This window comes from Cinclus cinclus, chromosome 11, assembly GCF_963662255.1.
Source record: "Cinclus cinclus chromosome 11, bCinCin1.1, whole genome shotgun sequence".
Taxonomy (NCBI): Eukaryota; Metazoa; Chordata; class Aves; order Passeriformes; family Cinclidae; genus Cinclus; species Cinclus cinclus.
In genome coordinates, this window is record NC_085056.1 from 15,826,530 (window position 1) to 16,082,033 (window position 255,504).

Genomic DNA, 255,504 nt, shown 5'->3' on the forward strand with positions numbered 1-255,504 from the left:
CCTTCCTGACAGCTTTAGACCCAAAATGTGGAAGTTGCCGAGTTTTTTAACTACAGGTGTTTAGCATCGGAAACCGTGCCAGAAAGAAACGCCTTTTCGGAGAGTCCACAATTTTTGGAGCGCATCGTGGTGCCAGGCTCGGCCCTGGCTATGGGAATATTGCGGGATCGGGCTGAGAAAAACCGCAGTGGAGCGGCAGGGGCAGCGCCTGGGACTGGCTGAGTCTCAGCTGCCCCCACCCGGCCATCCCGAGCGGCTCCGGGACACACCTGGGCTGTGACATTCCCCACGGGCACAGCCCTGTGTGCTCCTGGGTCACACTCCTGCCCTGTGTCACACACACACACCCATACACACACAAACACCCATACACACCCATACATACCCATACACACACACACACACACGTACACACCCATACATACACACCCCCATACCCATACATGCACACACCCGTACATACACATCCATACACCCATACATACGCACCCATACATACACACACGCATACACACCCATACCCATACATACACACACACATACACACACACACACCCATACATACACACCCATACACCCATACCCATACGTACACACCCCCATACACGCACACACCCATACATACACACACACCCATACACCCACACCCATACACACCCATACACACCCATACACACACACCCACCCATACACACACACCCATACATACACACCCAGTCCTGTGCCATTCCCCTTGTTCCCCTGGCCCTGTGTCACACACACACAGACACAGCACACATACACGTACATATAAACATACGTGTGCCCCTGGCCCTGCGTCACATCCAAACACTTCTGTGCTGTGGCCCGTGTCACACCCACACACTCACCCTGTGTCACACCCACACACTCACCCCGTGTCACACACACACACACTCACCCTGTCACACACACACACTCACCCCGTGTCACACACACACACCCTGTCACACACACACACACTCACCCCGTGTCACCCACACACACTTACCACGTGTCACACACACACACTCACCCTGTCACACAGACACACTCACCCCCTGTCACCCACACACACTCACCCCCTGTCACACACACACATTCACCCCCTGTCACACCCACACACACTCACCCCAGTCACCCACACACACTCACCCCGTGTCACACACACACATTCATCCCCTGTCACCCACACACACTCACCCCCTGTCACACCCACACACACTCACCCCAGTCACCCACACACACTCACCCCCTGTCACACCCACACACACACACACACACACACACTCACCCTGTCACACAGACACACTCACCCCCTGTCACCCACACACACTCCCGCGCCGCCCCCCGTGTCCCCGGCCCTGCCGCCCCACACGCAGAGTCGCTCCCGTCTCCATGGCAACAGGAGGCGGCAGCGCCCCCCGCCGGTCACCTGATCCGGGCCGCGGGTCACGTGATACGGGCTCCATCGTCGCCATCTTGAAGCGGCGGCCGGAGGTGAGGATAACCGGGCTTTTTCTCCATTATCGCCGGCGAACAGCCGGCCGGAACGGCCCGGGGCCGGCGGGGACCGGCCCGGGCGGCGGCGGGCGGCCGGGTGCCTTGCAGGGCGTCAGGCGCGGCGGCGGCGGGCCGGCCCCGGGGCGACGCGCCGCAGCCCATGTGCGGAGCCACGGGCGGCAGCGGCTCCCGGCGGAGCCTTCCCGGGCCCGGGGCTGCCTCCGTTCCCTCCCCGCCTTCCCTTCCCGCTCCTCACCGCCTGGCCACCCCGGCGGGCCGGCTCCTCGCTGCTCTCGGCTGCCGGAGCCGCGCCGGCACCTGCGGGCACGGCTCGGGGCTGGGGCCGGCCCGAGGGAGGGCGGCCGGCCGGGGAGTTTCCCTGCCCTCGGGGGCCGTGATGCCATCGCACCGATCTCCGAGTCCGGTCGTGCGGAGCGTGGTTGGCTTTTCGTGCCCTGGAGGCGTTTCGCCCTGCCTCGCCGCGCTGGTCCGGCGGGTGGTGGACGCGGCCGGAATGGGCAGCTCGGAGGCGATCTCCTCGGGGCTGCATCTAACCCAGACACGATATTTTAATTACTGTGCAGGTGGTTTGGGCACCGCTCTCCGGCACGTGGGGCTCCTGGGGATGGTCCTGTGCAAGGACAGGAGCTGAACTCGATGATCCTTGTGGGTCCCTTCCAACTTATTCTGTGATAATTTGTGTACAGATCTTATCATCCTTCTGATTTACCTAAAAACCAAAGTCTGCCACAGAAAACATTAAACTCTAAGCTGAGAGTGACGTAACACCTATATACCATAGTTGTGTATCTGGTAAGGGAGATCATCTCCAAGCATCCCAAATAAATACAGGTGAAGGTGCTCTCTGTTTGCCTTTTTGACACAGAAACAGTATATGGCAGCATATTTCTTTTATTGTCTTTTGTCAAGGATTTCTCCTCTTAGTTGCTATGCTGCTTTCAGGTAAAATTTTTATCTGTTAAGCAGTACTTGCAAAGTTTTAAAAGTACCAAGGGTAATTTAAGGCAGCACCAGTTTTCCTTAACTCGTTTTCAAATCGAAAATATTTCAATTAATATTCAGATATGTCTTTGAATGTTCCATTAAATCTCTTTTCAGAAAAAGCCATTAGGGTAAAAAGCAGGTTTGTTCACTTTTCATAACGGTTTCAAAAGAGTTGGAAACAAACAGCAAAGTGTTCTTATGTAACTGAATTAGGGTGGTTTTCAAATAATAATTTTCCACCTGAAGTATTTAACATGAGGTGCAGATGATACTGCAAAGCTAACATTGCATATAATGATAGCTCTGATGATAACCTGAATTGGAAGCTGAATGGCAGATGAGGATAATTTGAGTAGTTCTGCCCAGAATTTTTCTGTAGTGAAAAACAGGCACCACAGACCCTGTTCTCCTGTGTCTGTGCATTATAATGCTGTACACTAAATCCATAAGTAGAAATGAGTTGATTTCATGGGGTTTTAGGACCAGTTCTGGAAATTCTTTTTTGGCCTCTGTGTCTTTCTTGCAAAAAAGAAAAAAAAAGTCCACATGAATTAACTATGTATAATTTTTAAGGATGACTGATAAATATTTCTCATCCTTTCATGTTTTATGCCTAGTATATAAAAACTTGGTATAAAATAAATGTGTGTACATGTATTGGCACTAGAATAGGTTATTTCTAGGCATTTTTTCTGAAGTAAATTTAACTGTAAGACCTTTTGTCCAGCTCCTTCAACCCCAACCCACAGCTCTGCTCACATCACAAGGTCTGTTTTTATGTAAATTGGCTTCTAATCTGACCTGCAACACTATCACATTATTGCCTGTGGTTTATGGTTTGATATTTTTAAAGGAGGGGTAATTGGAAATAGTTACTGCCTGTAGCCTTCCCTCAAAACAGAAAAGAATTGCTCTTTATAACTTTAGTACCACTTGATTTTCCCTTCAATTAAGAAATAGTAGAAACAGCTACAATTAGTAAGTTTTCTAGAGAACGGCTTCTATAATGATAAGTATGATTTGACATTTGAATGGTCTTTAAAATAGTCACAGTGAAATGACTGATGCAAGTAAATGCCAGGATCACTTTCTTCTAACATTTCAAGGAAAAAATTGCTTGTTGTTATAAATTAGATTGTTGGAAATTTTCATTTGCTTTAGGAGCATCAATTCATCAAAGTACATTAGGAATATATTTTCATATCATACCGTGCTTTTAAACATCAGTGTGCCAGTTACTGTCAATTGATATTTTAATGTTTAGCATTCAGATGTGTAGTGCTTGTAAAAGTAAAGAGAATAGCTGTAACACTGTTCCTTAACTTACACATGAAAATAACACTTCTAGAACCTTACACTTGTCTTGCCCTTGTACAGCTTGGAGGCACCTGATGGAGACTCTCTTGGAATTCTTCTCTCCAGCTGTGTTGAATAGCATCCACAGTATCCACTAAATGTCCCTAATATGTTTGGCTATTCCTGTAGCCATTCTGAAAATTTTTATTAGGTTAGTGGAATTGGGTTTCTGTGTTGGGTAGAGAGAAGAATGTAAGTCGTACTGGGCTATATTTTCATCATTGTGCAGGTATAAATCTTTATTTTTTATAACCTCCATTCTCTTAGGTATTATGGAAGAAGGAAGCAGCATTGCAGTATTGATGCCAAATATCGGGGAGCAGGAGGCTGTGCTGATTTCTGAAACAGTCATTGGCCCAACGCTGCAGAGCAGCGAAGACCAGAGAAAATGTAAAACTGACCCCCTGATCCACGTTATCCAGAAGCTGAGCAAAATAGTTGAAAGTGAGAAGTCACAAAGATGCCTTTTAATCGGGAAGAAACGTTCCCATGCCGATGCTTCTGCGCAGTCCTTGGACACAGATGAGCTTTGTGAAATCCCAGCTAAAGCAATCGAGCTCTCGGTCATTGCTACTAAAAAGGCTGAAGAGTTACAAGCAGATTATTTTGTGACTGACTGTCTTCCACAAAACAAAAAAAAGGTGACATGCTACCAGTGTGGTCTCTGTAAGTTTCTATCGCCTTCACTCTTAATTCTACAAGAACATATAAAACAACATGGGCAGAAAAATGAAGTGATATTGATGTGCTCAGAATGTCATTTTGCTTCCAAAAGCCAAGAAGAACTTGAATCCCATTTCCAAAATCACCACGAGAATAGTGGTAAAAACAGCATCCAGACAAAAGTGCAGCAGTGTGTCAGTGTCACAAGTTCATTTCTACAAGGGCCAGTGGAAGGAAGCATCAAATCAGGGGCTGATCAGACAGCAAATCTGGAATGTAAGGATACAACTCAGTCTGCTCCTGTGCCTGAAATGGGTAGGAGGAAATGGTACACCTATGAGCAGTATGGCATGTACAGGTGTTTAATTTGCAGGTACACCTGTGGTCAGCAGAGGATGTTGAAAACACACGCTTGGAAACATGCCGGGGAGGTTGATTGCTCCTACCCCATCTTTGAGGAAGAAAACGAAACCACCAGCTTGTCAGAGACAGTTGTAACTCACACACCTCATTGTGTGGATACAGTTGTCCTTTCTTTGGAAAACAATGGACTTGATATCCATAGTGAGCCTTCTCTTCAGCTTCAGATTTGCAATTCTGAGCAACTGCCATGTAAATCGCCCATAGGAGCAAATGTAAAAGAGGAAGAGATAGTAAGTGAATCCGTGGTGCATTCTCCCACTGCAGAGGTTGTAGAGGAGACTGTATCAGACACAGAACCAGACAATTTGATAACTGACAGCCTGCTGTCATCAGCACAGAAAATCATCAGTTGTAGTCCAAATAAAAAGGGTCACATTAATGTCATAGTAGAGCGTTTGCCAGGTGCTGAAGAAAGTGTTTTACAAAAGCCATTCTTAATGAACACTGACATTGAAACAGAAAAAAAATTGATCTCAGAGGAGTCCTCTGTTACCTGTGAAGTACCTGATGAAGTTTATCATTCAGATGCAATTCAAGAAGTAATAATAGAATGGAATAATACCGAGAAGAAAGATAACGAATTAAGCGCTAATAAAAATGTAACAGCTGATGAAAATGTGCCTCCTGCACGAAGGAGGACAAATTCAGAGTCTTTGCGACTGCACTCCTTAGCAGCAGAAGCTCTCGTTACAATGCCAATTAGAGCTGCAGAACTGACACGGTCCAGCCTCAGGGCTCTGGCTGGAGAGGATGCTGTGGACGCAGGAGCGGGACAGGGCACTCATGGCCCATGCACAGCTCATTCTAAAGCGGTGTCCTCACTTAAGGATCCCTCTGAGGAGTTCAGTGGCTTAAACCAAAGCGAACGTGCAATAGTTGAAATAAAGAAAGAGAGACCAGAGTTATCAGAAGCGCCAATTAAAATGGGCATCAGTATGTCACTGCTCACTGTCATTGAAAAACTGAAGGAGAGGACAGACCAGAACGCTTCTGACGATGACATCCTGAAAGAGTTACAGGACAACGCCCAGTGCCAAAACGCCGGCGACGCGGCCGTGGCTGGCAGTAACCTGGTGGAGTTCCTGCCCAGCGCCGAGCGGCCGTACCGCTGCCGGCTCTGCCACTACAGCAGCGGCAACAAGGGCTACATCAAGCAGCACCTGCGGGTGCACCGCCAGCGCCAGCCCTACCAGTGCCCCATCTGCGAGCACGTCGCCGGGGACAGCAAGGGCCTGGAGAGCCACATGATCAACCACTGCAAAGCTCGCATGTACCAGTGCAAGCAGTGCCAGGAGTCCTTCCACTACAAGGTAAAGCCCTTCCCGTGCCTGTCTAGAATCGCTGAATAACCTGGTTTGCTGCTTTTTTAATAACTGGTGATCCCTCTTTCTAACTTAACTGGGTCTGACATCCTGGCTTCGTTGTAATTACCATTAGGGATTATTGCCAGCAGCACGTGCTGAATATACGCTTCAGCTGTAATTCTTCTGCTCTGCACACTGAAATAACCTTGCTTCCTCGTATAACTTTTTTTCCTGAGAATTATCTCATGGACATAATAATATCGTGTTGTTTTTCTGCCCAAACATAGCAACTGCAGGAAGAAAGGGAAGCATCAAAGATCTTAATAGCTGAAACTTTAAAAGAATGCTCAAACATGCCTTCCTGTTGTGAGCGTGGCATTTGGGGATAACATGAGACACATTGAAGCAGATGATTTTTTTTTCCTTTTTTCCACTGTTATGTTGCTCTGGATGTTCTGTAGAACGTAGATTTGAAAGATTACATACCAGAGTAGAATAGTACACTTCTGCTGTTTTCCTAATTGCTATATTAAGCATTAGTGAGTGAGTTCCTATGTACTCAGCTCAGTACTCAGGAATACAGAGCAGATTGCATCAGTATCCAGCTGTACAGCTGAACCTGTTGGAAGCAGCGGTCATGCAAATTTTCCCATATTTATTGCCATTTAGTCCTAATTTGAAAAAATACACAGGTAGGGTAGCAAAAGGCTCTCTCTTCTTTCTCCCCAAGCAAATAGAGACAGGACTGGTGTGTTCTTAAGTCGGTAGGCAATATGAAAACTGAGTTAATTTTCACACAAGCCTCTAATCTCATGCTTTTGGAGTATAACAATTTTGGAGGAAGAACTGTGGCCACTTGTCTGTGGGAATGGGGAAAGAAGGAAATCTATTTTCTAAATAAACACAAATCACAGAATCTCAGTCACTCTCATCAGTCCTTTATGTTACTAATTCATGATATTTACTTGTTTTGTTTGTAGTAAAATTACCTAAGGGGTAATCTGTATATATGTTAACATACATTTCATATCAGTTACCATTAAAGCTTGAGTAACAATGTCACAGATGATTGCAATATTCCAAGTGTTCACTGTATGTATGAACATTAGGAACTGTTTTTTTCAGAGCCAGCTGCGAAATCATGAAAGAGAACAACACAGTCTTCCAGATCTCTTCTCTACAGCTACAGCTAACAAACTAATAGTTTCCAATGAAGCAGATGATAGAGAAGGTACTGTTTATATTTACACTTGAAATTACAAAAAGCCACTCATAATATTACTTGTTTGCTGTGTTTGTGTAACTGGTTTTAAGATCTCTTGTGCTGAAATGTTTTCATCCCTGTTCATAACCTTAAATATATGCTCTTTCCAGAGGGCAAAATTTACCACAGTCAGTCTTGAAGTGGCGTTTATTGTTAGGTGATACATTTTTAGCTCCAGTAATTAAACCCTGCATTTCTTCTTGTGAAAAACAACTGATATGCAATATTATTTTGGTCTTCTAAGAAGACATTTGTTCCTTTCCTTTCCTTTCCTTTCCTTTCCTTTCCTTTCCTTTCCTTTCCTTTCCTTTCCTTTCCTTTCCTTTCCTTTCCTTTCCTTTCCTTTCCTTTCCTTTCCTTTCCTTTCCTTTCCTTTCCTTTCCTTTCCTTTCCTTTCCTTTCCTTTCCTTTCCTTTCCTTTCCTTTCCTTATCCTTTCCTTTCCTTCCTTTCCTTCTTTCCTTTCCTTTCCTTCCTTTCCTTTCCTTTCCTTTCCTTTCCTTTCCTTTCCCACCTATAGTGTTTTCCAAATGACCTAAACAATAGAAAGCCTTTTTTTTTAAGTCACCATGGTGATGTAGTTTGCTGTCAGCATATGCATACAATGCCCATTCCTTCTGAGTTTAGTTTCTGTTTAATTAAGGTAATGTCCAAAATGAGTATCTGTAAGAGTTGCCAGGGTAACAATAGGTATCATGTTCATAGAGATATAGAATGGTTTGGGTTGGAAGGGACTTAAAAGCTCCTCTCTTTCCAAGCCCTGCCATGGGCAGGGCCAGCTCCCACCAGACCAGGTTGCTTAGAGCCTCGTGTTTAACTGTGTATCTGCTTCTAATTTAATAGTGTTTGTTTGCAAAACATAAACAGCAACAAAAGAACAAAACAAAAACAAACCCAGCAAACTCTTAATGCATTAAGGGAATCAAATAGGAGGAAAAAAAAACCCAAATTCTGAAGTTTAGGGAGAAAATGTGGCTTTAAAATGCCTTGTGTGCCCTGGAGACCCACTGTGTATCACTGCAGTGTGAATGAGTCCTCTTCTCTGGTGAGTTATAGCTACTGAAAATATTTACAGCATTTTTATTTTGAAGGCAACACTGTAATTATTAGCATTTTTCAATTTTAGAGCATTATGGAGAAATGCTAGTAATTAGATAGTCTCTGAACAACTGTGAGTTGAAGTATTTCCATTTTGTGCACAAAGCTCTTTTCTGTCCTAACTGTACTCATTTGTTTAGACAGCAAAACGTGCACTCTAATAGTACTTAGGTTGCAGTGGAAATTTCTGTGTTCTACTCTTTCCTCTACTGCTCAGTGAATGCACAAGTTGTTGAAATGGATGCAATTTCTTGTGAAAAAAGGCACTGACCAGCACGAGCCAGTGTGGATGGGCAATGGTTTGACCAAAACAACTTGGTACATGTCAGAACAGAATGAGTTCCCAACTTTGCCTTCTGGTCTCTTAGCTCACACTGCCTCATTTTCCGGCTTTCAGTATACAAGTTAAAAGTTAATTACCTTATCAACCTCAGGTAGAATGACCCTTCCAAGCTCCTTTTTGCTCTCATCAATGCAGAAGGCATTTAAATTCAGGAAATTGATCTGTAGTGCTCAGTACGTCCCCAGGACCTAAGCCTGAGAGAGCCATTCAAAGCCAGGGGGAGCCAGGGAGGGTCTGCTGGGAGTGGGAATGTTTCCTATTACATAATGGGGTTTTTTTGCAGAAGTAATAGTACAAACGTTTGAATGGAAGTGATGGGAAATAAAACTCTGTTTGTTTAGCAAGTTAAAAATATCTATAAGCTTGGGCTATTATTTCTGACAGTATTTTGTTTGCTGTAAACCAGTATTCCTAGAGCTGTTGTGATACAGGAATAACTCCCTTGCAATGACTGAAACATGTCAGGTTTGGAGAAATAATGTACCTTTTGAGCTCAAGTCCTGGTAACGTGACTGGTAATGTGAAAATCAATAGTCCTGTCTTCTTTTGAAATTAGTATGTTTAATGAGGTTGTTTTAGTTTATATCCTGATCTTGTAAATTAACTTCCATGAAAGGAAAGACCCTGTTCAAGAAATCTGCCTGCTTTCAGTTAGTTTAGAGGTGTTTTTATAAATATGTTTTTCTCATTATTATCTTATAGAAGTATTCCAGCCATGCACTTTAATTGACTCTTTACCCCACATGAAATTTAGTAGTGTGGCTTGAATGAAAACAGTTCTCCTTTTAAACTTTTATTAACTCGTACTGTGGAATGCTTAAATTATTTCAGAACCAATTTATAATCAAATTGCAGCACCACTGCAGTACAGCAATCTCTTGTCAAACAGATGTCATCCCTATAAAGCGACACAAAACAAAGAAGTTTATGGCATAGCATCTGTTAATGTGAAAGATGCCTGAGCTGGAACAGTTTCATTTCTTGTTTATGAAATAGTTAGTCCTAAAAGTCTCTTTATTCACCATGGTTGTACAATAAATTAAAAGGAGCATTATGACACTGGATATGATCAGATTGTAAATGTCTAATAATGAAGGAATAGGGTAATAAGCAGCATTACAGGAGCACCTGTTACTGCTGCTGCAACAAAGATCTGTCATTTCCATATTCACTTGTAGGAGACCTAATACTCTCCATCCAGAAAGCAAAACAGGCCCCAAACCCACAAGAAATAAGCCAGTGGAGGGGGTGAGGGACACAAGTGATATTTTGTAACAGCAAGAGATGATGTGATGTATTATAATTTATGTGCATTTTGTGGAAGAAATAAATATAAAGTAGTGATTGGTATAAATAATTGCTCCTAAGTGTGTGCTGCTGGGTGTGAGTCTCTTAGAACTATGCTGTAGCTAATATGTTTGCATAATGCTTTAAAAATCTCATTAGCTACAGTTGGTTTTAAACTGCCTGCCCACTGAAATACCAAATTCATAACAGAAAATACATTTGGAAGCAATTTATTCTAAAGCTGCAGAATTTCAGATGGAAAACCCCTTCAAGCAGAGCATAGCCCCTGCTCTCCCATAGATCTGCAGCCCAGTGAGTGTCCTTGATCCACTTGAGGTCTCCTACATGAATGTGTTTTCATAAAAGAATAATGCAGAAATATAAATTCCAAAATCTTCAAGTAAATAATTAGTATTGTTTTGATAATTTTCACGTTAAAGGAAAAACAAAACTAATAAATTTTACTCTGTGAGCATATTGTAGGAAAAATTCCAGTATCTTTTGCTTTAAGGTTGACTTGCAAAGAGTGCCTGTTGTATATTACTTCCACATTATTTCTTATAAGACTGCTAAAGAGTGAGCACTGTGTCATTTTTAAAAAATGAAATACAGGAAATATATTTTTGGTTATCTTGGTGCACACAGAAATATTCCAATTTTATTTCCCTGTCTTTGTATTCAGACTGCCATTTTATTTTATATGCTGTACTATGTATTCTTCACAATAACCCTCTGAGGTTGTCAGTTTTACCTGATGAATTTGCATCTTGAACCAAATGTGCTAAATTTTGGAGTGAAAGTTCAATTAGTTGCAATTTTCCTTTACTGCTGAAGTTAGCTGTGTGACTGTATTCATCAGAATAATACATCTAGAACCCTTTTTGGCATAATTCAGTGCCTTCCTGTGGGAAAAGAAAAGTCTCCTTAAAAGAGTTTTGCCATCACAACTCTTAATTGTTTTGATAATGAGAAAATTAAGTCTAAAAAAAAGTGCATGAGGTACAGCATGATAGGCTGGAATGGGAAAATTACGTGCAAAATTACCTGAAAAAATGCCATCCCTGATTCCAAATGTTAATATCTTAATATCTGAAGCCATTACTCAGTGTGGGAGCAGGAACAGGACTGTTAAAGTGTACACACTTACATCTCAAAAATACTCCAACTGTGCACTCGTGTGCACACGTTTTCCTGTGGTTAAGGAGTCATTAGCCTTTGTCTCTGCAACCATTAATTTTTCAAGTGTCTTTTTCATTCTGGAAGGAAAAAATTACTTTTGTTACAATTGCTTTTTAGTAATTTGGGTAAGTTCCAGATTATTTATTAAGACATCTGGTCAATATCTATTTTTTTATCCTCTCATATCTTTCAGAAAACATGAGTGCATGTTGGATGATAAAGAGGATTTAGAGGCTTCGGGAGGTCTTTTGCTTTCCTTCTCTGTGTTTGCCAGTTTGAAACTCATCCATTCTCAGTCCCTGTCTTTTCCTTTGATTTGATGCATTCTGCAAAGCAGTGAAAGTGCTGGGTTCAGCAGTCCCACATTTTATCACCTTTTGCTGTAACAGGATCTCCCAACTGCAGGGAGAAGGGAGGCGCTCACAGAGAGAAAAAGAATGTGTTTTCCTAAAATTCTAATAACTCCTGTAAATGGCAGGACAAATGCAGAACAATATGGTAAAATAAACCATACCTTTCTTAGCTCTATATCTGTTTAGTACTTTAAAAATATTAAATGTTTATGGACATTCAAAACTAGTACTTTAAAATGTTAATTCACGTTTCTTAACTCAGTTGTGATGAAATGATAATCTGAGAATTCCTTACAGCGCTGAGTGCAGCTCTCTAAAATAATGGATTTGGTTTCAGTAGGAAGCAAGTCTTCAGTTCAGAAGCTGTTCAGGTGTGATGTCTGTGACTACACAAGCACCACGTACGTGGGTGTCCGGAACCACCGCCGCATCCATAACTCGGATAAGCCATACAGGTGAGAGCCTGGGCCTGCCTGGCCCTGCCAGGGTCACTCAGCTGCTCATGCAGCTGGGAAAGGTGCTGGTGGAGAGCTGCAATCACATTATTGTACTGCAAATTACTGAAAGAGCCACACTTGCTGGCTGATTCAAACTATGTCATTAAGATTTGCTAATTTTTCCAGAATGCATCTTTTGCTGTGGCAGTCTGCTGCTTGTTTTCAGTTCAAAGAATTCACGTGTGGAGAGGAAGATAATTCTGTTATAATACTGGACTTTAGCCAACAGTAATAATATATTTCTCAAAACCCTTGCACACCTAACTTCATTTTGGATTTGCTTTATTGCAAAATGTTCTCCATTGTCATATTACTGCTTTTACGTTAGCTGCTACAGAGTATGGAAAAATTCTGCCCTTGTCTCCAAGTGCTTCATCTTTTTCACTGGTTTCTAACAATAGTAACATACTCACTTAGAATCATATTTTATAAGTCTTCTACAAGGGCTTCATATGGATTTATATAGGACCTTGGGTATCTAAAATCACATGTAATACTATAGCTGAGGTCCCCAGTGAAAAAATTGAATCCTGCATTTTCCTACTGGTTGCTGCATAAATTCCCCCCAGTTGAATCTGTGCTCACACAGTGTGGATCTCTGTCCCTCTCTAGTGGCTAGAAAATAGATCCGAGTCAATAGAGTTTTTGAGCTGATCTTTAATGTAAACTTCTATTTTTAATGAAAATTCTGGAAATTGAACACCTTGAAATGCTGAGCTAAGCAGGGACTTTCTCTTTTGGATAAACAGACCTTGAAAACATGTTGTATTTTGATGTGTGCATTATTATGATATCCCTTAACACTGGCAAAAATTCACAAGATGTTTACTCAGAGAGCAAGTGTGGAATACAAATAGATTGTTTTCTCCTCAGAACCTTTGCTATTACCATTATTTATTACTTACTGAGGTTGGAGCAGCAGATACTGTAGAGTGTCTTGTACATGGTAGTTTTCAAATTGGTGTTAGCAGGCTGTTTTGATTTAGGAGCCCTTGGAAATTTTCCATTGGTGGTACAGACTGCTGCATACTAAATACAAACCGACCCATCTGCCTTGCTTCTCTTATTATTTTTTCATAAACCCCTTAGACAAATCTGAAAAGCTGGCAGGATACTTAAGCCACAGTCTGAAAACCATAATGATCCAGTATTTATGGTATTTCTCATTCTGAAACATGAATTCCTCAAGCCTTCCATAGTATCAATCAGCAGCCTACTATACTGCTGCCATTTTGAGAGCTGTAAACATATTTTATTATTTGTTTGACAAAACTTGCTGGAAACTAAGCTGTAGAGCCTTAAATGATATGTTTTTTGTAGATTTGGTATGTTCTGGATTTTAATACTGCACAATTAAATCCTTTTAAAAATATAGCGAGTATTCTCAGGCTAAGTATCCTGCAGTCTCAAACTGTTTCACACTATAGAGCAAATTTTATATCTGGACATTTTACCATAAAAAAAAAAAAAGACATAAGAGATTTAGCTGAGCTTGATGGTTTCTGTTTTAATATGGTAGATACAGGAAGGTTGTGTGGTAGTATATTGATATTTATTAATAGCAAGGAATTTGTGTAATACTTTGGGATCTAAATCCATGGATCTGAATTTAGATCCAGATTGCTTTATTTGTTTTATACAAAGATATTGTGACAGAAGTAAAAAAAAATAAAAATTTGAATGGCATGATGTGACGTGCTTAGGACACCTAAATCTGAATATGTTAAGCTTGTCACTGACTTCTTTTTCAGCAGTAAAGCCCTGAAACTTGGTGTTTTATTACTGGTTTGGCTTTTACAATGTCATGAGAACATTGCTGGTGCATTTAGTAGAGCACATATTCTCCCCTGCAGCTCTTAGGGTCCCACTGTGCCTTTGGAAGGGCTGCACCCAGCCACCTGCATCCTCACCTTGCTTGCACTTAGTGAGGGTTACCCACAAGAGGAGAGGGGCACGAGAGAGATTGGAGGAAAAAACATCATCTGTAATGCCTAGTGATGCTTGCTGAAAGGTGGAGGCTTTTTTGGGCTGCAGAAGATTCTCGCTGCCCAACAGCAGGTTAACATTGTAACTTGGAGTTCTGTACATATTGTTAGTCCTCAGCTGTTGTCTTTCTAGGCACCTTTGCATTCTCATAGCTGTTGGGGTTTGGAACAGTGTCAGCAGTGAATTGTCAGATTAGTTCACTTGTTGTTGTCTCTTCAGATGTTGCGTGTGTGACTTCGCCACCACAAATATGAATAGCTTGAAGTGCCACATGAGGCAGCACCCCCAGGAGCATCAGGCAGTGCAGCTCTTGGAACAGTACAAGTATGTAACGGGGCTCATGTGGCAAAAAGCTCTGACAGTGGGGGTTTTCTTACATTAAAGCAGTGCTCAGATTCTGTTGCCTTCCCTCCTAGAGTCATTCTTTGCTCCAGAGACTTGTTTGGGTTTTTTTGATGGATCTGCCGTGGCATTCCCAGGCGATGCTTCTGCTGGCTGATTAAACACATCCGTGACTTCCTTCTGGGACAGTGTTCAGTGTTCTGTGTTTTGCTTTTCAGAATGTGGTGGTTGCACACAAACTGCCTATTGCAAGTAGTTTCTGGGCCATGGTAATTACCTAAGCATGCCTGGAATTGTTTAGGAGATTGTACGAGCCAAAACCATGCCGTGGCACTTCTAACATTGAACATGAACTGGTAAATTCCAGTATCCAGGAACGTTCCCTGGCTTTGTTTAACATCCCAGTCTAGGCACAGCCTTTGCATGCACACGTCAGTTGGAATCCAGGTTGGCATCACCTAGTTAAGGTTTAGTATGAATAGTCATTAAGTGGTGAGTGTCCCTTATAGTCTGTCCCTAAATACGGGTGTTTTATAGATACATGAGAAAGTTGGCACAAATATGTGTAATTGTCTACTACTAATTTACAACAAAAAACAGGAGTTGGGAAGGGAAAGGAAAGAAAATCGGGAATATTCTGAATATTTCTTAGTGGAAGATTTTAAGGGCAATATAAAAAATCCAAATAAAGCACATTGACACTGAGGTTTCTTCTCAAGAAAAGCTGCTTCTACAGCTTAAAAGTACTTCCACTGCATTTTCCCCCAAAATGTTCATAGAAGCATTAAGTTCTATTTGCTCAGCTGTCATACTTCCCACGGTACTGCTGAGTGCTCTTGGTATTACCACAGGTTACTGGAAACCTCTACACTTTGGTCCCTCATCCCCAAGGAATTAGTCTATCCACAGCTGCAAGAGAATTGTTCCCCAGTATATCAATGCAGAATATACCTGAACAGTGAAGTTTAATAATTCAGCACAAATCAAGCAGTAGGACAGGTCATGCTATGGAATTGAAAGGCTTCTACTACTCAACTCAGTGGTAAATAATTTTGTTTCTCTGAGAAAGTGTTGCATATCCTGTAACTATACTGTATGTATATAATCATTAACTGTAGTGCAGCATGCTAAAAGCTGTTGGAGTTTCTGTGTCTGATTTGAACTGGAAGCTAAACTAGTCAACAGTATTTGGCTGAAAACATGCTGTTCTCTGCAAAGTAAATTTTATTAGTAAATCACCCGAGTAAATTAATGACTTCAAAAAATGAGAGTATTTTGAAGGGGCTAAAAATGGGCACTGGGCTGTGGCTTCATTGATTGTGTTCCCAAACCACTGACCAAGCAGTATTAGTGGCACAGATAATCATATGTATGGTGAGACTAGTGGGCACATTAAATGAAATTAAGATTTATTTGTTGATCTTTGTGTTTTACAAAAAAAAAATTATTTTGGCCTAATTTTATCAATAAATTAACTATAAAGTTTGCCTTTTATCTAATGATGTATTTTGTAACAGCCTTGTTAGAGATACTAAGATTCCCAATCTGAGAATCACTCACTTACCTTTTAAAGCATCCATTTTCTTTGTAAAGCTCCAGATTAGAAGGAAAAGAGACAAATAGGGTCCTCCATTCCAAATCAGTAGAGAAAAGTGAGCTAGAAGGACACACCTGTTGTTCCCTAGCAGGACAGAACTACCTTGCTCCACAAGCAAGGCAATGTACCATGCCTTTCACCTAACTTGGGGGATTTTTTTTGTTCTCTGCAATCTTCTGCTGAGCAGAAATAGTTTCCTGTGTATGATTATTTGCAGGGCATTTAAGGACTATACCCTACTGTCATTATGAAAACTCATAAAACCTTACTGAATTGTAGTGTATAATGTGGTTTTATATAGGCTTTCCTGTGTTTCCAGGTTACATTTCTGAAAAGGTCTTCAAAATTTACAAAAACTGACTTGCATTTTAACAGACTCGTCATAGTAACACACTGGGATCACATTGCTTGAGCAGAGATGCATTCCTAGTTATAATTTATAGTTATAATAGCACAAGGTCACCTTCGATTGATTCTGATTTTTTCCGTGGGATTTGGGGAACTGAAGCCTTCTAAAGTAGCAGGCAGCTGAGCGAAGTAGCATTTTTTTTTTAATCCAAAAGACAGAAAGACAGATCCTGCTCTGAAGTGATGTCATGCAGCATCACTCATCTCCTTCATGCTGAGGTGTGTAATTTATCATCTTAAAAAACACATAGAAAAACCTCCTCTGATGAATATTCATGCAGGAAAAGGGTTATACAGGATTTGATCAGTCTTGGGTTATTTCTGTCCATAAATATACACTACATCTCCCTGTAAATAAGATTTATTATTCAAGGTTTTGTTCTTTACTGCATAAGATGGTGTTTTACAGGGAAATAGATAATTTAGTCTTGTGGTACTGGAGCTGATGGAAAACTCAATGGAGAAAATGATCACCTGTCTGAATCCTGATCTGGGAATATTTTCAGAATCTGGCACTGCCCTCAGCAACCTGCTGGTCCTGCTTGAGGGGCTGGATTGGACTATGTGACCTCAAGAGGTCTCTTCCAACTTCAACAACTCTGTGATCCTTAATAAATTATATTATACTATAAACTATATATACTTGCTATACCACAAAAGACTTATTTACTTCATTTGACATGATTAGTGCTAATTACACAGTTCCTGCTTGGCTCAGAGCAATGGCAGAGAGAGCTCACTACCTCCCTGCCAGGTGCCATGTTTCAGCACTCAGCAGAAATACTGCATTTCTGCAGTGTTTAGACAGTTTTATCAGGCCAAATAGATAAGATCTCATTTCTGTTGTTTAGAAAATCAAAAAAATTAGATTAAAAAGTTCTCAGACCCTAAAAATAGTCTTACATTTCAGGATGAAACTTTGTAAACTAACATGACCCAGTTACAAAACTGAAAAGGGGGACCTAGAATAAGGTTCACATGGATTTGTCTGCTTACTCATCCTTTTGGAAGAATTAAACCATTAGTGAACTAATAAAATTTAACTTTTAAATGTTTCTCTTTTACCTTCTCCCTTTTCCCCCCAGATGTTCTCTCTGTGGATATGTATGTAGCCATCCTCCATCCTTGAAGTCCCATATGTGGAAACATGCAAGTGACCAAAATTATAACTATGAACAAGTGAACAAGGCTATTAATGATGCCATTTCACAAAGCAGTAGGTATGTCTGATTTACTGTCAAGCCCTATTATCTCTCAAAAGACCCAAGCCTGACCCAAAATAAAGTTCCTATCAAAAAGCAACAGCTGTATATTTTAATATTGGTTTTGGTTTTTATTGTTATTTCAGGTTTCAAGGACAGCTCACTGACAAAACCTTATTAGAAGGCACAGATGAAAGTACAGTACCTATACTAGGAAGTTCAGACAACTTGGTGTCTTTTACGGAGTCAATTAACCAGACTACAAATGAAATTTCAGGTTCTGATGAAAATGAAAAACCTAGCTTGATGAATACCTCATGCAGTTTAGAAAAGAACTCCACTCTACCCCATCTTGGCACAGAATACTGTGTTCTTCTCTTCTGCTGCTGCATTTGTGGTTTTGAGTCTACCAACAAAGAAAATCTGCTGGATCATATGAAAGAACACGAGGGTGAAATCATAAACATCATTCTAAACAAGGACCACAGCACGGCTCAGAATACAAACTAGGTGCAGCAGTAAGTTAAGAGAGGATTTCCTAGAGTGAGTATTTTCTTTCTTTGCTAATTTTTGCCTGACAAACTTGCTAAAGAGAAGAATTGCAAGCAAAACTTGATTTCCCATCCTGAGTTCTTGTTTCAGTAGGAGTACAGTGTTTTAACCAGGGACTGATGAATCATTTAAGAGATAAATATAAGGTGTGGAGAATAGATCAATCCATTTTAGCCTGTTACTTCTTTATATGGTGCCAAGAATGTAGGATTGTTGTTTTTTTTTCCTTTTCCTGTCAGGTACTAGTCAGTAATAATGCATTAGAATAGTAGTTTGAAACCCAAAGGTGTGAAAGCTTTGAATCACTTGAAAAGCTTTTTTTTCTTCCTCCCTCTTTGTTGTTTTCCAAGTAATTCAGCAAAGAAGGTTTTTACCCTGGTTTTTGAAAGATGATCTGGGAACAGATCAGATAAAACTGTTACAATATGATGTGGTGAGCCCCTTGGCTGCCTTCTGGAAGGTGGGGAGAGGGGAGGTGGGCCTGGCCGTGTGTGTGTGCTGTATGCACACACACGAGTTCCATTTTTCCCAGTCTATTTTTAAGGCTTTACCAACTCCCAAGTCATTTTCCAACAAAGACTGCCATCCTTTCCATCGATTTAGAGCAGCAGGGGGTGAAGGCTCTAGAAGCATTTTGTTAATAACTATTTGTTTGATTGGACCCTAACTACAAAACTGCTATCTTTTCAACTCATAGTGTGTAACAGATTATTTTTTTATAACAATAACCTGTTGTTTCTTCATGGTTTTCTTGACACATTCAGACAAATTATTTTAAAAAAGAAAAGCTTATAATGTCACTTTCCATTTTGGTCATTACTTTGCAGTATGGATGAGCAATGCTTTTAATGAGAACAAGATATCAACAATAATTGCCACAAAGTGATGTAGATTAAATCTGTGTAGATTCCAAAAGATGTAGGTGAGCACAAATAGGGATTTTCAGGAACGCCTACGTGCTTTGGCAATCTTTGAAATGCCACTGGCTGGCCAAATTTCCCACTTGTCTGTCAGAGCTGTAACTGTAGAAATAATGAGCTGAAAGATAATATTCCTGTAGAAAATCATATTTTAAAAAAGAAATGGCAAACAATGTCTTAAGCCAAAACTGTATCCAGTCACTTCCTGAATAAATTTTACTTGTGCCTATAGTATGGTTTGATAAAGGGTATAAGAGATTACTTTATTGTCCAAAAAACACGTAGAAATCTCACCCTTTGAAAACCTTCAGCTTCTAAAATTACAATGTGTGGGGTTTTTTGTTTGTTGTTTCTACAGTTACAGCAGTTGGCAGTAGAAGATACTCATCTGTATATCACTGTGGAATATTATTATACTGGCTAGTTACCTGGCAACTCTGTTGAGGTCATTGATTAATTTGGCTACTTAATTTTTTTGAAAGATTCATTAAGTGTAGTATCAGTTCCAAAGAAGCCCTTTGGCAGCCAGATTTAAACTTCCTAGTTCAGGCATGTATTCTTGCTTTTAATGAGTGGCAGATGCACAGCAGCTTGCCTAGTGCTGATACAGGCGTGCAGTGACCTGATTTTTAGTAGTCAATACTTTAAAAGTTCCTTACTCTTAGGAAAACAGTGGTTTCTGGTTCCTTTATTTACACCCTTCTAGCAGCAGAAATCAGCTGCTGCTGTAAATGTGAGAGGCTGGCACATGGAGTGTCTCTATTGTGCTAGCACTGCCTGGAAGTGGCAATAAAAGAAAGTCACAGATTCATGAAGCAGCACAAAATGTAGAAGCCATGGTAAAAGCATCAAGACTTCAAGTATATTTGATATTTGTTTTCAAGAGATTTCCTGAATTTTACTTCTTTTGGATTAAATAGGTATTATTTTGCTTACAAATTATATAGCAGAAGGTACACATTTGACTTGAAGAATTGGTCAGGATATAAGGTCAAAGCATTTTTGTGTTGAATTTTTGAGATAATTTAAATACATATGTGAAGTTAATTATACATTATACATTATTTTCAGTTAATAGTTATTTTTCATATTCCTACAGATGGATTTTACGTTTGAAAAACACATTATTTATTTACATGATCCCAAATTCCAGTGGAGATAATGAACTTTTAATGGGATATTCGTGTTGTCTTACTGACACTGCTATTTTACCTTCAGTACAGAATTAATGTGAAAATACTACATCATCTGGAATACAGCTCAGCTTTCTCACTCAGAAATCCCCTTTGTTAGAAGAATTAAAGGACAGTGAGATCCCTAGTAATGCTAAACTACTAGTCAGTATTCACAGAAACAATATTTACCACATTCTTATTTTTGTGTAATTATGTTAAAAGTTGCTCAGCTAGTGAAAGATAAAAATGGAGAAACTTGCATTCATAAGCTAAAAAGGAGAAGGCAGTGAACCAAAATTTCAAAAGCCAATAACCTTGAATCAGCATGAACAGCTCTGGTGTGTGTGGAAGCCACTCTCGCAGCATTCTGTCAGTGCACCAGGAATCAGTGTCACAGGATTCCTAAGCAGGATGTGTCTGTTCACACTTGATTTTGCCATCTTGTTGCTTTGTTCTTTTTGACCATGTGTTCCTGTAAAACAGAAGCTATTGCCTCTAAAAATCATTATATCAGTCCTGACAAATGCCAACAAAGAATCCTCTCCCATATGCACAGAGATTTACTTTTACTTTTTTTAGCTGTCTCCATGCTGCTTGCAATTAGTTACCCACTCACAGTTCCCAGGGGGCTCTGTCAGAAGTCCTGCATGTGAAATAATTATAGACTTAGTTTTTCTGAAAGCAAATTATTTCTCAGGGTATCTGCTTTCAAAAGTGTATGGCTGGCTTGGTTGCATGTTTTGTAAGGGGTTTTAAGCACATTTGAAAGTCACTAACACTGCAAGTTTCCCCTTTCTTTAAGCTTTTAAACTATTTTTGTCTGTTCAGTCACAGCACTGCCAGGTGATCAGCTATTCACGAGCTGTTTCTTTAATTTAGATTTTATTCTATGATACAAAATGTAACTTGCAGCTTTGTTTGCAATGCCTGTACTTCTACTAAAGAGCAAACTTCATTCATACTTGGCTGTACTGAAAAATGGGTGCATATTTCATCTTCCCAATTTATGCTTGACCTGGAAAAATAGTGGGATTCAGTCAGAGTTACTGTATTTTCCTCTTTCATAAGCACTTATTTAATCATTTGAAGAAATGTACAGTTGGTGCTCAAAGTAACATTTGTTAAGATATATTTAATAGAAATTTACATTTGCATTTGATATTCATTGACATGAATACATGTATTTTTTTAAGAAAAGGTATTGTAACACTATGGCACTGCTTTTGTAGCCAAAGCATAAAAAAATTTAGAAAACTGACATGTAAAGACTGCAGTTATTTCAGTTAATTCTGATACTGTATCTTATTAAATAGGATGAGTTTTGTTTTATGAAGTTATCCAGCACATTAAGCTGCATGCCTTAAGCTCTCTCTAGGATTGTGTTCCTGATAGGTGACTCTTTGGAAGGATGAAGCAAAGTCTGTAGTACTACTTTTAACTACCTTCTGGAATACTGTACAATGGTAGAATAATTTATTTTGCTTTACAGGAGTTTGTCACGTATTGACTTTAATATTGTATTTTGGTAATAAACTTTTTTTTTGTTAAACACTTTAGTCACTTTTATTTGGCCTCTTATGAACTATGAATATGGAAAATCCAAACACTGAACCTGTTTAGAGAGAGGGAAATCTGTTTGTGATTGAAAAAGTATTTTAAATACTTTACTGCCATTTCTTACTCTTGTTGTATGAAATTATTAGTGTTAGTTGTTACTAGTTTAAATACTGCTGATACAAGTTTTATCAAAGTAACTGTGGTGAAGAAATGCGAAACTATTAAGTCAAAATATTTGTAAGCCTGCAGGCAGTCAGTGTGGCACCATGCTGAGGGAAAGAACTGCAAATTCAAAATTCATAATGAAACTGGTAGGATTTTTTTCCATAATTTAAATGAGTGAAAGCTTTAAACAGCTTTTTTCAGGTGATTGTCTTTTGCTTTTCCATCACATAAGCTAAAACATATATTGAAACCTATTTTTAAATATACAGAATATTTTTGGCCTTGCTGGAGCTTTTCTTCCAATTTTTTTTCCCTAGCTTTTCTCAGGAAAAAATAAAGTCAGTTGGTGTTGCTGGGGAGAAAAGAGAGTATGGCCAGGATACCCACTGCTGGTATCAGCATGGTTTTACAGTTACATAAACAAGAAATCTTTTGCCATTTTCTTGTTATTATTAGGGCCCTGTGCCAAATATGTTGAAATAAAAGCTGGAACTACAAATGGGTTTAGCTCCAACACTGCAGAACGCTGTGCCATGCAGCTTTTTCACATTTCCTCCAATGCAAAACCTGGGAAAAAAAGCTCTTTGTAGTAGGATGTGGCATCCAGACATTATCCTGTTGACTGGGCTGAAACACCTTCCTCCCTTCAGCTGAACAAAGCACAAGAGGCTCACCAGAAGTTCCTTCCCCATAAAGGACGGGGTGCTGCGTGATCCCCAACAGGCTGGGACGGGGCAGCACCACGGGTCCCGTGATGATTCCAACACCCTGGGACTCGGGAGAGCCCTGCCACATAGCAGTGCCATTCACCCACTCTGTCCTAGATCTCTGGCAAGTATTTAGGGTTGGAATTGCTGCAGAAAGCTGATGTAGCGCAGGCAGCTTTTGTTCTGCATCCCTTCGAGGCATGCTTGGAGAGGAGCTGTCACACAGAGCCACTCGGGAAGGGAGGCACCATTAGAACTAACCTAAGATTAGCTAGGTAATGAAATTCACTGTTGGTAAAACCAAGATTTTTTACCCAGCAGGACCCTGAAGAGCTTTAAAAGCTGAGAAAAGTGAGAACCCAGAAATTTGATATGTTTGTCACCTACCAAAAGGCTGCTGAACAGCAACTCAAGACATTGCAGGTTTAGACTTAAAATCTACTGGGGCAGAACTTGAGTCCTCCTGCTTTTCTAGCTCATGGTAGCTCTTTTTACAGTACTGAATGGGACAATCCAAAAGAAAACAGAGGTAAATTGAATTTAAAGCTTCTTCCAACCATTTCCTGTACACAATGGTCTCTAGATGTTTGGCACTTGCTGGGATTATGGGTAACTTGGTACTACCACGAACACTCCACTACTTTGATCTAGTTGGAACAGAATGAGCTAACAGAATATTGTCAAATATCACTTTTTGTTATTTTGGAAAGTAAGAAGCCAACATTGCAAAAGTATTATAACAGTACAGTAATGATATAATCATCAGTATTACTGATTGCAAGCTACAGTTTGGTGACTTTTAATTTACATTTTATAATACAATTTTCAGGTGTTAATATCCATCTGGAAGCTCTTTAGTTCTTCTGTATTCTCATAACTTGATACATTAAATTTTTATCAACAGACATGTTGCCTAAATAATAAATTGTTTCAGTGAGAATATGTTAAGTAATAACTCCAATTTTTTCCTAGTGCTGTACTTAAAAGTTATTGCAACAGGAAATGACTTGTTAAAATATACAGAATTAAGGATTTTTTTTATTTCCCCTACTATCTAATCTGCAATTTGAAACTTGAACAGCAAGTGTTAGTATTTCAGAAGGAAGGTGATAGCTGAGCATTTAGATACATTACCAATGTGTAAGGCTGTGTAGCACATTTATATTATGGAAACTTTTTACTTCCAGTAACACTATTCTGCAGTGTAGGTTGTGTTAGTACTTCAGGAATGTCAGTCCTGTGCAATCATTCCCCACAAAAGGGAAAACTTCAGCTGAGCACAGTGACTTATCACACACAAATCCATTACAGCCATGCACGCTGACATAAAACACAGGAGAGTTAAGACAACTCCCCCCTTCTCAGGGATTTCTAAAGCTCTTCACTGATAATGTTTTCTAAACCATTTCTGTAACTGCTTGTTCTTGTAGAATTTAGTTTGCATTGGTCTCTTCACAAGTAGTGGATAAGCAGAACTTTTATTCCAGGAAATATCTTCCACAGCATCCCCTTTCTTGGAAATGTAAGCACATTATCACCTTTACACAAAACCTACGCACACTCAAGGTGTTTATCTACACTGTAGAATTTCTTGTATGTATACAATGTGTTCATTTCAACAAACACATCCATGATGTGGCAGTGATCAAAGGAAGGTAAATCTAATGCCCATGGTAAGGCCTGTATTCATTTAGTTTTCATTTTTAGTTTAAGCACTCCCCACAAATGTATGACCTGCCTTATTGCTCAAAAAAAACAAACCTAAAACCCAAAGAAGTATGGCTGTAAATTGATTTACAGTAGAAATGTTTAACTACTTTGAGGGCTTGATCAGAGGAAGTAAGATTAATTCTGTTGCTTCTAAAAAATACTTAAAAAACAAAATAAGCATGCAGAGCAGATACTGAAAAATTTCCTGATTTCTAGTGTCAATGCTTTCAAAGGTCAGAATGACCAGGATGATTACAACATAGGTTTCTTCCTGTCTTTGAGCACACTTTCTATGAATTTCTATGAATATTGCTCTTCCTGCTCCAAATACTAAGTTTTTCAATGAACCAAGGTCGTGGAATTAGAGAGGTAAAAAAAAAAAAGTAAAGCATTGCTCCACTATAAAATCATAATGGAGAATCAACTATATATTGTCCTGAAGAAGTGAACCCTCTCCCCAACAATTCCACAGAATTTGTATGGATTATTGGGAAATCAGCCTTCTGTGATAGGTGCTGCAGTTGGTTTGTTGGTTATGGCTTCATGGGACATGGTTTGTTTTTTTTTCTACAATTACTAAAGACAGTGCAAATAAAACATACAATAAAGAGTTAGTGCAGGGCTAGGTTGTACCCATTAACTAGAACAAAGTCTAGTTTTGCCGTTATCTTCCAGCTACAAAAGGTCTTTTCTCCCTTTAAACGTTTATGGTACAGTTAAGCAAGAAATACAGTGGAGCTTGTAAGGCGTTGAGCAGAACTCGCACCTCCAATTTCAATTTTAAAATCGCACATACACGGGACATATATGGCACATCTCGCAAATATCGGAGGGGCGGCCGTGAGACATACATTAAAAAACCACTACAAATAAATTCTGGGGCACTATTTTAGCAAAGCCTCCTCCCCGCCGGGACAGCGCGACCCTCGGTGGGGAGCGGGCCCCGCTGCCGGGCCGCAGGGCCCCTTTCCCGGCACGGCATGCACGGGACGCACTGGATGCACGGCTCGAACCCCTCGCAGTTCCTCGCCGTGCCGGATTTCCGCCGCAGGCCCGCCCCGCCGAGCTCGAAGCAGCCATGGAGAGGCGGCCGGGGCGGGGGGCCGGGCCTGTGACGGGCGGCTGTGCCCGCCCCGGCTCTCGGTCTCCGCCCGGCAGGGCCGAGCACCCTGCGCCGCGCCCGCCCCTTCCCCTTCCCTTTCCCTTCCTTGTCCCTGTCCCTGTCCCTGTCCGCGGCGGGGCCCGGGCCGCTCCCCAGCACGGACCGCAGGTACCGGGGCGCGGGGCCGGGAAGGCGGGCGGGGGGAGCCGCGGCGAGGCCGCGCAGGCCGCGGGGAGCCCCGGGCCCTGCCCTGCCCCGGCCCGGACCCGGGCCCTGCCCAGTCCTGCCCCGGCCCTGCCCTGGCACTGCCCCGGCCCAGCCCTGCCCTGGCACTGCCCCTGGCACTGCCCCGTCCCTGGGCCCTGCCCTGTCCCTGGCACTGCCCCGGCCCAGCCCTGCCCCGGCTCTCCGCGGCTGCGGGGCCCGGTGCGACCTGCCCGCCCCGGCGCGTGAGGGGCGCTGGCACCGCGCTCGGAGAGCGGAGTTTGGATGAGCATCTTGCCTTTGTTAATTCATTGTCAGGTGTGCTGCAGACCGGCTCTTCCGAAGCGTGAGCTCGCGTAGCTCCCCGTGTGCTTTTGCCAGGTGTGTGAGGAGGAGGCGAAGCTGATCGGCTGCAGAAGCTTTAACCAAAGTTGTGCGGCTGAGGCTGCTCCCCGCAGCGCTGCCAGCAGCAGCCGGTTCCAGCGGCGGAGCGCAGGGAGCAGCTGTTGGGCTGGGATGGAGCTGGGATGGAGCTGGGATGGAGCTGGGATGGAGATGTGTGCCTCGGGGTGGGATGGCACCGACTGCCAGGTGCAGAATGCAGCAGTGCTGTGCTCAGGGAACCCAGAGCACCGGGCAGCTGACAGGGCAACGAGTGGCTGAGCTTCTCGTCTTGTGATGTTCACAAATTCTGTGCTGTGTAAAACATCGAGTATTCTTTTAATGCTCTCTCTGCTTATTTATAACACAAGTGTTCTCTGGCATCATTTTTGCATCTTTTGACTCCCTTTTTTGGGGTTTTTCTGAAAGCCAGGATTTAAATTACTGGCTTCATATTTTAGGCACACAACTAAAATGTACTGAAAAGACTAATTTTTCTTTGAAGAGCTTTGATTTCTTAAAAAAGGGGAGCTAAGTGTGTGTTTTGACTCAAGGGCTGCAAAAGTGAGGGCAGTCAAAATAATGAATCATTCTGAAACCTTGTTTAAGAGTATATAAAATGGTGAACGTTAATGTTTATAATTCTAAGATAACGTTTTCTGTACTTTCATTTGCTGACTGGTACAGATTTAAAGAAAAACCTTGCATTTTGATAAGATAGACTTTATGTACAGTAACGTTACAGAAGTCAAAGTCTGTGATGTCAGTTAAGATGTGGTTTTATTTTCACGTATTTCATACAGTATCAAGTGACTGTTGTGTAGGAAGATGCATTGCTTGTGTGTGTCCATTTAGGAGTCAGGCTGAAGAATAATGAATTAAAGTGACTGACATCATGACAACCATAAGACAGAGGAGGGTTGGAAAAGGCACAGAAGCAGCTGAAGATCAGCCTTCAGAGGAGACAAATGTGAAGCCTGATGGGAAAATTCCACCTGGTGGGTAATGGAAAACAAAGTGACACTATGGCTTTTTAGTAGTGTTTGGGTTTTGTTCTGTCCTAAGCACAACTCAGAACTAGGTATGTGCCAAATGCATTTCCATACTTGAGTATCAGCAGAATTAAATGGATAAGACAGAGGGTCTCATGCAGATTGTTGCATGTCAGTCTTATCTCTGATTTAAAATCCTAATTTGAATTGGTGAGAACATTTTTTTCAGTTTATTATTATTGGTGACACACTCTCAGGTTGTATGTTGCCATCCAAAGTTCTCTAAAGAATCCCAGTCCAAATCATTGATAACAAAAGGATTTAGGGACAACTGATGAAATGTACTTAAAAATAGGCAGGTTGCATATAAAATCTGAATTTAGCTTTGAACTTTTGCTTTTTAATTTATAGGACACTGGTTAGGTAAATTTAAAAGAGAGTTATTAAGTGTCTTAATTCCAGGATCTGTTTAAGTAATGAAATTCTGACAACATTTTGTGAGGAATTACAGCTCTAGAGTTCACAAAGTTCCTTTTTTTGGGGAGGATTTTTAGATTAATTTATTTTAAGGGATATTTTGGTCTAAATTCTAAATGTTTCTCTGCATTTGGGCAGATGAAAGTTTCATTGTTGTTTCTGCACAAACACACTTGGGCTATATATGAAAAGGGCAAGTGGTCATAGTTCTCCTGCAGCCCAGCCCTCAGTTCCATGGAATCACATAGTTGGAACCCTTAAGGAGATGTCACACAGAGTCTAAAATAGCCATTTCAAAGATGCAATTCCAGATCACTAATCCATATTGAATGTTACATTAACACTGCAAATACAAAAGCCCCAACAAACTCAAGCTGCAGGAATGTCAGTGCCCAGTGGAGGCCTGCAGGTACCCAGAACACATCCTTTCTTTGCCATCATCCCATCCCTGACCTTGCTCCGGTGTCAGCAGGAGCCCATCTGCACTTCAGAGCATGACACCATCATCAAAGGCTGCTTGGGCTGCTGTTCAGTTTCTTTGTGGGTATTTAGTGAGGCTTCTGAACTTTTGCTGTTGTTTTTTACAAAACCTGAGCAACCTCCCCCAGAAAGGCAGCTCTTTTTAAGAGTTGTGAAGGAGATGTGAATTGCTTGCTTTGTCGTCTGTCATCATGTATTGCTTGAATTTAAAAAGTTGTGGAAGATTCCAATTCAGGTTTACAAATCAGTTATGTCATTGAGACAAACTTGTATAGGATCATGGTGTTCTTAAATCTAAAGTATAGTAATTAAAGTGTGTTTATTTCATTTTGTATGTAAATAAAATATTCTGATTTTCCTAGATAAGAACATAAAAACCACATCCCCATAAAGGTGTGTTAAAACCAGGTGTCCTGTTACCTGCAGAATGTAAACTGCACTAGCATAGGCAATGGATAAATGGATTTCCAAAATCCCTATAGGTTCAATAATATGTTTCACAATTACAGACTGAAATATTTTTCTTCCAAGATCCTCCAGGTGGTAAGCTGTGGAACATACTGTCAATAACTGTTGGTGGAATTGTTGCCATCTCTCTTGGACTTCTTACTTCTGTTTATGTGGCTACACTACATGAAAATGACCTGTGGTTTTCCAATATCAAGGTAACAATCATTTTCCTAGTTTCTTCAGTAGTTTTGTGGAGTATTAATATGAGCATTAGTTGAAGTTTCATTTTTTTTGTGTATTTGTCTTGTAACCCACTCAACACCAGAATATTTAATTTTTAAAAATTCAATTTTAAAGAAGCTGTGCTTCCCTTCCCACCATACTTCATCAGTTCTATAAATACCTGTCCCCAATTTTTTCTCTAAAAATATTGCTAGAGAGCTCCTGTCTGAGTTGTAGCTATGGTTCTTCCAAAAACTGATCTTTATCTTCGATAGAATTTCAACATTTTACTGTATGGTTTTCTGTAATAATCTTACTTTTATCCAAAATTAAAATAAAAACAGTTGAAAGAAACAATATGTAGAATCCTGGCACGCAGTTCTTGAATGGTATTTACACTGTAATATTGTAACACAGTTTAGGGATAGTCTCTTGGTATTCAATACTGATTTTATGTAATGTCATCCTAAATGTGGAAACCTCAAAAAGTATTTCTGCCATTTGCTAATGTAAACCCAACCATTCCCAAGACCCAGGACTGACTAGTTTTTTCAGAGAATCACTGCAGAGAAAATAATGCAGCTGTACCCACAGCTAAATTTAACTAGAGAAGAGAGCAGGTGAGTCATTTCCCTTTCAAATGCCTCAAATCCATTCTGCTAGGTCTGTGTATTGTGTTGTTCAAAGAGTACATATATTTAACTGGAGTACTTGCATTGCAATATGTCTTTTCTATGCTGCAAACTTTTTGTGGCCCAGAAACATTTGTATTCCCCTAATACAAATAATTTTCATTTACTACACCAGTTGTTGTTGTATTGTACATATAATTCTGTGTTGTGCCCACCCTTATCTTCCCTTGGTCATACAGAGAGATTGTACACAATGTATTGAAGGTACACCTTGGGTTTGCCTTTTCCTTCCAAAAGCAAGTAGTGAATAATTTCAAGATGTTGTGTATTTTGAAGTACAAGCAGGCATGGACTCGTTGTAATGCATGAACATAATGGATACTTCTGTTTTAATCTGTCAGACTGACCCAGAGGAGCACAGAGTTCACTGAAACAAGCAGTTCTGTAGTTGTAATTAAGTTGTCCCCTCCATGGGTGAAACAGTTGTTTTATTTGATAGTTATTGTTTTCCTTTTAAGTACACTAGAGTGCCACTAGATATCAAAACTGAAATAATCTCCTCTAGGTTTTTGTAGTCCTGATTCTGTTGTTTCTGTAGCTGTTATTTCATCCCGTGAAGGTGATGGATAGCTGGTAACACTGCAACAAGAGCAATTTCAGCCAATTTGATGGAAAGATTCTAAAAAACATTAAGTTTATCTACCAGCAGGGTAAAGGAGAAAGAACTGCAGACGTACTCTGGTCTCACAGTGTCCTGTTTTCAGTGGGATGTGATCTCCACCAGAGCATGCATGTGGCTACAGTGCTCATTTTAAACAAAATACTGCTTTAGGAGTGGTATGGGAAGGGAAGATGGCCTATGACGAGTCTGAAATTTCCTGCAAAGCTGAGGCAGGAAGGCTCATCCCAATGCCTGTAAAACAATCCACAGATGTCTCTGTGCCTGTGTGTAGGAGTGTGATCTCTCCAGGGGCATGTACATGTTTTCCAGCACTTCTGATTTGGCTGATCTTTTCATTACAGCACATACTATATACTAAAAAAGACAAGACCCTCAAAAATTACAGGGAAAATAAGTGGAAATTTTGCTTTGTTCTCTAACATTTTACAGTTTGACCAAAGCATATACTTTTGCAAGTATTAACTGAACTTTCCAAAAGTTAGAAAAGAGTAAGTTTTATTTTAGTTCATACCCCTGCCCAGATTCTCAGAAGGGAGAACTGTAGTCTAATCCTTGCCCCACAACTATTGCATGCCTTACTTAGTGAAATGCAGAGGTGATCTCATTTCATTATATTTTCATTAAACATAACATAGAATAAAAGGATGCATTACAAATGCACATCCAATGTTTTATTAACCCCCATGCCATTATTAAACATCACCACTGCTCTGCAACATAGAAAAGAAAAATTCTAAATTGGTTCTGTTTCCATACATTTTAAACTGCAAATTTCAGTCACCCTGAAATGGCTGTAAATGGGGTACATTGGAGGATTTATGTTGCTGAAATCTGATACTAAAATTATATAAGTGTATTATTCCCCTGAAGTTTATTCTTTTCATCCAATAAGATACAGTTAGTCAGCTGATATGAATTCATGCCCAGAAGGGTCTTTGTGGCAGCTTAATTAATACAGAGATGTAATGGGAGACCTGTTTTGTTATCTTTTCTTTTCTAAGAATATACTCTTCTATTTGAAGGTCTGCAGTGTTTTTCTGATACTTTTGCATCAGGCAGATGTTTGTACCTGCACCTTTTAGGTGTAAAAGGTGGAATTTTGTTCTGAAGACCCTACTGATGCATGAACACCGCAACTGCATATTTAAAATTTATGCAGTCATAGTCAGCCCCAAAAACTGGAAGTAAAAAAGTTTATTATGCAAAGTCATGATTCCTAACTCCTAAATAATTGGAGTCAGGGCTTGCACACACACTTGCAGTGATTGCCTTTCTGTAATTTCAATTGCAGTTCACCGAAAGCCAGTTCAGTTTTGGGTGTCTTCCAGCAATGGTTCACCCAAGTAGAAAAACTGTCTGGTCGTTGTGAAACTGTTTTGCTGTATTTTGAATATGGCTTTCAACAGTGCATTGATTTCAGCTGCTGCTCTGTGTGTGAGTCTTGTTCTTGTTTGCTGGTAAATGTGTCTGCTATTATCAATTAGCCATGGTCACAGGAGAAAGATGTACAATTGTTTTCTTACCACAAAAACTGAAAAAGGACATATTGAAGAGTGGTTTATGCAATGAAGGAGGCACACAATTGCTCCGTTTTTGTTTTTGGCTGTTTGGGTTTTTTTTTATTTCAAGACTTTCTGAAAGAATGACCAAAAAAAAAAAAAAAAAAACAAAACAAACAGAAAAGATTCAGCACACATAGTCAGAAGCTGTGTTTGTATCCCCTTCCAGCAGGGATCAAAGGTTATAATCACTTATCTTGATGAAATAATTTTGAAGAAAAAAAATTTAATCCCTTCTCATATACATTAAACCAACAAACATTTCTCTTTGTGATGGTGGAAGTCAAAACAGATTTCTTATCCAAAAATCCTTTCTCAGTTTTCTGTAAATGTTCTGGCATAACACATCTGAAATGGCTTGTCTATTTTCAGTGATTTTCAGTAGCAGTTTAGTGGCTGCCCCTCCAGTGTGACATCTTTTGGGAACAGAATCTGCTATGCAAATCACAAAATGGGGGGCCTCCTCTCCTGTCAGCCCTTGCATTGCTTGTTCAGCTGCAAATTCTGAAGGAACTTTGAACAGGAATGAGTCAAGGCCATGCAGCAAATTATTACTGTAAGAAAAACACATAAACTTCAGAGCATCCTTGTCCTTCACCCCTTCTGAGTAAGAATTTAGATGCTGTTATTGATTTTTCCTTCAATAAAATTGTTGCTTGCAGGAAGTCAGGAATGAAAATACAAGATTATAAGTCTTTAGAATCTTTAGAATGAAAATATAAAATTGTAAGAATTTAGGATCTGTGTGAGGATTTAGGAACTGTTAAGTGCTCATATTTTCCCATTTTACATTTTGAATACATACCAAAGATTATTGCCCAGAGAAGCTGTGGCTGCCCCTGGATCCCTGGATGTGTCCAAGGCCAGGTTGGACATTGGGGCTTGGAGCACCCTGGGACAGTGCAGGGGGTGGCACTGGTTGGGCTTTAAGGTCCCTGGCAGCCCCAAACATTCAGTGATTCTATGAAGAAAAGCAGGTAATGAGAACTGTACAGTGTGGATGCTGTGGCATGAAGGGAAGGAGGGCATCCAGGACTTTGGCAGTACTTTTCCACAGAAGTGCCTGTCGAGGTGTTAGGGGTGATCAGATCTGATCTGGAACACACCACTCAAACAGATGGGTATGAGGTTAACCAGCCAGGAGAGCTGTCCAAGGATTAAATACCTTTACTGAAGGTTTGTTCTCAACTGGGCTCATTGAACAGAACATTGAACAGCTGTGTGTGCTGAGTTTCCATTTGTGCACTTGAGAAAATTTTCAAATCCTCATGGTCTTAAATTGAAAAACTAATAAATAGTTTCAATTACACAAATTTTGTTTTAGCTGTCTCAAAACAAGAAAAGTAATTGAAGCTTTATTTATGCTTATTTTTAGAAAAACTCAACTCAGACTTTGGCTTCTTGCTCAGCATTCTGAAGGACTTGCTTAAGGAGTTTGAGCAATCATAAGCTCTACAATTTTGCACTGCCCTTCAGAGAAAGTCCTTTGTATTTGGTTGTGAATACTTAATACTATTAGGATACAATTGCATTGTAAATTGAAATAAGCAGCTCTCTGTGTCCCAGAGGACAGTGTTCTTTATTTTTCCCTTGGAACAGTGATAACTTCTTTGTTACAACCTCACAAAGTGAATATACAGACAGATAGGCATGTGCTCTTACAGTGTTTACCCATAAGTCTGTATGTTTTTATTGACATGGAATGCTAGGAAAAGTATAAATTGCTGTAGAACTGGAGAAGTATTTTGAATGAATAGAACAGATGTTATCTTAGCATGAAACAGATGTAAAACTCACTAGTGTTTGTCTCATAAAGTATAGCATTTGGTTGAATACAGCTGGTGCCAGGATTGCAAATTAATCATGTTTGAATGCATTTTTGCTAATTAGATCCCCCTCTGTGACTCCTCTCTCCCCTTTAATAAATTCCAAATGTTAGCATTCCTTTTTTTTTTTTTTCCATTTATGAGCATTTAAGAGTCAGCCACTTTTTGGTATTAGAAAACTTTTCAGTAGTGATGAATTTGAGACTTGAGCTTGTTCAAAATCCAGCATTCTAATTTTACTAAGTATGTGATGATGATTTATATGTCACAGGGCAGCTGGAGAGTGTTACTGTGAACTTAGATGGAATCACTTGTGGTTTTATCTATTGACTTTTCTCAGACCAGAACTAATATTGGTTTGTCAACGATTGGCTTCAATAAAACACATGCTCTAAGATAAGAACCTGTACTGGGCAGTAAAGCAGAGAAGCTTTATGTTAGCTCTGAAATAGAATTGATTCTTCTCTCTCCAGCATGAGAGTTGGGACTGTAGAAGAGGGTTGAAAGTCTTGGGGTTCTGTGCAAGATCTCATTAACAAGAACGGCATTCATAAAAGGATCTGAAAAATTATTTTTAAAAAATAAATATATAGAATATAAAAATTAATATTCTGTTATACTTTTATTTCATTCATTTGTACAGAATGAATTCATAAGGTCATTTTTATAAACCACACAAATTTTTAGTGACTTGCATATACCACATGCAGAGTTATCACTGGATTTTCAAATCTCAGTATAAACTTTTTCTAATTGGATAGAGATGTTTTCCAGCTTACTGCTTAGGAGATATGTTTGCTGGGATGTTGTTATGCAAACTGCTAAAAAGATCACTAATAATAGAGCAGTTCTGACTGTTAGTTCTCATCAAATTGGTTGTTCATGCCATCTTTGTTTTAATGTGGTTGCCCAAAGCTGTGGTTTTGTTAAATTTCATTAGGTCTTCACTACTAGGGAGGTAACAAAAGGAGGTGTATTTCAAAGCAGAGAGCTTTCAGATCTTACTAGACTCCACCTGCTGCAGTATCAGCCAAGAAAAAGGCATAGTTTGAAATGTACCTGGTTTGAAGTGTACCCCGTTTAAGTAATTCAAACATTATTAATTAGAAATAAGAAGTTCACCTAGCTCTATAGCCAAGTAAAGAGTCACTTTTCCCTTCACCTGTAATTTAAGAGAGTGATGACAGCTGGCTTCCTGCAAGAAGCAGTGTTGAACAAGTGGGCAGCAGCATCCCCTGCCAGCTGAAATATCCCTGGCATTATGGTGCAGCCCCCACATAGCACACTGAATTAATTGAACCTTGAGCTGGCAAAGCCATGGAACACAATGGGATAACTACATCTGGGAGAAAAGGTTAAATGCACAAAGCAAGGATATGCAGCTTTACAGTCCAGCTGTGGGCCACTGTGCCAACCTAAGCTTGTCATATTACAAAAAATAGTGAAATGCACAAAATGTTTCCAAGCAGCATATCAGAATCACAAAAAGCATGTACACTTCCCCAGTTGAGTCACTTCCACCCCAGCCTTTGCCTCACCCTAATCCGTCCGTGTATGTTTACCTTTAGTTGAACTAAGTTGATAAGAATATGAAACCCAAAGACTGAAGCCTCTCTGGAGGTCACTTTCTCTGGTGCAGCTGGAATTGGAGTTGAAGGCAGCTTTGGATGATGGTGAAAAGCAAATGCAAAGTGAGTTTACTGTTGAACTTCACTTGCAGGAAGTCGAAAGAGAAATTTCATTCAGAACTGAGTGTGGACTTTATTATTCCTACTACAAACAGATGATTCAGGCTGCTTCTATACAGCAAGGTATTGTAAACTGTAAAGTAAGTTTTGCAGCTGACTGTAGGTTTGGTTGGGTTTTTTTTTTCCAAATATAATTGAGAACAAGGCATACCATAACTATGAAAGATAGTATAACAATTGTGTTGGAGACAGATTTATTCTTTTCTATGCCAGGGAGCCACTAAGTTATGGACATAATAAATCTCACAGTGATGCTTTGATTTCTATGCCACACCTTCACATGCTGATGAAGGCAATCACTTTGAGGGACAACTTTCATATCTGTTAAGGTTTCAGCTTGCTGGTTTATTCAGTTTATTACTTACATTTTTTATTCTTCACTTGTTTAATTTGAGCTATAAGCTATTTCTGGGAAGGGGCAATGTTTTTTGCTGTGTTCCTGGACAATAAATGACAAAAGGAGCAGCTTCCAAGGAAGTCATATACAGTGATGGGCCTTTCTCAGACAGTATCATGTTTTCTAGATATTTAACTGTTGCTCCCTAGCAATTTTGCTTATACTACACATTTTTCAATATTAACTTCACCTATGATTAAAGTAGTGCCAAGAACAGTTTTCAGGATCCAGAATGTACCACAGATTCTATGCTGGGGATGGAAGTATAAAAATAAATGTTTTATACACTACTAAATATATAGTACTTGAATTAGCACTGTGAGTCACAGTTGAAGCAGGGAAGCTGAAGACCTCAGAAGGTCATGTTGATTCAGAGGTAATATGTTCTGAATCGTTGACTCAAAGTTTGCAGTTTCTGATGAGAGATCCTAAAATACCTTTGAAAAAGTTATTCACTGTTCAAATGAAGATGGAGGGGGAAAATGACAATCTCCTGTTTCAATTTCTCTTTATCATTAAGGTTTACATGGTTTAGTATATGACAATAAAACTGAATCTGTGAGGACAATTAACATACTTGAAAGAATGAATGTTTACCAGGAGGTGTTTCTCAGCATTCTGTATAGGATTCTTCCAATTCAGGTAGGCATTTATTTATGGCTTTAGACTGTAAGTGCATTATGAAGATTGCGCAGTGAATCATAGCTCCCCTTTGTAGATATTTTCTAATTAGAAATATTCCCGATACCTTCTTAATTTGTAAAAGCAAAACTTAATTAATACTAAGTATAATCCCCCCCAGTGAGTGTCTGAATGTCAACATCAGTATTCTTGTGTTTTACAGCAATACCTAGAGCCTGTTTATTTTTATATCTACACTTTGTTTGGACTTCAGGCAGTTTATGTCATTGCTCTGTATGTAACAAGCTGGCTTCTTAGTGGAACATGGCTTTCAGGGTTGTTGGCAGCTTGCTGGTATATTACAAACAGGTAAGTGTGATTAAACATTCAGTCTTTCTAAAATTCTACCTAGTTTCAGAGGTAAGGCATTAAAGCTTTAATTGCATGGTTAATTGGACAAAACGTGAAACTGTAAGGCCTCTCTCCAGTTAGCCAGAAAATGGAAAAAATATTTAAATAATAAAAATAATTAGAAAATAATCAGAAATTAGCTGATGTATCAGACTGGGTTTTTAAAGGTTCAGGAAGTTTGAGTAGAAAATTCTGTCTTAAATTGGTTTCTGAAAGTGGACTACATCTTGTGTGTCTGGAGCTCCAGGTGATGTACCCTGTCTTCTCCAGCCTAGGGTCTCTCAGATGTTAAAGACATCTGTATGGAAGCCCTTCAGGCGTCTCCTCACTGCCCCACACCTGCCTCCAGGGGTTCCTTCCACAACCTCAGCTCATCTGAAGTTCAGCTTCTCTCTCCCCTTATTCTTGCAGCCATCTCCTGCACTAAGCCTCAGAGAAAAACATGGTAATTGAGCTGTTCTAGTGCTTTATCACTTGACTTTGGAGATAAAAACCTAAGAACTGGCTTTATGCCACAATTAAGCTGCTAGCATGAAGCTAAGACTGGTGACATTGGCTGTTATCTGTAAATTACTCAAGAAAAGAAAAGTCCAGTCTTGGTTCTACCAGAAATGTTTCATTGCTAATGAGCAGCTCTAAAGGAATTTATCTGCAAGTACATCCACTGCTTAATAATTACAGGTGTACGGAGGCGAGATTCTTTCTCCAAATATAAAAGTAATTAAAAGCCACATGCAGTGTACAGTATTTCACACGTTTCTTTCATGAGCTCATCTATTCCATTTACAGAATATTTGGAGCAAATTTGTCTTTCTAATAATTGGTGAACGACGAGAGCTTGTTTCCTTCATGCAATATAATACATGCATGGAGTGGATTTGGATAAAGACTTTCTGTCCAGATGAATTGCATCTGAGGCTACTGAGTAATTGCATTTAGATACATTCTTCCTCCAGCTAAGCATGTATCAGATATGTTGCTTACTTGGCTTTTTAGCAAATATTTTCTCTACACCAAGAGAGAATTATTCTTCAACTTTTAAATCAGGTTTAGCAAATGACCTTTGTGAAATTCTTCCATCACATACTTCTTATGTTCAAAAGCATCAAAAAATGACCCGAAGCTCATAAGCAATTAAACTGTGTTCAAACTCAAGTCATTGGGATCACAGTGAAAATTACATTCTGTTTACATTCTTGTATGTGCATTTGAAAACCAAAAAAATGAAGTAAAATGACCTGTGATGTGGAAATTCACAAGCTGGGTTTTGGGAGTGCATTTAGTTCGGGGTGTATTTGTCATTTCTAAATTACCCAAGCTGTGTTTCATAAGTAAGATGTAATCCATAGTATATTTTTTTTACAGTTAGTGAAGCTGAAGTACATCATTTGAGATGCAGAAACAATGGATAACTTGCAGAGCCTTCATAGTGATTTATTTTCAGAGCCAGGTGTGTTGAAGGAACTGGAGTGTAGAGCCTCCATTTTTAAAAATAAGAAGTTAAAATAGCACAAAGATGCCTGTCGTTGCAAGCTGTCTGTCATCAAGTGTTTGCTTGATTTTAAATTTGTGCACCTCTCTGTTTTGTACAGAGTGGATACTACAAGGGTAGAATTCACCATTCCTTTAAGGGAGAACTGGGCACTGCCATTCTTTGCTGTTCAGATAGCAGCCATCACATACCTTCTCAGAACTCATTTACAGCCTGCTCAAGAAGTGAGTATTTCTAACAGGTATGACACATAAACTTGTCCTGATCTCCAAGAATTAAAGCAAATGGGTAATTCAGTTTCTTTGACCAACAGTTCTTAAGTTACTACTCCTCATTTTGATCAAGTAACTGCTGTTTATACAGTCTAATATGTATTGCATTTTAATCTGGGGTTTGAAACTGAGATCTCACTGTTTTCTTGCAAATGGTATTACAGTGATAAAACACAGGCATAAGTCAAGAATTTGTACTCTAATAAAATGTTTGTTATCCTCCAAGCTATTATTGCAGTTAGAAAAGTCAGTGTTTTTTAAGTGGTTTTACAGTAAAATTAGATTAAGGTGGGCTTTGGTTGGGTTCGTTGGGGTTTCTTTTTGCTTGATTTTTTTGTGTTTTATCAAAGGAAATTATAAAGTAAAATGCAACTTTCTTCCCTCCTTCCAGAGGCTCACACTCATGGCTGTATTCATGGCAACGTTTCTCTTTAGCCTGACTTGGCAATTTAACCAGTTTATGATGCTGATACAAGCATTGGCATTATTCACACTGGACTGCTTGGACATGCTTCCCACAGCAAAGGTAACTTTCTCTTTGGAAGTAATCTACTTTTGTTGCTTTGCCTTCACAAAGCAAACAGTTTTGAAGATGTTTTCCTAACCAGTGGCCTGGATGCCTAGAGTAATACAGATGGTGCAGTGTGCCTTTGTGCTTTGAAGTAATCACTGAGTATGTACCCTGCAAGTGTAAAAGTGAATAATGAAAACAATCACATTTCTGATTTTTGTTCACTTTCCCGTAGTTCATCTCTATTTAATTTTGTCTACTTTTATTTAGACACTATTTGACACTTCCAAGCACCATCCTAACAGTTGATTTGATACCACAGCTTTAGCATGGCCTCTCGAAGCTGCCAGAAGAAAAAAGTACTACAGGAAATCTTTGTAAGCTGAAGTCAAAGCAGTGTATGAATTTTGTCTCAAGCACTGTGCATCCTCGTTTGCCAGTCAGGGCCAAGCTCTGTACAGAGGAGGAGGATGCAGAACACCAGGTTGCTGTGGGGAAGCAGCTGTGTTGCCTGCACTGACATTCACCACAAAATAACAGTATTGCCCCTCCTGTGTTGCTGAGCTGGATAAGCCAGAAAATAAAACAACTCTCACTAAGAAGGTCAGGGATCGTTGACAGTCAATCTTACAAAACAGAGATGTACTTAGAAGATGAAAATGCTGGCTTTGACTTTAATGTTGCTGTGAAATTCTACCAAGATCATTTTAGGCATGATGCAAGCTTGCTCTGGTTGAAAAAGGTTATAACTTTTGGAAAGGTTATAGGAGATGAAGAGTAATTAATGTAAATTCATTTTAAATTTGAAACAGACTTGAACCTTACTGATTGTATTAATTTAACTGAAAATTAGTATGATGCCTGCATATCAAGATAAATGTGGCTTACTTAGGTTTCTGAACTCTTCATTATATCTGCAGCTGCAAGCTGAAGTCAACATTTAATGTGACTGGTCAGCTACCTTTAAAGTCAGCAAATGACCAGCTTCATCCTGAGTGATTCCAAAACAGACTCATCACACCACTGTGTCTGTACTCATTTGCAAAAAAGCACTACTTAGAACTGTTGGAGTTTATTGGGCTCTTTGATACTGATTTACACCACTGCTGTAACACAAGACTGAACTTGGGATCTTTATGTGAGGTAAAATGTATATTTTGGTACCACTGTGTCAGAAAATCAGCTGGGGTTTACTGTTTACATTGAGCTGAACACTGATAATAGTTCAGCATAACCCAAAAGGGATTATACTGAACTATTACTGAAAAGTTTGAGAAGGTAGGTGATGTTTGGTTGCTGATCTGCACTGAGCCATAGCTCTTCAGGCATAAAGACATCACAGAGGCTACAGAAAGACTTCTTGGACTAAAGAAAATAAAGACATCTTCCAAATATAAGTAATAAATACTTTCCTCACACTGCAGTTACTTATCTGCTTGATCATAAGATCAAGCTTCTTTAAGTATAAAATGGGAAAAAATATTAACCTAAGTAGTTCAGGACATAAATATAAAAAGGATATAGTAATGGCTTTAAATGTAATGATTTACTGCAAGATGATATGTTCTTTGCAGAAATAATTGATACTGAAAAGCAGCTATGACTGTAAAGTTTTGTAGACATAAAAATCTCATTATTGTTACAGGTTACATGGCTCTATATAATTCAGATTTCTGGATTATTGCTGGTCTGTGTCCTACAGTTCTTCAATTCTATGATTCTTGGATCATTACTTATAAGTTTTAATGTTTCTGTCTTAATAGCAAGAACAATCCAGGTAGGTACCAAAATATTTCTGTAGTACTAAATAGAGAGTATATATAAATATATATGTGTTTGTGTGTGTGAATGAGTAATTTAGGTGCATTATAATTTGCATTTGCTAATATTAATTAGAGGAATTACTATAGCATATAGCAACTCAAACATTGCCTGATCAAATAATTAATTCCATTACACTAACTGCAGCTTAACCAAGCACATCAGACATCATAATTCCATGATTGCTATTAACATTAATGATTGTGCAAGCTGCAGTTTGGATCCTGAAAAAGAAATTGCATAAATGGACTTTACACCTGTTTCAGCAGGACTTGGCTTGAATTTATGGTTCTGCCTCCAGCAAAATAATCTGTAACGACTAGGACAATCAGGCTCATGTCATGTTCAGCTTCCTGAAGTCCATTGTTTCTCTCAAAGATTAGGGTTTTTTACTGTAGTTACAGTTCTTTTTTTTCTGATTCTGGCATTGGTGACAGCCTCTGACCACAATAATGGAGTTTACATTCCATTAGGAATAATAGAATAAATAAATAGGAGGCCATTCCTATTGTCTGCACCTATTCCCAGTTGCCTGGGAGCAGCTCATCTGGATCTGGAGCTTTTTACTGGAAGATTGCTCAAAATCCTATCAGCTGGCAGAGACAGAAGATAGCTTTGCCATGTGTAGGTGGAAGGTGTAATGAGTGGGTATTTCAAAAGGCACACAATATTGTGGAAATCAGGGAATAATCTGTAAGTACAAGAGGACTGCTGCCAAAACTGCCAGATCAAAGCTTTTATGACATTGTCCCTTCAGTTTTGTGCAAGAAGTATATCTTTATTCTGGGTACTTGGTTCTATATCCATTTTTGCTTACATGACTCCTATGCAAATTTGGTGCTGCTCAGGACTAGCACATCTGCTGTTTCAAATAGCTTGTGATGCTCTTGTTCCAAATACATTAAAAAAAAAAAGGGACTAAAATACTAATATTTTCTTCTTTGTAGAAAAACCTAAAAAGGGGTGGCTTGCTTAATAGGCTTGGGAAACTTATCCTCCATGTTCTACTAGTCTTGTGCTTGACTCTCCTAATAAATAAATTAATTAAGGTAGGCAAATAATTTTTAATATCAAAAATTACACATTGTATTATTTTAAAAGCTATTTGTTGACCATCTACAGGAATGTCATCAAATAAAAACTGCAGTGAGATTACTCTGCATCTCAGAAACTGCATTTTATAAATTAAAGAACATTTTGCTAATCTTTGATATATAAACTTGAAAACTTCATAAATTAACACCAAATAATGGGTGTTAACCTGAAGCTCACCTGTAATTGTATATCAGTTGTAGATCTGTACTGTGGAGCATTTGCAAAGTTTTTCACTGAATTTTCTTTCCAAAGAATGGAGTTAAAACTGAATGCTTCTTTGATTGTAAAGCACCCATCTTAGTAAGCCTGTGTTGCTTTACAGTTACATTTAAATGATGAAAAAAGCTGTTCACTGTGTGACATTTTTGATATTTAAAATATAATTTCCTTTCTATTTCTCCACTTTGTAGAAAATTCTTAATCTTGAGTCAGATGAGCATATATTCAAATTTCTGAAAGCAAAATTTGGATTTGGAGCAACAAGGTATGATTTAGCTGCAGTTTTACTTTTTTGTTTGACTTCTTTAATTGAAGCTTCAGGTTGTTCTTATTTCAAATGTGTGCAATAAATCACAGAGTTTTACCTCATGTTTATGTCATACTTGCCCTAAGAACAATCTGCACAACTCTGACTTTATAATTTCTTGAGGAAAAAAGAAATTTTGATCCTTTTTTGTCATCGAGTTATGAAATATGTGATGGACAGAGGTGTTTATTTTTTTTTAGAGATTTTGATGCTAACCTGTATCTTTGTGAAGAAGCCTTTGGTTTACTACCTTTAAATACTTTTTCAAGACTCTCCAGTACATTACTTTTCTACATCTATGGATTTGTTCTCTTCCTCCTGACAGTAGCAGCTGTAATTGTTGCCTTTCGGAACCTCAGGTAAATACAGTTTTAAGAGAATTCACATTCTTGCCAATTTTCTTCAGCTGGCTGAGGAACAGACAGGTGAACACAGCAGCAAATACAGGATTGCTTTGCACAGCTACTGAGGAGTGAGATGTATAACAGAGAAATCAAGCAGAATAAGTAACTTCTATTGACACTAAAAATGTAAACAAAGAAGCATCCTTCCCTAGATTCAGTTGAGCTCTTTGCTGTTGAAGTTTTGCAGTATGTATAATGCTGGTTGAGTTTTTTGGGATGAAGGAAAGCAGGGGTAGGATGTCTTTGTCTAAAACAATGTTAGTTTCTTTAGTTCATCCTATTTTCCCTGTGCAAAGCATTCCAAAGCACAGATTTCCCAGGTGTTATCTTCAAACTGCCCAGAAATGAGCTGGAATAGTCTGTGCTGAACCTTGTGATCTGTGTGAAGGAGCAGGAGCTGTAACTGTGCATCACTGCTGGCAGTTCCTAGAGCTAATCTGTGGGATTCTGAGGTGCCTACAGAACACAGAAGAAAATCAGAGCTCCTGTTCAGAAAAAAAAAAAAAAAGGTTCATTATAGAGGTCTTAGTTTTACATATACACTTGGGCAGAAGGTAGAAGGGATCATATAAAACTTGATAAAGCAAAAATTCAAGGAGTGTCACCTGACTGGTGTCACTATGATAGATTTTAGGGAGGACTGGATAAAAAGGAGAGAGAGCAAGAGAGAGTATTCAAGACATTCCAAAACTATGTTACGATAATTACATATTACAGTAGTAATTGTCACATGTCAGTCATCTGTAAATAATTTTGGTACTATTCAACCAGCCTCTTTAAAAACTTACTGCATCAGTCAGTTTTAAAAATAAATATTCTGCAACTTTTATATTCTGCGATCTTAAATGTAATCCCAAACACATCCCTAATTTTTAATGCATTTATCTATTTATCTCACTTAAACACCTGTCCTGAAAAAAAAATACCACACACACTGAAGCAGCTTCTTTTTTGTTTTTTGAAGGGCCCTCCACATAAATTCACAAGGCTAGACACCTCAAGCAATTACCACTCCTTTCAGGCTCATGTTCCCTAACTCTGCTTCCAGTCTGTGGCTTTAGTAACATCCAGACAGACCAGCACAACCCCACAAATCACAGTTAAATTCTTCAGTCTCATCAAGAGCCCCTCATGAACATTGCTGCTTCAAACAAGAACCCAAGCTTGCCTTGCTGTAAACAATTCTATCTCATTCTAATCCAGCTCATTTCAACCCATTGCATTTCCAGAAATCTGCACATGTAAAGAAAAATCTGATGCTGCACCAAGTTGGTGGCATCAGGCTAAATTATATCATAGATATAATAGAAGATTGTGGACTCACAGCAATGGTTGTTGTTTCTGGCCTCAGAAAGATTTGGTGGTTTTTAAAATGCAGATAATTATATGAAGTATGTTACAGAACTTAATATAACACTGTTTTTTTCTTCAATTAGTGGTTCAAATCAAGTCCAGTTAAAGGAAAAAATGGGAGAATACACAGTGACACTGAAGCCTGATGCTGCCTATAGCTTAGTTCACACAGTTCTTTTTGGATGTCTGGCATTAAGCACAATGAGGTATTTTTTTTTTTTTATTCTACTAAGGGCTAGTTTAGATGATTGAGTATATTTTTATAAGAGTGTAAAATATGTTGACCAGAAACTGATGGGATCATGAACCTTCTTTTTCTCCCCGGTGTGTTTCTAGTTGTAGACCGAGGCATTTCCCAGAATTCTGCCATAAAGAATGGAAGTTTGGGAACAGAGATGTTCTCAAGAGTGCATAGCAAAGTGCAGTGTCAGTCCTGTACTCAGTTATTGCAGAGGCCTGAAAGTCCAAGGAAACTGTGTTCAGAATTTCCCTAGACATTAGCTGCTCTCAGAAGCAGCTTTGCAGAGCTCCAGAGGATCATGAAAAGCTTGTGTTCTTCCAGGATGAAGTACCTCTGGACATCCCACATGTGTGTATTTGCATCCTTTGGCCTGTGCAGTACAGAGGTTTGGAAACTCATCCTCAAGTGTCTCCATCTCTACACATCCCACAGGGTGAGCACTGTACCCACAGTATTTCATCCACTGGGTTTTGGACTGTATCCAAACCGAGTCAAGGCTCAGGGCTGAATATTGTTCGTAGTTCTCTCAAACCAGGTATCTTTGCTGTAAGTTTGTATACATTTAGTAAGTGAAATGGATTTTCTGGTGGTTTCTATATTAAACAATTCCATTGGAATACACTAGATGGCAATATAGATGTGGCTATGAAAAATAACCACAATTTTACTAAAATAATCTCCATATTAAGAAATCATCAGCAGTCTGAGAAGACCTTTGCAGTCAAATTATATTGAATAACAGTGTTTTCCACCTTGTAGAATATAGATTTAAAGGTATAAATCCATCTTCTGTGATGGGTCTGTAATTAGGGTTTTGCTTGAAAATAAAATCAGGGTAAAATTCAATCTCTTAAATTCCACTGCATGTTAAATATTTCAGATATCAATACATTAAAAATTAAGTCTTATTAAATATACCCTCAAAATAACCATTTTTTTTTTCAATTTCTCATAGACACAGGTGCTTAAGTATTCTGTACCAATAATTACATTACTGTACATTTCATTTAAGGTAAGAAATTTTTTTCTCAATGTTTTAGCATTTTTAATTGCATGAAATTTTTCCTTTCTCCGAGGAGAGTGTTGTCTTATTATTAACTACACGTGAGAATTGTAACTGAATTTTAAAAATGAGGATAGCTATGCCTATTAAATTGTCTTGGAAGGATCACTTGGGCTTATTTGATCCAAAGTAGTTGTTCATAGAACAAATGGTTACCTGGTTGTATGTGTAAGCAGCAGGTTTTATTTAAATGCATAATTTTATGGAAATGGGAGTTACCTCTTTTGGTTTTAACTAAGTTGTGGATAATATGCAGATTGTCACACTGTGTAATGATTTATTGTAGGAGCAGAAATAATCATAATCTCTACTGCTGTGCCTCATCTGATACATTTTAAAGTACAGAATTATTAAATGGTCAAGTACCAGATTTGTCTTCTGTCTGTCCCAGAAACAGAATATTATTATTGTCAAACACTTAAATGTAAATGCATAAAACATACCTAAATCAGTAACATGTACAAGATTATCAGTCTGTCGTAGCAGTGAGATTTAGAACACTGATTCAATGGGCAAACCATCCTTTTAATCTGTAGTCACAAAGACAAAAGATTCAGAGTCTGCTTTGACTGTTTGTCTGTTGTTCTTGCAATAACTAGTGTGAGGTGAAAATACATCTGTTAAATAATTTCCTTCAGAAAAGCACAAGATTAATTTCATTGATACAGTTCAAAAGGCAGTAGTGAAGCAGTTAAGAAAGCTGCTAAAGTAGTTCACTCCAGTGTTGTGTTCCCCCCTCTAAAACTGAAACAAAAAGTAAAAAAATACTGTTTTCCACTTAAATTATCTTATTGTTCTGTTAGAGGACATTTTTTGTCCACTGATGATGTGACTGTTAGGAAGTCATTTACCATTTTCGTCATCTCTGAATATGACAGAAACAATGCCATTTCTTTTGACATGGAGGATACCAAGAGCATGACATTCTGATAGTCTAATGTGACAGATCACTAGGAATAATTTTCCTCCCAGTCTTCATGAGCAGATGTAAAGTTCCTAAATCCTGTCAGATTCAATTCTGAAGTCAACAGAAACCACAGATTTCATGGGCTTTAGAGCACTCATTAGTGCTCAGTCTGCCTGAAAAGCATCATTTTCATGTTCCTTCTAAACAGAGGAAATATTTTTATTGACTTTAAATATTTTTCAGATTTCTCAGTAGGAATGAGAAATTAATCACCTCTCCGTGTTTTTTTGTCCTGAGTCAATTCTTGCAGTTGAGCTACCAGAAAAGTGAATCTCTCTGTGGGTCTTTTCTGCAAAGCTGAAAGAGTTGATGAGAAACCTGAGGGAATCACAGAATGTTCTGAGCTGGAAGTGGCCCACAAGACTCTTGTACCAGGTGCCCTGGCAGTGGTCAGACAAGAATTCTTACCAGAGAGATCCAGAAAGTACCCATTGCTTCTGTGAGAATGTAGTTTTATATTCTCTCTCTGAAATTGTATAAACAGACAGTGGAAGGAGAATTTTGGAACAGAGACTTACTTATCTTTCTCTTTTCCAGACAAGAATTTATCTGTTCAGTCAGTGACTGCTCAGATTGCAGGGGCAGTGTCTCTGTACACCACAAAGTTAACTGGCTGTCAAGGATGGCTTTCTTGAATTTGTAGGAGAGCAGTTTGCTGTTTCATTATCTCTTACATTTGTCAGAAGAACTGTTCTTCAGTGCAGTTCCTCAAAATAGGACTTTCATGGGATTATTAACTTAATCCTGAATAAGCTAATGAAAGCCTCTTTTGAGGCATGTGGTTACTACAGCCCCAAATACATCACTTGAACAATAATTTATTGAGATGCAGATGCAGCTACAATGCTAGCTTTCTTTCAGGATTCAGGTACAGGATGTTTTGAGACCTGTAAGACATCTGTATTCCTGTTTACATGTGTTCTTCATTATTGCAGTGAAAACATCTTTCAGATAAAGTGAAAATGCTGAAGTATTTCCATGCCTGCTTTAGCTGTGTTGCAGATAACACAACACAACACATGCATAAAGCAGTACCAGATAGAATCTGTGTTTTGCTTCTTACACTTTGTAGTTAGATTTCACCTTTATCTGTGTTCACTGTATTTTAACTTCAGGCTAATGCTGATCAATTTGCATGTCAATAGTTCCTGAATAAATTGTTGGTATTTAAGGTGAGCTCCTGAGCATTCTAATTCCAAGGATTGCCAAATAATCTTGATTTCTCTCTAACAGTAAACTCTATCCCTATTATTTCTCCAGCTGCATTTTTTTCTTCATTATGGCCAAGTCGTTTTGCTCCAAACATGGACATTGATTACTGCATATATTGCAACATATTCCCATGATCTGAGCAGTCTTTGGCTGTACTGAACAGCTTCTGTTCAGGGCTAACTTAAGCCACTTGACAACTGGTTTCTTCTCCTGAAGACTCAGACCCCAGAGACAAGCACAGTTAGAAGTCAGAAACCTCTTTCACATTTCCCTCCCTCTTCTGAGCAGTTTGTTACATCCCTGATGTGCTCCATCTGTTCTTTTTCTCATCTCCTGGTGTCACCAGACTTTTTCTCAATCTGACATATACTTGGTTTACAAGATAAACTTCTGTCAGTGTTACTGGTCCATATTCTCATGTGCTTTAATTTTATTTGTCATTCTCTTGTATTTGGTGCTCCTGAAGTGTCTTCATTTCCTCTTGGTTCTACTAATGAAATGTAGCACTACCTGGAAATGTTTCAATTCAGTAATAGCAAGCCCCATGACCAAAAAATTTCCTCCAGTGAAAACTGCTTGTACTCACTCAAAACTTGCAGTATTGTGACATAAAAAACCCTTTACAGAGTGAATGCCATGGAATAGCCCCAGCAGTGAGCAGGGAACTGTGCCACTGGTTCCTTAGGAGGTTACAGGGCAGGGTGCACTGACTGAAAAGCAAAGCAGAGCCTATTCCTTCTATTTCCACCCCAAAGGACTCCAAGCTCTGAGAATGTGTAGCTATCCAGGGCAGCTTAGTAATAAAGAGAGGAAATTTTGATTTGTTATGAGACTCCACAATTTCCTTTTCACAACAGCTGAATCTACTGATCTCTCTGGGAGAGCTTCTGAAGAGCAGAAATACTGCGGTACTTCCAAAAGCTTCCCCAGGGTTGTGATGCTGCCATGGCTCCACCTGGGAGATGCCAGGAGTACTTGAACAAGTGTTTGGAGCAAGCAGTTGCACTAGTGAGAATCTTAACTGGCCCAATCGTAGCTCCTGCCCCCAGTCCTGCTGTGTAATTACACTTTTAGTGAAGGAATGCCTGTGTTTGCTAAGGGGCTCAGCAGCACCATTCAAATTCCTTCTGAACTCTTGGATGAGCATTATATAAATCAGATTATTAATGGCTTTTTAGATTATCAGGTGGGTTTTATTAGACTTTCCTGTAGCATTTCAATTTTCAAACCAGCAGCCCTTATTATGTAAAGATAGCAGGTTTGGAGTAAGTTTCACCAAACATTCTCTGTAGTAAAGACTGATGCACAGCAATCTGTCATTAGCATTGTCATTATCTTCCTCAATTACCCCCTTCTGCCCTGGAATATACACTGGCTTAAACAATAAACCCTTAAATAAATCACTATTCCCTTTGCTTTTTGGACGCGAGGGCTAAGCTTCTCAGAATCAGTTTCAATCCTTTTTTCTGTCCTCCAGATTTGATTTATGTATTCTTTGTCTGTAGTAAATTTTGAAATGCTTTCCGTCGGTGGTCTATTGGTTGTTGTCATTTTGTCACATTTTTATTTTTGCCTTGACTGGCTCTCTTTTAATTCAGACTTCTGAAGTACCATTAATAGCATCTGCAGCACATCGAATAATCTTTACTTCTGATACAGATTTCCAATATTTTTTAATTTAGGTTTGTATTTCCTGTCCAAACTTAATGTTAATTCCTGGGGCCTTTCCTTCTCTTGTCATCATTGACAATGGGCAGTTCTGGTCCTGCTGGTCATCTAGCAGGAGCTGCAGATCACAGACTCTGACACTGTGTGTACATCCAGCAGTGACAGCCACCTCTCCTTCCTAGGAAGGGATAGGTACACTTGTGCCCTGCAATTTACCTGTGAGCTGGACTAGATTATTTGCCAGCCAATAGGAAGTAATACATGTCAGCATCCAGAACTTGTTCCATTCATTCTGTCTTCAGGTTGTTCTGTTTTGTTTCCATTTTAGTTCTGGCCAGGAATAATGGATGAACTATCAGAGCTGAGAGAATTCTATGACCCAGACACTGTGGAGCTGATGAACTGGATTAAGTAAGAGGATTTTTTCTCTATTTCAGTTAAATGCTATTTGTGTAGATCTAATGTTCTTAGTTATAATGTTCTCCTTATTTGTCACAGCTCAGCAGTGAACTCTGGTGACCCATGAGGATAGTTAGGGTGAGTGGGTTATCAGGAGGTTGGGTATGAGCAGCTGTGGAGTGCTGCTCCATGCTGGGGTTCAGTATCACTGCTGTGTTCCATGTGCATCAGGGAACCAGCTGATCCCTTTGCTCCCATAAGGACACAGTTTTCCCAGTCAAAAGAGGTAAATTTGGAGGTTTCAAGCTTCTCTCATCATATTATAACTACTTCTTTACATTAACAGACCTCCGTAATGAAATAATTTCATTTCTCCCCCCCCCCCCCCCCCCCCGCCTAATGTCCTTCTCAGCTCTATAATGTTAAAAAGATTGGATGTAGTGCTGAAAAAATTGTAATTTGCAGTCTGTTTGTTGAACTTTAAAACAATCTAGGTTGTTTCTGCTTGTTAGAATTAATCCCAACATGCGTTCCAAACTGCAAGCAAAATATTTTTAATGGAACTTGCTAAGCACAGGTGTAGTCTTTCAGGAGTATGAGTTAATCATTCCAACCCCACCTCATCACTTCTGCTTTCTCACAGAGCATAGGTTGGTATTTTTTAGGTGGAAACAGTTTGGAATACTGCATGTAGAAGATGCTGAGAAAAAAGGCTAGGTAGGATGTTCTCTGGAGGGCTGTGAACTGAAAGAGGATGCTCTCTATTAACATAGAGTAACCACTAAAAACTTTCAGGTTAAGTTTCTGAAAGGGAGATTCCTGGGATTTGTATTTATTTGCAACTCCAGCAATGATTTTGAAAAAAGAAAGTTCATTTCATGTTATGGAGGAAAACATTCTGAAAGTAAATCTGAATACACACATTAATTATTGAACACTCTGAAGTATTTCCTTGGAGTATTTCCTTCATATGCAATGAACTTCAGTGAAACCAGTCACCCAGCCTATGTTCTCCCCATAGCAACATATTTATACTCCATAATGTAGTATTTCTTTAATCCATAAACTAGAAGAAGTAATTTAGGAGTAAAATATATTACAAGCCTTCACTGACTTATTTTGAAAGCAGGCCATGATTTTTTCCATCATTTAGAATCTTTGCAGCCTTATTGACATGTTTCTGTGACTAATGTTTACCAGCCAGTTCCATTTAGCACTACTGTTTTATTAAAAGATGGTAAATGTCTGATAGTTCAGGTCTCTTGTGTGCAATATTATAGAGTTATATATAGATTTATACATAAAATATGCATGTGGAGTTATTCCCAGCCATGAACTGGATTTGACTGGCTCCAATGAGAATAATTTTTCATGTGTTCTTAGTGCTGAGAATGCTAAACTGGTGCTTGTCATCTTTTCATTCCAAGTCATGACAGAGTTCTTTTTTACTTAGAATTTATTCTATTTAGAAATATTATTCCTGTGAAGAAGAGTTAATTATCTATGTTTTAAATACCAGTCAACAAAATTTATGGTAAGTTTCTCAAAGTGGGACAGATTTTCTTAAGTTTGATGTGTAAGAGAACACTTTTGCTATACTAACACTTGATAGTTGTGCTGTAGTTAATGACCTGTCAAGGCTGGTGTCAGGAACTAATCATTCATGATTAAAACTCAGTCTGAAAAGCTCTAATTTGTCATGTATAGCAGTGAATTAGGAATAACTCGTCTGTCTTGCAATCTCTCCACAACAAGAAAACCCTTCTGTCCACTTAGCTCTAAATGCATATTAACTTGTCCAAATATCCAGTCTGAATAATGGCCAGCTATTAGTCTGTTCCCTGTGAAGTGTCTGCAGATGCATTTCTTATTCTTCCCCTCACTAAAATTGCCATAGCATTTTCAGGAAGTTCTACTGGTTTGTATCTGTACAATTGCAGAGCACAATTTTTTACATAATGATCTTGCATATCCCACTCTCCTGCTTTTTTCCTACCCACCATGTCATTTTCTTAGCTTTTTTTTGCAACAAAAAAAAGTCAAGAACCCAATGCTCCAAGGATAGTTCACAGCTCTTTTCCCAGCTGGGAGGTACATTAAAAATCTTAGTTTTGGTCTTTCTCCCTAAGACAACAGGAACAACATGCTCATTTGTGAGATGGGGAAGAATATCAGTAGAATGAGCAAATCAATAGCGTGAACTTTCCTACTCTGTTTACTCCTGGTAAGTGTTAAAGAAGCAATGTCTTCTGCCTTTAAAGGGGAAAATCTGTCTACAGTTGTGGAATATTTCAATAACAGTTTCCAAAACTCACAGAAAAAGTTCTTAGAAATCTTGGCCAACAGCCAAAATAATGGAAAAGTTAACTGAGACTGAGATTCAGCAGAGCATTGTTGGATGTCAACTGTACCTGAACCAGGTGTGGGGACAAGCAGGCAAATTTGTATATATTTAGTGGAAACCCCACAAATTTCCAAAAAGCTCCTAAGGTTATGCAAATGAAACACCCATCGTGTTTCAATGGTGGTTCTTTCCTTTAGTAATTTATACTAAATTATATTAATGGCTATATTTTAATTTCAAGCAAGCTTTAAACTCTATTACTTAACATTCCTGATTTTTCAAGCGTAATCAGACTGAAATCAACACATGTTCCAGACTTTAAAGGCAATATTACACTTAAAAAAATTCTTGTTCGTAAATTCTTGGGCTTTTGTTGGACAGACATGTGAGTAAATCACAGGCATGAACTTGAGAGTGCCTGAGAAGTAGGTTTATACCACCTGTGTAGGTGCACTCCTTTATGTGAGCATAATCTGCATGCATAAAAGTGAAGCTGGGACTCACAAAAATGCATTTGTTGCTCGCTCTTTGTGGCTGTCGTTTTCCATTTTTGCAATTTTCAGTCTTTGCAAACCAGAGGGAAAAAAAAGAACCATGACAGTGTGACTGAATATGCTTTACTGCCTGTCATCTGCAGCTAAATCTGTGATATTTTAATATTGCATTCTGCAAATAAAAATATTTTCTTTTAAAGAAAAAGAAAACTCTATCATGGCATATTCCTCAGAATCTTCTTTTCTCAGATCCTTTCTCTTTGTTGATTCATACCATACTCAGGCACTAGTAAAGGAATACTCTGGGACTTCTCACATTTTATGCCTTTGAAAGCCAACTACAGGGTTCAACTCTGGAAGACTTCTGCTAGAAATAGCTACTTTATTTCTAATGATGTAACCTGTAATTTCAATGGCACTTTCTTCCTCAGTGCTTCCTAAAACCAGCTCACAATAATTCTTTAGCACTTTAAGAGAAAGAATTACTACCACTTTCAGAGTCTGTGCAAGTACTTCCTGTAAAACCCTTTTATTTTTTAATGAGTTATTCTTCAGTATTTATATAATTCTCTAAATTCTGAAGTGTAAAGTAAAGAAAAGGTTCCTACACTGTAATATAGTACTTAGTTTACCCATTAGCTCAGCTGTAATTAACTTGTTGAAAGCTTGGAGCTTCAAAAATAAATGAGATTATTTGTTCAAAATGCCATCAGGTCTAGTTGGAATGGCATTTAAATTATATAATGTAAATCAGTTTGACCTGTAAGTCCTTGTCATTATTTAGTGACATTTCCTAGAGAATAAATTGTTTGCAGGTTGGGCAGTGTGGTATGGAGCTTGGCAGAGAGCTATAAAAACAAATTATCCTTTCATTTTATACATCATTTGCTCAGACAGTTGTAAAAATTGCTTGGTTTTTGTGTAATAGAGAAGTGTCATTCAGGGGTTTGCAGCACAGGAGGTGCCCTGGCTGCAGAGCCCTGCAGGTAGTGCCTGGCTCAGGCAGGGCATGGGCAGGAGCATCCCTGGGATGCAGGAACCATCCTGGCCCTGGGAATGTTCCTCGGTGCTCCTGTGTCCCCAGAACTCAGCAGTGGTGCCCTCAAGAGCTCTTGGGGAGGGAATTGGAGAGGGCAGACACTGCCTGGGGCTCTGTGTCACCTCCCAGTGTCGCCTCCCAGCTCTCTGCCCAGGGCACTGAGATCCAGCACTTGTGATCTTGGCACTACCAGTATAGCACAGGCAAAGAGGGCTCCCACTGGTCTGGGGACATCTGAGCTGCCCAGTAAAACATGGACAGTGATGGGTCTGACGGAGTGGCATTTCCTGGGACTTCAAACCTGTAAATCTCAGGGAAACATCTGCCTTTACCTGGAACACCAGATTTTAAACTCCACCCCAGCCCAAAGCACTTGTTTGAAAAGCAAGTGACGGTCACTAGATGGTCTTCAAGGGATAGGGAGGGCAGGAAGTGCTGGCAAAACTCTTTCTAATCTGGTAAAGAATGCAACTCAGCTGTATTTCACACCTTCTGGGCAGGACTGAGTGCTTTTGGAAAGGAGAGTAATGGAACCCTGAATCTTCATGATCCATTTCCTCGGGGCAGATTCACTGGGGGCTGCAGCTCCAATCTCTGCTCCCTGTGACCAGAGCAGGGTTAGGACGGAGATCAGGGAAAGGTTCTGCTCCCCCAGAGGGTGCTGGCACTGCCCAGGCTCCCCAGGAATGGTCCCAGCCCCGAGGCTGGCAGAGCTCCAGGAGCGTTTGGGCAGCGCTGCCGGGGATCACAGGGGGATTGCTGGGGGTCTGCAGGGACAGGGCTGGGCTGGGTGATCCTGATGGGTCCCTTAGAGCTCAGTGTACTCTCTGAGTCTACCTTTTTGACAGGCATTTTTACCAGCAGGTTGTTGATAAAGGCCACTATCACCCTTTAGCTTTCTTTTCAAATCAAAGAGCTTGCAGGCTGGTTTGGCTTTTTTGTTTGTTTGCTTTTTTTCTTGTGGTTTTGCCTTTGGTACTTGTTGGGAGGGGCTGTGTGAGTAGGTTTAAGAAAGTTTGAGTCTGCTGCAGAGCCCATTATAATGCAAATCTGCAATCAGAAGAGCAGGGTTGCCTTGGTAAGGCCAGTCGGATTTTAAAATTTGAACGAATCTTGAACAAGCACTGAAACCTACTTGTCACATTACAAGTTGTCTGGACCAGGCATAAACACAGAAACATGCTGAATATGCTTTAAGAATCATCACTTTTATTTGGGTGTCTAAAGTCACCCCAGTCCCTCTGTGAGTCCAGCCCATGTCCTTTGCAGCTTAGTCCTACAGACTTGTGTTTCCCACAGCTCCAGGGATGAGTCCTGGCTGACAGCCTGTCAGGGCCATCCCATTTGCATAGTATTAAATTCTAACAGCAATTAATTTCTTTTAATGTAACATGTACTTCAGGACACTTGTGGCTTTGAATATTTTAAATAATAAATAATTTCTTAAGAGATTAAATATTTTCAGACTTTAGAATTAAACTGGTTTATAAAGTGCTGAAGGACTAGTCTATCAGTGAAGTTAAACTGGCCTATTAAAAATACTGTCTCTGGCTTCCTAGATGAGATTAATGTACCAGTGCAAGATTTTTTAGGAAGGGCTTGTAATTATTGATTCATTTGCTAAGCATAATCTCTTGAAAGGCGATAATAAAATTTAATACTTGTCTCTCAACATTTTCAAGCTGATCATGGAGCTTAAAGGTGACTGTAGCTGCAGTTTCCAAAGGCTCCCTGAAGTGCACCCCAAAGTGTCACAGTTACTGGAGTACTTCAGTGCGTGCATGTGGGATGTTAGGCACCTATTCACATTCTAATTTCATTTTAGTTGATTTAATTTGTGCTGCTTTCTGCTGGTTTAGTCTTCACAGACCTTTCCATGGTTACATGGCTACTAAGCACTAGAAAACACTTCAGCATACTAGGCCAGTTTCAATTAGCCTGATTATAGGAGTGTCCACTGCCTGGCATTTTTACTCTTTCTTTTTGCTCTGCCCTTCTGTTGCATCTTTGCAAATATTTTAGATTGTAAACTTGTTGAGAAGAAGGTGAGCAAAGATAATTTTTTCATTATTGATATTTGAGTGATCCTGAGATACCAGGACTGCTCTTTGGAATTGCAAAGGTTACAGTAACAATAAGTGACAGCATTTTTCTGGCATCTTCTGCATCCCCCCTGCCCCAGCTTTTTGCAACTGAGGTGTCTTTTTTCATAGTTTCTCTTCCACAGTTGTCAGAATAGGAAGATTAATGCCTCATGGAACAAAGTTTTCGTTCCAAGTGAATGGTGAATGCCAGGACAGGAACAGAAGGCTTTTCCATTCAGCTTAAATAATTAATTTTTTTATAAAGTACTTTATATATATTAGATGCAAAATTAAGTCACAATAAATGTCTTGAAATATTAAAAGACTTAGAATATAGAAACCTATAAATATCCAGAGGCTTTATGAACCTGAGAAATAGATGAAATATAGAAATAGTTTGAAATTGTCAGGATCATGTTTTCCTTAAGATTTCCTCATAGTGCTTAGTAAATTTTTTATTTGCAGTTGAGTATTATAATTTATCCACTTGGCATTTGAAGAAAACAGTTGCTTGAACAGTTTGCTCCCTGAATAGAGGAGAAGCAGAAAAATACTTTTGCCAGTCTTTTTTTTCCTTCTGATCTGTCACAAGCATTGCAAAAATACCCCTGCAGAGGCTTCCTCAGACTTATCAACGTTTGTTTAGGTCAAACACTCCAAACACAGCAGTGTTTGCTGGGAGCATGCAGCTGTTGGCAGGAGTCAAGCTGTGCACTGGACGGACCTTAACCAACCATCCCCATTATGAGGATAAGAATCTGAGAGAGAGAACAAAGCAGGTAAGAGATTTCTGATTTTTTAAAGTAATCCTTGCCTGTGTCACCGACTGCACTCGAGAAAACCGTAATGTCCTAATGGCACACTGCAAAAGGCATCTCGTGCTTTACTCATGGAGTAACTCGCTGTGAGGCACGGGCCCAGGATTTAACTGCTTGGGGATCTCCTGATTCACTTCTGGGCAGCTGCTGAGTGTCCGAGCAGCTCTGTGCCTGGGTACCAGCTAGTCCCTAGGACACTAGTTTGGCTGTTGTGGCATCAGTACATCCTGGTGCCCACTTGGGCTGTTAAACCCACGTGGAACATTCCCCGATACTCCCTTCAGTTCCCAGGGCAGCACACAGCATTAGATACAGATACCACCCTGAGAAAGTGCACACGGAGCTGGGTAGTCTGTTTTCAGCTCCCCTTTTCTGGACTTGAGACATTCTCAAAGCCTGACTGCACCACCCAGCGTTGTGTAGCCAGCAGCATCCTCACCATAACGCGCACCTCCACGTGACTACTGAATAAAGCATTTCTAGATTGTTTGTTTCTATAATACTTAATTCACGTGGCTTCTCAGTCTCAGGTCTTTGTTCGGCTCAAGATAGAGGAGTCATGACAGAGCCAACAAAGCAGTAGTGAGCGGTGATGCGGTGTGTGTTGGAGCTCAGTTTCCCTGTTGTCCAGATTTACCAGATCTATGCCAAGCGATCTCCCAGTGACGTGCACGGAATCCTGCGCTCCTTCGGCACGGACTACGTGATCCTGGAGGACAGCATTTGCTATGAGAGGAGGCACAGCAGGGGCTGCCGCCTGCGCGACCTGCTCGATGTAGCCAATGGCCACGTGAGTGTTACAGACGAGATCAAGGGACAAAACACGTTTTGCTTGACTTCACTCTGGAAACCCAGTTACTGAGACCTGAGGTAGTCCAGCTTATTTGCACTGTGGGAAGGAAAACCTTCTGGAGCTGTTAGACATTCTCAAAATGGCCAAACTAACACTGCTTGCTTTTAAGGGTATTTGAGAAGAAAAAAGGGGGAATTTCAGCCTGAGCAGGATAAGTAATCACTTCCTGACAAGCTCCGGGTTAGGAGCACACAAGCAGAGTTCCCTCCCTCAATTCCCTCAGGCGCAGCGTGGTTCTGTTACCACTCTGTGTCAGGGGAGCTCTCGGGCATTTCGGGGGCTGAGGAGGAGCCAGAGCAGGCTGCAGGAGCCCAGGCAGATACAGACCTCTGACAAAGCAGCTTTATCATTTAGAGACCAGACTCTGAGTCTTACTGGTTTAAAGCTGTTTTTCTTCCTCCCACTTGTTTCATACTGTCAGCAAACCTGGCCAGCCTGACCCAGTGAACGTATTGCAGAGGTTTTCATGAATTTATTATTGTCTGTAACTGTGAACTGGCTAAAGAAATTTCATGCATCTCTTCCATTTCATTGCAGATCATGGATGGCTTGGGAGAGAATGAACCTGATTTGAAACCTTCACTGTATCCTCGCTTCTGTGAGGAAATAAAAAAAACCCTTCCTTCTTACACCGTGTATTTCACCAGGGTGTTTCAAAACAAAACATTCCATGTTTACAAACTTGCCAAGCATAAATAATATTTCCAACCGTGACTTCAGTATTTCACTGCTAGGACCCACATTAGGAAATTCAGATGAAGTTTACAAACAGGTTACAATTTGTAAGACATTTTACACCAATGGTTTCTTGTTTAATTACTGTGATGCTTTTTTTTTAGATTTTTTTTTAAATTTTGATAACATTATTGACATTGCCAAAATATTCATAAATAAATGCTATCAGGGACCATTTCAGTTATAAATTCTGACCCTTGGAATATTAGATTATAATTGTTTTGCAGTTGCAACTGATTGGAAGACAAAGGCAAAAGCATGTGGGAGCACTGCTGAGTGCCAGCCTGTGAATCTGCTCAGCAGTTCAGATTTTCCCCTTAAATGGTAGAAATTCAGTGAAAGCAGCCCATGCTGCTCCTGCCCTGAGTAAGCATTGTCTTTGTGAATCCTAAAATTAGTCACAAAATGAAGTTTTGTCTTACAGTCTGATCCTTTTTGACAGAACCATGTGCTCTTTCAGTGCCTCTTTTTTGAATTCTTTGGGAATGTATGCGGATATGAGTTTCCAGTCTTGTGAGTGTGATTGCAGAATCAGTGAGTGCAGATTAAGCAAACAGTTTTGAAGAAAAAACTTTAATCTTCCTTCGGTCCAGCATTTTTAGTGATCAGAAACAAACTGGTTTGTAACATTTAGTGTTTAACGATGGAGTGTTAGGTATTTCTAGTGAGAAAAAAGGCTGGAGCATGCTTGATACGTGTTGCATGTTTGTATCCTTGTAAAATGCTCAGAATAAACAGAAATCCAAATTTCTCAGTTTGGATTGTCACAACACTTCCTGTATATACTTTCTGAAGTACAGGGGATCCTTTTTCTCCTTGTGTGACTCCCACTAGGATAGCAAAATTGGACAAAAGGAAAACTCATCTCTAAATCATCAGGAAACCAGTATTTCAAATACATTCAGATAGTAGAGCCTTGTTTTGTATTATTTCAGACACAAAGCTCTATATTTTAGCACAAAATCATTGTGTCCTTGTTCTTTAGCCTAAAACAGAGACTACCAATATTTTAAAATTACATGGAAGATTAAGTGAAGGCAGACCTCAATGCTGAGAATTCCGTGATTTGTTTGTACCCTTTGTCTTTTTACCAGCCTGAACTTTGTGATTTGTATCAGATTTCTAAATGTTATGAAGGTACCACATCGCCTTTCCTGTGTTTTTAGCACTGCTTTGGTTTTAGATTTAAATCAGAAATCAAATTTGGAAGCCTCACAGTATTCTCCTTCTTGAATGAGACATCCACTAGGCTCATTTGTTTCTTAATTTGTTTCTTAATTCTTAAATTGTAATAATCAAGTGCCTCTAGGCCCAGGTTGAATTAACATTTGAACACCTATAAGAGTGTTTGTGGCCTGTGCAAATAACTCAGTTATAGTAATTACCACTGCAATTAATTTCTAATGATGAGAAACTTAAAGTGCTACAGATAGCAAACTCCACATTTAATTTAATCAAGATGTGTAATGAGATTAGCTGTCACAACTGAGCTGGGCTCCAATTCCAAATGATTTAAGTGTTTTCCCTTTCAGTTGTACCAAGGTAAATTACTGAAGAGATGGAGATGGTTATGTCACATGCTCAAACAATTTTATATTCAGTAAATAGTCATTAAACAATGTTCAACATCCTTCTGCCTTTCTCTCTGGCACAGAAGGCTGTGCTGTAGCCAGGCTGTGTTAAATCACATGCTGACAGGAGCTGGGTTGTTTCACTGAGCAGCTGAAACTCCTGAGTAATTCCTAGCCTGTATCCTTTAATGAGGTTGAAGACCACTGCAGTTTAACATAATACAATAATAAAGCACTTTAATCAGTATTAAAACTTTAATTAGGCCTGTAATGATGCATGGTGGTTCTTGCTGCAAGCCTGGGTCAGTGAATCCCCCAATGAGTGCCTTCAGTAATTGAAAACAAGCACACAAAAGGTAAAATATGTCGGGGCTCTATGGCTTCTAGAAGGCAATAGGATCTTTCTGGAAAGGTGCACTAACTTTCCTTGGGTGGAGGGGAGGGATTCCCAGGCCCAGTCATAGCCTGTTGTCTTCAGAAGTTACTTGTAGGCAACAGCTGAGAATAAGAAATCCTGACTGGAACAGTAATTATTTTTAAACAGACTTGTTTCAAAAATGCAGTCTCTAGTATGGCCGAAGGAGAAATTTAACCTTTTCACAGAAACTACCAAGTGCAAACTGGTTTGTTTGGGTTGTTTTAGATAGGAAGATGTGTTACGAGAGATTATCAGAAAGGTTTAACACGAAGGGATATTCCAGGGGCTGTAGTGCAGCACTGGGACACCAGCCTGCTCGAACAGTAAATCCCAGAGCAGCTCCCAGCTCCGAGGGAGCAGCTGCTCCCTGCCCCTTTGGACAACAGGGGAGGGGCTGGGGGGGAAGGGCTGCACCTCCCGTTCCTGAGGTGCCAACTCCCTGATCCCAGCAGTGGGAATGGCAGCGACAGGGCTCCTCCTGTGGGCTCCTTGGTGGCCACAAGGACTTTGTGCTGCAGGTAATCAGTGGGATTGTGGTAAAAATTACCTTTTTTAGATTGCAGAGACTAAACGCTATCAAGGAGCCAGGACTTTTTTAGGACAGAAAAGCCTTTGAGATCCACACTTGTATTTTCATTTCTTGTTTTCAGTGTTCTGCTGGTGGGATCTAACATAGTTATTTTATAATATGTTGTTGTAAAGAGATGTAATGACTATTGTATACTAAATAAATTGTGTAATTTGAAAGTCATGTTTTTTGCTTGATTTTATGTTGGCATGGGTTGAGAAAGACCTGGTTTGGGAACCAGCTTTGCTTCAGTCTGATGGAGGAAAGCAAAATATTTTCCATGAGGAAGTTTGGGCTTTTCAAGCTCATTATATTGTGTATAGCACTGACTTCAGTATCACCTTTGTATTTTAACAGCTCACTGGGCTTCCTCTGTCAGAAGGCAAAGGTACCAGCCTTTTTCAGATTTCACCAGCCTTCACCAGATTTTTACCAGTCATCACCCTGTGCACATCAGCTCCAGTAAGGGCAGTAGACTGAAGCAGTATATCCATTTAAATAAATATAATTTCTTTATTTATTGTATTTTATATATATATAGGAACTCATCTATTAAATGCTTTGACCAACAGGGACCTGTTTATTTGCACATTGTAGCTCAGGTTTAGTATTTTAATGAACAGAGAGGTGCATTCTTCAGGAGTGAAGCAGCACATTTCAAGGGCTGTATGTGCAGTAGGATGTCCTGATGTGACTCTTGTGGCAGGAGCTGCAGGATGTGCAGAGCTGGAGATAACACTGCCCATGTGTAGGACTGGTCTAAAGGGAGCTGGGGGGAGTTTGTCACCAGCATTAATTAGGGATTAATGTAACTGATGGCATGTGAGCCACACGTGGTGTTTTGGCCTAGAGGGGATTCTGGGCTCCAGGGAACCTCCTCCTTTATATCCCCAGGAGATGGCCATGGGGTTTAGCATTCCTGTAATTAAGAAAATTTCTCGACTTTCTTCTGCCCATCTAATGCTGCTTCTTTACAGCCCTATTTTCCCTCCTAAACCTGCTGGTCAGTAGGTCAGACCTAAGGACAATCAGCTTTCCTATGGCTGGGCTCCATGTTATATACTTGGAATGTTATTTTAACAGGGGAAAACCACATAGATTAATGTAGTTGACAGGCAGCCAGATTAAATACTAATATCCACACGATTATTTGAATTTCAGACCTTTACAAACCTTTTATGCTAAATAAAATGTTCTTACTATATGTTTAAAGTCTGTAAAGAACATGGAAGAAGATTAATAAAAGAACTAGATTACTGAAAATCCCACTACCTAGGGCCCCAATGGGGTTTTTATTCAGTATTTTTCCTTCCCTCCTGACCCATGGCACAGCTTTCTGTGGAAAGCCAGCTGTTCTCCCTCGGAGCCATGGCAGTGCTGGGATAAGCCTTTCTGCAGGGGCACTGAAATATTTGTGTGTCTGTGCAAATGCAGAGCAAGTAAGGATATGTTTTCAGCAACTGCACAGTAATTAAAAGAGCAGCATGCAAATTAAAATAGATAAATTAAGTGAACTAATTAGTAAACTCGGGAGAGGGGGAGAGTAGGCTTTAATAGGGCATGACAGCTGCAAATGAGTGTGTCCTACTACCGAGGTTGTATCGACACAAGCTCCTAGAGCACTTTGGAAACGTTTCCTGCCCTTCGGTTGTGTTGTGCACGTTCTGTACAAGGTGGGGCTCAGTGTGAGTGCAGAGGCAGCTCCGAGGCTCTGGGGGGTGCTGTTTTCATGTCTGGTTACAAAGTAGGGCTAGAGCTGTAACGGGGAAGGAGGCCGCAGCAGGGCAGCACCATCTGGAACTGAGAGCACTGAGCTCTGTAGCTGATCTGTGTGACTCATGTTTGTCACCCACAGGGTTCCTGGGCACCACTTGTGCTTGTTGTCACTCTCACCCAAGGACCAGTCCAGTTCCTCAGGGATGGAAGAAGAGCTTGGACGAGGTCTTGTTCACCCGGGGAAACCCCAAAGTGTTCTTTGGGTGGGTAACTGCAGCCTGAGCCCACCAGCTGGAACTTCTCAGCCAGCACAGCACCCGTGACTCACATCTGTGGAAGCATCTGATCAAACCTGAGAGAGAAATAATTCAACAGACTCCACCCTTCAGTCATCCTTAAACAAGGCAAAGACACCCGGGACAGAAGGCTGATTTATTATTTATAGGGTGCCTGAGATAGGCAGGACACTTCACAGGCAAATAAAGACAGTGTTGGCCCCAAGGAGCTTACAGACTAAAATAAATTAAACCCAGCCAAAGCAACAGCATGTCCACAGGTTTGGGAAGAATACAAGGTCTGTAGACAAAATTATTGCTGTTTCAGGAAGGAATAGATTTTTGTACATAATATATATTTAGTTCATTTTCCATATCCTGCTTGTGACTGCCGAGATCATGGAATATAGGAGGTGGCACACTGGACTGGTGAACACTGCAAGATGTTTCAGCCAAGGTTTTCTCCCAGGTAAATAAATGTGTCAGTAAAATTACAAAATCACAGACTCTGTAATGTCTGTGAACCAAAACCATTGGGTGTGAGTAAGAACAGGATTTAGGTTTTCCAGAGGACAATGCCCACCACCTGCAGTGTGTAACCAGTGCTTAATGGTGCACTCAAGGTTTTCCAGAGAGTGGCACAAATGCACGTGAGAACAAGGTACCGTGTGAACATTTCTCATTTGGGAAACATGCAAACTGAGCTGGCCTGCAGACAGCATTCACCTAACTTATAGGTTTTAACAGATGTATAAAAATAAAAGCCAGACCTCCCAAAACAAGCTCCTGTGAGCAAAGCAGTTTTAATGTCTGTTACAATACATTGTTTCATGCTTTGTTTTAATGAAACAAATTATTAGAAACTAGGATATAGTCATCTTACTAGCTCATAATATATAATGTACATATTACATATAGTTTACATATTATAATAGATATAATTTATATATGATACATAGAAGAAACAGCACAGCTTAAGCTTTTGGGTTTGCTGCAGTGTACTCCATTTATTTGTACAAGTGATCTCAAAAAAAAAAAAATAGTGGCACCTTCTCTCTTCCAAATACTGTCAATTTTAAGAAAACTCCAGCAGAGTAGCTGGACATTAAATGGTTTGAAAAATGGACTGATTAATTTAAAGCATAATATTCCACCCCCTGCAACTGCTGTTAGTTTTTCCCTGTGTTTCTCTGTCCCAAGAGATGTCCTGCAATACTTCTATCAAAGGAGATTTAACAAAACATGATCAACAGAGTTGTAGACGCAAATAGCACAGTGCAGGCTGGTTTAAGCTTAATTTAGCAGCTCATTAGGAGTGAGAGATTGTGGTGAACTGTGGCGTTTGCTACTGAAATTCCTGACCAACCCCTTAGAGGCATGTAGCCAGAATACCTGGCCTTTCACTTGGGCAAGTCACGTAGTTGTAAGTAGCTGGGTTCACGTGTTATGCCTAAATCCAGTTTCTGCCCTCGTATAGCAGCACAAAGGGACTTCCTCACAGTATAACTGAAGTTCCAGTTCATCCTTCTGCTTCTTTCCTTTACCTGTGCCCCTGGACTGGCACCTCACTGTGTTCAGTGAGCAGGGCTGTCCTGGGCCCCTGGGGGGGATACCGGAGGGATATAACACCACGGGCTTCATTTACATGGAAAAAAGACAAGGTGCTTTTTTTTTTTCAAATAAGTGTCAGAGCACCAGAAACAGCACACCCAGCATTGCTTCCCTCAGCTCCAGCACACCTCAGGCCGTGTGCACTGGATCCCTCAAGAGTCCTGCATTACTTCAGTGATTAAAAATACCTCTAACTTCTTAGCCACAGTACGTGAATGACTGTGTACCCCAGATTCTCTCTTTGTTCTTCCCAGTAAGGATATATCCCAAGATTAGCCTCTACTCGTCTTTCAACTTACTGCCAAGTGTGGGCAGCTTAGTGGGAATGTGAATCCCCGTTGTAAGGAGGAAAAAAGGCCGGGTGGGGGGTAATACAGAGCAGGAGTATAAAAAACCGTGCCTCACCTTTGCCTCCAGACCTGAAAAGAGCAGCCTTGGGGAGCTACAGGTCTCCTGCCTCTCTGTGCGAGTACAGCTCCCTCAGCTTCTCGAACTTGGGTCCCCACTCGTGGATGTCGTCGCAGTCGCTGCCGCCGCCCAGCCCCGCGGAGCTGAGGGAGCTGAGGCTGCCGGCGCTGGAGCCCGTGCCCTCGGTGCAGAAGACGCGCAGCGAGTCCTGCGGCGGGGCCGGGGAGCGGCTCTCGGCCTCCCTCAGCAGCGCCCGGCCCAGCGCCGCGCCCGCCGGCGGCGCGGGCCGCGCCCTCACGGCGCCCTGCTGACAGCAGGGCCCCCGGCGGGCCGGGCTGCCCTGCGTCGACACCTGCAGCTCTGCCATGTCGTACGCGTCCTGCGGGGAGAAATCGGGCACGCGGAATTAATACTGGGGGGGGGGGTGGGGGGCGCAAACGTTCGTCTTCTGCTGGGAATAAAGAAGGAATGATCCCGAGTCAGTCCGCTCGCTGTGAACACCCTGAAGGGTTGGGTGTTCTGCCAGCTCTGCCAGCTGCAGTGCGCCCGAGAAAGCGTGTGAGGAACACCTGGGCACTCTGCGCTGCTGCGGTCAGGGTCAGAATCGAGCCCGATTTCATGCCAAAAGAAATGCCCCAACCTTTGTTCTGAAATTCAGATCCGAGTGTCTTATCATCACTGGACAGTGATCCCACAAAGGCGGCAGAAGAGGTGAGAAAGGGTAGTCACAAAACAGCATGCCAAAGAAATCTTTCTGCAGTAGTAGTACTAAAATATACAGTGATTTCTGACAGTTTTACCAGTCTCTGGAATAATGCCTAATTATATGACAGTGGCACAACTGTAAAAGCCAAGTAAAACTACCTACTTCCAAAAAAGTCACTAATTTCTTCCCATCTCAGTTGCAATAAGTGCTGTCTGGGAATTGCACCACAACCTCTGGTACAAAGCTGCCAATGCCAACAGTTAATGCATTCACTGATCAGAATCATCTGCAATGAAGAAGTCCTGTCCCTCAGTGTCCTTCACCTCCCTACAACCCAAAAGTCGTGTCCCTGGACTGATTTACAGCCAAAGAAGAATGCAGACAGGTGGTGGGAGACACAGTTCGTTAGAGCAAACAAATAATTATTTGTATTGCTAATACTGTTCATGGGAACAGGCGCCCTCAGTGACAGAGGTGTGGAATCAGCACTTCCCAAGAGATTTCTTTACTTCAGCATGTGGCATTGAGCATACCCATGTTGTAAGAGACTAAATGAGGTAATCTCAGTGAAATTTGCTGAATTTCCCCTGGAGACAGAGAACAACATAACCCCCTACCCCCCACACCTGCAATCAAGAATCTGCCTAAGTGGCAGGATGGGGTTTGGGACAGGAGCTGCTTACTCCCATTCCTCCAGAGACTAAGGAGTGTTGGTGAAGAACACCGAGACATGCATCCCAGACCCCTGCTTTAGGCATGTCCTGAATTAGTGCAAGCCCCAGTCCAGCCCCACTCTGAGCATGGATACCAGGAGAATCCATGACATGGAGCAACTTTTCATCAGACACAGGTTAAATGGGAGCTTGTTCCAATACAAACTTTAGGATCATCCCTTCACTGAACTGAGTGATTTTAAAAGCATCTTTCACTGTTACTAATTGTTCATTAAAATGAAACATTTCTTCTGATAATAAACCTTTCTTGTCTGGCTATCCACAAACCCAGCTCAAGCCCTACCTCTGGGTCCAGGGCTGGCTTTTAACAACATCTGGTGGTTAGTTGAGTTCAGTGTGTACTCAACAATGCACTGACCACCTGCAATTTATATGAGCTCCCAATTTCTCTGGGGGAAAATTTCACTTATTTCCGATGCAGAAACTCCTTCATATGATAACCTCTTATCCCCACATCCCTACTGTCCACAAACATTACAAAAATGAAACTCTCTTATCCAAGCAGCCACATGATCCTTTTGCTGAGGTAACATTAGAACACAGCTTAGGTGGTGTAATTCTAGATATTTTGGGGGCTGTTTTTTTTTTTGTTCGGCTTTTTAAATCTAGACAAACAACTAGGTTTTAGCTTTGAAAGTTTCAGCTGCGATCCCAGCAGCTGTTAAATCTGAATAATTTAGGAAGAGTATACAAAACCCAGAGAGGCTTCACTCTAAGCACTGTTTTTTCAGGTGGAGTAATAGTAATAGATCTCCTCTGATGGAGATCATCAAGACACTAATTTGATTCCATTGCTTAAAATAAGGAGTGTATTTTAAGAACTCTCCAAAAGTAATTAAACATGTCGTACAGTAACTGTAGACTTCCTCAAAGAGACCTTCTGGGTGTAAAATTGCAAAATACTGCAGAGGAAGTTAATCTGATTAAGGAAAAAAGGATTTATAGCTGTCTATGTTATCACAGGGGAAATGTCTGTGTTTATTACATTCCCACTAATTCACCAAGAAAATAAGGATACTCTACAAGTAAGAATATTTTTAAATCACTGGCTTTTTTTGGGCCATCATACTGGCACCATGACTATTGTTACCTCTGCAAAGTCACCCCACCCCTTGAGTATATGAAATGAACAGCTGGCAATGAAATTTCTTACCTTTTATAAACATAGAAACCATCTACAGGTCAGTAAATAATCTATTAAGAGTACTTGTTTATAATATCTACAGTTTTCCTTCAAAGCTCTGCCTTTCACTGACATGTGGAAACCTTAAAAAAGCCAGCAGGGATGTTAAGAATACCTGCTTTGGGTATAATCTGCTCTGCTCTAAAAATAAACAGCTTGTGTTCATTGGTGCGTTTATCTCCTAAACACAAAAATGCAGAAAGGTTCTTCTAAAACCACATGCCCCAGGGACTCAGAGGAGCCTATTCAACACCTCCCCTTCCCAACAAGGGAGGTGTGAACACCTGCTGTTGGGAGCAGGAAAAGCCTGGCTATGAGGAACACTCACACCAGGCTCTTCCAAGCCTTTGGAGCTCCATCAGAAATGAGCCTGGAGAACCTTAGTGTCTCCTGAGCCCTGAAACCAAACCCAGCAGCTGTTTATTCCCTACTGCTAAACTTGCCCTACAGACTCCTTTCAACATGCACTCAGGATCACTGGCTCTAAGACAAATTAAAAATTGATAGGCACTTATCTCTGCTGAGGAAACATGCTCCCTCACGTACAGACCCTTCCAAATAATTCATCTGCCAATTGCAGGGCTGAATCGGCAGAACGAAAGCTGAGGACAAAGCACAAAATGCATTTTCCTTAGCACGGTGAGGCATCAGTCCCCTCTTAATTGTAACTTAACAGTGAACCTTACTTCATCTTGCTCCCCACCCCCTTCTTCATTGTAGTTGAGGATATTTTCCCTGATGTCCTCCAGATCCTCAGGATGGGCAGATCCATGGTAAACGCCTCCGTGCAGAGCCTTGCGCGTCTTCCAGTGCGCCCAGAGGAAGCCGGCGCTGAGCAGAGCTGTGGGGACACAGGAGCAGAGCACAGGTGATGCAGGCACCAGCAAACCCCAGAGCACAGCAGGGCCAGCATGGCTGCACTCCGGGCTTCTCAGCAAATGTCTGTGGTTGGCACTGTCCAGCATGGTGAACATCAAACACAGAAGAAAAGCCTTTAAAGAGCATTTTGCAACACCCTTTAAAGCCCAACTTGAGTTGGTTAAAGACCAAGTGGTGTCTCTGACCTGCCTCTGTCCCATGTGGAGTTGAACTTTGTCACAGAAAAATGCATTACAGAGGGGGACAAACAAGCAGTTACATTTTGACAGTAACAGACACAATTACACACAAATGAAACACAAGACCCAAGACAGAAGAGGAAATTACTTTTAAATGGTTTACTAGAACACAAGAATCAGGCACATTTTGCCTTAGCATTCATTAATTTAAACATTTTTCTTAAATGCTGAAGTGCATTTACACAACTGACAAGCTTCAACATCAGATACTGAACATTCTATAAATAGAAACTTGCGTATCACCGTACTGACAACTCTATAAAAGTCAATAAAAGCTCAGAGTACAACCTCAAAGCACTGAATACCATAAATTATCAGTGCAGTGAACTAAAGAAACCAGAATCTCTTACAGAATGTCTACAGGGCAGCAGTTCTGTGGAGCAGCATCTAAATGACCTTGGGACTGAAACGGGGGTACACAGAGGTCACGCCCTGCACTCCTCTAACATAAAGATCTATAATCAACTTCAGCTATCTGGGATTCCAAGAGCTGTGGTACCACTTGGCGTCCCATGAATTTGCTAGTCATATTTGCATGGCAAACATAGTATCTAACAGAGCTGGGGAAAACCATGGTATTTCCATACTCTTACTACAACTTCTGAATAAAACTGCATTAACACTAACAGCCAGGAGAAAACTCCTGTGTCTTCCCTCAGACAAACTTCCATGATATTTGAATAAACAAGAAAGACTCCAAGATGTGATCCTTCCTCACTAGTAAGATCATTCTGGTTCTCCTCTTCAAGATCCAATGTCTAAGCCTGAAAATAGCTGAGGAAGACAAAATCAGCTGTTTAGGAGCTGGGACACAACTGGCAAGATGCAAAGTCTGCTCCTGCCTGACCCGTATATTCCTGAGACAGGAAGTTTCTCCTAGACTGAAAAATCTGTTTCATGCTCAGTAGTATTTTAAACAATGCTTATCTGGTAGCAATCTCCACTCTTGCTGTTCAATTGCATTTGCTTCCAATTATGCATCTGAACAGCTCCTCAGCAATGATGTGAAAATGTGAAGAAGACAAAACTGCAGAGACCTTCCACAGCTCACAGATGTTGATTCACTTAGCGATGGAAGCACAGAGGGATCAACAATCAGTGATGGGACCACGACAAAGGAAGGCAGGCAGAGTTGAGTCTCCCTCAGTCGTTTTCGGCAGGAGATGAGGCGATGGTTGCTCGGGACAGGTGGACACGCGTGCTCACCACAGGTAATACAAGACGTAGTTGCCGTAGCTACCTAGGAGTGCCAGGAAGCAGACGCAGATGGCGAAGAGGGAGGTGAAGCTCAGGCCCGTGTCCTTGTGGAAGATGGCCAGGGTGATCTCGCAGCGGCGCCCGGCGTAGCCGTCGGGGCAGCGGCACTGGAAGGCGCTGGGGGACAGGGCCACGCAGGTGCCGTAGTTGCAGGGCCGCTCGGCGCACGCCGTGTGCACGCACTGCCGGCCTGAGGCGTTCTCCAGCAGCATGTGTCCTGCAGGGCAGCTGCACACACCAGGGCAGAATGGCACCGTTACACTGGGACAGGACAGCCGTGACAGGCAGCACTGAAGATTTTAAAACACCCTTTGGTGACACTTTTTGCATGGTTTCTGAAGCAGCTACTGGGAGTAAGTTGTGTGAAATCATGACAGGTCGTAGCCTTTCCTGAGGCAGCCACAGCATGAGCTCCACAACTTCAGACCCTTATGTCTGGGGCTTTCAGAACTTGGGTAGTTCCACTGCCTTCTGCAAGATTATCCTTGTGAGAACCAGCTGGGTTAGTGTCTGCAGTTCTGGCTAGGCAGGACAAGCTGTGCTATGTTCTTTGAATTTCCAGAATTAGAGAACTCCACTTTGTGTTGACAATGGCAGGAGCGTGTGCAAACATTAAACTGTGTCTAAGTAAAGTGTTCATTCGCACACCACAACCAACAGGAATTAATGTTGTCCTGACCCCCACCACAAACACAAGAATCTGAGCTCAATAGTGTGGTGTTCCTAAAGCAGCTGGAGGGAGCCTGGGAGGGAACAGAAGTGACAGCCTGGGGCAGTGTAAGAAATCAGACCCTCACAAGAGAAAGCATTGACACTGCACAGCACAAGCTTCACAGCACAGCCTGGGAACTGTGCCACTCCAGCTCACACACCCTTCTGTCCTGGTTCCAGGGTTGACAAACATTCTGGCTTTGCTGCTCTTTAAACGATTTCCATTAGACAGGCAGCTGAACTTGCTCCAGAATCCCTGGAGCCAGGCTGATTTACATCTGCTGTGCTGGTGTCTCTAAGGACACAGTAACCTGCCCCCTGTGCAGGTGTCCTGCCTTGTGTGCCACTGTGGTTCCAGGGATTTGATGAGATTGCCAGTGCTAGCCTTCAAGCTGCACACTTCAACATCCACCCTTTCCCACCTTATTCTGAAGGGTGTTGTGTTTCTATTTCCACAAATTACCTGCATTCATGCATCATCCACAAATCAATACAAATAAATTCCTGGTTGCAAGGGTTATTCCTACAGGCCTCTGAAGAACAGCCTTCTTTGATGCCTTGGGCACTCAATACTGACACCAGCTCCTTCCCATGAGTGTCCAGAGGGATTCTGTAGTTGTTAAATCTGACATCCTTCATACATCCTACAGCAAGGCACAAAGAGACAGTTTTAAAAACCATTCAGCAAGAATCATTTGAAGCAGCTGTAAGGCTTGGCAGTTTATGCTTAACAAAGGATATAGCTATCAAAGTTTAAATCCAGGACTGAATTCACTTAAACTTTCATAGCATTGCCCTTCTTTTTTGGATTGAACTTTGCTAAAGTTTTAGATCAAGATTCCCAGTGTTTTCCACAAGAATCAAGTGCTGCTGCAGGGCTGTGCTGGTTTTAGCTGAGGCAGACTTAATTCTTTCCAGGGGCAGGTGTGGGGCTGTGTTTTGGATCTGTGCTGAACACAGGGTTGATAACAGGGAGATGTTTCTGTCATTGCTAAGCAAGGCTCACACAGAGCCAAGGCCTTTCCTGCTTTTTGTAGGGCCATGCTGGGAAGGGGGATGGGGCTGCCTGGGAGGCTTTGGAAGGGACACAGCCAGGACAGGTGACTCCAGCTGAGCCAGGGGATGTTCCAGACCATGTGGTATCATGCTCAGGAATGCAGTGAGGGGAAGAAGGAGGAAGGGGAGATGTTTGGAGAGAAGGTGTTTGTCATCCCAGGCAACCATTCCATGGGATGTGGCCCTGCTCTCCTGGAGATAACTGAACACCTGCCTGCCCATGGGAAGCAGGGATTTCATTCCATATTTCGCTGTGCTTGGGTGCGTAGCTTTTGCTTTCCCTGTTAAATTGTCATTAGTTCAGCCTGGGGGTTTCCCACCTTTTACCCTTCTGATTCTCTCCCTGATCCTGCTGGTAGGGAGTGAGCAAGAGGCTTTGGGGGGCTGGAGGCTGGATGGGGTTAAACCATGACAGGGCCTCTATTTGCCTAAGGTAGGTAATCAGTGGAACATGTATCCCTCCACTGTGATCTCCACAGAAAAGTCCAAATAGCATGAAGAACCTGTTACATGTGGATAACCTATTCTATTCTTCTATGTACCAGTAAAAATTGTTTTTGGCCGATTTTAAATAGTAGCTTATGGCTTACCTTTATAGTATGAAGAACAAACCACAGATAATGGTGAGAGTCTTCAATAAGGGATAGAAAATATGTACTGAAGATGTGACATGAACTTTGTATGCACAAGATGTCTCAGTATGAAAATATATACTTTGATTAATTAAGTACATTTTATGACTTTGAAGTCCTTAAAGTTTCAGCTACTTAGCAGCAACATTAATAGTCCTAATTAAAATGATATTCATGAAAATATTTGACTTCTTTATTTACTTGAAAACAAACACTATTACTCCCATAAATAAAAATTTCAAAATATGCTCCCTAATTCACATAAAGTTTATTTATTGTAATACTTCTAGTAAAGCAATAGAAAACAATCTTTTTCTAAATAATTTGTGATACACTTCCGTTTTAAATTATTACTCCATTTAATTTCTCTCCTTACAAAAGTAATACTTTTGTATTACTCACTGAAGTACTTTTGCATGGTGAAAAGATGACCAGCTTGCTTTGAATGGATTTACTAGGACCTGGTTAAAGAGGAAAACGCCATGGGAGAGAGTTGACCTATAGACACCAGGCAGGTTTAACCAGCAGTGATGTGTGTTCCTTGGCAATAAAAGCTGTGCTGATTTGCTTTACTAACACTGTGGGTTTAGGCAAAGGCCAAACTTCCAGCTGAGCTCCAAGTAAAAAGCTGTCATGAATATACCAAACCTCCAATTCTTTGTATTTCTCCTTTGTGGAACTACTCAATTTCTAGGCTGGGAACTGATTTGCTTTTAACAGACATTGTGACCTTATCCATTCAGTTGCTAAAAATTCGGATTTTTAGCTCTAATTCAATAAAACATTTCTAATTTTAGTTAATGCTTTGACTGAGTGTAAAATCCAGTAATACCATGGTAATAAACCAGGGTTTGGTGGGTGCTATGCAATGCACACATAAAAATTCCTTTTAGCATAGGAACAGATGTGTTTGGGAGGAAGGAGAGCTGCCAAACAGACTGGACAGAACCACGCAGTTCACCAGCTCTGTCTATCCAAGGGAGCCATACACAGTCCATTTGGGAGAAGTTTCTGGATCTCCAGGTACAAGCTCTCTGCAGCCAAGGCAAGAGGTGACCATCATTGTTCCAGGTCCAGTAGGTAAGTGTATTTGCAGGCAATTCCCTGCTGTACCTTCTCATGGTCAGAACAGCTTATCTGTCCCTGTTGGAAAGTGTCATGCAGGAAATCTGTGTACTTTGGGCTCTATATAAAGAAGAAAGTTTCCTGCAATATGCCTTTATTTTTACAGGTCCATACTATGAACAGTGAGATTAAGAATTCCTACCTTGAAAACTCTTGTTTTGATTGAATGGGTAGGTGTTTCCAAGGACCAAGACGCTGGGGTCAATGACAATCTCTTTGTATATTCCTGCTGCTTTAGTAATCTCTCTCTTCCCACCTCCTTCATAAAGGCGAAGAGTAAATTCATTTTCATTTCTCTCCAATGTGATGTGATGCCACTCACCATTATCAATGTGGTAGGAGGGAAGGCTTACAGAATAGTTTCCATCACCCAGATTGTATGAGACCACTAAGAGTCCCTGAACAACCTTGTGGATAATTAACAAATAGCGAGAAAGAAAAGAAAAATCATTGCCTGGCATTTTGTATTGACCTGTAAGTCAATCTTAAAGCATTTGTTTAAATTTAGGGTATGTTCACACTGCACATTTAGGTGTAATATAAAAACACTTCAGGTCCTACTGAACTAGGCAAGTAGCTATTGTGGTAGCAATATACTCACAGTGCTATCTAAGTCACCTTAGGAGTAATTTTACCCTGATATCTCTTGCACAAATTTATGGGTTTCTTCAAATAGCCGAGAGTCTGGTGTGTTACAACTACAGTGACAGCTCAAACCAACTTGGCTCAAGAGGTGGCTTGTTCAGTGGTGTGTATAAAATAAGAAGGCTGTCACTTTGAGAGCCTGACATCACTAGACCTGCCACAGGCACTTTGCTTGGCAGAGTCTGAGCTACACAGAATTGGCCACAGAATTTAATGGTTTGAAAGGACACCAGGTACACACCTTATTCATCCTATTCTGTGTAGAACCTGTATTTCTCTGCAACTGGCATCGAAATCCAATGGGATACCGCAGCAGAGTGGTCAGTATCTCAAGTAAAGGATCAGATGTATCTATCCATGAAACAAATTCCAGCCTTGAAGCTCAGCATAAGGTTTTTGCTCTGTTTCCATCTCTTAAGCGGGTGTTTCTCTGAGCTGTGTCTGGACTGATGTCACTGTGTGCAGGGTGCCCCTCACCTGCAGGGTGATGTGCTCGTCCCTGCCCCGGGACAGCATGGTGGTGATGACGCTGTCGGGCTGCCGCGTGCGCACCAGCGCCTGGAACTGCGTCCTGCGGGCAGACACACTGACAGGGAGCTGGTAGCGGATGTGGCTGCCTGCCTCAAACCTGTACTCCTTGGCCACTGCAAGGGAGAGGAACCTTTCAACCGTCTCACCAGGAGATGGCAACATTATTATTGCCCTTAATGTCGTAATAAGAGTGGAAAGTAAAAGAAAACAACTGCAATGCACGGCATGGATCTGTGAGACAATTTGTCCTTTGGGACATGCTCCTGTATTTATTTCCACAGCTTCTCCGGTCACACTCATGCTTCATTTTCCTCTGCAAAGAGGTGTTCTCTTAGCCAACTTGATTCTGCTAATGCTCCTCCTTACCATGCCCACATGGGGTGACAGCAGGGAAGCAGCACCTCTGACCAAGACAAGAGACTGCAGACCAACTATTAAGTACCATAATCAAATTTCACAACCTGTTTTTTTCTAATTGTCTTTCTGGTGCTTAGCTCTCATGGAGCCAAAGATCCTACTATTCCCAAAGCACAGGTCCTTAAGCCAACAGTCACTTCCTGACACTAACAGAGCAGTGATTTCCAATTCCAGACATATGGTACTAATTCTGCACAGAAAGTGGTACTGGCACACTCGTATTTTTTAGGTTATTAGATATTTCTGAAAGTGTAAACAGGTGCAAATCAAACAACTATAATAAAATAAAATACTTTCTTCACTGTTTTTTTTTTTTTTGTCACACAGCCATGTCATTATATAGTCATTGCACAAACACCCTCAGGATTAAATAAATGATCCTGTACTGAGAAAGGAATTTCTCAAAGGGAATTAGAAGAGAAATTGTTAACAATCATAGGCAACTACACTGCAACATGGCTTTACATAATGTAATACAAAAATCACTTCAGCAATCATTACCTGCAAATAACTGAAGTTTCTGTACTGTAAAATGTAGCAGCCTAGCACTAATGAAACAGAAAAGCTGGGTTCACCTTTATCACATCGATAACCGTGGTAGCCTGGCAAACAGTGACACGCAAATGAGCCCCAGTCCCCAAGGCACCTCCCATGGATACCACAGGAGGAAGATCCCATGGTCTCACAGCTCCCATCCGTCAGGGTACAGCCAGGGAAGCTGTTCAGGGACTCTGCAGGAGACTGAAGGTCATATACCTTCAAGAGACAATTCATGACACAAAAATATTATTTGAGAAACATTTAATTTTTAAATAGAAATAGCTGCGTCACTTCACTGTCTGTTCCTCATATGCACTGCTTAAATTACTAAGTTTGCTTTTTGACATTCAGACTTCAGATGATTTTATCAAGACCATATTTTGCCTTTGAATAAACTCAACTGACTATGAAAACCAAAAACCCCCTAATACTTCCCAACAAAGCAGACAGCTGGCATAAATATACCATTATACAATTGCCATTCAGAAGTTCCCTGACTGCACAAAGAAGCTTGGAAAACAGCTGCACGAAGCAGGGGATAAGCAAATGCACAGTTCCTGCCTTATTAATCCTTCTATTGAGAAATAACTTTTCAAGGTACTTATTCTAATTATCACAGAAAAACCCAGCATTTTTTTGTATTTTACACTGATGGATGTGGGCATACAGAATACATTGATGAAAGCGGAAGTCTCACGTATAATACAAATCTCCCAAAAATGGAATAAAGAAGTTTTCTTCTCTGCTAAAGCAAATGTTACTCTGCTCTTACCTGAGTATCCAAGATGAAATTGCGCAAGCAGCCAGAAAAATGTTTGTGTAGCAATTGTGGGTAGGAATATGGTAACGACTCTCTTACACCACCCAGCTGGAGAACATGGTTCACATTCAAATACCTTTAAAAATATATAAATAATAAAAATAGATGTGCATCTACCTTCAAACACAGGCAGATAAATAAAGAAATAAATACACTGCATTTCCAAATAATACAGGCTTTATAATGTAACAGTAGAACGCAACTACTTTATCTTCTCACTGAAATAAAGCCCTTAAAAATAATAGGCTTTTTTAAACATGACAGTGAAACCTGCTGGAAATTTGACTGTTGGACACTGTTACATTTTAGGTATGTTTGTGTTCAAGTCAGAAACAGCTGTGATATCCTAGACACCATATTCTCTTTCAAATGCCCTGTGTGGAAACAGACATCTTATGCTGTAGGAATACTACAACAAAGGCTGTTCTATGTATGATGAAAGTCAGAAATCTAAAAATTTGGTCTATGTGGTCTAAAAGGCATGGTAACCATGTCCAAGCTCTGCACTGTCTCTCAGTCATCTCTTCAAGACAAAAAACTCCATGTATTTTAGATCTCCTACTTTCTTTCCCCCAGAGTTATCAATTAATTTCTTTCATTTTCATTTGTCTGTATATTTTTCCCCTTTTTTGTGCTCTTTTCATGACCAGGAGGGCTCCAAGCAGCTGTGGACAAGGCTTAATCCCAATGCTCATCAGAATACTTGCTTGGACTATCTATTCCACAGCTGAAGTGTCTTTCTTAGTACAAAGGTTTCCCTAAAATATAACCTGAATATTCCTTACTGTAACTGCAGGCCCTGTACAGAAGAGATTGTCTAAATCCTCTTTGTACCATTATTTTATACACACTGAAACCTAGCATATCTCTCATTTTTTCCCTCCTTTCTGTTAACCGACCTCAATTCCTTCATTCTTGATTCTCACTCTCAGGGTGAGCTGATCAGTCATTGCTCTCCTCTGGACTGTACCCAGCTGCTCCTTGTCCACCCTGCACTGTAGGGCACAAACTGTACATCCGGGACTCCAATGTCAACTGGCCTGAATTGGTGAGGTTTTAAAGAGCAGGTGCACAGTGACTTGATAAACAGAAATCCTGAGGGTAGTACACAGCACTCACAGAAACTCCAGTAACAGCCAAAGGGTTTTGGGGCTGTCACTTAGTACTGCAGCATTACTTCAGAGGAAGACTGGTTCCTTAAAATTTGTTTAGCGCTTTAAGGTCCAGGCTTGGCCTAGAAGGCCTGAGAAAAGAAATGCTTTTTGTGCTCCTAGTCACAAATAGCTTGGCTTCCATCTAAGAGGTAAAACATTCAACGGGCTGTCAGGGAATCTCCAGGAATGTACCTTGCTCTCCGTGGAACAGACCCCAGGACTTCACAGCTGGTGCGGTCTCCGGCGGACAGCCAGCGGCCAACCCCCTCTGTCTCCGACACCGCGGCTGCGCTGCACCGGTCCAGAGTGAAGCGCACGCCCTGCACAGAGCACAGCAGCGAGCTGCAGCTGCTGCACAGGCCAGCGCCCCCGCTGCATCGCATCGCAGCTTTCGCTTCTTGCGCGCTACCAAGCAAAAGGGCTGGGCTGTTCTGCGTTCTGTCGCTCTTGCAAAAACCAGTGGAGCTAAAATGGAAGCATTTAGCAAAAGTAGGCACTTCTCAACTTTGTTTGTGCTTCCGAGTATTTTAACCACTTACGCAAAACCTGTACCTGCGTTTGCGAGTAATAAATATCTGCTTTTTGTGGATAAGTAATGGATTCCAGTGGCCGCATTCTACACATGCTTCAGCAGAGCTTAAAAAAGGCAAAGATTGCAGAATATGGATTATAACATCAGTGGATTTGGAATTCACAATGAGGCTGGGACATCTGGGACAATGAGGTTGTCCCAGAATTTCTATTAATCAAACCTACACGAACAGTTAGGACAATACATATTGTCTGTTCTTTATTGAAAGGCTGTTCTTTCTACCTTCCTGTCTCTGCACAGGGAAATATTTTTAGAAATATTAATATCCTGATGTGGAAAAAAAAAATCCAATAACTGACCTGACCATTGGTTCTGACTTCCAGTCGATGCCACTTCTTGTCTGCTACATTCAGATGACTTGGAAACTGCAGCACCACGGAACCTGAGCCATGGCCCATCTTCAGCACGGGAATACCACTAGAGAGTTCTAATACAACATGAGCAAGAAATTAAATTCAGCTACAAAATGTCCCTTTTGGGTATCTCAGCAGTTAGTGACTGTACTGATTTAATGGTTATTGCTCGTCACATACAGGGGGTTCACTACACAAATAACTAGAATTATACCCTATATTTTCTATTAAGCAAAAGTATTCATTCAGTATTTTATTTACTTATATACTTTAGATTATGCCACTTCTCTGTCAAAACACTGAAACTAATTCCTGAGAAGCAATCTGCAATTTTATGATGCTCTAAAACAATTAATACATGCAGGTTTCTTCCTTCCCATCTTCTAATCAAATTTACAAGTAACTGCAAAGCAAGGCAAAAAAAGAGGTAAATGATTAACTATTCAACCACATTACCTTTCAATTAATCAGGAGGCTATAAAATGCCAACCATACTGTGCATCTTGTATGCTAATACACAAAAAATAAGCAGCAGTAACCTTTTAAATACGCATCAACATAAAGCACTGAGTTCTACTTGTGGATGAATCTTCCCACAATGGCACATGGGGCTGGATTCATCCATCACATCATTGCCTGTTCAAAAAAATGTGCAAAATTGCCCCAACACCAAAGGGAGTTTAAGTGGATTTCTTTTCTCACCAAACTAGATAAGAATGACATGCAACTAAGATTGCACTAGCCATACAATAACTATCTTCAAAGCACCTAAATTCCTTTATAGCACTACAGTTTTTCTAGGCAGATTTTATATATATATATGTAAATCTGTCTGTTTTGCTTCCCCCTCCATTTCCACAACTCTGTGATGAACCCAAAGCCAGAGATGCAGGCTACAAAAATAGACATCAAAGGAGAAAACTTGTTAGGAAATGCTTCAAAATTTTTTTTACTCCAGAAAATAAGTTACCTCATTGGAAATGGAAAGACAGAATTTATAGTCTAATTGTTACACTGGTCACAAACAATCCATTCCCAAAAGACATTTAATTTTTCCACACCCTTTTGCAGAAGTACCTATTGCAATAAAGTTTTCTGTATTCCCAGGTTCTGGATTTGATAAAGGGCCACTATATAGTAAAAGTCCATCTGGAACCACAGTAATAAACTCTAGAGAGAGTGAGCTTTCAAAACAAGGTCTGATGGGACGAAACCATGCATAACCATTTCCATGGAAACTGTGCTTAGTCTGCTGGCAGTCTGGTCCATGAAAGGAAGCAGGACAAAGACATCTGAAAAACCATAAACAAAAGAAATAGTCAAAATTCCCCCATGTTCAGCTTTTTTTTGGTTTTACATACAGCAAATGCAGAACTTCAATCACAGTTAAAAAATCAGCAAAACAAAGATTTTTAGCACAATCTTAGGGGTGTTTGGCAATTATTAAAATACTCTGAGAGTACAAAGTATTTTTATTCCCTATACTAACTCCCTCAAAAAAAAAGTATTTTTGAGGCCAAGCTTTTGAGAACAACAAACTTTTTTCCTAAATAACATAGAACACCAAACATCAATTTATTACAGTCCGGGAGGTTAACTCCTACCTGGAATTAATTTTACTAAGGGAGTACTCTGCATGCCAGGTGATGCTATAATAAAGCAAGTTTACTATCTAATGTTCTTTAGGCTCCCTATTACCCATTGTTTGAACTACATTTCACTCCTACATCCCTGCTGCTTCCACTGATACTCACCTTTATTATAACTCTCTTGGAAAAGAGAAAAAAAAACCAGGGCACGTGCCTTCATCCTGAATTAGGTGATCTTAAAAAAGGACAAGTGTTAATTATGTGTTCCCCAGGGTTTTCTTTGTTACCCATGCACATTTTGGGACCACAGCCCCATCAGGAAAGCCCCTGTTGCCATTTGGTTTACACCCCAGTGCACCTGTGGGGTTTTTTGTTTCTCCTCCAGCCAGAAGTACACTGATGATTATTTCAGACCTGTACCCTGTAAGCACCACTCAACACTTGAAAAACAGAGGGGATAAATAACGTGCAGGGCAGGTTTCCTCACCTGTAGCCATTGAGAGTGTCGACACAAACGCCCCCGTTGAGGCAGGGGCTCCCAGGGTAGGAGGAGCAGGGCTGGTGCAGCCGCTCACGGGCGGAGCAGGTGCAGACCCCGTGGCTGGAGGTGGTGAGGGACACGAAGGACACGCTCCCTGTGTCCATCACAGTGGGGATGTCACTCACACTGAGCTGGTTTGCACAGCCCTCGCTGCAGTTGGCACTCCTGCACTCATCAACGTCGATCTGGGAAATGTGCAGTTGTAGAGCTGACTGCATCTAAGAGAAAGGACAGTTTAACACATCACCACTCTCATCCTAATGAGGGCTTTTACCGCAAAAATAAAAAAAAAAAAAAAAATCAAAGCCGTTAGAGACTTAACGTGGTGTTTAGTTTCTTGAGCATTACTTAGTAAAATCCCTGATTATACAGGTAAGAAAAATACTCTGAAAAATTCAGGAAACATTTCCTTAAAAAAATTACAGCAGCAGCATTTCCTAAAAATTTACTCATTGACATGACTGAGTGTGAACATGTTGAATCTGCACGAATCTAATAACATTATTTCCAAGGACCAAAGCTCTGAGAGCACCTCTCCACCTTCTGAGCTGCAGCGTCTGCATCACACCTCTCTGCACAGCAACAGGAGTGCTTCAGCTCAAGCCAGGATAAATCCTTCCTCAGCAGTAACACCCAGATATTATTTCTTACCTTTTCGCATACAAAACGATACAGAAACAGGAAAATGCAGAGCTGAGCTGCTTTCAATAATCATGTCCACAGACAGTGACCTGACAAGACAACTTTGTAGCAACTTGGAATCAGTCTAATGATTTGTGCCCCATAAATTTACATTTCATGTCAAGCTGTCTGCAACAAAATACAGTCAGTTCAGCATACTGAATACTGCATTCTATGCTACATTAATCTTTGCTAGTTCACTGTTTCTATTGTTAATTGGGGTTGCACCTGAAAGCCCAAGTACCAAATAAAAAGAGCCTCATGTAACCACAGGTCTGGTAATGGAGGAATAATGACTCTGAAAGCACAACTTCCATTCCAAATGGAGCAAGGAAGCACTGGCAGAGAGGGAGGGAAGGGAGCTGCTCACAGTGTGAGGCAAGAACAGAGCTGCCATTAGTTCTGCCTTTTTGTCCTTCAGCCTGCACACCTAAACTGTCACAATCTGTTCATTCCACTTATTTGGGAATTGTGCACAGGTGTCTGTTATAAAGCTTCAGAATTTGATTTGTATTTGGTGAAATGTGTATTTAGTACCCAAACTTGAGTTTGGGTGAGTGAGGCAAAAGACCTCACTATTCTCACAGGGGTACACAAATGAACAAGGTATACAAATGTAAAACTAAGAGCTTTATGTATTTAACATGGGGTTTTTTTCCCCAAATAGTAAAACGTATGGCAAATACCTTAAAATTAAGCTTTGAAAAGATCAAAACAAATACATAAATACTAAAGTGCTTCTATTTTTTTCTCATTTGTGTAGTCATCTCAGTTCACCACTGTAAGAACTTTGATCTTCCTAATCCTTTGTTTCTATATTCTCAAATATCATAACATGTATTGATGCCCATACCCCCAAAGGCACAGAGTATACTTTGTAATGACATGATGCATCCTGTCAATGCAGGTCTTGTGTCTGCTGCCCAAATTTATCACCATCAATGGAGAGTCTGTAATGCACATTAAGACATCTATGTAATACTGTTATTGAACAGCTGTATGAAAACAACCTTGGCTCCTTTAAAGTATTAGGAAGGATTATTTTTCTGCTAAATAAAAATTGCTGTTGTAAAACTATATCCCCAGGAGGTAATGCAAACATATTATTTATGTAGCAATTCAATGAATAATTCCATTGCTGATTACTTATTTTCTATATTTCTAGTTATTCACATAGAAAACTACTGGAGGAATTCTCCAGCTATGATTGGTTTTCTGTAAACTATTGGTGATTACTCACTAGAGCTATTCATTAAATATTGAAAGGTGGTATATAATTAATAAAAACATACATTTTCCATTAAAATATGTGAAGCAATCCCCTTGTTACCACTTTGAAAAATTCATGTGTCGTGTTATGGAAGAGAGTATTTGAAATCCATGGGATTTTCTATATTATCGTTGCAGTAATTCAATAAATATGCCAAAGAAGCAGTCATTATCCTTCATGAATACTCTCTGTCTCTGGTATTCCTTATCTGGTCACTCTGAAGACTCTCATAATCCACAGAGCCATTCAAGATACACCAAGATGGACACAGGTAGTAAGTTAAGACAGCCCTGCTTGGTTCCCAGACTCAGGCAGACTCCACCATATTCACACGAATGGAAATTGCTGATTTCTCTTTGGAAAAATCGCCCATATGATGTACCATGTATTAAACCCAAATATAGCCAGTGCAAGTGAAAAGCTGAGCAGTGTCACTTTGCCTTTGTGCAGGGCTACAGAAAAATCAGTTGTGGCCATGACAGACTGTCTGTGCAACTAAGTTAGAGAGCAGCACAGTTAGGGAACACCAAGAAGGGAAGGAAAACATCTTCCATCCAAAAAATATTTTCCCCTTACAACAGTAAAAGCATTAGGAGGAGGGTGTCACTTAGCATTTGAAGCTGTCCTTTAGTGAGATAAATGCAACCACGGGACTGGTCGTCTCCATCTCACTCACCTCTTGCAACTGTTCCCTAAGCTGCACATTCCTTCCAGCAGGACTTTTCCTCTGAAGTGTCACCTCTTTGTACTGCAGAATTTCTGTTAGGGTGACATCAAGCCTCCACTGTAAGAGTCTAAACTCAAGATGATGTGGGGACTACAAAATGAAACACTGACTGGAGAAAACACAGGTATCTACCCCATGACAGCAATGCAGACCCATTTTTCTGCAGCTCTCCAGTGACTATTCACTGAACCAGAAGTTAGTACAGCCATACAATATGCATGGCACTAAAAAGAAGGGAGAAAGCTTGAGTTAAACACTTGTTTGACAAGTGTTTTTGTCCTGAGTGAAGCAGTAAAACCTTTATCTGTAGATGCAGTATATTTTTCCACTGAGGTTTGAGATATATAGCCTGCAAACTCAGTGTTTGGGTGAGTTCCACAGATGACCCCAGAGAACAAACCTCAGTTTTAAACGCTGCCATCTCTGCATGCAGTTTCTCAGGTCTGTAATAGGCTGAGCCAGCACGGACTGCAAATCTCACATCTGTCTGATTTCCATCCCTGCTCATCACACTGAAGACAATCACATCACTCAGCTTTGCAGGTAACAATTTTGCAAGGAACTCCTTGAACTCGTCATGTCTCATTTTGCCGTGTTCATCTCTCCTTATGAACTCCTCTGCTGTGACACCTGGTCAAGGGATTCAAAAATAGATGAATATGAACACCCGGGAGCTCACTGCTTAATTTCTCAATTTATTTCTTGTTTAATAATATGGAAACGTATCAAAAAGTGCCCTACAAAGGTAAGCTAATCAAGTATTGTAGTAACACTCACACCACATAAACATTCAGTTAGAGAAGCAGCTGACTTAAACTCTCACCAGCAAACAAAACCAACCTGAGAAACGCACAGTGGCTGAGTTTTGTATGGCTTCATTTTCCAGGTCTCTAACATGGATTTGTACTGTAGATATAACATCAGGACAAACTCCATCAGAAACTCTAACTCTTAAGTTGTATATTCCCTGAGGAGTGTTATCCACCATCAGCAAAGACCCAGTCCTCTGATTTAACCTGAAAGATCTAGACAGAAACCTTCAATTAGGAAATCTTCACAAATTCAAAGTTGAGGACTCACTTTATTCATTAACACCATTCAGAAGGCCTTAAATGTTACTGTGAAGGTTATAGGGCCAAAACTTAACAGGAATTATCCAATAAGCTCAGAAAGGCACCTCAGCCACCACAACTGAGAAATGACAATGTGCAGAATTTACAAAGAGATGCTCCTGCCACTCAGCCTTTCCCAGACTGGAACAAAAGCAACATGCAGCTGAACCACGTGGGTCAGTACAGGCATCATGGGCAAGCCTCTGAGGTCAGTAATAGGCAGCAACAAACCCACACTGACCATTCCAGGTTCTCACATCTCTATCTGGAACAGGCTAAGCCTGTATAAAATCTCTCACAGCATCTTCATTTGACATCTCAAAGGGCCAGTAATCAGCAATTATGGAACTATTCCATGACCATTATTATGGAACAGTGACCTCTTAGCATGGAAACAGGCCCAGGGGATGCTGATGGACAGAAAGTCTTTAATTCTGGGCTACATAAAGTTGTTAAACTTTCAGTCCCAGCACAGACTAAAATTCACATTCACTTTCACATCCATTTTTTCCCTTTTAGACAGCATATAGTTATGCCATAAACCATCTCACTTTATGACATGAACAAATAATATCTAAGTAGGAATTAAGGGTCCAATTCAACATTTCAATTAACAGAAAAAAAAACTCCCACTAATCTGAGTCATGGTTTTCACATGCAATTGTAGATTTAGCCATCAAAGAGAGCACCAAATTCCTCCCTTCCACTTTTGATGAAATTACTCCATTCTTTGCTTTTAAATTCAGGATTTGTATTCCATCAACCCTAACATCTGAGAGCAAGCAATAGAAACTCTGCCTATTTTTAAACTGGAGCTTACAGAATGCTTATTTTTACATAAATTAACTCAGACATCTGAGTAAAAATCAACATCATGGTGTGATCCTGCATTGTCTTGGAAAAAAATATTTCATGCAACAATTTCTTAATACCTAGTAACCCACGCAAAAAAAGAAAAAGACCATTCACAAGGTAGATCCCTTAATACACTCAATAACCCTGGCTTTATGCACATCCTGAACACAGAGAAATACATGGTGAGCAAAATAATTACAGAAGCATAAATATTACTCATTTTGACAGAAATACAATCCTCACTTGAGCAGTTTTCCTTCAGAGAGAAATGTTTTATTGTCCCAGTCATCCTGATCTGGTGCAAACACCTCCCCAAGCACTGTTGTTGACCATTTTCCTGTTGAGATAAATTATAATAAATCTGCATTTAATTTTTGCTTTTCAGTGCACTTTATATTCTGTCACATTCATTACTGCATTTATTATTTTCAGACTCCTGCTCAATTTAGTGATGGTTATGATCCAGGATTCTTAAAACAATGCATAGCCTGTCATATGATTTCTGCCAGTTCTGGCAGTGTGAGTACACTGGAGATGTCACATGGAAGAAGAAAAGCTGGAAACAGCATGAAACAACACCACAAGCATACATAAATACAACTCTCAAAAAAAACTCAGACAAAAGAAAAATTAAAAATCACCATATCAAGAGTTAATTCCAAATGTTTCATCGCTACTCTATTATTTTGAAAAGCACACAAGTGGAAGCCAGCAAAAGAGGGAGAGCATCTTATGGGGTACACCTGGGAGAGAAGGACAATGATTGGGAAAAGGGCACGAAGACACCAAACTGGGCCAGGTCTTGGTGATTTTTCCAGGCCCTTGGGGGCTGGCACAGAAGTGGAACTTCCAATAGTTTTTCTAAAACAGCAAGATGAACAAATCCAGGGAAGGAAACTTTTGAAATCCCCAATCCAGGTTCAGCAACATGGGAGATTTTTAAGGTTCAAATGTGGAGTCAAGCCAACCTAAATGCTTCATTCTCTCATTTCTACAGTATGCCCTGGTACATCTTTTTCTAATTTAGGCAATCCAAACTCAGAAAATGTAACTGTCAAATACCTTCTGTAGGTGAGCACTCATTAATGGAAAATATTCAATTTTATGGTTTTATAAAAATACTGCTTTTTCTGCAAGTTCAGTATATACCTGTTTCCAGCTAACCGTTTTTGGCAGATAATCTTTTACACACCAAGATCTGAGTTTTACAAATATATTTCACTTATTCCATTTTACTTAGTATTTTACAGAACAGGAGCTGCAGTTTTGAAGTATGTAAACCATTGAAGAAATAGATTAACAGACTACAAGAAGGAAATTCAGTGTAAAACTCTGCTAATTCATGAATCTGATCTAATATCCAGAATCTGATCTAACATCCATCTAGCACTTACCTTTGTAGCTGTACACATAGACCTCCTTGTGGCCAGACTCATGGCAGTTGTCGTTCTCATCACCAACTGTTATAGTCAGGGTGGTTGTGGAGCTCATAGATGGAATCCCACTGTCTGTTATAACTATTGGCAAGTGAAAAACCTTCTGCTTTTCTCTGTCAAAGGACCTCAGAGCCGTTATAGTTGCTGTGTTATTTCTGTTGTCAGTAAGAGAAAAATCCAAGGAATTCTGATAATCTGGTGGCAATGAATAGGTAAAGGGTGGCCCATTTTCCTCACTGTCCGGATCAAACGCGTGAAGCAGCTTTGATGTATGGTTCATATGCACTATTTCAGGCTTCAATGCATTTTCCCAAACTATAGGCATGTATGGTGCCTCAAACCTTGGTCCATTGTCATTAATATCAAGCAAGTTAATTAAAACTGTAACACTTCCAGTGCGGGGAGGTGTCCCCTGATCTGCAGCTTGTACAATTAAAGCATAGCTTTGAATGGCTTCACGATCAAGTGCATTTGCCACAACCACGTGACCAAACTGGTCAACCACAAACTGTCTCATAGGATCTGAATCTGACTTTATAGAATAGATAATCCTCCCATTCAAATCAGAGTCCTTGTCTGTAGCCCTCACTGTGGTTACTGTAGTACCTACAGGCACATCTTCAAATACAGGGTTAGTCTGAATAAACTGAGAAAGGAAAGCTGGGCTGTGGTCATTTGAGTCTTCCACTTCAATCAGGCACACCGCAACACTAGAAAAATCCAGATCTTCCACAGTAATAGTAAGATTAAACTGTCTTTCATGGGCATTCTCAAAATCCAACTTTTCTTTCAGTCGAACAGTGCCACACTGCCGTTCTTTGTCATTCTCAATATAAAACTTCTCATCTGGGTCTCCCCCGATGATACTGAACATTAAGTCTGCATTTTCCCCAATATCTGCATCCATAGCACAAACTTGCAGGATTTCTGAGTTGACGGCACTGTTCTCAGGAATTGCTGCCTGCCACATCTTCTTTGTGAATTTTGGAACGTTATCATTGACATCTACGACCCAGACAGTGGCAGTGCCAGTTCCTGTTAGCCCTCCTCCATCTCTTGCTTCAACAGTAAGAAAATAACTTTCAGTCCTCTCCCTGTCTAGCAGTCCCCCTGCCACGTGGATGGTTCCAGTATTGGGATTGATACTGAACATGTCAGTACCAAACTCGTTCTCCACATTCCCTGTTATCCTGTACGTCAGGACAGCATTTAGACCAACATTTGGATCATCGCGATCGACTGCAGCCATTTCCATGACTAAGGTGTCTGCAGGAGAGTTTTCAAAGACATTCCCATTGCAGTCATCAGGCATGCACGTGAACGTGGGTGCGCTGTCATTTATATCCCACACATTGATGATCACATCAGCAAACCCTGTAAGTCCTCCTCCACCCTCATCTGTAGCCAACACAATGAATCTCCACAGTGCTCTCTCCTCCCGGTCCAGCCTCTTGTGTGAGTAAATGCTGCCTGTTTTCTCATCTATTGTGAAAATATCACCTGCACCATACCCATGCAAGGAATATCTCAAATCTCCTCCATCAACAATGCTATCAGGATCACTGGCCATAACCTATAAAAGTTTTGGAAAAAAATCAAGTATAGAAAATATGAACTATGCAGTGATTGCATCACATCCTATATTCTGCTCCAGTCTAAAGAGTCCAAACAAAAGCATATGACATGGTATTAACATGTGCATGCCAGAGGAGAGCAAATCCAGGCACAAATCAGAGCAGGCAAATATGCATTTTTAACAATGCTAACAATTTAACAATTTTACCACTAAAATAATATATTTTCATATTCATACAGGTAATTTAAATATGAAAAAATGATAGCTACTTTAAATTGTTAATTATTTGCTTTTCAGGGTCAACAAATGATCCATCATGTTTATTATACTTACTAGCCCTGTAATTTATATTCTTTTTCCACAAAAGTCCATTTCTTCTCTTCAGTGACAAAAAAACTTTGTCAAAATAAACTTCATTAATATATATGCACTGAGTTATTTCTAACATAATTGTACCACAGTAATCTGTGCTTTCATTGAAATATTATAATCTGTAGAACTGCATACACTACCTGAAGTACAAAGACTGGTAATACATCCAGTTCCTCAATTATACTTCCATAGTATTCATTGATAGAAAAAACTGGAGCCTCATCATTTTTATTCATGACGTTGATGACGATAACTGCATAATCCTCCCATTTCCCATCAGAGGCCAATAAGTGGATCTCATACATTTTTGTTTCTTCATAGTCCAGTGGTTGGGCAATGAAAATGGCTCCTGTTTCTGGATCTACATCCAGCACTCCTGTGTTTCCAGCTGTGATCTGATACCGTAGTTTTGCATTTGTTCCTGTCAATTACCAACAATGTCAGAAAACACACATTTCTTGAAGTAGGCTGATGGTGAGGTGAAGTACAAATCACACAATAACTGATAAGTGGTAATACTTTTATCATTTTTATGGTCTTTTAAAACATGTGGCTATGTCAGATTACTTAGCAGCATTTTTAGTTCTGGTGTGTCCAACCGTAGCTGGTCTCTACAAAATACGTCTATGCAATGAAGTAATAATTCTGGTTTTACTTTATTTGGAGGGCAGAAATGAAGTGCCATATATATATCACATCAGGTCCCCTGTCCAACACTATAGAGCAGATTTACAGTACCAAACTAAAAGTTTCTTGAGTAGATAAATCATTCTGCAGTGCATCTTCACCTCATTTGCCTCAGCCTCCTACAGAGTGGGAGGAATCCAGTGCAGTCAGGATTTCCTTGCACTTCACAAACACACAGAGACCAGTCCCTGGGTCTTGTGCAACAACAACAAAAAAACAGTGTTTCACCATACAGTGAAGCTGAATTAGCAGCACTCCATGGTCAAAAGATGGAAGCATGTACTGATCCCTCTCTCTTTTATAGGCACTGGTTATATACTTCTACGTGATTAGTGGCTGAATTTCTGGCTGATTTGTGGATAAAACAGTGTCACTAAAATTCATCATATGCATCTAGGAAGTCTAGATTCAAATAAAACAAACAAAACAAACACAAACTATACTGTCCATCATAGACAAAGCAAATCAATCTCACTGAAATCAAGTGTGACTTACACTACTTAACCAGGACATTTTTATTGGCACCCATTTGTAAGAAAATGATCTGATCTATAAAAAAATTTTAACTGTGGGCACAGAAATTATCTCCTATCATCCCACATTACTGCATGTCTTCTGAATAAGAGATTGTGCCTCACAGCTCCATTATGAACTGATGTTCATGCTTGAGCAGTGCACACTTAAAGGAAGTTTTAAAATCTAGAAACAAAGACATTTCCCATTCTCACACCACCAATTATGTCTGGGTGTGCTGAGATCAACTGATTAACATTTTGGACAGAGCTGTGAGGGATTCCAGTGCTTTACCTTCATCCTCATCGTTAGCACTGACTGTAAGGATGGTGGATCCCACATCCTGGTCCTCGTCCACGTTCACCTCGTAGACACTCTGGGCAAACACGGGCTGGTTGTCGTTCACGTCGCTGACGGACACACGCACGTAGGCTGTGTCTGCAGAGACAAGGAGCCAGAGACTCAAATCCCAGCTGTGCCACTTCTGTCAGCTACAATCCCTTAACCTGTCTGCCTGCACATTAAATGAAGACAAATATGCAGACAATACAGAAACAAACCCTTAGGGTTGTGGACAATATATACACCAACATTACTCAAAAGCACTTGGGTATCAAGTAAATGTCACATCCAATTTGTTTAAACACACACTACATGAATAATTGAATAATTGATGCCTAATATGGCAGTTTGGTCATAACTTTCCATCCTGAAGCCACAAAATTTTAACTTTTTATTTAAGCAGAGCTATCAATTGAGAAAAGGATTTTCTGTCTTGCATATTCCTACTTCGTAATTACTTTTGGCTGAACACCATACCATATGCAGTACTTTGAGAAAAACTTGCCTGGCCCAAAGATTCGCATCCTACATAATAGGCACATTTTTGCTAGCTAGAAAACACTCTCTAAACTCTAAATACAAAAGCCTATAGGTTTTTTTTAATTTCATAACAAAAAACTTGCTTGATCATCATGTGAAGTTTAATCTTCCAGCTCTGACACAACTGTTGCACACATAAAGGGTAAAAAAGCCACCATGAAACCAGAACAACACTCTTTCACAAGAAGTGGAAAAAAAATAGGAAATTATCATTTGATCTTGTATTTCAGATCTTCTGTCTTCAGACACAATCCAAGTAATATCACACTTAGCACAGCCATCTGTCTCTTACCAGAGTTTGGTTTTCCATACTTTCCAGGTCGAGCTGATTCAGACCCATCTACTGACTTGACTTCCAGAAGGTAGGAGCCCTTCTCCTCTCTGTCAAACACTGAGGTGGTGTAAATGGAGCCTGTCTGGGGGTTCAGGCGAAAACAGGTGTAGTCTCTGCCACTGTCATGTAACAGGGAGTAAGTTATCTACAGGATTAAAGAGAAATTGTTAGGATATACTTTCCTTTAGTTGAATAGCTCACAACTAGAATAGTACTTAAAGAGAGGAAGAGCTGTCCCATGGCCGAATACTTGATCAGACCAAGGAAACTGGGTAAAACTGCAGCTTCAGCAATCTGGTCTAAAGCCAACTAACTTCCTTGACTGCTGATCTGTAAAGGAAACTAATTTGTCTAATCAGGTCCTGATTTCACTAGCACATGTTTGTACAGTGCTTGTGCTGCAGCACTCAAACTCAGCTAAAGATGCCAAGTATTTCTACAACAGCCACAGGTGAGCTGCATTTGAACCTGCTTAGGATCACAGACCATGTTCTACCCTCTATTATATACCTGGTTTTGTGACTTGACTTCAGCTTGCACTCTTGTTCTAAGGATGTATCTATTTTCCCTTTTTTAATCAGCAAGGAATACATCCTCTTTGGGCATTAACTTGCCATATTTTGTAAAGATTCAGTTTGCAGTATTGCCAATGATTTCTAACTCACAGAAGCTTTGAACGCAGATTTTCTTCCATTTATTTATCCAATCTCATTTCAGGTCATTGTGGAACTTTCCAAACAAGGAAATTCTACAGCAAGAGTTTCAACTAAGCTACAGGCTGTGTGAATATTTCCTCTTTGTTTTCCGCCTCACACCTACTAGTTTTAGCTGCATTTTTTACATGGCAAGATGGAGAAGTATGTAATTAACTACTTTATGTCATTCTACATTTCCCTATTAGTCATCCCTTTTATAGGTTGAAGATTTACAGACTATTTAGTCATTGCTCATTCCATCTTTCATCAGGGGAGTTAAAGGTCCCCACTTTCTTACCTCACCATGCTGACCAAGGTCAAGGTCAGTGGCAGACACCTGAGTGACAAATGCCCCCACATCAGCTCCCTCTGTTACTGAAGCTTCATAAATGGATGAAGTGAAGAATGGGACATTGTCATTGACATCTAGAACATCAAAAAGAGCACACAGAGAAAAAACTATCAAACTTTAAAGGAAAACAGTGCAGGATTATACAGTGACATCACTCAACAGCTCACACACCTGTGATGTTAACATAGACCGTGGTGAATGCTGCCAGAGGAACTGGAGCCACGTTCTGTGCTCGCACCCGCAGCAGAAAGCTCTTTGTTGTTTCATAATCCAGTGGCTCAGCTACCAGGATTGAAGCAGAACCATCGTGTCTGTTTGGAGTCAGGTAGAAACGAACTGGCATGTTGGTCTCTGGGACAAGCCCCTCTTCCAGGTTGTAAGTGACACGGGGATCTCCAAGGGGAGAAGTTGCTTTGATTGTCTGCACAATTCAAAAAGTGTGTGTAATCAACCCCTCTCTAAGTACAGCAACATTTCTAGAAGATTTTGTGTTTTGATTCTCCCAGGCACTCAGCTACGAAACACAAAACTCTTATAAACGCTCACTGCATTTAAGCAAATAAACAATGTTCGGTTACTCTGCAGCCTAAGAGCTACAGACAGACAGACAGACAACCTTACCAAAATTGAGGTATCCCGTGTGGTATTTTCTGGAATAACAACTTCATAGCTGTCTCTTTCCCACTGTGGAGGCTGGTTTTTTGCACTCGTTACAGTTACAGCAAGTTCAACTTTACTACTCCTGTTGCCTCCATCTGTAGCAGTAATCTCTCGAATTATAGATGACTTCTGAACAGTAAAAAGGTTTCATTACAGAAGGTTTTGAGCAGGCCTCCAAAATCAATTAATACATATAATTAAAGGTACACTTAAAAATAACCATCACAGAGAAAAAAGATCTGAAGCTGAACTCAAAATATGAACTACGTGTAAATCTGATGAAAATTCTATTTACTTTACTGAAGATGGCTGTCAAATTTCGCTGTATGTCTCAATAAACCCAAGCAAATGTCACACAAAATTTAAAACCAAACAGAATGAAAAAAACCACTTTATGGAGTTCTCAAGCTTACCTATCAACACTTCTTGTTATTAGGTCTGTAGGATTCTTAGATTCATTGAAGAAAATACAATAAAAGGATACCCCTTTGCCAAACTTGTGTGTGTCAGTTACTTAGAAGTTAAATGTCAGTATTAAAAATATATTTTTAAAGACTGATATCTACAACTATAGTTCCATTTCAAAACAAATTACTTGAAAACCTGAAAATATCAAACTGCTTGTGTAGGTATATAGAAATAACTGAAACTGATGAATTTTAGATAACTACATGAATTATGCCTTCACCTTCCTGAGGGACAGCCATGCTTAATGCACCACAACTGACATATATCAAGTTGGGAATCTGTATCAGGACACAAGTTTCACACTTGTTCCCATTCAGGTTTGTGTCTTGACTCATTGCCTGTTAACACAATGAACACACCTGGGCTCTTGCTCCCCTGTTTACGACCTCAGTCCTCCAGTCCTTGGAATCAGCATGCCAAAGTCAGGGAAATGGGAAGAGCAAGTCTCAGAGGCAATGCTGTGGCTTCTGCTTCTCAGCTAAAAGCAGGGTTTGCTTATATGCAATTCACAGTCCATGAACCCAACAGCTAAAAGCCCATGACTCATGTTTAATTTAAATTATGTGTTGTTATGTGTATTAGATGTATTGATCCTTTAACCTGAGGGGCTAACCCAAACTCATGACTTCAGTACCTCCTACAATATATTGAAATAGTAAGCTTAAAAAGGAGAGCAAGCACCATACCTGAGTTATGGGTTGGTTCACAAACACCCAGCCTGTGGTAGGATTAATCTGAAAATAATTTGGTTCATCACTTGCTATGGAATATGTAATGGCAGCATTTGAGCTGTAGTCATCATCACGGGCTGCAACTCGCAGGAAGCTGGTCCCAACACTTGTGTCCTCTCTGAGGAAATCTAATGTAAGGAAAAAGGATATTTCAAATTGATCATTAATTTGCTGAACTACCACAGACATTCTAGTAAGTCATAAAGAAATAACTGCCATACATTATTAATTCACTATAATCTTCTCTTCCTTGGAACCATGGCCACACACACTGAGTATTTTAAAGGGCTGCTATCACTTCAGAGCTACAGATCATAGCTGAATTTCATATTACCCCACTCATAGCCTGGAATTCTTATTTTTTATAAGATACTTCTTTTAACTTTTTAGGCATTTTAACTCAGAGAATAATTGCTCTGTATGAATGACATGGCTATTGTTTCAAGGAACTTTTCCCCATAAGGCAGGCTTATGAGCCGAGGCTGTACATGTTTCACCACACATTACACAGACTAACAGCTCTGCAATAAATAAAGTGCATCTCTGGATGCATCAAAATTGGCCACATATTCTACTGCCAGAGAGGCAAAAACCCAAATATCTGAGACGTGGGGTACGCTCACACTCAAGGCACTGAAACTCTATCCAATGACTCTCAATTACATTCATAGTGGGTGTTTTCAAATCTGGGATCATTGTCATTTTGGTCCAGGATGACAACATTTATCTGGCATATTCCAATGAGTGGCTCCACTGCCTGATCTGTTGCTGTCACAGTGATGGGATATTCCCTCTGTTTTTCTCGATCAAATACCTGAACAGTTGTCAGAACTCCTGAAAACAAATTAAATATCAGAGTTAAAATTCTGTGCATCTGGCAATATTCTACATGCAGATGTTTATTCTTCTGTCAATACATCGGGATACAATGCAGTAGGTTAAGTACAACTATAACATTGGCTTTAGGTTCAAGGATCCAAACCCCAAGATATAACAATTGCAGCAGCTGACATTGTACTGCTCAGGCTGACTCAAACTTTAGTTACACTTACATCTACATGCAATAGGAATTTGAATTCGAATGGAAGTGTACTAAGAGAATGAGTTTCTAAAAAAATATATATTTCTTTTGAAGAGCTGTAAGTACAGGGTAAAGGAACGTTTCATACCTTTTATCCTCCAGAAGTTCAGCCTGAACTTAGTTTTGGCCTTCTAAGATTTAGTTCCCTTGATGTTTGTAAGACTGCTGTCATTTGGATAAAGCACTTATATGCCATTAGCAATGTTGCAAGGTAATGTGCACTTAAAAATAAGTTTGTTTGGGTTTTTGAAATTCAGTTACAAAAGCACACAAGTTACTTCACAAAGCAGAACTTCCACATATAAGGAAAAACATCCATTTTAGTTCAGTACTGGACATGTAGGAAACTTAGTTTCGTGGAAGACTTGTTCATGCCGTTAATACAGTTTATATTTGGTCTGCTGTCAAAACACTAAATGAAAAAGCATGAAGTCTGATTTTATCTAAGCCTTTTCTCTAACACTGTTACAAGGTGGTTTCTCTATGCCATTAGCAGTTCTGCCATTTGCTTTACCTGTGTCAGGATGAATGCTAAATGCTGGTAGGACACCATCTCTGTGCATCAAGCCATATTTCACTATACCATTGGCCCCTTCATCAGCATCAGTGGCTTCAACCTGCAGAACAACAGTGCCTGAAGGCTGATTTTCCAGGACAGAAGCATGTTCTCGATAATACTGGCACTAAGAGAGGGGAAGAAAATTAAGAAATAAAAATTTTAAAAAGAGAAAAAAAACAAAGGCTTCCCTTGCCATTTGATTTAAAGATATACTAGCAGGGAAAAAAATAATTATTTAGCTATAGTTGCATTATCGTGCTCTGCTGTTAAAGCTTTATCTCTACCATGATTAATTTAAATTTCCCTTGCTATTTTGTGGTTATACAAACACACAACATGAGGCCTCGGAGCATCTCCAGCTAATGCAAGTATTTGGAGAAAAAGTTGGAAGTTGCTTCCAAATGTAAATCTTTTTCTATGTTAGCAAAGGTCTAATAAAAAAGAGGGCATACACTTGCCCAAACCACAGAATTGTTTTGATCAGAAAGGGATTTCTAACCAAACTAACTTTGTCAAGGAGAGGTTACTGAGAATTTTGAAGACTGACATGAATAGATGCTGACTTGTCAAAACATGCAACACTGAGCCATCAGTACCACACCTGAAATTTTTAGGCAACAGATCTTTAAAAAGAATTAACAATCTGAAACCAAATTCAAGCATTTCTTTTTTACAGTACTTCACTGTTTAAGCTAAAACACTCATTCTTCTCTCTTTCATTAGTTCCAGACACACAATCATCAAAGGAAGCCTATGCAATTTAGAGAGGCATTCTGGAGCAGTTTGGAACAAGCCCACTGCACAGACAGCTATCCTTACTCCTGCTCACACATGTCACATGGGATCTCAAAAGTGTTCCACTTAGCCTCACCCTCTGAAATGCCAGAGGTGAGGTATGGTTCAGGGAACAGACAGGAGCTGTTCTGCCACAAGAGCAGAACAAACCCTGAAAGCCTTAGGGAGGGATGGAAAAGAAGGAGAAGACAGGACTCAGAGGGAAGCAGAGCACCTGTTGACCAGATAATCTGCTGCACATCTGCAGTGCCAAGAGAGTTAAAAGACCTTTGCACAGTCCAGTACAAATGACAGAGGCTCATATACTTACCTTCTGAAAGACAGGTTTGTTATTGTTAACATCATCAATTTTCACAACAACCTGGGCAGTACTTGAGAGAGGATGGGGCCCTCCAGAGGCGTTATCATCAGTAGCTGTGACATTCAGGAGATATTCTGTCCCCTGCAGCTTAGGAAATGGGCTTGCACGAAGTCTTATTAGCCCTGTAAAAACAACAGGTTGTGGGGTTTTGCTGCATTAACCCATTCCCATTATTCTTCTCACTAGCAAGCATGACAACAAAGCATTGTGGCTTACCTATTCACCAATAAACCAGAAGGCTGTGCTGTTAAATTTAACCACAGTGTTTTTACTGCAGTCCCACATTAAACAAAATTAAGACATCACAACGGGTTTGTCTGCGGGTTTCTCTACAGAGCAAACTGAACCAACAGCCACAATTCAGCTGATCTCCACATAATGGCTTTCATCAGTCTGCAGCTGCCATGGACAGCTCAGCTGAAACTACTTCAAGTTTACCTTCCTGCAGCTCAGTCACAGCAGCACTGAGCTACAAAGGCACAGGCTGAGAAACCCCTATTCTGCCACTCAGAATTCCCACAGGACACACCTGCTGAGTGAGACACAGAGGCACTGGCAGAAAGAGAGGGATGCAAAATGCCAAAGGGACCACAGCTGCCTGAGATCCTGCAGAAAGGGGCTGTCATTCTTTTGCTCCACCATCCATCACATCTGTTATTCATCGGGAATAATCACAATTGTCATCACAACAGAGTATTTTCACAGTATCAATGTCACTCAATTTGCTTGAAAATGTGTTATTTTAGCTGCAGCACTTATCTTTGACACTTCTCCACTTTAACTCCACATTTCTACTACAAGGGGGTGCAGACTATTCCCCTGACATCATTCCTGAAAAGAAACTGCTGTAAGCCACATATAAACTTTTACTGGTTCATTCAGCAACAAAAGCCTGAAAGTGTTTTGGCAAAAAATGCTAATGCTCCTAAAGTTAAGTTTCAAATACCATAAAATTAATTGGCAAAAAAGTATAAATGTACTTATACAAGATTTTTCTATATTAAAACTGTGGAGCTAATCCCAAGAGACGTTATCAATCAAATGTTAAGATGCTTTGACCAACAAAACTCTGTTTCTTACAAGAAAGATTTTCAGATGTGTCATGTATATTAATGCTGTAGCATTTAGACACTTTCAAAACCTTTGTTCCTCTTCAGGTGGAAAGCATCTGTCAAAATTTAACTCTTGGAACCTGCAAGTCTATTTTTAAGTCAGAAAGGAAGTAAAGGAGCTCACAGTAAACTCAGGGTCATGATTCAATGCTTGCAAGTTACCTGCAGACCATATTTTTGGGAACATTTAATAATCTAACATTAATATTGCAAAACCATGATTGCATTGAAACTGATTATCATGTTAAGTGAACTCGATTAAATAAAGTGAAAGAATAACTAAGGGCAGCCTAGTCCTTCCTATGTATTCAATGCTTCTACTTTGGAAAATCTAAGTTCAGTTTTTGATTGCAGTTCAAAATACAAAGTAGTTAAACTGAAGTTAATTAAGTTACTTCAATCCTTCAATTGGATTTCAATTTGTTTGCCTGTTTCAATCTCAAAACATCCTCTTCTGTTTTTTCAATCAACGGCAAATAAAGCCTATTAATTTAAAGGGATATGCCAACCTACTCAGATGTTGGTGTTTATGCACTTTTTTTTTTCTCTAATGAGGACACCAATGTGGTGGGAACCTTTCTTCTTTTCATATTCTGAAAATATATGACTACTGAAAAAAAAACTGAAAAAGATACAAAAATTGGAATTTCAGAACAAATGCCTTAAACTGCAAAGTGTTCTCCATGCATCTTTTTTTCTCAAGCATGCAGTATTCTTGGCTAAGCAATGCTGGTCGTGTGAATGATTTAAGCCTTAAATTAAAAATACACTTCTTTAGTTCAGTTTTTATATACTTCTACCTTCACTGAAACACAACAGTGGTAGTCTCATTCCTACAAACACATCATTTTGTGTCAGCACAACACAGATAAGTTCAGTCAAGAAATGTTTGCTCTCACTAGCAAAATCAGGACATTGACACAAGAATGGGGTGGGGAAAGCCTTATTTAAAACCCCAGATGTCCAGTTTCTTACATTAAATTCTATTCAGATACTTGTCTGACATTTTGGAATGTCACCCTGTTATTGATAATAACATGCTCTATTAAGTTACTGTCTCTTTAGGTACCTGTTATCTATAATAATGCCTTCTATTAAGTTACTGACTGAAAGCAAACACTGAACAGGTAAGAGAGGTCAATTTTACACAGATTTTAGGAAATTATACCATTTAAAAATATTATAAGAGACTATATGCATTCTTTCCCTGCACTTTTTAAAATTAAGCTTCAAAGATTAGTGTATGCTATTCTGTTTGATAGTGACACCAAATTCAAGGTGCATCACAACAGAATCAACATTACGACCACAGCAGCAAAGAGCTAATATGTAATTACCTTTCTTAGGGTCGATAACAAAGTTCCCTTTCTGATTCCCAGACAGAATATCATATGTCACACCATCTCCATCAGGATCAACAGCATTAACTGTGGCAATCAGCGTGTTTGGGCCTGCATCTTCAGAAACAAAGCTCCTGTAGCTATTTGAAAACCCAGACAACAGCACATTCATGAATTTAACCAGCATATAATATATAGAGAACTAAGCTTTAAAACATCTGTTCAAAGGGCACTGCAGGAAATTGTAATTTTCTAATACAATTACACTGATATGATGCTTTTTTTGTTCAGCACAGAAATGACAGCATTGATGATCTATCCAACCATCCACAGCTTTCTGGTTTTACCCCATCACATTTCCACTCCAAACTTCCAGCAGTACCACAGCCTTGAAGATGAGCTGTGCAACAAGACTTGTGCTAAATGCAGAATTCACTTGGGGTTTTTTAATATAAAAAAAGAGCTTCCTGATTCACAGACTCCAAGCAAACATTTGCTAAGTTAGAGCAGTTCTTGTTACAGCACTTTCTGACACAGCACTTTCTGACACAAGTCTCAAAAGACTTTCAGTGCAGTCCTTACCCCAGCAGGACTAAGATGAGAGTGGGCTGTGAAGGATCTGTGAATAATGTCAGTTTTACAAAAATCTCTGCTCAAGTCCAGACACATCGCTGACATTGTAAGCTCTTAAGAGGCATTATCAGCCTAAGCTTAATGCTCTCTGGAGTAAAAAGCCCCCTGCTTTAGCAAAGTCCCAAATATTTATTATTTTATCTCACCAGATTGAGAGTGTGTAAGACTAAGCATCCACCAGGTCTGTCCACAGCAGATATCCCAAAGCTCAGCTGTAAGAATAAACTGCATCTGGCTGTGTCCAGCATAACACAGATGCACCACTGGGTTAGAGAGTTTATGGACACACTGGCCAGATGCTGAGAATAGCAAAATATTAAAGGAAAAGAAAATGGATGCACAGAAAACCTTTTCCTTTGCTTTTGTTGTCAAGATACGTGTTTTCTCTGAACCTCCACAGAAACAGCTTTTCTTCCCCCAATTTTATATGCAATGAAATAAGAGAAGTAAATCATTCTGGTTTAGCTCAGTCACAACCCTCAAGACACTGTCTTAACTCTGCATCTCAAAAGCAAATGAACAGTAATTCTGATCATTTTTACATGAAATACAGGGAGAGAGGAGTTCAGAAGAGATTTCTTAGAAAGAGAAAGTAAAAACTGACAACATGAAACAGAGTGGTAGCCTTAAGCTTTTCATAACTGAGATAAAGAACAACTGTGATGAAAGAGAGCTCATGGAAAGGAAGCATCAGTTTATACTGGGCTGTAAATCTGTTTGAACAAAGGGCTAGAAGGACAACATCACCTGGATTTGTATGAGACTGCCACAGAGCACAACATTAACTGCAGTCTCTCAACAGGCCCCAGTTTACATGTGTTCACAATAGTTCTATTTCATGGAAAATTTCAACCCAGTTCTGTCTGAAATCTACCTGTGGGTTCAAGATGTTTTCATTACAGGAAAGATAAAGCAAAATCAAAGCCTAGTTAACCAAAAGCTTGTGATAATTTGTATTCCAGGAGATTAATTCAATTCCAATGCCTAACTACACGTACACACAACAGTAGTTTCCCTGCTTTTGCACAGAGAACAGAAAAGCTTCTTGTGAAGGTTTGGTAATTTAAAATTATATTCATTTTAATCATATTCTTCAGTAAAATTTAAGAGCTGGCAGGGATTTTTTTTCAATCTATTTTCTGTTTCTAATTTGTTAGAGATTTTTACAGCATCTTAAATAGTATTCCTTGCTTCCAATTAAAATATTAGGAACAGATGCAGATAAATATTCAATACCTCTGAACAGTAAAATAAATAAATGAATTAAAAATAGGCATCTGCAGAGGAGTGAGAAACATAACCTGGTTTAGTATTTGAAAATATAGAGAGATCCAATAATAAATTACATAAGTTCTAATTTTCCAAGCCATATCTCCTCACCAAAGTTTAGAAAAGGAAGGAAGGCACAAGATTTTGAAGCCAGAGGTTATCTGCACATAAAACAAGGACTATCAGAAAGCTTTGATGTTTTGTTCAGCTAAACCCCAAGCTTAGCATCACTGCAATCTTTGCCTTGGTTTTGTTCTGAGCTACTTCTATTTTCAAGAGTAGAAGGCTGATGCAAAAGCTGACTGGAAATTCCATTACTAAGTCTCTAACATCAGTGCAAGTTTATAATACTTCTGGCATTGCTTTGGAGGCTTCTGAGTCCCAGCTATGGAAGAAAAGTCCTTAGATATATTTAGAAGGAAAAAAAAAAGATACATAAAGTTTGTAGGGCATGGGACTAAGTGAAATTAAGTGAACTCCTCTTAATGGCATTTATCTCGTGGGTTTTGTAATTCAGTTGCATTTAGGATTGTGTCATCTAATAATTTTTCTTTGACAGCTATAAACCAGGGATGCAGACTGCTGACTCTAAGTTTAAACTGCCTAATTAAAAGGCAAAATTCCCCCATGACTCTGGATGAGGGATGATGGCAACAACTGCCTGCTCTTTCTGCCTGATTTCCTTTGGTGGTGGAAGGGTGCTCCTGGACTGTAGAATCTGAAATTACTCCACCATATCTTTCAGTACACACTGGAAAAAACAAAAGTGCATAGAAGTCATATAATAAGAAATAAAAATTGTCTATATTGTCTATATACTACCTTTTGTTTTTTACTGAGAGTCTCAGAGTCAAAATATCACCCCACATTTGTCAATTCAGCCTCCCAGCTTTGATTGAACCAAAGCCAGTTACCATCCTGTGAGCAGCCTTTCAACCAAAATACAAAATGCAAGAGTAAAATATAAGCGTCTGAAGAATATCTATTTACATTGTCTGAGAAAACTCAGGTGCTTCATCATTCACATTGGAGACATGGATCCTAACAGTGGCTGTCCCAGTCCTGGGCTCCTCCCCTTGATCTACAGCCATAACGATGAACTCATAGAGGTGGTTAGGGCGCTCATAGTCCAAGCGCGTTGCTGGAAAAATAGTGCCTTGAGAAGAAATGCTGAAGTCTTGGCTCAGAGTGTAATACAGCAACTGGGCATTCTCCTTTGAATCACAGTCAGTGGCTGTCACTGTTGGAAGGGAAAGACATTGTGTAGATCAAAGTTAGTGAATAGGAATGGGAAGTACATTTACTGCTACTGTAGCAGGACTTGCCTTGGCACGTGGTGCTTGAAATAGCCAGAAAACTCTGCTGTCCCTTGTGCTTTTTAGTGAACTAGCTCTTACTCAGAAATAAGTAATTTAAAAAAAACAAAAGTGAAGTCCCTGGGAGAATTAGGATGCTAGATCTTGACTTTGTTAAAGAGTCCTGTATTATCAAGAATATATTCCCACATAGAGAAGTATGTTTTCATGACCACCTGACCTACACTGCTGACATCAGATCACTCAGATCACACACTGTGCAATTAAAGATGGAACAGTTACATACATTATTCAACTGATGTCCATTATGTGTTTGTCAAATCCTAGTCATAAACCTACAAAAACCTATGCTAAAAGCACAGTTACCACACCAGTAACTGACAAACTACCATTACTACAGGATAAATTACTAAGTAGAAAAGTAGGAGGTTATAAAATCCTATTTACTAGGGAAAAGCAATTTTCCTGCAGTTGAATTCCCTCTTCCCCCCTCAAGATCTAGAGGAAGTTTATGTAAGGGTTAAAGACTAATATAAGGCCATTCTACAACTGCTTAACTGAAACAAATTTCTCTCATTGCTACACTTAACAGAGCAGGACCACTTGAAGCTCAAGTTCTTGCTCTCACTGGGAGGATGCAAAGTCTTCCTGCCAAGCATCCAAACAAAACCTCACACAGAAGAGTTAAAGTGTACAAGAGGCTTTTAATGCAGGAGAACAGAATTCCTGCAACAAGCCCACACAGGACTCTCAGACGGGTAGAGAACGTGAGCTGAGGTGTCCATAACTTTTGATCCAGCCTCACTCTCTTCCTTCAAGAAACATAGCAAGACTGCTACTATGAGCCTGCTGCTGTAACACCAACCACAACAAAGCTCTGTTACTTCAAAATTCCACAAAGAAAATCTGTTTTCTTTGCTTTCCTGTCTCCCAAAATTGTTTGGGCTGTGGCGGTAGTAAATAACTCCGAAATGAATCTACAAGGTGTTATTTGCCTTCAGAGAGAGCTGCAACTACCCATGCTGGGACAGGTTATTTTGCTTACTGAACTGAATTCTAAGTAGTGCAAGGGAGAAAAAGACAGTGAATGTAATAAATGGTTTCAGGAGCACTAACCTTGGAGAAGTGCAGTTGTCATAGGAACTGTTTCAGGAACACCGACTTTGCTGTAAATCGACTGATGGAATTCAGGGGCACAATCATTCACATCTGTGATTACAACCAAAACCTTAATGGAGAAGAGGGGAATGTTAAACAGCAAAGTGAATCAAGGGAATGACCTTACTGCTCTGGAACTACCGCATGGAAGAATTTCCAAAAAACATCCTTGAAGTCTTCAGCACCTATAGGGTAAAATATTTTTCTTAGATTGCTCTTTTTCTGCTGAGTGCCATTGAAATATTACATTCCAAGATATCAGCAATTGCCAAGTCCCTGACCCGGCAGCAGTGTTTTCCACTCACCCTTCATCTCCATTGATTATTCCTTATTACTAATTTAAAGGAAAATGGACCATCTGCTTGCCAAGCACCGTTTTTCCATTATCTTATCTTGCAACACTTCTGTGATTTGTAACACTAAAAACTCTACTGCCAAGCATATTACATTTTAGCAGCATAAATCTCCAAGACCAAGTTCTGAATTCAATTACAGCAGCACAAATCAGATATAAGTGGAACTGATCTCCAGGGAAGTGGTCACAGCTCCAAGCCTGGCAGAGCTCAAGGAGTGCTTGGACAATGCTCTCAGGCACAGGGTGGGATTGTTGGGGTGTCTGTGCAGGGCCAAGAGTTGGAATCCATCCTTGTGAGTCCCTTCCAATTCAGAACATTCTATGGGGCTGGTAAACCAAGTAAGAGATACAATTTTGCCTCCATATCTTTACAAGAACTTTCTTTCTCCTGTGTTAAATATGAGTGCATAGTTGCATAGTACATTCCAAACAGTAAAGTGTGTAAAGAAGCCCTTCTGGTGGCTCATCCTGCTGCACCTCATGTAGTTAGTTGAGGCATTCTGCATTACAGAGCACCAGGCAGAGGTATACCCCATAAACCTTGCAGATATGAGCATGATATGCAGAGCAGATATGCATGAACTAGAGGTGCTCCCTCTGCTGTTGAGGTTGTATCAGTGTAAACCAGGTACAAGTTAAACTACCTCTAGGCTAAATGTATAAAATCATCTCATAATCTTCTTTTGAGTCGTATTTTACCATTCATCATCTTGTAGTACACAAGGGTGAACAGAATCTATCAGGCTCTGTTGTGCTACAGCCAGTGTTTGTTACACTGGCATACTGCTTCCTTTCTCTGTGTCCTCACACTTAATCCTAATAACTCTGTCTCCAGTTCCCTACCTTATTTCCTGCAGCAGGAACAAACTCATATAGTATGGTTTTCCTAGCTCAGTGAACCTCTGAATTCAAATAACTGTAATAACTATATTAAGAAATATTTTTGCTGTCAAACAGCTTTCTAAAATACCACAAACATCAGCTTTAAATATCAGCGAATTTTTATTACTTTCTTGTTTTACAAGTTCACTTCGTGTTCTTGATACAAAACAAATAATTTTTTTCCTGCCTTTGCTTTGAAGTGGAATCATATCAAATGTACCTCATAAATGATGAAAGTAGAGTAAGACAAAACCTAATTTCTGGCTTGGCAACATTGATTTCCATGTGCTACCAGATAAGGCTTGGGATCTGTGATGGGATGGCATATTGATCCCTCAGAAACAGCCTTCTGAGCATCTGCAAGAGTGAAATCTAGGAGCACCTAAACCACTCCTCAACATCTCCTCATAGACAGAAAGGCTTCTAAAATGGACAGCAGAGTGGGCAGCATGGGGAAATGGGAGCTGCTAGTGAACCTGTACAGAATTCAAAAGAATGAAGGAAGATGGAAATGCACCCAGGCTGCCAGAGGGGAACACCTACCTCAGCAGCACTGCTGAGCTGCTCCTCGCTCTCCTCTGCCCTGAGCAAAAGCAGGTACTGGTGGGGGTCACTCTCATAATCCACACTCCGAGTTAGACTGATCTCTCCTCTTGCCCAGTCAATACTGAACAGACCCCCAGGATTAGTGAGCAAACTGTAGCTCAGGGATTTCTTTTGATATGACACAGCAGTGACTGTAAGAAAGCTGCAGTAAAAAAAAGTAAAAATAAAAAGAGAGGACTCAAGGACATAATACAGCATTCTGAAAAACATGACAAAAGCGATGCGTATCAGAAATGATGGTGCAACCCTGTGGGTCTGCTCAGAGGTATCATCAATGAAGTCAGTGACAGCTGTATCTAAACACCAAATTCAAGCATTTTGTTACACAGTGGTTCTATCACCTTGGGGTTAAACAGATAAAGACAGGATTCTTGGAAACAGAACACAGTAAGGATTAAAAATGCAGGAACAGAGGATTTAATTTTTGCTGCAACTGAATTTGCCTACTTCAATTTCCTTCTATGGTAGTGATGGTTTTCAGGCAGGAAACTAGAAGATAAAGCAAGATGAGAAAGATTTGTTTTAATAACAGCACAGTAAGTTTGCTGCAGTCATACAATCCTAAAGTTCCAATAGATAACTGCAAAAGGATAAAAGCCAGGCCCTAACAGCAGTGTGTGCTACAGCTTACACTGGACATGTATTTTTAGCTCATCTGACACTATCTTTTTTCCACTGAAGTCCAATGTGTTTAAAGCCTGCAAGTGGAAACACCCACAGTAAGAAATAAAAGAACAAATTTAAAACTAAATATTTTAAAGGATTTAGACCAGAAAACGAATTCCTCAAGTTCTCTTGCTTTAATGTGCAAGTTTCTTAGGAAAAAGAATTCCATCTCCCAGGAGAACACACCAACATGATCCTGTGGCAATTACAGTCAAAAAAACACAAACTCATTTCATGCAAACTCCTTTTCCTCCACCTGCATTCCCATACTGCTGTGTCTCATTTCCCTCTGGTGCACTAGTGAACCAATGGACAGCACTGCTGTAGGTCATTATTTCACTTTAGTTTTCTCCTGTATTTTCCTGTGCTGTGGTCTCACAGGCAGTTTCAGCCAGTGCACAACCACATTCCTGCTAACAGGAATTATTTTGCTCTCCTTCCAGCTCCCTGCCCTGGCTGAACATTCAAGCCACCTCTCCTCTTCTGCCAGCACTGAAAATCTCAAGGCCATGCTGGGAGCATATTTAACAACCCAACTGAAAACTCTTTTTGCCTTTTTTGTCTTTCTATCTCCTCAGGTCAGCCTGCCCATGCAGCTGTAGCTCATTGGTGTTACAGGCAGACCAAAGGAAGGGAAAGATTTGGTAATGCTCCTCTGCTAAGCAGAAGCTTTAAATCAGGCTCTAATTAGGCAATCCTAGACCCAGAAATCCAGTGCATGACAACTCTGTTCTGGTTTGGTGAACCAAAACCACTACACCTGCATACTTGGGTAACTGGTCCAATTTAAATATGAGAACTTCAGGATACTAAATGGATCTTCATGGCTATTTCTGGCCAACATATTACAGAAATAACTTTCACACTTTCATTGTGTATATTCAAACCTTTTCAGATATAATAACCACACAAAATACTTCATTCTTTTTGGATAGTACCAAGTCATTTGATCAACTGACTAGTCTAGTATCATCTAAGGTGTGCAAACATATTTCTAATAATGATAAAAAGTTATGAATAATTTTTTTTAATTCTGAACATTATTGAACCCAAGACAGCAGGTACCTGTTAAATATTATTTTGTACTTATTCCATTTCTTTTATGCCTGTGCAATTTCATTTTACTGCAGTTTTAAAGAAAAGCCTTGTTATCTACTAATAATTTCTTTTTTAAATCTTAACAGTCCTTAGTTATTTAGACACTGTAAAACTGAATGTTGCAGACTAAACATTAACACCACGGATAATATAATATGAATGACAGTTGAACTGCCACAGAAGGAACACATTGACTGGACAAAAGTATGCTCAATTTAAGTGGAAGAGAAAATATTTGTAAGAACAAAACAGTTTGGAAAAGCGGGGTCTGAGTATTCAGGGGGACTTGTGTTACCAACATTTTCTGTGATATTTCAATTGACATGGTTATACAAGGGATGGAGAAATAAAATGACAAGTCCTGTGGCATCTTCATTTTAGCTCACTTTGTCATTGTGATGAAGACAGGGAAAAGAAACTTGATTTTTCCAATTTTCACTTGGTGGAGAAGGCACTTCTCCAAATTTGACACATAAAACTAATGTATTCTTTCACACAGGATATCTTTCCTTTCTTCATGATGTAACAGTACTAATTTGTATTCTGCCTTTTGTTTGAAAATTAAGAAACAATCAACATCTAATCCTTTTCATATCGTTTCAAAAAGTAAGAAAGCACAACTATTCAGCATCACTTTTCCCCATAAAGGGCTGACTAAAACAATACCTCATCAAACTCTGTCTGGATCACTTCTATTAAGAGACCTAAATTGCTTCTCACAGTATTTATTCATGATTCACAAACAATATCAAGACTCTGGGGAGATCAGACAGAAGTCAAAACCAGGCCCACACCTCACTGCATTATTTTAAGTTGTTACTTACGGTTCTCCTTGCGGGGTGCTCTCAGGAACATACACCAAGTACGACACGTTGGTGAACTGTGGTGGTCGACATCCAGCAATTACAGAAACAGAAGCTGGGGACCCTCTGCTTCCAAGTTTATCTGCTGCTAGTACAGTCAGCAAATACTCCTTGTCCCTCACCAATGGCAAACCTGTTGTTTTAATCCAGCCAGTGTCCTTCTCAACTTCAAATCTGTCTTCACCACCTAAAAGGAATATGGCCACAAACTGTCATCAGTAAGAACATTTTTACTTGATTAAAATTAGGAGGAGAACACAGTGTCAATTCCCACGTTGGCTTTGGCTTAGGATCAGCATGCACACTAAGGTTCAAAAGTTTGTTTAGAACTTAGAAATCAGTCATTACATTCACCATTCATTACTGTACTTCAAAATTCCATTTCACTCTCTGGAATTACCACTCTTCTTTTTAACTGAATTAGAAAATGTTTGGATTGGAAGGGACCTTAAAGTTCATCTCATTCCATCTCCTGCCATGGGCAGGGACACCTCCTACAAGACCAGCTTGCTCCAAGCCCCAAAGCCCAACCTGGCCTTGGACACTTCCAGGGATCCAGGGGCAGCCACATTTTCTGTGCCAGGGTCTCCCTACCCTCACAAGGAAGAATTTCTTCCCAACATCCCACCTAAACCTATTCTCTGTGAGTTCAAAGCCGTCCCCCCTTGTTCTGTCACTCCAGACTCTTCTGAGTAGCCTCTCTCCATCTTTCTTTTATCCTGCAGACTTGGCTATTGCTTGACCCCAAGTTAAGTATCCCTTAGCAAAAACACTCCACTGGACAGGTACTGTTGCTTCCCATCCGCTCAGACACATTTGAACTATTACTAAAGTTTCTTAAAAAGAAACACAAAATATTACCACTGAGTTTATGCAAGCTTTGCACAACCCAGACCTTTAAAAGTTTGTTACAAATGAACCAGAAGCATGACTCCCACAAGGGACAGGAACACTAGCCCTCCTCTCCACCCAACAAACTACTCCTCCACAGACTGTCTCATAAATACAGTCCCCACTGTCACCCCCTTGCCAAAGCCTTGGGATCACTGACTGCTCTGGCCCCATCATCCCCAGGGATACAGGCAGGCAGGAACTCAACTTTGAAAAGAAATCTGTCCATACATAATAAAAGCTAATTCTCCTCACAAAGAGAGCTGAAGGTTTATGAGGCTTTTGCAGGAGGAAAGGAAAATAAAGCTGAGGATAAAAAAGTCACAATAGCAACCAATACTCAGGGAATGAGAGGGTTAAAATTTACCTTCCAAGAGAAAATATTCTACAGTTCCATGGATCCCTTCATCCGCATCCACAGCGAGCAGCTGGTACACTTCAGTACCTCCTGCAGCCTCAGGGGAAACCACAGCCAGGAAGGGGAAGGGCTCCATGGCCCATTCAGGGACGTTGTCATTCACATCTGTCACAGTGAGTGACATGTGCACCAAGTACCAGTCCTTCCCTAAAGGTCACGGGAGAAGGAAGAAATCGTTAGACACCTGTTTCATGGCACTGAGAATAAAAGAAACCTATCACGACCTGAGTGTGTGCACTTCTTGCAATACTGCTGGCGTGTAATCCAGAAAAACCTGGAGTCTGAAGTTCTTCTGGAATGAAGACACAATGTGGGGAAGAAATAACCAGCACAAGCACTGCTGAGCTGCAAGACTGGGGCCACCCGTATCACATTCTTCTGAAATCTCTTCTTGGGAAAAATCACACATTCTCAAACTTTAAATACCTGTTTTCTAAAAACGGTTTTCTTTATTTTTCTGAAGAATTTTTTTAAAAATTGAATGTTTTGTTTATGCAAGGTCACAGCAACTATGAATTTTGAAAATTAAATACTTGTTGACAAAAAATTCTAATCTACCCTAACCAGTGACCTGCCCTTCTATAAAGTTCACTAAAATCCTAATACAGTTTTCACCCCTATTGAAGTTTAAATATTATTAAATACACACAATCAAATTCCATAAGAACAAACCACCACAAAATGGAACTATCCAATTTTCCAAAAAATCAACAGCATAAGAGCCTTAAAAACTGAAGAAAAAATATTTATTATACTTTTACCATTATTAAGCTAACCCATGAAATAGCAGAGCTTCTAACAATAAGTATCAGCCATGTATTGCTGAAAAGGTAGCAGAAAGAACACTTGAGGTAGTGATGGAGCAAAGAGGTTTTTTGTAACTGATAATTATCAGTAATATCAGGGAGCACAGTATGAATAAAACTTGGGCCTGTGGGCCAGTTTGGCTTCCAGCAGACCAGCACTGACCTTGTAAATAATTCTGCTACAGAAGGCAGGCTGAGTGTTCCTGCAGGCCATATTCAATGCCTCTGGCTCCAGAAAAGGCAGCACAACTGCACTTGCACTGCAATGTGCTCCAGCCTGGAATGTGGCCCAGGTAAAAACAGCCATCTACACTTACAACATGACTTATCCACAAGCTCAATAATGGGTGTGAAGTCAGATTTTTTATTCGACGGTGTTAATGCTTGATTTCAGTGTTGATTTATTATTTACACACACATGAAAACATACAGACAAGCATTTACTTTCAAAACAGCTCTACAGGAATTGAAACACTATGCAAAAAGAAACATCTAAAACTACCAGTTTTAATTTAAATCTAATTAAACATACAAAGACCTTAGTATTCAAGTATACATTGTAGTAGAAAGTGCTGCCAAAATAGCTAATCTTGCAGACAGTGTTATGTTGCTAAGGAAGCCTGCTCTCCCAGGAAGTTCACTTGGGCTGTACTCATTGTCCGTCTCTACATCCCTCTACAAAAACATCCATATTCCAACTAAAATATGTTCCCTTATGTGAGGTGTGCATTTACACATGTTAGCCCTTTACTCCCACAGAATCACCACCTCTTGCAGCCCCACCTTTCCATACTCAGAAGTACCTGTCTGCTTGCACATGGCAAGTTTAGCACAGCATACCAGAATCTGCCACCTGTGAATAAACAGTTTGTGGACTGTTGTAAAGAAAACTTCCTGGTGTTGTGACTGGGCAAGCCAAATCTAAGTTTCTTAGTTTAGATTCCTGAGAGTTAATCCATCACGACCTTTGAGTACATTCTATTTTCACCCAGAAAAAATCAGCAGTCACCCAGGATAATCACTGAGGCTCTTCTGAGTTCACCTTGTTAGATTGACAGTAACTTGATAAATCCAAATTAATTTCTCCGTAATTAAACCCCGTACCCAGAATCTAACATTCCAATATAATGTCAGTTTACAGTATCACATACGAAAAAACAGTGCCTATAGCAAAACCCAATATCTAATTTATCAATCAGTAAATTACAGAAGTTTGCAGTTTCCTGAAAAAGAACCTCTACTGGGTTTGCCCATTAAACATGCCTTGCACCACTGTAGAAAATGGATAAATGCAACACGTGTTCTGACATTTGCATAACAAAATCCCCAGTTACCATGTACATCCAAGCCTTACAAAGCCTTCCTGACTGTGAGACCACCTCTGTGTTATGTATTATGCACCTCTGCAGACAGAAGTGGTGGGAGGTCCTGTGTAAGGATACTTAATTCAGCTCCTGCAAAGATGCTCTTTACACCAGTGCCTGTGAAGCCAAAGTTTACAAAGACAAACTCGAACTGCCTGGCCACAAAACACAGCTGACACACCTCAGGGTTAGAGCACAGTTGCCCATCCTGCTGTTGCACTTCCCCTGTAGTCACCCAGGTATAACTCCCTTCAGCATTCAGATAGACTCTGAAAGCAACTGCTTTGCTTTCGCCTTTCTGTAGCATAAAAAAAAAACAAAACAAAACAAAAAAAAAAACAAACCACAAAAAAAAAGCACCAGAAGAAGCTGAAAAAACCTTTTAAAAATCTCCAAATATGTCAAAAGCAGCAGCATACTAAACATCAGCACATGTATTTTAAACAGACTCGTTCTCATGTCAGAACATGTGTCCCAAAAGTCCCAGGTCAGCCAGTCCAAGACACCTGAAGAAAACTCAGAGGAGGGAACATGCTGGACATTGATCCAAGGTTAAAATACACCACAGCAGCACACACCAGGGTGAGTTCTAAATGAGAAGTGCCAAACACAATCAGTGACCGCTTGAACACTCCTAAAATTTTAATTAAAAGGTGTCCAAACAGAGTAGCTGCAAAAGGGAGACGTTAATCTCAAAGTTCCCTGTCTCTTCTCAAAAGAAGAGCTCTGGTGGAAGCTGCCCAAGTCTGTAAATACTATTAGCCTAGTTTGCCTGGGCACACTGTGGGCTTAAAGGAGCAGCACTAAATTAGAAGCTGAGTTAAGAACCTTTGAAAATCTGCCCCTATAATAGCAAGACCTATTGAGGATTTGAATGCTACCTTGGTAACCCTGCTAAGAGTAGAAAGGTTACTGATGTTTGTCTCTCTGGAGTCTGGAAATCATTCTCCTAATCAACCCCTGAACTCACTCTGGTTCAAGTCCTGCTAAGAGTTCCTAACACGCATGTATTATGTATTCCTCTGTCAAAACATTCCAAAGAATTATTTAAGAATAATTCATTTTTATTAAAGAAGGAGTAATAAATCTAGTTACAAATCCCACTCTCATCACTTAACCAATGCCAATTCACTGAAAACTAATATGCTGATACTTAGAACATACTTGTAACTGAGAAACAGTTGAAAGAAAACTGCAAAAGTACGTAAGAACCATGCTTAGTCCTCACATGCTCTAGCAAACTTTATTGCTCAAAAACTCAAAGGACTTGGGTACATTCCTCCAGGCACTTGTATTTTAGCATTTAAGAGACTGTAGTGTCATTCAGAGATCTTGGCAAGACCAAAGCTTTCAGCAATATGTTGGTTACATCTGAAACGTGAATAATCTTAAGAATTTTGTTCGGACAGTCAGCAGGAACTGTAGTGCAGGTAATGGAAGAGACAGGATTTAAGTGCCTCTCTTGACTGGCATCCATTTTCCACTGCATATGACTCTACAGATCTTACTGGTATATTATCTTCTTCCATCAACCCCAGACAATCTGATTCATAAGAAAAATGCTGAATAAATCATCATGACTTCCCCAATAAAGGCAGTCTGGAGGAAAATGACTGCAAGTAAGTTTTCCCTTCCTTGACTGCATACCATGTATCAAAGGAAAAACTACAGCAGAAACACTGAACAGGACTGGGCTTCCCTGCAGAGACCTATAAATGTGACCTGACAACTTGTGGAAACAACATCAGGGTGTCCAGCGAAGCATGACTGGACAAGGACTTGCCAGAGGACAACAATGTGATGAAGAGACTGACAGCAACAATAATGTCTGTGTAATGTGTGGGTGTCTAGCAGGACAATGCAGTAAGGATTTCAAAGTACATGTTCGTGAACATGACTTTAAGCATAACTCCACATTCTAATTAGCACAGCAAGTATTTCCAAGTTTTTGTTTTATTGCAATTACCACAACACACAAAAGGCAGTCTCTTTTGTTTTGTAACTGACACAGCTGCTTGCCTCCAGAAAAGACCTTAAACCAGATTTTCAACTCGTTTTGAACAAGGTACATAAAATTAATTTTCTCCCTTACTTATGAAAATTGTTTGTGCTTTAAGACAGTGGATGGATAGATATTTTAGAAATATACACCTCACTACAGTTAGGTGTCTCAGTGCCTCTGTCCATCAAAACAACCCCCATACGTACCTTACAGATACATTAATTATATAGGTACATCAGTATATTAATAGTAACAGTACATGATCATGAATCTGCATTCATAAATTATGATTGAAGTAATTTATTAGTAGTATATGTGCAGTAATACTGCTACATTATGGAAGAAAATAAAATGTTACAATTCTACTCAAATCTTAGCAGAAACAGCTTAAAACTGATAATCCTCTGTGGATTTGGGTTAAATCCTACCAACACAGAGAGGTTCTACTGAAATTATCTGTTCCCAATACCAGGCCCTGACAACCAGTGGAGACACCTGCCTCTACAGCCAGCAGTACATGTCAACCACTACTGAGATCCTAAGTCAGGAATCTGACCCAGGCTTCATTTTCCCAAAAAGAATTTTCAAACTGTTGCATAACACACTACGAATTACAAGTGTCTCAATATCAAATGCTACATGTTTGACTTTCAAGCCAGGCACACCACAGGTATCTTAGACAATGTCATCCATTCAAAACAAATCCTAGTCAAAGAATGGTTCTGCTAATTAGATTGTTGGCGCACACACAGATTTTGCATTTGACAGATTTTCTTCCCTAGCTTCAGACAACAGAAGATTTTAAATTGGTTTCTCACAGATACTGAGCAAGAGGAGATAAAACACAAAATGGCCCTTGCTGATCACAAACATGACAGTAACATAACATTGGAACATCTTCTGTCAAAAATGAGTCTTTTTAGAAGTTATAGAGAAAATAATACTTCATATTCAAAAGGGTAAAGCAAAGTATCTTTCCTCTTATTTTTCTTCAGTATGGAAACTAATGAGAACAAGTTCTGTAAGCAGATTGCTTTTCCCACATATTTGCAAACACCACTTATTTGCCCCTCATAGTATCAAATCTAAGCCCCCCTCTACAGCTCTCTTTTCAATTTATACAGAAAACTAAAACTAAAATTATAAACTCCAGTCCAGAGGTTTTTCCTACTTTAGCTGCTTAATTCCCTATTAGAGTCAATTCATGTATCATCAAAAATCCTTCTTAGGGCAGCTCATCTTGAAGTCTGCTTTTTTTTTTTCTCTCTGATATTCCCTCCAGTTGGAATTACTTCCTTTTAACTTAATATTACTGACAAAAGCTGCAGCATTGAAATTCATTCCCTATCACCAAAATCAATCTTCATAATCCATTGCTGAAAACCTCATCATAGGTATCTATCTATAATTGCTTATTTTTCATGCCTATCTGTGGTTGAAAACTGATAAACAGAAGGATGTATTATACTGCCTTGCTCTGAAATCCAACCACATTAGGTAAGGTAGTACACTAGCTGGCCACATTTCTGCTTACAGGAAATATATATCATCATATATATTTATAATATATCATCACTCATCATTTTCATCCCCTAGGGAAAAAAAAGAAAAATAAAGAAAATTAAGTAACTTGCTGGGAAGTTTAATCAGAGTAAAAATGGAAATAAATGGTAATGAGTCAGTAAAAAAAAATAGAGAAAGTCTCTAAAATATTTAAACAGCAGTAAAAACTACAACCAAACAAATCCAACAGGAAAAAGCCTTAATACTCATATACTATGGAGCCTGGGTTACATTTCTCACATCAAACTCAAGAAATATGGAGGAACTTAGGAAGGGAAAGCCCTCTCAAAATCATGAACTTCTTGAGACAGTTCAAGTTAAAGGCTTGTCAGAATTGAAAATTACAAACATGAAAATTACAGAAAGTAATCAAGTATCTTGATGGGGTAATGGTTCTCTTCTGCTTTAAGCTCTTCACAGCTTTACTGAATCCAGGTTGATCTGAAAAATCTCTTCTGTGATGTTCACCACTGATTTTCTGGGAAGGAGTTTTAACATAAAGCAACACGAACCAGTTCCTCCAACCTGCTATTGCAGCTGGTTACAAAGGTTCATTGGATTGCAGAGATATTGCAAACTGACAAATCCTGGAATTTCAAACAGCAACTCGAAAAAAATATTCCCCCACCTACCAATAAAGTTACACCAAAGGTGGCAGGAAGAAGGCGAAGGATTTAATACTTAATCATTGACTTAACAGCAACTTTTGAAGGCTCTTCTGGTTAAACCAAGCCTTGAAAATCATGCCTGCTGAAACAGTCTGACTGCAGTTTCAAATACTGTAGGTCAGAGCTGCCTCTAAACCCATCTCTTTTCACCATGTCAAATTTTGAAAGATGCTGTCAATCTGTGAAATCCAATATATTCTCAGACTTCTGATTGCATTAGGATTATATGACTGTCTTTTCTCTCAAAAATCCAATGGATAATTCTGTAAGATGAGACTTGAAAATAAAATCCTTATATTCATTAAAAATGTAGGCTTCTCTGCATCAGTGTAATTGATAAAACTGACAATGCCAGACATTCTGATTTAAAAAAATCTGACAATAGAGAATGCGTAGTTGACTGAACATGTCTCTGGAATTGTGGACAAACATTATACATTCCTTGCAATGTACTGAGGGAAGAGGTATTACATTATCATGATTAAACAACAGTGGGTGAGAAGCTATGTTGTTCCTGGCATTTTCAGGTCATTACAATTTATTTTTAAAAGGAGATTAGGAGAGTGTTAAAAGTCTTGCAAGCCTTGAGGTTAGTATTGCTGTTACATACTGCCCTACATCTATCAGTAAATTAAGTAATCAAGCTGGTATTTTTCTTTATGGCTTGTGGGCTTTTTTAGGTTGTTCCCAATTCTTACCTTAAATAGACAAGTGTTTCTTGAAAACTCAGGCGGTTTGTATGGGTTTGTAACCCATGTTTGGGTTACTTCAAGTTAAATGTTTGGAGTTGGTTGAGAGGATATCAAAGTTTTGAAGACCCTCTGCAAACTTCATACTGTGCTATTTTAAAACCTCAGTCTATAACATGTCTTCATGTAAGATACCTACTGACATAGAGTTTGGGAAGATATGTTTTCAGTAAAAAAAATCTTAATGCCCTAAGCCTCTAGCTGCAATCAGGAGAAATCTCTCTTCCCATTTTTATACCATAACATGAGATAAAATCTACTGGTTATTGTACCCAGTCCTACTGTATATCCTTCAAAAAATAGGACAATTATGCACAAACATTTCTCTACTGTCATTTCTGAAAATTCCTGAGGTATATGATGGGCTACTTTTAAGTGCAGTAGTTTGCTCATTCATAAAACATAAACCTTCTAAAGAGATAACTTTGATGGGCTCAAGCTGGGGACAGCCCACGTTCTCTCCTATTATGCCTCATCTTCTTTGCAGACAGAATAATGACAGCCCAGCATGTCTCTGCTCCTTATCATCATATAGCTTTTAAAATAGAAGTTAAAGCAAACCAGAAAACTAAAGAAAGCATCAGAGGAGCTGAATGATCGTGGCAGAAAGGATATTAGCATAAATAACCAATTAAAAGACATTAAGGTGATGACCATGCTATCAGGGACTTCCCAGTGTGACATCAGTCTTCTAAGGGTGGCAGTCAGGGAAACCAAGCATGTCCAGATATAATAATGAAATAATGACTGCAAATTAATAATCACAATAGGCATCCTTAAATAACAAAACAGCTCTTTAAATGAATTACTATTGATTGCCAAAAAGCATTATCTTAAGTAGAGAACTTGGCTAAAGCAGGAGCAGCTACCATGCCACTGTAAGATGGGAAGTTCTTCTGAAATTTTCCTTAGAATTTCTTAGAAAATCCAGCTTGTTTCTCTGTAGTCTTTCATGGGCAAGGAAGGGGGGAAAAAAGGAAAAGAAAAAGGTAAAAATGCCACCACAATCAGTAGTTTCACCAACAGCGCCTGCTGCACTTCCTTGGATCATTGTGGAATCATAGAGTGATTTGGGTTGGAAAGGACCTTGGAGCTCATCTCATTCCAACCTCCTACCATGGGCAACCTCCCACTAGACAGGCTGCTCCAGGCCCCATCCATCCTGGCCTGTATGTTCTATAATTTATTAGTTCTTTCAAATTGTCAAATTTCTGCTGAAATTCAGTTAGATCTTGAGAAAAAAATAAGTTCATTTCTTTTGAAGAAACTGAATGTTTGAGATGATAAACAGCCAGAAGATCGAAACAGCTTTGGTGTTCAAGTCACACCAGTCTCAGAAAGATACTCTTTATCTGACTGCTTGAAATAGAAAGCAGAAAATTTCAAAATATTCAGACTGATCAAACATCAAGATGGTGCTCAACAGCTTCCTCAGACATTCCTTTCTACCACAAATCAGTAACATTCCAAACCTGTAAACACTCATAGCTGTCCTGAATGTACACAGAACACACTTTTTTAAAACTTAATTGCATGAAACCCACTGCAGTTTAATGAAACCCATCTGCTGGATAATAGAGGATGATTTCAACTTAAACTCAGCTTGAAGGGTAGCTGTTGACAGCTGTAATTCATGAAAGGGGTAATAAGAAATGTAAAAGGCAAAACATCACCCAGAAGCTACTTAATTCTTAGGGATGATCCCCCCCAGAATCAGTACAGCTTGTAAGGTACTAAGGCCTCAGATAAAATTAAAATAGATGATCCTTGACTTTCAACCATGAAGTCCTTCAAGGTGAAAATATTACTAAAATTGGTATCTCCATTCTCTATGTTGATTTAAACAGAATAAATATATTTAAAATACAAGTGGTGCTGTAAACTGTTGGAAGACATGTCAAACATCACCCTCAGTGAATCCCCTGGTAAGAAAAAATGAACGACAGGGGATTACAAAGTTAATGCCCATGGATCAAGTCAGGTCAAGGCAGCTTGAGACAGCAGGATTAGAGAGGTAGGATCTTTAATGCACTTCCCCCGAGCTCTAATGGAATAATAATGGCTCCTTTTCAAATTAAATGCTACCCCATGTTGAAATATTAATGTGTATGACAGTGTAAGAAATTTTACCTTCTGCTCACTGGGTAAAAACTTAAAATAGCATTATGCTTTTGTGAAGAATAAATTGTGTCCCAATAAACTGAATGGCATAAAATCCTAAAATGCCACAAGAAAATGTGAGCATAACCATCAGTCCTTCCAGGCAAAGTTAACTGAAGAATACAACCCAGGGCTGAGTGATCAGCAGGGTCTTTACAGAAAACTCCTCCTCAAGGACCATGTGCCAAAAAACATGTTAAGCCCTGAAATTCTGACATTCTCTTTAGCATTTCATGGCACAAACTAATGCATAAGGTTGTCCTGGTGCTTCCCTTTGGTTTGGGGTTGTAAATTTTGTGGGTTTGTTTCTTCTCTTTTGGATAAAATATTTGCTAATTATGAAAAATATGAAGATTGCCAGGCTATACTTCAATTTCAAGTGTTTTCAGCTCTCAAGATTGATTTTCCTGTCCACTGTCAAGGCAGAACCTCACAGCACCTTCCAGTATCTGAAGAAGCCTGCAGGGAAGCCAGAGGGACACTCTTTGTCAGGAACTGCAGACAAGAAAAGGAGCAATGGGTACAAATTGAAAGAGGGGAAATTGAGGTTAGGATGTTAGGAAGAAATCTTTTACTGGGAGGGCAGTGAGACTGGAACAGGTGTCTCAGAGAGGCTGTGGATGATCCCAGCCTCACAGTGTTCAAGTCCAGACTGGATAACAGCTCACCTGAAGCTGAAATACCCACCAAGGCACTATGTCCTCTCTTGTCCAGGCCCTGAAACTCCTCCACAGGCACAGGAGAGCCCATTCCATTAAAAAAGCACTGAGCACTACAGGTTCAGATTTTTCTGATGCTACCTTCTAGAGACTAATTACTGCCTCTAGAAAACCAAATGTATGCTAAAACTAAGTCTACAAAGTATCAAAAAGCCAGAGAGCTACATAATGAATAAACAGAACTAGTAATATACTATTTCCTCTACAAATTGCAGTTATTTTTACTGCAGCAGTAAAATAGATCAAATTGTTGAAGGATAAAAAAAGACTGGTTTTGGCATCTACATTAAAATAAAACCATGACATTAATAACCAAAATATGTCCAGTCACAAAGCAGCCACAGCATGTAATGCACTGACAATGATGATAGTAATTATAGTAGTGATTTGTGCACAACACTACCAAAAATCTTAGAGCTCAACTGCAGCTTTTCCAGAAGAGCTCTACCCTGAATGCTAACAAGCTCTTCATATTGCAAAAGCCCCTCAAATCCACCCCTGACACAGGGAAACATACACCAGCACAAAGTCTAAGGTCTACTAAGAAATACTCCAGGCAGTGATGAGTGAGTTTTCTTTGGTAGGTACTCACCAGGCTAAGTGGAGTGAGGTCACTTAACTCATACCTTCAACAAAATGCAACTCGGAGAGAAAAAAAAAAACTTCCTTGTCATGAACATGTGGAAGATATTTAGATACTGAGATGTTAAAGGTCTGGTTGCATCTGGAACAACAGCCCTGCACACTGCTGTGCTGATTATCCAGGACAGAATTGAGAGGAAGCAAACAGAAAAATATTCAAAATTCTATTGTAGCTGAAAGGGAGAAAAAAACCCCCAAACATATAGCCTGTTACATGTCACTTGAAGGAAAGTTAACTCAAGCAAAGGACTTCTCCTACACAGTCCCATTTATGAACTCAAGAGTGGGGGCTATCACAAACTAGGAAGAAACTGCTGAATGATGCTTTATTACCATATACCCATCTTGTTGCTACTATTTTGAGAATGCTCCATCAGACAGGGAAAAAAAATCAATTATTATGCCCAGAGATGCATTAGGACCACTCGTGGCACAACACTTTTAAGCACTTTTTACTGCTGTAGGTAATGAAGTGCACATTACAAATGAACCACCGTAAACTACATTGAAAAGATAAAGGAAAATAGGGTACACTTTATACGCTAAAGTATTTAAACATTTTGTCTTATCTTTGACATCATTGCCTGGGTTGAAGAAGAGAGTAATGACAGAACTAATTATTGGCTCATTTTCAGTTTTCAGTTACCAGGCAGCAAGAATAGTGGAAAGTAAAAAAAAAATTAAAAAATTTTAAAAATTACTACAACTTTATACCACTTGAAAATAAATAGATACCTGATATCATAAGCTCTAATAGTCAAAACCCACAGCTATCAAAATATTTATGGTTATGTGTAATATAAAACACGTGACCACAAATGTTAAACACAAAGTAAATAAACTGCAGAAAGAACTTGACCTTGCACTTTTATTCACAACAAAACCCAGTGTAGCCATCTCCACACTTTAATTCATCCTGCAAGTTATTTTTTGCAAATACTGCATTTTCTCCTGGAGCTTTTGCAATATTCTGCATCTATTTCAGACTAAGTGAAAAACATAGTTAGGCTAGGCATCTTTCTCCTACCTTTTCCTTTTGGTTTTCTTTTCTCAGATTACTATAGTTAGGATTGTGAGTAAGGAGAGAAACAGAACTTCCTAAATCTGTTTCAAAGTATTATGTTAAATGTATTTTGACTCCTGTAAAAGGAGTATGAAAGAATTCTGCAACTTGAAAGAGTTTTGAAAGTATTGAGTCATTATTAACCTTTAACTGATGAAAACAATAGTGTTAATAAAGTGTATTTTGAATTGAATCTCCTTTAAACCAAGAAACTTAAAATCACCACAGGTATGGCATTTGGACTGCCCACAATTAATTATTGTCTACCTAATCTCAGAGTCAGAACTTAGTCCTACATATTTCTTAGAGATTTGTTCTCTCACTAGTACATACTACCAGCAGATACACATTAGGCTAGTGGTAAATGCTCCAGACTACTTAGTGCAACTACGTGACGGTAAAAAAAAATTCCCTGAAATTAGGCTAAAGCTTGTTTCAGATTTTTTTTAAACTGCATTAGCAAGCATTGCCTTGGAAGTGAAATCTCAGGTATGACAGAATGACAAGCTTTGTCCCAGGCAATCTCAGACTTCTATATTCAGACTAGGTAAGGGAAAAAATGATCATAAAGGTGAGACCAGCAGTAACCGGGGGCAAGGTTATCTACGACTTCTCTAACAACATTTCTCGATCCTGACAGAGGGAACTGTGACACCAGCGAAGAGCTGGAACTTGAGCTACATGACAGAGGAGCGAACATCCCAGCAGCACACTAGGACTGCCCCAGTGAATTCTGTCACTGCCTCGGAGCAATGACATTTCCCTTAGCAGGTAGCCTTGCTCAAGACTGAGTAGGAGGGGTAGGACACACGAAGCGCTGTGTTTTGGAAATTGGTCTATCAAGCTCTTGGTCTGCAGCCAAAGCTCAGGCTGGAACACAGCACAGAGGCAGTGCGAGTGACTGACACCAACACGCGACAGCGACAGGCACGACAAAACCCCAGCGAGAACGAGAGGAGGATCTGAGAGCAGCTCCTCAGGACCCGAGCGAAAGGAGCTGCTGGTAGAGCCTCTTTCACAGGGGAAGCACCCGTGTCACCGAAACTGTCAGCGCTAATTAGAGCCCTGCAGGCGTCCTCAGGGATTTCACAGACATCGAGGAATAAACAGCCTCGCAGTCCATTGGACTGCGCCTCAGTCAGGAAACACTCGAGATAAGGGAGAGGAACCGCGTGGGAAGCTTTTCATCTCTCCCGCCTGCGCTGCTCTGTGGCTGAGGGAAATCCCTGAGCAGCTGCCGAGTGCACTGCTGAGCAATTCATCGTTTTCACAGCCGCTAGAAGTCCCATCACGCCAAACCCTTCCTGAACATGTCCGAGGTGAAATCGGGCCAACTCAGCTCTTCTGGTAATATTTTCTCCGGGATACTCATTCTGAGCAATCTTTGGAACCTTGTTACAATCGCAAGTAACATAAAAGTAAAAAAGCGACATGGTGAATGTGCAGACATATTCACCATTCATAAAGTAAAAATATGCTTAAACTAATCTGTATTTTCGTAAGTGAAAAATATTCACCAAGATGACAATTAGAAAGGAGAAGAGGATTTTAAAAAGCAGTACGTGTAATCAGCAAATGAAATTACCTATTCCATCAATTTGAGTAAGAGTGAGAAAAATGACAATTTAAGTCACAGACGTGCCATTTTAATGGTGCACATTGAACTCCTGAGATATTTTTAAAAAGAACAGCTGCCTAAACACAAAGGCTCCAGTCCTGCAAAACCCCACATGATGCTTCTGAGTCAAACACACTCAACTTTAATAATGACTCAAAACTCAATGGCTTCCTTCAGCTGCACGCTTCAAATCAGGCACTTACAGGATGAGAGCTAGAGAGAACATTTTAACAACAAACACCTGTGTGTAAGAAGCATGCTGTACCTCAAACGCTCAGTAACAACTAAGAATTCTAACCGGTGAAACACCTAAATTCTGCTGAACACCTTACTACTCCAAGCATCTTCACACACCTGTACAGTCCACTTTTCTTAAGATACATAATGTCTCCTGTCACTTCTAGTGTTTTTAATAGTAATGGCTTACAGATTTAAAAGACCAAAAGTACAACCCACAACACTGCATATGAGACCTGGTGCCAAACCACCGTTAGGTGCCTGTTGTCACCCGGAGACAAACTGTCCTCCGACTCCCTGATGGGACAAGGCCACCGCTTCTTCGACTAAGACTTTGCCTAACACCCACCTCTGCGCTCCTGGACGCGGACGACGAGCTCCCAGGCGGCCACGGCCTCCCTGTCCAGGGCCGCGCGCAGCGTCACCTCGCCGCTCTCTCGCTCCACTCTCACCGGCGACTCCTCGACGGGCGGCGACAGCAGCTCGAACCACGCGGAGGCGAAGCGCGCGGGGGCCAGGGCGGCCAGGCGGGTGCCCGGGCGGGCGTCCTCGGGCAGGGCGAGCGCCAGGGGCGCGGCGGGCGGTAGCGCGGCCCGGCGGCGGCGGGGCGGCGGCGGCGGGAGGCGCTTGGGCTGCGGCAGCACCTCCAGCTCCAGGGGCTCGCTGAGAAGCGCGGGCCGGCCGCGGTCCCGCGCGTAGAGGCGCAGCGGGATGGGAGCGCGCAGGTGGAGCAGGGAGCTCACCAGCACCACGCGCCCGCTGCGCGGCACCACGAAGAAGTGCGCGCTGCGCGGGTGGGCGAAGTAGCGCAGCTCCGCGTTGGCGCCCGCGTCCGCGTCCTCCGCCCGCGCCTGCCACACCTGGGACTTGAGCGCCAGCGTCTCCTCCACGCGGAGCTGCGCGGAGCCGGGGCCCACGAAGCGCGGCGCGTTGTCGTTGTCGTCCAGGACGCGCACGGTGAGCGCGGCCAGCTCCGCGGGCGCGGCGCCCTGGGGCGCGCAGAGCTTGCAGCACAGCCCCAGGCGGAGCGAGTACAGCGCCCGCGCCTCGCGGTCCAGCGGGCGGCGGGTGCGCAGCCACACGCGGGCCGTGCGCGCGTCCAGCGACACCTGGAAGTGCGAGTGTCCCTCGCCCAGCAGCTGCAGGTGCCAGCGGCGCCCCTGCACCTTGGCGCACCAGGGCTCGGGCCCCAGCCGCGTCAGGGGGATGCTGAGCCCGCGCACCCGCGTGCCCGCCGGCCGGTTCTCCGCGACGTGCCCGTCGAACGAGGGTGTCCTGCGCGGGGCGGCCGCCAGAGCCCAGCACAGCAGCAGGCAGCCGGCGGCGCGCGGGGCTCCGCGGGGGCCCATGCCGGCTGCGAGCGGCGGCGGCGGCGGCGGCTGCGGGCGGGTGCGCGGCGCTCCCCGCGCTGCCCGGCCCGGCCCTGCCCGCAGTGGGCGGGCGGGGAGGGGCTGGGGCACGCGGGGCCGCCCCCGCCCTGCCTTCCCCCGGCCCGAGTGCGCGCCGAACGAACCGTCCCGTGCGCCTGCTTCAGGCTGTCCCCGCTGGGCGAACTGCCCAAATGATCCCGCTGATGTAACTACCTACCGCTCGCTTTACCTCCTCCAGCCCGCCGCCTTCCCCAGCAGCCGAGCTCTTCGTCCGCGGGCATCAGTGCAAGGTGATGTCCTGCAGTCTGTCGCATGTCAGAGACTCCTCCAGCACTCCGGTGCCCCCTGAAAACAAGTGATTGTTTATTTCTAGACAGCTAGCTATTCTAAAATGCGAGTTTTGCTCTCAGCTTGTACTTAAGCTCTGTCACTGACCTGAAGTCACATCTTTGGTCAATTAATCAGCTCCCCTATACCTGCTGGTATGTGAAAGGAAAAAAAAAAATCTTGATGAAATGTAGCTTGAGTAAAGAATGTTTCTGGTGGTAACCAGAGAGAAATACAACTCAACATTTATTTGCCTGTTTGAATTTTTGGAGTAAAACTAAAAACCCAACAAGAATAAATTTTGCCATGTTATGACTACATAAATCAGGGATGTTGTAGAAAAAGTTACTCAATTATGCAATTCCTTTTCAAAACAGATCAGTGCTTTCAAGAATAAAGTCCAACACAAGATAAAATGGGGATTGGCTGTGTTTATGTAGTACATGAGTAATTTAAAATTAAGAATAATTCTGAGGTTAAAGAACAGCAAAATAATAAAAGATACTCCATATTGGTCACATTACTCAAATTTCATGAGACTGAATAAAGTTTACATTTCTCATAAAACAGTGCATTTCCCTTATGTGTGCTACCCAAGAATAAAAAAATTATAGACACAAAATTGTGCCTTCCTGTAAGCCTTTTAAAGAAACTGGTTGCCTTTTTGGGGAATTGGCAGTCCAGGATGAAATAGGAAGCCTATGGAAGACTCAGAATGAAAAATCCAAGCACTCTACTATCACCAACAGAGAGTGACCATCTCCATTTCATCCTGCAAGCCATCAAGGAGATAAAAATCATCAACTTCACACATTAGTATGTTCTCTCCCTTTACGCCTCACATTGAAATGTCTCTATAAAAGCACCCTCCTATGTGGGATGTTATCTTCAGTGCTTTTGTGGGAGCTCTTCTTTGCCTTAAAATACAAAATTTGTGAGGTCTGTGGATGTGTACAGAGGAAAGGGCAATAAAGAATGGAATGGGAAGAACCCATAATTTGGTCACAAAGATTTACATGGCTTCAAGATAAAAGGATTTTTCCCAAGAGTTTCCTAACTAGTATGATACTACAAGAAATCTACAATTAGTGTTCGATCAAATTTTGATCAAACCATTTTGTGAGAGCATTTTAAGTGAGTTCTGTTTTCTACATTCACTAGGACTTCCCTCTGTAAAAACATACCAGGAACAGTACTGTATTTTGCAAGGTCTTTCACTTCTGCATCAGAAGTTTAACAGATAAATAATTTAAACATACATGTGGTTTTAACAGACTAAAGATGAGCTTAATTCATGATTTCAAATGCAGAATTCAACCTACATTATCCTAATCATCATGTGGACAGGAGACTGAGAGACTGCACAGTTTTTTAGGAAAAAAAAGTGGAGTCCTTATACCATTGTTAATTTAAAAAATAAAAGGATGTTGTTTTATAGCTCATTGCCCTCTGGTAATGATAGAGAAATACTTGAGACTCCCTAACCCTATTACCAGCTCTGCAAACCAGTGGGAATCTGAATTGGTGCCCTGGGTATTGTACAGTCAGAATCCTTTTGACTTCAGCCTACCTCCAGAAATACTGACCACGGTGGCTTTACAGTACAAGCTCCTCAGGTCTTCTACTTCACAAGTTTGATGGGATATAGAATATAATAAACTTTACACATCATTTGCTTCCTTTTCCTGACTGTTGAACAGCACTCTCTGAGGTCCCATCAGGACTCTGAATGTTCCAGATCATTCTCCCATTTACAAAACCTTTTATTTCTATTACCTCTAAATTTGGATCTGTCAAGATGCACCAGTTCTCTCATTAAAACAAGAATTTTTTTTGTCCTGCCTTGAATTATGTGTGCATCTTTTATTACAGTAACTTGAAGTTTGCCTCTTTTCTCTCTGTAAAATCCAGAATTTACAACCCTCAAGTTACACCTACATACCTGAGAGTAAATATCCTGCCCAGGTTCACAGGCTGCCCAGATTCTTGTAAGCATGCAAGCATGAAGTGCAGGTGAGCATCATTTCCACAGATCTCACCTGGCCACAGCTATCTCCTGGTCACCTATAGCATCAGGCTAAACTAACCTGCTGGTTACTGAGGTTCACCTGTGTGACCAGGTGATGGCAAGGCCAAGACAAAATCATAACCTCTCTCAGTGTTGTGAATTCATGTTTGGAAATAACTAAAATGTAACAGTCTGTAACTTAGTGATTTATATATAAGCCTAAATTTTTACAGAAACATCATGACAAGCACTTGATGCAGAATTTGCAGTTTACAAAATAGAATTCCTCTGAAATATGAGCAGGAAACATTCTGAGGAAAATCTTGCCTTAACCTTATGGGACTGCAGTGTCAATATTGAGGCAGGAGAGAAGAACAAGACACTCTTCCTGGTTTACATATACCTTGTAGCTGAAGAGCAGGATTCCTTAAGGAAAAGTGGGACAATCAACTTTGCTTTTGATCAAAAGGCAAATATGCCTGAAGCAGTGAGTGCTCTTGACTGCCACAAACTCAATAGCTGGCTTTCCAGGAGAAGAAAGGGGCTGGAAGTCCCCTAAGATCTTTTACTATAAATAACTGTAAATACATAATCGTAACAGAATTAATTGACCCCTCTGGAGCAAGATGTTGTATGTGTCACCAGATGCACCTGACAGCCATTCCTCTTAAGCACAAGTTTAAACCTTCAGGAAGGGCTCTACTGTGCTGTGCATCCAGACAAAGGAAGCTCTTCCTTTTTTTTTTTTTTTTTATGTTTCTATTTACTCCTCACTCAGGATTCTACAAGGTCTTGGCAAGCAGCTCTGCAGGATTCAGCCCAGAGTGACACAACAGCCCCCTTGCTATTTGAGATGGTTTGTACATTGTCACTTTTTATAACACTTGTAGCTCCGTTTTCTCAAATGCAAGTACAAGTGATAATCCTTTCCTGTATAATTTTGCAAATTAAACCTAAATTATTCAGAAGTACAGCTGCTGTTGTCTAATCCTTGCTAGTTCTTTATGCAGCTCTCTCTCTATGTCACAAATTTTTCTTGGAATCTAGTGCTGAAATGAGTGCAAGAAACACCTTCTGTCATGCTAAAAGCAGAATTTTTCCTCCAAAAGGGAAAAGCTTGCGACATGTTCAGTATCTTTCAGTATTTTACAACAATTAATTTTCAGTTTATTTCAACCACCTGGAAGACCCTTTCTGCTGTTTAGCATGGTATGCTATATACAAGTCCAAGAAGGTTACAGCAAATGTTTTAATTACAATAATGTACCTAAATGGACATACCTATGCAGCTGGAAACACCTCCTGCATGACTTATAATCAAATTCAATCAGCTATACAGTCATATCAAAAGGAGAAACCTGAGGTGTGTTGAAACCAGACAAAGTCAGGATCAGTTGTCACTGAATCACACTCTAAAGATATGCTCTGTTTTCCCTGGCTGGTGCCTTACTGCTTACCAATAGAAACACGTTATTAATAATGTCACTAAACAGTTTGAAAACCTTTACAGAAAAGCTTTCCTTGAGCTCCTAAGTCTTCACAGGATTAAGTTTTTTGACTTGTGACTGACACCAAAAAAGTAATCTAACATTTTTTCCTAAAAATAATGACTTTAGTATTACTTTATCCTACTCTCTAAACACTCATTTTCCTCAAAACTCTGTTACATCCCTATACTGACTTAATAAAATGTCTGTGAGAAGCAGAGTGCTGTTTTCACATTCAGTACATAAAACACAACAAATACATATGCCCAACACTAAATCTTAGTAAAACTTGTTCCAATTTTTTTCAATTATTTGTATATGTGCAATAAACATAAAGAAACCATTTATTCTTGCTTGTTTTTCCTATTTACAAGCATAATTCTCCATAACTTCAGTATATTTTGTTTTGGTCATCACATTTCTCTATGTGTGAAACCCAAACTATTCTTACCTCAGCAGAATTAATCAGAAGAACAAATTACATTGTTAGAATGTGCAGATTTGGCAAAGAAAATTTATCTGATTCCATTCTGCTCAGCTTACAGCAGAAGCCGGGCAGGCTTCTGGTGAGCTGCTCAGCATCTGGCCTAAAGGGCTTCCAGATTCCCCAGTTCTGGGAAGGACATCACTGGACTGCAGCCCTATGGCTTGGGATGTGAAGGCTTCCAGGGTCTGGAGCAGACAACTGCTACAAAATCAGGGAGCCCACATCTGCCAAGATCAGTAGCTCTGAAAGCCACAGATGGACTGACCTAGATCCAGTGTCCAGTGCAACACTCCTCCATAGAGGCTTCCTGGGTTTGTGAGGGGCTTGCTCCCACGTAGAAAGAAGCAAATTTTGAGGTATCACACATCAGCACATTTAACAGAAAGGTACTTACAAGAAGTTTCTATAAACAATCCTTTGAAAATAACATCTGTTTAAATAACTCCAAACAGTGTAACAGTACCATGCACTGGTGTCTGGTTCATTTGAGGTATCTTATTCTGTACATCACAATTAGTAAGGGTGACAATCAGAACAGTATTATAAGAAATATCTTTTTTTGGTCAGTGATAAAGAACAATATGATATCAACAAGGGCAGAAACCACCTATAAAGTACTTATATTCACCTTTGAAAGTTAAAGAAGCTCGACAGTGATACAAACCTAAACTACTATTCTGATTTATCTAACTTACATTTTGTGCTCTTCCATGTTAAAAATACTCAAGCATATTAATGCTGGAAATTTGGAAACCAAATCTTATGGCTGCTGTACAGAGGATACAGAGAAAATATTGTTTGTACAGCCCCAAGGAGTCAGTGAGGAATGATGCCTCTGTGAAGGATTTATCTTTCATGTGATATGAAAGTGTGGCAAGACAAGCTGGAGGCAGTCATTCTACCTCTTGTTTAATTGTTAGAAATAACTGCAGGTAAAGCACTGCTCAGGCAGCAGATCCCCTGCTTTCCTCATAATAGACTTAGGATATTCACTTTTGTCCTGCTCCACTCCCCTCTACCAGAACAACTCACAGGAACAGCCTGGAACAGCCAAAGCTCTGCAGGGTCAGCTCAGGCCTTCTCAGCACTCCTTGACCTAAGCAAAGGCAAATGACAGAAGTAAAACATGAGCAAGCACTACTTTTTACCTCAGTCTCACCTTTCCTCTCCCAGCTCTAGTCTTTCGATCACCCCCTCTAGCTTTCTGTGAAATCTGCCCTCCACTTACTCCTCTGTCTTTTCATCTTAGTGAAACAGCAGTCAAAAGGGGAAACAGACTGTGAAGTAAAGTGGGTAACTTCAATATTTTTAATCTTTTATTCCATGGGCTCTTAAATAAATAATTAGAATCAATAGTGTTCCAGACAATTTAAAGTAGCATTTTTCCATAAGCTACAGCAAAATTTAATAGTTGGAATGCAATTACTTACAATGAAAAAAAAAATCCATTGCATCCCCTACCTGTGCAATTTCCAAAAATAAGTAAAAAAAACAGCACTAGTTCATGTCTGTTACTAAAGCAAGTACATACTACCAGGAGAGAACTGCTGGCTTAATGCAGTGCTTTTTTACACAGTAGTATCTTTCGATGGAGCCATGCTTCAAATTTATGAAATTCATAGAATATGGAAGGGTTTCTTTCAGGTTGTTTTGATTTTTATTTTTTTAAAGCAAAAGTAATTCTGGTGGACAACAAGGATAAACTTCCACATCTGTATGTAGCAAAAGTTATAAAACTCCTAAATGAACACTTCTATAGAAGTGAGAGTATCTAATTTTACTAAATAAAACAATACTACTGGCAACTGCAAGAGCTTTCCTTTTAACTTAGAGGGATATTTCTAAATGTTCTGCTCCCTGTAATTCATAGTTCAGATACTTTTTGGAAGCTGGGGAACATGCTTCAGAACAAGTAATGTTCAGCTGCAAGGAGAGCTGAGGAAGAAGGACAATCCTGATCTTCTCTTACAGGCAGTGCTTAACCTGCTCAGCTGAATGCAATGGTTCTAAACTGTCAATACAGCGGTCCCATTCAAGTTAATTCCTACTCTGAACCTGAAATTTGGGGAAAAAAGTCTTTAAGAAGATACAGTAAAACAAAACAGTCAACATCCCTCATTAACCAAACCAACAAATAAGTGACCAAGTGCTTAATCTTGTAGAAATTTAACAATACAGTAAATATTATCAGAGGAAAATATCACAATTCCAAAAGAAAAACAGGAATTGGTTTAAGCCACAGTCCACCCTCACTTCTTATATGTGCTGATAATGCAGAGTTCCTGTTTCATTTGCTTTGCTGTGCTCCAGCTCATTATACACAGCTTCCCATGGGCACAAGTACAATACCCAGAAGGAGAATGAACAACCTGAAGTTGAGATTTTAGACAAAAACCTCAAAGGCTTTCATGCTCTACTTCTTGATAACGCAAAAAAAATCCCCAAAAAACAACAACCGCCCCACATTTAACACTAATGTTTTTTTTATATAAAAATTAAGGTGTAAGAGCATATATATAGTAATAAAAATCCCATTAATGTCTTCAGCCAAGTTACAATACCTATGGACACCTGTGTAGCAGATCAAATCCATGACTGATGGCAATCCTAAAATAGAAAATATCTATATATATATATAGATATATGTATAGTCATTTCAATGGACTGAAAATTACACATGAAGTCAAGTAGTTTGCAGGTTGGACTTAAACCCTAATTCAGCTCCTGCTGAATATCTATCTATCTATCTATCTATCTATCTATCTATCTATCTATCTATCTATAGATATAGATGATACATATATATATATATATCATAAGGAAACACCTGAATGTGCTCCTCACATTTGATGGCACTATATGGATTATGTTTCTACGAAGCATTTGCTATTTAGTCTTTGAAATTAAATGTAATTAAAAAGTCTGTCAACAAAACTGTAAGAGTAATAATTTTACTTTTCTGACTCTTGTCTTTTACAATCTGAGATTGGACATGGACAAAGGAGATCATTCCATTTCCAAATCTATTCCACTGTATTGCATACAAATATTGCATACAAATCTTTGTAAAGCCATGATCCAGCCTGGGCCCAGTGTTTCTCGTGACACATTTATTTATTAATTGGTGCCCAATGCTGAAGCACTATTCAGGGTGTTGCATTGCAAATAATCCTTGTCTGCGCTGGTGTGTTTGTTTATAGGACAATGGAAATTAAAGGGGAAATCTTCTATGGCTTCAGTCAACTTTGGAACAGGCACAGTGTTGTTGTATAATTACTAATTAGATTATTAAAATTCACTGTTAATCATTGAAGATTGTCATTTCCACTCTTGCTGTAATTTTTTCTTAATTTCTTTCTCATCAATTCAGCTTTCTTTTTTTCCCTTAATATTAATTTTTTTTAAGGTATCTTACTTAAAAAAAAAAACTTGCAATGCTTATTTTGAAGGCATTGCAATGCTTGTAAATTTTTATAGCAATGTTTCTGTGATTAATTTTTTATTAAAATTTTAATTTAGACCAGAGATGACTAAGCAAGTATTTCATCAGGCAAGGATTTCCACTGTATGTTCCAAACAGAAGTGCTAAACACAGAGTTTGTAGAGTGTTGTCACAACCATCCGTATTTTGCTTTATTTACAGTTGCTTGAGGAATGAGATGTTTTGTTCATGAGTTTTTTCATGTAGTCTGTTGCAACTCTAAAACTGTGTCATTCTGAGGATGATTATGGGGTCAATGTGAATATTACTTAAAGAAAGACACCATTTATAGTAATTAAAACCTTGGGGGAAAAATCAGCAGCTTTTCTTTAGCCCTCTAGTGTTTGAAATTGAGCCTCAAGGAGCTTGTGAAGGATCCTGTTTATTGAAAGTGATCTCCTGAAGTTTTTTACATATCTCAAGTAGTCCTGATAACTCTGCTGAATTTCTAATGTACACACAGAGCATTATTACTTGCAAGCCAACTCATACTGAGCATTTTTGACAGCTGTCATTCCTAAAGAATACAGAGTATAAGTTGAAAAAATAGAAAAAACCTGTTTTAAAGCATGTCTTTTCTGTTTACCATCCTTCATCAATATAAATGATACACAGAATTCTGTGAATATATCAAAAGTGTCTAGAACTTTCAGGAATCCACAATTTCTGCATCATAACTAAAGGTTCTGAACACTATAAACAACTCAACTGATTCTGAAAAACCCTGGTCCATCCTTTCATGCTTTCACATTAAGAACTGCCCAGTTCGCAGAGGAAATGATCTATACCTGGGAGCAGCTGAAAAAGGAACCAGGAAACAGACAAGACAAAAATTATATACAACCTAAAGCACTGTTGCCTCCAGATTTCTTTAATGAACCAAACTCTCTCTTTTTGCTTCCTGAGCCTTGTATCATAATTGACAAATAACTACGACACCTTCCCAAAACACAAAAGCTCATCAACTGCCAGCTCCCTAATAAACTCATCCAGAACAACTTATTAAGACATAACCTTTAAGTGTGTGAGCAAACAATATGCAGTGAAAGCCGCAACACAAATATCTATAAAGAGAGATGAAGTATTAGGATTACTGCAGCTTTCTCTGAGTGAAGGCAAGCATATGGTGGTATAATAGAGCATGAATTTACAGCAGCAGAGATGTACGATATAGATTAAAGCTTCATCTGGGAGAACATACTGCGCGGCAAAAAAAACAAAACAAAACCCCACAAACCAACAATTTTTTTTTTCTTTCTGGTTTAACAATGAGCACCGAATACACTTGTGTAGATCGAGGGCTCCCTCTGCTGCCCACGGGGAAGGACAAACCAATCCTGCCTTCTGAGCCGCTGAAAACGTGAACCCCAAATTGCCCCGATTTTCAATCGGTCTGAACATGCTTCTCAGAGCACGAGGATGGATGCGAGGTTTTCAGGCAGGACGTACCGGCTCCTATGATTCATCTGAAGGGTGCAACATGGAAAGATCCACAGAAAACTAACTGCACTAATTTATGCTGTAGCCACTCGCTGCAAGAGTTGCTAAAGGAACAAGCACTTGACACATTTTGTCACTGTTTAAAACTAGACCAGAAATATTTGGTAATACATCTTTATTAGCCCTGCTTTAAGGGAATTGCGGCTTATTCATTAATCAGCTTTTGGGGTTGTTTCTTTGGTTAAATTAAATCTTAAACTACAAGTGGAAAACCTACAGCCTTTAATAGGAAGTGTGACTGATCAACAATAAAGGCTGAAATTAAGGTGTGAAAGTTGCTTTTCTTACATGGTCGAAGCTGTGAAAGTGTCAGTAATACTTGCATTACTATTTTGATGCTATTATAGTGTCTTTGAACCCAGTCAGATGAAGGCAAATAACTTTGTCAGCTTATTGGGGGAGGTTTTTAAATGTTTTTTTCTATTTTATTCCAGAAACAGGGCTGTGGCTGAAGGTCAGGCTGTCTTTTAGTCCCCATTGCAGACTGGGGACCAAACTGGGGAGCAGGGAAGCACTTCTGGGGAGCCCAAGCCGAGCAGAGCTCTGGCCAGCGCCACTCCCTGATGCTCCCGTGGAATGATCCACCGATTCGTGTCCCCACGGCCGTTTTTAGAGGAAATCCGAGGGCCCGTGGCAGACACAGAGCCCAGGCCAGCAGTCCATGGTGACATTTGTGGCAGTCACTGGCACGAAAAGACAGAGTAAAACCTCTGTGTTCCATCAGCCCGGCGGGACCGTGCTCATCCGGCCGTGCCCTCGCACACGGAGCTCTCCCGGACCCTGCCCTCCCACACGGAGCTCTCCCGGACCCTGCCCTCGCACACGGAGCCTTCCCGGACCCTGCCCTCCCACACGGAGCTCTCCCGGGCCCTGCCCTCACACACGGAGCTCTCCCGGGCCCTGCCCTCGCACACGGAGCCCTCCGGGACCCTGCCCTCCCACACGGAGCTCTCCCGGGCCCTGCCCTCGCACACGGAGCTCTCCCGGACCCTGCCCTCCCACACGGAGCTCTCCCGGGCCCTGCCCTCGCACACGGAGCCTTCCCGGACCCTGCCCTCGCACACGGAGCCTTCCCGGGCCCTGCCCTCACACACGGAGCACTGCGGGACCCTGCCCTCGCACACGGAGCCCTCCGGGACCCTGCCCTCACACACGGAGCACTCCGGGATGGCCCCGTCCCGCTCCGCTCCGCTCCTCACACTGGCAGCTCCCAAAAGAGGGGTAGCTCTGGAAAGTCCAAGAACTGCTGGATAGAGTCCAGCAGAGACCACGAAGATGACGGGTGGTCTGGAGCATCTCTGTGATGAGGAGGGACTGTGAGACCTGGAGCTGGAGAAGAGTGAGAGTGATCTCATCAATCCATACCAGTATCTCCAGAGGACGGTGCCAGGCTCTGTGCAGTGGTGCCCAGCGATAGGGCGAGAAGCAATAGCCGTAATCTAAACCACAGGTTCCACATCGGTATGAGAAAGAACTTCTTTACACTGCGGGCGGCAGAGCTGCCAGGGAGGTGTGGAGTCCCCCTCTCTGGACACATCCCAAACGCACCCGGACACATCCCTGCGTGCCCTGCTCCGGTCGGGGGGCTCGGGCATCGGCAGTGGATTGGCCTCGCCTGGTGCGGGCGCGGCGGGAACAGCGCTCGGCGGTGGATTGGCAACGCCTGGCGCGCGCGGCCTCAGCCATGGCGGACGAGGAGCTGGAGGCCCTGCGGCAGCGGAGGCTGGGCGAGATCAGGGCCGAGCACGGGGTGAGGGAACGGGGGGACCAGGGCCGGGCAAGAGTGAGGGAACGGGGGGATCAGGGCTGGGCATGGGGTGAGGGAACGGGGGGATCAGGGCCGGGCAAGAGTGAGGGAACGGGGGGGATCAGGGCCGGGCACGAGTGAGGCAGCGCCCGATCCTCCGCCTGAGCCGCTTTCGGCGCCTCTCGGTGGTTGGAGGGGAAGAGGAGAGGCATCTGCGTGACCGAGGCCGGAGGGAAGCGGGAAGAGGCCCGGCCGTGCCCGGAGCTTTGGCTGGAAACGGCACCGAGGGCAGCCCCGGCCCCCGCCGCCACCTCCCTCCGCTCCTGCCGTGAGAGGTTCGGCACACGAGCGGTCCCGCCCCCGATCTCTCACTATTCCATGGATTACTACCTTCCTAGACAGCTCACTTTTCAGAGCTGAATCACAGAATCACAGAATTGTTAGGGCTGGAAGGAACTTTTAGAAATCATCCAGTGCAACCTCTCACCAGGGCAGAGTCACCTGGAGCAGGTGACACAGGAACGTGTCCAGGTGAGTTTGGAATGTCTCCTCAGACGAGACTCCAATACCCTCCCTGGGCAGCTGCTCCAGTGCTCTGCCGCCCTCTACGGAAAGAAGTTCTTTCTCGTGTTGAGATGAAACTTGTGTTTTAGTTTATGGCCTTTGCTCCTTGTCCTGTGCTGGGCACCACTGAAAACAGTTGGACACCATTCTCTGACACAATCCATATGTGCATTTATATCAAGTGTTAATTTTGTTGTTCCTGTGAAGTATCTTCCTATTTCCAGCCAGGCTGATTTCCTGTCTCTGTGGTTTTCCATCCTATTTTCACCCTTTTAAATGTTACCTGTAAAATCCAAGGTGTTCATTTCATATAAAGTTCAGGTTTTTTTCCTTTTTTTTTTTTTGTTATTTGCTTCTGAATAGTCACCAGTAATAGTGACTTGGAATAGTGACTTGTTTTTCATATGTATTAGTGTTTAATGCAGGAACCTACTCTTGTAGAATCCCCCTCATTAACTTTTCGTAGGTGTCAGGAGTTAGACTTGATGATCCTTGTGGGATTCCAGCTCAGAATATTCCACGATTCTGTGATTTCAGCTGCCATGCTGAGAATGTGTTACGTTTCATTTTACTTATCCTTAGCTTACTCTGAAGGATTTATAGGTAATTTTGTCAGTATGCTGGGCTTTGGGGAAACCTATTATCCTAGACCTAAGGGGAAAGCCTCTTCCTGTCCAAAGCCACAGGAATTTGTGGATAGAACAGGAACAGCACTCATCCCACTGTTGGCATGACTGTGTTGTGAGGAAAGCAGAGGGTGGCACATTTATTTGCTATGGCAGCAGATTCCCATTTCCAGGCTCTCATCTATGGGCAAGCAGGTTTATCTTCCATCGATGCTGCTGGAATATTTTAACTTTCTTTCCTGTGTGGAATGATTCTGGATTGTGATATTTGCTCTGATCTTCTTCAGGATCCTGCTGCTGATCCATCACAACAGGAAGCAAAACAGAGGTATAAATGAGACTACTGAATTTTGGTCTTGGATCTAATAATTTTTAACCATTTACTTTTTTTTTTTTTTTTTTAGTATTTAATTTATTTGGAATGCTGCCCCACATTTGTTTTGTTGCCACCAACAAAGGAATTGAAATGGATCAAAGATTTGATGCAGGTGTGGCTCCCATGCCATGACCATACTGCCTGAGCCCTGCTGGCGTGGGAGGGCACAGTGAGAAAGCAGCAGCAGCTTGTTTTCATTTGGAGCTTGTCTGAGTTCAGTGACCTCGTGAGCTGTAGTGTTACAGTAGGGTGCTCTGGGGAAGCATCCTCCCTCCCAGTGTCACCTGCTTCTGGAAGGCAGAATCCTTGTCTCCTCCAGACTTGGAGGAGTTCATGATCCAAGTCTTGAAGGCTTGGCAGAACTCCCAGACTGGTGCTTACTGTCAGTGGTGGGTTTGGGTTGGGTTTGGCTGTTACTGCAGTGGGAAGAGCCTTTCCCAGTTGATTTGATTTTTCTGGGATATCTATTCCAGTTAAAAATCTGAAGCAAAATGATTTTTGTTGAAGCTTGGTGTGGGAACAGTGTTCAGTGTTTGTGCTAAGGGGAAAACTGTAAACAAGTGTTTGAAGAGCTGACTTGGCACAATCCAAGTCTGTATTAACTAAAGTTTCATAAACTAAAGCTCCAATTTTGCTGATACTTATATCAATTATTGTAAATACATGGAGACTTAGTGAAAAGTTCTAAATACATAAATGAGCTTTGGTTTGGTTTTGGAATTGTGTGGACAATTCCTTGTGCCTGCTTTACCATGCACTGCCTTGGAGTGAATTCCACATGAATAAATGCAGGGTCTAAAGGGTAGCACAGCTTTTGTCTCTTAAAATGTAATTATGAGCAGTGAGTGACAAGGTGTAAATATGAAACTCCACCTTGATTTCTTGGAAGATGTTCCAAGATGTTGCCAGCTTTTTAACTTCAGTATGTGTAGAGTGCCCAGGACAGTAAGTGCTGTAAATATGTCATGTGAATGTAAGGTTTGAAGTGACCTCAAGAAGCCACTTCCATCAATCGAAAGTCTTCTGTAGTTTGCTGTTATGTGCATGTTATTTTAGGTGTTTGAAATCGCACTTTTAATGTGTGGTTCACTTTTCCTTACAGGGAAGCAGAGATAAGAAATACTATTTTAGCTCAAGTTCTTGATCAAGCAGCTCGTGCAAGATGTAAGTATCCAAGTAAATTTCTAATAAAACATACTCATCTAAGTGACTCCTCAAAAGTGTGTGTTGTACAGAGGCCAGACTAGAAAAATAATGTTGTTGCTGAGAAGATAAAACTTGCAGTTTTCAGTTGGCAATGTGAGTGATTAAAAGGGAGAGGCTCCTGGATATCTGAATTATGCTAATGTTTTGGGTTTTATTTAAATTAGTAAAAGGAATTATACTGAGTCAAAGTTGTTTAATCAGAAGCAAGTATTTAAAAGAAAGTAATATTACCTGTCTTGTACCTGGCATAAATGAAAATGCCTTTTTCAGTTTATTTCACAATCCTGGCATGAAGAAGATTGTTTCCTAGGGACATTTCTCACTTTTTTTTATTACTAATGAAGGTATGGGAGAATGTTTAAAACCCAAGTGAACAGAGCCTGTTTTTGTTGCAGTAAGCAATTTAGCACTTGTGAAACCAGACAAAGCAAAAGCAGTAGAGAATTATCTAATACAGATGGCAAGATTTGGACAGCTAGCTGGAAAGGTGAGTATATTTCCTAATTCTTTCTCACATATATTTATTATTATACCCAATTCACTCTAAAACAAAAGATGCTTATAATAGATGTAAATTAACTGTAAATAACTCCTAAAGACTATTACATAATTCCATCAAAACCTTTTGTAAGAAAGGAAATTGTGATTCAGTTGTTTGATACTAAGCATCTTTCAGAGTGTGTTTATCCACATTTTTGTTTGACTTTCCTAGGTATCAGAACAAGGTTTGATAGAAATACTTGAAAAAGTGAGTCAGCAAACAGAAAAGAAAACAACAGTGAAGGTGAGTTTTCTTTCCTAAATGTCATGTTGTATAAAGTAAAGCAGCAGGATTGCATGTGTGGGACCAATTCAGGGTGGAACTTTGTACTTGCACCTCTTCCCCTGCCCTGGTGGGTGCTGGGGTTCCATCAGAGCAGCCCTAAACATTTGCAGCTCCTGGGGCCAGTGTGGTGTGGGACGGCCTGGCCCAGCCCCTGGGGTGGCAGCCCAGGGTTGGAGTGGGTGTTCTGCCCAGCAAGTGCCTTCATTGCCACATGCATGGACTGGGAAAGGCTTGTGGCAGCCTGGATTTACCATGAACCTTAAAGTTTCACTTTATGTATTTCATTTTAGTTCAACAGAAGGAAAGTATTGGATTCTGATGAAGAGGATGATTATTAATACTACTGTAAGGCTGCCAAACAATAGCCTGGGAAAATGCTGTTAGCAGGCAGAATGCAAGATCTGAAAATGTTTACGCTTCTTGACTTTTTTTTTTTTATTATTATAAAAGGCCAACAAATCAACTTGTAAAATAAATCTTAGAAGGGGGATTTTATAACTTAAAGTTTTGTAGTATAAGCAGCCTGAGCAGTGTGGGGCTCCCTGTGGCTTCATTAGCATGGATGTTTTGTTACCCCTTCCTCACTGTAAGCTCTGCTTTCACCCACTGCACCCACTTGACTTGCTGTTACTGGAGATATCAAACACAGGAGCCAAGTGAGAAACAGGGAACAACTACTCAGAGTTTAATGTTTGTCCAGGCTCTGTCACAGAAGTGTTACAAAGGAGATCCCCTGAGTCCCTGAAGGATGCCTGCCCAGGCAGTCACCGGCTCTCAAGTCCTTACTGGAAGTTTAAAAATGAAGGTATACAAATAGTGTTGGGATCAGGGGATTCCTACCAGGCTGTCTGTGTAAAGAAGTGTTACCAGCAAACAGTTGAACTGTTCCCCTGGTGAGCTCCTGGGCTCTCAGACAAAGCAAGTTAAGTGTGTCATACACAGCACTGTTCAGACACTTGGTATTGTGCATTCTTACAACTACCTCCACTTTTATCAAATGGCTGGAGCGTTTCTGACCTGGAAGAAATAGAAAGACCATTTTCCTAAACTCTGCAACTCCTGCATGCATAATGTAAAACTGAACTTGTGCTGTACCTTTATTCAAGAATATGGTTATGGAAATCAGTAGGATAAATACTGTAATGTGCTGATAAACTCTCCCACCACAACCCCCTTATCTGACATAATTTCACAGGACTGTGTACAATTCCAACTGCAGTGTTTTTTGGAAGAGAATAAACTTGTTTCAAGTGAGCACTATTGAGTGTGTTTTTCATCTTGTCTGAATGTGGTTAAAAATAGGAAAGAGTTGATATTTTTGTTTCCTTTGGTTTAGACTGTGCATTTTGCTTCTCTGTAATTAGGCTGCCTTAGCTTTAGTGATACCTGAGTGTGCCAGATTTCTTGAGAATAATCACCCTTATTGAGTTTGAAGCCAGAGTGTGAACTGATTGTTCTTATCTATATAGTTGAAAAATCTGAAGAATAATTTAGTTAAATGCACACTACAGTTAAAACACAAGGAACATGTTTTAATTTTTTAATGTGAATGTAAGGCTAGAAAAGGAAGTTACACGAAAATGCTGCTTCACTAACAGTTCTATTTTGTACACCTCTGTGCATAAATCTAAAACCACATAACCTCATCAAGTTACCTGTAAATGTAGGAGGAAGGAAAGTCCAAGAGTAAATGGAAGGTAAAGTCTTCAAATGCCTACAAAACCAAGTAAAGAAATCTGGAATAGACTCAATGCTTGGACAAAAGCACTCAAAGAATACAGCATTTTCAAGAGTTCTTTTACTAGTTTTTTCTTTCCATCATTTGGCACAAATCCAAGGCACATCAGAAAATCAGATGAACTCATAAATTATTAGAAAAATAAACACATTACCCTCAAATCCAAATGTCATTTGACATTTTACCTCTTAGGTTAAAAATTTATCTGAAAAACCCACCACTCTATCTTCCAGCTTTGTATTTTGCCAGGTAGTTTACTAATACCACAGTTAAAAGAAAGAATTATCTGTACAAACAGTTCATTAAATAAAATGCAAGCTGGATGTGATGAGCCAAGAGTAAAAAAATACTGCACTGCAAAAGCTGGCTTGTGCTATTTACACCTTTTCCTCCCATAACCAAACAGTAGAAAATGAACTTCACATCTAAGCAGCCACTTGGTAAGTTCCCTGTGAGCTTTCAGTTCTTCAGTGATCACCCCTGGGAATGGGGCAGGATTTGGCCTATTCCAGCCAGTGCTCACTGATGTGAGAAGTACCTTTCATAGTGGGAATTTCACCTTTTTAAGAGCAGTCCAGAGCAGGCTCCAAAGCAGTTTTGTCTTGTGATGTTGCCAGGTTCAGAATCAGGAATACTTGTGCATTTTTGCATTACTTGCTTTAGAGGGGGAAAGCAACTTAATTTTGTGTGCCCTTGCACCTTGTGCTTGCTTTTGCTTTTTTATTAGGCTGTGAATAGCAAGTCCAAAATTTAGCTTTGTCAAAAGCCCTCTACTTTTTCCCCAGTATCTTGGCTCCTCTGTAAGAACTTGATATTGCAGCTCCAGTACAGGAGAGCATTGCTGAGAGATTAGCAAGGATTACATCCCTTCACATTAATAATGCAGATGTTACGGACTGTTGTTTGCCCAGCTACTGAAATATACAGAAATATATACTATAATGGTTTGTAACATTACAATAAAAATAGAGACATTTCAATTACCTCTGGCAATAAATACCTTGTTATCCAATATATCTTTACATATATATAAATATATTAAATTCTGAATGTAGTGATAAAAACTGAAAATGCAAAAATTATTCAGAGATTTTTAAAACAAAGCGGGTGGCTGAAAAATACAATACAGGGTTTCATTTGGTTTACTGTTACATAGAACTTTTTAATAAGTGCTGAATAGAATAGGAAAGTGATTTTGGTGCCTTCATCTCATCACGTCCCTGTTAGTGAGATCAGTGATGACCTGGCTGCGTGGTCACCTCCAACATGAACAGAGGAGTCAGGCTCCAGGTGCCAGAACATTCCAGCTGTGCTGCAGAGCTGGCCTGTGCCTGCTCTGAACTGGGACATCTGGCACAGAGTGAAGGGCTACTGAAATTCACACCACCGCCTTCCTCGGCTCCAGGCTTCCAATCCGTGCTTGCCTGTCAGCGATGTGAAACGGAGCCATCGCAGTGCCGGGGCCGTGGGACGCCTGGCTCTGCAGGGCTGCGTGAGCCACTGTCACTGCCCTCCTCTGCTGGCAGTGGCGCGCTGACCGTGTGCCTGCGCTGCAGTAATTTACTCCTGGGAGGCGCTGCCGTGCCATCATCTTCCACAGACTCACCACTGCAACCCCTGTCAGTCACCCGAACTGTGCTCTGGTCCAGCATTCCGACACATTTTAATTTGCTTTTATCAAAGCTTTTAATGGCCATCTGAGGAGAGAGAAATGGTACGTTAAAAGCTAAATCTACTTTCTTCATTAAGAAAGAAAATTAATACATTGTTTCTTGAACATTGTTATCACATGAATTTCATGACACTGAGAACACAGCCAAGATTAAAAATAGCATACTTTGTAAGAGAGCAACTATATTTGGGCTACATATGGGAAAACAAGAGGCCGACTGCCCCAGGCTACACACACATCAGAAAACATAACAGACATTCTAAAACTTAATTTTACCTCACTATCCCAACATCATCCCAACTCTTCTAAACACATTTTGTAATGTAAGCCTCAATGCACTTGAAATTAACAGCTATTTCTTTTACTATGAAGAAAAGTGGAAGCGGTAACAGACAGAGTCACCCAGGTACTGCTGAAGGCATTTCACTGCTTCCAGAGGTCACCTGAAAGGGAAGAGACACCCACCCTCCCCACCCCCTTAGTGCCTCTTTTTGATCGTTACAACTATTCATATCTTCCACTTCCACACCTGCTCCTGCTTCTCCTGTACAGAGTGGGTGCCTGTCCTGGATTACTGGCCACTCTGCAAATGTTAAAATAACCAGGAGAATTAAAGAGAATCCAAGCATGCTAATGGCAGATTTTCTAAGGCAATAAATAAAGGAGAAAGTGGCTTTTTTACTGCAATAATGGCAACAATCTTGTAAAAGCTGCAGACAGAGGTTATGCACATGTAAATCCACTAACAATTCAGAGCTTTATGGACTCATGAATCAGTTCAGCCACAGCAGTATGCACTCACAACCACAGAACAGGGCTGGAGTGCTCTGCATCAGGATCACATATTAATTTTCTGACACCTGTGTACTGAAATGACATACTGCCTTCAGTGATCCACAGTTATAAAATCTAAATCCCAAGTTAAGTAGTGGAATATTATCATTCAGAAATAATTAATAAAATATTACAGCTTTATAGAATTATTTCAGCATTCTCAAGGCTTTTGGCCAGTACTCAGTCTTCTAAGGACTGTAGAAAAAGGAAGAGTATTTAATTTTCCAGAAGGACATGAGCAGCAGAGTCTGCATTTCCAAGGCTATGTCAGTCTAAGGATGGGCAGCTGCTGGACTAACCTGGTAAAAACTGGGTTTATTTTGACAGGTCATTTTTCTCTTGATTTAGTGTTCTGAAATGGCTCAGCAGAAGAAGCAATGAGAGTCAAAGGCAGTGTAAAGGAGCAGAAGGAGCACAAGCTCAGGGGAAGGCAGCATCCAGCAGTTGGTGTGGGTGTCACTGCACCCCAAGCAGAAGTGAATCTATTACGTTTGTGTCACAGCTGGCAATGCAACATGCAGTTTGTTGTCACCCTTGTAAACAGTCTCCCCTTACAAGCAGACTTAAAGCAAACCCTAATTTCAATATACTGAAAAATGTCTCTCTTGCCAAAGCAAGCTATAGCTCCAAGAAGCTGCAGTTTTCCAGTTCTAGGTTTTGCTGGACAGGGCATGGAAAACAAGACAGAGATGAAGCCTGCAGTAAGAGGTGTAAGAGGTTTAAAAGTAAGAATGAAGTGTTTAAGAGGTGTCATAGAAGCACCACTGAAGTTCAAACAATGATGAATGAGCAATTTGGCAAACAGGTCAGAACTTTTGTGATTCAATGACCACCACTAGTAACTTTCTCTTACATGTACCCAGAGTAACAGCAGAGCAAACTAACATATTTGCTGTAATATAAGAATAATCTGAACAAGTATTTCCACTTACCTGGTGCAGTAAGTGGTAGTCAAAATTAGGAACGCTTTTATCTCTTGTTATTGTTCTCCGTAAGTGTTTTTCTCTGAAGAAGATTTTAAAGAAATCAAAGAAATTAAATGTCTTCACAGAAGCCTTTCATAAAAGCCTCTCTCAGAAGTTCCACAAGGTGGAAGTGTCTCACCAGAGACAGGGAGCTCCCTGACAACACCTTCCCAGAATTGCAGCCTACTCATATTCTCTGTATTTTACTATGGAATATACATTAAGGCTGAAAAAGATAACAAGCAAAACCCAGCCAGTGAGTGAACACCACTACAGTATTTTTAAGCAGTCTGGCTCTGAAATCCTCAACTGATGATACACCAAGTATTAGTGCAATCCCAGTTCTAGACACATTTTCAAGCCCTCCCTCACCACCCCAGTGAGCTTGTCATGCCCAGAACATTTGCCTGGGGATGTGACTGTGCCAGCCCTGCAGAATTAACATCCACTGTCACACCACCACCTCATGTGTAACCACCCCGACCCACTCTGGGGCTTTATTAGCAGCTGCTCTTCTCCTTTGCTTATGGGAAACAACAAACACACTCTGAGCAAGCTTCTCTGCTTACTTGTTAAATCTGTTAATTGATTGGACCAGTTTAAGTTGTCTGCTTATGGGATCATCGGCTTCCTCACAGGGCTTAGGATGCACTGGGGGGTTAAAAGAACAGGCAGCTAAAATTACAACTCAGTCACACTTAGGAATTTAAAAAAACCACAGTTCTGATTTTAAATTTAACATAAAACTATAAAAGTGCTAACTTGAATTAGAGTGGTGATTTATCTTTGGAAATTTAAAAAAAAGTTTAAGTTGCAGAAGTAAACATTTTTCCTTGGATTAGCACAACTGGCCAGTCTTCTGAAGAGACTGTAATTCTGGACTTTGAGGCTCTGAATTCCAGTGTTTACCAACCTGAATTAACACACAGATGCTAAACCATCTCTTATTAGTATCACCCCTATCTTCTATTGCTCTTTTAGAACTATTTTTAGTATTTGAAAGACCTATTCTCAATTTTAGGTATCAGCATGCTGTGGTTAATTGTGGTTTTCTGTTGACCAGACATTCACAATCTTTCTGAGAGAAGGAGGCAAGAGTTACTTTGAAAACTCATGGATGCTGAAAGGGGCACTCCTGCTCCTCATCTTCCCTGATTCCTGCTTTGCAGCCTCCCTGTTTTCTTTCTACAGTCCTGGTAGCATCAGGTCCTTTGCTGAGCTCTCCAGCTCAGGGAGCACAGCTTTTCTTACATCCCCAGGGTAGTGAACTTGAAAATTCACCAGAAACTTGAGCCAGCATAATGGGAGCAAAGGATAAGGCAGATCAGAAGCTGAGGGTGAGAGATGAGGAGGGAGAATCTCTGGTCCTTAAGCTTCATCTCAGAGGCTGCTTAGGCACATTGAGATAGGGGCCATGTGTCAAATCCTTTAAGGAGTGAAGTAATTTTGCATCATTGAATATAACACACAATGTTATTGCTATTAAAAAGGGGAAGGTCAGAGTTAACATTGTAAGATAAAAGGTATCTAAAGGATGGTGACTCATCCTTCCCAAGGCACAGGGGCTCTGCTGCAGCCCAGCTGTGCTGTCACTGCACCTCATGGCCACGCTGTGCCACTTCCTGCCACTTGCTCAAAGTCCTCTGCAAACTGTGCTATAAGGTCACCTCTGTGGCTCTCATTTCTGTCCCAAAACATGAGAGACAGTAACTTATGAAGAGTCACTCCCTGACCTGTTTTAGGGCAATATAAATGACACCCAACAGTCATTTAATCCTGTTTTGCTTTGCTTTGCTTTGTTTTGCTTGAAATCACAGTTCTTACACGGTTAATGATTTCATCTCAAATGTGGTGTGTTTTTACCTATGTTTTTGTAGGTAAAATTCACACATATACACCAAAGTAGGTGAAAATCAAGTTTGAAGCAATGTCACGAGTATAATACAAAGCCTGCTGGATGTAGTTACAGTATTTTAGATTGTTCAGGTGTTACCTATCATAAATATCCAAAATAATTGACTATTATTATATGTAAAGGAATTGTATAGAATATTTTATATAGTCACCCATGAATTCCTAAATCACTTTTTATTCATATCAGTGGAAATATCACAGGTACCTTTTTTCCTTATCTTGACAGTAACATGCTGCTCACTCTCCTTCTCTCCCTCTGCTGATGCAGGGACACAGCTTGGTGCTGCTTCCAGCAGCTTCATGATGTTTGAATTCTTGATTTTAAGAGTTTCCATTTTCACCATTATTAAAGAAAAACAACAACACAATTTAGTATTTTAGTCTGTGCAGAGTGTGTTAATTAATTCTTCCATGAATCAAGACAACACATATAAAATAACTCATTATAAAAACAAACTTAAAATTGTATAATTCTGAGGTGGGATAAAATTAGTGTTCCATAAGTTACACTGTAATGCAGTGATGATGTTGGAGTGCTGACCCCTTATTTTAAGCTGTATTACTTATGGTTAAGCCAATTTCAGTTTAAACAGCAACATACACACTAAAATTGTTTCAGTACAGAATTTTGTGGTCATTAAGCTCCATCTCAGAGGCCATTTAAGCACATGAAATTAGGGGCCATGTGTCAAATCCTTTAAAGAGTGAAATAATTCTGTGTCATTTACTGTTACATATAATGTTATTGCTATTAATAAAGGGGAAGGTCAGAGCTTTATATTGCAAGATAAAATGAATCAAAAGGCTTGAAGGGCAGAAGATGGTGGGTGGGACAAGGAACGTTGCTGCCAGTGCAACTGATTAGTGCAAGGTATTCATTTGCCTACATCCAACATTGCTTCTGCTCTCTGCCACTACAGGGATTTTAATTACATTGGTGCTTTACTTATTCTAGACTCATCCTTTTTGTGTAGGATAACTTATTCTAGAAACATGACTGGCTTCACAGGCCACTGGAGTCATTTGTAGGTTGTGGAACGAGCAGGCATCTCAGTGTTTCTAACCCCATAAGTGCTGAACACAGCTGAGTCAGTGCAGCCCTGCTGTGACAGCAACACTGCTGCTGGAAGCTTGCCCTGCCCTGTAAGCCATGGCCAGTCTCATGTGAGTGAGAGCCATGGCCAGTCTCATGTGAGTGTGAGCCGTGGCCAGTCTCATGTGAGTGAGAGCCGTGGCCAGTCTCATGTGAGCCATGGCCAGTGTCATGTGAGCCATGGCCAGTGTCATGTGAGTGTGAGCCGTGGCCAGTCTCATGTGAGTGAGAGCCGTGGCCAGTCTCATGTGAGCCATGGCCAGTGTCATGTGAGTGAGAGCCGTGGCCAGTCTCATGTGAGCCATGGCCAGTCTCATGTGAGTGAGAGCCGTGGCCAGTCTCATGTGAGTGAGAGCCGTGGCCAGTCTCATGTGAGTGAGAGCCGTGGCCAGTCTCATGTGAGCCATGGCCAGTGTCATGTGAGTGAGAGCCGTGGCCAGTCTCATGTGAGTGAGAGCCATGGCCAGTGTCATGTGAGTGAGAGCCGTGGCCAGTCTCATGTGAGTGAGAGCCATGGCCAGTCTCATGTGAGCCATGGCCAGTGTCATGTGAGTGAGAGCCACAGCCAGTCTCATGTGAGCCATGGCCAGTGTCATGTGAGTGTGAGCCGTGGCCAGTCTCATGTGAGCCATGGCCAGTGTCATGTGAGTGTGAGCCGTGGCCAGTGTCATGTGAGTGAGAGCCATGGCCAGTCTCATGTGAGCCATGGCCAGTGTCATGTGAGTGAGAGCCATGGCCAGTGTCATGTGAGTGAGAGCCATGGCCAGTCTCATGTGAGTGAGAGCCGTGGCCAGTCTCATGTGAGTGAGAGCCGTGGCCAGTCTCATGTGAGCCATGGCCAGTGTCATGTGAGTGAGAGCCATGGCCAGTGTCATGTGAGCCATGGCCAGTGTCATGTGAGTGAGAGCCATGGCCAGTGTCATGTGAGTGAGAGCCATGGCCAGTGTCATGTGAGCCATGGCCAGTGTCATGTGAGTGAGAGCCATGGCCAGTGTCATGTGAGCCATGGCCAGTGTCATGTGAGTGAGAGCCATGGCCAGTGTCATGTGAGCCATGGCCAGTGTCATGTGAGTGAGAGCCGTGGCCAGTGTCATGTGAGCCATGGCCAGTGTCATGTGAGTGAGAGCCGTGGCCAGTGTCATGTGAGCCATGGCCAGTGTCATGTGAGTGAGAGCCGTGGCCAGTGTCATGTGAGCCATGGCCAGTGTCATGTGAGTGAGAGCCATGGCCAGTGTCATGTGAGCCATGGCCAGTGTCATGTGAGTGAGAGCCGTGGCCGGGCGGGTGCAGCACTCACGGGCTCGGCGCAGTCGGCAGCGGTGCAGCTCCGCTCGTTGCGCAGGTGCCGCAGGGCCCCGTTTTGCAGCAGCAGAGCCACCATTGCCTCGTTCCCGCTCGCCACGGCCTCGTGCAGGGCCGTGTTGCCCTTGGCGTTGCAGAGGTTCACGGAGGCGCCGTGCTGCACAGCAAAGGGAAATAAACCCGAGTCAGGACAGCAGGAGGGGCCTGAGCGATGCAGCGGCCCCAGAGCCGCGCACGGCCAGAGGCAGCTGAGCCACCACAGCAACCAGAACCCACCTGGGCACATCACTGCCCCATGTCACAGCCGCAGCTCCGTGGATCAGCTCAGTTTGCTTTTGCATCTGTTATATATTCCAAGTCTTGTATCTATCTATTATATATTCCAAGTCTTCGAGATACTTAAGAAACCCCCAACTCTATGTGATAGAATCCCAGGCAAGAAAACCTGCCACCTGCCACCATAAAAGTTCCATACATACAGCTACCTTTACAATACCAAGGCAATATTTATCTAATTAAAATCTGGGATCAAAAGGAGTAAATTAACAAAAACTCATTTGACAGAGAAATGCGTAACTAAAAATACTGATCCTGAGTTCTAGGTAAGCACAGATATCACATGAGAAATACTAGCAGAACACACTGTCTTCAGTGATCTTACCTGCAACAACAGGGCAGTAGTCTCATAGTGGCCATTCAAGCAGGCATAAATTAAGGGAGTATTTCCATATATATCCTTTTTATTTTGTTTAGCATTGTAATCCATCAGACACTTTACCACCTATAGAAAGAAGCAACAACTTTACTCTTACTGACTAGTATTTCATATTTTAACACCTGCTTTTAAAAAAGAAAAAGTTAAGCAACTACAAGGAAGGCCAGGAAATAAAACTCGAGGTGTGTGAAAAACAAATAGAACCAGTAACTTAACAAAACATCAAAACCAAACCACCACAGCAGCACCCTTTTCCAAACTCATCACACTTGGAAGAAGTTCTTTATACTGTAATTACCCCATGAACTGATCTACAACTCTCCCATGAATTAGCCTACAACTCTGAGTAGTATTCTTGGTTTTTCTTGCTTCCCTAGTGCTTTCTCTTCCCATCATTTTCAAAATTCTCTTTTTTTCCCTCCTACAGTCTTCAGCTTCTTACTTTTAAAATCCTAATTTTCCGCTTTTGTGCATCTTTCCATTTGCCTGTCTGCCCCTGCTTTTTCATGTTTGTTATTCTCCAAACTCATTTACTCTCCCTCCTGTATTGACACCCTCCCCCCACGGGCTCATGCTTCTCCTTCACTGCTTTTGCTTCCTGAGTTGAAGGGAGAGATGAGTTTATCTGCCGCCTCAAAGCTCCACTCGGCTTATGATCTAATTAAAGGAGTCAGAAATACAGTCACTATTTAATACTGGGGCTGCTGAAGACACCAAGACACAAACATAGCCTAGAGAAGAGGGCACAGAGGAATGTACAGAAGATTCAGCTGCACAAGGGGTGTATAAAGCATTTGAAGTATGCACAGTTTTTGCACCACTTGCATTAAACCGTTTATTATTAAAACCCGCTGCATTTTAAGTCATTTAGAAAGAAAAGGTGTCTCCTACAACGATTCCAGCTCAAAGTTCTCCTTTCCATCTGGAGGTTTTAGACCCCGAAAACAAAACCCAGAACCGCCAAACTCATTTTCTCTGTTGGTGGTTCAGTGCGTTGGAGAGTTTTCCTAGGCAGCTCTCCCCGGGTGCCAGGTGCCAGCAAGCTTTGTGCCAGGGCAGGGTTACCTGGGAGTGTCCCCTCTGGCAGGCCAGGTGCAGGGGAGCTGCCAGCTGGGCGTTCTTGGCGCTGGCGCTGGCGCCGTGGCGCAGCAGCAGCGCTGCCAGCTCGCCGTGCCCGTGCAGAGCAGCCATGTGCAGCGGGGTGAAACCATCCTGGTTTGAAACATTCACCCCCAGCCCGTTGGAACAGATCCTGGAGAACTTCTGTGGAGGAAAACACACACGATACAACTGTCAAAATAATCGTGCTTTGGTTTTTAATTAATGAAATAGCCAAATACTGCTACGTTTATATAAAATGGGCAGATGGGCATTACAAGAAATTTGGATAGAGCTTAATTTGAGGCCTTCAGAAAAAGTCAGTAAATCAGAGCAGCTTGGTAGTATTTTTCAACAGAAAATTTCTTTTATTGTTATCTGTTTTCTTCCAACATGGAAGCTTCATGGTGAGCAATTCCAGGCAAAGTATTCATGATACTAAAAAGAGGCTAAAGCAGCACAGGCTGAGACATAAGTAAAACTGAAAGTTTTTATATAGATGATAGGGTGCTCATTCCAGGCATGAGGCAGTGTTAATGAGTTACTTTCACTTATACAAATATTTATGCTCTTTGAGACTGACAATAAACACCTCTTAATGCTACATGAAGCTTGGGGTAATAAGGATACAAATTAAAATCAATTTAATTCATCTGGAAGCAAGAGTGGCCCAGAGAACAGACTCCCCTGGGGAGTCAGGATAAGGAAACCACCTGGAGGACAGTTTACCCAGCAGTACAGAACATCCCCTTTCATTCCTCTTGCAAACTTTGGCTGCCTGTCATTTACAGTGTGCACAGCTTTTCACTCTGCTCCTTCAATGTGTGTCTGTCTAACACAGGGGTTGGGATTAATTAACGAGTTCCTTCTTCTTCTCATTCAGCAGACAAGTAAATTCCACAGCAGATGCCATTCCCCTCCACGTCAGCAATAAAATGAGCTCTATGGACTCAGCTCTGGCATCTTGAGCATGTGATGTCTGTCCTGAGGGCACAGGGACACCCCTTACCAGAGAACAAAGCACAGTGTGAATGTGAAGCATTTAAGGACAACAGCACACTCTAAACCTGCACAAAAAGTGGTGAGAGTGGGGAATTTAGAAGTTAAGCCATCTCACAGTGCTGTTAACTGCAAAGTACCAAATAAACTGAAAATTTGTACTTAGGTTTATTTTGCAATGACTTATCCAGTCATTTACACCTTCAGATGCCTCCTGGAAGGCAAGTTATGGAATTTCTATTTCCAAAAAGCTGCGATTGTTCCTTATTTAAAACAACAACAACAAAAACCACATACACAAAAAAATCCAACCAAACTCAAAAAATAACAAACCATAAAAAGAGTGTATTGTAAAGCCTAGTTCTATTTTACAGTGTGGTAAGTCAGGGGGAAGGAAATCTTTGCAACTGAAAAGAAAGTCATTGTAATTATATCTAATCTCTGAAGAGGCTTTAGATGTGGCTGGTAGAAAAGATGTCGTGCATTTTTAAAAAATACTTTATCAGCATTACAAGGATTCTGGGATTAGCAGGTATTCCTTGCTGAACTGATTGCTAGCAGGTAAGCAGATATGCTGTGTCAGTAGCAGTAACAGAGGCTTAGAAAAGAATGTTTATTCAAAGTTACCCAAAACTTTCCTGATAGCACTCTACATATCCTAAAAGCAAACTGTGAAGCTTTCTCAATCCGTTAGACATCGAGCAAGTCCATGAACACTGGTCCTGTATCCAAAATTTTCAACAGTTCAACTAAAAAAAAAATCATACCACCAGATGAAGTATGAAAATCTGCATATAGTTAATTTCTTATTAGACAGAGAGTTAGAGGTGCTGGGCAATATGAATGCTATTTCCCTGAAGCTAAAACTTACATTACAAGAAAATACATTATACTTTTCACAGAATTATTCCAACCTTTTGTGCTGGCCCACATTTTGAGCACTGGCATAAGGGATGGCAGAATTCTGGTTTTGATGTACTGGCTGTGTCATCCTCATCTTCCAAGTCATCTTCCACCCATTCCAAGAGATAACGGACCTGGCATAAAAAGCAAGTCCTTCTTTATAGAGTCCAAAAATCACATGTCCTAACAGATCTGCATATATAAACAAGTCATATTTGACAAACATACACTTGTGAGTATCTCAGGAAGAGAACACAACTACCTCCTGCCATCAGCTGCCCACAGGCCAAACTAAAAAATCAAGTGTTATTGTTGACAAAGCAGCTAGGAAGTTCTCCAAGTACAGCAGTGAAGTGAATTATAAATGACATCCTGCTGCCTAATCACAACTTCAGTGTTCACCCACACTCAAACACTCCAAATCCTTTTAGCTCAGATTATTTGTACCAGCTCATATCAATGTGAATTCTGTTTCATCTTTTGCTTTAGAACATAAGGAATGACAAGGATGACAACGCTAAACTTTGCAGGGGCACTGACTATCCTTAGGTCTGCCACTTCTCAGGGGTTGGACAGTTGTACTTTTTCCTCAATGTAAAATGCCTCATTTTTGAGTGAGAGGCCATTCAGTGAAATCTTAGGGCTCAAGGGCATTCATGTGCAAACTGCAAAGAGTGATACTTAGGGCATGTAAATTTTACATCACATTTAATTAAAAAAAAAAAAAGCTGTTTAAACAGTACATTTTTATATTGAAATTCATTAATCTGCATTTCACTAGACATCTTAGAATTAGCAGTGACTGTAGTAAGTCTCCATGACTACTGAACTAAGCCAAGAGCTCTAAAGCTGCTAGTGCAAGGGAATGGGGTCAGTGGGATTTCTGAGATATTCCTCCCACTTTGTTTACTCTCACACTCATCACAGGTTCTGCTCCTCACCACTGAGCTCTGGGAAAAAAAACACATCCATGTCCCACCCCTTTAAACACATGCAGCTACAACAAATCCTAGGAGAGCCAGGAAGGGCCCTATACCTGATTCTGAATGATATTTGAGCCTGAAAAGGCATGTTTATCACAGAGTATTGCTTTCCCTGCAAATTCCACCTTGTTCTCTGGAGTAAAGGAAATCTCTCAAGCCTGCCTGCTTATGGAAGGCCAGCTCACTTCACTTCCCCCTTTCCCTGCAGACTCACCTAGACCCTCAAAATTTACTTCCTCCTCCTCCTCCTGTGACAGCCCAATATACTGCTGCTCTCATCACCCAGTGCACAGCTGACAACATATTGATACCAGTGTCTCCCAAAAACCTGAACACACTACTCCTGTGCCAATCTCTTTACAATTACAGTGCAGTAGTCATTCTTCTTTGTTTAAAGTTATTTTTGGTCAAAATATTAACTGCAATCTCTGTAGCCTCATTCTAAACTTTCAGCTGCTCCATAACACTTATTTCAGACAAGAGATTTGGGTTTTTTTTAATGTGGTAGATTTGCACATATCCTTTCCACTGGACAGGCTAGGTACAAGGAGAACATCAAATCCAGTAGCTATGCTGCAACAACACAAATTGCATCACAATGTTTACTTTTTAAAAAATCTTCCAGTTTCACAGCACTTTTTTAATGCCTCCTCTTGCAAAGCTCACTTGGCTGGCACAGCAAAAAATCGACAGCAGCCCTAATGACCTGGTTGCTGTGGCTGTTCCTATGGAGACAGACCTCAGGCTGTCAGAAAAAGTCAGAGTTTTCAAATACTCGTGGTTTTTTAATAAATATACAGTCTGTAACCTTTGTCATCCTGTTGGATGATTCTCCTTTTATGAACAGCTTTACATGAACTTCAGTAATGAGGAAAGAAAAGCCACAAAAGATAAGGTGATTTTTGTCATGTGAATGCACAGACTGGATTTCTATATGCTTTACATTGCTGGTATCTATTGAGCAGTTCTAGATACTAATTTCCCAGCAAGTAATAGCACTATATTTAACTTTCTTGACGTAGTTTAGATTTTCACAAAGTGGGTGGAAAGTTAACTGCAATGCATGCACATTTACCACTGGCCAGGAAGATGGCAAGTATCAGCACTGTACATGTTACTGCTCCTTGAAGTGACTTAAGAACTGGCTTGGAGATAATTACTTGTATCAAGTCACATTGTAAACTAGGATAATGATATGCATTCAACAAGTGAACAGTTCTTTGCTTTATCAGCTGATAAATTATTTCTTTCATCTCAGTGGATTATAAATAAAAAAAATAGTCAAGACAGGTGGCACCACAAATTACAGACCATCAGCTCTCAAACTGGTGTTATTATAGCCATCAGCTGTCTATTTGAAATCCAAAATACATATTGGTTTGTGTCCCACAGATAGCATCTCTGGGCTGACTACTGCCACCTAAATTTCCTCTTTACATGAGATTATTACCCAAAGCATTCTCCACTTGATACTTCCTCAAATGGAATAAGATAAAATGAAATCCAATAATATTCAACAGCCACATTAACACTCACCATTTCCAGATCTCCATCAGCAACTGCTCTCAGGAGTTTTTCCACCTATGTATGAAGAAAATTATTTATTTGCTTTGTTAGTATTGGTATTAAGCAGAACACACTGTGTCCTTTGCTAACCTCCTAAGCTCATGCAGTAGGATTACTGCTGGCCCATTTCATATTTATTGATCAAGTTGTAAAGGAAAAACCTTCGTCCTTTATGAAATAGAAAATCTGTGCAAGGCCTGTGGCCATTCGATGATCTCTGACTTGCTTAGTTAAACAGTACTTATCTAAATTGAGGATTTGTGGCCCACCCATACAAAAAGCCATGTAAGCTGATACATATATTATAATGCTGCTCCAGCAGCAGCTGCCCTGTGCATTTCTGTGTGAATCTAATGTTAAAAATCCCTGTTCAAGGCACATTCCTATCCTAATACACACTAATACTGTTTGGACTCTTGCTGAGCTACTCTATGCTACCAGGAACACAAAAGATGGCAGATTTCACTGTGCTAGTTGAGAAACAACAGTTTAAGATGAGAAAGATGCTTTGCAACTGTTTACCTTCTGCAGATAACTGTGTTTACAAATCTAACTTGACTGTAAGTATGAAATTTGTTTTCTTACTTAAAATCTGGAAAGGTATAAATGTCAAAGGGTATGCATTAGGACAAGCACCAGCATTAGCCCATTTAAGTGTAAGGTCAAGCCAGGGCTCTGCTGCTGGGTGAAGGTGCCTTCCTGTCCATGAGCTCTGCAGAGGGAAAAGAGACACGTGGGGGAAGAAGAGGTGGAAGGTGCTCTGCAGAGCACTCGTGCCATTCCCCTGAGCCCTCAGATTGCTTGTGAGAGCAGGAGAAGGAGATTAATTTGTCTCTTCACTTCTCTAATTCTCTACTCTGACATGAAGGAGTCGAGATCCAACCTGATAGGAATGGGAAAGGTGCCAGCAAAAGGCCAGGGAGAGTCCATCAGTCCTCTCACAACTCACCTGGCTCTGCAGAGTGTCAAGAATCATTTAATAAGCTTTGTGAAAGTCTGTTTCAGCATTATAGCAAGTTATTCCACCACTGTGCTAGAGTCACCACAGATGTTGCTGTGTAAGCATACTTGTTTCAACAGTAAGGAACACCTTGCAAGTTGAAGGTGTCATGGAGTGACAGCTTCAGTCACACTTCAGTCTTCATATGGAAAATACCACCTTGCTGAGTGTGCCAGTGCTGTTTGACAAGGCAAACAGGGAAGAATGAGACTGAAGTTTTATTGCTCTGATCTCTTTCTTCAGGGTTTTAGATGAAGAAAAGGACACAAACAGCTGAAAGATCAGAGGCCAGATTAAATCTCTCCATTTTTATCTCTTCTGAGGAATCCTGCTAAGCTTGGTTTTATTACTACCTTTCCAATACAGGATGAAGATCCTTGAAGTCATGCACTGGTCACTCTGGGCAATATCTAGAATTCTTTGATTTTTCTTTCTTAATTTTGAATGTCTAAAAGTCATCTGTCTAAATTGCAAGCAGGCACTTAAACTCCCTCTCTGGTAACTACAGAACAGAATGCAATCAACAAATAACACCTGAGTGCAACTCAGGTCAAACTAAGCATGTCTGAGATTAACTCCTCTTTGGAGTTAATTTCCCTCCAGGAGGTGAAATAGATGTCTGAAGTGAAGACAACTGTCTTCCAGAAGTTGGGTGAGCTGAATCCCAATCTCTGCACATATACAGCTAAAATGGATTATATATACCAGGGAGGTCTGTGCCTTCCCTAAACTTCCCCTAATCATACAGAATAATGTCACTGCAGAATGTAAAGGTCTTATGGATTTTTCAGGAGTCATCTTATGCCATACAAAATGCCTAACAGTAATAGCAGTCACCCACAAGCTCTGATAATTTATTTCCAAAAATAACAACTTTCTTAAAGTACTAAAAGCTGCACTGGGCCCCAGCAGTGGTATAACATTTGTCAGACAGCTTATAGATAATTTATTAAGAGCACTTAGGGCAAAGTGTCTGCTACATGCATTTCTCCATCTTTCCAGTTTGTTTTCCCCCTCTTCCATGGAACAGAACCTTCCTTGAAATGTAAAAATAGAAGAAACAAATCTACCACAATTTGCCTGCATGGCCAGCTTTTCAGCTGCTGAACAGAAACTGTGCATGGAGATTTTGGTTCCAACAGAGCAAGTCCCAAATTTACAATCCTGGCTCTTTCTCTTTCCTAAGTCATAATAAACAAGCGACTATGACTGGCTCATTTAAGAGTACTGATTAATAAAGGTCTGACCTTAATCCAAGGTGCAAACCTTGAAATCTGGAAAACTGACCATACCAATTTCCCATTACTTCCTTCACAGAGCTCTCTCAGCATCAGGCTCTTACCTCTGAGCAGGGAGCCCAGGTGAAACTTGGCAAACAGAAATGAACTAAAGCTGGATTACAGAGGAGCTCATTAACCCCAAGGATCTCAGGTGTAAGCAGTTCATAATCTTTTTCCCTGGTTTGAACTACAGTCTTAGCACTTGGGTGTGATAAATTTGCTCCTTCAAAGAAAAACAAATCCTCAATCTATGAGAAGAACTTATTTAGAGTGCTTGCCTGTACAGAGAGGTACAGCCCTACACTGAGTCTCTTGTAGAGCAACTCAAGTGTGAAATCATATTGTGCAGTCAAAATTCGCATTGTTGTATTTCTTCAATATTTTTAGAAAACTGAAACTTCTCACGAGAGAGGAACCTTTTAATAGCAGGAAAAGGAAGAGTTTGAATGTAGTGGTGATGTTGAGAGAAACAAAACGTACTTAGGTGGTCAGTTTGGGGAAAAAATGAATAGGCAGACTAGGAAAAATAAAAAGAAGCATCAGAATGAGTGGCAGTATGACAGTCTTGAGAAGGGGTAACAAAGTGTGGATCTGAGATCCCACAGGAAAAAAAATCAGAGGATGCCATTTGGTGTGAACAGAGCAAAATCAGCAAACACATACATGCAAGATATTTAATATATAGTCTGTACTTCACTTGTTGCAAAATTGATTCCCATGCCTATTCTGAAAGCACGTCTTGACATTCCAGTTTGTTGTTTGCCAGAATGCCTGTACTAGGCTCTTTTTCCTGACAGATTTTGTGAGCTACCAGTGGCACTTAATCCCTGGATGGGACAGCCAGGTCCTTGGGGCACTGACTGCCACTGTACTTTGGTAAACCTCAATAAATTCTCATATTAGATAGTGAACTTCAATAAATATGAACAACTACTTCAGAGATGGTGTCAGTTTTTCCCTGGAAATAACCAATAGAGCAGTTGAAACCACACAAAAGTAAGTGCTCAGGTACTGAGATGACAAACCCCTGAGGACAGCAGTTACCATTTTCCAAACAGACAGAAGGCTATTTCTGAAGAAGTAGTTTAAAACACTGTGGCAAGTTATCACTCTTCTAGCTTCCTTCACTTTGCTTACTGTCAAAATCTGCATCTTAGTCTTACCTCTTTATAACTGTTTTTTGCTTCTTCTTGCCTTATATCAGTTGATGCTGATGACAGGCTTGAGACAGATGATCCTCTGCTGAAAGTTTCTGCTGAATGCTGAGGAGACCTAAGCGGTGACTTGCAGTTGGGAAGAAAACATAAAAAATCAATCAATTAATCAAACAGAAAAGGTTAAATATCAAATTAAGGAGGTCAAGCATAGGCACGAAACAGTTTAGCAACTTGCATGGGCTGTTACCTCAGAAGCACTCTGTCCTCTTTCAAACGTTAGGTAGTTTAATTCCATCAACGACAAAATCTGCATAAAAATATTCAAGAGAACCAGTATAACTCCACTTATAGAGGAATCTACTGACTGAAACACAAATTAGCTGACAACCTAATAATTAGTAACAGATTATGATTGAGCAGATTAAAAGTACCCATTTACAAGTTCATGTTTATCCCACAGAGTGTATTCCCACCACTGGAGTTGAAATGGGACCTTTCTTCCTCAGAGTCAAACACACATTTTCTCTGTAACAGTGAAACCCTATTAGCAGTGAACATTTACACCTCTGTGGTGTTGCATCAGAAAGAAATCAGGCTGGAAGATAAAGAGGAATACCTTGGAATTTAAAGCACATTGTAGGGAAGTCTCCTTCATCCGGTTCTGAATCTCTGGGTTTGCCCCATTTTGCAGGAGCACTTCTATGATCCCTTGATAGCCCCAGCGAGCAGCAATGTGCAGAGCAGTGTCTCCCTTCTCATTGCCAATATCCAGCCTGCAGGAATGCACATCGTAGTACACTAAAGCCTTGACACACTGGAAAGAAAAGGAAAGCTATCAATAAATTATAGTGTTGTGTCTCAGTTCAGACAACAGGCACAACCCTAAAAGGTTTGTTTTTATTGCTGCTCATGTGACCCATTACCTAAAGAGCAGTTTTTAGTGGTTCAGTGTCATGAAATAAAGACTAAAATAACTAAATTTGCAAAGCACTGCTATATTTAATGTGAACTCACATTAAAAATTGCTACAAACTATCAAATAAAGTCCTTATTTAGAGCACTAAACAATTTAGCCTTCAAATAATTTTATTTACTTTTTAAAATATGTAAGTTTAGTGCTAATCTGCATCAGTTTAATTCCATTCCAGTAGAATGCCCATTTGGTTTGTTACAAAACAATTACTTACATCCTCATGACCGTAAGTGCAGGCTAAATGAAGTGGAGTATTTCCATTATTGTCCTGAACATCAGTACTTGCCTTGTAGTGCAATAAGAGCAGCTGAAAAGAAAAACAAAAGTAGACATTTAAGTAACTAAAAAATTAATGCACAAACAATTATTGCTCTGCAGATTCCTTTAGGGCTCTGGCATGATGAAGCACTTCAAGACACACTAGCTCTGCCTCCTGTTTCAGACACCACCCTCTTGGCACTCCAGAGCTGTTTGTGCCCTACCCTGAGAATCAAAAAAGTCTCCTCTTACATATTCAGAGTTTCAACTGAAAAAAATGAATTCTCTACTGCAGCAAACACTGCAATATATTTACTACATCATCTACCTGACATTTCAAGAGCCTATGCAAGCCAATTAAGACACAGCTTAATTTCAACAATGCTAATTGAAGAATATCACATACATGAAACTCAAGTAGACAATAAGTACTGTGGTTACACAGATTATCCTAAACACAGTGTGAAGCATTTAACTCAGTCCAGTGACTGCAATGGTTGTTCTGCCTCAAGCAAGAGCAGAGATGCTTTCCATTTGTATTCTGTATTGGACATTTGTATTAATAAAGTGGATGAATTATCAGGCATGCAGAGCTGCCAGTTTGTTATTACCAATGGCTGAAAACCTTGCAGCAGAAGAAAAAATAAAATATCTTGCAAACTACAATGATGAAAAATCCTCCATTCTGACAGCTTACACAGTTCTGGTAAAAGCTCCCCAGAAGATCTAAATGGCAGTAACAGTAGAAGAGCTCAATAGGAGTCATGTAAGTATTATTTAGGTTAGGTGTAGTGCTTACTGTAACATTTTGATATCCCTTCTGACAGGCGAGGTGGAGGGGAGTTGAACCGTGGTAATCAGTAGCATTGACAATGGCTCCTTTGGCTACAAGTAAATCCACTAAGGAAGTGTGACCTTGGAAAATAAGCATTCAAAGAAAGGAGTAAACTTTGCACAAGAACACTGCCACTTTTCAAATTCAAACAGTGACTATAAACCAAAATACCCTGCATTTCTGCATACTGTGCTTCTGTATACTGCATATTCACTGCCTTGGTATTTGGGCTTTTTTATGGCAGATTATTCAAGGTCAAAGCCCCATAAAAGAACCTCCAGCTAAAAGCAAAGTATATTTGTATCCTAAGAGTAACAAAAAAACCCCCCTGAATTTGATATATTAACAAAAAAGGAAATTCTAAATAAGAAACTAAGAAAATAATACAGCTTCTAATAAAAGGAAGATCAACTACATAATGAACATTACAATACAGGTATTACAGATCTACGATGCACAGCCAGCTGCAGGAAAGAGAAAAGTCCTTTATCAATCTGCCAGTCCTTTAAAACAAGACTGGTTTCTGAGGACACATTTTTACTTCTCTCAAAGCTGAAGAAAGCACTACTGTGGTAGTCACTATGACAAACATAAACAGTCAGCAAACAAAGAAAAACTCAGCCATAAGAAACTGAGCTTAAAAGAATATACAACAACTTCAGTCTGTGCTCAGATAGAAACAGCAAAATTTCAATAGCACAAAAGCAAAAAAACAACTTAATGCAGAATTCCAGCTTTATTACAAAGGTGGAAAACAGGCTGACAAAGATACAAAAGCAAAAGGAGTAGGAAGCACTAGTGAAGAACAGCAAGCCCACTCACCACAAACAGCAGCTATATGAAGTGGAGTATATCCCCGGTCATCTCGGGAAAAGGGGGTGATAATGGAAGGGTCATTCAGTTTCCTTTAAAACACAATGGTTTGAAAGCAGCTTAATTACCCAGCTGGTGGTAGGAAGGAGAGAATAAGAAAAGCTGCCAAGGATGACAAAAACCTGATTTTTGAACTCTTTATCCTCTTACATTGACAAATTATTCCATACACAACTTTACATTTTGTTAGGAGAAGTGGGTTAGTCCCAGATCTGTAAGTTTGATTCAAGAGAAGAAACACCATGTCTGCCAAAGGAGACACAGGCTCCATCACAGAACAGGTGGGTTCCAAAGGATTCTGTGTGCTCCCAGTATTTCTTCTGTTTTTTCAAACCACACACAAACACACTCTCTACTACATCCCAAAGTGCTACCAAATTCCTCTATAACCAAAAGCAGCATACTTTCTGAAGCAAATCATAGATAAAGGCTTCTACACAGCTTTCTATGCATTTTTGGGGTGAAGAGTGCTCACCCAGAAACCAGCTTCTCGCATTTGTCACAATAACACAGCGGGTGACACATTTTCTGTACAGTGTCCTTATCACTGTCACCTTGACTTAGCAGCCGCTCCACTTCCTCCTGATCACCTGAAGCAATATGCTACAAAAAAAAGAAAAAGAGTAAAGAGAGTGAGAAACCAAGAGAAACCAATCTAAAAGGCCTCCTTTTAAGGAAAAAAAAAAAAGCCAAGAGTAATTTACTGAAGCACAAAATGAAAGGAACCGATTATGAAAGACGTATTCAAGCATTAGAAAGCAAAAATGAACAATGTCACAGCACAAAGCCCCCTAATGGGCACTCAGTACTAAAAAGAAACTGTTCTTGGCTTACTTCACTTTCTATAAAAAAAATCAAAACAATTCCTATTGTCCTCTTTAGACTCAATCATGAAATTGAACTCCCTCTGTGCAAAAACATGCCTATAAAATTACTAAGTCTCCAGCCATAAGCTGTGAAGACATATAATTAGAAGCTCTGCTTTGTGTCCTTGTATAGGCAAAATTCTTTTAGAATGACAGTATGAGATTAACAGATAATACGAAGTAGCTGTCAGGTGACTACATTTAAATTATTTCAGAAAACTCTTCCAATTTCAAGCACTAAAAGCTGTATCACATCTGTGCATTAAATGGGCCACATAATACCAATAGCAGCAGCATTTCATCCTCATTTGCTTCTATATTTCACATAACATGTGCTGAAATCTGTAAGATTGCATTGTGTTAATAAGGCTTTAGCACAGAAATGTATTTTATTCAAAATACACTTTTAGCATCTACTAAAACACATTTCACAGTACCAATGTAATTAACCCTTCAATACATTCCAGAAAATTGCAGAAATGGAGGGATATAAACATGAAATATGCAAATACATACATATTCTGCCATAAAAGTTATTAACCTTAAACAAGCAGTCTATTGGTGCAGTGGATATCTGGGACAACAAGTTCATCCTTTGTCTTAAGAGCAGCTTGTCACACAGACTCTCAGATTCCTGAAAATAATTAATAGATTGATTATCCATACAGTCATTTAAAGGCAAAAGTGCAGAACCTTAACAGTGAAATTGAGTTGTAAAAATATTAAATGCGTATTCACTACGTACAAATTATCAGACATGTGAAATCTAAATCAGTTTCACTTTTAAGATTTTTAGACAAAAAACTGGGCACCTACAGAAATAAAAAGTAGATGCTCACCAGAATATTCCTTTACTGAAATTCACTGTGAATTAACATTAATGCAACTATGGCTGTACCATCTAAAAAAGAATACAGCAAAACTAAAAATTATTTATTAAAGACAGTATGAACTGTAAGGGTTACAACACAGCTTTCTCAAGAGGAGAAATTAAGACAAACTCACATAAAACATGTCTGATGGCTACTAAAAAAGATTATCCAGATAAAACTCTGACTCAAAGAGCTCTGAACTTTCTGCTGCTGACTGAAAAATAGAAGATTGAAAATAAAAGATTGCACCAGCCAAAGCATTGCTCTGCAGCAGATCCATCTGTGCAGTATTTCTCACTTGGGTTGAGCTAAGCAGATACAGCTGCAACCCTTGCATCAGTACTTACTCTCTGGGACAGCTACAGATATATCTCAGGAAGCATTAAAGAATATAAATGCCTCTAAAACCAGGTGAAGATTGTGGAGCTAGATTTTGAGATGACCCTCCCATGAAATAAAACAATAACCTAAGGAAAACACTGTCTAAGAGTGCAGATGGGAACTTTTGCACGTGGCTGGTTCTGATCCACAGCTGCTTATGGTTGGCAGTGGTGCTGTTGCAGGATAATGGCTCTCTAGAAATGGAAAGACTTCTGTCTCCTCAAAACAGAAAACCACTGCATTTAAGACACACACCCATGTGTGAGGCAAACTTCGACAGTTTAGGATCTGGGCTATGGCTTTTGCAATTAAAGTCTGTCAAGACCAGATGTAAATGAGTGAAACCAGTCTGACTCCACTCTTACATTAGTAAGTCAGCATAAAATTTGAGCCTCATAAACTGCAAATAAACAAGATCAGTGGCGTTCAGACTTTCTAGAAATTAAACTATTCATGTTTCAAAATCAACACAGATGCCTCTCACAAAGATGTCCAAAAATCCCCTTAAGAGTTCAGCAAATAACATCATTTAAAAACATGTTTGTGAGGTCTGGAAATGAGAGTTTTTCTCTGTACTTCACAGGAAGTTGTTCGGATTCAGATCCGTGAAGGTGCTAAACATTCACCAATCTTTTCAAATCCCAGTACTTTAGCTAAGGATACCCAAGCATATCTTCTCAGAATTACAAGGCACATAACACTAGTCTCCTTGGATAGATTCTTCACCATGAATAGGAATAACTTCCCTAAGAAATATTTGATCAAAAATTAAACTGCTGGTACAAGTTCCTAATGTCTAATCAGAATTTCTAGTGTGGATGCTCCCAGACAGCTTTACACTTTCACTGTGGAGAATCTGAGTAACCATTAGCAAGAGCTACTGTAGTTTTAGTACTGCTCCTTCCACAGTGTGTGTCTACAAGAGAAGTGTGTCCCAAGTAGAAACATTATTTTAAGAGAGTTGCATAAGACAGCAACCCTAATGTAGCAGTATTATATATCTAATATATAAATCAGAATAAAAGGCCAGGTGAAACCACATATCCTCAATAGTGAAACATGGAATGACAAGAGAATCAGATATTCACTCTAGCATTAAGGAAGCTTGGGCCTTCAAAGTCAGAACTCACTGGTACCAGATTTACTTACAGCCCAACAATTGGTATTACTTTTAAAAAGAGATTTCTTTGAGTGGAACTTTCAGGTATTTTAAGTGTATGTTGTCTGAAAAAAAAAAAAACTAAACCAAAACACCCAAACATCAATGACCATTTCTATCTAATAGTACAATGCATAGAAAAAGGAAGTATTTGTACCTATAAGAATGTACTTTTGCAATAATCTATCCCAAATCATTCTCACAGCTTACAACTGATGACTTGGAGGAAATACAGGTGGCAGAAGCCAGGGGAGGAACTCTTGAACACAAACTAAGGCTAATAAAGTGTTTGGCAGTAAGGGGGAATAGGGATCATTTCTCCAGCTCAAGCTCTTCCCATACAGGAAAAAAAATACTGCCTATTCCCTGATGGTTGGCTCTGACTCTCTACCTTTTTATACCTCACCTGAACCCTCTGAGCTAGAGTCATACTAGACATTAGCTGTGCATAGACATGAGCTAGTATCCAATACCTATTAACAAGAATTCTAATTGAATGAAGTTGGCAATTCAGAAAATAAAACCGACTTATGCTTTATAGGCTCCTCTCTTCCCCCCAAACACAAAGTATCTCACAAAGACTTGCATGACCTTGTGTGAAGGGATTTGGCAAGAAAGTCCTGAGTGCAATTCACTCACTGACATAGGGTGAGAACCTGCCCATTATCCCACAGGGTACATTAGTCCCCTGCTGAGTTTCTTTCTGGAGTCAGCTTCATTAGGGATTGGACAGCAGCATTACTCAGCTGCCAGCAGCTCCATCTGAAGCCAGCTATAAAATTAAGCATAACCACAGAATGGGGCTGTAATGAAGCCCCAGGGCACAGCAATGCTCCTGCTCACTTCAATCCCACACCCCCTTCCAGCACAATCTGGAAAAGGAAATCATAGGGCAGCAAGATGACAGCTGCTGCTGCTTCAAACTTCATCTCCTTTACCAGAGATTAAAGGAACTATCTCAACTGGTAACTTCATGGAGGGAGAACAACACTCCTCCCCCTCCCTCACTATTCTTTTTCCATTTCTGCCTCAGGCTCTCTTTTCATGGCTGTGCTACCTTCTCCTACCCTGGAGAACAGGGTGGTCTGGCTCTCCCCAGCTGTCTTAAGGGCAAGTTGTCCCTCACTTTATTTCAGGGTTCTGCTGCCTTCCAGCCAGGCTGACTCTAAGGAAAGAAGAGTTTGTGTTGCACATTCACCCTGAAGTGATAAAGTTCTCTAGGTCTGGAGCTGATCCAGCTGAAATATGGGCAGAAACATTTATGGTTTGCTCTTCTCATGGTGCAGACACTGAAGTCCTCATTTAGGCCTCTCAAATACATAGTTTACCTTCAAGACAGGTGCCTCCCAACAAAATATAGCACCTTAATGGAAATGGCACTTAAATTACAGCACCTGAATGCAATCCCAGTACAAAAGATGCTATCCCTTAGCTATACCAAGACAAATAGGATCAGGCATTAATAGGAAACAGTCTTTATTTTAGAAATTTAAGAGCAGTATATTCTACCTCAGCTTGCTGGCATTGTTTGTGGAAGACAATTCTACTTGGGTTACATTTTCTTTCAGAGCACTAGCTTTTGCTCTTTGTATATTGATTGTGAATGACAGCCAAGTGACTGCAGGAAGCAAAATCATATAGTAGGTTGTTTCTTTTAAACTAACATTTTTATTTTTTTTTATATAAGTCAATTACAGACAAGAAATACCACTCTTTACACAAGAGTATTGGTGGTGGTTTTTTTTTTCTTAAGTATACAAAACAAACTTGAACAAGTTAATGGAAAAATCCCAGAAAAGGAAAAAAAAAAACAAAAACAGCAAGAGGCCAAAGTGTTACATTAAGTACATCTTAAGCAAGTGCCCCAGCTTGTCCCATCCCAAGCCCTGCACACTGAGCCATCATTCTGGCCCCTGCAGTTAGATTCCAGTGCTTTGCAGTGGGGCAGACAGACACATTGAATTCACTCTGGTTCCAAGTTCATTCCTTTTCATTTCCACATCAGCTCAGGAAAACCTAGTTTTACAACAGTAGAAAATTTTAGAGGAGTGGTAAGACTGGATTCCTTGACTAAGTAGTCTACAGAGTTCTTACATTATAGAAGTTTCCAAAGGCACATCAGCATCACCCTTGGCAGGCCTGCAGGGATGTGACCAGATTGACAGCAAGTCTAGCTGCCCAGTAGGAAATCTCATGCATCCACAAATTTCCTGCCCCTGCCAGGTTAGAGATCCCAAAAGCCAAATCTGACCTTCAAACAGCACCTGATCACAGCCCTGCAATCCCCCATAGCCATCAACTCAGTGCAGCATTGTAACTCACACTGCAGACACATGACATTCTTCTAGTATGAAGTTTTACTGAAAAACTCTAAACTATACTGCTATCTCCATTCTGCTAGCACAGCTAAGCTTTTTTTAAATTAAACAAAAATTTAAGCTGTGCCTGCTCTCAAGTACTGCACTGCTTTCACCATCATGGTAGAGTACAAACAGGAGATAAACATACTGGAGACTCAACTGTAGAAAACAGTGCTGTTACTTTTCCTCCAACCATATGAAGAGGCAGACTTGACGTTTAAGTACTTCCTCAAAAAGTATACAGTGAACAAATATTGGTACATAGGACTTTATAATAATTTAGGTAAATTTAGCATTCGCCTCAGCTGGTCACTTCTACTCATTATTTTAAGCAAAAAAAGGAAATTCTTATGTTATTCGTATCCTCTGGCTGGATTTACACCCACAATGCTACAGAGAACTACAAGTTACCAAACAGGCATTTGACAGACTTGGAGTAGCTTACTGTTGATCTGTCAGAGAGGTTGCCTTGTCGTATGTATTCTATTGCAGCCTCAATCGAGGTTAGGCAGTATCCCAACTCATCCTTCACTGAACTGCAAAGCCTGAAGTTCTTTATGTAGCTCAAGTTGGCCATCCTGGGGGAAAAAAAAAAAAAAAAAAAAAGTTAAAGCTGCAAACCACTAAAACCAAGACACTAGCATGGCATATTGCAGCTCATCTTAGGCAATCCAGGCAGACAACAGGTGTGAGTTGGGAAAAAGCTTCTAAAGACCTTGTAAGGCCAACAATATGGCTATTCTGAGCTTGTAGAGTGATCAGAATTCTACTTCTCTTAAATACTCAATGAAACGTTATTAACTGGATAGAAGGAATACAAGGATGAGATAAGGACAGTAGTGGGAGATGAACATCTTTGAAGTGGGTGAAGCAATGTTTCAAGCACCACAAGCACCACAGTGACAGCTACAACTTAAAGGCCAAAGGTTGATCTCAGACATCCAGGATATAACAGCACTGAGAATCAGCTCAGGTACAGTTGGAAGGTTTAGACAGACTTCTACTGAAAATGAGGAGACACAATGGTACAGGCTAGCAGGAATTAAACATGCACATGTAGTTTCTCTGTAAGAAATGCACCAAATCTTGAAATACATAAAGGTGTCACAGCTCCCAACACAGATGAGACAGAACCACTCCATGCAGGCTGTATTGACACACAGGTCTGGCCGAGAGATAGCCTCCCACTACAACTTTTTTCTAGGCTGAGAATCAAAACAAAGGCATAATCCTGATAGCTGCTTAACTTAGTTACACATATAAAAATTTTTCTGCATTTCAACCTCTTACACTTTCAGCAAGTTATTACTGTATGTTGAGAAACATTTGTCCCTACAGCAGCACTACACAAGGCGGCAGAAAGGAGTTCTATATAGCCAAAACAGTTACATACCAGTTTGGGATTTCTGTTTTTACAAGCAAATACAGCAAAACAGAGAGAAGATCATCTGCACACATGGTTTCCATGTTAACTAAAAAAAAAAATAAAAAAATTCACATTTGGTATTAGTCATGTCATAGTTCAAATAAAGAGCAATAACTCTGAAGTTCTGCCTCTTGAGACTAGGGCCAGCTCTACTAGTAGAGAATGCATAGAGAGCCCAGGGTTGGCCTCCATATGTTCTCAGTCTCTCACTGCAATAGTGAGCAAGGAGCCAACACACAGATGCAATTTGTGCAATACACACTGCAATATTTGACTAGCATCCCTCCCTTCCAACACAGGAAGAGCCAAAGCATTAGTTCAAGACTTCTGAAAATACTGAGGGCAAAGACTATGCTCAAAGCTGATAACATTTTTTCCATAACCCAGCAATCTTCCTAGAGAAAAGATAAAGGAAAGCATAAGTTCACTGTGCTACTCTATTCCCTTTGTAGAAATATCTTCTGTTTTCAAGCTAGATAAAGTAAATGCCAGGTTAAGAGGACTCTGCTTTCATATCACAGAATCATTTCTGTAATCCACAGCAGCACATTTGTTTGGCCCCACTCAACAGTGCATTTTGCAAAAAAACGCATCTCAAGAGTATCAATTTCAAGATGTCAAGGGAAGCATACTCAAATACACAAGAAATATCTAGTAGCAATCTTCAGTGAGAGAGCTACCTACATGTCCAAGCTAAAACATATACAAGCTAACCCAGTACCCCACCTCAGCCTAGGGAACCAGTGCTGACACATCTACCTCGCTTGCCTTCCCTTTTTGCTCTGTTCAGAGACCTTAGAGACTCCAGCTCAACTGTTTGATCCCCAAATGTTATCCAAGTAGTTGTTTATATACTGAAGTGCTTTGTGTCTGCTGTTTAAGATTACAAATTGACTAATTACTGACCTCTTTGGCTTGGAGACTGCATAATAATTTGTACAACTTTACGCAGACAGAGTAGCTTCTGTTGAGGGGAAGTGCATTTGTTCAACTGACCCAGTTCTCTCTTTGCACGTGGTATATTAAAACTACAAAATAATTAGAAAGGAATGATTAGCATACAGAGTTCCTCTGCAGGATGTCCAAAGCCCAAGTTTTAACCTATTCAGAGCTGAAATGAAAAACTGTTCCAAAACATTGCCACTTCTACTCCAAGTGCATTGCATTTCTGTATCCTGTAGATGGCTTAAAAAACATAAAAGTAAAGGAGACAACCATCAATGCAAAGATTGCCCTCATATGACACTTGTAAAGCTTTCATTTTACATCTCAAATGAAAGTATAAAAAACTTGCTAGTGTCTAAAAGAAGACACTTTTTGGCTGGCATGATCCTGTTTAAGACAGGAGCTCAGTGACTTCTCAAAAAAATCCACAGTCATCTCACCCACCTGAACTCAGGCTTCACTCCAATATCTTTTTGCTGCAGGTCTTGAAGGCTCCTTGTGATTTTATTAAAATCAGCATCCTAATCAATAGAAAGACAACAGGTTTTTTAAACGCCTTAGACGAACATCACTAGTACGTAGCAATCAAAGAAACTTACCTCACTTGCCTCAAGTGTCCCCACATATTTGAAGACTAGGTCATAAATAGCATGATGGATATACATCTGTAGGAAAAAAAAATAAACATTTTAGGCATGAAAGGGAGAATTAAAAACAGCTTGCTAATTGTTTTCCTTCATTTCAGATGCTTACTTCAACTGATTGTTTGATCAGATTCATCTGCTCTTCTTGCTTTGCAAGCATCTTCTAGAAAAGCAAAGCCATAGACAGCAAGAGAAAGTCAGATAATTTATTGCTTAAGTAACACTGTAATATGTATTTAGGGGAGTAAGTCTTTACCAAGTGCGAATCTCTCAAAAGATGCTGCAGACATTTGGTATAAAGTGCATTGACAGAATCCTAGGAGAGAGAAAAGATAAAAGCCATCAGATTCAGGTTAATGGGACTTGAAGAAACAAAGCCTAAATAAGTGAAGGAAATACTCCCTGCCTCAAAAGTGTACCACATAGTAAGAATTTTAGCAATTATTACTGCATTTACTAAACAGTTCAGATAGCGAAATTCTTTAATGTGAATTACCACTTCTCCCTCCTCCCCTTTCACAACTCTAGACTGCTCTCACACAAAAAAGCTCAATAAGGCAAAGATAACATAGCAAAGCAAATTATATTTAGCAAATTAGCCATCAGGAAGGAAGATACTGACTATGTAGTGGCGGAGACTTTTCCTTTCGTGTTCTTTAAATGTTCTATAGAACGATCCTAAGTATTTATCAAATCTCTCACAGTGCTTTCCCAAGAACTCTCTAACATCTTCAATGTTTTTAAGAGAATAGGAGTTTGATGAAGCTGTAGATTCACCTAAAATAAAAGCCAAGAATTAACATATAAGCTTAATAGGTATGCATGGTAAAATACATTTTGTCCCTACATACACAGCTTGTGTGCACTTAAACATGAACTCAGCTCACTGCACCTTTAACTAGAGGTTAATTAAAAGAATTTAATGAGTCACATTTGAGCAGGCTCCCCTGCTTTTTATGTCAAGGATTTATTTGGAATAGCTAAAATAGATTTGACTTGTTTTTTTTATACTGGGATAATTTATTACCACATGCACTCAGCTTATGAGTTGTGTAAGTCAAGCTTGAAAGTAGAAGAAAAGCACATTAGTGTTGACAGAGTGCTCATGCAGGAAGTCAGGGTGCTTTAAGTGAGCTGCAAAAATCCCATCTTCGACTTTTACATAAGCTATTCTTTATTTAGACATGTTTTCTCTGAATGGGAGAACAAAGTCACATGAAGCAACATTAAAGCAAATAGACTTTTCTTCTGAATAAGACAACTGAATCCCTTGCTTAGAATTTATCCTGTTTTTCCAAAAATTTTTTCTAGGCAAATCTTTCATCTGCAGTCAAAAGCAGCCAGCTAAGAAAAGGCTTAAATAATTATTTCCAAGTTACTTTTGAAATTAGAAACTCCTTCACTTCTGAAAGGCTGCAATATGACTATATTAAATAATGGCTATAAAGAACATCACAAGAATAATTTTTTAGATATCCATTAGCACTTATAGAATAATTTAAGGTTATATGAATGGCAGCTGGGTTGGTGGTTTTTTTTTTTTTTCCAGAAAGCCTTCCATATTTCCCTCACAGTATTACTTTCACACTACCCCAGTAGTACTTCTCTTAGCATTCACTTGTTTCAAATATTCTTATTGATTTAGAAAGACTAATGTTTTTATTTCAGAAAGAGGTAAAGCTTCTCAGCTGCTCAATTAGTAAACAGATTGTTATACAAGTACACAAGGACATGCTGTTAACATTCACAGTATTGACTGTAGTCTTAAAAATAGTGTTACAGCCTTAAGGAGCACTATAACTGCAGGACAAAATTGAGACATCCAACTTCATAAGTTGGGTCACCATCAGGAGGTGCTACCCAACTCTGCCACACAACCTCAATTCCCCTAGAAAGTGATCATTAAATAATTTCCCTCTCCAGTTTTTTGTGCATCCACCTTGCATTTCAAGATGCACATGGTCACATTTAAGATTAAATCCCTTTTTCAAGCAGTCAGCACTACATTGAGCACAGCTAAGAAAAATCATGCTGGATTAAGTATTCCACAGATGATGCTTAATTCTACAGGATTTATGCCCCAGTCTCAGCATTAGTTTTGCTGGGATCAACTTGATATTTCTCTGCAGCAGCACACCAACATTTGGCCCATCAAGCTCACAACTGCCAGGGGGTTTTAACCAAGCCAATGTTTTCCAGAATGAACACATTTATTAAGCACAAACACTACTTTGCTCACTGTGCAAAGGCAGCCACCAAATTGCCACCAATACATACTTGAGCTTTCTGTCTTTTCCAATGGATGAGCTATGCACAATATACTAAAGCTTTCTTCTTTTTCATTGTAAAAGGTTTCCTCAAAGAGAACAGGTACTGAGAGAGTGTAATTAAAACCAGCTCCTAGAATGATGAGGTTTCCTTGTATGAAGATCTCCTGAAACAAAACAAAGAGATCAAGTGTAAAACTCTGCCAGAAAAAAGTTACTCTTTGGCTTCTGCCTTGCACAGTTACATTTCCAAGGGGGAGAAGAGAAACTTGCAAGGCAAGAAAGCTCTGAATTGGAGAAATTCCACATTTTCATGCTCTGTTGACACTGAAACAAAGGCTCCTTCATTATGCAATGGCTGCCTGAACCTTGCTTACAGCCACTTCTTTTACAAGTTTACTGCTAGAGGAGGTTACAGACAACCACCAAGTTCTTGTTTGCAGATTTTAGAGCACTTTTAGTAGAAAGGAAATTTTAAAAACCCAACAACTCAAGATCAGGACTCGAGCCCAGCGTCAGAAAAACACCACAAACCTTGTCTGTATTTCTCACACTTGGCTTTCTTTCCCTTCAACTCCTGTAAGGACATCTGGCATAGGAAGATCCAGATGGCAGCATACAAACTATCTCTAGTGCAAGCTATATATCCAACTTCTCAGACTGTACTACAAAACTACAAATGAAAAACCTGGGATCCTATGCAGTATCAGCCCTACTTGCTTTTTCTGTAACCAATAGTTCACACAATCAGTCAGCAGCAGCAGTGAATCACTCAGTGGAGTGCCCTCAAGCTACATTCAGATATCAAACAGAAATACCTTTCCATTTAAGGTTCGAAAATTTTCTTCCAGTGGCTTCAGAACATAAGATTCAAACTGGCAGGTAGAAAGACTGTTGCTTGAAAGGCTTCCTTTGCATGGAACTAGCACCTAAAAAAAGGTTAAATCATGTTTATGTATTACCAGCTATATATCAATACCTATAAGAGGCAAGGAACTAAACATGGCTTATAAATATTTGCAGTACAAATAAGAACAGATGCTTTTATTTAAATAAAAAGGAACAGTTATCACTAGACACACAGCCTGATAATTAACCCAGAAACTTCACCTTGTAACTTATCTGAAAAAGGCTGACAGATGCAACTGAAGCAAACAATACTAAGCGAAGTAAATTAAATGTTTAGTTACTTAGCACCAGTCACAAATTACTTAAAATGACAACAAATTACTTAAAGTTAAGCAGCTAATAAAAAAGTAAAGTATATTTTCAAATTCAAATGAAAAGCCATCAGAAAGAGAAAGATCTAAGATAAACATCTTGGGTTTAGACCAAGAGATTGGCAATTTGGGACAAATTCCTAATTAGAAAGAAATTTTATCATTAGGCAACAATAACCTCTGTGTTTAATTGAGTCTCTACACACTTAATTGTGAATGAAAATTAATTGCAAAATACTCAGATTAAAAGATTGGAGTTTTTATTCCAGGTCAGTTTAATATCTTTATTCTGCTATGTAAAATGCTGTCAAGTGAGTAACTGCTTGTCTACCAGGCATTTCAAAAGGTCAATCCCTTTTAAGTTATAAACTTTTGAGATAATATGTAACTTGAGTTCACAGAAAAGCAAACAAGTTTCCTGTAGAATTTAGAAACAACACCAACCTTAGCTTTTTACTACTGTGCAATATATTAAGAGAGCTATATCAGCAAATAAATGTGCAACTTAAACTAAAAATTCTTCTGCTTAATTTCCAAGTTTTGTAAGCTTGAACTAATTTTTATGTGTTTCATAGCAGACATGACTTAAATTCAAAGAGCTACTATTTACTAAGCAGATTTTAAATGTACTTTTTCATACTTACAATACCATGGAGTTCTGCAACTTTGCTGCACAGATCAGGACGTTGCTTCTGAATGGCCAAATAAAAGGGATTTTTCAAGATATCTTCATCATACATAGCCATATGGACTTCAGATATTCCAAGGAGTTGTTCTAAAATACATATGGAGAAAGCATGTATGATATATCAACCAATCTGTTACAACATAATATTTGGGAATACTTAGGGGCAGTTTGACTCTCCTTGTCCAAAAGGAAAAAGCCATTTCAGGTCTTGACATAAGCAGCCAACGGCATTGCTTAGCTACTAACTAAAGTTACTTAGAAGTTATTCAGAGAGAATATTTTTCCATTATAATACATTTCCAATCACACAGTTATCTTCAGTGTCTCCTTAGGCCTTCCAGGTGTTGGAGTTTAACTGAATATCAGAGAGGAGAAGTTAAGATCAAAATTATTACCACTTTGATACACAAACTAACTTCTCCTGATGAGAGCTAAAGCCAAGAGACACTAACAGCTTTTTCACAGCAGATTCTACTGCACCACAGGACATGGATGCTTTTCACTGTGCTCATGTGAGTATTAAAACTCACCTCTACAAGGACTACTCATACACACCAATGATACACCCAGACAGTGTAACAGAAACCCTCATGTAAGGCAATCCTCAACTTTCCATGGAAATTTAGAGGTACACTACAGAGATATGAATATCCATGTCATAACTAAAAAGCCACCATGAAATTTATCATAATTTGCGATCCTATCTACTCCCCTGAAAAGAGTCTCAGTGATTTGGGGTCAGGCTGGTAAGTAACATTTGGCTAAACAGAGAGCAAAAGAGCAACTGGAGAGTGAAAATTCAACCTGTAAACATTGGAAATGGTGTCACACTGGGTGTCACAGTGACCTGGAGAAAATGATCCTTAAGGAATCAGACCTTCACCTGCTTGCTTCCTCAATTCCAATTCTCTGTAACACATCATACACAAGGGCAGGAAAAGTCCTAGCAGGTGCCTCCTGGAATAACTTTAGATTTTTTTTAACAAGAATTAAAAGGCATACAAATATGCCTTTAATTATACAAGCTTGCTCTATCTTTCCACTCATGCAAGTTCCCTTAGTAATCAACTGAAGCTACATGATTTCCTCATGCAATTTCAGCTGTATATAGTCAGAAAGGGTGAGCACAGGTAGAGACTTTAACTTGAGCATACCACCCTCACACAACCAGTATGCCCCTGTTTCCTCCAATGCAGAATTATTCCTAACATGTTATTTGCTCAGTGTGAGGTCACTGTAAGGCAGTTGAAGGGAGTGGAAAAACATACACCCAATTCCCATGGATTCCAGATTCTAGCCATGCTATCAGCTGATCTACAGCCTAGTAACTGAGCTGGGCTCTGGTCCCTCCTTCTGCTCAGGCACAAGCAGATTTCCCTTAGAGAGCTGAACACAAACACAACCAATTAAAGCTAAAAGTCATTTCCACTATAAAGGTATCACCAGTTGCTTACAGCTTGGACAACCTGCACCTGAATCACTGATCTCTAGCAGTGGCAGGTAAGTGCCTCAAGCAGTTTTCCTGCACAATTCCAGACAAAATGGTCCATCCACTTTCAAAGTGTACAGTAACACCAAGAGCTATGAAAGACTACTTATCCCATAAGTAGTGTTCCCATATCAGCACGGCTATGCAATTTGCTAGCACATGAGAAAGAAAATGTTTGCTTACTGACACCTTCAGAACACCAATCAAGCTGAGTAATTAAAGACTGTGAACCTGGAAAAAGTCCAGCTTAACATGGGCTCAATATGAGCTAGCAATCTGCATCTGAAGCCCCAAAACCAACCATGTCCTTGGCCCATCCCCCTGCATGGGCAGCAAGTCAAGGGAGGGGAATCTGTCCCTCTATCCCACTCGGGTGAGACCCCTCGTGCAGAGCTGCCCCAGACCTGGGATCCCAGCACAAGAACATGGAGCTGCTGCAGAAAGTCCAGAGGAGAGGGCAACGAACCCCTCTGCTCTGCAGACAGGCTGAGAGAGCTAGGGGGGTTCAGCCTGGAGAAGAGAAGGCTCCAGGGAGACCTTATGGCACCCTCCAGTACCTAAATGGGCTGGAAAGAGACTTCAGACAAGGGCCTAGAGACAGGACAAGGAAAAGAGCTTCCCATTACAACAGGGTGGATTTGCATTAAATGTACAGAGGAAATTCTTCCTTGTGAGGGTGCTGAGGCCCTGGCACAGAAGCTGTGGCTGCCCCATCCCTGGAAGTGTCCAAGGCCAGGCTGGACAGCTCTGGTAGAAGGGATCCCTGCCCAGAGCCAGGGGTACAACAAGAAATGCTTTAATGTCCCTTCCAACCAATTCTATAATCCATGATCTGTTCTAGTATAGTGTCTGGATAAACAGGATGATCACCAGTAATTCCACCACGTGACTACTATAAAGATTTCTTGGCAGGTAGCTGCAATCCATGCCCAAGATGTGGGCTTCTTCCTCAGCCAGTGCAGAGGGGAGAAGAGGCAGCTCAAGTCATGTGGCAGGTCTGCTGCAGGAACACAGATACACCACTGCTGATCCACACAACAGCAGGGCTCAGACATACCTTCTTCATAAGGCAGGACTACTTACCTACAAAAAACCCCTGTCTGCTGAACATCTGGCTAGGCCACAATTCCAAGTAAGTCTTAATGACTGCAGCTTGCAGTCCTAACATGACTCAGTGACAAATTAGTATATATAACTGAACACAACTTAGTCAAAGTCAAGCACCAAGCAGGGTGCTTGTGCATACATGTGTATGCGTGCAACCATGGCAACCTTGCCACAGCAAGACTTGAGAGTCCCACATGGTTTTTTTTGGATGGTCTTGGATGTTCCTGTCCTCATCACAGGAGATAAACTGACTGGAGCAGAGGCTGAAGAAATAAAGTAAAAGAAGCCCTGTAGGGAGAATCAAGTTCATGGAAGGCAGTGATGCTTACAACTAGCAAACTGTATGAAGCAGGTAAGAATTTTTTTCCCCACAGGGGGATCAAGCTTTCAGTGAAGGACATTCTCCCTACATGTAAGTAGTAAGCTTTAACTGAAGAAAACAGGCTCAGGAACACCTTCCAAAAGGGAAGATAAGTACCTGGTTTAGATTGCTTGGCAAAGCAATCAAGTCTCTCATGTTGTAAATCTCCAAGAACATGTCAGACAAACCTCTACTAGAGGTGACAGTGGACACAGCAAATCTGGGAGGGTGGATTATCTGGTCTTTTGAGACAGTTTCCCAATCAAGCTTTCATGAATGCAGTTGTCCCTCTGAGGGAGTTTAGTCTGCCTCTAGTTTGGTGAATTCATCTATCTGTCCAAGCAGCAGAAGGTGGGACTGCTGTGATCCTCCCCAAGACAGTGATGGACAAGCTGTTAACACATCACATACTGTCAGGGGAAAAAACATACTGACACAAGGAAGTAACCAAGCATGAGACTGCAGTACTGAAACTGCAGTGCACAAATGTATCCAACAGCTTTATTGCCAGTCTTTCAGCCTAACAACTCTTCAAGTCCAAAGACTTCTTCCCATAACAGGAGGGGAAGAGAACACATAGCATAAATCCTCCTCATCTAAAAACCTCCACCTCACCATCAAAAAAACCCCAACTGGTAAGCTTTGTCCAGAAAGAAATTTAAAGCAACACTTCAATCCCTGGCAAAAAAAAAGTGTAAGAAACTTATGTAAGGAGGAGAAGCTCCCACAGAAAGCCTGACCTCATGAAGCTTGCTGTCTGTCTGACCTCTTAAAACAATGCCTGCACCTGGAAAAAAAAAAAAAAAAGACAACTGGAATACTTTAAGAATCATTACTGATGGACCACCATAGAAAGAGCTTGAAATCATCATCTTCAATCCTGGTTCATGAGTTACACACCACAAATAACTAGTTTGCTAAACACTTAGCTGCTGCCACAGATTCCTTTACTACAGAACTACTGACAGTGTTGAATCACACTTGGAGCTCCAACAAGGAGTGAAAAGAAACTGCACTCAAACACTGAATTCTGGCATATTAGTAACTGTAATGCACCTAAGGTACCATTGATGTGCTCCACCCCAGGAAGGAAGGTAAAACTTCTAGTTCATACCCTTGAGCAGAGCAGATGGGAGCTCTGCACTGTTCCCTGCATGCACATTCCTACACAGCAGGAAATAACCCCCACTGGCCACATTAGTACTGTTTTGAGAATCACAACTCTCAATTTCCTTCCCTTTTCTCTCTCCCTTACCCCTGCAGCTGTTCAGTGTCATTAGGGGATAGCTATCATACCTGATTAAAATGTGGGTAAGAAAAAATACAGGTGGAATGCTTATTACCTAAAACAGTTTAGTTACTGTATTCACTTGGCCCTCCATCTCCTTCCCACAGCATTCTCCAGAGAGACAGAAGTGTGGATGTGGAAACAATTTAAGTCATCAAAAAAAAAAACAAAAAAAAACCCCAAACCAAAGGAATTTAGTCTACAGATTCAAGAGAGCACATTAAAGCTTCCCCAAAGCTCAGGCACTTTTGAGATTAAGTCAATTTCTTTCCACCCCAAAAGTTAAATGCATCTGAATACTGGCTAATGCATTGCTGTAATTCTAGGAACACATTAGAATTCTCCATTAAGAGTTTGTTGGCAGAACACAACATCCAACATCCAGCTTTAACCTAATTTAACTTGGGGGTGACAGACTTACTTTTCCAGCTGCACCTTGGAGAGCTTTAGCTTTACAGAGAAAACAGAAAATGCACAAAGACTTATATACCAGAGCTGATTAATGCTTAACAGAATGCTCATTAAAAACTATCATCAGCTATATTCACTTTGAAGCCTACCAGATTCTATCATGCTGAGCAGTAAAGCAATACTCAAGCACTCATATTATATAAAAGGTTTAAATGGAATCACTTCAGTGTATGGCTTCATGCCTGTAAACACAGAAATAGCTCAAATTGCTGGAAGAACAGAAGCCAACTGGATCAGACAATCTAATAAGCATTATGTTACAGTTTAAAAAAAAACTATAATCAATCTTGCAACAGACTAATCCTTTCTCGATCAAAAGCAAAGTGATAATTCTAACGATGTAACTATGGTAAAAAGAACAGCTCAAGTGAAAAACATGGAATCTAAGCATGTCACTGTTTTCTCTAGAACACTGGAAATGAAGCCTAATTACCTTTTGTACTGAAAACAGTGAATGGGAATAAATTCTGACATTGTTTTCTCATTGATGGTGTTTTCCTTTAGAGATGGACAAGTGAGGAACCTTTCTGGGAGCTTGCAGGTTTTGGTTCCTTTTAAGAAGTACTTTGAAATTTAAACAAACAGCCACAGAAGTGGCTGATGTCATTGTATTTGCATTGTTACTTAGCAGTTACCCCTTGTCCACACTCAACTTGTTCAACTATTTACTCAGACCTTAGACTCATCATCTTCTGAGCATCCTGCTACATCCCTGCTAAAGACTTAAAATATTCTGCAGAGAAACATCTTTCATAACAGCATGAGGGATGATGTATACAAACACTACATAGTCAATGCTGAGCAGCATAATATGCTGTGTTTTCACCATGGAATTCTAATAATAATTCAGCAGAATGAAGTGAAACAGCTACCAAAGTCAGTAAAAGTTATTAACCAAGTTCAGTAACCCCAGTTGTCTCCAGGACAGCAAGTTAGGATGTTACACTACTAACATCAAGTGCCTCAGTGTCCTCTCCACATACATCCAGCTTCAAGAGAGTACAATACCATGTTCTCCAAAACCTTCAACATCAGGTCCATTAGCACAGCAAGAAGCATAAATTCACTCAATTTTATTTCACTAATGTTGTTAGGTTTCAGGTGACAACATCACCTTCATCTTAGCTCGCAATAGCTACTACAGGAACAACTAAGTCTTAGTAATCCAGCAACTTGGTATTTTTGCTGAAGTGTTCAAAACAACGAGGAAATGAGGAAGAGCAACTCATTACTCAACTATAAGATTTTTACCTCAGAGTAACAAATAAATACACACACAAACTTTATCAGAAATGTATCATCCTATCACCAAAAAGAAAAAAAATAGCAAAAGGAAGCAATAGTTCCCCAGTTCTAAGCCAAGGATTTGTTTTTTTTTAAACAGAAGTGCTTCCCCACACAGCTTATGAGCACCACTCGTTAAAAGGAACAGCCAAAAGTAAGCATAACTTAAAAGCTCTTTACAAGCAAACAAGAATCTTAACAGTTACAGTCCAAAAACTCAAGTCCCCACTCCAGTTCCTGCTTTACCAGCACTATTACTCATCAGTTACTCTGATTCTGGACAAAAGTTATAATCAGAATTTGAGCCCTGCATCAGCATTCACCTCAAGATAAAAACAGAAAATAATTTATTTTTCTGAACATTTAAAAACTCCAAAAGATGAGCATTGGGCATCCTGTGAAAAATCACCTGACACATTCCAGTAGACCTTGTTCATCACAAGGGAAAAAATAAGTAAATCTAGTCCTATTCCTTTTAGATTCAGGTTCAGATTGTACTGATTTCTGTGAAATGGAAGTATGCAAGAATAGCACCTTCGAATTCTCAGATTATAAAGTGGTGAGTTCACGTCAGTCAGTTCAAGACTTACTAGCAACCAGTGAAAAACAATGCTTTATCATCCCAGAACATCAGCATGCCATCAAAGGAACAGAATCGGGGAAAGGAGGGGTCATGAGCATTCCAGGAAAATGCTAATTTCTCTCACCATCTCCCTTCCAGGCATGCATTTCTTCTACTGAAAGGTTAAGAGCTGGCACAGGATCTCATGGCTTGGGTTTTGCCTCTACCCAACACGGCCCAAGTCTTTCCTAAGCCTGGCAGCTCTGGCCCTGCTGCCACTGCTCCACCTCCCCCAGACCCTGCAGCAGCACCGAGCACATGGGGCAGTGCCAGATCCTTGTGAGCCCCAGCTCCAGAACTGAGCTCACACCTGAGAAGTACTGAGAAGGTTCTTCCTTTATATTTTATTGGTGCATTTGCACTATTGTTTGGCGTGGGTACATCTTTGCTTGTCCCAGACTTGAGTGCCCCTGTCACTTGTTCCTTTCCTCTGGAGGAAGCACACCACAATCCTTCAACAGCCAAGCTTCCCACTTCCATCCAGCTATTTCAACATATTCAAAAACATCTTGCTTGTCATTAACCAAGTATCAGGAACAAGCTGCAGTCTCTTTTCACCTAGATTCCCAATCTCACAGGTTTAGAAATTCACCAGAGCAGCTGCAGGGAAGTTTCATTCTTTGGCCTGCCACTACTGAAGCACTACATTCTCCAAGGGGCAGCCCTAAGCCACTCAAAGCAAACCCTAGAACAAAGGGCAAGTGCTGTCCAATGAGCCACCAACAGTTACAAGGAGCATTTAGTGGGAGAACAGTAACAGAAAATACAAAGTTCCCACAACAGCTTCTTGAACAAGGATGCTTCCTTCAAATATCAGTGAGCTGTATTTAAGGTCACCTCCTCCTCGGGCTCTCAGAGGTATATAAATATTTTCATTTATTTAGCCACCAGTGAAAGGATGAGAAAGCTGGGAAACAATTCAGCTGGTAAGCGCTAACTAGCAAAATAAGTTATTTTAACCACTACTGGTGTTAAAAATGCTACACAATGCAACATGTAACAGCTAAGCTAATTAAGAGCTTCCTGAAAGTAAACATCATGATACAGAAGTATCACTCTAACATTCCCCCACAATTCCTATGGATCAAATCCTCCCACCACTACAAGCAAAAAAAAAATCTTAGCAGAAAGCAAATCACAGAATTCAAAGAAGCACACAATTTATTAGTGATCAGGAAGAGGGAAGGGGTTGATGTCACATTTCACTTTCACTGTATTTCATCCTTATTTTCCTTCTTCATCTCACAGTGGCTTCAAACTTTCCCAAACCATAGCAGTCTACAGAACAAACTTAGCATATGAGCTTATTCTCAAACTAAGTCCCTCAGACAAGGCTTACCAACCATTTAAGCAAAACAAATCTGCATTTACCTAAAATGTTACTTAAAAGTATTAAAGTGATACTACAACATTTAATTAGTTATGTTCAAGATGCATCACAGAATACTTTGCAAATGGTTTTAAGAATACTGCACAGGAAGAACAATCATTAACATCTATTGCAAAAAAGTCTTGCCACAAAACCAGGAAATACATTTTTTCTACTACTCATTAACCTGCTTCCTAAGTCAGTTCTAAGGATTTTTACCTCCATCGTAATAGCTTCCCCAGGACAGTATTTTGACTAGTCAGCATCTTGTTTGAAAGCAGTATCAAGATTTAGATTTTCAGAACACTGTGCCTGACTGACAAACAACTGAATTTTAAGAGTTCCCTCCATCTAAGCAAATTGTCTAACTGCATGCAGCTGAACTTAAATTAGAACTAATCTAAATAACAGGCTCTTCCCACATGACACACCTAAGATGTACTTAGGCATTACCTGATGCAGATTATGACTGCTGCTACCTTCAGGTTTAAACAGTCACATGTTTCTGAACCAATACTCCATCCCTCCCCTTCCCAGACACATTCGCAGAAGTGGCTTCCAGACTCTCACATAACTTCAGTGCTCTGTGGCAGACTTTAAACATAGCTAAAACAGACACACAAATATGTATAATTTAGTCAGAAATAAACTTAACACCTATATCACATTCAGACTCCAGATTCAAACCCAGAGCTAATCCTTTTTCCACCTGACAATGATTAGGCAATTATAAGACTTCACTTACAATCAAGTCAAAATCATCCTGTGTTTCTTTATTCCTTCAAAGAAACAGGCATGAGTGATCTGTTGTTTTTTTTTTCCCTAGGCTACCAATATGCAAATTGACAGAGCTAGTCGGTTTAGGCAGTAATTTGATAAACTACATAAAGTTGAGGCCATTTCTTCTACAGGTAATAACTTACAGAAACTACATAGGTTTTGGAACTAGGGCCAAAATTAAAGCAAGATAAAACAAACAAAATAGCCCAGTCAGTGGAGTCCAAGCTACCCAAATCTAGAAAGAGGAACATGATCTAGACAAGACTCTTCAGGCTGGGCTCAGCAGCAGAAAGCTGGGCTGCCCGGACTCTGTTCCTCATAGCAACTTATCTTGCTCGTAACACACACCGCCCTGCAAGGGTACTGATAAAAGATAAGGGAATGGGTCATGCTCCCCTTCTTGTGGGACTTTTGAGGCTTCACAGCTGTTTCAGGCTACCGTAGCATCACAAAACCACTGAGCTACCCACAAACGCTGAGGCGTGTGTGGCAGCATATGTCGTGACAAGCGAGCTCTCCAGAAGGGCACTTCAGCAGACACACCAGGTGCTAGAGACAGCAGAGCTCAGCTCACAAGGGGCACTCACATGCCCGTCCCTCGCACACGAGCACGGCCTAGGCCCGCGGGCGCTCACCGTGCCGCACCCACACCGTGCCAAGGGCAGCCGGCGGAGCAGCGCTTGTGACACGAGACCCGCTGGGTTTCCTGCGCTTCCTGATGAGCCACCGCCTGACTTGAGCTAACTGCAGGTGCTCCGGATCGCGCGCCAGCCATCGCGATGGATGACAAAAAGCAGCGAGCTCCTTCCCCAGCCGGGTCCCGGCGCGTCTGCGCCACACGGGACACCGGGGGGCCGGGCAAGAGACCTGCCATGCACAGCGGGGTTCAACACGGCGAGCACCGACCAGGGCCGTGTGTCCGCACGGCCCTGCCCGGCCCGGGCAAAGGCCGATCCGGCACGGCCCCACCGCTGCCCAGGCCGCGGCCGAGCGGCTGCGGAGGCACGGCACGGCGGGCCGGGAGCGCTCCCCGCTCCCACCCCGGCGGGAGCCGCGGGCTGCCCGGGGCGGGAGCGCTACTCACACCGACACCATCGCCTCCCTGCTCCCCGGCCGCAGAGCCGCCGCCGCCGCCCGCCTCCCCCGCCGCTCCGCGCCTCGGCCGAGCCCTACCGGGATCCAGGGCGGGCCCGGCGCGGCCGCACGAAGCCAATGGCTGGGCAGAGGCGGGAAGGACCGGACCAAGAGCTGGGAGTACCGCGGGATCGCTGCCTACGGAGGTGGAGCCTGCGAGGGCTTATAGGGCCGGGCCGGGCGCTCCCCGCCATGTGACCGCGCGGGCGCCCAGCTGGGGCGAGTTAAGTGGCGGTGGTGGGGACTGCCGGCTGTCCGGCTGCCGTTCCCTAGAGCTTTAGCCTTGGCTTTTTTTTTTGATTTCGTATTTTTTTTCTCTTCTATCCTTGGCGCTTGGCACTTTTCAAACAGCAGCGCCCCGCAGAGCGCGGCGCGGACCGAGCCGCCCCCGTGGCGCTGCAGGCGGCGGCGGCGCGGGGAGCGATGTTGCCCGCCCGCCGGGGCTCCCGGAGGCGCCGGCGCCGCCTGACCAGCGGGTAGGGCGGTACTGAATGCGGGTGCGACCCGGAGGCAGCACTTGCCATGTGCTGGTAGCTCCCGGGGCCCGGCACCGGCTGAGTCGGGGCGGTAGCGGGCAGGGCGGCACCGGGCACGGCCCCCGCCGCCACCATGGTAAAGGAGGAGTGCAAGGCGCTGCTGGACGCGCTCAACAAGGTGACCGCCTGCTACCGGCACATGGTGCTGACCATCGGCGGCACCTCGGACTCCCAGAACCTGCGGGAGGAGCTCAAGAAGACCCGGCAGAAAGCTCAGGAGTTGGCGGTGGCCAACAGGAACAAGCTCACCACGGTCCTGAAGGACAAAACAGTGAGTAAGGAAGATAAAGCCGAGTTCGAGAGGCTATGGGTGATTTTCTCCACGTGCCTAGAGATCCTGGAGATCGACATGAGGAGAGCCCTGGAGCTGGGCCACGAGTTCCCGCTGAACGTCCCCAAAAAACACCTGATCCAGACGGGCATGAGCGGTGGAACCTCCGGCGTGGCCGCCCGCGCCATGAGCGTCCAGAACATGAAATACGAGGCTGAGCACAACATAGACGTGGTGGATTTGAAAGACCTCGAGAACGAGATCAACCAGGTAGGAGAGATGATGTACGAGATGGAGATGAAGGTCAATGTTCCCCAGTGGACAGTAGAGGCTAAGCAAGATCCAGGGGCTGAACTGAAATCCACCATCAGCGTGGGCGCTTCCTCTATTGGCATGATCTCTGTGGAGGAAAATAAATCCTTCTGCGATATCAGCAAGGTTCTAGCTGGGATTATTTTCACTGCTGTGCTCATTATCGCTATTGTCCTGGCAGTGTGTGTGGTAAAATTGTCTTAGGGTGGCGCAGGCTCTGACAGCGACCCCTCTCCAGCCTGCCTCTGGAGTGTTTCATGCCTCACCTTTACTTCCAAAGTGTGTCACTTGGATGAGCTGAGAATTGTAAACGAACACTTGAAAGAACAAAGCAGAACTTCTGCCTCTGGATATACTAAAATGCACTATTTGTTTCTTCATGATTTTTGAAGATAAGGGATGCAAATCAGCCTGCAGAACAGAATGTCTTCATTTACTGGACTTGTAACAGTTAAGCGAAGTATCAGGGTATTATCACTACTGGCTGTAACAGGGATTTGCCTGCTATTAATAGGTCACTATTCTCAAAAGCCTGTGGTTTTCGTTCTCCACTAGGCTCTGGTGTTTGCTGCTGGTCACTGTTTACAGTATTGGAAGGTAACATGAATTTGATGGCTAACGTGGGTGTTTTGTGAATAGAATACTTTTTCCCCCATCAAATACAAGAAGTATTTCTTGAGCGAAGGAAAGGGGTAAGGATGAAAACCCCAATAAAAGAATGTAACCAGCCTCTATTTTAAATAAGTTAATGGTCAGGGATGGGGGGAGAAATGTTTGATACCAAGTACTGTTTGTTGATTTAGACTGGATTGTACGGAACCCAGCTGCATGAATTGGCACAGCATATGTGAATGACTAATCGCTTTCCAAATCCAGACAGAAAAAAGGGAGAATTGCATATTCAGAAAAATACTAGCAAGCCTCATGGTTCTCATTCACATTTACCACGGTTTTATGTTTCCCTGCAGAAAAACTGATTCTTGCTACTGGTTGCTATCTTTCTTTCTGAAGCAGCAATTCACACTCCTCGATTAACTATGAAAACAGGAGCAATGAATCTATCCACAGCAGATGCAGTTATATGGGAAAATAGATTTTAGCAAACAGAAATGACGCTAAGTTAAAGAAGACCTTCCCAATGGGATCCCCTCTCCTGCTGACAGGCAGGGACTGATGCTTGTCTGTGTACAGCCACATTTCTGCAAGCTCCCAAATTGCAGAAATCCAGACAAAGCTAAAAATGTGTCTCAGGTTCATATCTCAGTCATGTCTGATTAATCATCTGGGAAACAGGAAGCCTGGAGGATTGGCCCCATTTGATAACACTACAATTTTGGAAGGGAAATGCAACAGCACAAAACTTTCTAGTGCTTCCCTGCAGAATTGTAAACATTAAAATGTAAAACTGTGGGAACAGACACTTACTTAGCAGAGAAGCTTTACAATATTTTGTAAAAAGCATTTATGTGTTATGGTATTTATTATTTGCTTCTGAAAATACCTTTTAGTGCTATGAACACACACTGTCCATTCAGGAATGCTTGGAACATGTGCTACAGTGCCATAGGTGTATGGGGCACTCCACAGCCAAATATAAAGACCCCAAAAATGTTGGGGGTTTTAAGAAGCAATTTTTCTTCACTGATTATATTACAGGCAAATTATCAAAAAGTAGTAATAATTAGACATGTTTTGTGAACAGTCTTCATATTTGTTAAATAAAATTGACAACTTGCATAAGCACCTAATATTTTTTAATATTTTTGAGTTAAGAAAAAACTGTTGAGTTTTTTGAACTGTTTTTTGAACTGTTTGAGTTCAAAAAACTGCAGCAGACAGTTTATTCTCTAAAATTGAAAAGAACTGGATTTATGGGGGGGGGAAGTGTATTTGAATCTGGTCTCTTGGAGGTGAGGAAAAAAATAATAAGCAGAGGCCTAAATTCAAAGCTATGGATTATCCTTAGGTTGTGAGCTCTGCACATTGGTCCAGTCTAAGTCCATTCTCTCAGGAAATCAGAGTGTTACAAGACAACTCCACATTCCTTTCTGTTGTGTTTCACTCATTCCATAGAATATATTGTATGTACAGTTAATCTGTGTCCATAGAGATCCCTGACAGGTTTCTAACAAAGCCAGGTCTCTATTGGTGCTACAGTTCCAGCCTGCCTAGACAAGGTGTAAGTGCTGAGTGTTCATTTAAATTGGATGATCTCCTTCACAGTCACAGTAAGTAAACATATTCAAGGAAAATACAGCAAAAGCTGCAGGAGAATGTACCTATTTGGATTGTCACCACTTGTCATTAAAGACCTGTGGATGTTTTCACTTTTTGCACTCTCAATTCATAGGAAGGTAGAGAAGCCACTGGACACTATTCTGTGCTTCCTGAAAACTTCATAAACCTTGTGAAATCAGACCATTTATAACCACATGTTCTCAAGCCCCGAGTCCTGAATGCAAGTCTGTTTTCTGGTGGATAAGTAAATGGTAACACTGACAACATTCATTATCTTTTATCTTGGGATCTTCCACACACCTAACCACAGATAAACAGTTTACCCATGCTTAGTTGTGTAGAAGAATTTTTAAGAACAGGTCATCTTCAAAAGCAAGCTTCAGTGGCTTGGTAAACTGAAAGTTTTCAGTCCATTGCAGTTTGGTTTTTGTTTTTTTAATTTGGATTTTTTAATAATAGTACTCAAAAGAATTAATATAAATAGCGACTAAGTATGTAAGTCTTGCTTTATTATGAATATGCACACAATTACTATTTAATGGACTGGCCTTGGAAAAATAATTTCCAAATCTTAAGACAAAGCTGTCTGCAAATTAATTCATCATTAGTACCTAATGTTCCTAAAAATCTGTATCACCTACTGTTTAGGCTATCTGAAATTAATAGATTAAGTTGAATTCTAACAGATGATTGGCACTGTCTACATGGATAAAGTGCTGCCATTCACCTCCTACACGTTTGTTCCACGTGACAGAGTTTGGCACGACTGTACAAAACCAAAACTAAATGAAACCACCATTACCCAAAAGTACGGAGGCTTCCTGTAAATTAAGAAATAGAGATACAGATTTGTAGTCTTCATTTTTTCCCCCTACTGGAATGCAACTGGAAGGAGACTGGAAATGCTACTTTGTAAGAGAAAAATGGGAATTCATACTTCAAAATCCTCTATATTGAAACAGCATGATGATAAAGCACATTCTCTCATGTTGAATAGCGAGAATGTAATTGTAGTACAAACGAAGATGATCATTGCTTAATTAATATCAGTGTTGATCTACTTCAGTTCTTTTGTCTTTATTCACAGAATACACACATTAAATTTGCTGTATACTAAAATCTTACTCCTGACTTGAATTACACTGGTTTTGCCTGTACGTGGGTGGAATTTTCTACACTTTGAATAATGCAAACTGTTACTGTGACTATTTATTTAACTTAAAATAAAGTACTTCCTTATAACTTAATGGTTTGCTTGCAGCAGTAATTGAAACCAAACACAATCTGTCAGAGCAAGTCCAGAGGAGGCCACAAAGTTGATCAGGGTAATAAAGCACCTCTGCTATGAGGAAAGGCTGAGAGAATTGGGATTGTTCAGCCTGGAGAAGAGAAACTTTGGGGTGACCTAATTGTACCCTTCCCATCCCTGAAGGGAGCCTGCAAGAAAGATGAAGAGAGCCTATTTATAAGGGATGGAGTCACAAGGGGGCATGGCTTCACACTGACAGAGCTGGTTCAGAGGAGATACTGGGAAGAAATTGTTCCCTGTGAGGGTGGGGAGCCCTGGCACAGGGTGCTCAGAGAAGCTGTGGCTGCCCCTGGATACCTGGAAATGTTCAAGGCCAGGCTGGACAGGGCTTGGCACAATCTGGTCTGGTGGAAGGCAGAGGTCTGCCCATGGCAGAGGTTGCAACCAGATGATTTTTAAGGTCTCTTCCAACTCAAACCATTCCATGACTGTTTGACAAGCTGGAATATTAATATAGCTTATCATAGTTTATCTGGAGTTGGCTGTTCTAAAATAAAGTTCCTGTTTCAACCACAGTAATAAAAGTAAAACACTAAGCCCTCTCATTAGTTTTGTCAACATAAACACAGCCTCCTCAAGCTCCCAAAGTTGAATAGTGATGTATCTTACACTGCCAGGGAATCCTTCCTTTAGGAAACAGCTACAGTAACATTTAGGCTAAGGGGTGATCCTGCCTTTAGCACTTGTTGTCCAATGTTAAGTAGAGAACCATTGGCTTGGACAACCTGAAAACCAGACTAGACTGGACTAATAATTGGATTCTCCTTGTGTTAGGATCCAAACTCTGTCTCTTTCAGCCAGCAAACTGGCATTTACTTTAGAAAAAAATACACACGACCTAGGGAGTGTGAAACTTGGTCCTGTGCTATTTATATGAACAGTTGTGTCAAACCATCAGATGAGTCTGTTAAATGCAGTAATTTGTAATTTCATTCCAGGATTTCCAGTCTATCATCATAAAAACCCATTACCCCATTTTCCAGTTCAGTAACAAAAGGAACACAGGACCATAATTAAAGTGATTCTCCTGATGTTGCAAACAATGCAACATCAAACTTCAGCACTATTAATATAAAATAAGTTTCAAATTTCTTCATGTAAGTATGAAAAATATTTTTTACAGTAATGCAATTATTTAACACTGGACTAAATGACGGCTGTAATTAGCTTTCAGATTAAAAATTAAACATGTGCTTATTGTTCAAAGAGAGGATTGGTTACAGGCTTGCTTTTCCTTTTGTGGAAAGTTTGTGTTGTTTATGTTCACTTTCCAGAAATACCTTTTATTTAAGTGCTAATGGAACTCCTAGTCAACATATTTACCCTTCACAGATTTTCATTACGTAAAAAGTCATTCAGTAAGACCAGTGGATTACAGATCTCTAAGTGCTTTCTCTCAATACGATTATATAAGTCTTTTAATGCAGGAAGAGATCTGGACAAAATAGTTCACACATGAGCAGCATTTGCTACAATAAGTGTACAATAAAAGTGAAATTAGAAAAGAATGTCTTTCTTATAAAATTATCCACATGTGTTTAAAGAACAAAAAAAGGAAAGGAGACGGATGTATGTAGTAAATACCAAAGTTTGCTTTATGCCATATATAACAGCATCCCAAAACTACAGCTAACTGTTAAACTACAGCTTCTCTATAAAAAAAGCAGTATCTTATGCCCAATGGGACAGAGTATACAAAATATCCCTGAGTGGAACTGGCTATCCTTTCTCTTATTAACTCGTACAGAGTAAGAGTAAAACTATTTTGATTTGCTACATGTTGTTATCCATTTCACAAAAGACAATCCTTATCTCCCTTGGTTTCACTACAAATGGCTTTCTCAGGGAAGAAGGCAGTCCCACATGGCTGGATTCCATCATCCATCCTCCTACAGCTTGCTGCTGTGGTACTAGGTGCAGTTGGGATGTAGCTTTAGTAGGTGCCACGGCTGAACCTGTGGAAAGGTGAAAAGTCACATGGCATTGAACCAGCCCCAGGGCTCTGGTGAATCCTCTCAGCCAGCCAGGCACGAGCGTTTCGTGCTGCAAGCAATGTGACTACAAGCCACGTAGGCAAACAAATCCAATCACAACCTCTCTGAAACATTCACCCACAGAGGCCACTTACTAAATGCAATTGTGTTTATTGCTCAGTTCCAGTCGTTTGTGAGAATATCTACTGTGATCTATCAGAGTGACAGAAACTGACTTCTCAACCCTCCACAGGGTCAGGTGGGTTTTTGTTTTGTTTTCTTTCCTTGAACTGTATGTTTTACTTACACTGCATTGCATGACAATATTTATCATATACTTAAATATCCACCAAATTAAACAAACTCACAAATCCTCTCAAAGCTAGGTATAATTCAGCTGCACAGAAATGGAAGTCACAGTTGTATAAATGTGGTCTGTCATTTTGATAATTTCTACTGTGCATGAAATTATCACTGGAGTCTCTGATCAGTCAAGTCTGCCTCACACACAAATGTTCAAGTAACACACACAGTTGAACTCATCAATGTACACTAAGAAACCACACAGACAAAAAAATTGACTTTAAAAATCATGGGGCTTTTGAAAGAATAGTAAACCTCACATCTTACAGTCATCTATTATTGCCTTAGAAAAAAATTCAAATGCAATTCCATTGTGTGATCCAGAAAAATCTATACAAAAATAGCATAAACCTTGGGGGGGGGGGGGGGGGAAGGGGGGAACAAGAAAGGGGAAATAAGAAAAGAAAAAGACAAAAGAAAATACTTAACTATTTATACCATATAAAATGACTGAGGACTGCCAGAGACAGCAAACATGATACTCCCTTAGCAACTTAATCTAATATGCTAATTGCAGGTGTAACTTAATATATACACATTTGAATTCTGGGTCCTGGAAGGTGTGCTCCAAATGATTCCTCAAACAAGCCACCAGTACTCAGACTGGCAAGAAGTTACATGTGAAAACTATTCCCATAACTGAAAGCTTCAGAATTAGAACCATAATTTCCAGTTCCATGAGACCTGGAATCCATTATGTGTCTGTTTGGAGTAGAACAGTTCCAGTTGTTAATACTATCTGTAACCTAGTTTTCTCGTCTGCGTAATTTGTTGGCATATCATTTTGTATTAAGTTAGCTGCTTTTATATTTTTTAAATCAATCTATATAATGGTGTTATAATCATAAACCTGCATTTCCTACATGTGATATTCATTCACAATTTGGAAACAATACTTGAAAACCTATACAGTGAAGAATCTATTTACTTTTTATATTAATTATTAAGTCTGCCCATTTGTTGATATTATATGACCTAAACTATCTAAAAGCTTTAGCATGTCATTTGGAAGTGACTGTAGGTATTTGAAATACCATTTGAAATAGCTGGAAGCAATTAAAAGATGTGTAGATGGGGCACTTGGGGACATGGTTTAGTGGTGGACTTGGCAGTGCTGGGTTCGTGGTTGGGCTTTTCTCCCCAGCTAAAAGATTCTGTGATTCTACAATACTGTAACATAAGCCAGTTTAAGAAGTAGTAGACAAACCTAGAGAAATCTTTGCATTTTTTGATACTTGAAGTTGTCACAACTCATTATTGTAGACACTACATCTGCATGGGGACAAAGATGAATCTAAATTAGACCAAGAACTGGCTTATTATAATCATCTCCAACTCACAGGATAGCATGTAAACTAAACTAAATGATGAAATATTGGTGGGCCTTGTTTTTCATCTGAAATTAATTATTACAGTGGTGAGATCTGCACTGACCTGTCTGGGCAAAATAATTTATGCAATGATGTAACAGAAGGAACGAAGTCATTCTATTGCTAATTAGTCTAACCACATACAAAAAAAAAAAGAAAAACCCAGAAAATTAATCTGACAATAATTTCTATATATCTAGTGACCTAAACTTTTTAAACAAATTTGTGCTTTTTCTTGTAAGCAGTAATTGAACTGCATAGATAAAATGTTGAAGTATCCTCTGCATTGCTGAAATATGATGCCACAAAAAATATTATCATTGCAATAGTCTGATGGTATTTCATTTGATGTAACTTCTGCATCACTCAGAAGGGTTTAGTTTTCAATACAACACAATCTGGTTTTGAAAACAACTTGAAATACAGAAGTATTTGGGGTCCATTAAGTAAACAACTTTACGCTCTGGCATACAAGAGGCATGAAAGACAGCTGAATTCCTAACTTTTTAGCAAAAACACTTTTTTTTTTCTTTTGTAATAATTTAATTTGGAGGAGACCTCTGCTCTGACTCTTCAGCCTTCTGTTACATTTGACTGAGTTCACACATGTATCCAGCTAATTCTTGCTATGGGGAGACCTCTCCATATTAAAGTGCCCTGTATTCCCAGCCTACAATTGGTCCTTGAAGCATAATGTTCTTGTGCTGGAATCCTTCCACACAGTAATGCAACAAACTGGTGTGCTTGGTTTAGCATTAGTGATAGATTTTCTCTTTTTTTTCTGAAATTGCTCATAAAGCTATAGAATATTTAAGTAAAAGTGAGATAAGCTCTGCATTCTAGCAGAATATATTAAAGAAAAAATAATTTAAGTTGGAGATGAAGAAACATGCTCTATAGATAACCTTACATCTAATTTGCCTTTAACACTTGTTCTATATTCATGTGAGCTACCTCCAGCAGGTTAGCTGTAGCTTTGAGGGAACAGATACACACTCAAAGAGCTGATCTTTTGCCCTTCCTATCAGGAAACTGGCAAAACATCCCTTTGCATCCTTTATCTTCGCTCACTGAGTTTGAGTGTTCATCCTCAGAACCTCCTGCAACCTCCAGTCCTGATAACTGGGTCAGTTAAAGACTCCTATGCTCCTGGAATTTCACATGAGATGACTTCAGCTGTGCAGTGAATGGATACTGAACTACTCTTCCTAAGACAATTCAGAAAGGAAGTCAAAAAAACCTGACAGCAATAGGGTGAATCTGCTGACACTCAGGTAAGGAATGGCACCTTCTTAACATGTGACTTATATACCCCAGAACAGTGTGGAAAAATGCAGCAAATGGAGTAGCAAAGAAAGTTTACCTTAGCTTGCACTTGGCTGTCTTTGGGCCCAAAGAACTGCTGTGGATGCTCAGCTCAGTCCTGAACAGAGCTGTAGCCCCAGCCCTGGCATTCTCTGGGTGTCTGAGGCCACAGCACTGTGCCAGCCACATATCCCTTTTGCACTCCCGTGCAAGAATGCCTGCAGAACCAGACCTGTGAGGTTTAACATCAGAGGATGCCAATGAAACCAGAGGAGGCCACCAGGTTGATCAGGGTGATCACCTCACAGCACCCCTGCTATGAGGAAAGGCTGAGAGAATTGGGAATGTTCAGACTAGAGAAACTTCAGGGTGACCTAACTGTGCCTTTCCCATGTCGAAAGGGAGCCTGCAAGAAAGATGAAAAGAAACAATTTACAAGGGCATGGAGTGGCAAGGGGGAATGGCTTCACACTGACAGAGTAGGTTTAGGTGGGATATTGGGAAGAATTCATTCCCTGTGAGGGAGATGAGGCACTGGAACAGGTTATCCAGAGCAGCTGTGGCTGCCCCTGGATCCCTGGAAGTGTCCAAGGCCAGGTTGGACATTGGGGCTTGGCACTACCTGGGACAGTGGAAGGTGTCCCTGCCCATGACAGAGGGAGGAAGCAGCTGATCTTCAAAGGTTTCTTCCAACCCAGGCCACTGTAGGACCCTACACTTTGTTTGCCAGGGTATCCCTGCTTTACATACTAGCACTTGTGAGCCTTTAGACTGTCCAAGACAAAAGAAAAAAAAAAACCAAAAAACCCCAAATATTCCAGTTAGAAACTTAAGGTTACACTATAATCGTTGCTATTCTCTGGTATCAGATTTTCCTAGGCATATTCTGAAACTCTGTTCCAGGGCTATCAGACGTCTCATTTTTGCCACAATAAGACAGGTTTGTATATGTGTTGGTACTGTGTCTGATTTGAAAATGACACCATTCATTATTGGTACATGAGTACTTTCGACTTAAAATACCTTTATGCTGAAATGATCTGACATAACGGACCCTAAATTTTTCTGATCAGCCATCAAGCTCATTGGATGTTAAATCTTGAAAAACCTCAGTAGTTTATTAATATTTCACAAGTGAAGCAGCTTTTAGGCAAAGCACATTCCTAACACGATGTATGCTTAACACAGTGAAATAGTTACTACACAAAGAGTGCAAAAGGCAAACAAGTATCGAGATGAATGTCATGATTTTAGATTCAAACTGCCTTAGTAGAAAATAATAAATTAATGAGCCTCGTGCTTCAACTGCCTCAGGTGGTAATTACGGATGAGCAAAAAGGACTAAATTAGTGAGAAAAAGGGCTGCTCAGGTTACAAGGTATCATTGGTTTTGCTTGTGCATTCAGTGATAAGCAAGTGAAGGAGAGGGAGGCAGGCTTGTCTGTTGTCTGGCCATTCGTTTTACATCAGCTGGCTTGGCTGCCCTGCTCTGCCCACTGCAGCCACGTGCCAGGGTGAGCTTATGGCCCAGCTGTGCCTGGGCGCACCAAGGTCATTTTTGGGTTTGTCAATTGACATGATCCAGCATCCCACTGGTTCACTTGCTTCTAAACTTCATTTCAGCTCCAGAGACACACATCTCATAGGCATCAAGTACAAGCTCAAATATAAAATCAAATTGAGAGGTTGTCAGGAGCAGGTACGGGTACATGCATGGGGGTGCTGCCAAATGCAATCTGGCAACAGAAGGATTATGGATGGGAGAATTTTCCATGTCACATGCAAATACCATTCTTGCAAAACTTCTCAACTTGTGCCATCAGCTTTTTTCTGCTTAAATTTCTGACAAATTTAAGAAAATTGAGGAATCAAAATCAATTAACAAAATAAAATGCTTCCTAAAGAAGCATTTCAAAGAACCTTTCAAGGTTTTGCCACCTTGTTGAATGTTTTTTCTTCCAGGTAACAAGGTACTTAAAAACCTCAAAACAGAAGAGCTCTGCAATAATTAACTAAAACTCTGCAAACTCTTCCCATCTGGAATGTACTAGAACAAATTCAAACAACTTGGCAAACGTCAGGGTTAACTACAGAGCTAAAATGACTTTTGCTGTCAGCATGGCTTGCTGTGGAATTGAGATAAGGAGATTTCTGTGAGGCCAGCTGGCAGGTCAGCAGCAGTATTACGAACACAGATCCGAGTCCTTGGCTCCTGACCCCGTGCTGACTCCAGGCTCGTCACTACAGACCCTTCACCTGCGCTCAGGAAGGTTCAGGGCTCCGAGGAAGCTCCTCGACACGTACACCTTGCGGTGCTGTAAACACACTCCGTGCTGCGAACCCCCGAGAAGCGCGAGCTAGCCCAAGCCACTCAAAGCCATCTCCTCGTTTCTCCCGGCCATCGCACCTCCGTATTTCCTTAAGCTTTCGCCCTCCGAGGACAGCCGCTACTTACCGGCTTAGGGGGGCTGAGGCATCCCGGCGCCGGCCCGCCTCCCGCGGCCCTCCCCCGGCCCGCCCCGCGCCTGCAGTGGCTCCTCCGGGAGCGCAGGCGGCGGTGCCGCCCGGGTCCGCGGCCGTCCCGGCGCCCTCCGCCTCGCCAAGATGAACCCGCGGCTGCGGCACTGGCGGGAGGCGGCCACGCTGCTGCTGGCGGCGGGCACTCCGGGCCGGCCGCCGCGCTCGCCGCTCGGCCCCTTCGACTACGAGCTGCTGCTGCTGCGCCGGAGCTCCCGCAGCGGCTTCATGCCCGGCGCCCACGTGTTCCCGGGCGGGCTGGCGGAGCCGGCGGATTTCTCCGCCGAGTGGCTGGGGCTGCTGCCCGCCTCGCCGCACTACGGGCTGGGCGCCGTGAAGCCGCCGCCGCCCGGAGGCAGCCGCGCCCCGCTCTTCGCCACCGAACGTGAGAGCCTGGGCTCGCAGCTGCCGGGGGAAGTCGCCTTCCGCATCTGCGCTCTCAGGGAGACCTTCGAGGAGGCGGGGATCCTGCTGCTGGTGCCGGGGCGCGGGCCGGCCCCGCCGCTGCCCGCCGAGCGCCTGCCGCCCGCCGCCGAGCTGGAGGCGTGGCGGCGCCGGGTGCGGGAGGACTCGTCCTGCTTCCTGCGGCTGTGCCGGCACCTGGGCTGCGCGCCCAACATCTGGGCGCTGCACGAGTGGAGCAACTGGCTGACACCCGTGGACAGGGCCGGCCGCGGCGGCCGCCGCTATGACACGGCTTTCTACCTGTGCTGCCTGGAGGAGCGGCCGCCCCACGTGTCGCAGGACGACCAGGAGGTGACGGCCGTCCTGGTAAGAGGGGCTGGGGGTACCCGGGGTGCAGCACAGCCAGGCCGGGCGGGTGCTGCCATGGGAGCGGCCGCTTCTGCCCGAGCCCTTCTCCCACGGCCCCTGGCTCCGCCGAGACTGTGCCCTTACACAGGCACAGAACAGGCGTAGAATCATAGGATGGTAGGGCTTGGAATGGACCTTAAAGATCATCGTGTCCCACCCCTGCTATGGGCAGGACACCTTCCACCAGGGCAGGCTGCTCCAAGCCCCGATGTCCAACCTGGCCTTGCACGCTTCCAGGGACCCAGGGGCAGCCACAGCTTCTCTGGGCACCCTGTGCCAGGGTCCCACCATCCTTACAGTATAAAACCTGCCTTCTAATATCTACTCTGGAAGTCCTCTTTTTCGATTTGTACCCATCGTCAGTACAATTTGTACCCATATCAGTACAATTCCTGACAAAGAGTCCCTTTCCAGCTTCCCTGCAGCCCTCTCACATACTGGAAGGTGCTGTGAGATCTGCACCCAACTGTTTCTTCTCCAGATCAATCAAAGTCCTCCTGATAAAGCTCCCTGAGACGTGAGGAAAGGGAAGGGGGTTTTTACTTGCACAGTGCACCTCTCCCCTGGACACCTGGAGCTGCCACCATCACCTGTGCAGCTGCAGCAGCTGTCAGGAGAGGGTTTTTTGTGAGGTCCGTGAATGATCCTGATGATCCATGTCACATCAGACCCCTTTCACATGAGCTACGGTCTCTTCCAAAGGCAGTTGACAAATGCCATTTTTTTATATTCATTCCTGCAGTATAGTGGAGGTTGTTGAGTCTCCTCAGTATGCTGGGAGAGATCCATGCGGTATATCCAGGTATATTCCAGGACTGCATGAGATGCTAGTAATTTTTGTCTTTTGGAGTTACTTGGAATATTTTAGGTAATATGCAAACTTGTTGAAATAGTCTAGTAAATTTTTTTAAGTTTTGGGGTTTTTTTATTTTTTTATTTTAATTGTGTAAAAAGCTTCATGAAGCTCTAAGAAAGCTCAAGGTCAGGTACAGTAGGGTTTTTCTAAGATTCCGAAAAGTCTAATTACAAGTTAGATGTAGATTAGAAACCAGACAGTTCTGTACAAACCTACCTAACAGTTTTGGTATTACTGGTGTTGCTATATTTATTTAACAAATTTTGCTACAGAAATTTAAAAGTACCTGAAACCTTATTTTCAAGAATTCATGTTGTAATAAATAACAGTATAAATCTACTGGAAACGGTTGTGCGCATATTACTAAATTCACCATGTGAGAGGAAATCAAGATTATGGATAGTTTAAACATGCAGAATTAGCATGACTAGCTGGGTGTTCATGCTCTGAAAACAATGCTTCTAAGAAGCAGATGTTTAGAGGTACTTTTAATTCTCAAAGCATCAAGGGGCAACCTCTGGTAACAGTGAGTTCAATGTTTTCTGTTGGTTTCAGTAAACTTTTAGTCATGCCCCTAAAACAAATGTCAGTTTTTAATCCTGGAGTGTCTGTGTGTAAAATAAAGACTTATTTTCATTGGGAAAAAAGGAGTAACTTTTATAGATTGCTTATGTTTTTCAATTTTAGGAATGTTTTTGCTGTTACTTTGGTATAGTTTACACATGGCTTTTATTGTGTTCAGAAGATATGGTCTGTTGTAAGCTCCTTTCCAGTACAGACTTCCTTGCTACATGACTTTTCAGTTTATTCAGACTTTCTGTCTTCAGCTGAAACTATTATTTCAAGACTTGCTTTCATCTTCCAGTGGTCATCGCCTCCAGAAGCCATTGAACGCTTTAAGTCTCAAGAGATCTGGTTTCCTCCACCTCAGTTTTATGAATTCTGCAGGCTGTGCAACTTCTCTTCCCTGAGGGAGCTGCAGAAGTTCAGCTCCGAACGCGCTCTCGAGGGCTGTGAGCGCTGGATGCCGGTGATGCTGAGTGCTGCAGATGGATTCATCCAGCTGCTGCCGGGTAAGAACACGCTGGAGGGTTCTCCTAAATGTACAGCATCTCCTGACTGCTGTGTGCTGCGGCCACGTGACAGAAACCATCCTTATCTGTAAGGAAAATACTCTTCTAAGTCAAGTTACTGCACACTGTTTCTCCCTTGTCTGCTGCAGCTGTGGCAGTGGCTGCAGTCAGAGACAAGCCAGGGGATCGGACAGCAGAGTTACTTCTTAGTTAATCATGATCTCATTGTCTCACCATTGTCATGATATGTGTCTTTGTGAAGAAATGCCAGCATTTCAGCTTTCTGTAACCTGAAGGATGTATTAGAACTCCTTCTGTTTAGTCCTTTTCCATGGGAATTCTCCTTTACTTCAATTATCATTTTGTGTTTGTAAGGAGAAGGGAATCAAGCACAGCTGCAGTATCACCCCTCCCAGCTGCAGAGATAAAACCATACACAGTCAGCTTCATCCTGCCCTTTCTCCTACTTAAGTCTCTCTCATTTCATAATCATGTACATGCAGTGTTAAAAAAAGCTGCATATACTGTTTATTATTTTCTGCTTTTTTAGTTTGTTTTTCATTATACTTTTTTTTTTTTTTTGTCACAACCTCTAGAACTTCTGTATTTGGGGTATATTGTCAGTCTTGCACAAGAGTATAATGCCTTGATATGGCAAAATATTTCCTTCAACAAAATAGAACAAAATAAATTCCTGTTCTTAGTCCTATCCTTAAACACATGAAGAAGTGCTTGTCCTGTTCTCCACCTATTATATGCACTCCTACCTGGCCAGGCTGTGATTACAGCATATTAATAGCGTATTATCAGGAGCACTGGAACATTCAAAGTGCCCTGCAGTGTCACTGACATACTTCAGAAATTTATGACTCTATCTTTAAATCTGAAGATGTTTAGAGGCAATTTACTTTTGCATTGCAAAATATATTTCCACTGATTTACATGTCCTGATAAACCCTAAAAAGTTGCCAGTGTTACGCAATGAAAAGGCTGAGAAGTAAGGTTGGCAATCTATAACTAAATCTTTTTTTCTACCCCCAGGAGATGAGTTATATCCAGAAGATCCAGATTATACTGGAGAAAAGAAAATGTTGATGTCAACAGATAAGAAGGTTGAAGATCTTATGAAAGAGGGTGGGGTATTTCACAGGATAGTAATAAAAAACATCAACAATCTTGCTGTCTATGTTAATATTCAAGCAAAATATAAGCATATAAATCCACTGATGATGAAGTGCAATAATTCAGATTACAATAGCAGATTATAATACATCTTTGGTTTAAATTTCAATTTTTAATTGCATATATGCTCACTATGGTTTTGGTGCTTTTTAACTGTTGCCAAATAGCCATGAAAATATTCCTCTGTCCTGCCAAAGCATTATGTCTGTATGTATGTGTGATGTCACATCTATGTGCATCTGATCTCTTGAGTCTTTAAAAACAGAAAGTTGTGCCACTGTTGGGTCACAAAGGTCCTCATCTCACTGAAAATTTAACTATATATTATGTTCAGAACAAGAAGAGAAGAGCTGAAGAATTCTTTTACTATGCTTCCCAAAGTTATCCACTAGATAACTGCAATGCGTGTCTAGAAATGAATCCAATCTCCCATTCCATATTTGTTGACATTTCCCACTCTATTCTCCCTTTCATTTTGGGGAAAAGCAATAAGTGTATAGATATATAAATTAACTATAATGCACTTTTTAAAAGAACATTATAAAGTTATTTTTTGTATTTGATATACTTATTTTTTTTCTATTAATCATTCAAAACTACAATTTTCAAAGGTAGACCTAATTTAAATGAAGTAATCTATGCAGGAATTGCATAGATGCATTATTTTTATCAATGTTTTTTAGCTTCAAGTTGTAAGCAATTTTTAAAAATTAAAAAGTGTAATTTTTTTAGCTTCCAAAAGATATCAACAACTAAAGGGAATAATATTGAATAATATCCCTGAAATACTCACTTCCATATGCTAGCATCCCACTTTTTGCTTCTTCACTACTTTTTTAATATAACTGAGATTTAAGAACTTCAGAGGAAAGGTTGCTGCTTAATTTTTGGTTTGGATTTCTGTGTGGTTGGATTTGTCTTTTGTGCAATAAGTGGAGTCAGTGGAGCAGTTTTGTAAATTCTTTGTCTGGAAGGAGAGTGAATGATGACTTCAGATTAGTCAGTAAAGCCGTTCAGAAAGCTTTCTTCTAGCTTTTCTTCTGTGTTTCAATTAAAACTTTCTGCAATTCCATTAAATTGGTTTGTAGCATTCATTTGGATTAAAGAAAAAATACTGAAAAAAAGGTGTGTCTTTCTCTTCTCTCTCAGAACAGAGCCAGGCTGTTGCTGGTTTTGCAGACCTTGTTGAGGTTTGTAAACCTGTGCTGAACAGTGACCACGTGAAGCAGAACACTGTGTATTGTGCAGCAGAATGCCACCCGAATATTCTGACATTCCCTTTGCTCCAGTCACTGGAGACTTCACGAGCCTGCCATGAGTTTTCAAATGCCACGGAGAGTGCCCTAGGACCCACACTTGCTAGTTCCCTCAGAACCTTGGGGTACATCTCATCAAGTCCCAAGGACCTGTCTATGTTCAGGTTTCTCAGATGGTCTCGACTTTTGTTTTCTCCTACAAAGTAAAGTACTCGAATATCCTCCTCACCTTGAAATTCAGGGACATGGGAAATGTGGGAAGCATGACTGCAGCAAATACTGAGCCAAAAATAAAAAAAAAAGTCAAATGTCAAAGAAACCCTGTCAGCCCTCTCCATGTAGATCCTCACTGAAGAATTGGGGGTGGGGTGTATATTTGTTTAAGTTCTCATTTTCTAATATCCCTCATTTTCAATATACCCCTGGGAGCTCTTTTTTTTTTTTCAGCCCCCTTGCCACATTCAGTTCCAGCTGCGCCTTAGTTCTCCCAATCCCATTCCTATACCCCCAAGCACCATCCCTATACTATGTATATACATATACTATGTATATATAGTATATATCCCTATGGATCCATATTCCTGTTTCCAGTGCCTATGCATTTCTTTCTTGCACTTCAGTCAGACCAGAAGGTTCTTGCTCAGCTTCACTGGTCTCCTGCCTGCCTTGTCTGATTTCTTACACATGAGAATCAAGAGCTCTTGTGCTTCAAGGAAAATATGCTAAAAGACCTCCTGCTCCTTTATCCCTGAGCACAGCTTCCAGGAGTTCTCATCCAGTAGTTCCTTAAACAAGTGACAGTGTGCTCTTTATTCATCTGGACCATATCCCTTGAGATCACGAATTCAAATACACAAAATATTTCTTTTTTAAATGGTTCTGCCCCTTATGGTTATTCTACCAGTTTACTTTTATTGTAGAAAGTGTGTATTATGAGAAAATACTTCTGATAAAGAAATTATTTAGGACCCATGGCACATCAGGACTGTGAATATAGGAATATGGGCAAGGGAGGAGTGCAGGGGTGATGCCAAGTGTGAGGAAAAACGTGGAGTTTTGGTACTTGTGTTAGGTGAGGGCTCTCTGTCTTCTTGGGGTTACATCTTTCTGCAGAGCCAAGAACTACACTAATGACTTCCTTAAGTTATTTCACCACCTCCCCAGGGCAGATCCCTATGAACTCTTTCCCCTTGTCCATTTACTTCTTGGTGCTATGGCTGGTTTTTTGGTTTGTTTTTGGTTTTTTTTTTCCACTTTTTTTTTTTTTTTTTTACTGTGGTTGTTGTCCCTGCATTAGTATTTCCGAAGAGGTTATTTCACCATTGCTTCTGCTGCAGACTTGAAGCCTGGAATAAATCCAAACCCCAAAGATTTATTGAAATAATTCCCCTCAAGTTGCAGTAGAATATTCTTGATTTGAAGTTGCTTGCAGCAACAAAGGCTTTTATTCTTTCACAATAAGTTTGATTTCTGTAATAAATGTGATTCATGCTAACTAAATTGTAACTATCTTGGCAAAATTGTAATCATATTAAACAAATAATTATTACAAAGCAAGGAAGCAAATAGTGAGAAAAAGCAGATGGAATCCCCCAGATGTCAGGTCAAGTAGTAGAATGATGTAGGTTTGATAAGCCCCATCTAGAAATAAAGATTTTGACCTTGGACTGGGCCAAATTGGGATGACTTTAGGCATGAAACTTGAGTAAGTCTTATTAAGAAGAACATATGCTTAATTACATAACACCAAGCTCAGTGCTCCTGCGCTGCCTGCAAGGTTACAGAGCGGACGCTGATGAAGACAAAGAGCCTTCATCAGAAATAAGACCCCGAGAGGATGAGAGACCCCTAACTTTTAGTAGAGCATGCACAACACAATATAGTGACATAGATTTTAGGAATAGAAACTAGGAGGAGTTTTCCAGAAAATTCTGTACTAATATGTATAGCATATAGTATGGAAGTGGGATTTTTGCCCTGATTGATATGGGAGGAAGGGCAGGGCCCTCTCTGTATCTCTGGCTGGTCTTGCTTATGCTTTACATGAACCTTAATTATACTGAATTATTCACTGCCAAATTTTGTATGTTCTTAAATATATGTATCTAATATATTTGATTGCATTCACTTATACATAATTGCTCCTATTAAAAAAATTACTGCTAAATTAATTTTTGTTGTTTGGTAAATTGGACAGATGTTATTCTTAACATTTATGACAGTTTCTATTTTACAGAAAAATTAGGATGATGGATGTGACAATTGATAAAAGATTTGTGTTAATCATAAAAGTATTTGGGTTTGTATAAACCAGAATACTAAGGTCTGAAGTAAAGCATGGACACTAGATAGAGGAAAATACATGATTAAATAACTCTGTTTTAAATCCCCATTATGAACGTCTTCTAAATAAGTTTTTATCTACTACCAGTTTGCAAAATCAGACTTTCCGATAGTCAGATTTTGCAAAATCGGACTTCCTGCCTTTGTTTGATCAATGCTGCCTGCCTACAAAGACCAGACTTCCCGATTTTTATCTACCAAAACCAGATGGTTATCTATATGGATGTTTATTCGACCACCACTGCTTACCTAGCAAAGTTATGACAGCACAACCCCAAAAATTATTGATTGCAACGAGGAAAAGGAGCAAAATAAAAAAAAAAAAAATAGGAGCCGCAAACCAAGGTTCGATGGAGCGTGGAGTGGGCAGGGACCCCTCACGATCCCCAGCGCTGCTTTCCCCATCTGTATCAAATAAAGCAATCTAAATCTTGCTGAATAGCGAGACTTTTTGTTGCTCACGTATAACAACAGACTTGCCTGCGCTTTGTGAGATTTCCCGCAGCGCGGTAGGCGCCTCCTCAGCCGGGTACACCAGCCCCGGCCACGGGCACCCCCCCCCGGGCGGGGCCGCGCTGGGCTCCGAGCCCGCCCCGGGCCCGGCTCTGGCGAGGGGCAGGTCCGGGGAGCTCCGGAGGGAGGGTGCTGGAAGGAGCCTTCTGGAAGGTTCCGCGGGCAAGGAGGCGTGTGGAGCCTGGCAGCGCCGGAGAACGAGGTCTTGTTCCTGCGGGGAACAGCGTGGAGCTACGGCAGGATAGGGGAAATGGGGATTGGGAGTAAAGCGAAGAAAGTGTTTTTTAAAGCCCGTGTTGCCGTGCTGTGTGCCTCCTGGGGGAATGGGGTTCAGCTGGAGCGCGGATGGGCAGAGGGATCGCGGGCTGTTTTCTGGGAGGGTTTGCGCTCACCGGGGTGGCTGCGGAGGCCCCTTCGGCCTTCTCTAGGTCTGTTTAACGCAGCAGGTTGGTTCGAGGCTTTTAGCGACTTAGAGCATTTTTAAAGGGTAGTACTGTCCAGGAGTGGGCGTGGGATTTGAGCAAGCGTTTGTTTTCTCACTCTGTTCTTAACAAAGCGGGAACGTTACCTGAGGTGGACTGGGAGAGCTGACCTTTCCTGTGGGGGTGCTTCAGCCCTGCCACATTGAAGGGCCATTTAGAGGGTTTGCGCTAATTAACGTGAGACTTCAGCCGAAGGTATTTATGTCCCTCACGTGTTACCGTTGCAGTGTTTACGGTGCAGGGTTCGAAACGAGTAACTCGGGAGCTTTGCTTGTGCTAAATGATCTTGGGTGAAGCTTCTGCAGTCGTTTCACCTGTTCCATTGTCATGTTAAACCAGGATTGAAAAACGCTGTCGCTTAGAGCTTGTCGCTGTCGCCGCAGGGTAACTGTGTTGCTACTTAATTCTGGCTTGTTCAGCAGCAGCCTTGGAAGTGGAAGGACCATGTCTTGATTTTCGTTTTCTGAAACATTTCATTAGGCGCCTACATTAAGTGTTAATTCTTTTAAGTCGTAACCTAGATGCTGCGGTGATGATACCACGATGTAATTTCATTTTGGTTTGTGTTGAAATGAAATGCCAATTACTTGCTGGAAGTTTCATTATTATGGTGTAACTCCTAGATCTGGTATGTACCGTTACAGATGGCTGTAGTGTGAAGTACTAATAAAAAACTGTGGCCTTAAACATGTTCGCTAAGTTTGGGATTCCTCTTTTGTATTAGGCTGTGGGATTTCTAAAAAAGTTGTACATATTCCCTTCTAGTGTTTCAGTCCATTTGGTCGTGTGAGTAGATTGTAGTAGCCCTTGTCTGTGATCAGCCAGCCTATTTCTGTTTGCCTTTGAATGGAAAAGGTGCAGCATAGATGGCAGATCCTAATTGGGCTTTAACATAGTCCCTCATTAAGAAAGCTGGCTTGAATCCCTTGAAACATGTAAATTAGTTGCCTAGACTAGTACTCCCGGCCTGAGTAATAAAAATCTATAGGCTTACTTTAGGTGTCTGCCCTTCAAATAGGCCTTGACAAAAATGGTGGTGATAGAAGTGGTTCATTAATGTTTTATTTTTACAGTTGTGATAAGGGAGACACCAGAGATAAACATGGAAGTCGTGGTATTAAAGGTATGCTGCTTTTTAAAAAAAAATCTGAAGGACTGATGGCTATTTGCATGTGACATTCTAGAGGTCACATTTGCAAACAAGATGTTGGCTGTGTATTGCCATTCACCAGCACTTCTTTGCACTGGTGGAGTCATACTGGGTTATATATATTTTGTCATTTGTTTTAGGTTTTATTTTATTTTTGTTGTAAAATAGGTGAGCAGGTGTGTGAATTAATGCATGCAGGTACCCAGAACAACCACAAAACCACAGCTGAAACACAGGGAGTAAATTCATTTCGTTTCTTGGCTAATTGGAGGATCTGGGGTACACCCTGGTGGACACTGGTAGGCTCAGCCCATCCCAGCAGGATTCATGAAGAACCCTGTGAGCTCCCCTGTGCTGTGTATGATCTTTGAGCTTTGGAGGTCAGGATGTCCATTAGAGTGCCTCCAAGCTTCTCCAAACACCTGTATTACCTCTAGACAGAAGTTCTGCTTCTCAAAACAGAGGATCAGCAGCAGTAGGCATAATGGATGGGGTTTCCCACTCTGATATTCTCCAGGCCTCAACATTCCCAGCTGCAAGGTCACTTAAGCAATTATACCATTGTCCTCACCATTTTTACACTTTTAATCTCTTCCTCCCAGGAGTAGGGATGCAGCTAAAATCTGAAGTGGAGGATGTGCAACACGGTGTTAAGTAATGTGTAGTGTAGTACTAAATTATACTGAATTTCACAGGAGATTGTGGAAAATGAGAATACAGCTGACTGAGTGGATAGTCCCTATGATATGATGTCATGCTGAGCAATAAAAGCTGCAGGTTTGTCTGTGGTGGTCAGATTTGCCTGCCCAAGTCAGAAGCATTGTGTGTGATGAAGCTCTGTGTTCTGCAAATAGCTGAGCAATTGCCAGTGGGAAACAGTGAATACACTCCCTGTGTTGCTTTGGTTGCACTTGCAGCTCTTGCTTTGCCTAGTCAGCTGTTTTAGTATCAGCCTGTGAGTTTTCTCACTTTTATCCTTCTGATTGTCTGGTCATCCTGCTGCAGGGATGTGAGTGAGGGAACAACTCTGGGGGGTTCAGTTGTCTGCTGGGATTAAGCCACAACAGCTGGGGACCCAGATCAGCTGGAACGCTAGAATGTAACAGTTCACAAGGGCTTGGCAGAAAGCTGTCACCCTGTTCTAAAGAAACTGGCTGTCATGCAGACCCTCTGAACACAAAGAAAAGCCCCTTGGTGAAGCTTACCATTTTTTTAGGGTTTTTGTGTACTTCCTGAGGACTTCATATGGAAGCAAAAAGCTTTGCCTTTGCACTTTGCCCACTGTTTGATTTAAGCAACTTTTTAGATAATGTTGCTGCCTTGTAGATTCCACATGGTGTTTGTTGCAGTGCTAAAGAAACTTGGAACCTGTGAAGCCATTACATGAACTAATGCTGTGAAGGTGAAAGATGTCTCTGGCACTCTGTATCTCAGTATCAGTCACCATAATTTTGAAGGTGCCTCATAAAAATCAAGTTTTACATTGCTGCTCAAATACTATTAGAAGTTAGTGGTATTTGTTCTCTCCTCTTTGCCTCAGGTAGAAGATCCAAGCTGCTTTTGGATTGCTGTGAAAGAATGCGTGCCAGGCCTGGCCAGTGAAACTGTGTATGAAAACCTGAATGCTGAAATGAAACAATTTTATAGAAGTTACAGAGATGCAGATGAAATAAAAAGAGTGGAGGTGGAAAAAGGCCAGGTAAGATCATCGCTCTACACAGAAAGAATCTATGATTTGAATGGGTTTACGGGTGAAGTATCAAATATATGTTGTTTTTTTATTATATTTACACAGAAAAGTAGATAATAGCATCCCTGTGGGTTGTGTTTTCTCATTTGTAAGCCTCCTAACTGTGCAGGCTGTAATGCTTGCATTTTGCAAAGAAAATGGAAAGCTGTGTAATAAATACTGTGTCCTTGCCTTTGAAAAACCTTTGACTGTAATTGGGACCATCTGAAAGAACCTGCTGTCTTGTTCCTTGTCTCTTCCTCAGGTTTATGTGGTTTTCAGTGAGGAGTTCAATTGCTGGTGTAGGGCTCTGGTTGAGTCAGTTCAGTGCCGGGCAGATGGTTACCAGCTTGGATGTTTCCTTGTGGATTATGCCAAGTACTGTTCTGTTGCATCAGAGAAGTATGTGTTAACAGTTTTTATCACTGTGATGTATTTGCTATTAGGTACAGATGCTATTAATATTTATTTAGTCAATGCTTTGGTTTAATTGAGGTGTAGATTGTGCCCACAAGAACCTGCTAACCAGATGATAACACTTAAAAAGAGCCTAAGTGCAAACCAGTCCTTATTTTGCGATATTTTTAAGATACTTTCCATTTTAGGTTTTGTTTTTTTAAAAAAAAATTCAGAATAGAAATAATGTCAGTTTGTTGTGATTGAAATGTGTGAATGCCAGTTAAAGCTTATTTTTATATTCTTTTCTTCCTTAATAATTTTCTATATATTTAAAAATATTAAAATTATGGCTAGTGAAGGTCAGGCACAAAAACCACCTATAGAAGTCGGGTTTCACTTGCGGAAACAGCTTTTGAGGTCTAAACAGAAATAGGTGGGGGTTTTCCCACTGCAGTTGACCCAACTTGCTTACTAAGAGCTACAGTTTGTCTTGTTAAGGTGCCAAAAAGATGAATTTTCACAGGTTCTGAGTTTTTGATAAAATGAGTATAAAGTATTCAGTTTCTAAAATCTTAAAAAATATGTTCTATGTTCTGGAGCAACCTAGTCGAGCTCTTGAAGTTTGTTTCTATATTAAAATGAACAACTTGGAGCATGAGAAACTTCACCAAATTTGTTTTGGTAGTATCCCACAGAATTAGAGCTACTTAAAATATTTCAAAATAAATAATGTTTTTAAGTTAAGTGTTGCTTTGTTGGAAAACAACTTGACAATGGGTTAAATACCATGAAGATATTTAGAAGATGAATAGCAAGAAGACTTGAAAGTGCAGTGGCAGAGGATCAGAGGGATTCCAAGTAACTAGGATGTGTATTGATACAAAATGAATAGAAGAGCAATTCTGCTCACCAGCTGGTCCTGACAGCACCTCTTAGAGTAAGACACTGGTTCCAGGGTGGAAGCCAGTGGGATCCAGACTCGTGAAAGAGCTGTGTTGTCAAGTTCAGAGTAACAGGTGGTGGTTTGTGAGACCAGTAACTTCTGGAGAAGAAATTCTGCCCTGTAAAATGAGGTCGTTTCCACTTTGTTTTGCAGCGTTCGAGTTTTAGCAGGAACATTTGCAAAGATCCCACATAGAGCAAAGAAGTGTCGGCTGCACTGCACGAAGCCACTGACACTGCATATTGACTACTGTGAAAACACTGCCAAAATAGGGTAAGGAGAGTTCAGTAAATCTGTTCTCTATTTGTGCATTTCTAAAGTGTGAGGGTTTAGTGCCAAATTTTTTAGAAGGGATTATAGTTCAAGAAGAAACCTGCAGTATTCTTGTAGTAAACTCAGAATACAGAACTGTACCAGCTACTAAGAGGAAAATTAGCTCTCTTCCAGCTGAGAGGACAAAGCTCCCTGGGGAAGTGGTGGAGTCACCACTTCAAAAGATTTAGAAGATGAGTAGATGTGGCACTAAGGGACATGGTTGAGTGGTGACCTTGGCACTGCTGAGTTAGGGGTTAAGACTCAATGATCTTGGGGTTTTCCATCCTAAATGATTCCATGATTTCTTCATATTTTATGTTGGGTACAAGCCATGATACCTTGTCAAAACAGTGTCTTTTAATTCTAATCAGTCCATGATATTGGTGAGCTGGAGCAGTATTACCAAGGCTTAAGTAATATGCTAAGTAATCAGATTCTGCTGATTGGTCTAGTTCTGCACTTTGTAAGAATTTGCGTGGCTTAGAGCTTTGTGCTTCTATAGAGTGGTGGTTTTTTTTTTTTAATTACCATTTTCGTGTTTGACAGTGTGGAAAAACTGGTTGTGTTTATTTTCCTAGACCAGCCAAGAGATGGGATAGTGCTGCTATCCAGCATTTTCGAAAACTTCTTAAAGGTAAATAGCACTTGAGTTCAGGGAAAAAGCAATTTGTTAGAGAAACATAGTACCTGTGTACAAGTTTATTATAACTGTGTATACTTGATTATATTTGCAAATGTTGTTTGTTAAAAACAAGGAGAAAGGAGCTGTGTTTTGAATACTTTGGGCTTCTGTGCTGCATAAATTTTGGTAGTTAAGTAGATTGTGTTAGGCTAGATGAGGCTAAATGAGGGAGCATTAGGGTCACGTTTGTTTTGATCATTGGAATCATTCTGTGTATTCAGCCTGAGACTGAATCAGCATCACAGCTGTCCTGCACGAGTGTGTGCAGAGGTGCTTCAGGGTTTGGGAACAGACTTTTATGGGCTGCGTTTGCCCAAATGAAAAGTGCCACAAAGCTGTACAGATGTGCAAATACAACTTCTTTCAAGAAAAGGAAATGTCACACTTGGAAAGCACCTTCTGGTGCCCCAGACTGTCAGAGTGTAAGAGAAAACCAAGGCTTTCAGTTTAGAACTAAGAGTGGTTTATCTCAAGACAATTAATCTGTTTCAATTCTCAATCCTCCTTCAAAGACTAAGGACAAGTGCCTTTTTTGGAGCTTTTAAGTTTTTGTTGTTAAAATCCTTGTTTCACTTAGGTGAAATAACAAGTGTTACACATTTTTAATTGTGATTTCTCTTTTTGTCAGTCCCAGAAAGTACAAGTGAAGAATGCCGGTAGTGTGATAAGGGTTTAATATTTTTTCTTGTGTTTATTACTGCATTTAGAGGCTGCCGAGGTTAAAGCCACAGTACAGGCAGTAGAAGATAAGGTGTTAGAGGTGTTTCTTTTTGTGACTATAAAAGATGAAAAGGTAAGATGCTTCTGTATTTCCAGCTCTATAGATCAACTTTGCTATTAGTTTAAGACTGGAAAGCATGACTTGTAAGTTTTTTAGTTTCAATCAGGTACAGTAGAAGCTAAATCATTAACTTAATAGAGGTTTTTATTACAGTTCTGTTCATTATAAACCTCTGGAGAAATTCTGTTAGGCAGAACCTGTATTTTTCTCTATATGAACCTTATATTTTTGGAAATTACTGACTAGTGAAGTCCAGCTAGTATTTAAGTGGATAACTGTATGCATTATTTGGTGTACTTCTTGTGGTAAACATTTGAAGATGTTTTAGTAAAGCAGCTGCACAATACTGTAAAAATAACTAAAAGTTCACACTCTTATATACAGCTGATTCCTCAAGGAGCTGGAAAAAAACATCCAGTCTAGTTCCACTTGCCAAAATGTGTAATTTGTGTCAAATCTCTGCTGTATCTACTGCCAGACTTAAGCCAGCTGTATGGTAGATGCAAGAAGTTTTAGGCTTGATACTACTTTTTTTTTTTTTTGGTCAGATTTTGATGTGTGCTGAATCCAAAAGTAATAAAACAGGCTTTACTGAATTAGAGGGTTCTTTTAGATGTGTAGGGCTCTTTGAAACAGTTAATTCAGTACATTATTTTGGCCAGAAACATAGAACTCACTATTTAACACCTGTTGAACATACAGGAAGATAGGACTTAGCTTTTTGGGAATTAATGTTTGACAGAAAGCATTTGCTGGTACTTTGGTTGGATTTTGTTTGAGTTTTTTTATCATTTATAAAAGCACTCATTTTTTTTAAGGGTTCACATACGTTCTGAACAAGTATGTGCTGGTGTAGCTCATTGCTTGTCAACTCTGATGGAAAAAGATCTTGTTTGGGTTTTTTGTAGATCTGTGTTAATGATGATCTGGTTGCAAAGCACTTTGCTCATTACAAGGAAACTGTAGGGACTGCAGAGAGTTCTCCAGATGATTCTGACAATGAAGTGTTCTTAAATGCTGAGTGTGTTCCGGTGGAGTTTGTTGGTCCTACATTTATTGCCAGGCCAAAAGTTCCCTTTGGGGAGGAGGTGTCACCACATCTTGAGCCAGGTGGGTCCCATGAGTGTGGGAGACAGTCCTACAAGCAGCACTTTGTGTGTTTAGTTGCATGTATTGAGTGGGAATTTCCTGCCTTGGTTGGGATCCAGTGACTGTGACATGGGGTGTTCATCTGTGGCTTTCATATGTTCAGATAATCAGAAATAGGTATCTCCATTTTGTTTACCTTTCTAGGTCTTGCTGGTTGTAATTCTGTTCTTGAAAAGACATTCCAAGGGTCACGCAGAGTTCTGAAGCACAATACTGTGCCTGTAAGTATTACATTTTGTATTAAATGGTGAAATGCAAACTACAGAAATGTGTAGGCCAGATTAGGAGTGCTGTAGTCATCCACCTTGATATTCTTAGTATTGTGAAGTGTGTTCCATCACAATTGCTGCCTTGGTCAAAGAAATTTCCAATTTGTAAAGAATGCTGCAAAGTATTTGTAGAATATAATAGTTGGGTCAGAAAACCACGCTTTCAGCTTCATGTTTTAAATATTACTTTTGAACAGTATTTTAGTGCTTAAAATGTGTTTTCATTCTAGGTTGTCAACATGGTGCCAGGTGTGCCTCCCAGGGAAGATAAAGCAGTTCAAACAGAGAGGTGTGGTGCAGCATTATAAATACTCAGATTTTTTTATTCTGTAGTCAGGCAGTTGGAAGCTGTAGTATGTTTGCAATTCCTGGTTTTAGGCCTCTAAAGGGCAGAGGGAAAGGGAAGGTACATACACATGCTTTTGGGAAAGGAGGGACTTGAAAGCTGCTGATAGTTAACCAGACTAGAAAAATACCAGGTCTTTCTAAGTAGTAGCTTGACAACAGGGGTGTGGTGGGGAGGTATTTTTCTGCACACTAAATGTGTTAACTTGCTTTATTTTATTCTTAGTGTGATTTATAAAGCTTTCAGATTTAATGGAAGGTGACTAGGTCAGTTTTTGCAGTGCTTTCACTGTGCTGCAGGTTAGTTGGTGTATATGTAAAAAACCACAGGAGTATTTCTTCTTTCAGTTTCTAACTGATGCAAAGATGAGTTGTATGTTTGGCACTTTTAAGAAACCTTTTTTTTTTCTGCAGTCCAGTCTGTTTTTTCTTCTAATGTCAAGGAACTTGCCCATTAACTTCAAAAAAGATTCTGAAGGATTGCTTTCACTAAGTTTTGCTTTCCAAGTGGTGGGTTTTGATTTTTCCTTTTGTATTGAGGGTTTTTCTCATTGACATAGGTATGTCAGAAGCACTTGGAGTGAATTGCTTCATGACACTTGGGAAATACTTGATGGTATTTATAAATGGTGGTTTTATTTTGCATTTATGTTGGATTTAATAACTCTGTTTCTCAGGCTTCCACAGTTCTTAAATTCCAATTACCTCCAGACACACCCAGTTGAAGATGACCAACAGGTATTTCAAGCATTAACTTTCATTTATCTTCCCTTGTGCAAACATTTTGATTTTGGTAGCACTGGGTCTCATGGAAGCAGGTCGGGCTGACTGCACCTGCATTGGCCTCTGCAGGCTAAAGCTGAGCCAGCCAGCCAAGTTGGGGATACCTCTCTGAATTTAAGAAAGGGCAAAAACACAGGGAAGGGAACAAATAGAAAAGTGAGAAACAGGCAATGTCAGGGTCAGAGGAGTGGAAGGAACTCCATGCAGATGTTTCTGAAGGGGCTGGAGTCAGCAGAGTACCCACACTGGAGCAGAGAAGAGAGAAGGAGCAAAGGAGAGAAATTGCCATCTGCATTGTGGCTGCAGTCCCTGCCTTGTGCTGCTCATTGTGGGACTGAGTGCCAGCTGTCCACAGAGCATCCACTGCATCTCTGGAGGCTTAACTCTTATGACAGTTAAGACCATCTTTGAAAATCTTCCTTCAAGAATAGCAATAACGAGTCTTTATATTGCCCTTGGTCTGTGTAACCTATCAGTATGTATGAATCATATTTAAAGTGAATTGAGGATTTGATTCATTTGTATCAAAGAGCCATTTTTTTAAAATACAGTGAGTGCTTCTGAGTTTTTGTAAGGTAAACCTCTTTTGTTAAGTATTGCCTTTGTCATCTATTTGTCTCATGGTTTCAGAGTTTTAAAAGTGTTGGGAAAGAAAAAAACTTTGTGTTCCTGAGCAAGAAAATTGAGCCATCATCAGTTTTGGAAACAGCACCACTTTTTGATGGTCTGAAAAAGGTAGAGGTGATGATACTACATTGATTATCTTTTTAAGACAAGTTTCATACCTCAGATCTGCTTAGCAAATGTTGCAGTAATGTCTCAGATTGAGAAATATGTACAAGGTTGTTCATGTGATTGAATAAATGAAGCTTTGGATAAATGCTGTAAGAATTTTACACTTTTTTTGCTGGTATAGTAGCCACTGCTACAAGTGGGTTTGAATTTTAATACAGTGATTTAACAGCTCAGCCCAGAAGATGGTATTTCATATTACCTGTTAAGGACATTTGTTATGTAGTGGGTCAAAAGCTCACTGTTACGCTTTGTCTTTTTTTGTTGGTGTTTAAGTATGCGGATTTAATGAGAAACTCTTTAACTTCTCTTTCTGTAGGAACTTGTTTGGAACAAGTTTTCAGGCCCTACCTTCACTCAGTCCTACTGTTGGCCACCAATAGCCTGGGGATGTGATGTCGTTGCCATCTCCCATCAAGGAAATGATCCCTTATTATATATTCCACCAGTTCTTACACTTCTGCAGATGGAAAGTGACTACCAGGCCTTGCCAAACATGAGTGGAGTATGTATATATTAGACCAAGGAACCTATTACTATTCGGAATGTTTGGAATATATACATTCATGTTATCTCAGTATATCTTCATGATGCTTGCCAGTTTCAGTGAGGCCTCTGTGGAGGACTTGGATGGACCGTGTGAATGGGGGGAGTCCCTAACATACTTCTAAAGCAATCCCTAACAAGTGGTTCATGTCCTGACACTTAGATACATGATGGAGCTTTGTTTCTGCATGAGTAGTATGTACTCATTAAACTAAAATGGGTATTAACTGTTTTAAATACTATAATGCATCTTCTAGCTTGTATTAGATCACAGAAACAGAATTACTGAGGTTGTAGGGGACCTCTGAAAATGGCCAAGTATAGCCCAAGTAAGACAAGATTCTTAAAGTTCTGTACTTCTGTCTAATACTTTGTTGTCAATTTTTGTACCTGTGTATGTAGCCTCTGGCACTTATGTTATGTCCTGGATGGAAGAAGGCACAACTTGTTTTTGACCTGCTGAAAACATACAGGAAAGGCTGCAGACACCTTCATCCAATGCTGATAATCCTTGGGCAAAACAAGGAAGCAGCCAGCCAAGTGGAAATCCAAGGCTGTAAGAATACTTTGTCATCTTAGTTATGCTTGAAGACTGTGTGGGCTACATTAATTGCAAGAGCATGTTAAAAAACAATTTCTGCTTCTCAGGTTCTTAGTTTATAAAGTGAAGTTGGGGGTTTTGTTTGTTTAGTTGGTGGTTTACTACTTGCTGTGCAATAAATGCTCAGTATTTCGTGCGTCTCAGTAGCATGCAGAGGGTGCTCCACAGAGAAGCAGCATAGAAATAATAAAAAAGCTGTTGGGAGACTTGCCCTGCTTTGGTGTATGTACTTGAAACATTTAGGTGGTTCTGGTTTGATCTCTTCGTTAAGCTGTGGTTGATACCTGCGTTTTCAGAATTGGCTTTTGTTGTGCCAAGGGAATAAGAACTATGGATAAAACTGTGAAGAATTGTGTAAAACTCTATTACAGCAGTTGGTATTCTTTCATCCATCATTCAAGTTTGAGCCTTGTGGATGAATTCAGACCTTTTAGCAGCAGGGCTGTTAGTGTATTTGCACCAGTGAAGGTTGGTGTGGTTTCATTTCTGTGTGTAGATAGATACAAATGCATACACGTGTTAGTAAATTCCTAAGCTGCAATGTGTGCTTTATTCCACTATTGAAACAACTTTCCTGAAATTGCTCCTGCATATATTTATAAATATTTCCTTTCTGGCTATTTGGTTCTGAAGTTCTTACTTCCACTTCCAGTGCCTTACTGGAAAATGAAATTACATCCTGCTTTGTAAACTTGTTAACCTTCAGACATTTCATTGGATTTCAAAATATCAGAGCCTCACACACTTAATGTCTTGGAAAACTTGCGGGAGTAGAAAAATTCAAACTCCCCAGCTTCAAGATGATGAATTTGGAATACAAATGTGACCATTTCTAATAAAGCTACTGTGTCCTTTGGTGTCCTAGTAATACTCTTCCAAGTTGTATGTTAATGGTAACAGACTTTCCAATTTGTAGGTGAAGTAGTAGTTACTACACCATACAACCTCCTGAGACTGCTGGAACACAACACTGGGTTTTTGTGTAGGCTTTGCCATCTTGTTCTTGATGAGATTGAGGTGCTGTTCTCTGAAACTACTGAACAGGTAAATGGCTTTCACAATCACTGGGCAAAATGCTGTTCAGTTGTGCATGTATCTGAAACAGTGGCACACACTGAGTGAAAAATCACTGGAAGTGGGCTTATGGTGAACCCCCTCTTCTTTCCTCCTTGCTTTCCTCCTTTGCTTGCTTTCTTTTTTGTAGTTTGCAAATTACTGTGTTGGCAGGCTGGGTTTGTCTTCTAGTTACCACCTAGTTTTTGCTGAATTGCCTCTGCCCTCCAATCTGCTTTGTGTAAGGTTTTAATATTACAGATTTGAACAGATCTCTTTCCTGAGATTTCCATCTTCTCTGGACAGAATCCTGCATTGCATTATCTGCACATGCATGTGCTGTCACTACGTGCTGTCCTGTTGCTTTCTCTTGCTTCATAACTCTTTCAAAGAATAAGATAAAAGTGTACAAACCAAACTGGTCTTTTGAGGTGTGAAACTTGTAGTTCACTGTGGTAGTGGCTTTGTGACTGGGAAAAACCAGTGTTCTCAGTGTGTTTTTCTGGGCTGTCATATGTTTGCTGGAATATGATGAGAGGAAAAAAAAAAACTCTTCCTAGGTGTTTACTATACTGGATTGTTACAAGAAAGCCACTGCTCAGGCACAGGGAGGTCTACCACATCAGATCATTGCTGTGGGAACTCAGTGGAATAAACACATCACACCCTTGATAAAGGAGTTCATGAATGATCCTTACATTGTGATGACAGTTATTGAAGAAGCTGCCATCTTTGGAAATGTGCAACAGGTAAAACTTTGGAAACTATGTCATTGCTTGGATGTATGGCTGCTGCTGCCTTTTTGGAAGCAGGTAGTGTTGCAGTGCTGCCTCCCAGTGTGAGCTGAACTGCCTGATAGAATTCACATGCAGGTGAGTCGCTGAAAGAGCTGGAGGTCTTACTTTTCTTTATAAGACTGAGATGAAGACAGATCCTTGAGTATTTCGTGGTTAGTGCAAATGAGTCTTAATTTGATGAGATATATTTGCAAGCAGTATGGTTTTTGATGAGGACGTTACCAGAATGATTTTGCTGTTCTGAGCTATGACTGGCAGAACTACAAGGTAAGGCAGTGCCAAGGCAAATCTAGTAAAGCACTTTGCCTGCTGCTTTCACACAATCCTGAGCTTTTGACCTCAGATTTCTAGAAGGCCTATTACATATTCGTGGAGTCATCTAAGAGTATGTAATATCTTTTCACTTAGTTTCCAGTCAGTGTGGTATAGCCCTTAAGAATAATACAAGATGGTTTAAGTTTGATTTGGATTACTCTGTCTCAGAAAGGTGTAGTTTGTGGATTTTAAATGTTGGGAAATCTCCAAAAGTAGACACAATGAGCATGTGAGGAAAACAGCACATGAGTTTTTGTGAGAAGCCTTAATGATTGAGCAGAACTGAAAGTGTTAATGTGTGGATGCATTAAGATTAAAATTAGGAAGAATTGCACAGTAGAGTATGTATGGGTTATATGAATTGCTAGCCCTCTGTTTTGTATTTGCTTTTAGGTGGTGCAGCCCTGCATGAATAGCAACAGAATTGCTGAGTTACTCAAAATCCTGGATTTTACCCAGAGGACTCTTCAGAAAGTGCTGGTATTCACTGACTCAGTAAGTGAAGCAGAGATGATTCATAAGGTAAGACAGTGTTTAAACTTAGATAGATAAGCAGGTTGGGGTTTTTTTTAAAGTCATAACAAACTAAAATATCTTGGCTTCTGAGAAAAAGGAGGAATGTGAATTTGGAAGGTAATAATTTCTGCTGAAAGTAGCCCCAAACTGACTGCCAGCAAATAGCTGGCATAGATCATGTGATACTTAAAGATTTCTGTTGTAAATAATAGTGTATCTGGAGTGTGTGTTCTTTGATGATTGAAATCTGGTTTGGGATTGTGACCAACACATTTCCCTTGAATATTTGAGGGTTCAAGCATATCAAAACCAACCCTACCACCACTTTAAAAAGTGCTTATTGATGTTAAAGTAGGATTGAATCTGTTCATAGTAATCCCTGTGTACACCAAGTTCAGATATTTTACCTGGTCTATGAAAATACTTCAGGGGTTCACATAATGAAGAGTGCTTGTTCTGAGAGACTGAAACATGAATCTGCATGTTGTTAGACCATGGAATCAGATTAGAGATGACACATTAATGAGGGGAAAAGCTTGACATGTTTATTTTCTTGAATGTCTATCTAATGTATTAATACGTGGGAACATGAGCTTGTAGTTTTCTTTTTATGCAGGAAAATAATGAACCTTATCTCCATTAATAATTTTTTTCATATAAGCAGCCTGAATTTCATTAGCTCTTTTCTTATGTCTCTACAGTAAGGTGTGCTAAATTCTAGTAAGTGGTGCTGCTTATTATAGTTGATTGAAGCAAGTACTGCAGCATTGCAGGAATGTGTAACTTTTCACTTTGCCATGCAGGCACTGAAGAGCAACTCAGTAGTTTCCCTGAAAAAACATCAGGACAGCAAGTGTAATGCTAAATGTGTCTTGGAGAGGTGGAGAAGAATGCACAGTTCTGGCACTCCTGCTGTATTAGGTGAGGATTCTCTGTCTGGTTGGGACTGTATCTTAATGCAGAACTAAGATCTGCACTAAGCACTTAAGCTGGGTTATCTCAGCACTTCCACAGGGGCAGATCCCTATGAACTCTTTCCAGTTCTCTGTTTACTTCTCAATGCTACAGCCCTTCTGAGTTTTTTTTTTCTTTTCTCCTGTTACTATTTTCTCTGTTTAGTTAAAAGAATTACCAATATTGTCAAAGATTTTTCCGTCATTTCACAATTGTGTCTGCTACAGAGGAGATGCTAGGTCTGAAATAATTTCCAAATTTGTAAATTCATTAGGATTTTGGGGTTTTTTTTCAGTTTTTTTTTTCCAGTAACAAAGGCCTTTATCCATTTTCAAACTCAGTTTGTTTTTCATGTTATACAAAAACAAGAAGGTGGACTTCCCTCTGCTTTGTAGGTTCATACAGAGCTGTGAGAATTCCTGCACTATTTCATCTGTCTCCTGTCTAATTCCTGTGAATTACTGGGCGGTGCTCAATTCTCTGTGGTGCTGATAGGAGATAAGAGAATTCTGTGCGATTGGCATGAAATGCTCTGTCTGCCATATGCTGATTAGATTTATTGACTGGAGAAATAAAAAGCCTGATAGGAATATATTGGGGAAAAATCCATGTTAATCTTCCAGTCAGTGGATGGGAGAAGGAAATCAGCGGTAGTGCGTGTGAAGTGATCCTTCCCATGTTTGAATTATTACAGTTACATATCTGTGTGAAACATGTGCTTAGTTTTAACAGATGACTGCCTGCAGTCCTTGGGAATCAGAGATGCAACTTGTGTGATCCATTTCAGTTTCCCATCTCCAGGAGTCTTTGGGCAGCGCCTGCAAAGCATGAGTGACAACTTCTGCACTGGGATAAAGGTCTGGGTGAACCTTGACTGGGTAATACTGCACAGGATTGTTACTGGTGGATACATCAACTCTTTCCAAAATACTTCTTATTACTTCTAGGATTCTGCTGTAGATCAGGAACATACTAACGCCAAGTCAGTCATTCTGCTGACAGATAACAGTTCCTGTCATGCACCTGGGATTCTCCATTATTTAAAGCATGCAGAAGCTGAAATTCCAGAAGAACTTGATTTGACTGCCAGGGTTCTGGAATCTGAGGAAAATGAGAAATCTTCAAGGCCCCTGTGTGCTTATCTTAAAACATTTGGGATTTGCAGGTAAGGAAATGTCAGCTTTTTGTGCCCTGAATGATGATTGCTTTAGATTCCTTGATGAATTTTCCTGTTGGATGCTTTTATCTAAAAGAGATTTTGCTCATTCTTCTATTTTTTCCCGTTGCCTGTTGCAGGTCACTTAACAGTAGTTTACAACTGAAAGCAAAGAGCTTTTTTTCTAAACCTGTTGTGTTTTTTTTTTTTTTTTTTAATGTAGGAACAGAACAGAGTGTCCAGATCGCCATCAAATTAATTTATCACTAGACATGGCCCAGAATATCACAGGTGAAATGATAGAAACACCTGAACGTGTGACAGTAAGTTAATTTTCCTTGGGCTTGGGTACCAAGAGGACAGGTCTTAACCACCTACTTAGCATGTTACTTCAGTTTCTGTATTCCATAATTTCATGTAATTTTACTGCTGTGTGGATATCATTTGACATGGCTGTTGAGTATTCTCTAGCTTTTTGCCACTCTCCCTTGCATAAATGAGTGTGTCAGATGTTCCTTGTGTCCTTAGTTTGACATGGAACTGTTTTGCAGGTAATTCTGAGTTTACCTCAGGCTGTTTTTCTGCTTTGAAGATGCATATTTTGTGGGAGGAGGATCTGTGTGCTGTGTATTCATTCCCTTCATAATTTGTGACCATATATTGAAATTAACAAAGATGGAGGTTTTTAGAAACATATGTCTTGTAGAGGACACACAAAGTGATCTGTAGGAGTGAAGAGAAGTTGAAGGATTTTTTCTTAGCTGACATATTGGTGCAAACTTCCTGAAAATGGAGCATTTTCTGGCCTTGGGATTAGAGAATATTTTTTCATTTATAGTATGCCCAAGAAATGGGGAACTCCTCTTATGCAGGTAGAACATTTGAGTTATTTCCTTCAAAAATATCAGTGCTTTGTAAGACTCTCCTGCTATGGAATGCTGTTTTAGTTAGACTCCTTTTTTCAGTAGTTTGATGTTCATGAAACCCTCATGGATATGAGGTTGACTTTGTTATGATAATTCTTCTCATCTCAGTAGGGGTTTGTGTCTCCAGCTCCCTTTGAGACTTGGGCTGTTTATATGAGGTGCACTCAACAGAAGTATTTTATGCATTGCTGTGCACAACTGTGTGTTTGTAGTCTTTTATTTAAGTCACTTTGGTGCAGAAAAAAGCAGTCAGTTCTTGTAGAACTCCCTGTAATGCTGGAGAGTGTTCAGAATAGAGCTGGAGTGGTGCAGAATGTGTGAATGGTGAGTAGGCTGGCAGATAATGGGCAGAAGTCACTGGTGTTCACTGAGGTGGAGTATCATCACCTGACACCCAGCAGTTCTTGCTTTCTTGCTCCATACATGGCTGTCCACTACTGACTGAACTATGGGCAGGTAGGATTGAGAGTAGTAACAAACAACTGTTTTCTGGAGTGTGTGTGTGCAGCAACATCTCTCACCATTTGGGGCTAGAAAGAGGTAGGTGAGCTATCCATAAAGTTACAAATTTCATTGGTTTGAGAAATCATCCATACCTCCTTTCTGTTGATATATTTGATCCTTTCAGATCCTGCCTCTCCTCATTTTACATGCCACAAACTACTTTGGTCGAATAGTCAAGAAACAAAAGGACCAATATACAGTTCTAGCTGAAGAAATGAATGATTATTTCAAGGTATCAGAACACAGGATTTCTGTTAACACTGTGGAGAAGTCAATGTTCTATGGGCTACGTGAGGGAGCCAGTTGCCACAGGTAAAATTTTGTTGGCTTTTTACTTTTTTCATGTGCATATGTTTATACAAAGCTTTTTAAAATCTGGACTGTTAGGTGAAGAAAAAAGCCCATCCTCAAAAGCAGAAAAGAATCACTTCTGTCCCAATAATGCAGTTAAAAAGCTTTTGCCTGCTTTGAGTTCCTGAATGGCAAACAAGATGACTGCCCACACATGCACTCAGTTGCAGAGTGAAAATACCAGTTTTAAAATGAGAGCAGGCTTAAAAATTACTCTGCACAACTGGTTACATGAATAATAATTCTGTGTTTCTTTTTTCTACTCTATGAAGGGTTCAAGTGGTAGAGACTCCAGCAAAAGATGAAGAAAACATCAATAAGGTCACAATTAAATATATAGATGAAGGCAGGACAAGTCAAGTTAATAGTGATCAGCTGCTTCACTTACCTGCAAAGTTTCAGAGTCTGCCACCTCAGGCTGTGGAAATTGTAGTTTGTAGAGTCAAACCCATAGATAATGAAGTTGAATGGAATCCAAAGGTAATAAACAGATCTTGCATGGTATTTCCTTTATGCTCTTTACTTTCTCTCTCTGTCATTTTCTACAAGAAGAGAGTTACAAACTGTAAACTTGAGTACCAAATTGCATTGCTTATTAGTAGTGACACTAAATACTTGCTGTTGGGGCAGATTCTAAGAAGGTCAGTTGTGAAATAATACAGTGAAGTTCATGGGGTTTTTTTCTGGTTTAAATGCCTTTCTTTTAGAATAAGTTCTCATTGCTTTGGATTCTGGAGAACGAACAGGGAAGTGTAGCCTCTCTAAATTGACCTGTGTTTGAGTGATCTTTATGGAAACTCTTTCCTTGAAGGCTAATACTGGTCTAACTTAGAGTGAAGTTACTGTTCCACTGGTTTACTCAAAACTCTTATTTTGAGTACCCTTTTAATTGTTAAGCTAAGTAAGATGATGTTTCATTGTAGTTAGTGACTGTAAAACGTTGTTGGTATCCATACATCTCAAGTGCTGTGACAACTTGTTTTTCCTAGGTGACTGATCACATTAATCACAAAATTAAAGGAAAACTCCATCATGCAAAAGTGGTGCATACCTTGGGAAGGACAGTTTGGGTTGACCCAATGGTAGGTATATAATGGCAACACTAGGAAACCTTAGTATATCTGCACATGGTCCAGGACTGTTTCACGAAGTTAGTAATAGAAGTGTATTTGGGAGCTGCTGCTGTTCACAAGTGTGTCTTGTGAAGTCAGTTCTGCACTTTGTCACATTCCTCTGGAGAGTGAAACTTGGTTCCTCCAAGATGGTTTCTTGATACCCAGCAGCTCTTGAAGTAGACTTAATTTATTCTGTTAATAATTTTGAGTCTAATCTTACAGCTCTTACACTAGTTTGCAGTCGGTTTTAGTCTAAATTTTTCTGCAAATTAAAAAATATTGAAGGTTTTCTTCATTGTCTTGATAAGAACAGGAAAAATGGGTGCTCTTGTTCTTGGATCTTTCATGTTCTACAGTTCCACATCCATTAGCATCCAGCAGAATTTTTGATTTTGTGGAGCAAGTCAAGTGAAAAAAGGAGAAAATTATCTGGAAGTTGTTCTCTTCAGTAGCTTCTGTTTCCATATGGTGTAGCTCAACCTTTCACCAATTTCTAGGCTTTAGGTTTTTTATTGTGCCCCTCACCCCCTCAGCTGTTCTCAGATTGTTCAGGACTCACAGTTCTTTACTGCATGAGGTATATTATAGCTGTCACTTATGTGTTCAGGGCTGGCACTGCTTACTTAGTTGCCATCCTGGTTCTGGTAGGGCAAACAGCCAGTTACTTGAGCCATTATCACAATGCAAATGCTGGTGATACTTGGAAAACAATTAAACATGGGGAGGTTCCTTTGTAAAAATGAGGAAAACCAAATTACTTGCAGGCATAAGTCAGTAGGGCTATGTTTGAAGTTTGACTAAAAGAGCAGCTTTTGGAGAGAGACCATTGAAGAGCTGTGCATTCCCTTTATTACATTGTGTGATTCAAGGTTGGGGTTACCAGTCTTCCCACGGTGAAGATGTGGATCAATGAGTACAACATTCGATCTGAGATTTTGTCAACGGGTTTGGGAACTGACAATCCTGAACATGTAAGAGGAATTCAGAAGCTGTGCAGACAGATAGCAGTTTTGGATCATGCACAGAGCTTGGAGCATTTGTAAGTGTTTGCAAATTTTGGTTCAGCATATACTTTATTAAGAGAAAAATTACATTTAACTGAATGCAATTAATATTGCTGACAGTTATTTTCATTTAAATTTAGAAACAGTTGTGTTTGCTATGTGTCTGTTTCCCGTTAACTATTCTTTAGCCCCATAACCACAAGGAAAAGAAAACTGTAATTCTAGAAAATATTAACCTAGAATTTGATGCAGACAGGCAAGTTAGTAATAGAAGCATGGCGTCTGTATTCAGATTCTGTTAAAATGTACAATGCTTAGAAGCTGGTTTGGATGCTTACCAGTCAGTAAGCATGTGGTATCTCAGGCACTTGTTTGCATTTATTCCTTTCTGCTGGCAAAGGAAGGTTGGGAACCTGCATGTCATTGCCAAAGCATGTAATGCTAGGGACCATACAACTGTACTGTGATGCTGTGTGCTGAAATGTGCATGATGCAACTGCTTGCATCATTTTTTTAACAGGCCCGCTAAGCCTGAGGCTACTGCTGAAGAATTTGGAACTTCAATACAGGCTTTGTTAGTAAGGTACAGGTTAAAGAAGGGAGAGGCAAAGTAAGGTGAAGCCGACTGTCATTTGTGTGTTTTCTCTGAAAACTGCTTTGTCCTGTGTTTAGAAGTACAAAAGAGGACACAGCTGGTCTAGAGGAGGCACCCAGTCCACAGGATACATCGATACAGGAAAATCTTGCTGAAAGCTGTAACAGTTCTGTGACTCTTCCAAGCAGTAAGCCTTCCATCATTTCCACAAGTTTTCAAATGTGAATTCAAGTTAGGTGCTGGATATCAACCTAACAGTGCTGGCAGCTGCAGACTGCTCTGGGTGTACAGAGCAGTACCATGTGACTGATGTTAGCAGTCAGCTAGAGCTGCATTCCATTGAGCAGTCAGGAGATGCTGTGACAGTGACTCTTGCTATTATAGTTGTGTGGCTGTTTGGGGAATACTGTCCTTCAGACCCTTGGAATTCTTTGGCTCTGACTGGAACATGTAAGCAGGAAGTCTCTGCTGTAGAGAGGACAAGAGCTCTGCAGTCCAAGGCCACAGGGTTTAAGGGAGTTGAAATCTGCTGAAACATGAGTGTGAATAGTAATGCTGTTCTCTTGAGAGGTTAATTTTTTTACCAAAATTCAGGATGTCAGAAAACTATGCTTTCTCCTCTCCCCCCATATATTTTTAATCTAAAGGATATATATGCTTACTCTTGTGTCAGCAGAGGATTAGAAATGCTTTGGCATAGCAGGGGGACAGGATTACCTGCTGGCAGCTGCCACATGAGTTTGGAGTAGTGGAAGGTGAAGAAGTTGCAGCTGATAAAAAGGCTGGAGTGCTTATTATAGAAGGCTTTTTTCCCCTGGTGGTAGTCATGTTAGTGCTATGTTTCCAAGCTGTGGTGTTGACACCAGGATTAGTCATTTAATTCCAGAAACTCCCCACTGATTTCCAAAATTGTATGTTTCAGGTGTCAAATATTTTGAAACCAGAAAAAAAGCTTTTTCTGAGCTGGAAAACTGCATGTTTGATTATTTTTTTTTTTTTTTTTTTTTGTTTTTTTTTTTTTAGATCTTCTTATGCTAATTACAGTATTCTTCATAATTAAAAATTTTAGTTGAATTATTAACTTTATGAAGTCTTTTAGGATAGGAAGTACACAATATAAAGGACAATGACAGGAACTTGATTGCTAGCAAGTTATTTTTATGATGGTATAGGGGAATTCTGGAAATACTTGGTTTCTGTAGTATAGGGGAGTATAAAAGATGTTTCTGGATGTCTTCTTTTTACATGATGTAGTAGAAGCAAAAGAAGCAGAAGACTCTACTGTACATCAGCAGAAAAGGTAAGAAAATAGTGATTTGTTTCCATCTTGCTTTTATGTGAACTGCCGAATGGGATTATTTTGTCTCTGTGGTCGGCTGAAAGGTTCCTTAGTTTTGTCAGAGGTTGGTTTTGCTGTTAGCTTTTCCTTTGGCACTTCAAGGGCAGACTGGTGGCATCCTGAAGTGAGGCAGTAAGTGTGGATGTTGAGGTCAGTGGAGCATGTCTTGTCGTGGAACTTACAAATGTGCTTGTCCAGAGACTTGGAATGTGGTACTTCAGTAGGGAGCTTGACTGGTGTCCCATCACCTGCTTCCTTGGCACTGCTGCTGGTGTAAGGTCTGCATGGCCCAGGCTCCTTGGCCGAGTTGTGATTTCATGGGCAAATCATGGCTGTGTGAGACAGCTTGGCTAAACCTCAGTGGTTTTCTGCTTTGGAAAATATCCATTAAATTAACTTTCTTTCAGTTGTCATCCACAAATCAAGTGGCTTCAAGATAAAATGACTGTGACGCTGAAGGTACAAATACTGAGGGCAGCTGACAGTAAATGTGAGTTCTCTAGAGAGAAGGTGGCTTTCAGGTAGGTTTAAGAAACTTCACTGTGATCAGCAAAGTGTCTTTGTTTGGATTTAGTTTTTTTAAACTTCTTGTATATTGCAGTGCTTATTCAGAAGGCAAACTTTATGTGGCTGACCTGGAGCTGTATCAGTCAGTAATTGCAGAGAAGTCCTCATGTGTGATTAAGGATACAGAGGCTGTGATTTTACTGGTAAAAGAGAAGAAAGGAGTGTGGTGCAAATTACTGAAGAACAAGGTGAAGTGAAAATTAATTTGAGAGTTAATGAATGTTCTGAACACTTACGCTGTACATCAGAGCAGGTGTTCCAAACAGTGCTTTTGTCAACAGAATGTTCACGTGTCCTTAGATTTTGAACACTGGGAAGAGTCTGAAGATGAAAAGCCTTTTACAGTTGGTAAGGGTTGAATGAGTCTGTTTATAATAAACAAAATTATAAGCATTCCCCCTTTTCCATTCCCTTTATCTGAAATACACATTTATTTCAGCAGGTTGCTCAAATTCTCTGAAAAGAGCTGAGAACCTCTAGAGCAAACTAGAGGGGGCAGCAGGGCACTTTTCTATCAGCTTAGCACAGACTAAGGGCAGATAGAAGTGCTTCTGAGTGTTCTGGTCTAGTTTGTAGTCAAAAGCATTGGGGCTTGCTGGGTTGGGTCATTAATAGTACCATGTATTTGTTCTGTATTTGTCCTTTTGTCCTGGTTTATAAATGTTGCACTTTATTAATCACTTCCAGGTTCTGCAAAACTGAGTTACCCTCCTGCAGGATCTGAGGACTGGTTTGAGTCCTCAGAAGACAGCGATACAGAAAGTGATGAATAACTGGGAGGAGAAATTCCCCTCTGATAAGAATTGTATTATTGTTAGTTAAGCAGTGGATGGAATTGTTGATGATGTAATTGTGGCTTGTTCATGTAATTGTTAATTGAAAATATTAGCACCCTTAGAACCTGATTGCAGCTGTGCTTAATTATAGCCTTCACCTGAGAACAGGTACTGGCAAAGCTGTACCTGGTGTAAGAACACTTAAGAACTGATGTAATCTGTATTTTGGTCTTGCTCTGTATCCTGATAACAACAGAAATTACCTATTTGAAAAAGAAAAACAGCTGTAGAGCAGATTTTCTTAGCTTGTTTTGTTCTTTGACTTAATACCTAAATATATAAAATATATAATGGAAGGTGCTGTGTTGGTTTGGGTTTTTTTGCTCTTTTTTTCCTGGTAGATTAGTCTCTAGTGGATTATTTAAGAGGTGTAAGTTACCTCTAGTTTTTGTTGAAGAAACAAGGCCTCTGCAAAGTAGAAGCAAAAAGTGGGTTTAGACATGCATTCTTAGCAGCTGAAAGCATCAGTCTATAAAGAACAGTGTAAAAAATACCAGCAGTATGTCAAAGAATAATCTTCTGGCCTCAAGCAGTTTTTGATTGGGGTTTTCATGAGGAAGAGCATTTCTGGCGATTCACCTAAGTGCAGTTGCGTTTTGACACATACGTGGACTTTTAACATTATCCTGCACTAAGGCATTCAGTGAAATAATTTTCCTGTGTTTTGAAGCCTTCCCTAATTGAGGGCATTAAGGGTTGAGAGTGAGAGGTAATTAAAGTGTTTGAAACTGCAAGAAGAAAAGATTCTCTGTGGTAATGCAAGTGCCTTCGCTGCGTTTTTTGAGTCTCCTGCGGCCTGAGTGTCAGATGTTGCAAGGGCGGTGTTGCTGTCCGGTACTGCGGTGGCGGCCGCTGCGCTCGGGCTCCCCCCGGGGGCGGCACTGGACCGCGGGTCCCCGCTCCCGGGGGCGGCACTGGACCGCGGGTCCCCGCTCCCGGGGGCGGCACTGGACCGCGGGTCCCCGCTCCCGGGGGCGGCACTGGACCGCGGGTCCCCGCTCCCGGGGGCGGCACTGGACCGCGGGTCCCCGCTCCCGGGGGCACGGCCGGCGCGGGTGCGGGCCCTCGGGCGGTGCAGGGACCTCAGTCACCCCGAGCCTCCCATGCCCCAGCCCCGTGTCCATAGCCGCTCCAGCCATGTCGTGACAGCGGCGTGTCGCCACTCGCGTTTCCCGTTGCCTGTTACCCTGCACACACAGAGCTGCTGACCCCTAAGCTTACCAAGCACGGGGAATATATTTCCCTGCGTGGTCCGTTGTTTGCTGCATGGTTCCGTGTCACTGACAACACAGTCATCCAAAATAATTTGATGAGTAAAAGTATGGGTGTTAAGGTCTTGGGAATAGGTTTTTATGTCTCTGCTGTCTTTGGGCAGCAGGTTTGTTACCATGTCCTGACAGTTTGGCTGCTGAAATAGTCAAGGGGGTCTGCAGAAGCCTGAACTTTAGAGTAAAACAGTAGGTTCAAGGGGGGATATGTGGTAGGCAGTTCAGAAAGGCTGTACCTTCCTAGTGCCTCAGCAATGGGGAAAGGAAGAGGGCAATGTGCAGCTGGGGGTTCAGGATAAAAGCGGGCTGCGCTCTCCAAAACACAGAGATGGAAAACCCCACGAGTGTGTGGTCCAATAGACTCTTCCTTTATTCGAAAAGAGTTGAAGGATTCCTGTCTCCTTTGGGACATAAACTTCTGGCATTTGTGGATTTTCCTGACATCACCATGCCCCAACCTTTTCAAGGCCCCTAGTTCTCTGCTTGGTACATCTCAGTCTCCCCTCTACGTGCTCCCCACATCCCTCACAGCTGTCCCTGTGCTCCCCACTAAGCCATGCCAGACCCCACCCCGGTCCCTGTCGCAAACTGGGGACATTGTGTGCACACAGATGGGCAGTGGTAATGTCACACAGCCACTGTGACATCGTTACCCAAGCCCGTGTTAAAAGGATGCTGGCTGCCAGTGTGACCTGCGTAGGTGTCGGGAGGGCTGCCGAGGAAGGAGCTTACCCAGGGCTGCTGAGGGAGGAGGGCATTGCAGGGGCTCTGAGGCCTCGAGTCCTGCTGCTCCCTCTGGCTTGGCTCTCCCAGCACTCGCCTCTGCCCTGGCCCGTTTGGCCATGGTGCAGCAGGACCCTTCCAGTGGGGACTCCCCTTGCAGCAGGGCCATGAAGAGGGAGAGCCGCTCCCACTTTGGGCCCATACGGACCCGGCACCGCCTGCGGCAGGAGCGGCGGGAGAAGAAGCCCTACAGCCGTCCGGACATCCCCCCCAGCAGCAGCCATACGCCAGCCCCGAGGCTGGGCCTGTCTCACCCAGCACAATAAAGTCTTCTCATCTGCCCTGGGTGATCCCACTCTCATTTGCAGTCATCCTCCTCTGCCTTTCTTGAGGGCGTGAGACCAGTGGATGCTCTTCATCCCTGGGACTGACAGTGCCTTCCCTGTCCTGGCTGGGCTGGGGAGCCTGGCTGGAGGACATGGCACAGCTCAGCCTGATGGGCAGTGCTGCTAGCTTTGGGGTGTTTCCTGGCCTGGGGAAGGTGCCTGCTTCAGTGATGTCTCTGGTGGTTCTTCTGGACGTGCAGGACTGTTGGTGGGATTGTGTCCCTGGGCTTGGGGGTGTTTATGGTTTTGGAGATTGCCAGCAGGTTTTGGGGATGTGCCTAGGTGTGGTGGTTGCAGCCAACTGGGGGGAAACTTCAGGGCTTGGGGGTGTTTCTGTGTGTGTCAGATACATGCTGCTGGGTTTGGGGGTTGCTGCCACGTGTTGGGCACATCTGTTTTTAGGGTTTGTTCCTGGATTTGGGTGATTCGGCCAAAGTCTAAAGGTTATTTTTGGTTTGGGGATGCTGTTGGGTTGGAAGCTATTAAAAGCAGGCTCTGCCCCTGTAGAAACAAAGCCTGTCCCTGCAGGATCACCATCCAGTGCATCCCGTGAAGCGCTGGGCATGCTGTGATCTCTGGATGGTGTTCCAGCAGCCCAGCGCCCCAGCCATCCCTGAGGAGAGCTGGGCTGCTGTCCCCAGGAGATCTGGACTTGCCTGCTCTGAGGTGAAATGGTGGCTTTCAGTTCTGGAATACCTTGGGGAAGTGCCCAGCTCACTGTCTGCTGTCTGGGGTGTTTCTGACCAGACTTCAGTGCCCTCATACCCACTTGGGAGTCTCTGTTGATCTCTCAGAGCCACTGCCCTGACTTTCTATCCTGCTGCTGCTTTGCTTTTCCAAGTGCAGCTGCAACTCAGGAGGTTTTATGCAGTAGAGCTCCTGTAGAGCCAGGCAAGGTCTCAGACATTTCCAGGGTTCACCTCAGTTTACCTGTCACTGTCAACAAGTACTGAATTGGCACAGCCTGGGCTCTTGGATCCTCTTGTAGCTTGCTTGTAAATTTTTTTAGACACTTTAAACACTTTGGAAACCCTCTTGGAGGAGGTATCTCATACATGGCAAAATTGTTTTGAGAATGTATGTCCTGAGGACTAGAAGCAGTCTGACAGCACCCTGTCTCTGCCCACTGTATTTCAGTTCTTTAACAAACCATTTTCATCCATTTTGATTTTCAAAGTCGCTTCAGCAGATGCCCAGCCTATAGTGCAGAATGCTTTGGTTTATGACACATTTCTCTTTGAAGATAGTATTTTACAGTAGATATAAAAATACTCTGGAAAGAAACCATACTAAATAATAAGGAATTTGCAATAGACAAATGTCATAATATTTATTTCATACTATCAGAATTTCTCCCCTCCTCTCATACAACCTAATGCACTTAGGGTTACCAATTAACACTACCAGACTGCAGACTGCTACAAGTTTTAGTAACCATTTAGAAGAGCTCTCAGGGTTTTTCTGAGACCATTTTCTGCCTGCCATCTGCTTTCAAGACTGCAGCTTGCAGTTGGGCAGTGGTGTTGCAGCAGCCTCAGCTGTGTGTTCAGAGTTTGGCTTTACTACCCACTGACAACACAAAACCCTGTCAAGTCTCTGGCTGGAGCAGTCTTGAGACAAAAATCAGGTAACATAACACGGGATGTGCTTGTCAGCTCCATATCCTGGTGAATTGCTAGCATTGTGGTGAATTTTCTTTACTACTAAAAACAAAAACAGTATTTCTGATATATATTCTACAGAAATACTTTAGTGGAGCTTTTCTTTTTCCACAGGCTGGCTTCTGAATTATGTCAAGTTATTAAAATTATTAAAGTCACTGAAGTTAGTACAGTATGGACTGCAGTAAACTTACTTTTAAATACTCTGAAAAATCTTAGCCTGATTCTGATTTTGCTATTGACAATTGACATAGTGACATTTCACTTGTGAGGGATTTGAATCTACCTTGTATTTTCAAATAATTTAAGTAATGCATTTGCATAAAGGAGTACCATAGGTCATTCTACACCTGCTCTTGTTTCCCTTTGGATCACTGTGCACTGTTTAGCTGTTGATCTTGCTTTTCCTTCTGTCTCTCTTTGAATCTCTGTCATACCAGTGAAGCACATCACACCTGGTCTGCATAATTTCATTTCCTTGGTAAGACTGGGAATTCTTCCCCTATGCAATTCACTGGTTTGTTTTCTGGACCTCCAGCTAATTCTTGTTCTGCCTGAAAATCAGTTGAAATTCAGTAAGAAGCTACCATTACACTCACTTACATTCCTGGTATCTACTGCTCCTATAACTCAGTAACAAAAAAATCAGTCCCAGTTGCCTAATCTACTAATTTTATTTTAAGATAATCTAATAAAAAAAAAAACCAAAAAACATTTATGGAAGTGCAAATTAATGGCTGTATTGGATTTCATTTCAGCTGGTCCATAATGACCTGGAAAACACAGTGCATTGGTATGTTTCTATCAGAGAAAAAAAATTCCAAAGGCCAGAATATCATGTTGGCACCAAGTAGCTGGTCTTTCAAAAGGGCTCAAAAGTTGAGTGTTGAACACTGTTGGACCTTGGGTCTCTGGTCTGAATGTACTCCTTAAAACCTGGTCGTGAGTTCCCTTGAAAGTCTTGCTTTGACTGCACACAATGTTTGATTTAAGGTGTTGACCTTTCCTTACTGAATTAGAATATATACATATATATATATAGTGTGTTTGAAGAGGGACCAAAGGGAGAGTTACTTCCAAAAATAGTCTGTGCTTGTGTAGCCTTTGAAAATGAAGAATAGGTCTTTTAAGAATAATAGTTAACAATGTGCTCTCTCATTTTAAAATTGCTTTTCTTGGCACAAACATTTCTATGCTGGACCCCCTATTCCATAGCTGGAGAGAATCCAGCATTTTTGCTCTTTGATCAAACTCATGAAACTCTTCATAATTATTCTATCTTTGATGGTAACAAGAAACTCCCAAAGTATATTAATAAATATCTTCAAACACACACTTTTGTAGCCTTAAGCTACACACAGTCCTCTAATGGGGATCCTCTGCTACAAATATTCAGCAAGTAGTTGGGATATTCAAATGTAGCATATGAGTGTTAAAAAGCAGTTCTCAGCCCTCTCAGTTAAAGACCATATTCCACTGAATGTCTCACATGATTCATTAGCTTGTAACATCAAGTGTCATCCTTTGGGAGAAGAGCTTGGTAAGGCACTATTTAATTTCTCCTCAGTAAGAGTCAGCTTTGTCTTGATCTTGCAGACGAATGAGGACCCAACCCTGTTTCCTGACACAAGAGGGAAGCAGAGATGCCTTTGGGGTGTAAATACTCTGCCAAGCAGGGGGTGGCAAGAAGCACAGGTAAGAGAAGCAGGGGTTCTTAACTAGCAGCAAAGTTTACTGTGTCATGACAAAAGGAAGGTATTAAAATCACCTTTTAATACTGCCTGGTTGACTGGTTGACATAAAAGCTAAGGGACACTTGTGATTACCAAACCAGACAACCCATTCTTCACCCAGCTCTACTAATGAGCTGCTTTCTCCAAAGATTTGTACCCTGCATAATGAAGAACATCTGTACCTCGAGTAAGGCTTGACATTTCCCTGCCTATTCACCAAAGGCCTTTTTCTCTTCTTTCAATGCAACACTACAAACTCAATGCCTGGGAAAGAAAACTGGCGGAGTCTCCAGAACATTCTATTCTGATCACTTTCCCTCAATATTTCAGTAGAATTTCCCAATTCATATGGTAATAATTTCCTTCTAATCAGTGTTTCCTATGTAACTTTGTTTATTCACTCCTACTTATTCCCACTTGCCAAGAAAACCCAATGAGACTATTGGGGGCATCTGTCTTTCATGACACTAAGAACAGATTAATCATGCTGACAGCATGCTAACAAAAAGATGGTTTTCATTAATTAGCACTTTAAAATAATCTGTTAAAGGTTACAGAGTGCTTAATGTATTCCTTAGTAAACAGTTATTACATGGACTAATAAATGGCTTATAAAAACCAACCAATGAATTGCTTATAGCTAGAAAAAGCTTTTCTGTTGGGCTTAGAGTACTTTCCAACCTTTCTGAAAACCATGGGCCACCTACTATCCTGAGCAAAATACTGATTGCCTACTCTTGTGGAAAATGGAGCATTTTTTACCTCATTGCCATAATGCGTTTCATATGAGTGTATTATATTTTTATTATTCATACTAACATGTCTCTTTATTTTGCCTTGATTGTTTGGTCATGTGCGTAGGATTGATTGTTTTGAAAGGGGAGAGACCATTTTGCAGCCTACTTGGTGCTGTCTGGCAAACCATCAGAGTTCAGGTTGAGGTATACTGATTTATAGTGTGCACTGCTCAGGTAGGGTGCTATTAGCAACTTCTTCATTAACTCTTCCTAGAAGTGCCCTCCTGGACTTAGGCTGTATTCATTAACATTACTGAGCAGCTGCATATACACAGATGTGAGCAGGTAGAGTTTATATTTCTGAAGAAACTATCTGATTTTATTTTTACACTAGTAGAATCGAGTTTCATAGGGCATCTAATGAAGACTGGAAAAATCTGGATTTAAAATTTTGAAAACAGGCAGAAAAGCTTGTCTCTGGTGGGCAGGGACCACATCAAGTCTCCTAACACCCCTGGTATGTTAGCAAGATCCAATGGATGCTATTTAATTACCATATATTGGCAAATATATTTAATATTTTTATATATATCAAATTATAGTGCTATGCAGGCAGAATTCTGAGAAAGCCTATATGCTTATAAAATTTCTATGAGCCCATTGTCTTCTGTTTATCACATTGTTTCTACTGCAGAGGATAGAAAGGAAAGCTGAAGATGTTTTCTTTGTTACCTGTCTCTGATCTCAAGAACTCCATTCTCGAGAGGAGAAATTCCAGGATTCTGCAATGTAATCTGGGCTGATCCCAAGAACTCAGCTGGGTTCTTCACAAGAGCCATCACTGTCCCAGGGTTGTTTTTATCATCAGTCTCAAGATGTTAAATGTTTTCTTACAGGATCACCCAGAAAGTATTTTTTAAAGTGAGATTTTTATGTGGTAATTTTGCACCTTGTAGGGAAACTCCATGAAGGGGCTCACGTTCTTTATAATGGGTACACCAGCAAAACAGCCTATGGAAATGTAGTCCTGTGCCAGTTAAACAAGGTGTGGAATTTGTGGTGAATTTTCAGTTTGGCTGTAGCTGTAGGGATTTGCTGAGATACTGACTTATTTCAGACAAATCAGAGGTTAAGAGGCCATACAGACTTCTAATCATGTAAAAATATAGGTAGCAAAATTTTTTACCCCAACCTTAGCAAATGCTGGTAGATTTTGAAAGAAAATTCGATATATTTGGGCCCTTTTTTTCTGCTGTATTTCAACCCAGGATTAAATGAGAAAATTCAGAATCGGGCTATTTTAGAAATACATTAAGTGTTGGAAAATGAATTTAAATACAACACATTGTAGATGCCTTGAGTAGTTAGACCTTATACAGCTTTTGGGCCGTATTACACAGCAGGGATCCAAATTTTATCCTGCGGCCTGTAAATACAATAGTAGAAAAAAAAGTACCCTTTTTGAATCCTTAAGGAAAGTCCTAGGAAAGAATGGCCTTCACATGGGTGCATAAGCTGTCAAAAGTACTAGAACAATTAAATACTGGTAATTGCAAATTTATTGCATAATTTAAGAAAATATTGCATGCTTTATAGATAAGAAATGTGATTTATCCTCCAAGCAGCAATGTATTTAAGTTAAATATTTAAACAAAATGAGAGAAACTGCTATTAATGACATGAATGCAAATCTCTGTTGTGAGGTTCAGAACACCCAAAAGCAGCCAGCATGTTTTATTTCATTTCCAAGTGACACGTGTTCAATGGGAACACTTGCATGTGGTGTGGCCCACTCTCCTGTTCCCCTGGGGTGTGCTGCCCTTCCCATGGGAGAGGTGGGTGAGTGGGAATGCTGTGCCAGAAAGGAGCTCCTGTCTCCCTCCAGAGCTTTCAGGAGCTCCCTGTGAATGGCAGAGACTGCAGGAGACCAGACTTAGCAAGGCTTCACAGCAGAGTGTGATCTAGTTCCAGGCTGGTTTCTTCATGGGAATGTTCCAAATGGCATCTAATATTTAACCATGATTGGGACATTTAGAGGCAAGCATGTCCAGACTTACTGATATTTTAGAATAGTTACTCCCCCTTTTTCTAGCAGTGTATCACTGTGAACTGCATGTAGTTAAATAATTAATGCCTGATTTTTCTGTTTCGTCTAGCATTGTTAACCCATAGGTAAAACTCCTGGCCACAGATTAATCCAGTTAGACTCTGCTGATGGTTGTTTTTCACAGGAACTCACGTAATCCCAAAGTCCCTCTTAAACTTTAGAACAGAGAGGATCCTTACTGCTCATACTGGAAAGGGTTACTATGCAGCAGTATTTTCTAATTAAAATACAGAAGTGAAATCCAGTAACCCAAACGTCAAGCAGAAGTTACATGCCAAAATATGATACAAGCCAAAACATAATATATATTCCTGTACATAATGAGAGTACTCACTAAACATTTTTAGCATATTAATAGAAAATAAATTAACAGAGAAAATTTGTGTTTCAGGAAAGAGTGAGTTCAAGGCAGGAGAGGAATAGTTTTAACTTGCCACTCTCTAAGTGGGAGGGGTTACTAAACAAAAATGTGTGTTGATAACCTGAAACATGGCCGTGGTCCTTTGTGGATGTAATTATGGGATCAGGAATTCACAAACGTATCTCTTGGCAGTGCGGCAGACTTCATCCACCCACTTGCCTTGGGATGACTGAGACAAAAAGACACAGTTCTCACGCTTGCCCCCGTTGGGCTGGGCATGGTCCCAGTTGAAGTACTGCAGAGCCATGCCATTGACATCAACAAACCTCCCTTCACTGACCATGTCAGTGACACCCAGCCAGAACTCGGACGCGCTGGGCACGCTTTTCTTGCCGTAATCTCGAAGGATGTTTGTCTCCTCGTTGTTCCTCGGGATAGCCAACGTACCCCCCTTGGTTATGCAGTCTTCATTGGCTTCATGGAAATGTTTGGTGCCTTCTGACATGAGGTAGCACTTCTTGTGGGCCTTGGTCCCACGAAGACACACTGTGAACAGACAGGAGTTTGCACGTTCAGTACAAGTGTGAGCCTTGGTTATGGTTTGGTTATTTCAGTTGTGGTTCTCCAAAGGATCATTTTGCAAAAGCACGGTGAAACTTGAGCAGACAAATCCTTCAGCAAGTGAAAGGCTTTTGACACCACTGAGTGGGCCTGAAATTCAGAGTAAGGTCAGACTTACCTGCTGGTGCTCCAGTTCATGTAGGACCCTGTGTGCAGCCAACCTTCGGGAACAGACTGCTAAAATATAACCCGGGTCTGTTCTCAGTGCCCCTTTTACCAAATAATCCTGCTTTCACACATTTTCTTCCTTATTTCATCAGTCTTGAAACTGATGGAATGGATGAGGTGTGGATGTGTGGTTTTTTGCCAGATATAAATTGGTTATTGGGAAATCTGTATTTGGCTTTATAGTAGAGACAGATCTAAATGTCTTTTAATATTGGTGATATTTAAGTAAATTTTTACATCTTATCAAAGCTCAGTTTACAGCAATCAAAGGCAGGACAGAAATGTGCTGTATTTAATGTGTCCTGCTGACCAGGAAATTATTGATTTGAAATTCATAATACATATCTCTGAGTGATTAATAAAAGTGCACTTCTAGTGCTGTAGAAGAATGCATATTCACCTCCCTTGGCATTAATTTATTTTCTTTCCATCAGACTCCCGCTTCAAACTCTAAATCTAAATGAGGTGAAGTGACTTAAATCTATAAGTGTTTTTAAAAAGCACATATTTATTACTGAGCTTACAAGACAACCTAAACCCGGTCTTCTAAACATTTGAACTTATAAATCTGTTTGCTTTTACTTCTGCTGAGGAAGTCTTGATGTAAAGTCCAAATGGACCAGAGAGTTAATTTGGCAGCTGCTCTGTCACTGGACTTGCCTTGCAGAGCTGCTGCTGGGGTTGTTCCAGCCCAAGGTCTGTGGGGCAGGAACACAGGAGGGAATCCTTGAACTTTGCCTTCCAGCTCTCCTAATGCAGATTGGTGAAAAAACTATTCTCCCAAGAAAAATAATGATGGCAAGATGAACCCTCCTTGGTGGAGTGTTCCTTCCGATTTGAGGAAGCTACCGAAGGCCTGGAATAGACTCCTGTGACAATTATTTTTAGAATCCTTCATGTTATTACTTGCAGATTATTTCATTTATTACTTAAGCTCATTTGGTACTTATGTACATCTTCTGTCCTGATGTTTTCTATAATCTGTGTTTAATTCCTATCATCTGTTCTTGTAAAAAAATAATTATGTCTCTGATCAACAGGATATGGAAGTCACTTTGGACCACATTCTATGTCTCAAGTTTTTAGTATTTCCAGCTGTAGTATTCACTGCATTCCTTAGCTACATTTTCAGAGTAATAATTTTCTGTTAGGGTTTAACCTTCAAATTTTAACCCTTCCAATGGCCAAAGAGGGGTAATGAACCTATTTATTAAATGTGGAATGCTTTAACAAATTTATATTCATGGGAAAAATCAAAGAGACTTTACTTCAGCAATGCTGCAGTAATGATAAGGACTGGATATCTTTAGGGAGAAAATATGTGCTGCAAAATGATGTGTGGCAGCATTTCATATTTCACTCTATGTAGAAAGGAGGCCCAGGAAGTTCAAGCAGAAGAAATCAGATTTTTAAGGTGTGTCTTGGAAATGTCCATAAGCAAAAAACAGAGCTCCTTCTTTCAGCTGTTACAAGGACATTAACAAAGACAGTCAGAGCTAGGGGGATGATAGGTTTCTTTTTTGCCAGATTTGGATTCCAGTTGCACAGTGTGGGTTATAAATTTAGAGTAAAGCTCAAAGTAAGTTTTGAGGAGAGAAAGTCTCCCATTTCTGGTTTCCTTTCTAAGCCACTGCATGCTTCCTCTCAAGCTTCTTCTGGAAGCAACACAAGAATTACTTTTAAACAAGAGTTGCTTGTCTAGCACAGTCTCCCTCTTTTAAGAAACTTCTAAAGCCTTCTTATAAGACATTTGAAATAAAAATATTTTGTAAAGCCCAAAAAGTTCCATGTAACCCAAGACATAAAACTGAACAACCCAGATATTACCATCCCTAAGGAAAATAGGTTCTGTTTCATGAGAATGATGTAATTTCCTCTGTAATGTCCTCTCATACATGTTTAAATACCAGGTTTTGTGTCAACAGCTGTGAAAAAGCACAACTGTCTAGTGGCTGCATGTGTATTTACCCTTCCTATTTTGTTTGGAAACTTCCATCTGGTTATTTAAATACTTAAAAGGACTCTGCACATTGATCCAGAATATTTCTGAACTCACAGTGGCTATAACTTTGAAGTTTTATGGCAACATTCACTTTGTGTTCATATCAAGGCTGGGCACTTAACTTGCTGGCCACATGAACTCAGACCCAGGAACCCTCATTGTGCTGCCTTTGGTGATACAAAACTCAAGAGCTTGAAGCTGTGCATAGCAAAGACAAAAGTAGTTCTTTCTCTCAGTGAAGAATCACCACTCATTCCCCATTAGCTGAGACCTGATTTTACTTGAATGCTTCCTCCAACACTTGTCTGTCTGGTAAAGCTGTGGCACGCCGTGGTTTTATGGAGCTGTACTCCTCAGTCATAAAATCCCATTAAAGAGAGGGATGGGGGTGAAGAGAGGCAGTGAGAACTTTTGGAAGCCACTGACCAGCATAAGCTGCTTTACCTGTCTGGAGTGCTTGTATTTCCTTCAGAGCATTTACTTCTCGCCACAGTTTGTCAATCTGGGTCTTCAGGTCATCTTTTTCTTATACAAAAAGAATATCCAGAAATTAACAGATATGCACACAGTAAAAAAAAATAAAAATCACATGTTCAAAGCTGTTTCAAAATATCATGGATTGCTGCATTGCTGAGATGCATTTTGATTCTTTTTAAAGATTTGTCCTCAATGAAAACATTCCTCTAGGATTTCTATAAAAAACATGAGGAACCCACCTTTACCTGTCCTTCTCATATTTTATCATGGATGTTGCCCTAAAAGCTGTTTGAAAATCATGGAATTTTTGTTGCAGCTGATCATAATTTAGTGAGCTGCTATCTAATTGACAAGAAAAGTCCCTTTTCCTTTTGAACCTGTACTCTCTGGTGTATGGACATGATATACAAAAAATAGCAGGACACAAGTTGTGTTTCTTCAAAGAAATGTTATTTCTGTGAGCATGAAAGTTTTACACAACTCTTCTTTTAGCACAGGGAGGAACAACAAATCAGACCCAACCCGACAGTCTGAATGTTGCAGATGTGCTTGCTGAGCTGCAATGTCTACTTTCCAGGATTAGCCTTCCTCTGTCCCTCAGAACAGAGGGCCTGGGGACTTGAGTCACACAAAATCCCTGAATCAGCATTTTCTACCACTTGAAAAAGCACCAAGAACATAATGGGACAAGAAAAGTTAACTTGTGCATGACTCCATTTTTGTGTCCTCTTCTGTTTTTATTTTTTAAATCATTATAATGTCTTTCAGGGTTCCCTGCTTCCCCAAGGCAGTATTCTCTGTTCTCCAATCAGTGCTACTCTGTGCTGGCACACAAGATGTATAAGCTGTCCTTAGAACCCCTATGCTTAAAACCCTAGAGATCCCAAAGGAGAAGGAAGTGTCTACAACTGTGTGGCTCCAGAGCAGCTCAATCTTCTTGTACAATGGCTTTATCAAAGTCACAGGTTTTTAATTAACTAGGAGTTCAAATATTTGCCATTAGTGAGTCTCCATCATACCTGCTTTTATTAGAAATAAGTCTTTAAGTTAAGATACACGGACATTTCTAAACAACATTTTGTGCTTTTGTATTTACTCTGTAAGCTTTGCTGTGGGAACTGATGCCTTATCTTCTCCTGCTAATTCTTTAATGTTGACCTGGTAATTAGTTTGACTTGCCATTTCACAGTACTTTTCATACAAGTGGAATAATATTCCACAGAGAGAAGACAGGCATTCTGTTAAAATTACAGAAATGGTACAAAAATCTGAACAATAATCCTTGGAGCCTGAATACCTCTGCTTGTTTCCCCCGCATTCACGAATTTCCATTTTTCTGATCTTAGTCAATATAGCTACATAACTCAGAATGATCAGCCAGAGTCCTCTCTCAGCTGTACCTGTGAGTTCTAAATAACGTTGACAGAGGTGAACAGCCAGAACAGAGCAATATATTTACAGCTGTTATACAGCTCTATTTCCACAGTTCATTCTGGCACCTTATTTGTGGCTTTGCTAACTCACGTAAAAATGTTTAAAAGACGGATATAATATAGACTCAATAAATAAACATTTGTGTAATGTTAGTTTCTGGTTCATGCAATGCTATTTAAAGTACACAGTACATTTGCATAGTCTATAAGCTTCTACCCCTCCTCCCAGTTCAGACCCAGTACCTTTGACTCTCCTTTTGCTGTGCTTCCTGGCTTTGAGTTTGGAAGCCTGGCTGATGGTTTGATCCAGCAGCAGTAAGCTTATGAGTAGAAAAATCCTAAGTCCAGTTTGTGCCATGTCTCTTTGAAAGACCCCAAGAAGGAGCTTGCAGAGATTCCCTTCAGCAGCTCTGAGAGAGGCGACCCAGACCCATCTCAGCAGGGACTGCCTGAGCTCAGCTTTATAAGGTGTGCTGGCAGGCTTGTCTGGACTCCTTGCTTACGAAATGTGTTTGATGCTTTAGATGGCTGTAGCACAAGACACCCCCTTGTTCTCACAGCCCATCTGAAACTTTCCATTCTGAGCTCAGCTGTACCAGCCCTGCCCACTGCACTGATTGCCTCACCCATAAGTGCTGCATCTCAGTTTTACCACTGGAGCCAAAACCTATGGAAAAGCAGACGGATGCTTGTGCTCTGCCAGCCTCGAGGAGGGGCAGCCAGAAGATTTCCACAAGTGTCAGAGACTCGCCCAGCACAGCTCTGCCCAGGCTGGTTAAGTCATGACAGTGGCTGTCACCTTCCACTGGAGCAAATCCAGGATGCTGCTCCCTCAATAAATGAAATGCTGCCACTAGAGACCCACACAGAGGATAAATACATTAAAATCACATTATGTGAGGAGTGCTTTTATTGGTTTATGAAGAGTTAATAAAGGCCTGATAGATATGACTGCATTTCTGGTTGAGAACAGCAATCAGCAGGGTCTAATCAGAGGAACAAAAGGTGCCTATGCTCTCCCAAAGGTGCCCAAGTTCTGACTGTACAGTCAGAGGAAGAGTAAAACACAAGGTGCTTGAAGCAGGACAGTGTCTCCCTGTAGTCTGGAGAATTCTCTGAGTCTCAATCTCTTATATTTTCCCTTGGGCTCTGTGGATTTCTGTGGGGCTGCCTTTAATGGGGATTGCTATATGAAGTAGAACCTCTCCCTGATTTTGGTGAACAAATGAAGTTGTCACAAAAATATGCTCATCCATCACACTTTTCCCTTTTTTTTCCTTTTCTTTTTCCCCCATTAAAAGAGGGTTTGATGAAAATATGGCCACCAAAGCCATTGCTGGGTGCTGGATGGTGCAGTTCATGTCCTTCAGAGCTATTCTTCCTGACATCCCTTTGCCACCTCTGCCTTGATTACATTCTGCTCACATTGCTGACTTTTTTTTTTTTTTTAATCAGGACTATAAAATCAGGGGCCATACTATATTAAAAGTAATCTGGGATTTAGGAACATACTGGTGTACTGCATGAATACTTACTGTCTTTTTCCAACCCCCATTCAGGCACTTCAGTACTTTCAGTGCAAACCACCCCTGCTCTGTCTGTCCTGGATACCTTTAAACAACTGCCTGTATTCTCATAGTCTGTAACTAGTGAACATCTCTTAACCGTTAGCTAAGAAACTTTCCATAAATGCATCCTGATGTGATCAAACTTAGTTCCAGTGGTCCTGCTCTGAAATATGGAAGTATTAACACACATTGTGTAGGGAAACTTCTGGATCAACATTGCTCATTCCTCAGAGCTGCTTTGGAGCACAGCACACCAGAGATGGCTGTTGTGGGTCTCACCCACTCAGAACTGCCCAAAACATCTCACACAGCTGCAGAATTTCAGTCCATGGTAAATGTGGAAAGGGCTGGCATTCCAACTAGCACACCAGAACTGAAATGTGACCTGGCAGAAAGGGAAATAAGGAGCTTTGCAAGGGTCTAGTTCAAGATTTAATCTGTCCTTTAGAACAAGCCCTAAGTTCAGGCTTGATCCATACTTTATTCCAATGGTATTGGGGCATCAATGTAAGTTAATTGATGGCAGATGGCTGAATCAATAACAAGAAGCTGATCCTGAGCCACTGCAGCTTTCAGCCAGACAAATTAAACTGCTAATTTTAGGTTGTCTTGATAAGGGAGCTGCAAACCTCTGGAGCTGTTTCGTGTGGAGCTTAACTGTCCCACAGGCTTTGGGAGAGGCTTTGGGAGAGGCTTTGGGAGAGGTTGGACCATTAGCTGGGTCAAGGTCTCAGTACCAGAATGGATTTGTTCCTGCCCCAAGGAACTTGAGCTTGCTAACACAGGCTCCTTTTCTTCCTGTGAAATGAGTCCGACAGAGAAAGATTTGTACTCTACTGGGGCAGCACACCAGTCACTAGAAACAGAGGGATAAAGAAAATGACTGGGGACTTGGTATTCTGACAGTTCTTGGCCAAGAGGCTGAGTGAAAAACTGCTTTTTGGAGTATGCTGTGTAATGTCCTTTCAAGAACAGAGTTGAAATTCTGTTTTGGAATCTTAATCCCCCTCATTAAGTAGTTTCTCTGTCCATTCTGCAAGTCTACAAGTAGCTCAGCTGGACTTCACTCTTAAAAAGTGAATCACAAAGCTGCCCTTGCAGCTGCTGGGATAGGCCACAAGGATATAGGTGCTAGAATTCCTCTGGAGTACCCAAGAAGCAGTTTTCATGTTTATGACTAACCTGTAGCACCTGGGGAAGCAGGTTTAACTTCTTGGGTAAGTTGAATGGGCAGGAGAGCCAGAGAGCAGTCAAAACATGTTGCTGGGAAGATGTAACCTCACAGTGGTACTGTGAGGAACCAGGAAATGGAGCCACACAGAGGCTCCCTGAAGTGAGTACCTGGGCTGTGTATGGGCTTGAAATCAGCATTATAATGTCATTTAGGGGTGGAATTTTTCTTTTACTGGCATAGTTGTAGTAATGTAATATAGTCCAGGGAGTGAACACAGTTATACACTGATAGAAGTCTTTTTTTTCCTGAAACAAATGATTCCACTTTCAAAATATAAATATTTTCATTGCTTTAAAGCTGTATCCAAACTAGGATGAGATTTTTTTTGTTTGTTTGTTTTTTTTTTTTTTTTTGTTTTGTTTTGTTTGTTTTGTTTTTTGGGTGTTTTTAAGTTTACATCAGTGCAGTAGGACTTGTACATGCAGATAGAATTGTGGTTACTCTTGAAGTGCTCTGTCTGATAAGAAACATCTTGCAAAAAGCCAGAGTTGCTGTGCTTCAGTGGCACCTGGGGTTTTGGCTCCCATATCCCCACCTCATTCCATTTGCTTTCAGACAACCAGACCATTCAGAGCATAAACCTCCTTTGGTAAAAGGTTTTTTTCAGTTTCTCCACAGAGACTCTTCAAGGTAAAAACTCTGTTTCCTTCAGAGACAGTTCTACCTTTATATGCTCCTGTAAACTGGCTCAGGAAAATCTTCATACAGCTGTTTTTTCCTCTCCATTCTCAGCCATCCCTGGGTTTATGGAAAGAACATGCAATGGGGCACAGGGTATGAGAAGCCAGTGTGAGATGAGGACTGGATGCTGAGCTCCTGAAATAGGTCTGGCTGCAGATGTACAACAGCACTTGTGAAAAAATAGCCTTAAAAAGATTTATTGCTTCAGTCTGGGGGGAAGTGAGCTGCTCACACGTTGTCAGTAGAGTGCCTGCCTGTGTTTTCCTGAGACCTACAGTCTTCTTGTGCTCCAGAGCTGACTGTGCTGTGGGATGTCTGAGCAAATGGAGGTGGATGGGCTGTGTCTGCTGCTCCTGGAATCAGAGCAAACTCTAATCTCCTTGCAGCATTTCAGTTCTAGAAAATTCACTCAGCTTTAGGAAAATAAAGAAATTTTATTTGGTGAGTAGGTGAGTAATTATTTGCCCCTTCTACTGAGAGTATAAAGAGGAGAAAATCAAAATTGATCAGCGCTGTTACCAGGCTAAGGAATTGCAAGTGAGGCAATCTGAAGAGCCAGGATGGTCAATAAAAGTAGATAACAGGAAGATTAGTAAAAGGCTTAAACACAAAGGTTAGTAAAAGCCTTATCACCTCCAATACATCAGTTTTTATAACTGTCTTGAATAAGTGGGACCCACTGGTTGATTTTTGTTTCAATTTAATGTCGTGAATTTTGCAAACTCTCCTAGTTAAGTATTATATTGTTCTTGGAAAATTACTGTTTCTTGATTTCTTTGGCCTTGAAAAGTTTTGCAAAGGCTTTCTAAAAGATTTGATCTCAGTCCTAAGAGGTATGAGGCAGGATCATGGCTGACATCCCAATACCAAAGTTATTTTGGGGAAATGTGTACAAGCTACTGTTTGTACTGTGTTTAGAAAAAGAGAAGGGTGAGCCTTATGGTATGTGAGGTTTTGTGAAGCCTATTAATGACATTTTGGTGTGTTGCCATTGGTTTGAGTTTTGTTTTGAAAGGAGATTTGCTGGGTAGACATGATCTGCTCTTTCTAACAGAATTAAAAGTGGTTCAAGGTTTATTGCAGAACCAGGCTGCCCACCAGTAACCTTCCCTGAGTGTCAGTGAGTTTTCAGATGAGGACATTCATGTCTTCTTTAGGTATATGGTTCTGCTCTCCCAGGCACGTGCCTTACTTTGGCACTGTGGACTGTTACTGATTGATAATAAATCTGCTTCTCAACTTGGTATTTTCCAGGTCCAAACTGAGCTATTACTACCTACAGGTCCAGTGCTTTTCAATTCCCATGCTGTAAATGCAAGCCTCCAAAAAAAATAAAAATTGAGATATATAATAGTGTATGTGAACTGAAAAGATAAATCAGGGCAGTGCTTTGAGCTTCTGGAATAAGTGCTTTTTGTATCTCTGATTTTTTTGTTGGGTATTTGTCATAAAGCGTCTCACAGCTGGGTCTCAGCAAGCGGAGAAGAGGGGAAATGATTTGCAAAATGCAACAGAAAGGCTTGTCTTACATCTATCGCACATATGTGAGATAAATAGTATCATCTTGTCTATGTGACCAAACCATCTCACCTGTACTCCTATCATTCTTTTGCAATGGCACTGGATATGGATCTTAGGTTGTGAAGCAGAGAAAACACAGCTGATCCAAGCCAGACAGACTGAGAATACAGAAGAGATTCACCAAATCTACACAAAGCAAGGTGAGGAAAGCCACTGAGCTCTTCTTTTAGTGTCCTGTCCAATGCACTCTGCACTGACACAGGTCCTTTCTGTGTTCAGGTATCTCAAAGGAATGACAGAATTGCCAAATTGTTTTTTATTCAGGCCTTTATCTGCAAAGATAAGGAGGTGCACAGTGCTTTTCTGCCTGTCATTGCCTGGTTTTTTAGTCAGGAAGGACCCCAAAGAAATAGGTGCTTATTAAGAGATAAATGTTTTGCTGGGTATGTGAAATGTGCACAGAGAGCAAACCACATTCCCTCTCAAAAAAGGGACCTTTTACGTATCAGCTGACTCTGGCACCTCTAAAGATAAGGGAGTCTAGGGGAAAAATTAAATCAGTTTCTTTGCATTCCAGGTGCAAATAGAAGAATTGAATGGGGTCTTTTAAAATGCTACTCCTATGGACTTGGCAAAGTTTCCACGTTGGAAATTCCTGGCAGCAGCTCATCTGTTTTAGGCCTCAGAATGTGTGTGAGAATGTGTTTCTTTCTCTTTTGTAAACACAAATTACCTGTTGTGCTCCTTTTTCTCCTGTAATGTGTGTTTCCTTTTTACCTTCCTGGAAATGACCTGGAGACATCCTGAGCATTTAATTTCTCCCTTTAAATATTTGGGTTTTGATCATCATAGCTGCCTTAAGATGAGGTTTTCCAGCCTCACATTGACATGATCTCAGCAGGTTCTGCTCATTCTTATGTAAGCCAGACAAACTGATTTGGACAAAGCCTTGGTTTAGGCACTTGAAACGCTCCAGACAGGATGAGTTGCCAGAAGGGCCAGGCAGAGCAGGGATGGTATTTTGGGAATAGGTGTTTGCTGGATTTTCATCATCAGGATGGAAATTTAGACTTGTCAGGAGTGTGATCATGTCTGCCTTTGGTGGTTGCGCTTCACCAAGGACTTGTAGGCTCTGCTCAAGGGCTGAGGCTTTCTGGCTTTCTTTTTGGTTTGGCCTTGCCAAACCAAAATTTGAGTCACAGGATCTGCCAGCAGCTGACCCTGCTTCATTGTGTTTTAGGAGCAGCACTGTCCCCACGCACAGGCATAATCAGCTCCTGTGCCAGGCCCCAGGCTTGGAAAACTTGGGATGTAGCCCAAATAAACCACCATTCTTTAAAATGTAAACAGAGTTTTTAGCTGCCTAGTCAGGAAGGAAAAAGAATACCTAAATGTAACTGCCTGGGAGATGTCTGCCTGTCTCTGCAGGCCAACTCAAGCAGTGGGAATTAGCCCTGGTTTGCTGGAGGCTGGGGAAGAGGGAGGACAAATTCTACACCAATTCCTACATTCCTGCTCTGGGCATGTCCCTGCCCACGTGCTGGGATGAAGTGGTAAACCACACATCAGCAAGGATGATGCTCACAGGAGGATGCTGAGGGTAGAAATGAAACACTGACCTGTACAGGTGTAATTTTCTCTACTGGCCCAGTAGTGAAATAGCATTGTCTCTGGGAGGGATGCCCACTGGGGAAAGTCCCTGGTGTAGCTTCCCCTCCCATCCAGCTCTCCTGCCCTCCAGGCTCTGTCTGAGCATGCACAGATATGCTGTTACTGTTGGATGACTTTTCCAAAGCTGCTCCTAACATTCTACTGAACACAGCACAGAAATCTGTGAGGACTTTTTGAAGTCTTAGTTGCCTTTTCCTGCAGAATTCTAGTGTGGGCAGAAAGAACCATGAAAGTCAGCACAGCATCCTCGTGCCCTGTGAGCTGCTGTCCCTAGGGACCTGGAACCCAGCAGGGGTGGGTGCTGAAGCCAGAAAAGCCAGGCCACCGATGCAGATGAGCAAAACAGATATTTATGTGTCTTTTGTGCTGTGTTCTGTAGCTTGTTTGCTGCTAGCACTAAGCCAGCTTGTTAATGTCTATGTCAAATACAGTCACTGCACAGTCTAAGGTGCAGCCAGACCCTGGCTGAGGTACTGGAAGTTTTAATGAGTAGGATTAGTCCATTCCAGAAATTGCAGGATGTTCCAAACCCTGCCCTACATGTTTGGGAGAACCCTGAAATGTTTAAATGAAAAGCTGAAGGAATCAGCAAGAAGGTGGCTGCAGTTATACCTGAGAGGGTGCACACATCTGCATTTTAGGGAGATTTCAGAAGCAGGGATTTATTTGGGTGTGGACATAGCATCCTTCAGAACTGAAGGAATTCGTGGTGTAACATTACCTGAAAGTGTCTGTTCGTCATAAAAAGTAGGATACAAATCCCCACTTCTCCTTGCCTTCTTCTCTTCCTGAAAAATGAGATTCCTCTGGTAAGAATTGGGGGTGCCAAAGACACGTGCACCCTGTGCATGCTTGGGCTATGTGTGACCCTCATGTCACACTCCTGGATCCCTGCCCATCTCCCAGGTTCCCAGCCCAGGGCAGCATCCCCTCCCTGTGCCACAGTCCCTCGAGCCAGGTGCAGTCAGAGGCCCTGAGCTGGGTTTATGCTGTGGGATAGACCAGCTGGGGATGTGCAGGAGGAAGGGCAACACTCCCTGATGATGGATTGTACACTTTTCTGGGATGCTCTTTCAAGAGCACCCTGAGTCACAACAGGGTTTGCACAAAATTGGTTTGTAATCAAGATTTGTATGTAAAGGCAGAAAGAGATTTGTGTGGTCCCCTGCGTCCAGCTACAAACAACTTACAGTCCATTTAAAGCTGGAAACCTGACCTGGACCTCAGTGCCAGCACATGATGCCACGTTTTCTCCATGTATGTCTGTGGCATGACCTCACTCATCAGGGATGAGGAGAATTCAGAGACTGCATTCAGACTTACAGGTTTTAGAAACTGAAATGTTGTTCTTCAATGGCAACAAGAGCAGCAGGAAAGAACAGTCTATTTATTCAAATATGTTCAAATAATACTTTCAAATGGAAAATACTGTAGCATTTGCTGAGCAATTTAGGCACTGTGTAAATATGAACTTCTTAGAAATGTTCCTTATTCATTCTGTCATGCACATCCTCACTGCAGTTTATTCCTTTTTCCAGCAGATGTCTTCAGTGCCCTAGGAATAATCAGGACAGCTCAGATTTTATATTGCTTTTCCAACAAGCTAAAAAAGAAAAGAGGAGGGTCTCCTCTGCCTGTTTAATGCTCAGGGTCGATCCTCTCTGTTGTAAAGCCTCACACCAGGGTTACCCAGTAAAGTATCAGGCTCTGGCTGATTATACATTTTCTAGATGCTTCTACTCTTGGAAGAGCAGCTGCAGACCCATCAGGTCAATCATGTCTGTACAGATGGGCTTTCAGTGTTGTAAAAATGTACTAAGGAATTGAGGATAGTTTGTCCTGCTTTTGTCCAATAGCGTTTCCTAAAATAATACTATGGGCTCTCCATGGAATAAATATAACATATAACAAAGTCACAAGTCACATCCCCAGCTGGTCCATCCCACAGCACAAACCCACAGCTCCTCAGGTCCTCTGATGGAAAAGATTTTCCACTTTAGATTATTTATTTGCACCAGTGGCTCAAAAAAAACCCAGTATAAACCAATACTACATCCACAAGAAAGATAATTTAGTTTAGTAATGTGTATTTTAACATGGACAGTTGAGCAAGGATTTAATAAATAATCTTTTGGTGTTTTTCCCTACCAAACAAGCTATAACAGGGACATAAATATTACTTACTGAATTTTTAATGCTGTATCTATGACTGGACTCATTTATAGGACTAATCAGCTTGATGCTGTCCCTATCAAAGCCAGTGGGATGAGACCTGTGAGATTCCAGTTTGAGTTGAGCTTGCCATCCTAATGTAAACAAGGAAGGGATTTTGCAACAATTACTCTATTTTCCTTTTTTGCTGGTTGATAAGAACAGAACACTGTAATGACTTTATCCACCACTGACGTGTTGAATGAAATGCAGATCAAAGATCTGATATGAATCATATTATGTATGCCCTATGAAGTGAAACTACAGCCTCAGGGAATGTGCTGCAAGAAATAGAGTATTGACATGGAGACCTTTGATATGTGGATGGTGAGAACTGGCAAGGACATGTCCTGCCCTGTGCCTGTGCTGAGCCTGGCACTGCCCTCTCTAGTGCCACCCTGCACAAACACACCCCTGCTCTGTGGGTTCAGCATTCCTTGGCAATCAGACTGCATTGATGGCACTTGCCTTTACAGCCCACTCTGCAATACCGTTTCCCAGGATGGAGCAAACTCAGCTCTGCTCACCAGGGGATGAGCCAGAAGGGCTGGACCTGCAGCTTCCTCTGAATCCAAGCACTTGCTGCCTTTGAGGGTCACCCTTTCCCTGGGATGCCCTCACCAGAGGTGAGCATGGAGAGAATGATCAAGAAAACAGCAGAAAATTCTTTTAATGGCCATGTTCAGTGTTGGTTTGTGCTATGAGTTATCTGATGAGAAAGCGAGGTTTAGATTTTTGTATTTTTATGGAGCTTTCCTGACTGGGCCCCAGCAGAGGGCATTCAGAACATGATTCTGTGCATCTCTATTGCTATGGAGCAGGTATGATTTGAGACACAGCTGTGAGCCATGCAGGCAAAGCTTCCAGCTCAGCTGCTGTTAATTAGGATTTCTTTGGTAAATGGAGAATTAAATGACAAGGAACTGTAAGTCCTTAAACCAAATGGCAGCATTATGGCATTGGAAAAATAATTTGTTTTTTTCCTTTCTACAGCAGAAATGGTTCAGAACTCAAAAGGGATGCTTTTGTACAAGCAAAGAGATACATGGTGAGTTACAGGAGACCTACTTTTTTTTTTACAGTGGGAAAATATTTCTAATATGAAATGTAGACAGTAGAAGGAAAAAAAATACCAGCTGAGAAACAGAAAAATAATCTGCCAAATTAAACTGATTTAGAAAAACATTTATCATCTCTCTTCTGTGTTAGCAACAAAAAAAAAAAAAAAAAATTCTCCTAGAAGCCTCTGGGAAACATCACAGGTCTAACAGGGCTCCAGGCCACAGAATGCCTGTCACAACAGAAGACACAACAGTCACTGCTCAGAAAACTTGGCACACCAGCCTTTACAAGTGTTTAATTATTAGCTTATCACCTGGCCAGCCCAAGGAGAGAAATCCTTATCACAGATGATGCATCCAGCATCTCTGCATCTCACTGCATTCTCCCAGGGCAGGAAGATGCTGCATCATGTCCTGCTGCACGACACAGTGAGCCCCAGCTCTCGTGGAGGAAACACATTTTACACAGATTACCCAGCAGACAGCACAACAGGATCTGCACTGCAACCTGCAGCTTGTCAGGGAGATGATGTTTGGCAGGGACACGGGCAATGTCTGGCAGAATGTGGCACATTGCCAGCTCTGGCAGAAGCAGAGGTGCTTCCAGTAGGGAGCTGGAGGCTGATGGAGCAGGACTGGCAGAGCTCCTGGGCTGGGCAGCAGGGGCAGAGTACAGGAGCTGTGGGCATGGGAGGCCCAGGTGCTTCACCCCTGTGATTCTGAGAGCAAGCCTGCCCCAGAGAAATGCTCATCTTCTACTCCCCAACCTCTCAGCACTCACAGTAAAGCAGGTTTTCCTTCAGCATTTTCCCATTTCTTTTGGGCTAATTGTAACATCTCAGCATAGTCTCTGTGCAAGGAAAAAAATCTCTTTGAGACCAAAGCCCTACTAATCTCTGAAGGAAAAGAAGAAAGTCCCTACTCCTGTAGCTCTCCTTCAGTCACAGACCCCATCCTCTTTTCAGTATCTGGGAGCTGCTGGTCCTAAACTAACAAGTGCCAGTGGCATCACTTAATTGAATCTCATTTATTCCTTGGCTGCCCAGTTTGAATGGTGGTATCTGTATCAAGCATTAAACATCACGAGCCTTCAGAAGCTGAAAGAGACTTCCTTTGATTTGTTAGATTATGCTTCATTTGAGACAGTTTTAAAGCTTCTACCAACTGTGCAAGATACTCCTTCCTAAATGAAAGCTGATCTTACACGATGGCAGTATAGGAGTTTTTAAGAGACAGGACAATCACTATAAGGGTTGTCAATGCTTGTTCCTTTCCCTTTTTCCCCTCATCTTGCCCAAAATGCCTGCAGTTCCCATAAGTGAGAATAAAGGCTTCCATAGGTGAAAGGTTAATCCACATGTGTGTTAAGTCCACCTCTTCTCTGTCACTCGCTGTGGAGGATGAAAGTGGACACTCCTGCACAGTTCTCCTGGAGCTGGTGGCTGTGCTGGCAATCGTGGCCACTCTGGGAGAATCTTTCCTGACAAACACAATCAGGAGGAACCACTGAGCTGCCAGAAAGGGAGAGGGGGAAGCACAAAATGAAAGATGAGGTGAGAACCAGGGGTACCAGGGATCCAAGGTGGATTTTTGCATTTCATGCAGATGCTGCACAAAGGCAACCTGCCACATCCTGCTCTGTGGCAGAGTGTGTGACAGGGCACTGCAGCTGGCCCAGTGGGGAAGGGGGAAAAGGCACAGCTTTAGTGGTAATCACAGAGAATTTGCAGAAGGATACAGCTGTTTGCTTTCAGCTTCATCCTGACCCCGTGATTACGGATGCACTGATCATTACTTGCTTATTGAAGCTTAAAAACAGAGGGCAGAAATTTACTCTTCACACACAGTACTGTTCCTGTGAGGTTTGAGATTATAGACCAGATTTGGTAACTACTGAAGTGAGACTTTCCAGGGACATCCCAGGCCTTGGAATGTGTCCTGCATGACTGAAATGAACCAAAGCCAACAGTTCCTCTTTGTTTAGATATTAAACTGAAGTTCATTCACTTCTTTCCCTCAGGTTGGGAGACCTTTAAAACCACATACTCAAGTACAGGCTGGAAGTGGCTGGAGGGCTTGGTAACCATCACCAGATCTTCCAAAGACAAGGAGCCCTGGGTTAAAACCAAGGCCCAGGAGAGTGGGATTCAAAACCCAGTCATGTCCTCCTGCTTTCTATAAGCTAATCTGGTGATGACTGCTTTTAGATTCTATTTTAAGGTAATTCTGTTAGGGAATTCTAATTTCTAAAAGGAGCTATCTCTCTGAGGATAACTTGTGAGGCAGTCTGAGTCCCAGTTTCTCATTGTATCAAAATACACTTCCTTAAACACTCAGTAAAAGGTGTTTATATAATGTTTTGAGTTTCTTAGACTGTGACATTCAAAATTTTATATCTACATTGTTAATGTTCTATAAAGCAGCATGCAGCAATTTTAATAACCTCAATTTATGCTCTAACAGTAAAAATAAATTATTTGTATATCCCACAGTGACCAAAATGGAAAACAAGACCTCACATTTTCCTCTTAAGCAGTTCCAAGGCAGTTCCCTAACGTGACCATAATACTAGAAAAAAACATAGAGGCCAAAGATAATGCTATGCTCAACATTTTATTTATATTTTTGTGTAAACATAATTTGCTTTGTAGGCACAATATAACAAAAGCTCTAAAGCAACAAATACAATTAAACAGTGTTTCAGTTCACTTCAATCAGGCTTAAGTTAAAGAAGCTTTCACAGTTCCTTTAAGGCAAATTGAGAAATAATTTGTTTCACTTGAAGAAACTATCCAATTGTCTCAGAGTTGTTTAAACAACACTGTCAGTAGTAAGCACAACCCTTTAGTTCTGCTACAGTAAGACTTGGCCAGTGACAAGCCTTGGCTTCACCAGTTTGAACAGCACAGCCTCCACCCCTGCCAGTGTGATACTACTGCTTGTGGTCTCCTGAAAGGTACTTAGGGCTTGTGGGCCAGATTCTGCTAGCACACATCCTGCTTCCAGAATGGATGCCTGAAAAACTTCCATTCATTTCAGCAGCAACCTCCCTCCATGCCAGATTGATACCAGTAAAACACAGAGCAGAGCTCGGCTCCCTGATGGTCACACTCAGCTGTGTGGCACTCAGGTACTTCCAGAAGTATTCCTTTGTACTCGCTGCAATTACCTGATATTCTGCTGATCAGAAAACGGCCCTAAAATTGGTATGAATTCACATGAAGAGTATTTTTTGCCTTGCTAACGAAACCAGAGAGGACTAGCCAAAATTATGTGACTGTTGTCCCTGTGGTGTCTGTGGCCATGACCAAGATCACCCATATTTGTCTTGCAGGGTAATTTAGAAGCAGAGCCCACCAGACTGTGGTTTAGAACAGAAGAATGGGTTTGCTATTCTGCTTGCCCTACTAATTTAAGGCCTTGAGAATGCCACTTACTGCCAGCTCGAAGGTCACCAGCAATATTGCTCACTTTGGCATCAAATCAAAATTCCTAGTTATGTTAAGGTCTGTTGCAGGACAACATCATTACACTAGCTGCAAAACAAAATTGGGCATGTTTCCTACTGCTGTCAGCTGATGAGTCATGAAAACCTAATGGCCCTTCTTAAAAGTCCAACTGGCAAGCCCAATAAATGGAAAACTCTCACTGAATACATATTTTCTTCTGTGGATAAAGTCCCTGTTTGGGCCCAAAATGGCACTGGAAGTGTAGACAAGTCCGGCTTGAAAATCAAGTCAACTATAATGAAGTGAAGAGAAAAATGAAGTTCTGGTTAGATTAATAGTTCAAAAGCTTTTTGGCATTTTTTTCCGGAGTTATTTCTTGCTGTTATTTTTGGATTTGTTCAACCCAAGGGGAACTCCTTCAGAATGAACCATCTGCACAATTATCTGACAGTGACTTCATGAGTACAGTGCAAAGAGATGGACATTAATACTCAGGCAGCAAAACCAAACAAACAGAAGAAACATAATGAGGATCTTCTAAAACCACACATAAAAGTCACCCAGAGGTCCTCTCACACTGAGAAAAGCCTGAGAAGCCCCCACTTTTCATTTGTCTGTATTAATTTTTAACTTCTATCATAACACGTTACTTGTAGATTTAGTCATGTCTGGGTAAATACTTTATCTTAAACAAAAGAATACTAATTCAAAGCTGTAGGCATTATGTAAGGTCTCTGCCAGTCCTTCAACATTTCTACTGTACGTGATGACAGTAATTTTGAAGTAACTGTTTTAACAAGACAGTTGAGGACCTGAGTAGCTGCTGTTTGGATAGGTGAAGGACGTGGAAAAATATTTACTTTTTTCATGTTTAGATATAGTTTCCATTACTGGGAGGTAGATAAAGACTAGCTGGTCTTTGAATACTTGATCCTGTAAATAATTATAAATGTAACTGTACATATGGAGCAGTTTTTGATAGAAAAATTCACCTAGATAGAAGTTATCCCTGTACGTGATTTGTGGGGGGATTAAGGCCTGCACCTCATTTTTTTTTACAGGGTTAACTTCTGCAGGAGTTCAGCTCCAGCCCAATAGTTGACCACACATTAGCAATTTCAGAGCAATAAACTCCATCACCAAATTTCTTGCCACATCCCGATGAGTGATCCTTACCAATGCAATTTAAAAATGAAATTTAAAATTGGTTTGAATTTGACATATGAGTGCACGTGTCCTTACCAGAAGATGTTGATCAAAGCCTCTCAATTAATGATTTCTTGCACAATTTCAGATTCCATGATTCTGGATGAGGTACTTTTGAAAATGAAGATAGGATTGCTTGTGAAATGATGAAGTATGACTGAGGAAAATAAAAAGTAATCTTTGTTGCAACTTTTATTTGTGGTTCCTTAAAGGAAAACTATTTTAACACTGAAAGTCCAGAAATATAAAATTATCCCTCCAGTAACTTGAATCTTTCAGGCAGCAAGTGGGGATTTTTTTTCTTTTTACTGTTTCCAACTTG

At 40.9% G+C, this 255,504-nt stretch overlaps 9 protein-coding genes across 30 annotated transcripts; 6 read left to right on the forward strand and 3 right to left on the reverse strand.

The window, feature by feature from the left end:
* The first annotated feature begins 1,466 nt into the window (after positions 1–1,466).
* Positions 1,467–20,996, forward strand: ZNF507 (zinc finger protein 507). 7 transcript variants are annotated; one of them, XM_062499921.1, is made up of 8 exons: positions 1,467–1,497; positions 4,129–6,257; positions 7,377–7,482; positions 12,112–12,229; positions 14,477–14,581; positions 17,690–17,824; positions 17,953–18,349; positions 20,378–20,996. In XM_062499921.1, the coding sequence occupies exons 2-7, from the start codon at positions 4,134–4,136 to the stop codon at positions 18,314–18,316; spliced, it is 2,952 nt and encodes a 983-aa protein (XP_062355905.1). In that variant the 5' UTR covers positions 1,467–1,497; positions 4,129–4,133; the 3' UTR covers positions 18,317–18,349; positions 20,378–20,996. The 7 variants fall into 7 exon arrangements, with proteins under 7 accessions (XP_062355905.1, XP_062355904.1, XP_062355906.1 ...); XM_062499920.1 differs by having other exon boundaries at positions 17,953–20,996; XM_062499922.1 differs by having other exon boundaries at positions 12,115–12,229; positions 17,953–20,996.
* Positions 20,997–25,795: 4,799 nt separating this feature from the next.
* Positions 25,796–63,980, forward strand: DPY19L3 (dpy-19 like C-mannosyltransferase 3). Of its 7 annotated transcripts, XR_009933540.1 has the most exons (21): positions 25,796–25,862; positions 26,217–26,279; positions 27,135–27,277; positions 28,760–28,893; positions 35,320–35,410; positions 36,265–36,386; positions 36,589–36,734; positions 38,369–38,492; positions 38,932–39,066; positions 40,697–40,828; positions 41,820–41,921; positions 42,378–42,451; positions 42,694–42,852; positions 44,334–44,456; positions 44,813–44,924; positions 45,447–45,503; positions 49,730–49,812; positions 56,408–56,540; positions 57,211–57,369; positions 57,970–61,186; positions 62,580–63,980. XR_009933540.1 is itself a non-coding variant. In XM_062500202.1 (20 exons), exons 3-20 carry the CDS (start codon positions 27,175–27,177, stop codon positions 58,129–58,131), a joined length of 2,151 nt encoding a protein of 716 aa, XP_062356186.1. In that variant the 5' UTR covers positions 25,796–25,862; positions 26,217–26,279; positions 27,135–27,174; the 3' UTR covers positions 58,132–61,191. The 7 variants fall into 7 exon arrangements, 3 of the variants coding, with proteins under 3 accessions (XP_062356186.1, XP_062356187.1, XP_062356189.1); XR_009933542.1 differs by lacking the exon at positions 41,820–41,921 and having other exon boundaries at positions 62,580–63,979; XM_062500202.1 differs by lacking the exon at positions 62,580–63,980 and having other exon boundaries at positions 57,970–61,191.
* A 788-nt stretch (positions 63,981–64,768) lies between these two features.
* Positions 64,769–124,132, reverse strand: LOC134048272 (neural-cadherin-like). Its single transcript, XM_062499954.1, has 33 exons — positions 123,133–124,132; positions 109,142–109,339; positions 107,845–108,070; positions 105,194–105,398; positions 103,372–103,483; positions 101,930–102,179; positions 99,035–99,177; positions 96,535–96,707; positions 95,385–95,553; positions 94,453–94,623; positions 93,745–93,917; positions 92,552–92,719; positions 92,102–92,351; positions 91,877–92,004; positions 90,842–91,028; positions 89,962–90,105; positions 88,608–88,888; positions 86,478–88,092; positions 85,327–85,420; positions 83,957–84,141; positions 83,517–83,746; positions 80,385–80,656; positions 79,386–79,600; positions 78,255–78,382; positions 77,556–77,683; positions 76,162–76,285; positions 75,425–75,605; positions 74,379–74,545; positions 73,399–73,663; positions 70,907–71,087; positions 69,716–69,960; positions 68,044–68,198; positions 64,769–65,113 (listed from the first exon to the last, which is right to left on the reverse strand). The coding sequence occupies exons 1-33, from the start codon at positions 124,130–124,132 to the stop codon at positions 64,769–64,771; spliced, it is 8,508 nt and encodes a 2,835-aa protein (XP_062355938.1).
* Positions 124,133–135,127: 10,995 nt separating this feature from the next.
* On the forward strand, positions 135,128–139,993 carry PDCD5 (programmed cell death 5). Its single transcript, XM_062499949.1, has 6 exons — positions 135,128–135,193; positions 136,668–136,708; positions 137,859–137,920; positions 138,358–138,449; positions 138,675–138,746; positions 139,079–139,993. The coding sequence occupies exons 1-6, from the start codon at positions 135,128–135,130 to the stop codon at positions 139,124–139,126; spliced, it is 381 nt and encodes a 126-aa protein (XP_062355933.1). The 3' UTR covers positions 139,127–139,993.
* A 571-nt stretch (positions 139,994–140,564) lies between these two features.
* Positions 140,565–195,937, reverse strand: ANKRD27 (ankyrin repeat domain 27). Of its 10 annotated transcripts, XM_062500347.1 has the most exons (30): positions 182,511–182,562; positions 182,219–182,371; positions 173,731–173,861; positions 172,685–172,795; positions 171,877–172,033; positions 170,222–170,376; positions 169,856–169,915; positions 169,709–169,762; positions 169,555–169,620; positions 169,400–169,476; positions 168,917–169,038; positions 167,978–168,056; positions 167,030–167,162; positions 162,354–162,446; positions 161,422–161,549; positions 160,896–160,978; positions 160,038–160,153; positions 159,195–159,287; positions 158,624–158,821; positions 158,255–158,314; positions 158,014–158,133; positions 154,541–154,585; positions 152,033–152,155; positions 150,087–150,284; positions 148,968–149,087; positions 148,302–148,463; positions 146,117–146,225; positions 144,567–144,648; positions 143,965–144,037; positions 140,565–142,223 (listed from the first exon to the last, which is right to left on the reverse strand). In XM_062500347.1, the coding sequence occupies exons 3-30, from the start codon at positions 173,830–173,832 to the stop codon at positions 141,954–141,956; spliced, it is 3,189 nt and encodes a 1,062-aa protein (XP_062356331.1). In that variant the 5' UTR covers positions 173,833–173,861; positions 182,219–182,371; positions 182,511–182,562; the 3' UTR covers positions 140,565–141,953. The 10 variants fall into 10 exon arrangements, with proteins under 10 accessions (XP_062356331.1, XP_062356329.1, XP_062356330.1 ...); XM_062500345.1 differs by lacking the exons at positions 182,219–182,371; positions 182,511–182,562 and adding an exon at positions 195,812–195,937; XM_062500346.1 differs by lacking the exons at positions 182,219–182,371; positions 182,511–182,562 and adding an exon at positions 183,719–183,811.
* RGS9BP (regulator of G protein signaling 9 binding protein) lies at positions 184,145–188,278 on the forward strand. Its single transcript, XM_062500356.1, has one exon. The coding sequence runs from the start codon at positions 184,289–184,291 to the stop codon at positions 185,000–185,002; it is 714 nt and encodes a 237-aa protein (XP_062356340.1). The 5' UTR covers positions 184,145–184,288; the 3' UTR covers positions 185,003–188,278.
* NUDT19 (nudix hydrolase 19) lies at positions 195,825–201,452 on the forward strand. Its single transcript, XM_062500355.1, has 3 exons — positions 195,825–196,644; positions 198,408–198,615; positions 199,657–201,452. Exons 1-3 carry the CDS (start codon positions 195,961–195,963, stop codon positions 199,881–199,883), a joined length of 1,119 nt encoding a protein of 372 aa, XP_062356339.1. The 5' UTR covers positions 195,825–195,960; the 3' UTR covers positions 199,884–201,452.
* Positions 201,453–205,493: 4,041 nt separating this feature from the next.
* Positions 205,494–226,840, forward strand: TDRD12 (tudor domain containing 12). The gene is made up of 31 exons (XM_062499906.1): positions 205,494–205,514; positions 207,082–207,240; positions 207,536–207,672; positions 208,766–208,885; positions 209,506–209,561; positions 210,317–210,402; positions 211,299–211,500; positions 211,684–211,760; positions 212,039–212,097; positions 212,831–212,891; positions 213,567–213,671; positions 214,048–214,233; positions 214,677–214,830; positions 215,792–215,919; positions 216,489–216,677; positions 217,434–217,562; positions 218,360–218,477; positions 219,234–219,367; positions 219,458–219,675; positions 219,890–219,989; positions 221,221–221,408; positions 221,720–221,927; positions 222,437–222,529; positions 223,432–223,601; positions 224,087–224,149; positions 224,239–224,372; positions 225,422–225,461; positions 225,908–226,021; positions 226,102–226,255; positions 226,349–226,415; positions 226,755–226,840. The coding sequence occupies exons 1-31, from the start codon at positions 205,494–205,496 to the stop codon at positions 226,838–226,840; spliced, it is 3,756 nt and encodes a 1,251-aa protein (XP_062355890.1).
* Positions 226,841–236,033: 9,193 nt separating this feature from the next.
* Positions 236,034–240,938, reverse strand: CLEC3A (C-type lectin domain family 3 member A). Its single transcript, XM_062500231.1, has 3 exons — positions 240,824–240,938; positions 239,115–239,195; positions 236,034–236,425 (listed from the first exon to the last, which is right to left on the reverse strand). Exons 1-3 carry the CDS (start codon positions 240,936–240,938, stop codon positions 236,034–236,036), a joined length of 588 nt encoding a protein of 195 aa, XP_062356215.1.
* Between the last annotated feature and the right edge of the window lie 14,566 nt (positions 240,939–255,504).

Coding starts and splice junctions, on each gene's coding strand:
- ANKRD27 (XM_062500345.1), bottom strand. CDS start 173,832: ATGGCTATGTATGATGAAGATATCTTGAAAAATCCCTTTTATTTGGCC. Junction 158,315..158,623: donor AATGTGCTTTAAATTCCAAG/GTATTCCTCTTT, acceptor ATTTTTATGCAG/ATTTTGTCGTTGATGGAATT. Junction 144,038..144,566: donor TCAATTAACAGATTTAACAA/GTAAGCAGAGAA, acceptor AATCTTCTTCAG/AGAAAAACACTTACGGAGAA.
- RGS9BP (XM_062500356.1), top strand. CDS start 184,289: ATGGTAAAGGAGGAGTGCAAGGCGCTGCTGGACGCGCTCAACAAGGTG.
- LOC134048272 (XM_062499954.1), bottom strand. CDS start 124,132: ATGGGCCCCCGCGGAGCCCCGCGCGCCGCCGGCTGCCTGCTGCTGTGC. Junction 93,918..94,452: donor TGAAAACACCCACTATGAAT/GTAATTGAGAGT, acceptor TCCTTACATTAG/ATTTCCTCAGAGAGGACACA. Junction 76,286..77,555: donor TCTGTTCCACGGAGAGCAAG/GTACATTCCTGG, acceptor ATATTTTTAAAG/GTATTTGAATGTGAACCATG.
- CLEC3A (XM_062500231.1), bottom strand. CDS start 240,938: ATGGCACAAACTGGACTTAGGATTTTTCTACTCATAAGCTTACTGCTG. Junction 239,196..240,823: donor CAGCAAAAGGAGAGTCAAAG/GTACTGGGTCTG, acceptor TTTTTGTATAAG/AAAAAGATGACCTGAAGACC. Junction 236,426..239,114: donor AATACAAGCACTCCAGACAG/GTAAAGCAGCTT, acceptor GTCTGTTCACAG/TGTGTCTTCGTGGGACCAAG.
- NUDT19 (XM_062500355.1), top strand. CDS start 195,961: ATGAACCCGCGGCTGCGGCACTGGCGGGAGGCGGCCACGCTGCTGCTG. Junction 196,645..198,407: donor AGGAGGTGACGGCCGTCCTG/GTAAGAGGGGCT, acceptor TTCATCTTCCAG/TGGTCATCGCCTCCAGAAGC. Junction 198,616..199,656: donor ATTCATCCAGCTGCTGCCGG/GTAAGAACACGC, acceptor TTCTACCCCCAG/GAGATGAGTTATATCCAGAA.
- ZNF507 (XM_062499920.1), top strand. CDS start 4,134: ATGGAAGAAGGAAGCAGCATTGCAGTATTGATGCCAAATATCGGGGAG. Junction 7,483..12,111: donor TGAAGCAGATGATAGAGAAG/GTACTGTTTATA, acceptor ATTTGGTTTCAG/TAGGAAGCAAGTCTTCAGTT. Junction 17,825..17,952: donor GCCATTTCACAAAGCAGTAG/GTATGTCTGATT, acceptor TTGTTATTTCAG/GTTTCAAGGACAGCTCACTG.
- PDCD5 (XM_062499949.1), top strand. CDS start 135,128: ATGGCGGACGAGGAGCTGGAGGCCCTGCGGCAGCGGAGGCTGGGCGAG. Junction 137,921..138,357: donor TCAAGCAGCTCGTGCAAGAT/GTAAGTATCCAA, acceptor TTTTTGTTGCAG/TAAGCAATTTAGCACTTGTG. Junction 138,747..139,078: donor AAAAGAAAACAACAGTGAAG/GTGAGTTTTCTT, acceptor ATTTCATTTTAG/TTCAACAGAAGGAAAGTATT.
- DPY19L3 (XM_062500202.1), top strand. CDS start 27,175: ATGACAACCATAAGACAGAGGAGGGTTGGAAAAGGCACAGAAGCAGCT. Junction 27,278..28,759: donor TGATGGGAAAATTCCACCTG/GTGGGTAATGGA, acceptor TTTTCTTCCAAG/ATCCTCCAGGTGGTAAGCTG. Junction 42,452..42,693: donor TTTGGATTTGGAGCAACAAG/GTATGATTTAGC, acceptor ATTTTTTTTTAG/AGATTTTGATGCTAACCTGT.
- TDRD12 (XM_062499906.1), top strand. CDS start 205,494: ATGGAAGTCGTGGTATTAAAG. Junction 214,234..214,676: donor CCTTGCCAAACATGAGTGGA/GTATGTATATAT, acceptor CTGTGTATGTAG/CCTCTGGCACTTATGTTATG. Junction 221,409..221,719: donor GAGGGAGCCAGTTGCCACAG/GTAAAATTTTGT, acceptor TACTCTATGAAG/GGTTCAAGTGGTAGAGACTC.